Source organism: Acomys minous (assembly GCF_964271855.1).
Source record: "Acomys minous genome assembly, chromosome: 12".
NCBI classification, from domain to species: Eukaryota; Metazoa; Chordata; class Mammalia; order Rodentia; family Muridae; genus Acomys; species Acomys minous.
In genome coordinates, this window is record NC_140493.1 from 446,765 (window position 1) to 726,719 (window position 279,955).

Below are 279,955 nucleotides of genomic sequence, written 5' to 3' on the forward strand. Positions count from 1 at the left end.
GACTGTGTCTTGAAAAACAAAAAGAAAAGAAAAATGGACATGGGAAGATACATGAAAACTGTGAGACAGAAGCACAGAGGGAGACCAGCAGGTTAGTGTGCAAGGAGGTCTTTTTTCTAAAGCCCGGTGCTGCGTCTGGGCCAGACTGGCCTCCTGCACCCCGCAGGCACCGCGCTACAGCTCCGTGCTCGGGCTTCCCCTGCTCCAGTTGCCCCTCTCCCCTCCCTCCGCTGCCCTTGCCCCGTCCCCTCATCTGTAAGATCCTAGGATTTGCCGGGACACTTAATCCATATGGAGCTGATTCATTCACATCTAAATCATCGGCTCTCTAAGAGCCCTCTGATGTACCAGCCACCGTTGCTCAACCCGGGCAGCAGCGGTCCGGGGCCTGCCAGTAAACAAACCTCCGCCGCCATCCATCCATCCTGGCTCTGGCCATCAGTCCTGCCAAGGCCATTCATCTCCCCGGCTTTGCTCACCGCCCCGTCCCCCCACCCCACCCCCAGCCCTCCATCTACAGCCAGTCTCTCTCTGGGTCTGCTCCCCATCAGGGCTTGCCTAGAGTCACTGCGTCTCCTCCTTGTCTTAGGAGCTGTTGAGGGGGTCTTCTTAGCCATCCTCTTCCCTGCGGCAGGGCCCTTCCATTTCCTCTGGTCCCGCAAAGTGAGGTTTTCCTGGTTCACGGCCTTCCAAGAAGAGAATTGTCCCAGTTTCATTTACTGCTCACCACTCATGTTCGAGGGATGTTTTCTTCTGTCTACCCTGAGGGCTTGAGATTCACATGTGACCACATATCTGGACGGTGAGGACAAGGAGATGGGGTTCCTTCCTTCCTTCCTTCCTTTCCTTCTTCCCTCTTTCCTTCCCTCCCTCTCCTCCCTCCCTCCTCTCTCTCTCTCTCTCCCTCCCTCCCTCCCTCTACCTATCCCTCTCTCCTTCTCTCTCCCTCCCTTCCCCCCTCCCCAAGACAGGGTTTTTCTGTGTAGCCCTGGCTGTCCTGGAACGTGCTCTGTCATCTAGGCTGGCCTCAGACTCACAGAGATCCTCCTTCCTCTTTCTCCTGAGTGCTGACTAAGGTTCGGGAGCCCCTGAGATTTTTAATGTGGCTCTCTGTGAGTTCATGTGGCATTTGGGTTACAAGCCCAGTGACATAGATGGCTCCCTCCCCACTTTCCCTGAGCCAAGTCCCACCCACAGTCAGAGACACACAGTGGGTGTTCAGTACCTATGATCTTACACAGCCAGAGACACACAGTGGGTGTTCAGTACCTATGATCTTACACAGCCAGAGACACACAGTGGGTGTTCAGTACCTATGATCTTACACAGCCAGAGACACACAGTGGGTGCTCAGTACCTATGATCTTACACAGCCAGAGACACACAGTGGGTGTTCAGTACCTATGATCTTACACAGCCAGAGACACACAGTGGGTGTTCAGTACCTATGATCTTACACAGCCAGAGACACACAGTGGGTGCTCAGTACCTATGATCTTACACAGCCAGAGACACACAGTGGGTGTTCAGTATCTATAATCTTACACAGTCAGAGACACACAGTGGGTGTTCAGTACCTATGATCTTACTTGTGCCCATGAGTCCGCACACAAGGTGACATCATACTGGGAAGGTTTTCACTGGGATAAGTGACTTGGTGGAAGGCCAGGTCACAGCACTTCTGCTCAACGAGGCTTGTAAACACATACGAAAGTCTCTCTCGTTTCTGCCCTCCCTTCAACCTTCTGTTCTGCTTATTTTCTCTTACTTCCTACTTCTTCTTTTGAGATACGGTCTCGCGGTATTGTCCAGGTAAGCCTTGCACTCCTGGCAAACTGATTGGTCCTCCTGTCTCCGCCATCTCAAGTGCAAGGGTTGTAAGCGTGTGCCTCTATGTCCAGCTTATTTCTCTCCTTCCCCACTTCTCCTTTTCTTTGTCTCTGTGGCCTCAAACATGCTAAGACAACCCTTTACCAATGAGCTCCGGAGGCCCCAATAGCCAGGCTGCAGATAAAACAGCTGGTCCAAAGTACCCTGAATCTTGGTGACTGTGGGGTGGATGAGCTCAGCGTGTGGGCCTACTCTGGCTCCCAAGCAGAGTGATTACATCTAAGGAAGCCCTGTATCTGCTGGTCCTGGCTTGTAGACACCAGCATCAACGGGGCAAGGGGGGACACCACAGAAGGCACCTGCCTGGGTCCCTGAGGCTCTGGGAGCCCCTCAGGAAAAGAGATGAAGAAGCTTTTGTAGTTTGACCTGGAGTGTGAGCGTTAGCCTGGGCAATGAAGGAGGCGTTTCGGAGATGTATGTCTTTGTCTGAGTCCCTTGGCAATACTAAATGGAAGAGGCCAAGGAGAGTGAGGGACACAAACTTTCAAATGCCCCACTGGCCACCCCTTCCACACAGACACCAGGAATCCCACCCACCCGCACCCCCGCCACCCTGGATGGTGTTTCACTCTGTAGCCCAAGTTGCCTAGAACTTACTATGTGGCTTGGGTTGGCCTTGAACTCAGGAACACACCTCCTACTTCAGTCTCCTGGCGCTGGGATTATAGGCACGAGCCGCCAAACCTTGCTGGGATCTCTGGCTGGGCATCTGCTGTGCCCTAGACCTGAGCAGGTCAAGTAGAGCACCCCACTGCTGGAGTTGTCCCCTTCTCCTCTTAGCTGTGGGCTCCCTGTAGAAGCCATTTTGAGTGCACAAAGTGGGTGGGGCCTCCAGCTGCTATCCAGCTGTGAGGCTCCTTCCAGGCCCTCCCCCCCCCTTTAGAAAGAAGTGAAGTATGGAGAGGGTGGGGGTGGGGTGGGAGGTGGGGGTGGGGTGGGGAGGTGGGGGTGGGGTGGGAGGTGGGGGTGGGGTGGGGAGGTGGGGGTGGGGTGGGAGGTGGGGGTGGGGTGGGAGGTGGGGGTGGGGTGGGGCACGGCTTGAGAATGATGGGGTGTTTCTCAGCTCTCTGAGATCAACACATATGGGGTATATAAGACCAGGAAAAGTGAGAATTATTACCTACTGAGGGGGACGTGGGGGAATATGAAAACGTTCAGGCAGGGGGACCCCATTCCTTCCATCGCTACACAACCCACTCCATCTGTACCAGGCTAGGTAATAGGGTGGTGAGGGGCCTCCTGAGAACTGTCCTTCAGGACCTTCGTGATTCAAAAATGTGCCTTTTCCCTGATGATGCACAGAGCAGGAGCTGTGCAACTCTCCAGGGCATGGAGCTGTTCCCAGCTCCCCATTTCAGCCCAGCACCCATTTCCTTCCAACATTTGTCACTTCGCTGGCCACCCACTGGCCTGCTGCTCAAGGCTCGCCTAGTGCCCTTCCTTCTGGGTGGCTCTGTCCGGTCTTCTCTCTGAATCCCTCTTCTTGGATCATGCCCAGGCACCTCTTCTCTCCTCCCAAAAAGCCTACTTACCAAAACCCACGTTGACGATAGATCTTTGGGGTGCACTCTGCTCAGCAGGACTCCCCAAGCTGATATCCCCCCCAGTCAACAAGGCTGCCCTAGAACCTGAGAGGGACCCACACACTGTCCTTAGGAGCCACTTTACAGGAGGCAAGGGCAGGTCTCTGAAAGGAAAGATTTGCATGGATCCAAGGGGGTTCTTGGAGGGTGGTGATGGGGGGGGGGGGAGTAGAAGTGACTCTGGGGTAGCAGAAAGGCCCACAGGCCTAGAGATGTTGTTCACTTTGATCTCCGCAGAGCTGACCCCAAAGTGCTTGTTCAAGAGCCCTGACTCACTCACTCTCAGTCCACTTCTGTGCAGCTTAAGTCATGTTTGGGCCACAAGTCTGGCTCCTTGCCTTCCTCCCCTGGACCCCTGATTTTTAGGAACCACCTCCAGCTCCATATTACAGTGCCTGCAGAACAGAGGTGCAGAACAACTTCTAGAGAGCCACGCAGCAAACTAGGGGTGCCCGTCAGGGGAATGGGTGTGATGAGCAAGCAGATTGGGGGAGCCAGAAATGCAGCCGCAGCCGCCCCCGCCCCCCCCCCCCCCCCCCGCTTCAGCACCCTCTGAGTGTGCACATGATGGAAATGCCTTCACAGCCAAGCACCTCCCTCCGAGAAGAAAATCTCACAACTGGGGAACATCTGGATCAAACTGCTGCTGCCATGAAAGCGTGACATCAAACGATGTTTCCTAGGGACCCTGCCCACAGGCCCTGGTCCAAGAAAAATTGCAGGTCTTCCTGCTTGAAGTTTTTAAGTGTCACAGAACCAACCCTCAAGTTTGGGATCTGACCTGATTCACAGGAGACAGATGTTCCCCCAATGAGCTTGATCACCCCTAGTGGGAGTGTGTGTGTGTGTGTGTGTGTGTGTGTGTGTGTGTGTGAGACCCAATCCTGGCAGGCCTCAGAAAATCAGGGATTTAAAGCTGTGTGGTGAGGGGCCCCAGCAGTTCAGGCATGGGGCTGGGAGCCATAGGACAGGTGGGCCTTTTAAGAAACGTGCCTACATCAAAGGTTTTTGGAGGCTCCCTTCCCAGCCCTGGCGCCTCTGGGGGGTGGGTGGAGGGAGGAACTCGGTGAGTTCACCACATAGCTGCACGTAGGGAGGCTGTGTGTCTGAGAACTTGTGGGGAATGTGCAGAGGGGGAGGGAAGGCAAGGGGGTTTCTCATTTCCCAAATAGGCTCCCCGGGCCAAGGAAAATGGGGCCATATGCTGTCTCCCTCCCCATCTGAGCCTGGAGGAGAGCAGAAGGGGAGAGCCACATTCTTTCAGTGTGGGGGAGGGTAGAGCAGCTGCTGCTTGTGGGGGGGGGGATTCCCACTTGGGTGGAAGATGGGGAAGTGTGCATCTTCCACAAAGACAGGAAATAAGAGGGTTGTAGAGCACAGAGATCCTGGGAGTTGGTCAGCTCTTGGAGGAGCTCCCCACATCCCGCATCCTGCATCCCGCCATCTTGCAGGCAGAGTGGTGCACTGTGGAGCAGAGTTAGATTTCCATGCTTGGCTGAGATCTCGGTTCAGATGATGTCATGAGTGAACTAGTCTGCTTGCTGACTCAGGATTATGACCCTGGTTTGAGAAGCCAAGGGACTAACCTTGGAAGGTGACCTCCGGTTGGGCAGAAGAAGGGGTGCTGTTGGCCTGTCTCCTTCAGGAAGATGGCTCCAATGCTTGCTTCTCTCTTTCAGAGGTGTAGGTATTGTAGGTGTGCGTGCACACACACATACACACCACCACCACCACCATGCCTCATGTTTCTACTTGGGGAATCTTCTCACACTGAGAGCACTGGTGATTTCTCTTGCCAAATAGGCGATCAGTGCCAACGTCATGTCTCCTTTTTGTTCCTAGCTTTGGGCATTGCTACCCTGCAGTATTGGACCAGTGTCCCTGCTGCACATATGGGAGAAACAGGGAAAGCCAGGTGATGACCTCTTAACACCCTGCAGCCTTGCAGGGACTCTGCCTTCCAGGTCCCCCGGGCAGTGACCTCTTCTTGGGATCTTCAGGGAGTGGACAGCCCTTGCCTCTGAAACTCATTTCATAAGGCTGATCCTTACCATCCGGTTTACCACTGTGATTTTAAAATCTCTTCCTCTCCAAATGCTTGCTGGGGTCGCACTGTCCCTGCTCTGCCTGGCCCTGACAGGTGGGCTGGCTGACCTTCCCCAGAGTGTTCCTTTTTTTTTTTTTTTTTTTTTTTTAAGTAGCTTTGGGGCCTGGGTAATGGCCCAGGTAAAGGTACTTGTCACCAAGCCTGACACCTGAGTTCAATTCCTGGGACTCAGTGACAAAAAGAGAACTAACTTCTGCAAGTTGTCCTCTGCCTTACACACACACACACACACACACACACACACTGGGGGGGGGGGGGGAAGAGAGAGAGAGAGAGAGAGAGAGAGAGAGAGAGAGAGAGAGAGACGGAGTCCTGTGCAGCTCTGTGGCTGAGCTGTGACCTGCCAAGTCAGGGGTCTTATTTGGGTGATTTGGAGCCCTGTCTCAGTGAGATTAGGATATAGTGGCCTGCATGGGGGAACCTGTGCTGGGGTTGGGGGTCATTGTAAAATCAGAGGTGCCAGCTGAGAGTAGGGAAAGGTGGGCAAGGTAAGAGAAGGGAGAGGACAGGCTGGCGGGAAGGTTTGACAGACAGCAGAGAGGGAGAGCCGCTTTGCCTGCAGATGTGCATGCAAGCGTGGGCCTGGTGGGCTGGTGTCTGGGTGCCTTTGGGCACCTGTAAGCACTCATCCTGAACTTACCTCTCCATCCCCCCACTGCGTCACTGTCCAGCTCTCCTCCATCACCCATCTTCCCCCTCTAACTCCAGGTCCAGCCTGACCCGTGTTCTACAACGTCACCTGACACCGAATATGGTGTTGCCCTGTATCCTGGAAGGTTTCTCGAAGGGAGGGGAGGATGGGGAGGACTGAGGGGGGACTTCTACTGCCTTTGAAGTGGATGGACTGAAGATTGGTGAGCTGCGTGCTGAGCACAGATCTCTCTGCTGTCTGTGTGGTGAGGAGGAGCTCCACGGTGAGCCGTTTTTTTTAAGGGGCTGAGGTGTTGACACCTCAGCTATCAAAACTTGGGGTTTTTTTCCCAGAAGGTGAGGCTGACAGGTTTGCTGAGCACCTCTGGATCGTCCAGCTCCAGACACCAACGCCTGCGTTCTCAGAGCACAACTCTAGGTGGCGCCATTCACATAGAATTCCACGCGTGGATCCCCCCACCCCGAACCCCACCACCAGGGAAATGTGAGTGGTGGGGCCATCTTAACCCCCCTTAGAAAACCAGCAATGTTCAAATGAGACAGAAATGAACAAAATGTTGGTTGTAGTTAAGCCCTCACGAGAGGAGGGCACCAGAAAATGGAGCTGTACCCTGAAACAGTATACAGTCTAAGATGATCAGGAAACAGAAATGACAAAGCACATCCATCAGGAGAGAAAGATGGTCCTTAAAACCCCTACATGGAAAGCTGGCAGTGGTCACATATGGAGTCTGCTGTTATCCCAGCACTTGGGAGGCCAGAGTCGTAGGACATGAGTTCAAGGTCATCCTGGGCTACTAAGAAACTGTCGTAGGGAAAATGACAAACGAAGATCTAGGTGCAGGAACTAGCACAGGTGAGCACCCACCGGGAGCCTGGTACTTAGCTGGCACACATCTGATCTGAGGTAGACGGGAACCAGACCCCCAGGTTTCGGGGGTTCTTGAGAGCCAAGTAGCTTGGCCACACAGGCTACACTTGAGTTTGTGAATGGGAAATTGCTGGAATCAGAAATGCGATCAGCCCAGATGGGGGTCAGGAATCTGTTTCCTTCCTTTTCCTCCTTCTTAGGAAAGCTTAGTCCTTTGTTTAAGATGAAAAATAACAACCAGATGAATGAAGGAAGGATCCCTGGGAATGATGAGTAACACCCTCCAGATGCGACCAGTGAGCTGGGCAGGACTGGATGTCTGGAGCGGTCACATTACAGCCTTCCGAGGCTCCTCTTCCCCGACGACTCTGTTTTTTTGGTTTGCTATTTGTGGTCTTTGCTTTTTATCAAATCACTGAAATTTACAGTTTATGCTGATTGATTTGAATATTTTGTAAACTGGCTCTAAAGTCAATTAAAAATATATACATATTTTCTTCTTCTTCTTCTTCTTCTTTTTCTTCTTCTTCTTCTTCTTCTTCTTCTTCTTTTTCTTCTTCTTCTTTTCTCTCTCTCTCTCTCTGCATGCATGTGTGTATGAGCATGCACATGTTCTTGCTCACTTCAATGTGTGATATATATCTCACATATGTGCAGTGAAGCCAGAACAGGGTGTTGGATACCAGGGCCCTGGAGTTACAGATGGTTAGGAGTGGCCACGTGTGTGCTGGAAACTGAACCTAGGAACTCTACAAGAGCAGCCGGTGTTTAGCCAGCTACCGAGGCAGGGCCTCAGCTCCGAATGCCATTTTCCTATGGCTTCTGTATGTGGCCCTGGCTGTCCTGGAACTCTCTGTATAGAGCAGGCTGGCTTTGAGCTTGGAGATCCACCTCTGTCTCCCCAGGTGCTGGGACTAAAGGCGTGCGCTCCCGTGCCTGGCCTTCTAAAGCCGGTTTTTGAAGACGATATTGCAGACGTATTTTTATCAGTAGCGGTGCATACAGAAACACTTGTATGTCCCCCCCACCAGGATTGTTTTGAAGGTCACCCCTCAGCTGCCTCTCAGCAGTGGCTTAAAGATGCTGATCATAGACAAATCCGCTGTGTTCTGCCGTAAGAGAGTGTACTCCGCCACCTCCTTTCCCCTACAACAGGGTCAGGAATGCGTTTTTCTCAGGGCACCACTCAGGTTTGCCTTTGACAAAGGAGAGAGAGGTCCCATTGCTTGCCCACAGGGCAGGCCCAAGGGAAGAGATATGCCAGTATCCACTGAGGAGGTGGAGTCTTTCCCTGAACTTCGGCAACACCCAACTGCACCCAGGTGGACTGGCTCAGCTGGAAAGGTGTTGCACAGTTCTGTTCAGGGTCCAGATCTCCTTTTCTGAGATTTACTTACTTCACGTGTGTGAATGCTTTGCCTGAACATATGTATGTGTACTACTGTTGGTGGCCAAGGCGGTCAGGAGAGGGTGTCAGACTTTGGGTGGACTTGACTGTGAGCCGCCCCATGGATGCTGGGAACTGAACTGGAGTCCCCCAAAAGAATAGGGTGCCCTCAACTATTGAGCCATCTCTCCAGACTTAAGATTCTTTTCTTTAAACTTACTTAATGGCGCATGCCTTTAATCTCAGCACTCTGGAAGACAGAGGCAGGCTAATCTCTGTAAGTTATTGGCCATCCTAATTTACAAGCCAGTTCAGCAGCAGCAGCAGCAGCAGCAACAACAACAATAACAACAACACAATTGCCTATGGTGCTGGAGCGCGCAAACTGAGAACTTTGCACATGCCAGCCAAGAGCTGTCTCCTTGAGTTGAGCTACTTTCTTGGCCCCAGATTAGTTCTTTATTTGTCTACAATTCACAGGCAAAAATCAGCCCTAAAGGTTTAAAAGAGAAAAATCTGTCAACTCATAAATTATGTAAAATTCTCTTCTCACAAAAGTGGGCAGGAGCTAGCTATGTGGTAGCCGTAGCCCTGGCTTTCAAGTGCCGCAGAGGCCAGCCTGAGCCTCGGAGTAAGGCCCCCAGCCAAAGAACAAAACAGGCCAAGAGGGCTGTGGGACTCATAACAAACCTAAATGAAAAACTATAGGTGTGGACATTTCTAAAGCTCCCTTGTCCCCCCCCTTCCCCCCCCCAAAAAAAGCACCGGAAGAATACAAGTCAGGGAGACTGAGGCAAGGAGCAACTCCTGCCTGCTTTGGACAGAGGGGTGTTGTTCCTTTTGATAAGCACCTATCTAGGGCTTGAACTTCAAGTGGGTAAGGTGGGAGACCAGGAGCGGGTGACCTCCAGAAGGTCCTACCAGGCATAAAGTTCACCGAGGCTTTGCTGGCAGCCTAGGCTGCAATCCAGGGAATACACTGAGTGAAGAGACCTGTTTCCCCAGCCTTTATAACCCTGACGATTCATGAAACTGTCAAGGGGCTTCCTCGTGGATTTTAATTAGGTGATAAATGTTTTTATTGGGTCCCACTCCCTCTAGTTGCCCACCTGCCTCCCAGCTGTGAGGAGCAGAAGTGAGAAGCGTTCCACCCTGCCCTCCTTCAGGAAGCACAGAGGCTGGGAAGGTGGGGACCCCTCTGGCACCCCCACACCTCTGGCACCCCCAGAGACGTGTGTACAAAGGAGTCCTCCCCGGCTCCCAGCCTCTCCGGGCTAATGAGTAACACAGGGTGGGGAGCATGCCTCCAGATCCGTTAGTGGCCTTTCTGTGGTAAATCCTGGCTGAGCCTGAAGCTGTTTACCTTCCACCCAGGGATTAGGAACCTGTTTGAGTTAGAAGGGCAGAGGGAGGCAGGGTTTGGCTCGGCCTCCCACTGCTTTCAGGAGCTAAGGCCTGGGTGCTGAACCAGCAGGAAAAAAAGAAAAAAAAAAGAAGAAGTGAGAGAAACCTGTCTCCAATCTGTCTCCACTATTGATCTCCGCCGCACAGCTGCTTGGCCAGCGTTTGAATCCTCACCCTCTCCAGCTTCGCCTCTCACCACGCACAGCCCTTGTCAAATATCAACATGGCTTGGGAAGGTGGGAAGGAGAAAACAGAGAGGGGTGCTGCTGCGTTGTCATGACGATGGTGGGGATCCTGTATGTTATATGTGTTCTCCCGGTGGGGGGAGGGTCCCCTCCCAAGATCGCTGACCAACCCCTGACTTCATCTTGAAGGAGAGAGGAGTCTGGACTCGAGGAAGGACTTACTTTTAGCAGCAGAAGCAGCTATTCTAGAGTTTTATGAAAACCCAAGTCCAGTATTTCATTGAGAGCAACGTGGTCTTAAAACAGAATGGAGTGAAAACTGTTCCCTCGGGTGTCCTGTTGGTGGGGACATTGTCACTTGTTGTCGGAGCACAGAGCTCTTTTCTGGCAGCGTGTGCCTGCACCGTGTGCAAACATGGGCATGTGTGCGGGTATGTTCACTGCCAGGTCGGACCTGGCAGCATGCCCACAAAGTTATGTGTCACCAGCACAAACATACAATCTGGCAGAGCCGTAACTGCACTGGGCCAGTGCACAAGCTTCTGCAGACAGCAGAGGGCAAAGCCCTTAGCCCTCAGTGATCCAGGGTGGTGTTCAAAGAGAGCCTCCGTGAGAGCAACGTCAGCTGTGGTGAGCACGGCCGCCCCGCGCCCCCCTCTCTGTGGGACTGAAGGAACAGAGGTTTCCTTGGGAGCAGGCCTAGAAAAAATAGCATATTTTCCTACCAGAGCCCCCAGGAGCACAGCAGGCTAGCCTCATGGGTGCCGGAAAAGCTCAGCAAGCAAGTTCCTCTGCTGGGATTTGGGGTGCTTTGCTGCTAGCCATAAAAGGACCAGCACTCTTTTAATAGAGACAGGGGTACACCTGATGGCCTGCCCCCACCCTCTGAGCTGTACAGAAGCTCAGGATAAGAAGGTTATGTGACATTGACATAAGGCTGTTTTGTAGCCATAAATGGGAAGAAAAGCAGATTTGGAGGCAACACAGGACTAAGGGGGTTCAGGGCCTGAGGATCCCAAGAAGATGGAGGAAAGGGAACAGGCGGAAGAGGGGGGAAGGTTGGGAGTGGACACGTGTGTCTGTGTCCATCTGCAAGCAGAGAGAAGAGGAAGAGGCTAGTGAACAGAAAATAAGAAATTAAAATGAAGGCCTGAGCCTGCTGAAGACAGCCAGATTCACACAAAGGGTGGGAGAGAGGCACTGTGGGGGCTGAGAAGGGCTGGCTGGCAGCAGAGGCCCAAGGGAGAGCCCCAGAGAGGCAGTAGTCTCCAGGAAAGGTGAGCCGGGAGACAGGAGCTTCAAGGAAGGTCCTGCCCACTGGGCAGCACAAGGGGTGATGACTGGACATGCCTCTGTCTCTCCTGGTTCCAAGCCAGCCTTGTGGCCCCCTCAGCATCCCCGAGCCCAGGGCGAAGACTGACAGGACTGCAGCTTCTCTGAGTCCTGGGTGGATTTGAATAATTAAGTCATCTGGATTCTTATGATTTACCATTTTCAATGATAAATAGACAGCGCCCAAGCCAGCCAGTTGGCAAAACTCTGGCTGCTAGTTATAATTTGTCAAGCTGCCAGCAGATTCATGTTTTATGCTAATGGAGAAAGACTCGTTGAGTAGGGGCGGCCGCGACCGGGTCAGCTCTCTCCTCAGGCACCCCAGAGGTCGAGAGGTCGGGGAAGAAGGGCTGAGGCTGATATGGATTTTCTGTAAGGGTCAGGGTAATTTTGCAATAATTCAGTGGCGCACACACACTGGCACACAGAGGGTCACATGTGCAGGGATATGTTCAGCGCCCCCCATGTGCCCACACACCAGCAGCTGTACCTCTGCAGGCCTCTGGGCTTGGGGCACCTAAGACCCCTGCAACCCACTTGCACATGCACATCCTTGCTGACGCTTTCAGGGGTGCGATTGTACCAAGATAAACTAATAGGCATATTTTTAGCAGCCTGGATAAAACACATCACATCAGCCCCATACTCATGCACCCACACTGGAACAGAACTGTCTGTACTCGGAAGGTGGGGGGTACCCAGGGGCCGTCTTCTTTCCGCTGCACACCAGTGGGGAGAAGCAGTGGCCTCAGTGTCATCCAGCCGGCTGAGAAGACAGAGGCTCTGAGAGCCGACGCATGGGAGGCGGCAATGAAAACCAGCTGAACCGACACCAAGTTTTCTTTTCCCATCTGTTTATTTGTATATCTATCCACAATGCACTGAGGTCTCAGGGTAGCAGAAATCGTCCAGTGCTTGCGGCATTCTGAGGCAGAGGTGACGCTTTGCCCTGGGTAAGTCCTAAAGAAGACATTGCTGCCTCTACTGGCTGCAAAGTGGGTCAACTTGCACATTTCCCCCTCTTAGCTTTCCACCTCAACAAGCGTGGAGACCGTCGCTGGCTTGAGGGGCCTGAGGACAGGTATGGGTCTGGGTGAAAACCTCTGGCTTCTGGGTGTGGAGATCCTGGTCTTTGGTATGACAGGAAATGCTAATTCTAGACCAATTAAAACATGGTCTCTCGTCTGACCCCCAGGTGCCCTCACAACAGATCAATGTGTGCCGGAGGACGACGGGGAAGGAGGCAACTGCCATTCTGCTCAGAAGAGAATTTGACTTCTCCTTGATTATGGGGCAGGGCTGGGAGCTGCAGGACCTTCCTGGCAGTTTTGGGGTTGACAGGAGGGAGCACAGGGAAAGGTGAGCAGAATGTGGGGTTAAAGATTCAATTTCCAGTCTCCAAATGTGGTGAGAGGTGAGGACAAATCATACAAAACGGGTAACAGCAAGGAGCTCAAAGGAAGAACTGATCGCCCCTCCCACTCCCTCCTCCCTCCCTCTCCCCCCCCCCCATCACCCCAAGCTCTGCTCCCCATATCCACTCAACTGTGGAGATCCTGGCTCCTTCGAAGTGCGCTGGGTTCTCTCCCTTGTTTTGCAGGGCCAGGTAGCACACACCCTTTCCGCCATCACCTGGATGAGGCCGCCTTTCTTTACTCAGCGGGTGTGGATTCTGGAGTGGGGTTAGGGCAAGACCAGGGAGACAAGCTGTTCTTTTTTAGAGTTTGGGTTCTAATCCTGGCCTTCACCCACAAAAAGAAGTAGCCTTGGGGGAAGCCAGCACCTCGGTTCCTGGAATAGGGGTGGAAATGGAACTAAAGAATTGTCTAGGCCAGGGCGGTGGTGGGGTGGTGGCGCACACCTTTAATCCCAGCACTCTGAGAGGCTGAGGCAGGCGGATCACTGTGAGTTCGAGGCCAGTCTGATTTACAAAAGTGAGTCCAGGATAGTCAAGGCTACACAGAGAAACCCTGTCTGGAAAAACCAAAACAAACAGACAAACAAACAAATAGAATTGTCTAGTGAGTCAAGGGGATTTGAAGGTCAAAGCCACTACTGATACAGAAAGCAAACTGGTACCCTGACCCTGGTTAGCAAAACCAAGTTTCCCCTTTAGGGCCTCTTCTTTGAATCCCTGTATTTGCATCCTCATTAGGAACTCCAGAGGCTGAGTCTGTGGCAGCCAGCCTCACTGTCTCAGAGCAGAGCCTGCTGGGATACAAAGAGCAAGAGTCCTGGCTTGGCCTAGACAAAAGGGGAAAGAACACCAGAGAGAAACAAAAGGGGTGGGGGGAGAGGGAAGAAGAGGGGAGGGGAGGGGAGCATGAGAGGAAAGAAGAGGGGGAAGTGTCCAGTCTAGAAGGTGCTGGACAGAGGCAACCTTGCAGAGGGTGCTGTGGAGACTTCACTGAACTGTGTCCAGCACGCCTCTCCAGCTGTTGGACTGGGGTTACTGCCCATGCTTAAGAGTTACACTGCTCTTGGAAGACCTGACCCCATGACATCCCACCCCACTTGGGGCGAACAGAGGAGATGTGCTTTCATTTATGTTTGTAGTGCTGAGAGTTGAACCCAGGACCTCACAAATACTAGGTAAGTGTTCTACTCTCTCCCACACACAAGCGTAGAAATGAGCCTGAGTCACACACCCATGGGCATGTTATGTACACACAAAGAAACCTAAGTCATGGCGTGGGACATAGCTCAGTGGGACAGGACTTGTCTGGCATGTGCGAGGTACTGGGTTTTGATTCTCAGCATCAAAGCAAACGAAAACTTGAATGTAATTGGGCAGGGTTTTGTTTTTGTTGTTGTTTTTTGTTTTTTACCAGAACACCATGGGCAAAGCATAAGAGATGAGATGAAAAAGGAGAAATATACCAAGTTGATCCGTCTACAGGTGCGGCCTAAAGTCATTTTGACAGCTCATCTCTTGTATGGTCTGTGAACTGCTCGGGCGCTGAGCCTATCCCTGTTCTCTCACGGAATTCCTTCTTTGGTACTTCCGGGGCTTACAAACCACATACCAAAAACAAACAAACAAACAAACAAAAAACAAAAAAACAAAAACAAAAACCACATACCAACTCTTTCAAATGATCCTCACCTGTCCAAGCAGGGGAGCCCCTTAACCTTGTAGTTTTGGGGGGTACCTGGCAAGAGAGTAGCAAAGAGTTTGCTAAAGACAAACCTCAGCAGGCAAAAGGCTGATGCAGGAGGATTGCTATGAGTTCAAGGACACCCTGAGCGTCGTGGGGGAGTTCCAGGCCAGCCTAAGCTTTAGAGTGAGATCTTGTCTCAGAAACAACAAAAATCAAGGATTCTCTTCTTATCAGTGAAGAAAACAAAGATCCTCTCTCCCACCTGCTGGAACAGCGCCCCCCCCCACCTGTATGTATTTAGGAAGCCAAAGCTGCTTAACAGTCCTGCAGTACAAAGGGCTCATTTGACAGATGATCAAACCAAGGATCAGGGTCACAGAGGTGAAGCAGAGCAGTGTGGCACAGTCTCCCGACCAGCACAGAGCACCAGTGGTCCTCAGACTGGCTGTGGCCTACACTTCACATGTATAGCATCACCTAGGCTGGGTGAGGGAGTACTACAGGCTGGAAGATGGGCTGAGAAGCAATTCTCTCCTCTCTCTCTCTCTCTCTCTCTCTCTCCCCCTCCTCTCCTCTCCTCTCCTTCCTGTTTTACCTCTCATTTTGACTCAAAACCAAACCTAACCCAAACGAGCCAGGTCCTGCTGCTATTCTGTTCTGCTGTCTGTCAACATTTCTGTATGCTCCCTTCCTTCCTGGTCTCACAGGGTCCCTTCCTCAGGCCCTGGCAGGCGCTTGGGCTTTTCGCAGGCGTGCAGACCTATCTCTCCTGCCCTCCCAGTCTCTTCTCTTTGTTGCCCTGCATTTGCTGGCACTTCCTGCTGTCTTCCTTTGTGTCTAAGTCGTCTTCTCTCCAGTGTGCAGATGGCACCAATGGGCCCTTCCCCAGAGGAGGCCTGGCTGGCATCCACCCAAGCCATCCTTCATAATATTCTTTCTCAATTCCCCTCCAGGTCGGGACCGAATTCCTGGGTGTCCCCCTTACTTAACATGCCAGGGTGGGTGGGGTCCACTGCAGGCCTAGGAAAGCTGCCGCAAACTGTTGTCACTCCATCAATCCTAAGAAGAAAGAGGATCAGGGGAGTGCAAAGAGAAAAGGAGAGACAAGCCCACAGACTGGGGAGGGGTGTTGAGGAGGCAGGAGCAAAAAGGGGGAGATTAATTGAAGGGGGAGGGGGACGCCTGTGACCCTGGGCTTCTCTCTGAAAAGCTTTGGTTTTGGTTTGGTTTTTTTCCCAGAGTTTTAGGGTTACAGGGTCCAGCACCACATTGCACTTCTATTTGAGTTCTGCTGCCCTGGTGCCTGCCTCGTTAGGGTTCCTCTCAAAGGTCAGACTAGGTGATCTGTGACAAACTTATTCTAGGCAGTGCGGCTGTTCTAGCCGGGTCATCTGGGAGAACCTCGGTCCTGGACTTTGGGCAGCTGCTGGTGCTTGGCAGAAAATTTCTCTGGAGGATTAGAAACAAAGCCCCCCCCCCCCCGCCAACCCCCCCCCCCCATAGGCTGCAGGCTAAGTCTGTGGAGCCAGAGACACCACGCTCTCCAAGTGGTACCCACTGCCCCTCCCCAAAACCGCTCCAAATGCGATTTTTTATTTTATTTTTTTGCAATTGCCTCGGGCTCCCAGAGGGGCCTGCCCTTAAAAAAAAAAAAACAAACCTCAAGGGCAGAGCGTCTCTATTGCATACAACTCGGGCGGGCGCCAGTCAGGCGGCCATCACTGCACCTGCTGTGGCCTGCCTAAACCACCTGCAGTCCACTCCTGCGCTCCAAGCCGCCCTCTCCCCTAGTCCGGCTCCAACGTCACTCTCCCCCGAATCAGACATCTGCTCTTTACTCCCTTTGAAAAGCTCTTCCTCTTGGTATCTCTCGAAGAAGGGCAAACAGTTAGTCCTCCAAGCAGAGGGAGGGAGAGGCCTCTTTCCTTGCCCAGAGATGGGGCACTGGAGAAGGTTGTGGGTTCGGGGAGGAGTTGCATATTTCCTTGAGACCATTGTAGAGAGATGGTTTCTGAGTCAAACCAGATTAGAAACAAGAGTAAAGGTGCAGGGAGTGCTTCTTCTTTGCACCCCTCCTAAATTAAAATCAGCTGAGGATCCCAGGAAGGCTGGGCCCTACCCCACCCGCATCCCAGCACAGCCAGAAACTGTGGTTCGCTTCCCTTTCTGTGGACCTGTTCCTGGGGATCTCCGAGGGTCTCTAAGGGGTGAGAGTACTGGGTTCTTCGGATGTACTTAGTTCCTGGACCGGCAACGCCTCCTATAAAGGAAAGAGGTGGGGTCCCTTTCACCTAGAATCTCAAACTCCAACTAAGCTTCCTCCCCCAGGTCCTTGGCAGAACGGGGGCTGGGGGGAGGGGATTTTTCGAAGTTTCTTTAAGTTGAATTTGGGGAAGAGTCCCCTGCGGACTCGGGGTCTCTCTGCCCCTATTTTCTTTCTTCCTCAGTCTCAGAAGCTTCCTTACACCTCCCACCCCGCCAGCTGCCAGCGTAGCGCCCAAACTCAGGGCAGAGAAGATTCCCTAAGCCCAAACTGATGTTTTCCCACCCCCAGGCCAGATCCCTCCGAAGGCCGAAGGCGGGCAGGTCAGAGTTCGCTTGCAAAGAAAGCAGGGTGGAGAAAGAAGAGAGAGAGAACCGGAGCCGCAAATTTCCAGACAGAAGCTTCGCGCTGCCGGCCCCGCTCACCTGCTCCAGACAGGCTCCTCAAGATTTGCGTCCACTCAAAAGTTTGTCCCCTTCGCAGAGGATTTCCAGAAAAAGCACACATTTGACCCTGGGGCAGGGGTGAGGAGGCCCGGAGGGCGCGGGCGCCTGATCTAAAGCGGCTGGGGGAACGGGGGTGCGTGTGACCGTCCCCAAAGTAAGGGCGAAGCGGCAATCCGAGAGCGTCTGGCGGCTAGCGCCGCGGGGGTGGGGGGCGCACAGGGTCCTAACGAAGGGATGGTAAACATGGGGCAGGTGAAAAGAAGGACAGAGCCCAGAGTGCTGGCGATGTCCGTAATGTCCTTCAATTTCTGCTCCCGAGAGTGTGCCCCAGCCCAGAACACTCCCTCGACCCATTCTGGGCCAGCGCTCAGGATCCCCACTTGTCGGAAAGGGAGGACCAGGGTCCCCTTAGCCCCGCCCCGCCCCCACGTTACTACCAACCTCCCCCACCGCCCCCACCCCCGAGCCCAGGGACAGACAAGAATTGCAACTAGAAATTCGATCTATTGGTACAAGACACCACGTGCTCGCGGCCTGGCCAATGACCAGGCCGCCCTGGATGAGCTAATAATGGAAGCAATTTGTAACTTTCAGTAGCTCTCCAGGCCTAGGTACCGGTGGGAGGGAGGCTGGCGAAGGGGGAGACAGCACCCCCAGTTTATCCGCTCAGCCCATTTGTCTAGGGGCACTCGGACCCCCGGCCCTCCTTTACCCCCAAGAAGCAATCTCAAGCAGGCTTCACCCACTCCTGACCGACAGCGCAACCAGGTAAGCTGGTCCCTACCACTCAACCCCCGACTTCTTACAGGCACCTGCAGCCTAGCCTTCCTTCTTGCTCCATCAGACGATTGAAATTCAATTTTGTTTTTTCTCTTCCTTAGTTGAAAGGGAAAAAACTCCTCTTGTTTTCTTTAGCGTAATCCTATTTGTAGGGCAATTAAGACCTTTGTACTTTCTGTACGGGCGGAGGACTGGCGATGCTATATTCTTTCAAAAGTCCTCGCTTCTCTTGGGGAACTCTACTTTTACTTTTCCCTGGGGATAAATTGTATCTTTTATACTCTAGTTCTTTAGCGATGTTAAGTTCATCTCCCTTTTCCACTCAATTCTTCAGATCAGCATTTACAAATAATTGCTTGCCATATTTTGAATTTATTCGTTTTTCTTTTGCCCTACTAGTTTTTTAAAAATTTATTTTTATTTCTTCCCCCACCTCCACACTAGTTTTTATACTGTTCAGAATCTCCAGTTTTTTCCCTCAAGGTGGACTGGGATTTAGTTTTGTATTGGTCCCTGTTTTTGTTTTGGAAATGACTTTATTGTTTGGGAAACCATATGGGGTGTGAACAAGTTCTCCTTCAGTCAGTTCCATTGCCCCTGTGGGAAGAAATGTGGAATATTTACTTTTACTTTTGCCTTGATTTTTATGTATTCACTTCAGTTTAAGAAATCTGACCTTATATTTACTCCTTTGTATACTAAGCCATTTTTGTTATTTCCCAAGTGTTAACATCTCGCACATATGTCCCTTTTCCCCAGCCCCATTTCTACCCCAGCCCCCTCCATTCCAGAAACCACACCTTCTGTGACTCTCAGCTTTAAGTTCCCTCTTCCCCAGCCTCAGAGGGAGGAAAAAGCAACTGTCCCACTCCTACAACAGGACGCTACCCTCTGCCTCCAAAGCCAGTGAAATAGGAAGGTCACAGTGTCCTCCAACTTTCATTTTAGGTTGACTTTCTTTCCATTTGTCTATTCTGGGCAACTCTATGGTACACAGAGTTGATTTTTTTTTTTTTTTAATTCTTGCTTTTCCTCTAAGTTTTAGGGAAAAAATGCAAGCAAGTTTCATTTCAGCCTGTTAGGCTTTTTATCTCCTGGGGGAGAATTCCCAGAAGAGAAACATGTTTATTTTTCACTTTGCTTTTGGTAAAGCTGGGGTCAGAAGCCGTGTGGGGGTATCCCTATTGCTTATGTGTTTGTTTTTGAGATAGCATCTCACTGTGTAACCCCATCTGGTCTGAAACTCAACTATGTAGACAAGGCTGGCCTCCAACTCTCAGAGAAGCCCCTGCCTCTGCATCTCACGTGCTGGGACTACGCGTGTGCGCCCGCTGCCACCATGCCCAGGTAATCCTTCCTTTTTAAAGATGTTACTAAGAAAGTAAATTACTAGAAAGTGTGATCTAGAATTCCAGCCTATTCAGAATTATTGAAGCTGCAAAATAAAACTGGGAGTGTAGCTCACAGACTCTGGGAAGATGGGCCCAGGGTGACGACATCTGTCTCCACTGGGCAGAGGAGGAGGAGCTGCTCCCCACTGTGTCCCAGCCCCATTGTCACATTGACATTCTGGGCACATGTGGCCCATCCCCCACCCACTCCTCCAAGGATGAATCTAAATTACTATTAATAAGGGGCTGCTCCAAGCTAATTGGCATTAAAAGAATTCATTTCAATTTGTTAATATTAAATGAACACTTTGCACTTTAGCTCCTTCCTCACCCTGGGTTCCCAGATGAGTGATGGGGAGCGGTGGGGGTGGGTTTGGGGGAGCAGGCAGGATTTTATGTCTGGCTTTCCAGCTTGGCCACTGCTGGGCCTTCCCTGGGCGTAGGACACAGGCGCGGGAGGGACCTGGTGGGGGCAGGGAACCTGAGCGTCTTGTTCTTTATCATCCTGTAAAACAGGAGCTGTGGGAGAGGGTGGGTGGGTGGAGGTCAAAGGGGGAGACATAGAAGGGTTTGGGGGATAGTGCAGTGGAGAGAGGGGGCCAAGGAAATGGGAGGGAAAGGCAGTGGGCTGAATAGAAGTTTGGAAACGGGAGGACTGTGGGCAACGGGTGGGTCAGATTTATAAAGAAAGGCCCAGGAAGCTTAAAATCTAACCCCAAAGTTTAGGGAAAGTATCTGGGGTCCTGCAGCTGCCAGCAGGTGACCTTAGACTTTTCTCTCAGTTCAGTTTTTCTTTTTCATTCATTCTTTCTTTTATTTTCTTTTTCTTTCTTTCTTTTTTTTTTTTTTTTGGTCTGTGAAGCAAGGGTTATATAATGATCTGTCTTAGGGTTGTCTGGGGTTCCGTGAGACACACAGGATGTGTCCCGCTGGGTACATAGACAACACTACTACACATTGGCTCACTTCCTGCTCCAGTAATTAAGAACCCTGGGGCCAGCTTCTGGATTGGGCTCTCAGTCCTGCCTTGAGTTAGTTGTAGTTATTGAAAAAGCGCCTGCGTTTGTGTTTCCTTATTGAGTCAATAGCTCCTGGGCTCTGGCAAAGAAGAGAGAAGGGGCCACTCGAGCCTCATGCTGCATGGACACTGCTGTCCTTTGGGTGCTCAGCTCTGAATAAGGAGGTGGAGGAGGCCCCTTATGGCTTAGGGAGCACTCTGAGGAGCACATTACCTCCTCACCATCCTCAGCACCTGGGGCCTGTAGGGAGACAGATGGAAACCCTGGGCTTGTGATGGTTTCAGCTCTTCCTGTCTCTGTTCTTGCTCTTGGGGTGATGGTACTTTCCCCCATCCTCAGTGTCATTTCTCCTGAAAGAGGAAGCCCCTCTCTTCTCCTTGGGGTGCTATTGATGGAGAATTTGCTTCTTTGACCCCCCTCACGTCTCCCTACAGTGACAAGGTAAGTCTCCAGAGAGTGGGCTGGAGGGGTGGCAGAGAGTCCAATACTCACGCTCTGTGTTGTAGACCTCATTCAGCAGGGGGCAAAACAAGATCCAGGGAGAAGAGGACCTGACAAAGTCAACCTGGTAAAGTATCCATGTTGGAAGCTGAGCTCTGATCTGTTTTTTTTTTCTTTATTATAGACAAAAACATACAAGATGGCTATATGGTTATAGTAGCCAAGGAGAATTTTCTTTTGGGTTTTCTTTTGAGACAGTGCAATCCAAGCTGGTCTGAAACTTTCTTTGAAGCCTAGGATGACCTTGAACTTCTGGTCCTGACTCTGTTTTTCAAGTGCTGCTCTTACAGGTAGGAGCCACCCCATCTGGTCTATAGAAACACATCTTAATATCTACCTGTGCTGCACACTCCTGAAGGAGAAGGTGAAACAAAACACCTCAGGGGAAAGACAAGGCACACGTAAAGTCGGGGTGGGAGGGGGCAGGGTGGTGCCAAGCACTACAGCAGGTATGTGTGCATGGGGAGGCAATAATATTCTGATATTCCACCTGAGAAAGATTTCCCAGAGTAGGTAACTATAGGTCAGGATTCTGGTAGATGCCAAGGTAATGAGGAGAGAAAAACAGAGGGAAGAAGTTTGTGTGTGTGTGTTTTTTTGTTTTGTTTTGTTTTTTGTTTTTTCGAAATGGGGTCTCTCTGTGTAGCCTTGACTGTCCTGGACTCATTTTGTAGACCAGGCTGCCCTCGAACTCACAGCAATTTGCCTCAGAGGGAGGAAGTTTAACACTAGTGAGGAAGAATCCTGCCTGGGATGGCTAACAGTAGGGATCTAAAGCATATTTGGGGCCTGGAGAGATGGCTCATCAGTTAAGAGCACTGTCTGCTCTTCCAGAGGTCCTGAGTTCAGTTCCTAATAGCCACATGGTGGGCTCACAACCATCTATACCTTCTAATGCCCTCTTCTGGCGTGCAGGTGTACACGCAGACCAAGTACTCATATACATTAAATAAATAAAGCACATTTGCCTTGCTGGCACCAAGTAGGTGTAACCACCACTCACCGAGGGCATACTGTGCGCATTCAGTGCTCACAGTGATCTTGACAAGTGGACTGCAGTGCCTCTGAAAGTCCACTTTGGGTCACAGGGTAGTGGAGTGGTGCTGTCTGCTGAGAATATTCTCCCCAAACCCCACCCCTGTCGCTGTCACCTTCCATTCCTGTCCAGGTGGCCCCACTTTTACGGTCACACCTGGCAACTGGGGAAAAGGGGTTAGTGGGTGAATCCGCGAGAGGAGTCGTGGTCAGACAGTGGAGACAGGCTGCTCTCATATCTCCGTGAAGAAGAGGACGAAGACATTCTCTACAGACAGAGCGTCTAAGTCACTCTCTGAGGACCACTGAGGCATCACAGGGTCCTGACTGGTCCGCAACATTTCCCAGGTGATTTTTTTTTTGTTTGTTTGTCTTTTCCCCAGGGATGTCCAGTGGGGATTTGAGTCCTCAGTAAAGAGTGCCAGCTGTCACAGAAGCTGCCCTTTGCTCCCAGTGTGACAGCAGAGGGCCTTCTATCCCTCCCAGCACCTTTGTCAGGTGTGGCCAGTGGGAGCAGGAGCCCAGTGAGGTCACCCAGGTGGAGGGCACGGTAAGTTTCTCATGGTCTGGACAGTGACTGAGACGAGAGGTCCGGCTGGAAGCTGAAAAGCCATCAGTCCCTGATGGGAGAGCAAAGCAACTGTGTTGAGAGAAACCCAGGTCCCCAGGTGACAGGTGGAGGACAGCCAGGTGTACCCTGTACGCTCCTCTCTACTGTCATTTCCAGGACAATAAACTGTTTCTTCTGCTGCTTCCTGAGGCCTTTTTATTGCAACCTTTCTCGACCAGCCTTCCTAATATGCTTTTTCTCACAGCACATCTGCCGCCGCTGCCCACTTAAACCTAAGGTGGGACCATGATAATGATGTCATTAGCCGAGCCAGAGACTAGGCTAAACCCGCACAGCCCTGACAACCCTCTGAGAAAGCGCCACAATTTCCAACTTACGAATAAGGTTTGAAGAAAGAAAGTGCCGTGCGTGCCAATGAATGCAGCGTGCCGTGGGTACCAGAGCTGATTCACACCTTTTGTTTTGGTTTTGGCGTTTTGAAACAGAGCCTGCACTCTGTAAGACAGGCTGACTTGAAACTTACTGCATAGTCCAGATTAGCCTTGCATTTACACCAATTCTTCCTGCTTTAGCCTCCCAAATGTCAAAATTGGAGTTGTGAGCCCTCATGCCCAGTAGTTTTTGGGGGATGTTGATATGTAGTCTAGGCTGACCTTGAATTCGTAATTCTCCTGACACCCCCCTTTTTTTGGGGGGGGTTTCAAGACAGGGTTTCTCTGTGTAGACTTGGCTATCTTAGAATCACTTTGTAGATCAGGCTGGCCTTGAACTCACAGAGATCTGCCTGCCTCTACCTCCCTGTGTGCTGGGATTACAGGTGTGCTTCATAATGCCAGGCTCTGGATACATTCCTCACCTTGGACCTGATCCTCAGGTCAGAACTGGAGGGGACCTTGGAGTGCACAGAAGTCCCTGTGCTTCTCTCAAGCAGCTTAGGGGAGACTCACTTCACATGTTGGGGTGCTACGTAAGGCTTTAGTAAAGAAGATGGGCTGGGCACAGTGACACAGACCTGTAATGCAAGCACTGAGGAGCTGGAGGCAGCAGGAGTTCAGGACCAGCCTCGGCGGCACACACTGGTCACCTTATCTCCAGATGACAGAGGAGCCAGACCTCCCCAACGGGTCAAAACTTCTGATCACTAAGATTCTCTTGGCTGTGTCTCTAGTCAGCCTGGGCCATCTAGAATGAGGTGTGTGTGTGTGTGTGTGTGTGTGTGTGCGCGCGCGCGCGCGTGAGTGAGGGGTGGTGTGCACCTTTCCTCCACCACCTTGTCACCAGATGGTCGAATGCTAGGGAAGGCATGCTGGGGCCACAGCCAAAGCAGGCAATGGGACCCCTCAGCCCCTCTCTAGTCTCTGCACATTTCTACCTGGAACCAGGGCCCCTCTTCCCCTAAGCCCCGCCTTTTAGCCCACCAGGAAGGAGAAAGGGAAACTGCCATAAATTCTCCTATTTATACAAGAAGACAGTGTGTTTTTTTGTGCCAGAAAAAACACAGAAAGGGAGCTGTCAGGGAAGAAGGGACCCAGCCCCAGACCTTGAGGGGTCAATTTATCTTCCCCAGTCATGGCTTGGGGACCACCACAATACTAGCTGTGAGATGCAGGCTGGGAGTTGGGGGAGGCAGCCAGGGTAGCACCGCTGGCCTTGGCTTCTGACCTCAGCCTTTCGGCTTCATCTCAGAGACCCCCTTCCCCTGCGTTCTCTCTCAAAACAACTTTCCTAAGGTGTAACTCACACGGAGCACAGACCCCACCCGGAATGGACAGCTCATGGCTCTGGCATTTTCGATGTCAGCACAGTCAGACATTAGCCGGGTGTGGTGGCACACGCCTTTAATCCCAGCACTCGGGAGGCAGAGGCGGGCGGATCGCTGTGAGTTCAAGGCCAGCCTGGTCTACAAAGTAAGTCTAGGACAGCCAAGGCTAACACAGAGAAACCCTGTCTCGAAAAACAAAAACAAAACAACAAAAAAAACCCAAAATAAATAAATAAATAAATAAATAAAAGAGCATTCTCACTCCCTGAGAAAGCGGCTCTCCTACTCACTGGTGACCACTACCTTATTCTCCATCTCCCTTGCAGCCTGTGCAGCCAATGGGCACCTCAGTGCTTTTCCTAGTCAGGATTGCCAGGACTACAGGAATGGATTCATGTAGTAAGTGGGCTGTGATTGGCTCCTTTGCCTTGGTTCCTATGTGTTGGTGTGACCTTTGTTCCTTCTCCTCACGGCTGACAGGCCACATTCTGGGTGTTTGCTCATCAGCACGTGGACATTTGGGTTGCTCCCGTGCCCAGCTCTTATGATTCTGAATAATCTAGAATGAGGTCTGCAGCCAGGAACAAGCCTGACGCATGTGTGGGAGGCTCCTCTCCTGCAACTTCAGAGTCAGAGTCGGTAAACGGAGTGCTTACCCAAGGATGGCCCATATGGTCCTCCGCCTCCCGTCGGGTACAGGCAAAGGAAGGTCTATGGAGGCTCCCGGGCCAAGGGAAAGTCAAGTTCTTGAAGGTGTTTGAGTCCAGGTGTCTTGCTCTGTGTCCCTGCCTCACCTCTTTCAGTCCACTCTTTCTGCCAGCACCAGGCATGGCCCTGCCTGCATCAACCCTGCCGTACCAGTGGGAACAGCGAGATGCGCACAAGAGGTCCAGACAGTGCCAGGTTGCGTTTGTTGAAGGAGTGTATAAGGGATTAATCCCCGCTCCAGAAATAAACTGTGGCAGGAAGCAGGTTGAACGCACTTTCCCTTATACCATCCCTTTCCTAGTCTGAAAATCAACATTTTTTTCCTTCACAAAGGTGGGCATACAAAGCATAAAATCCTACCTATGTAATAGCTCCTATTTATTGGACCAGCTGTATACCAGGGTATTTAGGTATCTTATTGTTTTTTTATCTGTTTCTTTTTGAGGCAGAGTTTCATGTAGCTCAGGCTGTCCTAGAATTTTCACAATGTGACCGGGGATAACCTTGAAAATTTGATCCTCCAGTGTCCCCCTCCCAAGTGCTGGGATTGGTTACAGGAGTGCACCAAGCCGCCTGGTTTATATGACAGTGGGAATGGAAGCTAGGGCTTCCTGCACACTCTCCTACCAACTGAGCCGTATTAACAATGTGCTTTTCCAACTCCAGAGCAAGTATAATAGAACTCATTTTAATTTCTCTTTACATTGGATTGAGTGTGTGTGTGTGTGTGTGCGTGCGTGCGTGTGTGTGTGTGCGTGTGTGTGTGTGTGTTTCTCTGTGTGCAAACAGGCTCACATGTGTGAAGGTCTGAGGACAACTTGCAGGAGTAATTTCTCTCTTGTCCATCTTGGCAGCAAGTGCCTCTACCAGCTGAGCCATCTCAACAGCCCTAATTATGCCCATTTTAAAGATAAGTAGTAACTGGCCACAGCCCCATGCGGCCCCTGTCATCCTCTCCTCTCCCACAGCAGGTGGGCTTCACCCCAGTTGGGCTGCACTCTAGGTGGGCTGCACTCTAGGTGGGCTGCACTCCAGGTGGGCTGCACTTCTCCAGGTGGGCTGCACTCCAGGTGGGCTGCATTCCTCCAGGTGGGCTGCACTTCTCCAGGTGGGCTGCACTCTAGGTGGGCTGCACTCTAGGTGGGCTGTACTCCTCCAGGTGGGCTGCACTCTAGGTGGGCTGCACTCTAGGTGGGCTGCACTCTAGGTGGGCTGCACTTCTCCAGGTGGGCTGCACTCCAGGTGGGCTGCACTCTAGGTGGGCTGCATTCCTCCAGGTGGGCTGCACTCTAGGTGGGCTGCACTTCTCCAGGTGGGCTGCACTCCAGGTGGGCTGCACTCTAGGTGGGCTGCATTCCTCCAGGTGGGCTGCACTCTAGGTGGGCTGCACTCCTCCAGGTGGGCTGCACTCCTCCAGGTGGGCTGCACTCCTCCAGGTGGGCTGCACTCCAGGTGGGCTGCACTCCTCCAGGTGGGCTGCACTCTAGGTGGGCTGCACTCCTCCAGGTGGGCTGCATTCTAGGTGGGCTGCACTCCAGGTGGGCTGCACTCTAGGTGGGCTGCATTCCTCCAGGTGGGCTGCACTCCAGGTGGGCTGCACTCCAGGTGGGCTGCACTCCTCCAGGTGGGCTGCACTCTAGGTGGGCTGCACTCCTCCAGGTGGGCTGCACTCCAGGTGGGCTGCACTCCAGGTGGGCTGCACTCCTCCAGGTGGGCTGCACTCTAGGTGGGCTGCACTCCTCCAGGTGGGCTGCACTCTAGGTGGGCTGCACTCCTCCAGGTGGGCTGCACTCTAGGTGGGCTGCACTCCTCCAGGTGGGCTGCACTCCAGGTGGGCTGCACTCCTCCAGGTGGGCTGCACTCTAGGTGGGCTGCACTCCTCCAGGTGGGCTGCACTCCAGGTGGGCTGTACTCCTCCAGGTGGGCTGCACTCCTTCTTCACTGTACAGTGGCAGCTCCTGTCTCATGGGAAGGAAGGAAGGACCAGCTTGTCCTTCCAGGGCTTTGTTCTAGCACTTGCCAAGCTGCCCATTTTTATGAGCAGGATCAGAAGAGGGCTCGGTTTTATCAGTGGAAGGCTTCGTGAGCCAGAGAGCTGCTAACCAGGAGGAGGACATAGCGAGACTCTAGATAACCCGTTGTTGAGGAGTGACCACTCTAGCATTCCTTGGCATCTGCTCAACTGGGCTTCCTACATGATCTGGATGACACATAGCAAGCTTGAACATGGTGTTATTATCGTTTGTATGACTTCATTACACACACACACACACACACACACACACACACACACACACAAATGTAAAAGAAAGCCAAGGCTAGGTTGATTTTACAAAGAAGCTTGTAAGGCTACAGCCTATATATCCCGTTTAATTTTGCACAATGACATCTATGTAGGGCTTACTATGGACCATAGGCCCTTTGAACTTTTCCTTTTGAGATGGAGTCTCACACAGCACAGGCTAGCCCCAAGCTCAGTTGTGTAACCGAGGCTTGCCTTGAATTCCTGGTCCTCCTGCCTGCACCTCCCATCTGCTGGGATTACAGGTGTGCATCATCACGCCCAGCTTGCCAAATGTTCTGTAACTATTAATGTGCCTTTGTTCTGTATCCACATGAAGTAGCTATTGTTACTATTCACACTTCTAGAATGGGGGAAATTGAGGCATAGATATCCAATATCTGACCCGAGGTTACGGAGCCATGCAGGCAATCAGTGCCCAGGGCCTTGAGACTGTGAGAAATTGATTCCCCAGGTGTTCCTGGCACAGCCATAGAATTTGGGAACTGCAGTTTGTCTGGAAGTTCCCTTCGCCCCCAACCCCCACCCCCTCCCTTAGTCTTTATGGCCCATTGGAAAAATCAAGCTGAGCCGTGGTTCCCAAGGCGACGATCCTTCAGCTGCCTCCTTGGCGCTGCCATCTTCTCCTTGTTTCCTGGCAGTGGCTCCAGCCAGGAGTACCTCAGCTGCTTGTGTGGATCAAGATTTCTCAGGAGAAAGAGCACGCAGGGATGCTACTGAAGGGTGAAGTAGCTTGCTGTCTTCTGACTTTCAAAAGGAGTGGGTGAGTCACTGCACAGCTGACTGCGTGTTGCTGCAGCACAGCGCGGCTCAGTGTGGAGGAAGCTGGCTGTGCGGCCAGCCACTGAGCAATTTCGGGGATGTCTAAACCGGCAATTGCTGGGACTATAGGTTCTAGAGGGCTTGACTTTGAAGTCTTGGTCTTCCAGCCTCCAGCTCCTAATTGCTTAAACATGCAGGCGCTGCCACCCCTGGGTTTATGTGGTGCTGGGGATTGAACCCAAGGCTTTGAGCGTACCAGGCAACCACTCTACCAGCTGGGCCACATCCCCAGCCCATGTCTGGAGTTTAAGAATTCTTAGCTCCTTCGGTTCTTCAGTGAGCAGCCTAATATGTCTTCATTTCATGAGCTTGTCTGGGTACAGATGGAGAGGAGACAGGACAGTCTGGGCCCAGCCCAGTTTCACTTCTCTAAGATCCCTGAGAGAAAGAGGAGGAATTTGGATGAATGCATATGCCCAACCTTCTCCTAATGGACTCCATTAGCGATGAATCATTGCTGCTGGCTTCCTTTATAAAAAAAAGAAAGAAGGAAAGAAAGAAGAAATATAGCAGGAAGGCTGTGGTTAGACCGCAGGAGGGACCCAGCAGCCGTCAGGACCTGTGCTCTGAGGACTACTCTGAGGAGCATCCAGCTGATATTCCCTCCAACTCCCTTATTGCTTCTGTAGGTAGGAAGGTGATGGAGCACAGGAGGCGAGTGCCTCAGGCACCTGGGTAGACAGCCCCACCTGTGGTCCAGGATCAGGAAAAGAGAGAGACAAATCCTGGCTCAGGTTCCATCCTGCAGCACTGGGGAGCTGTAGCCAGGTCACTCACTGCAGCTGGAAGCCTGGCTCCACCTCTGCCTACTTGTGCAGGCTTGGGCATAGTCTATTTCCTGTGCCTTGAGGTCCCTCTGATGAGAGCACCTGGTCCACAGGTCTGCGGTGAGTCTATCGTGAGTCTGCGGTGGAGTGCGCGGGAACAAGTGCTAAAAATTCCTCCTATGGCAGCTGGAGAGATGGGCCAGCAGTGAAGAGCACTTATTGACCTCCCAGAGGACTTGGGTTCAGTTCCTGGCATCCACACGCCATGGCTCAGGAAAGTCTGTGACTCCAGCTTCAGGGGTCTGGCACCCTCTTCTGGCTTTGGAGGGCAACTGCACACACATATGCACATACATACATACACAAAGACATGTGTAACTATAAATAAAAAAAAAATAAATAAATCTTTTAAAAATATACCCTCAATAGGACTGGAGAGATGGCTCAGTAGTTAACACTTTTTCCTCCTGGAGGAGCTGAGGTTTAGTCTCTAGCATCAACAGTTCATAACCGCCCCAGTTCTGGGGCACCTAATACCTGCTTGAGATCTGCGGGCCCCAGGCATGCATGTGGTGCACATACATACATACATACATACATACATACATACATACAAAACACTTGTATGCATAAAGTAAAAACAAGTAAATCTAAAGAAGCCTATTTTAAAATGCAGCCCCAGGAAGAGAAAACAACTCAGTGGGTAAAGAAAGGAACTTATTGCCTAATGACCTGAATTCTGTCCCTGGCTAAGATTCCATGTTCTGTTCAGGGAACCCACACGGTTGGAGGAGGAAACAAACTCTGGGATTTATTCTCTGACTTATATGCATACTATAGCGCTTGCACACCCTCACACATAGACACATACAAGGTAAGTGTTAAAAACAGTATTTTAGCTGGGCGGTGGCAGTGGCACACACTTTTAATCCCAGTACTTGGGAGGTAGAGGCAAGTGGATCTCTGTGAGTTTAAGGCTAGCCTGGTCTACAGAGCAAGTTCCAGGACAGGAAGGGCTACACAGAAATACCCTGTCTCAAAACCCCTGCCCAACCCAAACCCAAACAACAACAACAAAACCCCCAGTATTTTAAATATAGCCTCATGTTGCTCCTGTCTCTTAACTATTGGGAGGTATTTCCAGGATCCTGAGACCAGGGTAGTCACCCCAGATCCTGGAAATGGGGAGCCCCCATGGGTGGGTGTCCCTTAGGTGTGCCAGTATAGACAGTACCACAAGGACAGGCATGCCTGTTGGGGTTAGGCCCAAGGGGTCAGCCTGGATGTAAGGTGCGTACAAACAGTTCCTGCAAGCCCTCAGCTTCCTCAAAGCTGCAGACAGGCAGGCACACAGGAATATCACAGGAGGCCCCTGCCTGTGGAAACTTTCATTTAAACACAGATTAGAGCCAGCAAACGACTCTGGCAGTCAAAGCAGCCATCCCAGGAGAGTGAAGAGTTAGCCAAAAGAACCAAGTGAGATAAGGCTCAGACTCCAGGAGACATTCCAGAATAGACCAAAACAAGATTCCAGGATGAAAAGCTCAGAAGCCCCCTGCTCCCCTCCCCCCAAATCTTTTGTGTTCCATGCCAGACAGGAGCTTTCCATTGTTTCCTCCTTCACACAAAGAACTATGTGAGGCTCCATCTCTGGGACCTATGAGCGCTGATGTTTCACAGGAGCACTTGAGGACAAGGACACGTGAGGCCTCTCCTGTCCTCTGGCTTGGGAGCTTCTCACTGCTCCCGAAGCATGCTAGCTTCTTGGCTGGCTTTTTGGGAGCAGGTGCAAGGGCACCCAACTGCTGACGACTTCTCTTCTTCTTCTTCTTCTTCTTCTTCTTCTTCTTCTTCTTCTTCTTCTTCTCCTCCTCCTCCTCCTCCTCCTCCTCCTCCTCCTCCTTCTTCTCCTTCTTCTTCTTTTTGGTTTTTGGTCTTGGGAGACAGGGTTTCTCTGTACAACCTTGGTTGTCCTAGACTGACTTTGCAGACCAGGCTATAAGAGACCAGGCTGGCCTCAAACTCACAGTGATCCACCTGCCTCTGCTTCCCGAGTGCTGGGATTGAAAGCATGCACCACCATGCCCGGAAGCTGCTAACTTCTTTGTGAGTGTCTGCAGACTTCCTCTATGCTGTGACCAGGAGGGCCCCGGAGCAAGGCTGCCTCTCTGGTTCTTGCAAACCCCACTGGGCTAGGGTGCTAAGATTGTCACTACCCCTTGGGTTAGGGTGACTTTGTCACAGCACCTGTGAGGGTGGCTAAGTAAGACAACCCCCTCCCCAGCTGTGCCCTGCTTTTTTGGGGGGGCTGACAGTGAACATAGAGGGTATGCATCACCATCAGCCTAAAGAAGCCCCAAATGTGGAACTACAGTTCTTCACAGAGTGGGAAGAACCTACTTTAGCTACAGCAAGAGAGAAGAGAGTTCATGAAATGCAGACAGAACGTCTAGACTGGATACGCAAAGAGATGGAGCCCAAGTGCCCTTTGATGACCTTTGGACCCAGGGATGTCTGTGAGGCCTGGGTTGCTGGCAGGGACAAGGGCAGGGGCAATGACCTCAAAAGGCCATGCCAGCCTTGGTCCCTATAACTGGAGGGAAAGAACCTTGGCATGTTGCCTACCCAAGACTCAGAGGTGATTGGAGGCCCAAAAGCCAGCTGTGTTCTCACCTTGCTTTCTTCCCTCCTCCCTCTGAGCGCCTGGCTGCCCCTAGAGCCCCGGGCCTGCCCGCCATCTGGGCAGCTCAGAGGACAGCCCCCTGCCAAAGGCATGCCAGCATTGATTTATAGCTACACACACACACACACACACACACACACACACACACACACACACACACCTTGGCAAGCTCGGGCTGTGTGCCCAGAACCTCTTCTGCCCTGAAAATTGGCACTCCTCTTAAAGGGCTAGAGGAGAGGAATGCAGGGGCGTCCAGGAGGCAAGGAGGGCATTCTGGGAGCTGGAGAGAAAGGACTCCGTCCACTAGGGCTATGGGTGCCTGTCGCCCCTTGGGAAGCTTCGCCACCAATGATAGCCCTCACCAAATTAACCTCGCATCATATGTCTCCTGAGTGACTGAAACTTCCTTTAGGCCAGGACTGAAAGCCACCGTGTTCCTGACTATGAATTTGGTGCCCAGCGCAATGCTATTGCACAGCAGAGGCTCAGGAGGAATTTGCTAAGCAGAGGATAGAGTGAATCCCAGAAACTCTTTCTTTGGGTCAGGGGGTGAACCTGCCCTTGTATATCAGGGTTGGCAAGCCCTGACTGCACCTGCTGCCACCCCCCCCCCCCCAGGGCCTCACTCTCTCCAGAATCTTTCCTCCACCCCATCTCATGATCCTAGGACCAATGGGGCCAGCTGTCTACCCAGACCCACGAGCTTTCCCATCTCTCAAAAGGAATGAGCGTGGAAAAACAAGACCAAGGCAGCTGTGGCACCCATTAGAGGCTAAGGCAACCACAGAGCGGTTGCTGCTTTGGCCCAGGGACGGGCTCTCACAATCCTTCTATTTCAGCTGCTGGAGTGAGGAGATTCCAGATGTGCATCACCATGCCCAGATGGGTTCAGACTTTTAGAGTGAGAAGGAGCCGCCACAGGAAGGCTGGAGTACAACATTCCTGAAATAGCTCAGCCACCTGCTGTGCACTCAAGTTCCTTGGCTGGCAGAGTGGGGGTGGGGTGGGGGGAATGCTTTCCCAAACCTAACACTACATCTCTCCCAAGTTCTGAAAACTCATACCCTTCAGTGCTGAGGTCATTGCCTACAATCCCAGCAGCTCTGGCCTTTCCTGGACACTGCTTTAAAACAACACCACTTCCCACTCTAGACTACTGAATGAGCCTTGTCTCTAAAATGGCCCGTGGGTGGCTGTCTGCGCACTCAGGGTAGAGGGCAATTGGCCTGGATCACACACCTGAAGGGTGGAGGCAGAGACATTGTGTGAAACTTTGGATATAAATCAGGGGTGGGGGTTGAGGGGTGTGCATGCCCTTACTATGTGTCTCTGTGTTGCACGTGGGTGTGTGTATTGGATACGCGTTTCACTGCTGTAATAATGTATCTGTCAATAGCAACTTAAGGAAGAAAAAGTTTATTTTCACAGTTTGAAGGCACAGTCCACCATAGCAGGAAAGTCATGGTTGAGGCAGTTGGTCACATTGCATCTGCAGCCAGGAAGCAGAAAGTGATGGGTGTTGGTACTCAGCTGGGCTTCTCCTTTTTATTCAATCCAAGACCTGCAGCTATGGAATGAATGGTGCCGCCCGTACTCGGGGTGGGTCTTCCCATGTGCACTAACCTGATCTGGAAAACCTGTCACAGGCATTTCCATAAGGGTGTTTTAATGGTGATTCTAAATTCTGTCAAGTTGATGAGAATAAACCCCACAGTGTGTGTGTGTGTGTGTGTGGTGACAGGGTGCATGTGGGCTGTCTGAGGCTGTCCGTATCCATGGTGCTTTTCTTCTTTACCCCACCTCTGCCTGCTGCTGTAAGTGAAAAGGCTCCAACTACCCCTGGGTAGTGGGGACACCTCTGCAGCAGGCAAGGCAGGAGAGCTCTTGTTCCTGACCCCAGGCAATCCATTTATCTGACCCAAGCCTCATAAAGGCGTCCTGATGAGCCCAGTCGCTTGCTAATGGTTATGAGCTGAGACTTGGGGATTTATGGCTGAGGTTCAGTGGCCATGAACAGGCACAGGCTACCCAGGAGGCCGGGCCCAGGATAGCAGGACAAGCTCTACCCTGCATTTGGGGCAAAGAGCACCATCACTCTGGGTGAGAGGAGGAACCTGAGGGGGAGAAAGGTCTCTGAGCAAATGGTCTCTGGATAGGGCCTGGGTGTCGGGGAAACAGACCTCCTTTTCTGTGTTTGGCTGGAGGAAAGAGATCTCTGTGGCTGTGGAACAATATTCAGAGGACAGGGAATCAGAGCTAGCCTTGGGATGCCCTGTGATGCCATCGCAGGATCCTGCATGTTGGTGATAAACACCTGGGGTACCAATGTGCAGTTTGAGCCAACGAGAGTTGAAAATTTAACTCCAGAACTCCCGCAAACCTGCTGGGATTCCAACACTGGGTTTGACACTGACTCTGCAGCCCAGGGACTGCTCCAGACCCTTTCTAGACCTCAGCTACTCCGTAGATACTGAGAGAAACGGAATCTAAAGTCCTTTCATTTTCTCAGTGCTCCGCTGGGGCCCTTAGGTGGTGTGGTAGTGACTTACTGTCACTGTGCCTGGCAGCTCAATGGGAACATTCTTGCCCTCCATGGTGTCACCGATGAGGGCCACCTCTGGCCAGGTGTTAAGCCCTGTGTTAGGTGTTCAGGAGAACAAAGGTAATTAGGAAAGACCCTACTGGGGCAGCTGGGCACTTGTGGGAAGGCCTGACCCACTCATGTGATCCACATGGCTGTGTCTCAAAAAACAAAACAAAACAAAACAAAAACCCACTTTTCCTTTTCACACAATAATATACATATGGTATGCGTATCTACATGTGCGTGTATACACACAGAGCATGAGAAAGGCAGAGAGAGAGACGGGGGGGGGGGAGGGAGAAAAAGAGAGAGAGAATAGAATATGACCAACTGAAAGGCAAGTCAAACAGTGGAGAAATACCCACAAAGGACCGAGATGCAGGAGACAAAAAGGCGGATTCCTAAACAGTTTTGAACAGGGTCTTCATGTTCCTTCCGTCCCCAGAACATCCTGGAGCCAGCTGTGGCTAGACTGGCCTCCAGATGCTCCTCCTCTCGCTCTGGCTCCCCCTCCCCCCCAAGTACCACAGCCCAGTGTTGAAACCCTGGAGATCTCTGGGGACATAGACAGCAGCCAACTCAGTGACGTTTCCTGAGCACATGTTCTGTGCCTGGCGATGGGCCAGGAGCTGGGGTGAAGGAGGGAAATTAGACTTGATCCCTGTTCCTGAGATGCCACAGCCGTGTAGAAGGGCAGTCTCTAAACAATGCCAACAGAGGTGCTCACGGCCAGTACTGCATAGGACCGCAGGTGGCCTGCCTTACTGGAAAGGGAGGTATAAGAGAAAGATGTGCAGGGCTGCTTTCTACAAATCTGCTGTGATAGGTTAAAAATGTGCAAAAGCAGCCATGATGGAACAATACCATAATTTTGGGGCCTTACAATTCAATGCCCGTTACAGTGCCTACCACACAGGTGGCAAGAATATCTCTGGCAGATACCGACCCCCCCCCTACATACATACCCATGTGGGACCCCCTTTTGGCTCGTGTCGGCTGACCCAAAGGGGCACCAGCGATCTAGAGCTGAGAGCCGCTGTGGCCAAGAGAGGAATCTGGGGCTGGGGCTTTAAGCAAGGCCGAGGCAGGTGCATCATATCCTAACCCCGCTGAACCCAAAATCTGGCAGCGCCTGCTCCTTGTCTGTCCTTGTCTCTCTGTGATGGGGAGTCCTCAGGTGACTTCTACAGAGAGCTGATCGGAGCAAGAATTCGAGGCCTGGCTAGGGCGAGGGCGGGCACTGCCGGGCACTGTGGGCGCAGGGGGCCCTCCGCCCCGCCAGGCGCGCGGCCTTAAATATTACCCCGGAGTTTTCAATTATCTCTTCTTAATGGATTTGCAGGGGCTCTTTCATCAAGCGCGGGGTGGCTGGGTGTGGGGGTGCGGGGAGCGCGCGGCGAGGGCTGGAGCTGGGAAAATGGCCCATATTTCAATATTAAAGCCCTTTACGATCGTCAGCAGCATGAAAGATGCTGCAAATAAAGCGGAGCCGCCCGCGCCAGCCTCTCCATCTCGCAAGTTTTAATTAACGCTGAGGGGGAGGCAGCTGCCGGGCGGGGTCGGAGCCTGGCCAGGGATGAATCGTGCAGCCTTCCGGACCCGGGTCCAGAGCCCGGATGAAGGAATTTGGGGCGCTCGAGGACAGGGACCCTCAGATGACCGGGTCCGAGGCCGCGGAAGACCGCGCAAGACCGCGCAGTGAGCGTGAGAGGTGGGAAGGTTGGATGGCTGTTGTTACTGAGAGGGCCACTGGGCTCTTCCTCCAGGCCTCCATCTTCCCGCTAGCTGTCCCCAGCCATCCCACGGGTGTCTCCGCCGACTCTCGTGGTTGGCACTCCGAGGCCGGTGTTGAGGGAGCAGGAGCTTCCTGTGACCCGTCCGCCACATCTAGCCCCCACCCCCGACTCCGTGGCTGCAGTTCCCGGACGTCTGCTTTCCTCATCACCCGCTCTGCTTTCCCGCCCGCCCCACTCTCCGCGCCCGGAGCAGCGCACACAGAAGCGCCTCTGTTTGGCCTTGGCAGCGGCCTGGCCCAACAGCTTGCTCCTGAGCGGCAGACTCATCCCTCAGGCGGGACGGATGGAGCAACGTCAGGCAGGCCGCTCTGAGGACTCCCTGGGGAGCCACCTCTGGCCTTGGCCCAGTCTCCCTTTTCCTCTCTCTGCCTCACCAACTTTGTCCCCAGTCGCCAGCTCAGCCCAGTTCTGGAGTCCTAGCACCCCTAGCCTGGGTCCTAGGATCTGCAGGATCCACTCCACTCAAGGGCCACACTGAGCTAGTCTCATCTCCTCTATGTCCCCATGGCAGGCTATAACTCTGGCTTGAAAAAACTCAGAACTCAGTGGACCAGGTTTCTAAGCTAAACCTGCAAACCAACGCCCACGGTTTAAAACAAACAAACTTTAAACAGTGGCGGGGTTAGAGAAACATACAAATGAACTTCACGGTCTTTGTTCCTGAGAATCTCTAGGCACTTTATTCCCACTGAATCGGGTTTTGGAGAAGGTAAATTCTCTTACTGTGTTACAGAGCTAGCAATTACCCAGTTGACAAGTTCAGTTCGGTTGTGTTGCTTTGTGACAGGAACTCAGCCTTCCTAGGCTGGCTTCAGATTCACTCAGTAGCTGAAGATGACCTTAAACTTCTCATCTTCCTGCTTCCCCTCCTAAATTCCGGGATTACAGGTGCTGGCACCTCGGGTTACGCAGCGCAGCCCTGGGTGTGAATCCCATCGCTTTGTGGCTTTGTGCGTGGTAGACCAGAACCCTGCCAGCTCCCAGGACAATGAATTCTATGCTAAATCAAAAAAGGGAGACAAGAAGGGAAAACTTTTTTTTTTCTAGACAGGGTTTTTCTGTGTAGCCTTGGCTGTCCTAGACTCGTTCTGTAGACCAGGCTGGCCTTGAACTCACAGACATCCACCCAAGTGCTGGGATGCAGTTTTCTTGGTGTCAACTTTGAGAAGTATCTATGAAGCTTGCTTGGAATGCTGCATGCTTGGACATCAAGTCTGGGGGGCAGAGGCTACAACATGCACCTCAACAGCACAGTGACCACAGATGGACTGCTAAGTGATGCGGGAATGTGTAGAGCAGTGGGAGGACTGAGCATCTAAACTTGTTGAGCTTGGTGTAAGAGGTGGGGGCGGGGAGGGGAGAAGAGTCTGGGTTTGGAGAAACATGGTTTCTAAGGTAGCATAGATTGTATACTTTTTTTTTCAGTTGGGAAACAAATACTTCTGAATACAGTGTATTTCCTCTGATAATAGACAGGGTGTGTAGTAATGGAGCCCTCAGAGTAGACAGTGGGATCTTCAATGAGGCTGGAGACCAAACCAAGTGGGCAGGGAGGCTGGGGCGCCCTCTCCAGAAGAGTCGCCCTGTTCTTGGCAGCGGGCTACAGGAGGGATATCAGGACTGTAGACTAGGTTCTTTCCCCTTGTGGCACTAGAAGCTTTGAGAATGTGGTCACTGAAGGTTGATTCCCCCACACTGCTGATATCACTGGGGGAGTGAGGAAAAGCAAAGATCCTCCCCGCTCACCTAGACTGTGAGGAGAGAGACATGGAGCCCAGGCACCACTGTGAGCACAGAGATGCAGGTGATCAGGGCACAGAGCCCATTCCTTTGTTCTATCGTCTCTTAGAAAGCAAAGCTACGGAGGACTCCCTGCCTTGATTCAGTGACTATGAGCAAGAAGACAAGACTCTGCCTTGATCCTATTGAGCATCATAGACACAAACAGGTGGCTGGAATCTAGGGCTATCTGTCTTTGACAGCTGCCATGGGCAGGGCATATAGGGCACCTAGCCTTGACGGAAAGGGCTGCACAGTGACGCAGGGGAGGCACTCCTCAGTCTTCCCTGAAGGCTGTGGACACTGTCTACTGTGTGGCAGGGAGAAGGTTGCTCTGTCCTAGAGTTTGAGTGCCTGTTTCCTGCCCAGCCAGGAGTCTGTGGCCAACCAGGCCCAGGCCGACTTCTTGCTTCTAATCACAGGGTGCCCAAGACTGCACTACAGCTTCTCTTCCCACTCCCCTAGGGAAGCTCCACCGTGCCCAGGCAGCCAGGGGTGAACTTAGCAGTATCCGTCTTGCTCACACGCAGCCTCAGGACTGGGCAATCTGAGAAGTGAAGGGAGGGAGGGCTCTGAGGAGGGGCTTGTTCTTTCCCCATCCCCCTGCTGATAACAGTTTTGAGACAAACCAGACTGAAGGGGAAAAAAATAGCAACCACCACCACCACCACCACCACGAAAGGAAAGTCCCCCAGGTGAGCTGTGCATATAGCTGTTGCTGGAAGAAAGCCAAGCGAAGAGAAACGTGTCATTGCCCTACCTCAGTGGCCCCACCTCTACTAATCCTGTCTTGTCTAGAGCAGGAATGGTGGGAGGTAGGCAGCCAAGAATGGTAGGACAGGGCTGATGTTGCCAGAGAAGGTGAGCACACGTTTTGAAAGGTCCCACAGGCCAAGTGAGGGGTGTTGAAAGTGATGGGCTCCACAGGGCATGTGAGCCAAACTTTGACTCTTCCTTACAGTACAGAAAGCAGGCCACTTCAGTGTCCCTGCACTTGTCACCTTGCTGTCTCCGGGTTTTTGGCAAGCTGCCGACAATTCTTCATTGTCTCTTCTCTTGAATTTTCAGAACAAAATAAATAATCTCAAATAAATGTCCCCTTTGTCCCCCTTTCTAGCATGTATTCCTCCTGCCCAGAGGTCTCACCATCATGAACTTGGGCTAGTCCTCCCAGCCATGCTTTCATATTTATAACACATAAGTGTATCCAAGAATAACAGATTGCTTCAGAGCATTCGAAAAGCTGTCCAACTGCTACAACTCACGGAAATATTTTTTCCCCTGAACTTTAAAAAAGTCTTTATTTGAAGTTTGTGGCAGAATGTTGGCAAGGACAAAGCTAGGCTTATGGCTTCTGAGCAGGGAGTAATTGACACTCAAGAGAATTGGCATCCCAGGTCACCCACAGATGCCTGTGGGGGAGGGACTGTGGTGTGCAAGCTGTTTTTCAGCACCACGAACAGGGCCCATGACCTTGTTGAACATGCTCTGTTGACAGGTAAGTTTATCCATCTAAGAGATCCAGGATGAGCCCCAGGTCTCTAGCCCAAGGTGACTCACTGAGTGACAGCCCCAGCCCTCAGTAGCTCCCTAGCAGAGAAACTGGGTTCCTCAGAAGATGAGCTCACAGCTGACGAGGCAGGGCTGTGCAGCGCTGCTGATGTCAGCGGGCATCCCAGCCTCCTGGTGGTCAGGACCCAGAGATGGCGTGAAAGGAAGGTTTAGTCTTGCTTGGTGCAAAAATGATAGTTGATCCACAAACCAAAGCCAGAGCTCCCTTTTCCCAGGAGGGCGACAACTGTGGGGCCCAGCCTCTGCACCCACACAGAAGCACCTCCTGCCCTCTGTGCAGTAGGCTCCTGCAGCGCATTAACCAGGGCACATCAGAGAGGCAGGAGGCAAGGGGTAATAAGTGATTCTAGAATCATTAGGACCTTGTCAGACACCCACACTCCCGATTTGGCTCCCGTTCTGTATTCATCAACAAGACAAACAGGCACCGATCACAATTGCTTCCTGGAGACGACTTCTTGACCAGTCCAGTCTCTCATTCAGGGAAGCAAGTGAAATATAGTTGCTTTGCTTCTGCTGAGACTCAATGCACCGACCCCAGCTCAGAAGTCGGCCTTCTGCCAAACAAATGAACAAACAAAAAAACCCTTCCAAGCTACTCGAATCCATACCGACTCTGTCCAGGCCTGGCCACTGCCCACGCCCCGCTGCTAGTGCACCTGCAACAGTGTCTCGTTCGGGCCCTACACTTCTTCCCATTCCTCCCCATTGCCCACCACCGGTTTCCTGAGCCCCAGCATTCTCTGCTTTTTTCCTTCTTCCTGCCTTCTCCCTTGAGCATCCCACAGCATGGGTTTATAATTCTGTGGGTTCTGGCTATGGCTAGGTACCATGTCCTTGCTTCATCTCTGGGCTCTTCTGACAATAATGCTGAGCTCTGTTTCTCCTGCCTTCAAATCCTGACATGTGTCTTCTTCTCTGTCTCTAACCCCGACAGACACCAAAAGACTCACCAGGGCAGGCTGAACCGCCTCCTCCCCTGCTGATTCTGCAGGCTTCTAATTTCTTTTCTTTTTCTTTTTCTTTTTGTATTTATTTGTTTTTTGGGGTTTTTTCAAGACAGAGTTTCTCCGTGTATCCTTGGCTATCCTGGACTGTCTTTGTAGACGAGGCTGGCTTTGAACTCACATCAATCTGCCTGCCTCTGCCTCCCGAGTGCTGGGATTAAAGGCGTGCACCACCACGCCCCGGCCAGGCTTCTAATTTTAACACAGCACAATAGCCTACAACTCACCACTTCTCCACACTCCTAGGCTGAGTAGAGTCCTGAACATCACGCCATGTACACCACTACCTTCAAGGACTGTAGGGCATCGGAATGCAGTCACACGGCTTCCTCAGCTAGCTAGGATTATGCCTCACTGGGTGTAATCAGGGGAGAGATGCCTGTTGAGTCAGGTGACAAAACCTTGGGTAGGTATATAATCTGCAGTCCTCCTCACAGGTCAAGGCTGCCAGGGGGACAATTAAAAGCATGGAAGCTTCAAGCTCTGGGTAGCCTGAAGGTAGAGCCCACAGAGGCCCCTTAGGTGAAGCGTCACCGGAGAAGACCATCAGAAAAGAAGGGTGGATCTTGAAATCCACCCCTGACCCCAACCATAAAACTTAAAAGCACTGAAGCTGCACACAGCTTTGGAGATTTTCCTGAAGACTCCAAGAGAATTACTAGTTCTTTGTGGTCATCTATGAAGCATGACTACTTCATTTTTTGGTGGCTTGGGTTTACCTAGTAATTATTAGACAGGAGCTAGCAATAGAGTCTGAAGTTAAAATTTCACATGGGCATAGCATGTTGGCACATACCTTTAACTCCAGCACTCATGAGGCAGAGGCAGGCAGAGCTCTGAGAGCTCAAGGCTAGCCAGGCTAGCCAGCAGGGCTACATAGTGAGACCTTGTCTCAAAAAATTTGTTTTTGTTTTTGTTTTTTTTCTAGACAGGGTTTCTCTGTGTAGCCTTGGCTGTCCTGGACTCACTTTGTAGACCAGGCTGGCCTCGAACTCAGAGATCTGCCTGCCTCTGCCTCCCCAGTGTTGAGATTAAAGGCATGTGTGCCACCCTGTCCAGCTTCAAAAAAAATTTTTTTAAAGAGGTTGCATACAGCTGAACATGGTGGTACACGCCTTTAATCCCAGCACTCAGAAGATAGACGCAGGCAGATCTCTAAGTTTGAGATCAGACTGGTTTACAGAGCAACTTCCAGGACTACACAGAGAAACCCTGTCTGGGAAAGCCCCCCACAAAATTTAAAAAATAAAGTAAGTAAGAAATCGCACACATCATGGTCTCAATGTCAAGCTTGAAGGAGACCAATATAGAAGGAAAAAAACAGTATTTATTTAGTACTACTCTTTTGAAGAGAAAAGGGGTGACTGAGACGGCTTACTAGGTAAAGGTGCTTGCCACCAGACCCTGATCACCTGAAATCCAGCCCCATGACCCACAGGGTGGAAGGAAAGAATTTACTCTTGCAAATTGTCTCCTGACCTCCACATAAGGATGCTGACATGCACACAGCCACTCACCTCCACCCACACAAAACAAGCAAATGCTATAATATCTTAAAAATAAAGGAGAATTCTCCACAGTTGAGTGGAGAGTGAGGTCTGACTTCATGCGAACTCTGGTGCCCTGTTTTTGACCACGTCCCCTGGATGGGGAGGCCTGGTGGTACTTAGAGGAAGGATAGCAGGCTACCAAGAAGAGACTTGATACTTTATGAACATATACAGGGGGAGGAGGTCCCCCCTCAGTCCCAGACAAAGGGGAGGGGAGTAGGGGGAAAGCTGGAGGGAGGGAGGAATGGGAGGATACAAGGGATAGGCTAACAATTGAGATGTAATATGAATAAATTAATAAAAATTAAAATTAAAGTAAAAAAATAAAGAAGAAAACATTGAGCCCGTGGTCTTGTGTTGTGGGCTATACCCTTATTACTGCCCAGCCCACTGGGTCTTGCTGTGTACTAACTAAACTCCTGTCACAAGGTCAAAAAAAAAATGTACGGGAGGCCGGGTGGTGGTGGCGCATGCCTTTAATCCAGCACTTGGGAGGCAGAGGCAGGCGGATCTCTGTGAGTTCGAGGCCAGCCTGGTCTACAAAGTGAATCCAGGACAGCCAAGGCTACACAGAGAAACCCTGTCTAGAAATGTAAGTGGGGAAGAAATCAGAAACCCTGGCTCTTGTCCAAGATCCATCCGCCCATGACAAGGTGATTCCAAGCTTTTCTGCCAAAATAGAGGCTAGAAAGTAAACTTGGAGGCAGGAGTCTGTCAGCAAAGGCCTAACCATCTTCTCTCCCTTTTCCTCCTCTCTTCCCTCCTTCCTCGCTGGCATGTTTGGTTAAAGAAATAGGATTATACATACTCTGTCTGTATTACATATGATTTGGATTTTTTCCATTAATAAGAAAGTAGGACAAGGTTGATTTTCACTTGAGATAGAGTCTCGTGATCCAGGCCCTGGCTGGCCAGGACCCTGCCTGGTCTCACGCTTGCCACAGTTTTCCCCAAGTGCTAGGGCTACAGGTGTGCAGCACTATGCCTGATGGACTGAATTCCTTTGAGGCCTTGTGTTTTTGCCTTAAAATCATCCAAATGTTGTTTTGTGTTCTTTCTTTGAGATTGAGTTTCACAATGTAACCCTGGCTTACTCGGAATTCCTGGTTGGCCCACAGCTCACAGAGACCCACCTGCCTGCCTCTGTTTCCCTGGGGCTGGCCCTACACAAAGACACAAACACACCAGGCCTTGTTCCACACGTTTTAATGTTAAAGTGATTAAAGTACTTGCTATCGAGAGCACTCTGCGAGGCTAGATGTGATGGCTCAGTTGGCGAAGTATTCTTTGCATAGACATACAGATCTGAGCTCAGCTCCTAGAGGCACGTGAAAAAGCCTGGCATGGTGGCATTCTAGGTGGAAGAGACAGGTGTCACTCTGTGACTCAGTGACCAGCCAGGGTGGCTTCCTTGCAGAGTCCATGCCAGTGAGAGACAAAGGCCGTTATTGACTGAGGAGTGACACTTAGTTGCTGGCAGTCACTGCTGTGTGGTCCTGGTGTCCTGATTAGATAAGACCATGTGGTCCACAACAACTCCCTCTTTTGTGTGATTTTTGTTGTCTTGTGTTTAAATTTTTTATATTTTTATTTTATGTGTATAACTATTTGCGTGTGTGTGTGTGTGTGTGTGTGTGTGTGTGTGTGTGTGTGTGTGTGTGATATGCATTCCTAGTGCCCTCTGTGGTCAGAAGAGGGCATCCAATGCCCTGGAATTAAAGTTATAGAGTCACCATATAGGTGCTGGGAACCAAACATGGGTCCTCTGTGTCTTAATTTATTTTCTATTGCTGTGCTGAAACACCACCACCAAGGCATCCTATAAAAGCGCTTAATTAGGGGCTTATGGTTTCAGAGGGCTAGAGTCCATGATGGTGGAGCAAACACACGGTGGCAGGAAGTGTTGAGAGCTTGCATTTTGACCCTCAAGAGAGAGAGAGTCACTGGATATTGTGCAAGCCTTTTTAAAACCTCAAAACCCAAGTAACACATCCCAACAAGGCCACACCCCGTATCCCTTCCCAAACAGTGTCGGCAACTGCAGACCGAATATTCAAACATATGAGTCTATAAGGGCCATTTTTATTCAAACCACCACACTCTGCAAGAGCAGCGCATACTCTTAACCTCTGGGCCGTCTCTTTAGTCTGTTATGTGTGTTGTTGCTATTGTTTGGGTTTGGTTTTTATTTATTTATTTTATTAATTTATTCAGATTACATCTCAATTGTTATCCCCTTGCTTGTCTGTTTTTGTTTTTTAGACAGGATCTTTTTTTTTTAAATCTTCCCAAGACAGAGTTTCTCTCTGTAGACCTGGCTGTGCCGGAACTCACTTTGTAGGCCAGGCTGTCCTCAAACTCAGATTTGCCTGCCTTTGCCCCCTGGGTGTTGGGATTAAAGGTGAGTAAGTCAGGGTCTTACTCTGTAGCCCATGCTGAGAATTCCTGATTTTCTTGCTTTAACATTCCAAATTTTGAGGTGCTCAGCTAATTTATTATTTTTTTAAAGATTTATTTATTTATCATGTATACAGTGTTCTGTCTGTGTGTACACCTGCACACCAGAAGAGGGCACCAGATCTCATTATAGATGGTTGTGAACCACCATGTGGATGCTGGGAATTGAACTCAGGACCTTTGGAAGAACAGTCAGGGCTCTTGACCTCTGAGCCATCTCTCCAGCCCCTGTTTTATTTTTTAATTGTTAAACTTTCCTACCACTGTGCCAGGCTATACTTCTAATGACCACCATTTAGTGAGGTTCTACTGTGTGCCAAGCTCCATGCCAGATGCTTTACTTTGCAACACGTTGCATCAGTTCTCACAGACACACAGACACACAGACACAGACACACACACACACACACACACACACACCCTATAGCTAGCCTGAGGCCACGCAGCTGCAAAGCACCATCCTCTCTCTTCATGAGGCTCCAAAGCAGACAGGGCCCCCTGCTGCCTCTTGGAGGCCACAGCTGGCACTTGGCTGAGAGAAGGGTAGCCCCACCCCAGCTCCCACAGCCTGAGAGAAGGAGGCTGTTGTAAATTCTAGAATGAGGGTATGTGGGGTATAGGGAGACTCAGAAAGGTTGAGTTGTGCCTAGCTCTGCCCACAACAAACTATAAGTTCTCAAGGGAGCCCCTTACCGCCCTCTATAAAACAGCTTGAAGTACCAATTGAAAAGTAGGGGACTGGGCTGGAGAGATGGCTCAGTGGTTAAGAGCACTGCCTGCTCTTCCCGAGGTCCTGAGTTCAATTCCCAGCATCCACATGGTGGCTCACAACCACCTCTACTGGGATGTGACGCTCTCTTCTGTCAAGCAGGCGTACATGCAAATGGAGCACTCATACACCTAAATAAACTCTTTTAAAAAAAAAGGAAGAAAGAAAAGTAGGGGGCTGGGGCTGGAGAGATGGCTCATCAGTTGAGAGCGCTGGCTGCTCCTCCCGAGAACTCAGGTTCAGTTTGCAGCACCCACACGGCGGCTCATGCCTCCTGTAACTCCATTTCTAGGAATCTCCTTCTGTCCTCCCTCGGCACCAGGCACGCGTGCGGTGTGCAGACACACATGCGGCCGAGAAACTCTTGCACAGGAAATAAAAATCAGTAAGTAAATCTTAAAAGGAAAGAAAAGAAAAAGTTTGAGTCGGCATCCTAGGCTCTTTCTTGCTCTGCTGCGTACAGCTGTGTCCCTTATGCAAGTTACTGTGTCTACGCCTCTGTCCTCACCTCCAAAATTTGAAGAAAAAAAAAACCCAATTTACAGGGGACTATAGGAGTTACAAACGATGCCTTTGAGACAGCTGGGACTGAGCCTGGCATGTAGGACTTACACAAGAACTGCTTGCTGGTGGTGACCTTTGTGACACTACTACGAGCAACAGAGCCTGTGTTATAAAGTTGTGGTTACCGACGTGAGAGAAGTAAGGCCACCGAGTTACGTCAGTCAGGCAGCCCGAGTTCCATTCCGGGACCACGGGTGGCGGAAGGAGACAACCCTGAGTTGTCCTCTCACCTCCCCCAGCATTCCGCGCACTCACGAGGTCACAGCACAAACACCTATCAAGACGTTAACCAGTAAGTAGGAGATGCAGTAAGAGCAACCCTATCGATAAAAGGAATTCCTTAACAGTGAAGAGGTCCACCTCGAGTTACCCAAAATAGCTCAGCTAGCCAAAGGCGCAGGGTTGCCTTCAGGTGGGGAGGGGTTGGCGAGGAAAACAAAGCCCAGCTTATGGCTGCACATCAAGATCCAGGTTGGCAGGATCTTCTGAGCCAGTTTGCAGGACAGAGCCTGCCCCTGCCCAAGACAGACTGTCAGGTCCTCTCAGCGTGAGTGCTGGCTCCACACCTCAGCCAGTCTGTCCTGTCCCTCGGTGTAGGACATGGGACGATCACACACAAAACCCTCCATGCCCGCCTGGGAAGTCCCATAGACACTTCTCAAAGTCTCTGTGATGGGGATCCTCTCTAAAGGGAACCTCAGGCCTCCCCAAAGATGTTTCCTGTCTCATCATCTTTCTGCTGGGACCTTGCAGGCTGGCCTGGAGGATGGCTTCCCAAGAGTAAGGGCTCCCTGCGGGAGAGATCCTGGTGCTGGGGTGAAAGAGAGCCTCCTCTTCCCGGGTCTTTCCCCCTGAAGCTGGTATCCCAGACACCTCTCCCAGTTTGGAAAGCAGTTATTTATGGTTTATTTTTGACACCAGATCATCGCTGCCCAAGTTTCATCAATTTGTCACTGTTTTTATTGTCAGCAATTGCCCATAACTGGAGCACATTTAAAATGTCATTGATCTTGGTATTACAGTGTCATAATCTGACAGTAATAGGTGTAGCCAGCTCAGGAAGCTCAGGCCCCGAGATTGATGGCGTTCAGCACACCAATTATACTCTGTCCATCTAAGTGATAAAAGAGTACGTAGGAGGCATTCAATAGATAAATTAGATATCGCTCCCAATTATGGCCTTTTATTTTATGGAGTCATATGCTTCCCTTAGAACTTCTTTTTCTTCATTTGGCTTGTAAAGGGACTTTACCTGACCCCCAAAGACAGAGACTCACACCCCTGCTGGCCCTCCCTCCCCTGTGCTCAGTGCTGCCCCCTCTCCACCTTCCTGGGGTCTCATCTGACTCTGGGGACCTTACTCAGAAGCCTCCTGATGTCAGTATCAGTCAGCATCGCAAGTGTGGAACAGAGGAGGTATCTAGGGCAGGTCTTTGGGAAGCCCTGCCATGACGCAAGAAGTGTAACGGGGTGGGGTGGAGTGAGGGGAGGTGGGGGTGGGGGTGGAGGTGGGGGTGGGGGTGGGGGTGGAGGTGGGGGTGGGGGTGGGGGTGGAGGTGGGGGTGGAGGTGGGGGTGGAGGTGGGGGTGGAGGTGGGGGTGGGGGTGGGGGTGGAGGTGGGGGTGGAGGTGGGGGTGGAGGTGGGGGTGGAGGTGGGGGTGGAGGTGGGGGTGGGGGTGGGGGTGGAGGTGGGGGTGGAGGTGGGGGTGGGGGTGGGGGTGGAGGTGGGGGTGGGGGTGGGGGTGGAGGTGGGGGTGGAGGTGGGGGTGGAGGTGGGGGTGGAGGTGGGGGTGGGTTCCCAGTTCCCACCCCAGATTCCCACCCCAGCTCCAAATGCCAACGGGACTTCACAGTAGCAGTGAGCACTTGGCGGGACTTCAGAAGAAGGGCGAAGGAAGAGTTTTCAGCCAACTTTCAGATGGAAGTGAATCCATCTACCCCACAATCCCCTGTCTGGTCTGGACAGAGAGAAGCCAACTGAAACCTCTGAAGCTCACCTGCCCATTTCAACTCTGGTCAGGCAGCTTCCTCAGCTTGCCTGGCTCTCCTCACGATTTCTGGCAAGGCACGCTTTGCCAAGAACGTTCACCTCAGGCAAGGAGGGTATCTGGCCAGGGAACGGCGACGGCCAGGGGCCGACTTTACTTGGGGCCTGGTTTATAGACACGCGAAACTCTGCAGACAGCCCTGTGCTGGTCCAGTCCTGTGCTTTTCCGACTCCCCATCCTGTGTTTTCCCCCAGAAGCCTGCAGGAAACTGAGTGGGTCGAGTCACCAGGTGCTAGCGGAGCCAGGAGCCAGGTGTGTTTACTGAGCTTTGAAAGAGAAGGGTTCTATAGGCAGCTTCTCCCAGGAGCCTGCTGTTGGGTCATCCCAGCATTGTAAATAATCTTGGCACTAAGTACCCAGTTACGCCAAGGGGAAGCTGGTCAGTGGGAAACCAAGAATGTGGTCTCAGGAGGAGGAGTGGGGGCCGGGAGGCTAGAACCCTCTTCCCCGCTCCTCAAGTATACCGACAGGCTGTGACAGATACACTTCTGGAGTGGTGGGTGCCATTCCAAGTGAAATGTTTATAGGGAATAAGAGTGGTTTAAATGACTTGGCCAATAAACACGAGTCAGATAGGGAGAGAGGGCAGGGCGACAGAGTGGAGGAATCAAAGGCCCGGAGGCCCCCAGTGTTAAGTAGCTGTCTGAAACTCCACTCAAACACACACACACACACACACACACACACACACACACACACACACACACACACCAGCTTTGCTCTTAACATGTTTTTAAGAGCTGGTTATGATTTCCTCCAGGGCAGTTCAGATTAAGGCTGGAGTGGAGCCCCCCAGCTGAGCGCCTTCAATAACTGTCCATCACATCCTCTTTAGAGAGGCGGCTGCCTCCCCTGGCTTGGGAGCCTGTGGCTGGGCTGGCTTCAAGACGGTTTCTGCTCCTCCGTCAACCCACTTCTAGGCAGCAGCTCCGTGGCCCTGGGGCTGGGAACTGAGAAACCCCTCCCAGAGCCCTTAGGCTTCCACATTACAGCGCTGGGAGGGAGGGGGAGGGACAAGAGGCTGAAAACCAAGAGAGAAGATGTGCCTAGCAACCCCAGCGTCCTTCCTATGGCTGCTGCCGCCACTCTGGTCCAAGCCACCATTTCCCACTTGGGTCCCCGTGGTCACTAACTCCAAGCCTGGCTCCCCGTATCTTCCAACACCCCTTGCAGACACTTAATATTCCTTAGGTGCCTGTTTGTTCTCGAAGAAAAGGCAGAAGAGGTGGATCTGGATGGGAGGGGCCAGGAAAAGAGAATAAATCATGATCAGAATATACTGTAGGAAGAAAATCCATTTTTCCCCCAGACAGTGTTTCTCTGTATAGCCCTGGCACTCACTCTCAGGCCTCACACTCAGAGATCCACCTGCATCTACCTCACCAGAACCGGCATTAAAGGCTTGCACCGCCACCGCCCAACAAGAAAATCTATTTTCAATTAAAAAAATAAAAAGGAAAAAAATATTTTCAAGCTTAAGTTCAATTCTTCTTATTTCTGTTTTTACTTGGGGTAAATAAAGAGTGATGTCCCTCAGTTAGTCCCCATAGCCCCAAATCACCCTCTCCTCGTTGCCTCAGGGGAGACCATCCCATGCATTGTCCTTTGCCCACCCCCTTCCACTGACATCGGTGTGTGTGTGTGTGTGTGTGTGTGTGTGTGTGTGTGTGTGTGTGTGTGTGTCCCACAGGCTTGCCATGGTGCTCTGGCCTCCAGACCTTTGCCCTGGCTTTTGTGCCTACTCTGGGAATACTCAGTATCTGTGGAGCTCACTGCTCTTTCCTCTGCATCTTTGTGTGAACAGTGTAAACAAGTACTACCACCAGAGTCCACCCCCCACCCCCACCTCCCCCACCCTGCTGCCTCTTCGCCTGGTTCCTATTTCTTTTCTCTAACATGTAATCAACATTTAAAAATTCATACATTTTTGTTTGATTTAGGTCTCACTATGTGGCTCTGGCTGTCCTGCCAGGCTCAAACTCACAGAGATCCTCCTGCCTCTGCCTCCCCACATGCTGAAACTGATGGTGTGCACCACCATGCCCAGCGATATAATTTATTTACACACGTGCGCATGTGCCATGCTACATGCCTGGAGGTCAGAGGACAACTTTCAAGAGTCTGTTCTCCCTTCTCACCAAGTGGGTACTGGGGATCAAATCCAGGTCATCAGTCTTGGCAACAAGCACCTTTATTCACTGAGCCATCTGGCCAGCCCTGTGTAAGTTAACAAGTGTCTCCTCTCTCCTAGCCAGCATTTAAACATCACACAGACAGGAGCTTTTCTGTCACTAATACGTTCTAAGAGCCTGAACTAGTGCTTGATTACTGTCTAGTGAGAAAACACAGGGCGTGAGGCAACCTGGGCAAGGGGTTGAGGTGGAAGGCGAGAGAGGCTTCCCAGGTCCGAGGTTGCCTTGGGCCTACCTCTCTCTTCTCAGGTCATGTGTAAGGATTTGGCCATCAGTGAACTGTATACAACAGCAGGGCTGGAGGCTCACCAAAGTGGAGAGGCACCTCCAGGAACAGTCTGGATTCTCCCCAAGCCTGGTGGTAACTTGGCTTCAGGTTGAAATTTCATCTTGATAACTAAAGTAACTGTGGGATGTTAATGCCAAAAGAAGCCCGGGGGTATATCGCAACCATTGATAGAGTGCTTGCCTAGTATTCACGAGGTCTTTAGGTTCAACCCCCCAAGGCTGGATAAACTGGGCATGGTGGTGAAAACCTGTATTCTCAGCACTCTGGAGGTGGAGCCAGGAGGGTCAGAGGTTCCGGGTTATCCTCTGCAGTGTGAGTTCAAAGCCAGCCTCAGCTCTATGAAATCACCTCAAAAAACAAAACAAAACAAAACAAAACAAAACAAAAAGATCTGCAGGGATGCACAAGGAGAGAATAAAGGTTCGACACTGGGAGTCGGCAATCTTCTCGTGGCGTTTGGGGAGCAGAGGGAAAACAGGGCTGGCACTGCTCTACCAAGTCAGGAAAATACTGTTTAAAAAGACACAAGTGGAATCGAGAGGCCCTGCTGGAAGACCGTGCATGTGAGAGAAAGGAGGACGATCCCAAGACGATCATCTCAACATGCCGGCTCTCCTCAGGGGCGCAGTAAAGCCCGCGTCTGAAGTTAAATGCCCCTGCCAACGATGTGACCGGTAGTGAGGGGTACCGTGGGGTCTGCTTCTGTCTGACAGGACTTGGCACCACAGGGTCTGGGCTGCTCTGAGGCAGAAGGTTGGAGCAGCCCAGCATGGGGAAACCTGGTTCTCAATCATGCACTCTTAAAAAAAAAAAAAGGATTCTGAGCCCTCAGGTCAGGAACCTTGCTTTTCTTCCTCCCCTCCTTAAGGTGGGGAGGCAATTTAGAGAATTTTAGTTCAGCGATGCCCCACCCACCCACCGTTACTCAAACACCAGAGCTCAGTGCAGCTTTTGCAGTGACTTCAACATTTCATCCTAGAGAAGAAAATTATATATTTGGAGGATATATATATATATCTGAGGTTATAGTGGAGAGGACCTGGGTGACCTTGAATCCTGAAGCTGGCAGGCATACTTACTGGCCATTGTGTATATATATATATATATATATATATATATATATATATATATATATATATATGAATTATTTTTATGTTAATGTTCTTTGGTGTTTTGCCTGCATGTATGCTTGTGTAAGATCTGGAATTGGAGTTACAGACAGGTGTGAGCTGCCATGTGGGTGCTGGGAATTGAACCCAGGTCTTCAGGAAGAGCAGCCGGTGCCCTTAACCACTGAGCCATCTCTCCAGCCCCCATACTATAATTTTTATGCCTTTTGAATTTTAAAACATGTTTGTACATTTCCTATTTAAAAAAAAAAACCCACTAAAATCAGGTAAAAGCAGTAAGAACAACTGCCCCGGCGTGTGGGGTTCGACTAAAACTCAGGAGGAAGTTCACCTGTGGAAAATGCAAGACACAAAGAAGGAGAGCAAGTCTGATTGGTCAAACTCTCAAACTTTATTAGTCAGGCAGCAGCTTTTATAAGTCAGAAGGCAGGGGAGCATGTTGCTATAGCAACCCAGCTGCAGGCTTTTCTCAAAACACAGGGAATTGCAGGCAGGAATGTCCTGCCACACAGGGTATCTGGCTCCCTCTTTGTCTAGTCTAACTGCTAAACCATAACAAGGTTGCTCCATCTCTATCTGTCTTTAGTCTAACTGCTGATCCACAACAGGGTCAGCTAGTTTCTGGTGAAAGGCAAGCTCTGGGAAAGACAGAGACTTAAAGGTGCAGACTTGGACAAGATGGCTGAACATTGGCCATATGGCCTATTGTCCCCAACAAACAACAACAGAAGTGAGAACGCGACGGCAAAGGCCCTTTTTGTCAGTGCGTATCTTATCCAGTCCTCAGAGAGGACATGGCTGGTGGACGTCACACAGCACTTAAGATCGGCAAAGATCCAGGGATTGGCTATCTGCACCTCAGCATCTGTTCTCTCTGTCCTGACCACTGACCTGCCCACGGTATTTGCAGGTCTGTATCTCTGCTCCAGATTAACCTTCCAGAAATGTTTTTTTGTTTTGTTTTGTTTTGTTGTTTTTCAAGACAGAGTTTCTCTGTGTTAGCCTTGGCTGTCCTAGACTCACTTTGTAGACCAGGCTGGCCTCAAACTCACAGCCCGGCTCCATAAATGGTTTAAAAAGATGTGTCAGCCAGGTGTTGGTGATGCACGCCTTTAATCCCAGCACTTGGGAGGCAGAGGCAGGCGGATTGCTGAGAGTTCGGGGCCAGCCTGGTCTACAAAGCGAGTCCAGGACAGCCAAGGCTACACAAAGAAACCCTGTCTGGGGTGGGGGGGAAGGTGTGTTGTGTTAAACCTCATCTTCCTCAGAAGGCCATTTCTTTAGCAGCTCTCTAATGTACCACCCAGGTAACATCTGATCGTTTTTTCCTCTTGCTTCGCTCCCTTCCGACATCCTCTGTGACCAAACTGCTTCTCTACAGAAAGTTGGCCTTGCTCCAGACAAGACATGTGACCTTGACTAAGTCAGCTAACCTTCCTGTATGTCTGTTTCTTGCCTCTCGTTTGCGGATTCTGATCTTCCCTCGGGGCTTATTTATCTATCCACTTGTACGAGCATGCAGTCTGTGCCAGGCTCGGTGTCTGGCACCGGGGAGCACAACAGGCAATGTGTGTGAAGCTAACCCAGAGGCGTAGAGCCATTGCCAAGGCCTCTTGTTGACACCTGCTCTGGATAGAGTGTCAAGAGTGGCGCAAATGGCTTACAAGAGCCGAGTGTTCAGTCTGGGGCTGTGGGAACGTCCACATGCCAAACCCTCACAGTGCCTCTTCCTGGGAGCCGGGCTAGAACAGGCCATAGAGAATGAAGTTGCTCATGTCCTACCTCTGCTGATTTCTTCTTTTTGAAAAAAATATTTATTTACTATGTATACAGTGTTGCACCTGCATGTACACCTGCAGGCCAGAAGAGGGCGCCAGATCTCATTATAGATGGTTGTCAGCCACCATGTGGTTGCTGGGAGTTGAACTCAGGACCTTTTTGAGGAGCAGCCGGTGCTCTTAACCTCTGAGCCACCTCTCCAGCCCTCTGCCCCAGAGCTTCCTGGAAACTGATACAGAAATTATGGTGCTGGGGTTGGAGACTTACATTGTAACTCAGAAGGAAAGAGTCTCCTATGAGACAACCATCCCGACTTGAGTAGCAAACACTTGTTTCAGAGAAGATAGAGGGGGTTTCAGATTTCCTCCCAGCAAGCGGATCCTTACCTGCCTGCCTAGGAAGACAAGGTTAGCAAGCCTGGGTGGGCAGGTACTGTAGACAAAGTGGCTATGTCTCGTGACAAGACCCTAAATTAAGGTGGTAGTGATGGGCCCTGTGGAGGAAGGATCCAGTTTAGACAGAAGTGGCACTTCTGATTGTCAGGGAGTGGTCGTCGCGGCCACAGAGAGCTGCCCAGACAATGTCTTCCAGAAGGAAGGAGCAATGATAAGGTGATCTGTGAATCGTAAAGGATTTGGGGGCTCCATCATATTGCAGAGCAGCAACAACTGGGGAGAGAACTAGAGAGATGCCAGATCATTCACGTGGACAGGGAGCGAGTGAGTATCCCGAGCCCCGCCTGGTGTGCCCCGCGCGGAGCTAGCTGTGAGAGGGTTCACTGAAGCCCCCCTAAGAGATGGGCGAAGCTCTAGGCTTTGGGACTCATCCTGCAACAAGCGAATATTTGAATGGATGGATGGATGGATGTGGACAAATATTTACAAGCAGATATTACACCTATTTGGGCGTGAGAGAGAAAATAGCATGCCGTTTATATGGCCGATCAAACCTCGGTTAACAGGTTGGCTCAGAAGCTCCGATTCTGAGCAATGGAGCCACGCGGTGGCTTTTTTTTGGGGGGGGGGCATGTAGTTACAAGAGCTGTTCCTAAGCAACACAGAAAGCAGCCCCAGACTGTCGGCCCTAGACGCACCTCTTCAACCTCAGTCTCTAGCTGCATTTCAGCTCTCAGAACCAGCTGCTTGTGGAGGGAGGAACGGATCCTGTGGCATTTCTGCAGCTCCTGGGCCCAGCCCAGGGCACATACTCAAAACGCATGTCTTGAAGGGGCACGTGAGTCAAGTACTAGCCCAACCAGGAGTGGGAGTGGGTCTGTAGGTATGAAATTCCCCTCCCTGGGCCTGGGCAGTGGCTGAGGAGGAATTATCTGTAAGGTGTTTGCTGCCCCTGACATTCTGGCTCAGGCTGACTTTCAACTCCTTATTCTCCTGCCTCAGCCTCGAGGCTACTTCACACCCTCGGAGAGTCTCTCGAGCTCCTCTCTTCCGTTCCTGCTGTTGCCTCTCAACCTCTCTGCCTCCCAGAGGCTACAGGTTGTTTCTTCCCTCTGCCCCTGTTGTTTTCCTGACTGGAGCGTTCTGTGCTCTGCGCCTCTTTCAGCACCCTGGGACCCAGGACGCCGAGGCTCTGGAGGCTTGAGGCGTCCTTTCAATGGCCGTGCAGCTTGCGGTGCCCGCCCCTGCCCAGTGCAGCCCGCTCATAACATTGTCGCACTGCGCCCTGGGCAGGGCTAATGCGATCTGGAGAGACCCTGGCGGGCGGCGGGCAGTCTGGCCCTAGCGTCCTGGGCGGCGCTGATGGATGGTCCCCTGACAGTAATCGCGGAATGAGGACTCGCTGGCGACGCTCTCCAAGCTCTCGCCCGAGGCCCCGCTGTTTGGCCAGCCTGGGAGCCCCTCCCTTGCCCCTCCCCCGTCCCTCCCCCTGACTCGGAGGCCTCTCAGATCACTGGGCCCAGTGCTTCCAAGTTAGGTCCCTTCTCTCTCCCAAAGACACTGGTCTCTATTTTGTAATCTTCCTTGGATCCACATTTAATCTGTAATTCTAAATGCTATTTAATCTCCCTGAGCCTCAGTTTCCCCTTTTGCACAATGAGCAATAATAGTTATTTACAGCTTGAGTGGAGAATATTGAGAACACAGGAGAAAATGCTGAACAAAATCACCACTCTCTCTGAAGGAGAATTGATTTTTGTTTTTATCTTTCAGTGCTCAGAATAATCTGAGCTAAATGTACGAGGCTGGGTGGTTATTTACACAGAAGCTATTTCTACGCACGCATGCCCATCATACTTTTAGGCTAGACAGACACACTAGAAAATAAAAGAGCAGTATCTGTGGTGTTTCAACATCTCTGAAGAGCAACCTTGGTCTCAGGTGTTCTCCCCAGAGGGACTCCCTACTTTATTGAGGCCCACCCACGGTGCCCTCAGTCTGAACCCAGTGTTGAGGTCCCCAGAATACAGGGCTAAGGCGGGGGTGGGGGGGAGAGCTTTGATGAAGGATCCCTTTTGGGGGAGGCACTCTGGGACCGTTTCCCAGCTCCTGCCAAATTGTTGAGGTTTGAAGCTCTTCCATTCCTCCACCTCAGGGGAGCCCCCCTTGGGCACCACCATGTGGGGCTGGAGAGACTGGAAAATCCAGACCAATTACACTTTGCAGAGCGCACCAGACGCCTGCTCGCTCCCTTTTAACCTTTCCCTCTCCTAAGAACCAAATCGAGTTAGTCTTGAGTTTTGATTTAATTCCCCAAATGGAGTCCTAATCTGCTTAGTGCCCCCCCCCCACCTCCAGTCATGGGTACTGAAATATGTGTGGTGGAGGTAATGAAAAAGCAGCTCTGCGGCTTCTGGAAAATTCACACACCCATGTCCCAAATGCCAAAGGACAAGAGACACCGTGGCCTTGGGGAGAGGGTGATGGTGACCTTAGCGTGGCCCTGAGCTTGGTGCTGATGGTGACTTCAGTAGTATTTAGTGGGCGCTTTCTGTACACTGGGGCTGAGCACTTGGTGCGTATACCTCATTCACTTCTCACCAGCATCCTTCAAGTAAGGTGCTGCTCATTTCCCCAATTTAGAGATGAGCAAACCGAGGTCTTGACTGAGCCTTGAACTCGGGCTTCTTGGTGAGTAAATCACACTGCATCCCAGAGCTGAGTAGTACAGCCAGAGTGCAGATCTCTGTTCTTAACCACCCCATGGTGTGACCCTGGGTGAGACGCACAGCTTCTGCAGGGCCCACGTCCCTCATTTCCCAAACCCTGATAATAACCGGAGGAGAAAAAGGTGTTCCTGAATAGGGCTGTTGATAAGGTGAGATAAGACATCACCACCTCGCAGTAGCAGCTAATAGGTTGTTACATAAGCCTCGGGGTGGAGGATGCATGCGGAAAGGATGCAGTGCAGAATCGCTAATTATGAGCTATTATCATCGATAACGAGAGGCCTCCCAACTAAAAACTGCTATGCCTGTTTAGCAGACCAAGAGACTCAAGTTTCAGGTGAGCGAAGGCCTGAAGCCACTGTGTTAATAATGAACAGCAGAGCAGAACCTGTATCCAAACATGGGGCTCTTGAATTCCAAAGCCGCTGCTTTCACTGCCCCCGGGGTCACCAGGGACTGGCCTCTCCTGGTGAGGTCAGGACTGAGGCCAACAAGCCCATATCGCTGCGCCTACCACCTGTGACCTGGTTTTCCCCAGGTGAGCAGCGTTTTCCAAACAGGACAAGAGAAAAAAATAAAGCTGCGAAGCAGACAACCGCCTCCCTCCCCCCACTACCCCCCCCACGGGGCCCATGCAAGGGATCCTCTGCAAGTCCCACCCCTACAGGCTCCCTGGTTTCTTCCTACTCAAGTTTGTGTCCATTAAATAGAAAAGAAGAAAGTTTGAGGCAGGCATGAAATATTTATCAGTTAATTACAATATGCAGATTCTGTTCCAAGGAGTGATTTATCTTTTTTTGGAAATAGAGGAAAAGATCCTGGAAACGTGTATGCTAATTGCTGGGCCTATTATTGCAGCAGCCAGGTAGAAACACCATTTACTTACTATGCAACAACACATTTCCCTGCTCCAGAAGGTAGCTGCCTCAGCCTCAGGCCCAGCCACCGACAGTGTGGGGGACCACGAGCTTTACTGATGATCAAGGGACACTAAGGGGTTAATTTGCCCATTCCTCTGTCTCTTCTTGCAGTGGGCGCCCATCTAAAGCCCCAGAACTACAGAAAGTGAAAGGATGAGAGTGTCTGAAATTCTGAAATCTCAAGAAAAGCTGATCCTAAGTGACTGGGCCGTGCTGAAACACTAGAGCCAGAACCCAGAGTGGAGGCCTTCACCTCCTCGCCTTCCTTCCCTGGGACACGGCTCAACTTCTAGCCAAACATTAGCGTCTCCTGGGAAATGGTTTTTAAAGTTTTTCCCTAAATGCTCCCATCCTACACTAGGCCAAGCAAATTAGAATTTCAGGAGGTGGGGCCCAGGCACTAAGGTTTTTGTGTTGTTGTTTTTTAATTCCCCTAGGTGTTCCAATGTACAGCCAAGTTGAGACCCTGTATGGCTAAAATAATACTATGGCTCTCTTGCAAAGGAGCCCTACTTATCTGAAAGACTGTGCCATTTTTATCCCATGCTCTCAGGTGCTGCAGGAGGCAATTCCTTAACTCTTATTGGAATCCGGAGAGCAACACATTCTCTTTTCCCCTCCGAGAAGCTTCTGATATTAATAAACACCATTTATCAAGCCCCTGCTGCGTGCTTGGGTCTATGCAAATAAAATTTAATTTAATCCATACAACATAGAGGGTATACCCTCTAAGGCCAATGGGTACACCCATTTTGGGGATAGATCAGAAAAGTTGACTTATTTGCCTACAGTTGTACAAGTACCAAGTGACAGCTCTGGGATTCGAATCCGAAACCCTATGTTTTAGCCACTGTGCTAAAAACCTGCCTGCCTTTCTGTTTCTCAAAGCTGGGAGGAAAGGGCTTCAAAGCCGCCATCTGAAGGCATAGAGTGGGAGAGAAGAGCAAACAGGGGTGTAGAAGGGGTTGGAGTGGGGTGGGGGTACAGGCAGACAGAGTAACAGGAAGAAGTGGTGGTGAATGGGAAAGACTGAAGAGAGTGTGTGGAACCAGATGTGTCGGATGAGGGCCCCGAGGAAGAGGATGTGACAGGCAAGAGTGTAGCTGCCGAGAGAGCTGGGTGGTTGGGGTCCAGGAGTGGAGCCAGAACACCCTAAGCAGTGAGTAGTAGTGCCCGTCATGGACTTGGTGGATGAGGGGGGAGGGAGGGACCATGGCCGGAGGAGGGGTCTTTGTGAGGCAGGCAGCAGTGAGGAATGCCCTTCCCGCCATGAATACTAAGGGCAAGAAGAGAAAGAGCTAGAGGGGGCTGGGAGATGTTTAGCTGCTGAGGTGATTAATGGGGGTGAACGAAGGGTGAAACTCAACCTCTTTGGACAGAGATGGTGGGGAACGGTTGTCCAGGAACAACAGTGCACTGTTTCACCAGGAAAACCAATGTCCATAGGAGGAGCAGTGGGGAGGACACCAGGCGCAGTTGCTCCTTTCCTTCCCGCCCCCCAAGTCTATTTAGAAGCAAACAGTACATCAAAATAAACAAGCAAACTCCAAGGACCCATCTTCCTACCTGTCTCTTTGCAGGAGTGGCGTGACTAAGGGGTGCTAGGTAGCTCAAGGAAAAAGCAGGTAAGTTTGGGGATGGAGACTGGGTTGACTCCAGCTGCACCCCCACACCCCCAGCCCCCCAGTCCCCCAAGCCCCCGGAGGAACAGAGTGGCTGGGTTGCTGCCTTCTCTCTGGCCAACAGGGACCCTAAGTGACCTTTGGAAAGTGTCTTGATCTGAGAGAAAACACTCTCGAGGCAGCCTGGTCTCAGGCCCCTAGGAAAGCCTCTGTACTGTGCACAGGGAGCAAAGACTTGGGGAGTCTGGGAGGGCAAGTTTCCCCAGATCCTGATCTCACGGTATAGAATGGAGGAACAAGTTTGAGCCACCCTGTTTTATTTTCTTTTGTTCATTTGCTTTTTTTTCTGGGGGGGGGGAGGGGTGGTGTGTCTCTACATAGCCCTGGCTGTCCTGGAACTCACTGTGTAGACTAAGCTGGCCTTGAACTCACAAGAGATCCATCTGCCTGCCACCTGCCTGACTCTGCCTCCTGAGTGCTGGGATTAAAGGTGTAGACCCTGCTTTTTTCTCACTTCCCTCTTTCTCTAGGTATATCTGTTAGGAGCTGCCTCTCTCTCTCTCTCTCTCTCTCTCTCTCTCTCTCTCTCTCTCTCCAGGGTTTTTCTGGGTAGCCTTGGCTGTCCTGGACTCGATGTGTAGACCAGGCTAGCCTCGAACTCACCTGGGATGACAGGTGTACGCTTCACCTCGCATGATGGAGTTGCTTTTCTTGATCTACATTTCCAGAGGAGGAGAGCATAGAGAAAGGCGTGGATAAACTCGATCACGCTCACGAAGGTGAGCTAAAGGTAGAAACGTAGATGAAAATTACCCTGGGAGTTTCTTCCCTCCCTGGGCGCTCCCCAGGGAGCCCGGGAAAGGGAAGTAGGCAAAAGGCTAGGCGTGTATTCAAGGGTTCTAGAGGGCGGGAGAACAGCACTTCCTCAGGCAGAGGAGGCGCTGGCACCTAGTGTCCTGCCCACCTGGCTTTCATTTCTAGTTCCCCACAGAACTTCACCAAGGCACTTTTGCAGTTGGAGTGTCGCCCCACGGAGTCACCGCATTGTTCACAGAAGCACAGTGAAATCTGGGGTTAGTGGAATGTATTGGCGACAATAAGCGAGGTGAGGCATAACGTGGCTTTAGTAATGAGGCAGCCGTATTCCACAAACGGCCAAGTTCAGAGGAGTTAGGCCTCAGTGTGCTTGTTACAGAGGGCAAGGCTAATGGAGGGTGCCCTCTGCCCCACAAAGGAGAAGGAAACAGAGAGACCCATTGGAGAGCCATGGTCACAATCAACACTCTTAATTATGAATTAATAATTCATAGTTATTTCCAGACTTTTCAGAGAGGCACGGCCTACTGAAATTATTCCCCAGGTTGAACAGCAGAAGTGGTAAAGGAAGGGACCCCAGAGCAGCCACTATTGCCAGAGACCATGAAATTCACGTCCATGCTTCCCAACCAGAGCCTGGAAGAGATTCATAGGTTTTCTTGGTCCTTCCTCCTAAGGGCTACCCACCCCTAAGCTTCTAAACACAATACCACTCTGCTTTTCTGAACCTCCTGAGGCCAAAGGGCTACCCTTCGAAGTGACTGCAGAGCCTCTTCTGAATTTCTGGCACTTGATTCTCTGTTCTATGCTCCTTGCTCTGCTCTTATATATAGGATTCCTCAAAGAAGGGGCTGATGTCTCAGAGAGCTGTGTCTGTCCTCCAGCTCATCTCCTTCTCCATTACCATTCTCATCCTCATTATCATGATCTTCATCTTCCTCCTCCTCCTCATTGTCGTCATCCTCATCCTCTTCCTTTTAATCAACAACCTCCTCGTCATCCTCCTCTTCCTCCTCATCATCCTCGTCATCCTTGTCATCCAACAAAAGGCATGTCATCCTCCTCCTCCTCCTCCTCATCATCATCTTCATCCTCCTCCTCCTCCTCCTCATCATCATCATCATCATCCTCTTCCTCCTCATCCTCTTCATCCTCATCCTCATCATCACCACTGGTGCTTTGCCTGCATGTATATCTGTGTGAGGGTATCAGAAGCCCTAGAACTGGAGTTGCAGGCAGGTGTGAGCTGCCATGTGGGAGCTAGGAATTGAACCTGGGTCCTCTGGAAGAGCAGCCAAGTGCTCTTAACTACTGAGTCATCTCTCCAGTGCCACATCGCCCCTCCCTCACTTTAAGAATTGCTGATGATAAACCCTCTCCTTGTAGTGGAAGACTTCCAACAAAAGGCATGGTGACATGGAAGCTTTGGTTCCCAGAATCTGGATTGGAGGGACTGGCCGTTTCTGACCTTCTGTGGCTAGGTGCCTGCCATGCATGAAGTGCCTGGTTCCACCCTGACTAGCAGCACTGAAGGAGCTGGGCCTCGTTAGAAATAGTGAGGCATACCAACAGGAAACTCTGCCCTGTCCTGCTGTCCTTCCGGGTTCCCACACTAGTAGACTTAACATAAATAGAAATAGGAATGACAGGTTGCATTGTAGCTGCCAAACTGGTCTCCAATTCCTGGTGCTCCTGCCTCTACTTCCCAAGTGCTAGGATCTGGGTGTGGCACCAGGCTCAGCTTTTAAAGTATCTTAAAGATCCTCAAAGTGGGGGCAGTGGGAACAGGCAAGGGCACTTGGCTCCAAGCGCAATGACCTGAGAACCACACGGTGAAGGCGAGATCTGCATGTTCTTGGTGATCTCTTGCCTCCACATGTACATAAACACACATGCACAAACACGCATGCACACACACACATACACACACACGCATGCACACACGCATGCACACACACACGCATACACACGTGCATGCACATACACTCATATTCATGCGCACACATGTGTGCACACACACACTCACACGCACACACATACACTAAATAGATGGATCCATTGATGGATAGGTTTAAAATAAATTTTGAAGAACATCTGAGAGCCACCATCTCTTCACAGCGAGGACCTTCTCTCCCCTCAGAGGAGGGGGCAGTCCTCACCATTCCAAGGAGCAGCAGACCTAATGGGTCTTCTCTCCTCCGGAGACACTGCAGCTACAGTGTGCTGCCTCAAGGGAGAGGCACTGGGTTTGGGGACTGGATCCCAGACTAAGAAGATCTGGGGTTAGAGAGGCTTTCCAAGCCCAGGCGGGGGTGGCGCACGCTTTTAATCCTAGCACTCAGGAGGCAGAGGCAGGGGGATCGCTGTGAGTTCGAGGCCAGCCTGGTCTACAAAGTGAGTCCGGGAGAGCTAAGGCTACACAGAGAAACCCTGTCTCAAGGGGGGGGGGGTAAGGAAGAAAGAAAAAAGAAAGAAAGAAAGAAAAAGAAAAAAGAAAAAAGAAAGGCTTTCCAAGGCTGGGGGTATAGTATCTACCCAGCATTCATGAAGGCCTGGGTTCAGTTCCCGGTCACACTAAACCCAGTGTGGTAGCACAAACTCCTAATCATCCTTGGCTACATAAGGAGTTGTAAGGAAGCCTAAGACATAGGGAACACGGTGGAGCCGGGTCCACCCTCAGTCCCACCAGTCACAGAAAACATTGCTTGTGCAGGACAATTCCAGAGTCCCACACCAGAGAACTAAAACTTATTTCCATCTTTTGAGTCAGCGTCTTTTGTAGCCTCGGCTGGTCTTGGATACCAATCCTTTCACCTTCTTCCACCTCCCTAGTGAAACACCCATCTGCTCTCCTGAATTTGTGTTAAATGTATGTCCCAGGCTGAAATCATTGGAGCAAGAGATCCAGAAACTTCTTTGCCCACATCTGTAAGTAAAGAGTGCATCTGATGCCTAGCTTACCAGGTAAGCATCTCACTGGGGCATCTACCATCACTGGGCAACAGGCTTTCCTTCTTAGCTTTGGCCTCTAGAGGAGAGTGGCTTGGGGATGGTAACCCAAGCTAATAAATAATTTACTGAGGAAACACGAAATTGCCCCCTCCTGTGCCTGTGCCTTTGGCCTCTAAATATGAGATCTTTAAACTCATTCCCAGATCCTCTACTCACTTCTCCCTCCACCCCCTTCACAAACACACACTCAAATATTGGCTACAAAACAAATTTAAATGTATGAGGACAAACCTCATACATTTTGCTCCACCTGCAACCCTTATCCCCTCACCCTCCAAATTTTTTTTCTCTCCTGAGCCTCAGCTTTTTCCTTCTTGGAAAAAAAAAAGCGAAGAAGAAGGAATTTTCAATAGTCCCACTTGTCAAGCGAAGACCATCTTTTAACCTTCAACAGCAGCGAAAGCCGTGTGAACTCTCGGTGAACCAAGATTGAAGTCATAAATCACGCGTACAAAGGCGGCTGCGGAGGCTGGCGCGGGCTGCTGCACCTTTAACGCTTTCTGGGGCTGACAGGCGGCGGCCCAGCTAAAGTTCACAGCGCCTGGGGAGGGCCCGCCTAGCCCCCCTCCCCGCCCCCCCCCCACCCGGCCCGGCCCGACCCGCCGGGTCTGTCCGGTCGGCCCGGCCCAGCCAGCGCCCAGAGCCCTTCTGCACCGCAGAAGGGAGACCAGCCAGGCCACACATCCCCTCCCTCTCTGCAGTATTTAAATAGGCAAACCGAACCACGCGAACACAATAATTTAGCTTGTTTTGTCTTTGGTGTTTTCTACTGGACCCCAAGAGATGGACCTTCCACTCCGCGGCCCTCCCTCTAGAACCAGCATCCTCCATCTCTGTCTACGCAGGCCCAATTATCCAGATCCTTGGGGTTCCAAGACAGCCTGAGTCACTGGAACTAGGAACACCTGGCTGAATCACGCCATGCAATTAGATTTCCTTGTGGCTTTGCGTTTTCCTTCTTACTCATTATCCATTTTTTTTTTTTAAGAGGGCAGCGATTAGCCGCCTGACTGGGCGGAGTAGCCGGGGAGGGGAAGTAAAAGCAGGGACGCTACTCTATGTTCAACCCCCTGGAGAAACCACCAGGCTCCGCTGTGCCGAGACACCCTTACTTTTCCTCGGCCCCCCAACCTCCTCCCCGGATCGTTTTTTAACCCCCTTCTCCTCCCACTGTCCTGTCTTAGGTTTAATTAAAGTTCAGCAACTCCACGCTAGCTTCTCAAATTTCTTCCAGAAATCGGAAACCAGACGGCCGGCTGGCCCGGAGACCGAGGGCTAAGCAGCCTCTTCCACCTCCCTGTGCTCGACAAAGGCCGCCGCTCTGCCGCAGGTGTGCAGCCGGTTGGCATGGGGACCAGAACCACCGCCCGACCTGGGCCGGACCTCCAGGTTGGCTGCACAAACTTTGGAGGTGGGCACACCCTGACCCAGGCACCTTGCTCCCCCAAAACCCTGGCTGACTGATCTGATATGACAAAAGCCCGTGATGGATTTGGTATATGTTAATTCACAATGCCCTTTCCTCCAGAATTTAACTATAAGTTAATACACACCGGAAACCACGCGCGTACACGCTGTTAATGGGCTTAGGTATTAGCGAGTCCTAACGATGCATACAAATGTGCTCTGCGCTCTGTAGGCCCCTCAAGATTTATGGGCCTTGAGCTCTCTGAAGCTGTAAACAAGGAGAAAAAAAAGAGAAAGCGAGAGAGACTAGGGGAAAGAGACCGAGGCCTGTCGCCCCTCCAGATTGTGGGAAAGAAGGGATTCTTAGGTATTTTTCCTTTGCTTTGCAAGCTTGGTTCTTGTGGGATTTGGCACCAGTCTGGGGATGGCGTTTGGCCTGAATGCTGCATGCGCGGGCAGCGTGTTGTTTGCGTTGTTGCCGGAGGAGGCCTGACTCCCTTGAATTGTTATGCAGGGACTTTAAGGAAACAGGCTTTCGTGGGTGCACCGTTAGGTGTGTGTGCCCCACGTATGTGTGTGTGTGTGTGTGTATGTGTGTGTGTGTGCGCGCCCGCGCGCGCACGGTTGCCCACTCTCTCTAGGCCAGGCTACAGTTCCCTAACCCCAGTGAAGAAACCTTTAACACTCATAATAACAATAAATAACACAATAAAAACAGTAATTAACAGCCCCTCTTTAGCAGGAGCGCAATAAAATACCAAAGGGGATACTTTGAGACGGGGGCAGGGGAAGGGAGGAATCGCCACCACAGACTCTGAAGGGAAAGACAGGGAACATAGAAAGTTAGTTTCTAGAAATGCTCTGGAGGGCCTGGGGTTGGACCCCCTTTCTCCAGTCAGGGTCATCTTGCCAGAAAACAGGAGGAAGATCTAGAGGCCACTCGTTTCTGCTCCCCCCCCCTTCCTTTTTGTTTTTGTTTTTGTTTTTGTTTCTTTCTCTAGCTTGCTTTGTGCAACCAGAAAGGGGACCCTCACACACATGTGGGTGGTTAGTGGGTTTGGGGACTCTCTGGGAGCCCCTGCTCTTAAGAGGAGGCCCAACGTGCTGGGTCAATGTGAGGAGCAGAGATGGATGAGGCGTTAGCCGAAGTCGGTGGGGCCGCTGGGACGCAGAGGAACTGGGGAAGAGCAGCCGAGAGGGAAACAGACAAAAATGTTTATGGCCGGCGGGGACTGGGGAGAGGCGCGGCGCGAGGCTGGAGCTCCTGCAGGCAGCTCCCCCGGAAAGTTCCCTTCCTAGAGCCGTTTTAAAAGTAGGGAGAGCTGAGGATCCCTGATTTTTTTTTCTTTTTCCGAACTTGGAGCCAAGCGATTTCCATAAAGGAAGCGAAGAGCGGCCCGGATTCCTGCAATGTCTACTCATTCTCTCCAGGTACAGCTTTCTTATCATTTTAGTAATTAATTAATTGAAGGAAAGTGGGCGTCAGAGGATGTAGGGATACGAAATTCGCCGGTGAAAAAAGACCGCCCCATAGTTTCGGGTCTAACGAAAAGCAACTGTGCTGCAAAAAATAGATCAAAAGGAAAAATTATAACAAAACACACTAGCCAACTTTTAAAAGAGAGAAAAAGAAAAGATTAAAAAAAAAAAAAAAAGCCTTAACCAGCGAGCAGGAGAACTTCTCAAAGACAGGAGTCACAAGCTTGCCCAGAGGCTTGGATTCTTTCTCGACAGCGGATGACCCATTTGGTTTGAAAGAAACCAGAGAAATGGCGCAATCCACTGAGTCCCACGCAGAGACGGAAGAATCATTCCTGCCTTCTTCGCATATTTGAGCAGCACAAGGTGGAAGACCCTGGGATGATAATCAGCCCTACAAAATAGCAATGGGGCAAAATAAAACAAAACAGGTCGAAGCCAGAGCTCCGCGCGCGCGGGGCCGCGGAGCTCAGAGGAAGGCCCAGGTCTCGAATCGCAGGCAGCTGCTGCCGAGCGGGCGGGCGGGCAGGCAAGGATGGAGCCTGCACCGCTCAAACCTCAACTTGAGCTACCCTTAGGCTCAGTGAGCTTGGGAGCTCACTGAATTCCCTAATGAAAGGCTTTGAGGTCCAAGGGGTGGCTAAAGGACTCAAGCCAGCTTTTTGTGTTTGTGTTTTGTTTTTCATTTTTTCTCTTAGGCCTCTCCACCTGCCCTAGAGACTGATCCAGAGGCTTCTGTTCCCTGGAGCCGCCACTACCTCGCACCCACTCCTGCTTGGCTCCCCACAGCCCAGAGACTTCTGCCCCTCCGTGGCGGAGGGGTGAGGATACTATTACCCCAGCACTTCAGCCCCCTTCCCTGCGTGGTGTGACTCTGCAGCTCGGAGGAGCCATGTTTACATCTAGTTCATGGGTCCGATCACATCTGGAGAGTTTATTTATAACTCCCACTGTAACTCTCTCTGTTTGGAGGCACCGGTGGCTGTATTGACAGACGGTGTCTACAAAATATTGCTCTATCTTTAACCATACCTAAATGTGCTGTAGTTGTAGTTACAGATTTATGCTTTAGGAAAATATAATTATTTCCATTGTATTTGTGCATATACAACAGTTACAGAAGCAGATTTATATACGGAAAAATATACGACTCTCTTATAGCCATCCAGCTTTATGGACATTTGATATCCTGACAGATTTATATCTCTGAGCAGCTATATAGATAAATGTATATTGTTAGAATTATGTATCAAGAGATATATACTTATTGATTGTGATACACAGTAGTTAAAGCATCCACTTAGAGCCGTATATGGCTGTGGGGTATATTTCTATATTATTATCACTATATATAGGCGTATCTATTTATAACAACATAGTTATAAAAATAGACATAAGTAATTACAGTCCTATATGTACACAGTGCTCTCTCTGTCTAGACTCTAGAGTTATAGACTGTTTTTTTTTTAACACAACTCTGTAGAGATATGTGTATGTATATGAAGACGTGATTATCTCATGATGTGTGTGTGTTGGGACTTAGGCCAGTCTATCTCTGAACAGGCATATTTATGCGTAGAGGTTGGAGAGACTTGTTTGCTGAGGTAACTGCAGAAGACTGACTAGAAAGCCAGGGAACTAGCTAGTAGGGTTCTTTCCTGAGGGAGGTTGGAGTTCTCAAAGGGTCAACTGCCTAGAAGTGCCAAGGGAGGGAGGAAGGGAGGAAATGGAAGGTCATAGGGGCTCAGTTGAAACAGTCCGAGGTAAAAGAGATAAACGCCACCAAAAGCTGCTGCGCGGTGAGGGAATGTCATCGGCAGATATAGGCTGAGGCTTATGAAAGGGGGGGGGGAAGGCAGGCGTGCATCCTACCTCCCCATCCAGTGTCTCAGTAACCCCAGGAACAGGGAGCCCCTTTGCCCGTAGCCCCCCACCCCCACCCCTGCTGCTACACTAAAGACTAGCCACTGTCTTGCCTCTCGGCCTTCAGAGCCCTTCTTTTGAATTGTATTTTTTTGGGGGGGGGATAGTCTCAAATCTTGGCCTTAAAAAGTGTGGGGAGGCACTGTTTCAGAAGGAAGTCCCCACCACACACCCCTGATTTCTATCAACAAAACACTAGAGGTCTAGGAAAGCCTAGTAAAAGGTAACCTACTCTGCTTTCACCTGGGTCTCCTGTGCCATGGGAGCCCCATAGTTCTAGGGGTGAACATTCCAGCGGTGGGCTTGCTCCGATGGGTCTGGAGAAGGCCCTCCATATCTCCTGCCCCACACCGCCTGGCTTCATCTGACTAATTCTGCTCAGCCACACTCCTTCTCCATCCTTATTTGCATTGGGGCCCTCTCCTCTGGGGACAGAGGGTCCTCCAGCTTCCTAACAGCCCTGCTGTTGGTCCTTTGGGGGAAGACTTTGGTTTGGAGATGTCAAGGGCTTTTGACCTAAGCCTCTAGAGCTCACCTCCTTCACTCACATGGTCACATGGGCACCACTGTCCTGCCAACCCCCTTCCAGGCACCACCGAGTCAAGATTCCACAACTCTCCTCCCCTGCCTCCAGCTAACCCAAGGGGAAAGGACACACACACCCCGAGAGCTGAGCTACAGACTTCTTCCCCAAAGGTGTGAAAGGAGTCTTCCCTGAACTAAGGATAGCCAGTCTTGCCTCCAAAACCTCTAGGATGCTGGGAAGGTAGTGGACCTCCCTGGGCTGGGGTTAAGCACCACACACCAACCTCAGCACAACTCTGCCCACAGGACTGGGAGCTGGTCCAAGGCAAACCTGACGTCTGTTGCTGGCAGAGTTCTTGTTTTAAAAAAAAAAGAAAACGTGCTCGCATTGAACAGAATGTGTTCCACCCAAGAGCCCCGTCATCGCTCCGCACCCCACTGTGACCATGCTGGAAGCATCCTAGTCAGGCTGGTTCTGGAGGTTAGTAGTGGGTTGCTTGTGAGAGAGAGAGGCCCAAGCCTGGGATCAGGCATGAGGCACCCAGAGCCAGGAAACTGGGTTTCCAAGGCAGGCCGCGCTCTCCCCAATGCTCCTTTCCTCTAAACCTCTGGCTCCTGGCTCCCCTGATGCCTAGAATCATAAAATATAAATCTGAACAAGCAAGACACAGGCTGGGGATGGAACTGCCTGTCCTGAGGGGCTCAGTGGGGGGGCCACCGCTGATCCATTAAGAAATACACAAATACAGCAAAATAAATCAGTACAAGACAGGCCGGCTAAGGAAAGGCCTTGCTTTATGCCTCAGCCCTGCTCCAAGGATATGGAGCATATCAGGTATATTGTTTTAATATATTAGTAGTTAAATGATTTTTTATATTAAAGAGCTCACTTTTTGATGCAGAAATGTCTTTTAATTGTATCGTTTCATATATTTGATTTTTAACAAGGTTGTCGTTTCTTTTTTCCTTTTTGTTTCTGCAAAATTGTCCCTTCTGAGCCACTAACGGTGAGTAGAAAGAGGTGGGTGGTGTTGGCCCATCTAGTGAAGGGCCCAGAGCGTGGGAGGGCTCTCCTTAAAGGCCCTTAAAGCCACCTTCCCTGTGCTTAAAGGCAGGGCTGAGGGCCTGGAACGGGTCCTGGATCCCACCTTCAAAGATGCAAGCCTGAGTCTCCAGCCCTCCCCACCCAATCCTCCGGCCTGTGTTGCTAGAACCCTGGCCCCCTTCCCCCTACACCCCCCGGGAAAGCTAGCTTTTCATAAATGAATACAGGGAGGGAGAAGACCAAAAGACCACAGTTGTGCATTTGTCTGGGAATCCCAGGATGGGGTGGGTGTAAACATTAGGGTGAGTGTAAACTCAACTGCAAACAGCGGAACTCTGAAGCTCTGATAAGGATTGCCCCCAGCCTGAGGGCCAGATGCCAAGAGAGGTGGCCTTGTTATTGAATCCAGAGAGTCCTGGGCCCTTTACCTGGGCCTGAAGTGACTATTAACTGTATCTGGGCCCCAGAACTCTTTAGGAAGCTGACGAAAATAATTAGTCTCTCTCACTAGTAAAACGCACATGCACATGCACACGGTGTCCTTGGCAGTGGCTGCTGTAATAGGGAGCCCTGGGAGCTGTGGCCTCTAGGTTGAGAAATTCCCTTTCTTTCTGCCTGCCCCCCCACCCCCACCCCTGCTGCCTGCCTCAGCTTGGGGAGTGGTGTCAACACCAGAGTTTAGCCTGCCATTCTTGGCAGGACCTTCCTTCTCTCTTCCTTACTATAGCAGGCACCTGGCAGAGGCCTTGCAAGTTTCTGTGGCGCTCCAGAACAGCTCCGACAGCAACAAGGAGCGTAGCTGTTCGCAGAGGACTGGTCTATACGGTCCAATTACTCAACAGATCCCTGAGGTGGAGGAGTGCCTGGGGGCATATTGGCAGCAGTGGAGGCCTAGCTGTAGGGGGAATCAATTCCCACCTCTGGTGGAAACTCTGATGCCAGGGGTGAGTTGCAATTGCTATAATAATAGTAATAATAATAACAATAATAATTTATTTAGCATATCATTAGATGTGTATTTACTGTTTTCCCTCTGCTTTTCTCACAAGTGTCTCCTAAGGAATTCTCACAACACCCAGGGGAACCAATAATAAGCTAATTACCACCTTTCAGCTCAGCTCCTTCTCTTACCCTCTCAGAGCATTTACCAAACTCCCTCTTGCGGGTTTTTGTTGTTGTTGTTGTTGTTTTGTTTTTAACCTGCCTAACAAATTCTTTCCCCTGTTCCCACTTCCTCTCTCCTATTCCTGGTTTCACTCCCACAGTTCTGGAGAAAGGGCTGGGAAAGGGAGTGGTTGAGGCCCAGAGACATCCACTTTTCTGTGGCTGTTGTGTTAATATTTTTCCCCCTGTTATTGCAACAGTGTTTGGGAGAAGAAACAATTCCTTACCCCTCTGCCTTGGGCTGCTATGACGTGAAGGGGCAGGCCAGGTAGAGGCCAGAGCCTATCTTGTAAAGGAAACATCCACTAAGCCCCTTTCAGTGTTTAGATCAGACCTCAGATCTGCCTGATGCCACATACCTTTTGGACTCTTATTTGCAAAGGGAAGGAAGGAAAGAGCAGAGGGGAGAAGGGAGCAGGGGGGAGGGAAGAGGAAGAGGAGTGTGTGTGTGTGTGTGTGTGTGTGTGTGTGTGTGTGTGTGTTGTATTTCCTTGCTGGGACTATAAAATAAATTTTTTCCTGAGTATATAATCACAAGAGTGGCTATTCCCTCACAATGCTGAGAATCAAACCCAGATTCTCATATATGCTAGACAATTACTCTACCACTGAGCTCTCTCTCCTTGGTTACACTTTTAGAATATTAATTTCAGAGCATGGTGGCTCATATTTGTAATCCCAGCATTCAGAGGGCTGAGGCAGGATTGTCAAACTTTAAGGCTGGCATGGACTACAAAGTGGAACCTTATCTCAGCAACCCCCACCACAATAAAACATTAATGTATTTGCATTGTTTGTTTTTTGGTTTTTCGAGACAGGGTCTCTCTGTGTAGCCTTGGCTGTCCTGGACTCTCTTTGTAGACCAGGCTGGCCTCAAACTCATGGAGATCTGCTGCCTCTGCCTCCCTCCAAGGGCTGGGATTAAAGGCGTGCGCCACCGCCACCCAGCAATGTATTTGCATTATAAAGTGTACATTTATATATTTCCAGAGATTATAATGAAGGGACAGAAGAGACACATGCTTTGGGGTGTTGGATTCTGACTGGACTTCTGGGCCAGCTGAGGAGGCCCTGGGGTCCCAGCGATCTGCAAAGCATACCCTTTGTCACTCATTTCCTTGCGGAATCAAATCCACCTGCCCTTAAGTCACAGGGAAGTGGATGCCTGGCATTCTCGGTGGGTCCCGTCCTCATTTGGCGTCTTTTTCCCTTGTTATTTCCCTAGACCGTCTGCTGCCCATGCCTTCCACTGTGTGCCTCCTGAATAGCGAAGTCTGTGCTCTGGCCTGTGGGTAGCGCCAGTCCTGCTCAAACCGAACTTGCCCTGAGTCGCAGCCTCCTCTTCTCCACTGGTTAGCAGCCAGGTTAGGAAACCTCCACTAATGTGTTGACACACATTCTTCTAGGCAAAAAAAAAAATTTTTTTTTTGGCTGAAAGTCCTCAGAAGCCACTGTCCAGGAGGAGGGACATGGGTATAAATGATGGAGTTTCATACCTATGACACAATTGTTTTAGCTGAAATATTTTTTTCCTATACTATGTTCTCCATGATACAAATGTGAGTGAGGGCAGTGTTTTTGTTTGTTTGTTTTTTGTTTATTTGTCTTTCCCTTAAACCATAGCCACCCATCTTGTCTGTGGCCCATGCCAGTCTTACCCCGGGTTCCCAGAATACATGGAAAGGCACAGGACTTTCTGTTTCCTTAATTACCGGATCTCAAAAGGTTAAAGACACATGCTTTGCGTTGCCTAAACTCATCCAGGTAAGAAGACTACACATTAGTTGATCAGAGCCTTCTGCTATATTGGACCACAGTGGTCCAATTTATTCTATAATTTATTTCCAAATTACAGATAGTGTCCTTCAGCTCCCTCAACGTTTATGACTATGATAGTTTCCATTTACAAAGACTGCTATTTGCAAGATGCCTTATGCTGTATTTGATGAAGAAATATAATCTCAGGAGGTAAATTCACCTGCTTAAAGGTCACATAGTGGGACTTGAACCCTGGTAGTAGCTTCCCTATTACTGTGTTTCAACACTTCCACATGGATTACATAAATCGGCAGTAGTTATGGGATTTGGGGGGGGGTCCAAAAGTAGTTTTACATCCTATGAGCATGTTCACCTTCTTTTTCGCTTTTGGGTCAACGTTTCTCTGTGTGTAGCCCTGGCTGTCCTGACACCCCCTTTGTAGACCAGGCTGGCCTCAAACTCAGAGATTCCCCTGCCTCTGTCTCCCGAGTGCTGGGACTAAAGTGTGCGCCACCTCACTTAGCTTCAGGAGGTGTTTCTGCACTGGCCTCTCCAGTGACTGCCCTCACCTATACCACGGAGCTCTGCTTCCCTGAATTCAGCTTTACCACAGCCCATGTCATTTTCCAGTCTAATCAAGCACTTTGAACCCACCCCTTCCTCAGACATAGCATACACCCATAATTGCAGGCATCTGTTTTCTCAGGGAACCCCTGAATTCCCACCTCCTCCTCCAAGCTCAGCTTCCCCACAAGGGTCAGCTGGCGAAACGGAGGGGCTAGCAATTGATCATGCCCCAGAACTCCCCCAGCACTACTTTTCGGACTCTATCCTTGTTTGATAAACTATCCCGGTGGTGCAGTTCTATTTTAAAGATGTGGTCTGCAGAGAGCTGTACTTAACACCATGTGCTCTAATGGTGGAACTTAAGGCATTTCGGCGGCAGGATAATTGGGGAGGGGGAAACAGAGCTTTCCCAGAGGCTAAAACTGCATCACTCATAAGGCTGATCCTGTATCTCATTATCCACGCACTCCAGATGAAAGCAACAAAATTGGATCCCTTTATTCTCATATTTGAAGCTAAGCAGATAGTGGGCTGCTTTTTTTGTCTTCACCTGACTGGGGGCATCACAGAGACACACTGGGCCCCCAGCTGCCCACCCCATCTCCCCCCTCTCCCCGGTGAGCAGGGTCCTCAAGGGAAACAGCTCCCCACGGTGTATCTGCAGGGGCCCTGTGGAAAAGGTTGAGTCGTCAAATGAGGAGACACCACAGCAAACACACTGCTCCCCACCCCCCACCAACTCTGGAATGAAGATGGAGAGTTTCTGTGCCTGGTTTGGTTCACAGAGACACATAGTCCATCATTTGATTTGCTACAAAGTATTCCTTCTCCCTGCCCCCAGCATCCTCCATCCAGCCTTTGCTTAAATCTCAGAGCTGGGAGGAGTCTCTGTGCTGCCTAATCAAAGCGCCTTACTTTGAAGGAAGGGAAACTGAGGCTCAGAGCGGGACCACCATTCAGGCTCTCTGCTTCCGGTAAGTTCTCTCCAAAGCTCTCCCTTGAAGGTGGTTTTCTTTATTCTTCAGCTGGATAGCTTCCAAAAACTGAAACTTGATCTCCAATGGCTGAGGAACTGGCACATCCTAAGTCAGGGTGTCCTTATTCCTGGTTGTGTCCACTTTAGGGCACACACTGCTACATCGTCACAGGCGGTTCTCTATAACCACGTGATTTCTGTGGCCACTTTGCTACTGTGTCTGCCCTACCTTACAAAGTCTCTTTCCTAGAGCCAGCTTAGGGTTCCAGGGCCAAGGAGTGAGGGCAGCCCTCCTCCCGCCCCCCACAGGGTTTCTCTGTGTAGCCTTGGCTGTCCTGGACTCACTTGTAGACCAGCCTGGCCTCGAACTCACAGGAATCCCCCTGCCTCTGCCTCCCAAGTGCTGGGATTAAAGGTGTGCGCTGCCACCGCCCCGGCTTTGAGGGCAGCTCTTATGCCCACCCCCACCCCCATCCCATCCCTATCCCCGACTGAGAAGAAGATAGAATAAGACTCTTGCCTGACTCTGAATGCAGCCAGCCTGTCCAGCAACCTGGAGGCAGGTGGTAGGGCTGAGCTCAGCACGGGGCACTCTGGTCACATTCTGGAGAGAACTTGTCAGATGTGACAGTTGCCAGATACCTGGCTTCTCTGAGCATCTCAGGCAGGGTTCTCACTGAGTTTATTTCAGTCAGATGAGTCTAGTTTTAAATACCTGCCTATGGGTTGGAGAGGTGGCTCGGTGGTTAAGAGTTCTTGTTGGGACGACGGGGGAGTTCAGTTCCCAGCACTCACGTGCTGATTTCCAGCCATCCTTAACTCCAGTCCCAGGGGAACCAACAATCTCTCTTGAACTCTATGGGTACACAAGTCTGTACACAGTGCACATATACACATGCAGGCAAAACACTCACACACATAAAAAATTAAATAGTTCTAAGAAAAAATTTCCTGTATAGCCACAGGGCTTTCCTCCTGGTTTGCTCTGCCTTCTCCTAGGCCTTGACAGCAAGAAATGCTTTTCAGTCTCTTGTTGACTCTTAAGGGGTCTGGAACTCCATTTGGATCTCCTATCTGCAAAGTTATTTGGTAGTCTGAAGCAGGATGATTCAAAGTTCAAGCTTTGCATCAATTACACAGTGAGTTCAAAGCTGGCCTGAGCAATTAGTAAAACACCTTCCTCCCTCCTGTCTCAAATAGTAAGAAGAAACATGGCTGGGGCTGGAGAGATGGCTCAGAGGTTAAGAGCACTGGCTGCTCTTCCAGAGGTCCTGAGTTCAATTCCCAGCAACCACATGGTGGCTCACAACCATCTGTAATGAGACATGGGGCCCTCTTCTGGTGTGCCGGTGTACATGAAGGCAGAATACTGTATATGTAATAAATAAATAAATCTTAAAAAAAAAGAAGAAGAAGAAACATGGCTGTGGGTTAGTACAGAGTATTTGCCTAGCTTGCACAGGCTCTAGGTCCAATTTCTAGCACCAGAAAGAAAAATAAAAATTTTACATTATTATTATTATTTTTTTTAAAGACAGGGTCTCTCTATTATGCAGCTCTGGCTGTCCTTGAGCACACTATGTAGACCAGGTTGACCTCAAGTTCATAGAGATCCACCTGCCTCTGCCTTCCAAGTGCTGGGTCTAAAGGCTCACACCACCACACTCGGCTCAATTTAAAAAATAATAAATGAGGAAACAACTTTCTCAGCACTAGGAAGCAAATAAGAATTGACTAAAGCAGAAGCCGGTTCACCTGATTTCTCAGTCTGATGTGGGCACGCTGACATCGTGGCTGGAAGTCCAAGGCTGGGGTCAGTTATGGGCTCAGCCTCAACATTCAAAAATTAAAAAAAAAAAGCCCTTCAAATTTCATACATTGAGTTCCTAATTGCTAGTGCTTCCAAATGTGACTGTGGTTTGTAAGGAGGTCATCGGTTCCAAATGCGATTCTGAAGGTAGACCCCCTCCATCCAGGATGAACTGTGTCCCTTTTAGAAGAGGCAACTGTCTGATGTCTGAAGGACATGCCAGTCACCTCTAATCCAAGTAAAGGGGCCTTAGGAGACACCAACACAGCTAACCCCTTGGTTTTGGGCTTCAAGCCAGCAGGACTTGAGAAATGACATTTCTGCTGTTCGGGTCCCTCAGCCTGTGGTAGACTGTTACAGTAACCCCAACAAACCAACACAGTCTCTAAATGTATCGAAGCCACATGCTTGTTCTGTGCTTTTGAAAGAGTCACTTAAAACTCTCCAAGTTCAGCTGGGCCATGGTGGCGTAAGCCTTTAAACCCAGCACTTGAGAGGCAGAGGCAGGCGGATCTCTGTGAGTTCGAGGACAGCCTGGTCTACAAAGAGAGTCCAGAACAGCCAAGGCTACACAGAGAAACCCTGTCTCAAAAACAGAACAACAACAACAACAACAAAACAACTCTCCAAATTCAGCTTCTACATGGTCTCAAAGGCTCTTCCACGCCTTCTGTTCTGTGATGTTAGCCTCAGCCATGGTACGTGAAAACATACTCATGTGATCACAGACACAGCCTATGTCACTGCATCCTTCCAAATACAAGTCACTGGTACAACCTTCCCCTTCCCCACTGCCAGGGGAGGGTCAGGGTCCAGACACATGTAGGTCCTGAAACCATCAGAGATGGTTTAAGAGATGTTGCTGCATCTCTTAAAAATGGGTTTGAAGGGGGCTGGAGAGATGGCTCAAAGGTTAAGAGCACTGGCTGCTCTTCCAAAGGTCCTGAGTTCAATTCCCAGCAACCACACAGTGGCTCATAGCCATCTATACTGGGGTCCGACGCCCTCTTCTGGCATGCAGATAGAGTGCTTATATATGTAATAAATAAATAAATAAATCTTTAAAAAAATGGGTTTGAAGGGGCTGGTGAGAGGGCTCAGTGAGGAAAGGGGTGCTTGCTGCGAAACCTGATCACCTGAGGCTGAGCCCAAGAATCTATGTGACAGAAGGACAGAACCAACTTCTACAGATTGTCCTCAGACCTACACACACACACACACACACACACACACACACACACACACACACACTACAAAAATTGGCTGAAAAGAAACCTTTCAGTTTGTTTGCTGATGCTTAACACAGTGCCACCAGGTCTTACTGGGTGATCTCTTTTCAATCTGTGGATCTCATTTTTAGCACTGTCAGATTCTAACCTTTCTGACTCAGAATCACTCTGTGGTCAGGCCAGGCCTGGTCAACACCTGAATCCAGCCATTCCATCACCCCAAACAACGTCACAGCCTCACTCAGGCCCAAATGAAAGTACATCTATAAGATACCAAAACACCCTCCTAGGTCCTCAGTGCAGTGAAAAGTCAGTCTGACCCACACAGGTCTCGTGCCAGTGTTTGCCTCGTGTCACTCCTCCCCTTCACCTGGCTGGCTCTGTGTTTAGGAGGGTACCACGTGCACATACTCACGGCACCCCATGCCACACATGCCACCGTCATCTCTGCCTCCAGAGAGAGGCCTGAGGGATAAAGAGCACGTACTGCTAAGGGCAGAGAGAAGGCCACAGGAAACACGAAAAACAGAAGCACAAATTCAAAAGACTTAGAAACAAAAAAATTATATTCTCTCATGGTCGGGGAAATGCAGTTTGTATTACTCAGTATTACAGAGAGTAGAGACTTTTATGTTGTTGGGAATATTAAAAGAATGTTCTTACACACCCCCCTACACACACACACCATACACACACACTCCACATACACACACACACACACACACACACACACACACTCCACATACACACACTCATGTACCCCTCAGAATGTGGGTTTGGTAAAAACTTGGCCCACTCTATGATACAGCAGAGAAAAGAGCTTGGCTCCAGTGCGTTTGAACGTTGTTGGCTTTTGTGTTTGGTCCCAGGGCTGGTGTGCTTGCACCACCACATATTCATGCGTAATTGGATGTTCAGGTTTGCGTCTCACTGAGGTTGCATTGGTGGGTACCTGTATATTCGCATCAACCTCTCAGCCATGGCGTGGGTTTGAGTAGGCAAGCTCCCCTGTGCCTCCACGCAGTCTCCTTTTGGGTGTTGCTGTGAAGATGCTATTACACGTAGGAGCCACTAACACCGAGGTGGCTTAAGACACTTCTCAAGCCTTTGGCAAGCCAAGGGAGAAATCTGATGCTGAAGAGTGGTGGGCAGCCGCTCTGCTCGGACCCTTGTTGGCTCAGGTCCTGCTTTCTTCCAGTTTAGGATCTGCACTATCTTCCAAGAACCCTTGTTGGCAGCCCCCATATCTGAACCTCCAGGGTCTCCCCTCACCCTGTTTTTAGCAGACTCAGTGAGGAAAGGGGAGGAGGAGCTGGCAGTTGCCTGAGACTTAAAGACGGAGGTAAACATAGAAATGTCATCCTTTCCCCACTGTTTTCATTTTCTTTTATTGACATTTATCAACTCTAAACATGAGACACAGGGGAGCTAGCTGCTCTGCATTTCTCAGGCCCCTTTTTACTCTTTAAAGCCAAAGAATTTTCCCTTTAAAAAAATTGATAGCTCTCATAATGATATTGTAGTCCTGTTGCAAAAAACAAAAAATAAAAAAGCTTTTTACAAGCATCACTATGCAGGCCAGGCTGGCCTCGAACTCACAGCGATCTGCCTGCCTCTGCCTCCCAAGTGCACTGAAGAAGTGGAGATTCTTACCTGGCAAGGGATTTGCTCAAGGCAGCTGGGAGGCTCGGGGCAAAAGGGCTCTTCTCATGGCATCCTGGACAGCCATGAGCCTCTGAGCTTCATGCCATCACAAAGTTCACAACGTAAACACCTACCAGATTAACAAAAAGGACCGAGGCTGCGGCTGCTTGTACGCCCATATGGGGCTTACCTAAGCAGGTATAGGGACTTCTGAAGGTTCCATTCACACAGATATGGTTGCCTGAGTGGAACACTTGTAGGCCACCTAAGCGGAAAAAGTATCTCAAACATGATGGACGAGAAAAGCAATGGAAATCAGATTGCTATCCCCAAGTGAACTCGCTCTGTATGCTCATGTGAAAAGCTAGGCTTTCTGTGTAATGTTGTTAAGAATGTGCCAGTAGTTGAGCCTGGGAGAAAGAAGTACCCTGAGGTCAGACGTATCAGCCTGGGACCTTTGTGAGGATGGAAAAAAAACATTAGCAAACTGGTGCCCTGTAACTCAGCAGAGCTGTAACTTAGCATGCAGAGGGAAGAGAAATGTTTCTCTCTTTTCATAAATCTATTCAAAAACAAACAAACAAACAAACAAACAAAAAACCAAAACACAAACACCATATACTTTCATAAACGGTTTGCACACCGCACCTGTCTGCCTTTCCGAGACCCTCTAAGCCACAATGTCTTTACAGAAAGGGCTGCGATGAGGTGAGCACAAATCTAGAACCAGAGAAGTGGAGTTATAATCGGCTCCAGCGTCTGCTAACTCTAAGCCACAACAAGTCACACTGCTCTCCTTTGTCTCAGTTTCTCCTTCTGAGAAACAAGATGGATGGTAATCATTGAGCCTCCTTAACTCAAACAAGCCCGAGCGTGTGAAGGCTATGTTACCCACTGATTTATATTTTGCTCTAAATAGTTCTATTAAAAATAATGAAAAGCGCATTGTGCTTTGCACACTATCTACCTCCTATGCATCTCTGTGTCTAGCTAGGTAATTCTGTGAACTAGAAAAATTTAGAAACATCCCTAAAATAGCTCAAGTTGGATACCATATAGTATAATGAAATGGTGCTGAGTTTGAAAGTTAGAAGCATCCCTAAAGGACACAAAGATGTCCGACATAATTGTTACAGTGTACAGGGATCCCTGAGAGTCCCAGGGGCTCTGTGTGCAGCTCTGTAGCGTTTGCACTCCCCTATCTGTACATCTCAGGCTGTGCATCTCAGCTACTTCAACCAAGCAGATGTGCAGAAACGTAAAAGGACAACATTGACACTACATTGTTTCTGTCCTAGAAAATGGTCATTTTTTCCATTAAAAGTTTGTTGGATATAAATATTATTTTAGAAGAATATAATCTATATTAATAATAGACTTATTGAAATTCTTGTTTGTTTGTTTGTTTGTTTTGGGGGAGGCAGGGTTTCTTTGTGTAGCCCTGACTGTCCTGAAGCTCACAGTTAGCCTCGACCTCAGAGATCTGCCTGCCTCTGCCTTCCAAGTGCTGGGATTAAAGGAGTGTACCACCACCACCTAGAGGTTCTTGGAATTCTTTACAAACATACACATGTGCACACACATGCACACATATGTGCACACACACGTGCACGAACACGTGCACGCACACACTTCTTAAAGACGGTCTCCTCTAGGCCAGTCTGATCTCGACTTCACTGTGTAACTGAGGAGGTTAACACTCTGGTCCTCCTGCCTCCACCTTCTGAGTGCCGGGTCTCTGGGCGGGCATTACCACGCCTGCGTTATGTCCTGCTAGAGACTGGACACAAGGCCTCATGCAGGCTAGGGCAGTGCTCTAGCACAGCTGAGCTACATCTTCAGCCTAAATGTCTTCTAACTTGTAAGACCGCACCAAATGTTGGGTCCAGACGTCAAGAACTACCAGGCCAGGGAGGACGAGAACCCGCCAAGGCAAAGGCAGAGGAGAAGGCAAAGCCCAAAGCATTGTAGGTCCTTTCAGTCAAGATTTCCGTGGCCTCACCGTGGTTGCTTGGCCAAACTGTCTCACTTTAGCAGCCAGACTCTACATCCATCATAAGCAAGTAAATGGAACAGTTCTGAGCATCCAGTTAGAGGTCAGGCAAGTCCAAGTGGATTCTGGGCCCTCCCGGTGCCCAGAATCTTGGTCTCCTGGGGCTTGCTTACCGCCACCTCCACCCCTGCCCCCTCATGCTCCAAACTCACTTTGTAGACCAGGCTGGCCTCAAACTCACAGAGATCTGCCTGCCTCTGCCACCCGAGGGCTGAGATGAAAAGCCTGTGCCACCAAGCCTGGTTTCAGGGTCTCTCTTGTTAAAGGGAAATGTAATAACTGTCTTACCATGTAAAGGCTTAAATGAAATGATGAATCTAATCCAGTGCCTAGTCCACAGCAACTACTTGTTCACAGGAACAACAGACGACACCCCTGAACAGAGTTTCTAGCATTAATCTATTGGTTCCCTACAACACCATAAATAAGACAGCTAACAGGCCTAGTGCAAAGTTATCTGATGCTTGCCATGTTGCTGTGGTGGAGACAGGTTTTAAGGCCTGACCCAGGGTATAATGTGTAGCTTGGAGGGCTAAATGAACATTTAAAAATTTTTTAATTTAATTTTAACATTGAAGCAAGTGAGGCAGGTAAGAGTTCTGCCTCCTTTGACTCCTGCCTCCTTCCTCTTAGCCACCCCAGGCCTAGACAGAGTCCTCAGGCCACACGGTCCACAGCATACAGGCAACACAAGCCTCTGGTACCAGGAAAGTGGTGGCAAGTGAAAGAATTCACTTCCTAGGTGCCCTGCTTAGATGCTAGTCTGTGTCACTTGTGGCTTCTGCACGCATATACACACAGACATACGCTGCCTTCAGCAAAGGTAGCTACATGTGAATAAATGAACAGAGATATTTTGGGTTTTGCATGTGTGTGTGTCCCACGTTTGAAGTGTGCCTGTACATAAATATGTGTGCCGGGAGAAAGGACTACGGGATAATTAACCAGACAAGGCTCTCTCCGCTCTCATCCCTCCAGGACAGCAAAGACACTTTTGCCATCAAGGTCTACCATGCTCCCACGCATGTGCGTGCATGTGTGCACATGTGTCTTGGTAGGCAGTTCAGCTGCCTTTTGTCACCATGGAAACTGAGGGGTAAGCCACTGGGAGCACAAATCTGAGGCTCTTGACCAATTGCTGCTCTTCTAGGATAAGGAAGCCAAGACCCCAGCAGGGCTGGACCTCAGGGCAGGGCTGCAGGGAGGCAGGCATTGGGGGGGGGGGGCGTTCCTTAGGCATTAGGACCAGGAACTTTCAATTATTCTATTTAGAGGTCCTGAGGCTCTAAATCTGACTTTGCTGGAGGCAGCTCTATCCAGCAGGGCTCAAAGAGCTTGCACCTGAGTTATCCTGTCCTACACACAACTAAACTGACCAAGAGAGAAGAAACTGGTTATCACCTACCTGACTGGGACTACCGTGATCTCCTCCAGACTTGTGAGGTCAAGTGTTCTCTGAGGCTACATGCCAGGAAGGATACTGTAACGGAGTTGTCTTAAAATGCTTTTTTTGAAATCATTCTGGAGGACAGAGAAGAGAGACCAGCAGTGCCTCGGCTGCTCCACTTTAGACTGGAGAGTTCTGAGTGGGACTAGGGCCCTTCTAATTCTGAAGAAAATTACTTTGTGGGAAAGGGAAGAGAAGAAGAGGAAGTAATTAGGAGGAAGAAAGAACTGTGATTTGAAGAAGGGCAGGAAGAAATGCACGGGCAGATAGAGAGGTTAGAAAGGCCACGTCCTGTTGTCCAGGGCCAGAATGTGAAGAAATGTCCAAGCCTCAGCTCACAAAGCCCAGCAGAGAACAAGCTAACAGCCCAGGCCCAAATGCTTCCAGCCAGAGTTCCTGGGTTTTACCTCAGCTTAGTGAATAGTTGTCCCGGTAGGATCGGGTCTTGACAAACCAAGACTTAGACTGTACACACCCAGGACTCTCTAACTGGAAGAGTGGAGGGGACACAAGTTCTGGACTCAGGGTGTCTGGATAGTAATGTGTCAGAGCCTTTTGTAACTGCTTGGGGGGGGGGGAAGAAGGAAAGTGGGGGGAGGGGCAGACAGGAACAGATGCTTCCAGATCTAAAGAAACAATTTGGGGAAGGGGGTGGAGAGGATCAAAGAGAAGAGAAGAAGGGGGAGGGAGAAAGGGGGGAAGAACAAAGGTGCAGTGGAGATTGGAGGCTTTGCCTCCGAGCAGAGATAAAGGGGGATCTGGTGGGATGGCTGAGCCAACATCTGCCCTGCTAATAAAACCTTGTCCTCTTTGCTGCTGGCCAAGGGACAACTCTAGAGTGGTCAGATCCGGTTAGAGGTGGCCAAGCCTGGAGGCCTATCCCAGGAACCTTTGAACCTCAGCTGTCCCTTCCAAACTGTCACCTTTTGGCTCTCCTTCCTCTGGTTTTACAGTTGGGGGCAGGGTTCCTAGAAGAGAAGCCGGGTTTGGCGATTATCTCAGAGGATTATTGCAGGAAAGAAGTAAAAAAACAACGCAGGAAAGGGTAGAAGGCGAGTGCAGAAGGCGGCAGACATGACAGTTAAGACAGAACTGGAGGAAGCAGGGTGCAGTCATATTCCAAAATGTTTTGAAACCCTCTGAGACTGAGCCCCACCCCTCACCCCCACCCTGTAGGAGGTTCCCACCACACCTGACAGGCCCAAGGTGGAGAAAGCACACTCAGATCACAGATTAGCCATACCTATCCCATTTCCCTTCTTCCCAGCTAGAACCCAAACCCCAGTCTGTAATCTTAACTTCCTGAAATCTATTCCATCTGAGCTCAAAGTCTCCCCATGTATAAAGTTACAGACACAATGTTGCAGGAAGGAGCAGAGTCACTGCTAAGAGCTTAGCTATTACCGTGCTGGGGAGACACCACCCCAACAAGAACAAACTGGTTTTGGGGGGACTCCTCCTAAGTGACTCACCTTCCAGTCCCTTATCAACAGTTTGAGAACACCTTTCTTTTTTAATTAAAAAAAAAAAGCCAAACCCTAACCTGGCACAGAGACAAAGGCCACAGCATCTGTGCAGCCACCTCTTGCAGGAAGTGGCCTTCTGGCCCGCAGTTCTGGTGATGGTTGGTATTAAAGACCTGTGATTCTTTCTGGCAGGCTCAAATCAGCCCTTCTATCCAACCCCAAGCCCTCGGAGATCTTCTCCAAAGGGTCTCATTTCCTGCCGGTTAACTCGGTGGAAACTGTAATTTTTTAAAGAAAATAAATAAATAAATAAATTTCCTTATTTGGTAGTAGTTAAGTGGCACATTGGTAGAGGAGTAATTGGGAACCCGCTCAATTTTCCATGAGGTAGCAGGGCGGCTTGGAAAGAAGGTGGTGATGGCAGAAAGAAAGAAAGAAAGAAAATAGGGACCCACAGGCTTCGGGAGTTCACCGCGCAATGAACCCGCCCAGCCTGGGCCCTATTGTCCGCAGCCAGAGCTCGGGGGTCGTGACCTAGGCGAAGGCGACACCGAGCCCAGGGCAGGGCGGACTCGGCCTGCTGCCCGGAGCAGCTCTTGCCCGGCTTGGCCCTATTTCCCCATTTCTCCATCCCAAGACACCCTCCCCCAACCGCCTTCCTCAGGCGGTCCCAAGAAAAGGAGCTGCCTTCTCCTTTTTGCCAGAATATTTTGCGGGGCTTCCCAGGCAGCCAGAGGCCGGGAGGCAGAAGCTAGGGTCTGACTGGTTGCTTGGCAGTGTCCACACATTCTGTGTCAGGGTGTCTGTACCCGCCCCTCTCCCTCCCCCCTGCCCCCCCCCACCACCACCAAATTCAAATATACTTTTCTCTCCCAGTCTCTAAACTTGGGCTGGGAAAAGAGGGAGTCCGAAACAAGGACGTGAGCCACGGTGACACTGGCTTTGCTTCACCTTACCTCTGGGGCAACCACTGGGGGGCATTTAAAACGAGCCCACCCTTTTACTAGACTCTGTAAGCCTCTCTCCTTCCCTGAGCCTGGCAGGAAGGGGGCAGCTTCAGCCTTTCTCCCAGCTTGCATGGGTTTATGTTTCCCTGGATCCTGTGTGGTGAGAAGATGCTAAGTTGACACCAAAGAGAGCAGGGAGAAGTGGGGTAAGGGGTAGGGTTGGCCTGAGAAATGGGGGTCATCTGACCCCCCCCCACCCCACACCCCACACACCCGCCTTGGGAAGCCTATGACCAAACCTTCTTCCCTTTGGCCTTAGTTTCTGCTGGCCTTGCAAGCCCCAAAGGGAATGGTCAGGTTATAAGGTGTGCAAGCCTTCAAGTCTCTAGTTCAAACAGCGCACCTTACCACTTTAATTCTCAAGAGCCAATACCCAAAACTTCCACACACCACAGGAAAAAAAAAAAAGATTAAAATGGGATTAGAGATACCAGGAGCAGAAAAAGCAGTCTGAGAGGGGTGGTGAGTTCTGTGAGGAGCTTGGTCAGAGTCAAAGGCATTTTTTCCCACCTAAATTCTGCAAATGTTTATTTTGGGCTTCTGCCCATCCAGATAAATCAAGCTAACAGATTAGGAGGTTCATAAAATTGTATTCTTAGGTAATGACATCCAGAGAGGCAATAAATATTCCATCTGCTTTGGTGGCCGCTGGAGTTAGGGATCGCCAATCGCTCTTTACCAAGCCTAGGACAGGCTTCTAGGAAAAGAGGCATTTTAATTTGAATTAGCTGTCCAAAGTGGGGTGCCAGATAAAAGCCGAGGAAAGCCCAGAGAAGTGGCTTTGTCAATACAGCGCCATGCTACCCCAGGACCTGGCAGAAAGCCCGAGAAAAGCACTGAAGTGCCCAGCATACTGCTCCTCCTTGTCATGGCACCCTCCTAAGGGCCCTTTTCCAGATTTGTCCAGAATCTTAGGAAAACAGAGAAACTAGCCCTAGCAGAGGGCACCCTAGCCCACGCTTTGGTAAACTTCTTACACACACACACACACACACACACACACACACACACACACACACTTTGGATTTCAGTATGCAAGTCCGCCAAAAGAAAATTGAGACATTCAGAACTGTAAGAAACGTCATGTAAACGGCAAGAGATCCTCAGAGAAACACAGTGGCCCAGGCCTTTCCCCCACGTTACCACAGGTTTTTTTGTTTTGTTTTGTTGAGCAGTTTCCCCACAACACTCCCACTTGTACGGACTCCTATTTACCCCAAGAAGACCTTACCCATCTACATTTGATTTACCATCTTCTCTCTCAAGCAAATGGAGTTGAAACAAAATTTAGTGAAAGACAAGAGTTTAGACTTGAGCTCCTCTGGCCCCAGAGAAGATTGAGTGCTAGCTACTTACACAGTGAAGGGTTTGGGGCTTGTGGGCATCTCTCCTGATGCTCGGAAAGAGGACTTGGAAGTTTGGTGCTTCACAGGTCTTCATGTGGTTTAGCCATTGAAGATGATACAATGCTGGGCCAGCAGGCCTTCATGCCGGCTTCCTCTCCCATGAGCCTGGGCAAGAAATCCTCAGCCCTACAAAAGCTGGGGCATCATCCTATCTGGAGGCCAGGGGCTGAGCAAGGACTGGGCTTAGGAGGGTGGGAGATGGGGGTGGGGGAGAGGTCAGAGGCTCTGCCGAATATAAAAGCAATGGGAGAGAAAATGCTGTGTCCTTCCCGTGAACCTAGGCTGAGTCCTCCTCCCCACCCAACCCGCCCCCCGCCCCCCAGCCTTTCCCCACTGCTCTACTCAACTTCAATAAAAGCCTTGCCCTCCACTTCCCAATGAGGCCAGGAAGCATCAGGGGCATTGAGACCAGGACTGCTAGAGCTTGGGGCCCAGGCCCAGGCCCAGGTTAGCTCCTGCCCAGCTAAGCTGAAGGGTTTCAGGGTGGTCAGGGCCCAGGCATAGGAAAGCTTTTGGAGAAAGGAGAAGAGATTCCTGGAGGTCAGAGGCCCAACTCTTCAAAAACCCTAGAGTAACAATATTTTAATTGGTCAGGATTGTATGGATTTGGGACGTTCCCTCCTTTCCAGATCAAGAAAGATAGAGGCAGGAAGATAACCACTATGCACTGCGCGTCACAAGAAGAAAGCACGCAGAAGGCTGCAAAGAAAGGGAAAGAAATGTCCCAGACCTTAGAAGCGACTTTCCCTGGGTTCCTGAGTGTCCCTTCAGAAAGGATGAGTAGTGGTGACTCTCCCCACCACCACCACATCCCACAGCTCAAAGCCACCCCGCCAAGCAGGGGACACAGGGGACACAGGGGACGGTGGGTCTGAAGACCACCGGCCACCTCTTCCCACCCCACCTTCTTTGCAGGCTAAAGCCACCCTCGCCTGCCCCTCAAGCCTGCCTTCTCTCTCTTCAAGCACAGAGAGCAACCTCGACTCGCACCCCAGCCCCAAATGCAATGCCCTCAAGATGATTGGGGCTACAGTCACATCAGGCCCCTAGAGTGCTTGGCTACATAAAAATAACTCCAGATGATGTCGCCTCCGCTTCCTCACACTGGAGACAGCGTGTTTTGCTGTCTCCAGGGAAGAGGAAGTAGTCCCCAAGGACTAGGTGGCTCTCCTCAACACATAGTCAAACTCCAGAGACACACAGAGACGCTACCAAAGACCAGCTAGCAAGTAGTTCAAAGAGAAAAGAACTTTAAAACATGTCAAATAGATTTTCACAACTTGCTGTCTCCCCTGCCTGCTGCTGCCTTCCTCTCCTGGGTGCAGAGTAGAAGAGGGTCCAGACCCCAGAGTGTCCTCCACCCTGAAGTTTAGATAAATCAAATGCTCACCTCACCTTTACCCCCTCCCTCCCTGCCCTCCCCGAAAAAGAAAAGAGCAAGCTTAGCTTTGGGGCTGGTCTCTGGGGCCTGATAGACCCACCTGGGATCCTTTAGTGCTTCGGATAACCCGAGGTAGTTTTTTGTTTTTGTTTTTGTTGTTGTTGTTGTTTTTTTTCTGGTGGTGTACCTCCTCATCCCCAAGACAACTCTGTTGATGTATCTCAGAACCTCAGTATGCTCCCAAGCTCTGCCAGGACGTGGGTAGTCCTTGAATCTCTCAGCATTTTCCCTTAACACCTGGCAGATCCTGGTCAAAAGTTCCAGAGAAGCACCATAGTCCTTTCTCTGCTGGCTACTCCAGCTTTTGAGGCCTGCCCATGTAAGGGGCCTTCCAGGCTTCTGGCCTCCACTTCACCTTTCCCCCCAAGGCTAAACAAACAGACATGCCATCCTGAGAGGTCACCTTGCCGCTGCAGAGGGACCAGCTTTCAACCCTCCATCCCTTTAGGAGAGTTGTAACTGAGGAAGGGCAGTCTTCCTCAGGGTCTTATTCCAAGAAGTCTTGAAAGAGGAAAACTTTTTTTCTTCTTCCCTCTCCCTAAACTGCCTTCTAGTCTGCAGACTTGTCACTTAAAGGACAGAGAGGCTGGGATGTGAAAAAGGAACAGTCAAAAAGGGCCTGAGTCTGTCTAAGGAAAAGTGAGGGCCCCCACGACCTCCCCATGTTCAGCCTCACTGAACCCCCAGGTCTGGTTTCTCTGAGAAGTCCTCCACACTCTGCCACATCCTTTACCCCGGACTCTTTATTGGTTTTCCAACAAGCACTGAACACCTGAAGCCAAATGTTAAGGTTTGTGTGTTTGTTCAGAGTAAACTCAGGCAACTCCAGAGACCAGACCAGCCGGTAAGAGATGTCACCAGGCCAGAAGGAGGAGGGTTAAAAAGAAACCATCAGACATCGACATAAAACTAATTCGCAGCCACTGGTTTATTATTGATCACGGGGCATTTCACATCAACACTAAAATTCTTTATTGCAAGTTTTACAATAATCAAGTAAATTCAGTCCAAAAACACAATGACCACAATGGGGGTGGGGGAGCATCTACCTATAGATTGCCTCTCTGAACTGAAAGTTCATTTTTATTTTCTTTTGGTTCCTCAAACTGAACAGCTCTCAGAGGCTCCAGATGCCTTCAGCTTTGTCTCTTGTCCTCCCCCCTCCTGCCACCCCCCCCACAAGAATACAAAAGAACTTCATAGCTTTGTTCTCCTTAAAATGACTTCCCCCTCACTAACCTCCTCTGGTGCATTTTCAATGCAAAAGGCCTAAGGAAAGATGGGGGAAGGAGGAGGAGAGAAGAGGAGAATCCACTTTTAAAAAAATCTCCCTTTCCTTTTTCTTTTCCTCATTTCCCCTGAAATTCACCCAAAACCAGACCATCGCACCTTGCAATATATAATTTTTGCAGCTTTTTTTCCTTAAAAATAAATACCCCCCAATGGCCTTAAAAAACAAAAAACAAAAACAAAAACAAAAACCCAGCAGGTACCATGCTAAGACAACACCACATGCTTAAAGGGGTCCTTAACAGCGAAGGGGAAGAGGGCAAGGGGCTTGTTTGTTTATCTGTTTTGTCTGTTTGGAACTGACAAGGGAGGAGGCAGGAGGAAAGAGAGAAGAAAAGAACCAAAATATATATATATATTAAATTCTATAAATAAGAGTCAATTTGTGTGTGAGGGGGCACGGAGCACAGGATGGGGGCAGGGGTGTAAGTTATGTCTTATAACCTGGTGATGTCCTCTGCCCGTTGCTGCTCTGGCGGCGTGGCGCTCTGGGAGTGGTCTTCAGAAGTGCCGGGGGTGGCTGCCGAGAGGGTGCTGGGCGCAGCGCCGGCCGGGGGCGCTGACCTCACTTTGGTGTTGGGGAGTCGGTGGTCCTTCTTCCATTTCATGCGACGGTTTTGGAACCAAATTTTGATCTGCCTCTCAGAGAGGCACAGCGAATGGGCGATCTCGATCCTTCTCCTTCGGGTCAGGTAGCGGTTGTAATGAAACTCTTTCTCTAATTCCAGGACCTGCTGCCGAGTGTAGGCTGTCCTCGAGCGCTTGGGCTCCCCTCCGTTATAATTGGGGTTCACTGGGGGAGGGGGAGGGGAAGCAAATAGTGGGGTTCAGAGGCAGCAGGCTCCCTGCCCCCACCCTTACCCCATCCTCAGCTTTGAGGAGCAGGAGGGAGTGGTAGAAATAAAGTCATCAAGCTAAATGGGTTATAAAGAAGTTGAAGGAAGCTGGAGACTTTGTAGTGTAATAAGAGGGGAATCCTCATTGTAACGACACTGAATTATTTATGCGCCCTTAGAAAGCGAGCATAGTTTTCACACATACATAACAGATCGTAGCACATGGCTCGGACTGCCCAGAGTAGCTAAGCCATAAAATTTATGGGGGATGTAATTACCCATTCTCGCTCGTAAATCCAGTTCAATTGTGCTAACCCAGAGTCGCTCCTGGAGAGAGAGAGGGGGAAGGAGAGAAAGGAGGACGGGGCCAGAGGGGGCCAAGGAGGGTGGGGAGCGCCGGGGAAGAGGGGAGGGGGGGCAAAAAGCAAAGTTGCCTACCCGTGCTAACGTGAATTTTTTTCATCCAAGGGTAGACTATGGGCTGCTTGCTGGCGGCGCTGGAGGGATGGTCGGGGGCTGGCTGGCTGCAGGCTGGCGGGGCTGGGGACGGGGAGGCGGAGGCGCCTGAGAGAGGCGCCGGCTCGCAGAGCGGCTGCGATTTCTCAGGGTGGTGGTGGCCCGCCTGGGCCGGCCCGTGGGCTCTCGAATTGCCGGGCCCCTGGAGACTGGTGCAGCTATACTGACGCTCAGGGTAGCTAGGGCGCGGAGGCGGTGGTGGGTACAGCTCCTGGTGGTGATGCTGGAATCCCGATTCCCTGGTCCGGCCGTAATATTCCGGACTGTGTTCAGGGATGTAGCTATTTTGCGAATATTCTTCGCATGGAGGAAATTTCGGATCGATGTAGTTAGAGTCCATCAAATACGAGCTCATGATCATTAATTTCTGGAGTGGAAAATAATTTTTCTCGCTTTGTCGTTTTTCTGCTCCATAAAGCCCTCCTACTAGCTAGCGACCCTGTAAAGTTACTTTCACCATGTGACTCCGCCGGCCAATCACACCGAGCAACCCAGTCCCCGGATAAGGAACCGAATCGCTTTATTCAAAATGTATCCAATTTTTTGTGTGTGTGGTGCTGCTGCTGCTGCTGGGGGGTGGGGGATGGGGGTGGGGGACGGCTGGCAGAAGCTGGGGTGCTCACCGTTGCACTCCCCACCAGACTGACAGTCCTCCCCTGCAAAAGAAGATGGGAGGCTCCCAGCTCGGCTCCAATGCCTGGGCTTTGGAGGCTGTGATTCAGCCCCCGCCCAGGGTCTCCTCTCCGGCCTCCAGTGGGCCCTGTGGGCCTCGGCAACAGTGCCTTTCCAGGAGTCTCCATTATCGCAATCACGTTGCAGTCCGTGCAGGTCACAGGGCAGCGCCTCTCTTTCGCAGGAAGAGGAAGTTCAACGAGGGCTTCAGTGGAGGTTGGGTGGGGAGGGGCCCAGGCTGAGCTCAGAAGGCCTGAGGTGCCCTACCCAATTCAAGGGTCCTAGTGTCCAGCTCCCCTCCCCCATACACACTCACCCAACCCTCTTGGCCAAGGGGCCTTGGAGACAGGGTCCCAGCAGTACTAGGCAGGTTGAGGCAGCGGGATGCAAACGCTCCTCCTGACGTCATTTCTGGAGGTCTAGGGCTTGAGCCCCGGCTGAAGAGAGACAGGAAGTGGTTGGCAAAAGCAGATTTCAGAAATCCCACTGTCCTTCCCGGCCCAGGCCCCAGAGCACAGGGTATCTCTACTGATGGTCCGTGTTTCCTGACCTGATGACTCCTCACAGCACCTCCCAGACTGGCTCCTGAGCAGCTCTGGTGAGAGAGAGAAGAAAAGAAAAAAGAGAAGAGAAGAGAAGAGAAGAGAAGAGAAGAGAAGAGAAGAGAAGAGAAGAGAAGAGAAGAGAAGACACAGATTTCTGCCAGGAGTCAGTGTTCTGAAATGGGGCTCAACCAAAGCCCTGGGAGTCTTTCTTCCACGTCTTACCCTCGGATAGGCCTGTTTGGGTAGAGCCTGCTTGCTTCCAGTCAGGGACTGTATCCGTGTAACACGTGTGTTTACATATAAACACATATTCCCCAGGGCCAGCTGCAGGCTGCCTTCCAAAAAGAAAAGATGTAGTAACTAAGCTTCGGAGGCAGGGCAGGGGTCCCTGGCCTATTCTCACCACTGTCCCCTCCCTCTGTCACCCACCCACAGAATACCCCCCAGGAGAGGTGGCAGAGCCAGGGAAGAGAGAGGGGGCAAAGGAGGGCTATTTTTCTAGCCACTGCTTCTTCAGCTAGGGGTGGCCTCGTCATCGGACTCCAATTAACTGATCTTCTGTAACTCAGAGTTGGGGGGGCAGCAGAGGGGAAAGCCCAGGGAGGGAGCCAGGTCCCCTTGTTGTACTTGATAACAATTATAGTTTAAAATCATAGCTTGCCGGGGCTGGGCTATATTTTACTTGATAACAATAAAAGTGACACATAAAGTTAACTGTTTATGTTTTATTTATTAGACTAAATCTGCCAGCGGTGGTAGGAGCGCTTGCCTCGTCGCTACAGCTTTTATAGGGCTGTAAAACGTCATAAATCAGTCTCGCGGAATCGCCCGCACTCTTTGTGTCGGGAGGCACAGGGCTGGCGGCCGCTGGCTGCCTGCTCCCTCCTTTCCACGAAAAGTCGTAATGTGATTTTTTTCCCTCTGATTTTATTATTATGATCGCCGCCGTGATTAGTCAATCTACCTTTAATTCGCCGCCCTATGCTGCCTCCTCCCAGCCCAGCCTGGTTGACACTTGAATAAGTACCTTTTAAAACAGCATAACAACTATTTGAGGGTTTAATTAGAACATCTGCAATTAAGGGAATGAGGAGAGGAAAGAGAGAAAGAGAAAAAGCCCCGTGAGGGAGATACTTTAAAAAAAAAACCGGAAGATTCACAACATTCTTTTCACCACCTTTGGGATGTAGAAGAGGGTCTCCACTTCCAAATTAGGGCTCTTTTGGAAAGCCCAGAGACACCAATTGGGCCTGGGCTCCTGGCTGCCTTCCCTGCCCCAATACTTAGGGCCCAAGCCTCTGGCCAGGTTCACCGGAGCTTGGCCCCGTGACTTGGTGCTTCAAAGTCCTAGATACCCTCACGCCAAGAGACAGCGCCCCCCCTCCTCCACCAGCTGGGTGAGGGAACAGGAATTCCCTGGAGGTCAACCATCTCTTACAGGAGACTCCCCAACTCCCAAAGCTTGGAGAATCCTTGCTCACTTGGACCAGCTGTGTGCTTGGAAGAGGAGCTCAAGGCTGTGAGTGAGGGGAAAGCAGATAAACGGTTGTTGGTGGCTGGGAGCTGTGTGAAGACTTTCAAATTTCTTTTATACTCTCTCTGTCTCTACCTCTGCTACCTCTGCTCTGTCTCTGTCTGTCTGTCTGTCTGTCTGTCTGTCTGTCTGTCTCTCTCTCTCTCTCTCTCTCTCTCTCTCTCTCTCTGTGTGTGTGTGTGTGTGTGTGTGTGTCTCTCTCTGTCTCTGTGTCTCTGTCTCTGTCTCTGTCTCTGTCTCTCTCTCTCTCTCTCTCTCTCTCTCTCTCTCTCTCTCTCATGTTGTTGCTGGTAGTGATAGACTAGAAGTTGCTGGAAGTGGGTAAAGGGAAGCTAGTACCAAATCCTCACTCTACAGAGATATGAGCAACAGTGTCTCATCTGGGTTCCAAAGGCCCAGAGAGCAGTGAGGGAGAGCAGAGCTCCTACAGCCCTTGGACCTAACCTCCTCCCCAGGCCTGTGTTGGCTATGCTGCCTCGCTCTGCCCCAGCTGTGAGTAACACCCTTTCCCACCTGCAAAAGTGAGCGGTCTGCTTGCCTCTCTTCGCAGCCCCACTCCTGTCATATTCTACCAGCCCTGCCACCCACCCCAACCTTCTGGAACTTACTAAGGTCCCCTTCCCAAGACATTACCCATCATAGTACATGCCAAACGCCTCCTAGATTTTTTAGTTCCTGAGGTGAGTCCAGGAGATTCTCAGTCAATAGATGCAGGGTCAGATGCCTCAAATTGAATGCCAAGTTTGTCTTTGGCTATTATGGTTAACAAATACATATCCACACATGCTATCAATATTTCTTAAAATATTAAATGCCTTTTATGCAGCCATTAATAAATGGAGTTCCCATTCCAGATTTGCACAGCTAATTCAGCATGAGTAACAGAAGGTAAAAAAAAAAAAAATCTATGAAATCTCCCCCAAATGCATCCACTCTCATCTATATCACTTATAAAAAATAATAAAAATAGAAGCAAATAGCAAACAGGAATGCTTTGGGGCCCCTGTAGCTTTAGGAAAAGGAAGTTGCCCTACCATGTCAGCTAAGTACCTCAGCACACACAGACCCAGCCAACATGTTTGTTTACCTGAACACTGTTACAAACAAGGAAATCTTTTCCTGTAGAGGGCTCCTGCACTTAGCAGGGGCTTAACTGGTGTGGGAGGGGTTGCCCAAGAGGCCCTCCCCACTGATGAGTCCTTGTGTTGGGTCTTTTGTGCCTTCCTCTCCTGCTTTGCCAGCCCACAGGCTCTGCTCTCTACTTCGCTTGGTCCCAGCTTTATTCTTTATGTTTTCTGACCATCTCTCTCTCTCTCTCTCTCTCTCTCTCTCTCTCTCTCTCTCTCTCCAGCATCCAAACGCTCTCTGCATGCTGCCCCACACCCCCAGCTCCTTTCTAAATCTTGATCTGATTTCTCTTTCGGAAACATGTTTCAGTACAAAGCGTTTCCCTTCTGACACCACTGAAGAAAAATACGTGTCCATTGTTGTGAGAGGCCTTATTGTGGTGCGATCACCATACTGACCGTTGGCTAACCCATATTCCTCCCGCCCCAGTAACAAGATGCTGAGATACCCCAGCGGCTCCAAGGACTCTGTGCTGCAGTGAAAATCTCACCTCATACCCCATGGATTTTCCGAGGGGCAAAAAAATAAATAAATAAGTAAATAAATAAAATAAACAATTCAGGATTAAAATTGTAAAAAAGAGGAAAATAAATGTCACTCTTTCCCACTCTCTGAAGTACAGGGTTTGGCTTTCTTTCTTCCTTTCTTTTTAATGTATGTGCTTTGTTATTGTTTTGGGGATTAAAAATTACAGCGTGCTTCTTTCCTTTTCCTCAAATAAATTGACTTTTAGATGGTATGCAATCAGGCAATTCATTTCATTTTGATTTTTTTCCTCCCCAGGGCAACTTGAAAACCCCAAACTAAAACAAGACTCATATACTATTTTTTTCCTTTGTGTATCTCTCTGCGTGTACATGGGTATAGTATATGTATGTTTTTGTCTTTTCCTAATGCTAGCAGACAGGACTAATGTATGCAAAAGAATATGCAAATGCTTAATTGATTTTTTCTTAAATCTCTTGTCAGTAAAAGTAATAAATTGGTCTAGAATGATTTTAATAACCTGGATGTGTCACTAAAAAAAATATTCAACCTTTTTTTTCCCCTCCTGGGATTGCTTATAGTCTCAAAAAATAAAAATAAAAATAAATAAAGAAAAAAAGGAATAAGAAAAAAGGGGGAAGTAACCACAGAATGTTAATTTACCCCCTTTAAAATATTAAAGATAAATTTCTCTTGTTTGTTCAGAGACCATAAGCAAGACCCTCTTGTGCATCACCCCCACCCTGCCTTCCTTGGAATTCAATTTTCCTCAAATCTCGTTTAAAGTGGCTTTTTAAAAAGTGGCCGCATTTTAATATTGGTTAGACAGAGTGACCTGCATTTCACCTCGGGTGTTTGACTTGTTCCAATAGGTCACTGCCATGGGGTTATTGATGGGGAAACTCCATTGAAATTTGTCTCTTCGCAAATGGCCTTTAGATCTTCCAGCGAGTTCAATAAGTAGTTATAATGTGGAAGGGGAAAAATGAAGGCCCTGGGCTAACGAATTTGAAGCTTCATTTTTATGCTGGAGAATTGTTAGTTAGAGGAGGTTGGGTTCCCCCCACTCTCTGTTCATCCCAGCTTGGGTGAACCCCACTCCCACTCAAAGCTGCTGGATTGTACCTCCCATGAAGCCTTGTTTGAGGTAACCCTTTCTCTCTGATGCAAATCTTACTTATGAAGACTGTTGTAAACTCTGAGGTACAAGGAAGGAAGCTTGCTTTGTTGGAGGCTTGAAACCTGAACTTTTTTTTTTTTTAATCAAGATAACTTTCAAAGGAGATTAAATATGTCTTGGAAAAAGCAAAGCAAAACAAAACAAACCCCTAGATTTGGGCTGGCCACAGTTTAGAGAGGGCTCCTTGGCACCCACAGTGGAGGAAATTGGAAACTCTTGAGGGGGGGACCTATAGGGTGCTTCCAGGCGCCCCAACGTGTTCCTGGCCTGGGAGGAGTTCCCAGCCACAGGAGAGATTGGGTCGCCAGGACCAAGACAAGACTAAGGACAGAGGAAACATCTCACGAGGGCCTAGCAACCCTAGAGTCTCCTCTAGGGTCACAGCAGGACTCTCTCGGGGACTTGGTTGAGTAATTGCTCAAAAAGCTCTACCCCTTCTGTAGAAGGACTAAAGACCAGGGGCTAGAGAGCTGGAGAGGGGTGCGATGGAGGAGCAGAGACTTTCTTTCTTTCTGGAGCGCTTTAGAGGCAGGAGAAGAAAGAAGATAGGGGAGGTCTTCATTAAATTCTTTCTAACCACAGCCAAGATGGGGAGTCCCTGGCATGCCCAGAAATCCTCTGTGAGGAGGGACTGCACTGCACAGTTTGGCGGGCCTCGACCCAGCCACAAGCAGATCATTACCACTATTAACCTCAATAAGAACCGCGTGTCTTCTTTTTACAGAACGGAGCTCCCCAGAGCCTTATTCTCTCCTTCAGGTGCCTTTTCGTCTCTCACCCTGTTCAGCCCAGAATCTCCCCTGTAATAAGCCCGGTGGCCTCCTCCCAAGCCTCAGTCTATTGCCGGAGTCATCTAAAAGGTATGCTTTGGATCCTGGGTTGGGGGAAACAAGGCCAAAGGGGATGAGTAAGTGCCTAAGAAACTGAGGTGCTATCTCCCCACCCCACCCCCCACCCCCGTTGGCTTAAATCCAGAGGAGTTAGGTGCTACCCTAGTCCTTTGTCAAACTTGCCTAGGCAGATCCATGGTACCACTGGGATCAGGAGAAGCCACAACTGCCAATGTGCTTCTTAACCTCATAAAATAGGGAAGCCCAGGAAAGGTTGCGGCAGCCGCCAAAACGGCCTGGGAGGTTTCCCAGACTGCTTGCTCTTCCTAGCCCAGCAGGGACTAGCAGCAAGAAGCTCTGAACTTCCCACAGCGGCTGGTCGTGCGCCCCGCCGGACAGGCCAGTCACACCTGCATCCTCCACACCTCGTGCCACCCAACCGCCCCCCACCCCCCGCATTTAGGCCACATAACCCTCAGCCCAAGCCTCACCCCTCCCCGTTTTAACTACGTGATTGATTTTTTTCTAGGGCTGCTTCGAGGCGCCTCTGTCTCCGAATGTTTAAAAATTTCGACTCCGTTTTTTGTTTGTTTTTTGTTTTTTATTTCCGAGTTCCCCTGAGGTGTGCCAGCGGTCCCTTTCGGCCCCGGAGGCGAGGGCCTTATACTCCAAGGAAATGACCAAGCCACACAGTCCTGCGACAATATGATCCTACCCACCCGCCTCGGAGTCCTTCCCTTTTGAGCTGTCCTCTGGCGCCTGGCCTAGGAGCTGGTGTCTGCAGGTTTATGTTTCTATCTACCACTCCCCCCAACACACACACACAAGAAAGTGTGAGAAAGTCTGGGCTGAGACCGAAGGAAGAGAGATGCCCGCACGAACTCGAAGACCTTTGCCTGGCGAACACCTGGGCTCAGCGCTGGCGGGGAACCAGCAACCCCGGGAAGCGTACCCGACCACAACTCTCCTCGCCTAGGCGCCCTTTGGACTACAGGCTCTGATGAGGTCCTGGTTGCGGACCCCAATACACATGAGGCGATGGGGTCCAAACGTTACCTCGCAGCCAGGAGGTCCCTCAACTTGGCCGCCCCGGCAGCAGGCAGCAGCCTTTCTGGGTGGCTTCAGTCACTTATGCCCCCGGGACCCTGCGGTGCAGCCCCCTCCACTTCGAGCGCTGCAGGTGAGGCGAGGAAGGCAAAGGGGCAGGGGCAGGGGTGCTAAATTTGAGAGGAGTAGGCTAGGGTAGGGGTGAAAGTGGACTCCTGGAGTCAAGAACTCGGTCTCTCTCTCTCTCTCTCTCTCTCTCTCTCTCTCTCTCTCTCTCTCTCTCTCTCTCTCTCTCAAGAGAGAGAAAGCCATCTGACCTCTTGCTCCTTTTTTCCATCTGGAAGGAGAACGTACAACCTTCCCAAATAGCTGGACTTCCGCTCACTTTCTTTATTTACAGTTAATAAACACTTCTCTGCTTCCTCTTCCTCCATCATGTTCATTCATTGATGAGTCACTAGTAGCAATTTTTTTTTAATGACACCATGCAATTTTTCCACAGGGAAAGGAGGGGGTTGGGATGCTTCTCTCATGCAGAAGTTCAGGGAAGCTCGGTTTAGTCACAACCTCTTCCCTGCCCCCTGACCTACAACACCCCAATTCCACCCTCCCCCTAATCCCTTCTGCGCTGTAGTCACCGGGTAAACAAGAGTCCGTCTGCCTGGCTATTAGGATTCTGGAGACGTGGGCATCTGTAGCAATCATTAGTCAAAGCCGCAGAAGCCAAAGCAGCCGAGGAGTTGGACAGAAAAAATCTTGGAAATGATATACAGGAGCTGAGGCAGCATCAATCCCGGCGATAAGAGCGTGGCTGCCGAAAGCAGGCGGCCAGCTTAATTGGGCCCTGGGTACCAAGAATAACGCGGGAGGGGAGCTTAGGATTGTACAGTGACCCATTGGGGGCACCTACAAAAATATTTAGGACCTAAACACATTTTCGTCCTAGTTTCAGAAAATCCTGTGTGCGTGTGCGTGTGCGTGCATGTGTGTCTGAGTGTCTGTATGTGAGTAGAGTTAACCGCCCCTCTCCCCTATGTGCAGGGGCGCTGCACTGGACTGCTTCCTGGCCACTACCTTTTAGTAGCTGCCTCGGGTGGTACTGAAATTGGGAAGCTGGAGCTGGGATCTCAGGTCCCAGCTAGAGCCTAGAAGGAGGCTATGATCCCCGTGGAGGGTTTTCACAAGCAGCGTAAATCAGCCAGACTAGAGTTGCAGATAATCTTGAAGGTAGTGGACAAAATAATCTACTTTAATAGGCAACACATTCGAGTGCTGCTGGGTCCCCTTCCCCACTCACCAGGTCAGAAGGTGCTTGGGGGCGCGACAAACAACTTCAGAAAGTTTTTTCTTTTTTAATTTTTAGGGGAATATTATGCCCTTACACCCAAATGCATTGTGGGAACTATCTCTAAGCATATGTTTAAATATTTTAGGTCTGCAGAAAAACTGAAATACCTATAAACATCTCCATATACATAACTTTATTGTGTAGATATTTTATGGCCTAAGAACCTTGAATAAATCTAGATTTTTTAAAAATTCAAAGTAAAAATTTAATCATACACACACACAGCTCTTTATAAGGAGGAAAAACTCCAAATATTCATTTAAATGTTTAGAGAGAGCTGCACCAACACATCCCAGAACATACCTACAACCATTATTGAGAAAGATTGGTCATGTGCACACAAGAATCTGACAGAGGACTGTTAGGTTTGCTGTGTATCTATAAATCTAAAGATCCATAAATCTGCATATAAATTTGGAGCAGAGAAAGCTGCGAACATACATCCTGACACAGACACAGAAGAGTCTAGAAGAACATTCTTATGTGAGCTGAGCCCTCTGCTTTCTCTAAAGACACAAGTGCTGCCTTGTATCTGTTCTAAGAATGAGTAGGTTCCTCTGGTGCCTGTGGGCTTGGGGTGTCCCACCCACACTTCTCTGAAAATTGGATGAGGGCAAATTAGCTGTGCACTATTGAAAGACTCCAGGGTCTTATGTACTTTGTGGCTTTATGTCCTATGTGTAAGGGCATCTCACAGGCAGTGGATGCCTATACTCTGAAAGTATTTAGGTAAGCATTGCTCGGAAGGAAGCTCTGAGTACTGGCGAATACTTTTAAACCCAGGACTTGGGAGGCAGAGACCAGCTGATCTCTGAGTTCAAGGCCAGCCTGGACTGCAGAGCAAATTGCAGGACAGACAGGGTGACACAGAGAAAGCCTGTCTTAAAGAAAAATATATGTCTATCCCAGACTTTGAGGGAGGGGGAAGGCTGTTCTTTTTCTTTAGCACAGTAGCCCCATAACCACACAGGATGGGGAAAGAACTGTGGGGGCCGAAGTGTATTTGGTACCTGAAAACTCATTAATTGTCATCACAGAATAGAACCAGTAAAGTGAAATGTATTCAGTTTGGTAGAGAGGTCTGTGTGAAGACTGAGGACTTCCCACACAGCCTTGCAGTCACTCAGCCCCAGCCAACACTTCTCATTGCTGCCAGGGGAGGCCTCTGTGAGTCTCCCTCCTCTGCCTGTGTTTCTTATGCTCCAAAGTTTCTCCTTGTCAAGAAGCGGTGTCTTGGGAAAAGGTCACAAAGAGACAACAGAAAATCGGATCTCTCCCTTTGAGGCTCTCAAGTTGTTTGTCTTCAAAATTAGTTCCTTTGTGATTAAGGTGTTTTATAACTAGGCTTGCATTGGGGAAAAGGAAATGAAAGTTTTGATTTTTACAGTTGGAACTTTGAGTGTCTTGGGGGCAAAGGGAAGTCACCAACTGGCCCCTTTCTTATTGAAGGCAGAGGATTTGGGGGACTCTGAAAGTCCTTTTATTTTATTTTTTCTTTGGTTTACTGGAGAAGGGAGGTAAGGGTTAGGCCTTGGGTGGGCTTGGGGAAGTGCAGTCCAATCTAGCAGCCAGCTTGTGAGCAGGGTGATTTACAAAGCAAACCTTACATGCCACTTCCTGAGAATTCACCAGATCAAAACAGCCTCCTTAGGTGTTTATGACCCATCTCTGCTCCCAACAGGAAAAGCTCCCTCAATAAAACTTTAGCCACCCCCATTCTCAATGGGGGAGGGGACACATACACAGTCTGATGTGAAGGACCTGACCCCTTATTACACACACACACACACACACACACACACACACACACACACACACACAAAGACAAGGAGAAACAGAGACAAACAGAGAGAGACAAAGGAGAAGCAGAGGTTTTGTTTGTTTTTTAAGTTAAAGAAGTTCTTTGTTTGGTTTTTGGTCTTTCAAGGCAGGGTTTCTCTGCGTAGCCTTGGCTGTCCTAGGCTCGCTTTGTAGACTGACCAGGCTGGCCTCGAACTCACGAACTCACAGAGATCCGCCTGCCTCTGTCTCCCCAAGGGTTGGGATTACTGGCATGCAACACCACACCTAGTTAAGAAGTATTTCTTAGAAATATATTTTCTTTAATATCTGAGCAAAGAAATGTTTGAGACTGGAGAAGAAGGCAAAGGTATTCTATTACACAGGGGTCTGGTTTCTGAACACAACCACCACCACCACCACCACCACCACCACCACCACCACCATCACCACCACCACCACCACCACCATCACCACCACCACCACCACCACCACCACCACCACCACCATCACCACCATCACCACCACCACCATCACCACCATCACCACCACCACCATCACCACCACCACCACCACCACCACCACCATCACCACCATCACCACCACCACCACCACCACCACCACCACCACCACCACCATCACCACCACCACCACCACCACCATCACCACCACCACCACCATCACCACCATCACCACCACCACCACCACCACCACCACCACCACCATCACCACGACCACTACCACAACCACCACCACCCCCCACAAGCTCTCCAGCTCCACATAGTTCAAACTCTAGGACAACAGGGTACCAAGAGTCATCAAGACTATGGTTTCTACTTATAAGGGGCTAGCCTAAGGTTTGGCTTTTTCAGAGGTGGAAGAAGACTTGCAGAGTGGGGGTAGGATGGACAATGGTGTCCATCCTGGGCTAGTGGAAAGAGATGGAAAAGGAGAGAAAGGAATTGGTTGGTGGCTGGTTTACTGTATCCAACCAGCTTCTTGCCTCTATCAGAGCATGATTTGGGCATACACATTTACTTCTGGGTTGTGTCCTAGTGTCCAAGGACAGGTTGTGAAGAGAGCTAAGGGTCCCTGGAGGGCAGAATTAGCCTGCTCTGTCTCTCTGAGACTTATGGTGCAACAGAGAAGAAACTCAGAGAAGTGAGCCTACACATTCCACATTCCAACTTCTCAGGGTAGAACTAGGCAGGTAGGCAGGGTGCCTAGAACCTTCTAATATTCTAATAGTTTCTAATGGTGGTCAATCAGAGACTGAGCAAGATCCTAGACAAAAGTCCTAGTGCAACTTTCCCAAGTCTCATGTTCTTCACACACACACACACACACACACACACACAGAGAGAGAGAGAGAGAGAGAGAGAGAGAGTCTTCCTTTAGCCTTAGGAGTGGGAGAGGGACACGAGTTGCAAGGCTCTGTGAGACTCAAGAACAAAGTTATCTATCTCTGTGGTACTTGAGTCACACGCAACCTGCAATTTTTGGGAAACTCCTCGAACTCCACTATAGCAGCCCAGGCAGATCTTATCAGAAAGAGCACACCCCCAGGAGTTACAAAGAGCCAGTGAAAGTAGAGCAGGCGGGAGATTTGACTTCTCAGCCTTCTAACAGTCCTATCTTCTATTAGCTCCCTAAGCCCCACCCAGCTTGGCATCCTCATTCTGTACGTCCTTCTCACTTTCTACCTGCTGTTGTTGCTCTCGCTGCATTTTGGAGGAGGCTCAGAGTGACAGTGCTGTCCTCCCAATGAAATGACACAGAACTGGGATGGAGAGATGCCTCAGAGGTTAAGAGCACTGGCTGCTCTTCAAAGGTCATGAGTTCAATTCCCAGCAACTACATGGTGGCTCACAACCATCTATAGTGAGATCTGGTATCCTCTTCTGGCCTGCAGGCACTACATGCAGACAGAACACTGTGTGCATAATAAATAAATAAATCCTTTTTTTTAAAAAAATGACACAGAACTAAAGCAGAGATGCTTCAGCATCTTCTCCTTCAAAAACAGCCCAAAGCATCTAACTCAGGATTAAGAGAGACATTATACTTGGACATGAGAAATCTCTCTTTCTGGAGCCCGTGGGAGCAGAGCAGATCTGCTGTCTTTCCTCGCCCATCATGTAATCAGGTGAGCCCAGTGTGACGTGTCTACACTGAAGGCAAGGCCCCCTGAGGAAACACGTTCTAAGGAAGAGGGGCCCTGACGTCTCATCCCAACCCCCACCCTCATAGCCTGTGGCATTATTCCCAAGTCAGCCCCCCCCAGAAGACAATCAGGCATTTCTCATTCTTGCATCCTACCCATAATACTTACAGAGGAGGGCTTAGAGCCCCAGGGAGAGTGCCTACCCTCTAGTTCATGGGGTGCAGAAGATCAGAGGTGGAGGCTGGGGCAGAAGAATTCCTTTAGAAACTATCCCCCAACACAACCTTGGAGATATGAAGAGAATGCCTCGGCTAGACAGCAAACACAAGCATTTCCTTTGTATACACATGCTATGTTGATCAGAGTTATTTTGATTTGCTGATTCTAGTTTGATCCGCATAAATTCAATGTCAATGTGTCTTCTGGCAGGATAAAGACGGGAACATTATATAATTTACCTTTACATGTATCAATATATGTATATTTTGAACCAGGGTCTTGAGCATGCTAAACACATGCTCTACCACTGAGCTGCAGTCTCCAGCCAATTTTATTTTATCTTGTTAAAAAGAAAGGAAGGGAAAGTGGCTTAAACAAACCCGTCAGCTGTTGAGTACGGAAGCAGAGGATTCTTTGAGTCCACTCAGTTTTTAAGACTTCCCTTAACTGATTTAAAGTCGTTTTACAAACTAGAGGTACCAAGCATAATTTTCAAAAACCATCTCCACTTTTGCTACCTTCTCCAACTATGCTTGAGGCGTCCGATCAAGCTAATTCCTGGCGCCCGTCCAGAAAGTTAATCTTTTAACCGTTCTACCTGTCCCTAAGAGGATCGCAGGTGAATGCAAACTCCAAAAACCTTAAGGGGAGGGGAGGGGGCTGAGTACGAAGCAAGAAGCAACTTAGAATTTTAATTCGGGGGAGCTGTAGTTCCACCCGGAATTTGCTCTGAAGCCTAATTCAGGGTCAGGCCAGCATATTAGGCTGGCTCCAGATGCCGAGACAACTTCAGATCCCCGAAAAACTGGGATTTTTAATGCCACAAACAACTTTGTTGGAAACCAGAAACGCCTCAGAACAGCTTCTAAAACTGAAGGCGGGGCTGTAATCTGTTTAATATAGCTCCTCCCCTGCACTTTTCTGCTCTGGTCTTACTAGGGCGGACCCAGGTCCTTAATCCAGGACTGAGGAGGAAGGAGGGAAGGAGAGAATACCGGGAAGGGAGGTGGCCCGGATCTAGACACTGATCCAAGCACTTTGTTGCTGATTGGTTGATGAGGGCATGTGACTCCCCTAAACACTTTCCTGATTGGTTGTTATGCTTCTTCTGGGGGTTGAAGACCTAGGAACAAAATTAAAAGCTTTGAGGGGGGGTAGGCTGGGGCATCTTTGGCATCCGATTGTTTGCCCATCCCCCCCCATCTCAAATTTGTTTAGAAAAGAGGGTGGGAAAACTAAGAATCTCAGCTCCCTTTTGTGTTTGCTGTTTTCCAGGTGAAATCCTGCAAAACATTAAATATACATACATACATACATACATACATACATACATACATACATACACACACATGCATACGTATATATGTGTGTGTGAGCCCGTGCATATATGCATGCTTGTATATAGGCTTGACCAAAACAACGCATTGGGAGAGAGGACCACTTGTGAAAGAAAGAAAGAAAGAAAGAAAGAAAGAAAGAAAGAAAGAAAGAAAGAATTTTGAAATAGAACTTGTGAGCCTGAAGATTAAAGGGGCAGAGAAGTATTGAATGCCCCCAAGAGATGCTGTGTAAATCCATAAAACATAGAAACATCCCCAGCTCCCCCTCTACTCAGAGAGAAAGAGAAAGGGCTGAGCTGGGCGGGCAGGGAGGGTGCTGGAGTGTTGCCAGGGAGTGCAGCTTTGGCTCAGGCTCAATTCTTAGTTAAAGACCCTTGAGTTCTGTTGAGGCCCTGGGGGGACCCAAGGAAAGGAAGAGCAACTCCCGTCTTCCTGATGCTTGGGTCAGAAAGTTTCCACAAGTCCTCAGGAATCACAGACCGGTGGGAAGCAGAGTAGAAGACGACAGGCAAAAAGCCCCAAGGAAGAAACTTTCTGAATGGGCTCCTGGATAGTCCTCAACGGTGAGGGAGGGGGTGGAGGGAGCAAGATCAGGGTCCTAGGAGAGGAGCCCTCCACACCGAGGCCTGAGCTTTTGGTTTAAGCACTGGTGGGATATGGTAAAGTTGGTTCCTGCTGTGCTGTGCTGCTGTAGGACTGCCCCTCCCCACAAAGCAGGTGCACAGACTCCTCTCTGCCAAAGCAGCCCTTTCTTCTTCTGGAAGATTGCTCCGTCCCTTCTGTCTCCTCCCCTTCCCCATCTCCTTAATCCTCCAGCCCCTGTACAAACCTTCCCGGTTCCCAGCCAGTGCACAAGGTCCCTGAGTCCACAAGCCACTCTCCTGGATTAGCGCCTCCCCGAAACCTCCTGGGAGGTACATCTCACAGGTGTGACCGGCACCTGCCTCCTGCTTCTGCTGCCTCTGTCACTCCTTGAGGTAAACCCAAAGGGAGCCCCCAGGGTACCCGCGCACAATCTGGGTCCTGCTAGTTCCACCCCTAGGGAGCCACATTCTTTTCTCTCCCCACCCCGGGTAGGGAGGCTTTCCAGAGCCTAGAAAATAAGTCCAACACACATTTTTCTGTACGCTGACCTAAGACCTCTAGGTCTTCAAGGCCCAGCTTTTTCTAGGCAAGGCTGGGCCTGCTGAGAGGGACTAAGTAAGCACTGTTGGGGAAAGGTATAAGTCTTAAGGGGCCCAGACACACTCAGGTCCTAGACTTTGGAGGCTTGGGTAGCTGCCCACTCAGGCCTAGTGGTGAGACTTTGAGATCTGTTTAAGCAGCAGTTTGTGGGTTCAGAAACCACACAGCTGCCCTTCTCTGCTCCCCTCCCCAGCTTCCCCATCCTGCACCTACTCTTGGCTAGTGGCCTCTCTGTGGAATGGGGGACTCCAGAGGCTCTTTGCCCTTGTAAGAGTCCCACAGCCAAACAGCCACTTTCTGGCCCTGGCATTCCTCCCAGCCCACGGGGCGGTCAGGAAGACCTTGCAAAACTCTGAAGGCGCAGGGCCTCTTTCTAGCCAGGCAGGCGAAATGAAAGCTGTAGAGGAGAGGCCTGATCTAGGTCCTCCATCTGCCTGCTTCCTAGGAGCGTCCCTTTTTCTCCCGCCCGGGCCTGAGGAAGTCTGCGAGGAGATAATTTTTTTTTTCCTTTCTCGTTTCCCCCCCTTAATGAGTGAGATTCCTCTTCTTTCAAGTTGGGGAGGGAGTTAGGTAAATGCAAGAGAGAAAGGTGGGGGTGCGAAGAGAATTAACTTACAGCAACGGGCCGACCCGACCGCCTGGGATTCATTTGCGAAGATGTACCCTCTTTCACCATCATCCCCAGCGCCGTAATCCCCTCTAACTGCCAGGCCCTCTGTCCTAGCATTAAACCTCACCAGCAGCTGCGTGGCTGGACAGTTAAGATTATATATGATGTAAATATATTGTGGGTTTGTCAGCTCTCCCTACACCATAAAACTTGGTTTAATGACATCACGTGGTTCCCCAAGAGCCACTCACGGGCTTGCCTCCAGGCCATTCACATAAATAACCTCCAAAAGTTTCAAACTCCTAAATTCACATAGAACCTTTTCCTATTTCTCTAATGCTCAGTTACACTAAAAAGCCCTTGTGCCGCTTGCTCCTTTGCCCCCCGCCCCTTGCAGGGTGGGGAGGTGGGGAGAAAGTGGATCCTTATTTATTTACCTACTTATTCCTATAAGGACCCGATGCGTGTTGATATTTTTTTCTTCCCATTTTTCTCCTCTCTAATTGCTCAGAGTGGGCGGTGTCCCCTCTTCTCACTCCCCTGGAAGGTAAGTCATGATTCTTCCCCCTTCTTTTCTGCTGCCAGAGTGGGTGGGTTCCAGTGGAGAGTCGGGGCTCTACCATCACCCTTTGGGACCCAGGAGCCCCATCCACTTACTCTCCCAGAGCAGGGTTGAGCCCTGGAACTTGAAAGTTGTCCAGGGCAGCTTGGTGGGGTGGACCCTAAGCAGAAGCTTCTGGTTCCAGAAAGAAAGTGAATTTCTAGGCCTCACCCACCCCCAGTACAGGGGAGGTCTGAGGCCTCTGGCTTTGTGTCTTCTGCCTCGGTTGCCTCTGTTGGCACTGCTACAGCCCTGACCGGACAAGGGCTCAAGCCTACGGTAGAAAGGAGGAGAGCTGGTAGGCACGGTCCCCTCCCCCTCCATCCAGTCCCCCTTCCCAAGCCTGGGCAAGCTAAGACAGTTCCTCAGCTAGCTCCTCCAGGGAATAAGAGGTTTAGGCCTGCGGTGGGCATGGGGGAAGGGAGGGGGCAAACAATTCACAGAGGGCTGGTGAATTTTGCCAGGTGGGTCTGAGCAGTATCACCACTACTCCCTCCACTCAAGGCCTTGACTCACCAACCCCTGCCACGTGTACCCCTGGGGAGGCTGGAGCTGGGTGCCATAGCCACTTCCTTACTTAACTGTTACCCATCCAGGCCGCCAGCACATTTTTCATGCTTCAGGGCTCACCCAATAGTTTTACTCAGCATGTAGAAAAAATTAAAATAGCTCCCTGAAGAAAATCACACATTTTATTTCAGAGAGAGTGTATGTATAGAAGCAGAGAGGAGAGGAGAGGAGAGGAGAGGAGAGAGAGAGAGAGAGAGACAGAGAGAGAGAGAGAGAGAGAGAGAGACAGAGACAGAGACAGAGACAGAGACAGAGACAGAGACAGAGACAGAGACAGAGACAGAGAAAAGGGGAGGGCAGGGCAGGGCAGGGGAGAGGAGAGGACTTGGTTAGGACTGAGCTGCCTGCCTGAAAGGTGCAAGTTGAGGGGAGACTTCACCTGTGCTCTAACCTTGCCTGAGCACAGAGGGGAGGGAAGGGTAGTAGTGGGCGCAGCTCAGCAAACAGTTGCTGAGACCTCCTATACTAAGCTAAGCAGGGGATGAGGACAGGCTCTTGGGTCTTCTCAAAATGACAGACACAATAGCTTCGTCAGCAAGATGCAGGGAAGCCATCCCCTTGGTAAATCCAAGGAGCTTAAGCACTAATAATCATGAGAAGAAATCTCCCTGCCCCTCCCCAGAGCCACTCTTTCCCTTTCTGCCCCAAGTGTAGAGCAGCTTTTAGCCCAGTTTCAGGTCTGCACACCTCCAGTGTGTGGGGGGAGGCCTAGGCTTGACTCCAGCAGGCTGGGGAGGAAACGCAGTAAAGTTTTATGGACCCTTCCCACATTTGTTTCTCCTGGAAAGTGCTTCGTCTCTAGAGCATCCCAGGAGCCTGGAGGGGAGCTGGGCAGAGCCTAGGCCAGCCCCACCTGCATGAACTGTGCCCCCTCCCCTACAGGCCTCCCTCTCCCTCCATACAAGAATCTCACAGACTGTGATGAATTGTGGCAAACAGACATGATTCCCTCTCTGTGGGTCTAGGTAGCTTTTATTCCAGTTAACTGTGCTTCAATCGGCTTAGACCCTAAAGACAGGGAGCACTCTGTCTGTTGTCTCTAAGGCAGGCACACACTGCAGGTTGCATTGCCTGTCCTCCTAGTCCCCCTTACCCTAAACACCCCTTTACCAAGTGGCACCTACTATTTCTGGGAGTCCGGCTGCCATCAAATATAGCCCTAGACAGAGGACTCGGCCTTTCTTTCTTCTATGTCCAGAAAGAACCCCCAGGCTCTTGAGAGCCAGAAAGGTCTGAGTTAAACCAGCAGAGCCATGAGTTCCTAATTCCTGGCATAACTGCAGACTACAGACAGTCTAGAAACCTTAAATCTTTTTAGCTTAGGTGAGAATAGGGTATAGAAAAGTGTCAGTGCCTTAGACAGCCACAGCACGAGGGAACACCAGTGCAGGAGCCCTCAAGAGTGCTCCCTTTCACGCCAGAGTCCCTTCTGGGCACCATGAATGGAGACAAGAACTCAGTTACATTCCCCACTGATGCTGCTCCCAGACAGGTTTTAAAATATATTATTTTTAAAGGGACGGCTTAAAGACTGGGCCTCTCCATACACCTTGGAGCCTGACACATCTACTCAATGGATGCCCTACACAGACAGAAGTCATTGCATGTTTAGTCTTGTCCTTTCTTCATCTTTATTTGATATGACAAAATATAGTTTCAGGAAGGACCTGGGGTCAATAAATAAGTAGGCAACTGAAATGGGGCAGGAAAGTGAGAGAGTCGTGGCAGGATATATAGGTTAGCAAAAAGCCTCAAGATCCACTTGCTAGGGTCCAAAGGCAAGAGACCCCCCAATAGTTGAGCTAGCTAGCAGGCTGGGACTGTGAGCCTGAGAGTGCATGCAGCAGGCCAGGCTGGGGAGGTTCAAGAGTTTTGGGGAAGGGGTTAGAAGATTTGGAGGGAGCAGGACAACCTCCACAGCTACAGGCCCACTCTCACTCTTTTCTCTCTTTCATATGCAAATCGTTAATAAGTAAAGACAAGTTTAGAAGCCATAAAGGTTAATTGCTATAGGAAAGCACCCGAAGTCTGGTCATAGCCTCGGCCTGGCACAACCAGCCTTTGGCGGCCTGGCCAGCCTAAGCGGGAACAAAGGAGGAGGGCGAGGTGGAGGTCGGGGCGGAGGGATTACAGCCGGGCTGGTCTCACCTTAACTCAGGCTGGCCAACCTAGGCCTGGAGACTGAGGCTTATCCAGCACCGGGCCAGTAATACACCGGAGCCCTGCGGGCAAACCGTACAAGAGTGTGCCCTCGGCCTGGGGTGCTCAGCTGAGCTGAGGCGAGACAAGCTGGGCAGGCAGCCCTGCGGAGCCCTGGGTCGATGGGGATGCGGAATGCCAAGGAAATGCGCTTTTGTTTGGGAGGCCCGGAGCCAGTGCTCCAGCCTCCTTCCCAAAATCTAGAACGAGGAAAACCTAAAAGGACAGGCGGCGGCGCAGGCACCAAAGCCGACTGGGGTGCACTCTGCAGGGGCTCCCCGCTTCCTCTAAAGACCCTCTTTGTTCTTCATTTTGGAATCTTTCTTCCACTTCATCCTGCGGTTCTGGAACCAGATCTTGATCTGTCTCTCGTTGAGACACAAGTTGTTGGCGATCTCTATGCGCCTGCGGCGAGTGAGGTAGCGGTTAAAGTGGAATTCTTTCTCAAGTTCCAGTGTCTGGTAGCGCGTGTAACTGGTTCGGGACCGCTTGCCATCCGTTTCTGGAACATAAATCCCCCAAGCCCAGGGGTGAATAGCGAGCACCGCCCCAGCGTCCCTACCCCAGTCCCAGGCCCCCACCCGTGGTCGGAAGGAGTGGGGGTGAGCCTGGTGGGACAGGCCAGAAGGGCCTCCAGGCGGGCAGGCCGGGGCCCGGGAGAAGTGCCTCTGCCTGGGCAGGAAACTTTCCACCGCCGCCTTCACTCTGCGGCCGGAGGGGCTGAGGGGGGATGGGGGGAAGAGGGAGACCCAGGCTCGGACCGAACAATAAGCACCCTCGAGATCCGAGCACCGGGGACCCCCCTCCCGCCCCTCCCGAGTCGCTGGAATCCTCCGGAGCCGCGAGCACCGGCCGAGCTGGCTCCGCAGGGGAGGGAGGGAGGGAGCCGCGGGGGGATCCCCACTCTGGAGCCCCATGCTCCTTACCCTTCAGATCCCTCTATTTTTTTAACTCCCTCCCTCTCCCCCAAAAATTGAATATTGCCTTTTATACACGTTTTGTTCCTATGATCCAATTATGTCGTCGTAAATTTGGGCGCACACAGCCTCTAAGCCTTTTAGTGGACAGTTTTACGAGCCATTGATGCCTGGATCGTAAAATTTATGGCCGCAGGTTTTTTTTCTTTATTTGCCCCGCATGGCCTATAAAACCCAGGCGGACCCGAGCGCGCAAAATGAAGTCCTAAAGTTTACCGTGGCTCATGTGCAGTTTGGTCATCCACGGGTAAATCTGTGGCGGGGCCGGTGGCTGGCTCAGTCCGGCGGGCTGCCCTGTCTGCGCCTGCTCCTCTTTGATCTCCCCACTGCTCTTAGCTCGCTCCTCCAGCGCTGGGCGAGCTGCCTTCTGACTGTACATCCCGGGGTTCAGAGGAGCCGTTTCATCTCTGCCCAGAGCGTGTCCCGGAGCGGCTGCGGCGCTGCAGGCGGGGCGGTCGGGGTGAGCCCGGGGGTTGGCAGCCATGTCTACCCCGTGAAGAGAGTTGGAAGGCGCAGGCGGTGGGAAAGTGATGCTTAAGTCCAATCCACCGTAGCAGTACCTGGATGCCTGCACCTCTGAGGCCGATCCATAGTTCCCACAAGTTTGCATGTTATAGGCAGGGATATTGGGGCTCTGCTTATAGAATGAATTGGCTACGTAGGAGCTCATGGCGGGGAGGGCCCAAAAAAAATTTCTGCACCCTTTTTGATTAAGGGTGATTTGTGACTCTTTGAAGTTGAGGGGTTTTTTGTTCTCCAAAGTGCACAATTTATAGGTGGAGATATCTCTTTCTTTATCCTATGCGCTCTTCCCAAATAAGGGAGCCTTAAATAGAGTCACGTGACTGGAGCGGCCACTCATAAATTTGGCTTGATGACCTCCGGGAGGTTAGTGATGGAAGCCGGCGAAACGCATCTTGATATGTTGGCAAAGCCCAACGGCGGGGGGTGGGAGGGGGGGGGAGAAGCAAGGGGGAGAAAAAAATGGTTCTTGGAATTGGGGGGTAGTCGGGACAACAAGCTCACAGCGACATCTGGTGCTGATTCGGAAGAATTGCATCCTGAGGCATCTCTTGGCCTTCTGGCAGCTGGATGGTAGAGAAGTTGCCTGTTGGACAAACTAATACTTGAGCTGGTCTTTAAATTTCTTTTTAAATTTGAGAAGAGATGAGGCCTTACTTAGGATTTACACGGGTGGTTTTGCGATGGATATTGCCAGTTCCCTACCTCCAGAGCCTTCCAAGCTTCAAAGATGACTGGGGGGGGGGGGGGGTTGGGAATAGCTACAGCCCAGGGTAGAGAGCCAAGAAGGCTCATCTTGGGTTCCCTAAACTTCACGTCAAAGCCTCTTGCTTGGGAGGATTGGGCTCAGTTCTGTTGAAGAGGAGCTTGTCTTGTAGGTTTGGGGAAATCAACTCAACCCCTAGGAGGGAGACAGGGTCCCCCAAGAGGAGGGTGGGTTCCTGAGTGAGCAGAGGCAAGCTGAGAGGTCCAGAGCTGAAAATCCCAGGGAGTCTCTGGGATGGACTGAAGATGAGGACCCAGGTGGACTTGGGTAGACTTCACAATGTCAACGTTCCCGTGTGTGTAACCAGACCCAAGGGGCTGGAGGACAGTTCTACAGCTCTGTGTGATCCTAATGGGGTACTGATGCCAGATAGTTCAGACAGCAAATAGATGGCCCCCAAGAGCACAGAGGGGCAAAATTGAAACCCCCACAAATATTATGTGCAAGGCAGTGATAAAGGCCTGCTTGTACTCTTTTTGGGGGTAGGCCCTTAGTGGAGACTTCCCTTCAAGCTAGAAGGCCCATAGGGAGGGGGCTGGGCAGGCCAGGAGCCTGGGCAACCCAAAAAATCTTCAGCCAGGGTCTTTTCAATCTTTGGGTCCTTGCCCCTTCCTTGCTTTCTTAGTTCCAAATCCCACTCTCTGCTGCCTGCCTTTCCCCCAGGAACTCTCTGCCTCTACAAGGAGCCCCCATCTCTGCTGTCGGAGGCTCTGGAGGGGGATAGCGGCAGGGACCTGGAGAGTCTAGAAAACTCAGGCGTATTTTTTTCCCTTTCTGGGCACACACACACACACACACACACACACACACACACACACACACACACACACACACAAAACCCACCCCCACCCCTGCCTCTCCCCTAAGCCCACTCAGGTTTCTCTGCCGAGGCTTAGGGGAAAGAAGGCTGGAGCCAAGAAATGGTTAGGGTCCTACTGAGCCCCTCATGCAGCGCTAGGTCTGAGGAGAAGGAGGAATTTTGTCTGGCGGGTCAGGAGTCCCAGTACAGGCCAGAACTCAGTTTCCAGTCTTTCTCTTTTGAGATGTCCTTGGATCGCTCAGTCCCTGCAGGCCGACTCGAATCCCTCCGTCCTTGGGTTTCCAGGGCGCCTCAGCCACGTTTCACAACAGCCAGCTTGGCGGGGGCGAGGGCTTGCTTGCTGGTCCTCCTTCTCTTCACGGTGCTGGCAGAGGGTGGGGGCGACCCAGGTGCTCGGATCTGGCTCCTTTTCTCTCCATTTGAGCTCAGAAGCCGAAGATCCCTGGCTCCTCCAGACAGGAAGAAAGGCCTGTGTAGGGATTGGAGCCCAACCCGGCTCACTCAGGCTTCCCGCCCCCAGCGAAAGTCCAGGAGGCCCCTTTTCCTCCTTTTCTTTTTTTGGGGGCGTGTGTTGCTCCGCGCAGAGAGGGTCCCAGAGGGCTTTCAGAACCCCATGGCGGTCTGGAGAACCCGGAGACCGAGAGAGAACAAGGCTCGGCTGCGGGGCAGGCGAGGGGCTGGGAGGGGGAGGGTCGGGGGCAGGCAGGCAGGCAGGCGGCGAGCTGCAGGGAGCTCTGCTGGCTAGCCAGCGAGCGAGCGAATGAACATACAGGCGGATTATAAACTTTTAAAAATAATATCAGTTTTATTAAATATTCGAGAACGGATCCAGAGGTCGGATTTATACAGGAGGATAACACGAGGGAGTTTATTTATTTATTTATTTATTTATTTTCTCCTACTGACTAAACAAACGTCATTCACTTTTTTTCTCTTTTTGTTATTTTCCCTCTTTTTTTTTTAATCCTTTTTAAAATGAGATCGGAACACTGACGGTGCTAAACATAAATATAAATACAGAGACCACAAATACAGCTAGAAATATTCACACAGAAACGGTCACAGTTCGTAATATGCCATAATGACCCCCAGGAATCTTTAAATACAATTTGCCTGGACTGGGCATTTGCTGGGGCAAAGGGGGCCAGGCAGGGACTGGGGAGAGGCCCTGGGGGTTGTTGCGCAGCCAAGGCGCGCCCTCCTGAGGCCTCCCGCCCTCCCGGCTGCCAGGCCAGGCCCTGGGGCCCCGAATGGAGGCCCCAGGCCCCGGAGCCAGCTCTCTGCGCAGGGGGGCGGGGGTGAAGGGCGTCGGAGGGGTGGGAAGAGGGGCTACGGCTCACTTGGAGGGACATCTGTGGAGTCTGAAGCGAGGTTCAGGGACCGAGTCCCCTAGGCCTGGACGAGGGAAGGGGCCTTGCAGACAAGCCAGGAAGGAGCTAGTGAGGGGCTAGAGGAGCAGGAGGAGGCGCGTGAAGAGAGTTGTGCAAAGAGGAAGGGGGTCCAGATTTCAGGTCCACGTCTGACTCCCTATTTTGTTTTAGGAAGTCACAACACATCAATTGTGCCAGTGATAAATACAGAGTGTGTGATTCGGGGAGCTGGGATGAGCAAGGGAGGACAGAGGGGTGCGAGGGTAGCCCTGGTCACTCTTTCTGCTTCTCCTCTTCTGTCTCTTCCCGCTTTTCCTCTTTTCCTCCCAGGCTGTCGGCGGTTGCCCCTCCGCCGCCCCCTGAGAGCGTGGACGTGAGATTAGATTCTTTTTTCCACTTCATCCGGCGGTTCTGGAACCAGATTTTGATCTGTCGCTCGGTCAGGCACAGAGCATTGGCGATCTCGATGCGCCGGCGCCGAGTTAGGTAGCGGTTGAAGTGAAATTCCTTCTCCAGTTCCAGAGTCTGGTACCGAGAGTAGATCTGGCGGCCGCGCCTCCGGTCCGCTCCGTAACCGACCCCTAGAGATCCGGGCACAAAACACACTAAAAACAATCAGCAAGGCGTCCTCTGCAGACATTTTTCGTCTAGCAAAGTCCAGACCCTCTCAACTTGGCCCACAGCTCTTGGCCCCTTCAGGCTCTAGCGTTTTCCCTTTTGCTCTGCCCCACCCCCACTGGGGGTACAGCCAGAACCCCAACTTCATTCAGTCCTCCCACAAGGTGGGAGATGTGTGTCCCAAAGAAAGCTGGGGGGCGGGGCAAAAAATCAGGCAGAAAGCTGTCTGTCTAAAAGCTGATTTTTAAAAACAAATTCTTACTACTGGGGATAAGGGTCCCATCTCTTAAGGACTGGGCTCCCCCACCTTCCCCAACACCCTAGCTTCCTGGAAAGTTCTCCCCACTTCTTTGCCCTCTCCTAACTCCCTCCCTTCTCTCCGGCCTAACTAGACTTTGGGGGGCTCCCCCACCTTCTGTCCCCTCCCCTCATTCCCTGCCCTGTTCCTGCCCCCTTAGCTCCTCTTGGCGCCCTCCAATCCGTCAGGGACCGAGGGGGCCAGGCCTCTGCGAGCCAGCGCGGGAGGCGAGCAGGGGGCCCTGTCTCGGTGTCGGCGAGGAGACGAGCGTGATTGTTTTTATGGGGCCATAAAAAACTCTCTCCGCCCGTTCTTCTAGGGAAGCCGGTCATAAAGCCAGTTCAGTTTATTTAATTTATATCTCGGAGCTGTAAAACTCACCACTGTGCGAATTCATTCGCTGCATCCAGGGGTAAATCTGGATACTGGCTTTCTGGTCCTGGGGCGCAGTCCTGCCCTGCTCAGAACTAAAATCCTGAGCGATTGAGGTCTGTGTGTTATGTCCTAAGGTGTTTTGTCTGCAGTTTGAGAGCATGTCTTTCTCCTGGTAAAAGGAATTAGATCCATAGTCATACGGCCCCCGGCTGGAACTGAACACGACATTCTCCTGTGGCGAATAAAAGGGAGTCGAGTAGATCCGGTTCTGAGCTACGGCTGCTCCATAGGTCGAGAAATGCCTCACTGGATCATAGGCGGTGGAATTGAGGGCGACGTTGGGGAGGACGTCCTGGCCCCCGGCGAGGTGGCAGGATAAGGAAGGGTTAGTGAAGTAGGAATTCATCCCTTTGCCTTTACCTGGTCGGGCTATGATTTCTTAAATATTTATTTCTGTCTCCAGTTTGTACTCGGAACTAGATGGTTATAGGGACGGCTCCAATCCAGGACAGACAAAATGACAAAGTCAGCTGACCCCCTTGCAGCCAATCACAAGCCAGATGTCAAGAAGGGAGAAAAAAAATCGCTTCTGCTTCTGTTGATTCCCTAGTTGAGACTAAGTGTGTGCTTTGAAAGTAAGACTTGGATTTCTTTTAAGAATATATATATATGTGGGAACCGGCTGGGGGCGGGGGTGTGCAGGTCCGTGAGCTAGGCCTTGTTCCCTGCGGAAGGAAAGGTCTAGTCCCAGGAAATCTCTCCGCCCTAGCTAACTTTGCTGTGCTGTGACTAAACATAGGGCAGAGAAATATTTGTGTTTTCAGTCCAATTTCATCTTTGTATCTGCCCCTTTTCTAAAATTACATCCTGGTGGCTTCATTTGAGAAGATCCTTCCCAGTGGAAGGAAGTTCTCAGAAACTCTAAAAGACGTTCTGTCTTGACACCCATGAATTGAGTTCCCATCACTAGACAGCATATTTTTCCAATAATTTTTTTAAAGGAAAGGGAAATTTCCTGAAACATGCGCACAGCGGAAGACGGTGTAGCTAAGAGTCTTGGGTTAGGGGCTAGGGGGGCAAGTAGATCTAAAGGGTGAGACGTTTAGACAGGGTACAGTGGGGGTCCTGAGGTGAACACTTTTGCCTCCTAGCCTTCTGCTCCTCCATAGGACCTACCTTTTGGGGAAACTCTTGCAACATTTTTTTTCTCAAAAGAAAGCAGAGGGAGGGGGGGAAGAGAGAGAGAGAGAGAGACTCTGAAGTTCTTTCTGGAGACATCAACTCCTGTTTATGTTGGTGAAAATTTATTATTTGAAACAGCCCCAGCCAGTGGGGCTGTTTCACACAGGATGCAGCCTGAAGGGCGAAATTGGTGGTGCTCCAATGGACGGTTACCTACCAGCAGGCTCTGCTCCTGTTCAGGTCAGAAGGCCCTATCTGCTTTGGATTCACTGCCCTGTCAGGGGAGATGGCCCTGGACTGGAGCTGGGAGGCTTGAAGACCCTAGGAAAGGATTCCTGGAGAGACCTTGGGTTCTCACCCCAGCCAGGCACCTCTGGCTTCTCAGCAGTCTTACCTCCATTTTCTCCCCCACCTTGAGGCTGAGAAAAGGGAGGAGAAGATTAGAAGAGAACAGTTTTGTAGAGGAGAGAGAGAGAGAGAGAGAGAGAGAGAGAGAGAGGAGGTGAACGAACCAAAACATCAGAAGGTGTGCAGCTGGGGTTTCTCTCTGATTAATCCAAACTGAGTCTGATATCAACATAGGCTTAGAGCTGACAAAGAGAGGATGGTGAGGTACATGCAGGAAGCAGTGAAAGCTCATATTTTTCTCTCAGTAATTTTTTTTTGAGACTGACTATAACAAGAACCCGGATGTCGCCCGGTTTTATGATCTTTTCCTTCTGTGTAACAAAGCGGAGTAATCAATGGGTAGCAATAAAGCCATAAACGAGACTACACTGGGAAAAAAACTCATTTATTCATTTTCTGTAACGTTAAGGTTTCCCTGGAGTGTCACTAGGGGGTGGGGGGGATAAAGTTTTGAACCCAAAAGCAGACAGTGTGTAGGAGCTAGTGCAGACAAAATGTTAGTTAATACATGAACCTCTTTAGGGGGTTGGGGAGTCTCCCTGTCAGATTTGTGTTGGCTTTTAAAAATCCAGCCCCTGCCTTTGAAAAGGAGGGAAACTGGTTGGAATTCAGAAGAGTAGAGGAAAGATCCCTGTAATTATGGAACTTTATACCCTTGCACTGCACTATTTTAGAGGATAAAGGAAGAGGCTTACAATAAGAGGTTTTAAAAAGTTATCTCATCTGGGGGTCACCTGGCAGTTACCCCCAAACACAGAAGTAGTGCATTGCTTTTTGCTTTCTATTCCAACTGTACTCAAATTCATGGCATGCCTGGACAGAGGTTTCCAACAGCTGGCTGGGGCTTTAGTCCCCCTAGAGGGCAAGAAGTAGGGGGAGAGATAACTGAGGGCAGAGTACCCTGGGGCTGAGCTAGGAAACAAGTCAGTGCACCCCTGGACACCAGTAGCCTCTTCCAAAGTTCCCAGCCTCCTGTCTGCCCTGGGGTAGTAGTGTAATAAGTAGAAGCCAAAGAAAGAGTAAGATGCCCCCTATTTCAGAGTGTGATTGCTAGAGGGATAAATCATGTCAGTGCTACTTCATTCAAGATATTACATTGTTGCAATGTAAAACAAATTGCATGATAGAAGGTAGGGTGTCTTAATGAAGTTTTGCTTTCCATGGGTGTGGACTTTTGTATATTTTAAAATCCTTTTTATGGGTGTTGGGGGGGAGGGAGGGACCTTAAAAGAAAGAGCTTTAAGGTAATTATGTGCTACAACACACACACACACACACACACACACACACACACACACACACACACACACCAAGGATGCCTGAGTTTCCTGGAGCCCCTCCCTCAATCATATCCAGAGATGAAAGGGGCCTCAAAGTTGGGGAGGTTCTCTTTGGGGGCCTAAAGGTGGTAGGCTCAGGGGTGGGCTACCTGAGGAGCAGAATGTAAGTCTCAGGCCCCGGAAAAGTTAAGTGTTTTATTACGTTCCTAAACAGAGGGCAGATCCTGAAAGGTCTCCTCGATTTATAATGAACAGAAACCAGCTGCTGGGGGTGGGGGGGTGCGGAAAAGGCAGAAATGCTACAAGGGGGAAGCCAGGGGAAGCAGAGACACAAATGTCCTGTGACTCATTCCCCTGCACCAAAGGGAGAAAACCCCGCTGCTTTTAGTTAGACCTTTAATTATGCAGTTTAGATTTACTGAGAAGATTCGCTCCAAGGGGGCAAGCCGGTCAGATGAGTTGGATCTTCTCTCCTTGGGACTTTTCCCCCCTTTTTTCACCTTGTGTTTTCCCTTCCCTTGGCAAAAGATTGGGTTGTCTATGGGGGAGGGGCTGAGACTTGAATTTTTTTCTAAATATATTTATATTTTCCTGTTAAATTTGTTTGAAAACAATTATGGAAGCTCGTCAGCAGAAGTAAGAACAGATGTTTTATTAAAACTGCAGTGCAGCTCTGTAAATATGCACGAGTCTCGGGAAGGAGGGAGGCTCCCCGTTCTTTGGTTCTTTGTTTCCATCCAAACAAGCCTAGAGAACTCAAGAGAAGCCTCCCCATCAAGCCCGCCACCCGGTCTATGCAACGTCCTGGGCCTCAGGTCTTCTGAATTAGGCATTCAGAGGGAACTTGGTGTCAAGAGCAGATTTTCGCTTTGGGAAGCTGTAATTACTGGATTCAAAACAGAATATTAAAACTCAGAAAAGGAATAAAAGGGGAAAGTTGCCAATGGCCGCTCCAGTCCTCTGTCTGCCCCCCCCCAATCCAAAACACATGCCTTCCAGGAGCACTAATTATAGGAGAGGAATTTACTGCCTGCTTCTTGGGCCTGAGTGGGTGTAGTCACTGGCCTGGAGGCTAAGGGCTTCACCCAAGCTGGGGCATTCAGGGGTTTCCCCCGATTTCAGTCTTGCCAGATCTAAGCCAGGGAAGGCTGTGGGTGTCCCTAAAGTTCTGATCTGGGAAAAGAATGACGGGAGGTTCTAGAATGGCCACGGCCAGGCCTCACCTTGCCTGCCGCCTTTGCTTTCTCCTCTGTTCTGGTAAACGCTGTAATTTTGTGTGTACAGACATCTGAAGTGAGCCTGAGGAGGTCTGGGATTTTTTTTTTTTTAACTCAGGGATATTCTTTCAGGAATTTGTGTTCTGCAGGTCATCCTTCTCCCTAACCCCCGCCCCCCCCACACCTTTGCGAAGATGTTTGTGACTGACGCCAGCACAGCGGCACAGATGTACTCAGTTCCTGGCCACGGAGGCCAACTACAGCTCGCTGCCTCTTTACGCTGCTCGCGCACTCCAACGCTGGAGCGGGAGCCGCTGGACTCTAAGCTCCCTCGCCTGCCTGGGCTCTTGGCTGCCTAAAAGCCACCACAGCTGCGGGGACCCTGCCCCTCTATCGTCTCAGCTCTTGATTTCCAGAGACACAGCACCCCCCCCCCCGCCCCCGTCAGCCCCTTTTGTGCCACTGGGTGAAAGCTGAAATCCCTCTTAGAGAGAAAGCTGAGTTCAATAGTTGCCCAGTTCACATCACAGTCGCACTATTTGGTTAAGGCTTTGCTGTTCCAGAGTTCAGCTAGCTGTATGGGCTTATGACTAAATTAAAAAAAAAACACGTTAAAAACCCTGTATTCCAAATGTCTGGTGTTTTGTGAACAAGCCCCTTTGATCTCCGTGGACCTCTCAGGAAAAGAATTGTAAAGAGATCGGTGCAGGCCAGAGAAGCTAAACACAAGGCTTGGGAGTGCCAGAGCACAGTTCACCCAAGGGGCTCCCAGTTTTTCTGAGATGTGGCAGGGAAAGATTTTTCTAACACACACACACACACACACACACACACACACACACACACACACACATCCTTAGTACATACAGTGCATTCCAAAAAGGAATGCTCCTTTCAAATGTCAAGCTTAGAGACATGCAATGGGAGTTGGGGGTGTCTGCAAGGAAGGGGAGAAGGTGGAAAGGACCATATGGGGCATGGCTCAGGCCTGTGCTGTGATTTCCTGCTTTTGAGCTAAGAAGAGGTTATGGGCTGGAGTGGCTTTGCCGCAGCTCAGCGTTGGAAAACAAGGCACACCGCGCTCTGCTAACTGAGGGGTACCTTCTCCCCTGCCTCTTTCTGTGAATCTCTGCCTGGCCTTTCCTAACTACTACACAAACCCCCACCTTTGCATGTCTGGCTTCTGTGGCTCTGACTTAAAGTCCAAAAGTAAAAATAGGCTCCATCACACTTTGTCCTGAAACCCCTTCAGGCTTCATGTGAAAAAAAAAAATATATATATATATATAGTTTCTGGCTTTTGGGGGCCAGGCCCTCCTTGAGCCTTCTACCTTGATGCCAAAGCAACAGAAATGTCATCTGGGGGGGGGGGAAGAGGGGTCTTATGTAGAGCATTTCACACCCTTTGAGAATGGAGAGTTCAGCTGCCTTAGGATATTTCAGGAGGGCAAAGCAAGTGGCCTTACTTGGCTTGAAAATAAAAATCAAGACCTTGAATATTTAGGGTACTTTGTATTGCTAAAATAGAGCCTCAGGAGAGGGTCAAGTGAGGAAGAGGGGCAACAGGAAATGCGTTGTTCCATGCAAGGCCAAAGGAGCCCCCAGCTTTTTGGTTTCTCCTCTGGTTCTGAACACAGATCACTCACTACTTGGGACCATTCTGCAGGTTAATGAGAATTTAAAATTGGAGAACTTGGCATTCATGACGTCACAGTAAGCTGTTGTATGGAAAAGTGTGGTAAGATGTATAGATAGATCTATACATCAAGATATATGAACACAAACAGGAAGCCTCCTCTCACACACACCCCATTTCCTCCTGCTCTGACTTTTCTCCCACTCGGAAATAAGATGCTGTTATGTTCTGAAAGAATAAGCCAGCAATAAAGCATCATTTTTCTATAAATACGTTTATCCTTTATTATCAGCAGATCTGAAAGAACCATTTAATTCATATACTAGTGAAGAGGGAGGGAGGGAGGGAGGGAGGGAGGGAGAGAGAGAGAGAGAGAGAGAGAGAGAGGGAGAGGGAGAGAGAGGGAGAGAGAGGGGGGAGAGATGGGGTGAAGGGAATTAATGTCAGAAATAAGAATATTACTTATTGCAATGATGCTATTTTAGACTTGATAGCCAGGAGCAAATTAAAGGCAAACACTGACCCTTGTGACTCTCCATTTGGCAGGATTGGGGGTTTATAGGACACTTGCGAAAGGGGCAATTTAGTTTTGTAGAATTTGCTTAAATTCACTGCTATTTTGGGGGACTGAAAAGAAATGAGGGAAGATGACATATTTTATCAAGTTTTTATTAATCCAGCTGAAAACCCAACTGCCTATGTCTGGGAGAAGCCTAACGAAGAAAGGAATGAAGGAGCCGAGCCAGGAGGAGGAAGAGGAGGAGAGGAGGGAAGGGGGTGCTGAAATGTTCTCAGGGTCTGTAGCCCTCTTACCCACTGGTTACCAAGGCTAAGGAAGAAAAGCTGTAGAAAAGAGAAGGAAGGCTTGGAAATCTCTCCAACACCAGGACACCAGGAGGTTTATGGCGTCTCTGTAATTCCCCCTTCCCATAAACACCGGCCCTATTTTAGGACAATTTCTGCTTTCTCCCTTCAGAAAGGGAAAAAGAGGGAGCCTGTCAGGGTAGGAGGTTAGGGTACTGAGAGGGGGCCGGGAGTTCGAAAGAGCCTTGCACTTTGTTCTCCTGAGCGATTTTGCTGGTTTGGCGGGTTTCTGACGCAGGGTGGCAGCAGACAAAACAAGTAAACAACACACAGACACAATAAACAGGGTCGGCTGACCGCACCGCGGCAAAGACCATGGGCTGCTTGAGGGGCATGGTCCTGGAATACTGTCACCCCGAAGTCTGTGTGGCCAGGGCACGCAAGCCTGAGTTCCCGAGGAAGAAACTAGGAAGAAAGGCTGTGAACCTCCTGGAGCCACAAGTCCAGGCAGCAGCCTGAGTGTCTTGGGAGCAGCACAGAAAGCCCACCCAGTACTGCTTCCTTCCGTCCTCACTTTCACTTGTTGGGGCTTTTCCACTCACATTTATATCCCCCTCAGCTTTGACTTTTTTTTTTTTTTTTTGTAGGCCAATTGATTCCCAGCTGTGGCCCATACTCAGGGCTCTAGGCCCACAGGCCAAAGGGACTGGAGCAGCTTGGATTGTAGAGGGGCCTCCACTAGCCCTCTTCTCTCCTAGTGGGCCTCAATGTAGTTCAGGTCACTGACAAGATTAAAATGCCCTACACAGCCCCCCCCCAACACGCACACACATGAGTTTCTAGATCTGGGTACCTATAGGATCTTCCAGAACTCCTGTATGCTTTACAGACAAGGAAATCTAGGGTGGGGTAATGAGCCAGGGAGGCAAAGGGAAGGAGAGCTAGTCACTCAGTACCCTTGCGCCTCCTGCCTTACCTTCCCTAGGAGCCTCTTTAAGCACCTAGGCCTGCAGCAACCTAGACTCCTGCCCAGAAATATTAGCCACCACCAGCCCTTTGCCATCCCAATGGAGGAGGCTCCTGGCCTCCAGGGCCCAGTCCTGGTGGCTCGGAACTGCCCACAGACTCGACCACGACGACAACGACGACGACCATGAAAAAGCCCCACAGACTTCACTTTCAAGACGGTTGGATTCTCCTTGGGAAACAGCCTGTGAGTGGGCAGACTTCACAGGGAGGGAAGGAGAGACAGCAGAGGCGTTTCTCAGGCCAGAGGCTTAGACAGCGAAAGCAATAAGCCAAAGCCCTTGTAGCTTCTTTGGAATTTTGGAAGCCACATACTCCCAGTTCCAGCACACACATTTCTGCAGAGCCGTCCCCTCCTCCCTGCTCTCAGCCAGTGAATGCTAACAAAATTTTGCATGCACATAAAATGGTGTTGGTCAAATATAGCCACAGTAATATACAATTAACCACGAGGAAATGTGAGTCTTTATATATTCTTCCCTGAGTAGGAATCTGCATATTTGAGACCATATATAATAAATATGTAACTCCACCAAGCCTGGCTTCAGAACACAACCGTTAACTCAACAAGGTTGCCTTTCCGAACCAAAGTCACATTCTGTAAGAAAAACAGCCATCAGACAGAGGCGAGAAAAGGTCTATTCTACCCATTTCTGCCAGGAGCCTGGCCTGAAATACAAAGGGTGGCAGGACTTAGGAAACCTCTTAAGGGGCAGACCTGAGGGTGCCCAAAAGGTGATCTCAGAGGTAATGTTTCTGGGTCCCCGGGTTCTGGGGAGGTTGCCAAAAGCCTTGACCCACAGAATCAGCATTGAGCGCGCAGAGTCCTTGAGCAAAATTCTATTCTTGGCCTCCCTGGCTATTATTAGACAACCAGGAGCGCTCTCCTGCAGCGAAGAACCACATCCACACAGAATCTGGCCTGCAAGGAGGCTGACGATTGCCACCAGTAGCCCCTCTCGTGCTACTGCTCCGTTTGGAGCAGCCAGGGAAAAAGAAAGAAAGAACCCGAGCAGCGGAAAAGCGAAAGTAACTGGCGAGCAGATTTCTCGCTGTGTTGAGGTCTGGCTTATCCCTTGGCCAGACTGGAAACCCAGGGCCAGTCACTGACTGCCAAGGAGGGCTTTAAGGATAAAGGGTGTAGCATAAAGCGGGGTGGGCTTCAGGACTGTAGCCAAGAAGAAACAGGAAATCAATAAAAATATAAAAACCGCCTCAAACTGGTGTTTTTGATGGGTACTCTAGCACCGTAGCACCCCGATATGGCTATTAGCACATCCAGACAGATCCCCCTGTAGGCCTAGAGAAATGTCCCCCTCCTAGCCCAGGCCCGCCCCTCGGATGGGAGGGGGCCTCTAACATCCCAGGTGAATCCACACTGGTCTGAACAGCCTTCTCCAAAAATGGTTTTCTTTTGGGACGGAACAGAGGAGACTTATGCCCCCTCGAACGAACATCCCCTCCCTCCCTCCCACGTCACTGCGGCCATCCGCAGGGACAGGGTCCGAGAAAATGCAGGCAGAAGAGAGAAATTGCGGCCTCACCGATCAGCGGTTCCCACAGCATGCCAGGAGAAGGCTGACTTTGGGGCCTCCAGGACCCCTCCACTGTCTCAACGCACTCCCCTGGCCCTTTTCTGGTCCCACGGACTCCGGTCAGCCCCAGCCTGGCTTCCCCGGGACATCCGCCTAGGGGCCAGGCTCCAGCGGGCGGGAGAGTGCGCTGCAGCCGGAGCAGGCGGCGGGCTGGGCCCATTTGGGGAAAGCCAAGCGTTTTCTCGGTCGTAAACAAGGAAAGCGAAATTAGCCCCTCGGCAGACGCCTCTGCCGACACACCAGTCCTATTGGGGGGTGGGGTGGGAAAGGGGAGAGAAAATGCCATTTCTTCCCCTGGGAGAATACCTCAGAGGCCTTTAAGTCTACTGGAAAAGGGGGATTTTGGGGGGGGGCTGGAGAAGGGAAGGTGGTTGTGGGGGCAGGGGAGGGAGGATTCACCATCGCCTTGGACTCAAGGGGTTTGATTCGAATGAAATCGAACTGTATTTTTTAACAATCTGATAAAAATGGGTTCTCTAACCACTGTGCGCCCCCCCACACCCCCGCGCCGGGTCTGGGTTTAAACAGGAAATCGAGCTATCCCCTCCCCCACACTGCTGGGCGAAGACTCTCGGCGGAGCTTCTGAGAGAAGAGGGGCGGGGGGGGATTGACGCAGACCGAAGGTGTGAGTCTGTCTCCCAGTGTTCGAGTGTTTGGGCCCTCGCCAGGAACTTGCCGCTTTCCCAGATCTAAGGTGTGTCTGTTTGGGTGTGTAAGCATTTTGTGTGCACGCCGCTCTTTATAAGCACACTAATCTCACACTCACAGGGTCTCTTCGGACCCAGGCCTGGGAGCAGGGCGGAGTCATATATCAAACTGCAACAGTCAGGGCCACGTACATTTGGAAGAAATTAAGCCACTATGTTATGAAACCATATGTGTCAAGTTAAGATTATACAACACGCCATTAGCACCAATTAATAGGAAGATCCAAGACTCTCCCCGCCACCTTAGTCTGACTCCCTTACCAAGGGAAACCCACCCACCTCACCCATTAAGTGCCCACGGCCTTGCAGCACCCCCAGGCCCTGCAGGCAAGGCCTGGCCTATGCTCGCCCAGCCTGAGGCCCCCCTCATTCCCACCTCCACCCGGACAAGGCAGGTTCTAATTTAGAGCAGCGCTGCAAGACGCGGGAGGAAGTTAGGGCGGCATCTTGGGTGGGGTGGCCGCAAGTGGGTGTAGGGGGAGCCGGGCCCGCGGCACGGATAGGCCTCTTTTCTCCGAGCACAAGATGGCTTTTGAGCGCAGCATCCCCACCCCCAACTCCTTCCACTCGTAGCTCAGTGCACCTCCCACCCTTCTATGCGCCAGGGTGGGGGCGGGAGCAGAGGTGGGCAGACTCTCTCCCCTTGGCTGACGCGCACCAGCCACCAGCCTCCCCCTCCCCCTAATTGCCAATTAACAGGCTCCGCCGCGCGCCTAGCTGCGCCCGCTTCCTGCTCCGCAGCCCGGCCCTGGGCTCACACTGCGCATGTGTGAAGTCTGGCTTCCAGCTCTCTGGGAAGGAGGGGGCTGCCGGACCGGGAGGGGGCTCTGGAAAGTTTGTTTGAGGGTTGAGGGGCTGACATTGCTTAGGGGGCAATGGGCCCAGACTACATATTCTCTCTCTTGCCTTGAAGTTTGAACTTCCAGGCCACCACGTCCCACTTCCATCAGCCAACAGCAGTCAGCTCTAACAAGCGGGTACAGACACTGGGCATCAGGCAGAGGGCCCGGCGCCCAAAACCAGAGACTTCCGCCCCGCGCGGGCCAAGATCCCCCCCAGGACCCCAATTTCAGTGCGTAAGGACACCAGGACAAGACATTCTCCCCACTGCCAGTTGCCAGTATTTCAGCTTTAACCCAGTCCTCCCACTTTACCTCCCCTTAATTACCCACGCGCCCACCCTCTCACCGGCCCCCTCTTCTCTCTAACCAAGACAAGCCATTGCTGTCCTTATCTTGAAACCGCCACCCAGCTACGGACCATTAGTTACATATTTGAACCAATAAGGAAACACTTACCGGGCGCTGCTGTCACTCTCCCTCTCTCCCTCTCTCTCACTCTGCCTCTCTCTCTCCCACTCTCTGTCTCTCTCGTCTTTCCTCATCCTGTGCGGTTGCCGAGCCTCTCTGAGCTCCACACACACACACACATATACTTTATATAAAATTAAAAAGAAAAAAAAGTCCTGTTTAAAAAAAAAGCCAAATAAAATTAAGGAGAGCAGCAGGGAAGGGGCAGCTGGGAGAGGGGAGGGGTGAAGGCGTCGGCAGCTCCCGATCTCAACCCCCACACCCGCGTACCTCCTGCCCCTTGGGGGCCAGAAGGTCGGGTAGAGGGAGAGAGTGGTGAGGTGCTCTCAACTCCTGCCTCTCCCCTCCCACCCTGCCCTCCCCAGGTGCCCCAGCTTCCGGCAACTCCACTTGGAAGAAAAAAAATAAATAGGGAAAAATAATTATTAATCAGATCAATAAAAAAATTACTGGTAATGAAGGGAGCGCCCAGCGCAGGTTTCCCTGGCAATGGTTAGGCTCTTACAGGGAGGACTGTTCTGCGGAGCGCTCGGAACGGACAAACCACAATAAAAAGTTCACGTTCATGGATGGAATCCACATGACTTCTTGTGGCCAATCCAACTTGTGAGTCGATCGTAAACTTTTATTACTCAGCTGTAAATTTTCTGCAAACAACCGGGAATGCGATGCATTTGTGTAGCGTGTGCAAATGGGCGCCACGGTCGCCATGTTTACCCAATTCTCTCAGAAAGGGAGCATCCCGACCCCCACCCCACCCTCACCCACCGCCCATTTCCCAAGGGCCGGCCGTTCGAGCCTAGCAGAAAGGGCAGACGGGGGATGCAGGGAGGGAAGAAAAGAGGGTTCAGATGATGAGGGTCTACTGCTTCCTCCTCTTGCGGCCCCGAATTTTAAATACTTTTCTTAATAAGTGTGTGTGTGTGGGGGGGGGTAATAATATTGGACCTGATGAAAAAAATCAAAGCTCTGCAGAGCTCTGCAGCCTTGGGGCAAGGACGGCTGTTAAGATGAAGGAACTAAAAATGAATTCGGTCCCCACTCCTACCTTTGTTTTCTAGAAAGAGAGCACATCTTTTCTGCTGTGCCCCAGGCAAGCCCCCGCCCCACTCATCAGACAAGAACAGGAGTTTTGGGCGCTGGCAGCCCTCCTGACCAAGCCTAAAGACCAGGATTTGGCAGCCCTTTGGAGGCAGCAGAAGGGGTGAGGGTTTCCCGCGGCTTCAAGGACCCTCAAAATGACTTTCATTTCCCAGGTGGTCTCTTTCTCAGGCAGAATGGCACCCCTTACACCAAGACCACTCCTAGCTTCAAGTCAGCTCGCTTCCTAGATTCTAATGGCAACTTGCAATCCTCAAAAAATTAAAAATAATGTTAAGGCCGATGATGTTGCTCTGGCCTTCTTCTTCGTCTTCATCTTCTTCTTCTTCTTTCTCTCTCTCTCTCTCTCTCTCTCTCTCTCTCTCTCTCTCTCTCTCTCTCTCTCATTGAGGAGCAGGGCTCTTTAAAACCTTTCATCCTTTCAGGTTGCCCACACACCTGTCTTTTCCAGAGGTGGGGGCGGGGTGGGCAGAGAAAGATCTCCTTCAACGCCTGGGCAGCCGGGATCTGGCTGCGCATTTACTGCTCTGAATTCTGCCTACTGCTCTGAAGGTCTATGTACCCCATTTCCCCCAGACCTCCAATTTTGGTAGTTAGGTGCAGTGTGGCAAGGCCAGGATAAATAGAGACTGTTTGCTAGGCTGTATCCCGGCCACTCCCTACTGGCTGGGGATCTAAAGGCGGGCAGCTCTCTCCTTGGTCAAGGGCTGAGCCAGGCAAAAGAAGACCCTCCAACCCCTCCCTAAACTTCCTTCATAGTAAGTAAAGCGGTTGCCTCAGCCGGATGCGGAGACCTCGTTTCTTTTACAAACCCACCCATAAATTTTATAACAGGTAGTTAAAAATTACGACGAGGAAGCGCTGGCCCGGCTTTTCACAATGGGCAGCGGGGAGAATGGGTCAGCGCTGCCCGGCAACTAGCCGGAAATTTTACTTCCAGATTGTGGCGCACACAACCTGTCCTGGGTCCTCTTGAATTGGGGCTGGAGGTAACTTTTCAACTTTCAGGCACTCTCTGGGGGGCATCGCTTACCAGGAATATGAAACTAAGGAGGCCAACCCACCCTCTTCTTCAAGGAGTCCCCTGGGAGCCCCTCGGGGTACACACTATTCCCTTGGTGCCCCAGATTTCCCGCACCTTCCTTGGGCATTCAGTGAAAGAGTCGGGAGAGAAAATGCGGAGCTATTTTTTTAGTCTCCAGAAACGAATTTGGCCCCCAACTTAATAGCTACATCATCCTGTCTCTACCGTTAAGATTAGAATAATAAATTCAAGGCGAAATGAGCGAGATGCTTCAACTCAGCATTTTGAAAGATACTATTTTTCACAAATCACAAATAGCTTTCGGAAACCACTTTGATTGGCTAATAAAAAAAGTAAAGAATGAAGGAAAGTCGTTTCTGCAGCAGCCGAATGGTACCCATTTCAGTAATGGGACGGCGGCAGCATTTAGGAGCACGCATTTCTAAAGAGCGCATCCCGCTCTCGCAATTACATTCCCCCATAAAACGGGTTTTTAACCTCCTTTTCTCTCCAAACGAGAAAACAGAAGTGGTGGGCAGGGGAAGCGGGGAGCGGGTATCTTAGGAAGGGGTGCAGGGGCTCCTTAGTTGTAGGCCTCCGACTGCCCGACGTTTCCAGAGAAGCCGGGCGCTAGACGCACCCCGCCCTCTGACGCGACGGCTTAGGGCCATGGACGTCGCTGAGCCGGGCTAGGCGTGAATGGGGAGGCTGGTGTTGGAGGAAAGGCTCCGAGGCCCTCCAGAGCCTTTTGAGGAAGGGTTCACCTCTCTCTGCTTCGGGGCAGGATGTTTTTGTTTGTTTGTTTGTTTTTATCAAGAGCAACTATAATCTCACGATTAGAAAACAAAAAACAAGAAACGAAAGGTCTCTCCCTCGGTTGCCCCACAGAATCTAGTGTTTCCAGGCTTCCCTAGCCAATAGCCTGTGCCTCCCAAGTCAAGCTGGAAGACTTCGCTGCTAACAGGGACCCCAAATTCTACAGATATCCCCTGGAACTCCTACTTAAAGTTAACTCCAGCCTGCCCTTCCACCACACAGCCTCTCAAGGCAGGGTAGGGGGAACCCTAGGAAAATTGCCTGACAAATCTTGAACCCCTTTTATAAGAGCCAGAGATCGGGACCCTGATGAAACACTTGGCCTGGGCCTAGGTTAAAAATCATTGACCCAGAGATCTGGTCTCAAAATATCTGTCTTTGGGGGGGTGGTGGTGGTGGTGGTGGTGTCTGTTTTTGAAGACCAGAATCCCTCCTTCCCCTCTTTCTCTGGTCTGGCTGAGCCAGATGGCTTGTATCTCTGGAATTTGAGCAGATTTTTTTTTTTTTTTTTTGCATAAACAGATTTGTCTGCCTGGGACCCTCCAGAACGGTCCCTTTACTACCTAAGTTCCTGGGCATTCAACTTTTTATTTTAGAAAATGTAAAGATTCCTTTTACCCTGCTGTGGCTGGGGTTAAGGGGACTGTCCTGAGCAGGCCCATCTTCCCAAATCAGTGGTCCCTACTGTGGTGGCCAGGCAAGCTGCCCAATGGTCAAAGTGAAGCCAGCCAGGAGCTGGCTTGAAACAGCCAGAACAGAGGCTAAGTGGACACAAGGGGGCTGAGTGGCAGTGATAGCCTTGTGCTGGTTGGATTTGAATTCCTGGATGCAGACCCTGGCTGGTCCACAAGACTACTTATTCATTTGCCTGTCCTTTAGACTCTGCCCCACGCAGAAGCTTCCTTCACCCCCACACTTTGGCATTTTTCAACCAAACGCTGCTCCTGATGATTCAGCTACCTTTAGCATCACACACCAACCCCACCCACATCATCTCCACTATTTCAGGATGGGGTACTGGGTGCTAAGGGGTGACCACAAGCAGGAGACCTGTGAAGATCAGAAAAGAACCCCACCACCTCACTCTTCGCCCATGGGAGAAAGGGCACAGTCCCAGGGGGGATAGATTCTGTATGTGGACCCAGCCCAGAGATAGGGGAGGTAGGGGGAGGGGGGCTGAAGCTCCACCTTCCCACTGGGGTCCCAGCACCTACAAACCCTCTTTGACACTAACACCACTCTAGGTAACCCTTCTTCCTTTCAGTAGACTTTCCCTCATCACCTTAACCCCCCAAACACACACACACACACACACACACACACACACACACACACACACACACTGGTCCTCTGCCCTCCCAGCTCCACTCCCAAGCTTCTCTCCCTGCGAGTTCCAAGTCCCACCAGCCAAAGCCAGATCAGGGCAGGCCCTTTGCACAGCCAGGAAAGGGAATAAAGAGGGGGAGGAGTTGAAAATGGGGGAGAGTTGTAGAGAAACAGCAAGTCACTCCAGCTTTAGGGTTTTTTTTTTCCTTCTCCTTTCATTTTTTTTTTTTATTATGACTCACGTATACAATACAAAGTACTTGGACCAGGGACAGGGCTTTCAGGACACAAAATCTACATTCATAGCTGGACATAAAGACAAATGACCAAAAATTATTATTATAGATATATTTTAACGTTTTTTTTCCTTTCGAGCACATTGCATAAACAGAGAATTCAAGACAGAGTAACTATACATTCAGTGCAGTTTAGTTCTACTCTACTGGGGTTAGAAGCACAATAAAAGCGCACAAGACCGGCGGGCTAGGCAGTCTCAGTTGTTGGGTTTTTTTTTTCCCTTAGTGAAATAAGCAGCAACAAACGACAACAAAATTGCATTACAAATGCTCTCAAAGCAGGATTTCTTTCTATAGGTAGTGATAAAATACATTGGAGGTTTCTTGCTTTTTTTTTCTTTTTCTTTCTTTTTCTTTTTTTTTTCCTTCTTTTTATCCTGTATTAGGATATTTTGTCTCTCTCTTTTTCCCCAAGATTATTGCAGGTTCCCTTTAGGTAGTATGTTAAAGATTTATTATCAGTATATTATTTTCATGATTATGGTGATTTCTGAGCACAAACACTAACATAGCTCAGAGGAAACCGGGCCCAAAAGAACAGAAATCAAACAGCAAAGGCAAGGCAAGGAAGGCATGGGCCCAAGTGACTGTGGGATGGGTAGACAGGATTTTAGAGACCATTGGAGGGGGCTATTGTCCTCTCGGGAAGGAGATGGACAGAGAAGCCCACATCTCCTTGATTTCCATCAGGTTCCTAGAGAAAGTCAGGAGGGTTTTCTAAGGAAGGAGCCTCAGATGGGGAAGGGAATCTTCCTTGCTATCTTTTCTTTTTATTTTTTTTTCTTTCTTTCATTTCTCCCTTTTCCTGATTTTTCTTCTTTCCTTTCATTAAAAAAAAAAAAGTTAATCCAGTATTCTAATTCCTAGCATACAAGCAAAGCTAGGAATCACCTTCTACATCTTCAGAGGGAGTCCCTTTTAAAACAAATACCAGAGAAGGGACGAAGTGGGAGTGTGGAGAGAAGTGGGGGCCATGTGTGTGAGAAGGTGCAGACCTTAAAATGCTGGAAGGGCTCAGAAAGTGGGAGGGGGCGGGTTGGGGGGGTGGACGACAAGTGAGTGTGTGCTGAGCACGGAGTGAAAAAGAACTTTTCCCTGTGTCTCAGGTCCCCCCCCCCCAGACAAATAAAGAGCGGAGGGAGGGAATCCAAAGGTAATAAAAGCAGAGCTGCAACTATCTGACAGGTAGTTAGAGTTGTGGGTGTCATTCTATTCCCTACAAAAGCAAATGACAGTCGTAAACTTCTCAATTTATCTGCTACCATAAAACGAAACTTCAAGGGAGTTGCGGGGGGGGGGGGGTTGTTCCTCTTTTCTCTCAGTCCTTATTTTCTTCCTTTTCCTCCTCTTCTTTCTCCTCTTCCTCGTTCCCTTCTTCTTCCGCCTTCTCCTCGTCTCGGGCCCCGGGAAGCTTATCTTTGTTGTTTTCTTTTTTCCACTTCATCCTCCGATTCTGGAACCATATCTTCACTTGTCTCTCTGTCAGTCCCAGGGCGTGAGAGACTTCAATCCGCCGCTTCCTCGTCAAATAAGGATTAAAGAGAAACTCCTTCTCTAGTTCCAAGGTCTGATACCGGCTGTAAGTTTGTCGTCCACTGCGCCGTCCAGGAGCTGGACAGAATAGAACCCCGGTCTGGTTATGTCTGGGGGGGGGCTCCATCCGCACAACATAGCTACTCTGCCTCCTACAAAGTCCCCCCCCCCTGGCTCTTTCCAGTCCTCCCTCCCTCCTGCCGATAAGGCCGGCAGCAGAAAGCAGAAGGCAAGCAAGGGCAGGAAAAAGTTTCCAGAGACATTTTGGGTTGACTTCCTTCACCTTGGGAGGTGGGTGAAGGTGGGAGGGGGAAGGAATGTGGCTGTCTGAAAAGTAAGGGCTTGAGGTGGCAGGGGGTGGGGGGGGGGACGGACAAGGAAGCCTTGCAGGGTCCCTCAGGCCTACAACCTGGCCCTTACAGCTTTGTTTACAAGTACAGAGTGGCATTTAGTGAGCCAGCCTGGGGACACAATCTATTTCCAAAAGAAGGGGGCTAGGGTTAAAGGAGAGGGGGCTCTGCCCACTGCCCCCTCCTTACCTATCTCTGCCTAATGCTTTTCCAATAAGAAAAATAATTGATCTCCTGGAATGTATCAGAGCTCTGCTTGATTGCTAACTGGAGACCAACAAATAAATCAAGAGCCATCCCTGACGGAACTTGTAGTCATCGCTTCCCCCCTGTACTTCGAAACTGAGCCGTGAGGGGCCACCTTTGGAGGGGCTCATGACCTGAGCAGCTTGCCAAGAGACCCCATAGTTCTTGACTGGAGGGTAGCCTGTCTAGGGTTCCCTGGATCTCAGAGGCCCCTACTTTGTGTGACACCCCCACCCTCTCTTTGATTTTCCACTTCTCAGGCTCTCAGTCTTCTCCCCAACTGGAGGAAGTACAGAAAAGTTGGGGTAGTGGCCTTCAGGCTGTTTCTCTGAGGTGAAGAAGTTGAAATCCCAGAGAACCAGAGTGTTTTTCCTTGGGGGTCTTGCCCCTCTCTCTGGCTAGGGGAGACCCAGCAGTCTGGCCACTGTCTTGGAATGGCTGGCTGGTTGTCTTTGGGAAAACTGGCTACCAGCCTCAAAGACTGATAGCCTCAGTTTACTCAGGGTGCCCTTGTCAGCCACCTCCCCAACTTTGACTTTCGAGATGGGGGAGAAAGAGAGACAGAAGGAATGGAGAAAACCATTTTTAACCCTTTGCACCCACACATCACCTTTCTCCCACCTTCACCCCAACACTCACACTGTCTCTGGAGCCCCCACCCCGCCCCACCCCCAGCCAAGCCTTTCAACCTCCAGGAACCCACCCAGGCACTGGAGTGGAATGGGAGAGACCCCCAAAGCCAGGAAGGAAGGCGAGGGCAGACAAAAAGGAGGCAGGGGAGGAGGGGGGAGACCCCGAAGCGCGGGAGACCAAGGGGGAAAGAGAAAAGGCTTCTCACCGTGGGGTCTCATCCATGGAAACATGAGGCTGGGAGACGAGTTCTGATTTAAGTGGCCTTGTCCTTCGCTACTGTTAGTGTTGGCGGAGGATTTACAGTCGGGATATTGCACCACGCTCGCCTCTTGCTGAGCCCCATAAAGGGACTGTCTGGGGAGCGCCTCGTAGCCATAGAATTTGGAGGCGTCTCCGTGGCAGCTTAGCGAGCATGGGTTCTGCTGGTAGCCCGAGTTGGAGATGCCGGAGGTGCCGTGGTGGAAGAAGTCTTGGACGTGGTGCGAGGCGTGCTGGAAGCCGGGCGCGGAGCCTCCGGGCCCATACACCAGCGCATGGCTCCTGCCCACGCTCTGAGGGAACCGGCAGTCGTAATAGGCCGGTTCCAGGGACTCGCCGCCTTTGTATTTCGAGAACAGGGGGTTGACGAAGTAGGAGCTCATGCTGGGTACATGAAAACCCGCGGCCCCCTCCCCTTGGATCACGTTCCCCCGCCCGGTATCCCCGAAACTCCCCTCCCCCCGGGACCGAACCCCAAGCTGGCCGGTTCCCCCGGGCTGGACTGCTGGGCTGGGGGCTGGGCAGGTGGGGGCGCGGTGCCGGCTGCGGGCTCAGGCGGCGGCGGCTCTGCTCACTGTCGGGTAGGTAGAGCGCGCGCTCTCACTTAGCTCTTTCCTCTAACAGCCCAGGCGAATTCCTCAGACTCCCGGCGGTGGCGGCGCTTACACGCGATTCGCGTTCATCAATCCACGACATGAAGACAGGCGAGCGAGCGAGCGAGGGAGCGAGCAAGAGAGAGAGAGAGTGAGAGAGGGAGAGAGAGAGCAAGAGGCAAGAGAGAGAGAGAGGGAGAGAGAGAGGAGAGAGAGAGAGAGAGAGAGAGAGAGAGAGAGAGAGAGAGAGAGAGAGAGAGAGAGAGAGAGAAGAGGGGGAGGGTTGAGGGGTTCAGGGCTGGGGGGACCTGGAGGAGAGGGAGGGAGGAGAGGGGAGAGATGGGGGTGTGGTGTGTGTAGGGGGTGGTGAGCCAGTCCCAGCTAATGGCCAAGACCAGCTTTTCCAAGGTGCGCACTACAGTTTGAAGGTGCCCCCCTTTTTTTCCTTTTTGAGAGATACCTGAGCCATCAGGTCAACTCAGGTTACCTCAACAGGTAGAAGACCCCAGAGGGTGAACGTTAGTAAGTTAGGGCTGAGCCTTAAACCCAAAAGATGAGCTCCCTGGGGTTCCTGAAACCTGGGGACTCTGAGAAGAAGCTCAGCATGCTGAATATGTAACCCAGACCCTTCAGCCTGCAGAGTCTCCAGCCTCTGGTCCCTCCAGGGTCTGAAGCTGCCCTGTCTTCTCTCTGGAGACTCTTGTCCCTTGACCCCTCTGGGTAGGGAGTAGGAGCTCTCCATGTACCCCAGCAGGACCACATCACCCCTGCAAAAAGCAGACCCTTCAAAGAGTAGGAACCCAAGCAAGCTTGGCTGGGAGAATCTGAGAGCAAAGCTGTTTATGAGGACTGAAAGGAATAGCCTATGTGCCCAGGCTTCTGCCTAGCCTAACTCAAGGGATTTCTTTTTCGGATGCTATAGCTGGGCTGAAGGGTGCAAGGGTAGGCCTCTCAGTGGTTGTCATAAAGCACCACCTCAGAGGAAATGCCAGCTCAATGTAGAGGGGCCCTCAGGCCGCCCTGCACCCTCTTCTCCCAGCAGGCTGCCCAGGCCAGGATGTGGATAGTAACTATCAACAGACACTCTCTAAATATTTACCCACACTTTGCACGGGGTGTGTGTGTGTGTGTGTGTGTGGAATCCCCATGCCCAAGACTGGACAAATTCAAGATAATTATAGTGGGGAAAAAAACAAAAAACAAAAAACAAGCCCTGGCCTATCAATACCCTTCCTGGCCATCCTGTCTACAGTATGTGGGCTTAATTCAGGGAGAGAAGAAAAGAAAGCCTTAAGAGCAGTGTGTGTGTGTGTGTGTGTGTGTGTGTGTGTGTGTGTGTGTGTGTGTGCACATGCGCGCGTGCGTGCGTGCTATTGTGCTCATGAATGAAGATGAATAAATGCTTTTCCTGTCTTCTTCCTCTATAGTATATGAGACTGTGACAAGGCCACCCTGGAACACACTTAGAACACACACACACACACACACACAAGACACACCAAGTGTAATGTTCACTTTACACTGGCCTTCCTGACTCACATGCCTGTACATACACGTGCATACCAGGCACATAATGCTTGATAAACATATACACTTGTAAGTTTTTACATCAAGGAAAAAAAACTTACTTTGTCCCACACCCTGGGGTTTCTGGGTTGGGTGAAGTAGGGTGTGGTTAGAAAGCCAGATCTTTTCCTTTCTCACCCCATATGGAGCCAACCCTGGGCTGGCTCTGAGCATGAAGGAAAGCATAGCAGTAGGACGGAATAAAAGAGCAATTCTGCCCCGTCTTTTTATTTAAACAATTATTGGGGAAATGGTACTATCAGCCACTTTTTTTTTAAAAGGAGATTCACTGGTGTCCTCAAAAGAGACCCTATTGGGATCTTTTGCATTCAGGGAACTCACCGCTGTTGAACTTAGCAATTGACCAAACTCCTGGACACAAGCTCAAGCTCTGAAGCAGCAAAAGGAAAGAGCCCAGGTCAGGGCTACAGCCTCCCTAGGGTCCAGAGCAGTGGAGGGCATCCCAGAGCATCTCCACCCAACCAGAGCCTGCTGCGATGCATCTTTGGCTCAAGCTTTGTCCATCCGAGGAAGCCTGCTCAGTGCAGAGCTGAACAGGGTGGATTATAGCTTCCTAGCATCTGACACTGGGGACTGTCATAAATACTTTCTCTTCTTTGACTGGAAAAAGGAGGCTCAGAGGGTCCGGATCCTCTCTGGGGCCTGTGCCTTATCTTTTAGGGGGTGGGGAATCTATTTCCAGATTTTATGGTCCAGAAAAAAAAACTGCTACAGAGCTATTCTTCTGGGCCTTTGTGTCTTGGAATGCGACTATCCTGAGTGTGGCGTTACCACTGCCTGTCCGGGAACCCATCAGTCCTGTAAACCTTGGTCGGACTTGGTTTACCCTTTGGAGGCTTCTCTCAGCTTTCATTTATTTATTTATATATTTATTTTCTCTTACACGTCTCTGGTTTATTTTGCTCTCTGAGCCTGGAAATAAAGGAACTGCAAGCAGTCATCCTCGCCGGCCGCTCTGTCCCTCTGCGCGAGGCCTGCACCGCCCTCTTAGGTACCACGGGTTTATGTTCTTATGTTCGTTTGTTCGGGTCATTCCTCCTTTTTGTCTTAATTACCTGTTCCTCATTTCCACCAGCGATTATTTTTGATGCCTGCCCTCTTTTTCCTCCTGAGCTTTCCAATAGAGCAAGGGCTCATCTCCCGCTGCCACTCACAAATTATTTACACCCCGCAGGTGAGAAGGTTTATTTGTTCAGAGGCTGTGGGACCCCGAAGCTAGGAGAAGCCAGGGTTCTGGCCAAAGCTCCTAGACTAGCCTGAAATGTCAGTGCGCCCAGCCTGGGGGGCGGGGGGAGCTGAGTACGACCTCTGTCTCTAACATTGAACAACAGCGCCACCTCGCGTCCACTCGTTCCAATGCAATCTGGCCGAGGAAAACCCAGTAGCGGTCCCAGGCTGAGCTAAAAGGTGACAAGTTAGGAGGGAGAAGCCTCTAAACCTGTGCAAAGGAGAAGGATTCCCAGGCAGGTGGTTGCCTCTGTTCTTTGGTTTTCTAAATTCTTGAAAATAAACCTTGTGAAAGGTTCCACACTGTCCTCTTCTTGTTACCCTCCTTTCTGGAATAAAGAGACCGGCCGCAAAAGAATGGCTGGAATCTTCCTCCATTCAGGCTTCCCCCCCCCTCCCCCGCCCCTGGTCTAGAAATCCCTTTGCGCACGCGGATGCACTCTATCCCAAGATCTCACGACCTTCTGCTCCAAGCACGCACCCTAAACTTCCAGTCGCTCTTACCCTGCCGCAGCCTGTTTCTGCCGCCTGCAGGACTTCAGGGTGGGACTCTGTCCCAGGCTGCCCCCACCCTGGGGGTTTGTAGCCCATCCCCTGAATGAGCTTGCGCGCTCTTCACCTCTCCCCCTCAGCCAGAGAGGTCCTGATCTTCGTAGGCCATAGACAAAACATTCCTATAATCCGATTTCAAAGGAAAGTGCGCACCTTATTTAAACCATAAAACAATTAAGCCCAGACGTCTAGCCAGCTCCGCACTGCTGTTTTGTTCGGCTTCATTCAGAACCTAGAGCAGGGAGACAAACAGGGCCATAAAAGTGGCATTTCTGGGCTACGGAAATGTACCTATCCTCTGCCTTTCCAAGTGGGACAACCTTTAGGGTTTTGTGATTCCGACAAAGGAGCAGAGGAGAGGTGGGAGGGGTGAAGAGGGGAGGCGGGCGCTTGTTAGCCCCTCTCTTCTAGCGTGCTTTCCTTTCTCTCCCCAGATGTGTGTCATGTTGTTTTAATTCATAAATGGCAAGGAATAAAATCGAATCTAATCCTGATCTGGAGGCTGGAAAATCGGGATTAAAAGGTGGGCCTACTCTGCATTCACTTCCGGGGTCCAAAAGCTCTGAGGCCCTCTTGCCTGCCGGCAGCAAGGCCTGCTTCAGAGGGCAGGCTTCAGGAAGCCGGCCACGCTGACGGTGATGGACGCAGAGAGGGGGCGTCAGGGCCTTGGAGCAGCGGCGAGGTGGAAGCCGGGAAACAGTGCTGAGCTTAGGCAGGGAGAGAGGCCTGAAACCCACATCCTGCTGGGCCAGACTAAGGGAGAGAAAGGGTGGACTTGGTTCTCATCAAGTGAAGAACTTAAGCCAGGGTTACCACACAGCAAAAAAGGCCAAAATGGAAGAATGAGGCAGTGAGAAAATATAGACGAAGTACCTTTCCAAAAGACCAAGGAATCAATGTTCGGAGTGGGAGTGAAGTCTACCAGGCAGGAAAGAGTGAATGCATTAAAGACCGCTAAATCCGTTGTTGCCACTTGATTGCAGGCCCCTCAATGTTAAGGAAACAAAATTCCAACCCTTCAAATTGGAAGAAGAGGACAGAAATTCAAATAACGAGGCAGAGACTGTCCCTATAAGTGTCTACCAATCCTGACGGGATGCTTTGGAGGGAACAACACAGTAGACCTCCCAATTATATTCTTTTAGGTGGTGTCCTCCAAGTATTCAGAGCGACACCCTGTGTCCTTGGCAGAGTGGACGAGATATTAAAGAGCTATATTTCAAACAGTCTAATTTTAATAGTTTCCAGATTGGGGGATTTCTGAGAAAAGGGGCGCTGAGCTGAGGCAGACTCCGCAGCGCTGTCTGCTTCTGATTAGCCCATTACAACTGCTCCAGAGGGAGAAGGTTCTAGAAAGGGTGCAGTGGAGTCACCCAACCCTATACGTATCAACACCTCTGTGCTTGGGGTCATACAGCCACCAGAGAGTATCCCACTACTGGCTAATGCCTAGCCCTCACTACTCACTAGGAGTGCTGCTTAGGTGACCTTAGTCACCCTGATTAATACTCAAACAAGAGAGAGAGAGAGAGAGAGAGAGAGAGAGAGAGAGAGAGAGAGAGAGAGAGAAAAGAAGAAGGAGGAGGAGGAAGAGGAGAGAGGGAGGGAGGGAGGGAGTGGGAGGGAGGGAGGAGAGAGGAGAGGGAGAAGCAGAAGAGAGCTGGGAATGAATTCCTTGAGAAGGAACTAATTTTGTTTATATTGACTATATATCACTATATTTGTTTATATTGACTATATATCACCATATTTGTTTATATTGTTTTCGCCCCTTTCATCATTTTCTCCTTCCTTTCTTTCCCACTTCTTCATCCGTCTGTCTTTTTTTTCCTTGTATTTTCATTTCTTCCTTCCTCCTCCTTACTCCCCACGGTTTGTCATTCAGCACTCAGAGCCAGTGCCATCCCCCAGGGTTTCCTGAGGCCTGCATGGCCTCTCCTCCTAGCTGACCACCCACTCCCCTTTCTTTCTCAGCCAACCCTGAAAGCACCACAGCATCAAAACAGGGAGGCAAGAAGCCAGTCTGGGCCTTCACCCAGCACCCAACTTTCATCTTCACCTATCTCTTCTCTCCAATCTCATGTACTCATAAATTATTACAATTAATTACAGCCAGCAAAACCATTCATGCAGTGCTCCCCACACACGCTCCACCAAGCCACTGGGAAACTCACAGGCAGCCAGCCGGGGCTTGCACGAGCTAGGCCTCTGCCTCAGCAGCCTCCACCCCTCCCCAGGCGCCCCCACCCGCTTTCTGCCTGGTCGGTAGGCATTTGCCCTTCTGTGGTAGAAGGAGTCCCCCCAGCTAGCTCCAGTTTCCCTTAGAGTACTTAAGCACTCGTCAACGGAACCATGGAGGAGAAAAATGATGAGAACTAGATGTAGTTGGGTTTCTGGTTTTTTTTTTTTTAAGTGTCTTCAATATATTAACAGAGTTGTTCTACTGTAACAAACAAAAGCACTTTACAGGAAGATGGACAGGAACATTGGGGCAAGGAGAACACTGCTCTGTACATGCCTGAGGCACCAGCCTGCTAGTGCAGGCAGTCCGGCCCTCATCCCTCAGCTCTGGGCTGGGAATCATCATTGTGTGTGTCTTTTTGTAAGAAATCTGCCCGCAGAGCGCCCAAGGCCCAGGAAGGAATGGCCCAGACCAAAGAGGAGAGAGAGAGAGAGAGAGAGAGAGAGAGAGAGAGAGAGAGAGAGAGAGAGATTGATTCTCAAATACTGGCTTCTCTGAAGAAAGAAGGAAAAAAATCACATTTGTGTGTGTCATTTATTTCGTTTGCGCTGGGGAAGAGAACGCGGCTTCTCTCCTGCCTCCTCGATGGATAGAACTAACCCTAAACACCAATTCTCAACACTTAACCCTCCCACATCGCAAGAGTTTGCATTTTCCCCTTCCTTATTTTTTTCTTTTCTTTTTTTAAAAAGACGGTGGGCTTTTCTCTATCTTGCTCTTTCCTTTTCTTTTCGTGCTTTTTCCCGCCTGGGTTGGGGCATTTTTGTGGGGTTTCTGTGTTTCCCTTGGCTGTGCGGAGGCAGCAGGCTGGGGCAGGGCTTAGGATTGCTCCTTGTCGGTTTTCTCTTTATTCATCTTTTTCATCTTCATCCTCCGGTTCTGAAACCAGATTTTGACCTGCCGCTCAGTGAGATTGAGAACCCGGGCCACCTCGTACCGACGGTCCCTGGTTAAATACATATTGAAGAGAAACTCCTTCTCCAGTTCCAGCGTCTGGTACTTGGTGTAGGGGCAGCGTTTCTTCCTTGTGGAACGTGCGTGGATCCAGTTAGCCACAGGGTTGCCTGGAGGGCCAAACACAGGCAAGGGTCAGTAGTGTCCCCTTTCCAGCTTAGTAACTCTGTCACCCCACCCCTAGGCTTAGTCAAGCTCCCCAAACTCAATAATTGAACCTGAATTTGGACACTTTTTTTTTTTTGGCTTGAGGCATTTCCTCCTTTCTCTTTTGCATTCTGCCCCAAGTCCCCTCCCCCTGTTCAGTTTCCAGCACCTAAAACTGTAGTAAAATTGAAGCTACCAAAGCCCCTATGGTCTGGTCCTCAGCTTCAAGAGTAGTAATTTGAGAATATCCTCATAAAAAGTCCAAATTCCCAACCGTTTCATAGGCCCATAAACGCTTCTCTCTCTTGCTCTTTATTTTTATAGCAAGGTCCCTCTCCTTCCCACTCCCCCTCTTTCCCCTCCCATTCTCACAGCCCACGACCAAAGTCCTGAGATGCAGTTCTGTTTCCTGACCCTGAGAAACCCTAAACCCTCACTTCTTTCCAGTACCCATCTCCCGCTCAGAATTCAACCCTGCTGAGGCGAATTGTCAGGGTGATGTTAGGATGGGGGAAACCTCTCCTTAGAGAGCTGCTGGCCTTGGAGAAAGGCTCTCCCATATCTGTTGGACTCCAGTGTCCATCCCCCCCCCACTCCGGCCAGCCCCAGGACAGGCTCTGCAGGAGACAACCCTCCAATTTCAGGTTTATGGGAGTAGCTGAGGGCAGGGAGGGAAGCCTTCAGAGGGGTATAATTAGGCCCTGGCCCCTTATGGAGGTAGAGGAAAAGATTTCCTGAAGTCTCCTCCTGAGGATCCCCCTCCCTAGACACTTCCTCACACCCAGAGGACTGCACCCTCCCCTGCTGTTTCTCCTTTATCCTCACCCTCACCTTCTTTGACCCTGCAGCTTACACCTGCCCCTACCTCTTCACCTACCATGGTCACCCCTCTTCTATGCAGCATTCAGAATGTTCTTGCTGCCCTAATTGGTGTCTCAGTCTTCCCTTGTCTGTCTCTCCCTCTCTCTGTGTCTCTCTGTCTCTGTCTCTCTGTCTGTCTCTGTCTCTGTCTCTGTCTCTCTCCCTCTCTCTCTCCCTGTGTGCGTGTGTGTTTCTTCACTCTGAAGATTAATTCCTGTTCCACAGTCCTAACCCCTCACAACTCTTTCTCCTCTGGACTCTTAAAAGTGGGTTTTCAAGTTTAAGAAAACTCGGACCTTACTTCTCTCCCACTTAGGTCTGGAAGTCCTGACTTAAGTTCCTAGGGCGCGCACCCCCAGATTCTTCTCCTGGGGGAGAATTCAATGGACCTTGTGTTGTAGAAATCCCTAGTGGGATGAAGACCCACAAGCAGGCTGGGAGGTAGGGGCAATTTCTCTCCCTTTGCTCCAAGCGTCCTCCTCACCTCTGCCTTGTCCTTTTTCAAACCACAAAATTATCCTCAGCCCCTGTCCCGGTTTGCATTTTTTTCCTCCACCAGAAAGTGACCACTGAGCCAAAAAGCTTGCCCTAAAAGGGGGACTCAGGGGTTTTCCTTCAAAGCCAATCCCTAGGAGAGGAGCCCCTCTAACTGGTCCTCCCTCAACCTGGCTGCCTGGGCCCCTTCTCAGACCTTCCTGCCCCAGAGAGCTCCCCAAGGTAATTCGCTTTTATTGAGTCCTCACCCCCTTGCCCTCACCCCTCTCCTGCTCTGCCCGCGCCGTTCCGAAGGGCTGTAATCCGGCTGCCCCCGCCTGGCCTCCCCTCCCCTCCCGCGCCAGTTGTAAAGGAAAATTGCTCCCAACTTACTAGGGTCCAGGTCGGCCTTCTCCTCTTTGTGCTTGCTGCCGGCCAGCGCGTCCGCCTCGGGCGAGGGCAGCGTTTGCGGGGCGCGGTCGCGCAGCTCCCCGGGCGAGCCGTACATGTAGTCCGGGTAGCTGCGGCCGTCGCCCGGGCCGCAGTCGGCGCGGCGCCCGGGATAGGCGTCGGGCTTGAGGGCGTAATGACGGCCCCCGGCCGGGAAGCTAGGGAAGGAGACGGCGCCGGACAGCGGCTCGAGCCAAGTCCGCATGTAGCGCGTGTCGGCGCCGAGGTGGGGCTGGGGGCCGTAAGGGTGATAGACCACGGACGACTGCGAGGGCACGGGCGCCCACGACGTGCTGAACACGGCCGGCTTGGGCGCGAAGCTACAGGACGGAAAATCGCTACAGTCCGGCACCAAGCCGCTGGGTCTGGCGGCGGCAGGGTGAGCCCCGGTGGCCGGAAACCTGGACGCTAGGAGGTCTTCATTGTCGTGAGAGATGAGCGAGTCCACGTAATAGTTACTGATGGGCCCCGTCGCCGACATCGTAACAGGGTTTTACATACATAAGATTATTGTATGAACTGTATATGTACTTTTTATCTGCTCACAGAACAATCAAGGCAGGTAATTATTTTTCCAGCCATTTCCCGGCAGCTCATTGGTTCCCCAGCCCCCACGTGATCGTATTTACCCAAAAATACGGCGCGGATCAATGCGCAGGGGCTTTTTTCCCCCTTGCTTTTTTCCCCCTTTACCACCCCCTTCTCTCTGCTGATCCCCGCGACCTGCGTTTTCCTGGCGGTCTGCAACTCTGGACCCAAGGCGCCGGACAGCCCCTCCCCAGGACGAATCATATCTCATCAGGGAAGCCCCCCCCCCGACATGTGCAGCCAAAAGCAGATGGCTCCCCCTACCATGAGGGTTAAAAAAAAAAAACAAGGTGAAAATGCCAGCTCCAGAAACCAGGGTTCCTGGACCCCTAGAGCTGAACAGGCTGGGGAGCCCCACAGGGGCGGGGAGGCCGGACGAGGTAAGTGGAGGAACTATTTCTTGACGTAATCTGTCTCTGTCGGCCCGGACGCTCCTGCGGTCTCTGAGTGAACGGAGATCAGCGATTGTCAGTTCGGAACGTGGCTTTTAAAAATGCGTTTTTAAATACTGTGTATGTATGTATTTCTTTCAGGAACAGCAGCACCAGCAGTGAGGGAGGGAGGATGGGAGGAGACTGAACAAGCTGGGATGGAGGGAGGGACAGAGGAAAAGGGGAGAGTTCTCTGCCACTGGCCAGCTCAGCTCCCCAATTCTGGGGTATGGGAAGCTTGGGAAAGGTGGTCTGTGGGGTGGGAGGAGTCGAGCTTGGGGTCTCACACACCTTTACCACGAGCCTCACAAGTCTCCTCTTGCTTTGGCACAGATATACAAGCCTTTATTTAAAATTTATTGTCTCTGTTTCTTTGCCAGCTTGAAGAAGTGGAGAGGAGAGCTAGACAACTTAAGCGGGGCATTCCCATCGCATCTGCCTGCTCACCTTCCTTTGGCCCCCAGGTTCATCTCTGCGACACGCCCCCCCCCCCAAAAAAAAGAAGTCACTCGGAGGTTCTGTCTGCAGAGAGCCAGGGTGAGAACGGGTAAATCGAGAGAGCGACCTCGGTCGTGGGCAAGTAGCTTGTTTTTACGTCCTTCAATAAAATTTTTATGAGGATCATTTGATTGTTCATAAATGTGTCTTTCATTAAATAAAATTGTAGGCTGTTTTTGGAACGGGGGAAAAAGGCAACAGAGGCATGGAAGAAAGCGATTTCTTTGGGATTGGGTGGAAAAATTCAGGAGGTGGCAGAATGATTGAAAGGAAAATATCAGACAACTTGGACTCCACCTTCCCAATAAGTTGACTGCTACCCTTCCCCTTGAATATGGGGTTTGCTGCACGCACACACACACACACACACACACACACACACACACACACACACATACAGCCTAGGCTTTCAGCAGACCTCCTGTGGTGGTTTAGCAAATGGAGATCTTTAGGCAGGCAGAAAAATCCTCAGTATGGGTGCAGGACAGGGGAGAAGAGGTTGGTTATGGGAAAAAATGGGACAGGTGATACCCTCAGAGATTCGGCTGCACCCAGGCAGGGTAGAATGGGTCTGAAGGAAGAGTACAATCTCAGGGTCGAAGGGAAGAGCCTATGAGAGGAGAAACAGGCAGGAGCTGAGGCTTTGGAGGCAGCAGGTTAGAGGCTTTCCCAGACCCACTAAAGCCTACCTTTCTCCCTCTCTCCAGTCCCTTGGACCAGACCAAACTCTAAGTGTGAGATGGGAATGGGGCTGGTTTTCTACATTCCTCCCTCTATCTCCTCCAACACGAGGAAGTGCCAGATAGGATGGTGTGTCTGTTTTGGGGGCAAGAAAGTTGGGGAGATAGGCTCAAGACCCACAGGAGCCCTCCCCAATCCCTGGGGACCCCATCCTCTGCTTCTTCCTTTCTGTATACCATGGCTGTTTTTTGTTTGTTTGTTTTTTGTTTTTTCCCCCAAGGCATGGTGTGGTGTGGTGTGGTGTGTGTGTGTGTGTGTGTGTGTGTGTGTGTGTATGTGTGTGTGTGCAGGGAAGTGTCTAATTAGGGAGAGGCACTCAGAGCCTCAGACTGATTCTCCTCAGCCGTCTAGGTCTTCTCTTTGGGGCTGTACTGGCTGGAAACTCCAAATTACAGTGAGAAACAGAGTATCTCTTTGGCCTTGATGTAGTCATGTTAAGCTGTCAATCAAAAAAAATCTCCCTCACTAGTTAGTTCAAGGAAGAGACAGGAGGTTCCAGTCTCATTGCAGAGGCTTTTTTCTCCAAGTCTCTAGCATAGTCAGCACCTCCCCCAGCCATGGGTGACTGGGGACCCTGCCTGGCTCTTGGGCGGCTGCTGGCAGCTGAGCACAGGCATTTTAGTCTTCATTGGGGCCCGGGGCCAGAATGCGACCAAGAAGACATCAGGGGACAGAGCCTAAGAGTATCAGAGCCTGAGACAGACCAACTTAAACAGGGCACCAGACTGGAGGAGGAAGAAACAGAAGAGTCAGGATAAAGAAGGAGGGGGGGGAGAATTAAGGGAAAGAGGGCAGGCAAGATAAAGAGACCTAAAAGCAAGGAAAGGTAGGCTTTCAAAAAGCAAGGGAGGGAAAGGCAGCGTGGCACGGCAGGATGAGGCAGGGTTTAGGCTAGCTAGCAGCCATGGCATTGTGCACTTCTCTTGCTAGCCGGGGCTTTGCCGCGGGACCGCTCCAGGCGCGGCGGCCACTCAGTCTGGACACAAAGGAGTAAGAGGCCTCCTTTCCTACTCCAATGGGAGACCTGTTCCGGTGGGTGTACTAGGCCTCCGAAAATCTGACATTAGCCCAGCAGCCACCCTGGCTGTTGAGGGCTGAGATACAGTCTAGTAAAGAGGAAGACATAGGAGAGGAAAGAGACACATGCCTGCTCATCCTCCACATCTTCACTGGGCACAGGGCTTCTCTGTCTCTACCTCAGTGTTCCCGAACAGAAGTCCTAAGACCCTCTACTATGGGCGTCTTCTATTTGGAGAAGCCCCTCTTATAGACATCTTTGCTGTAATGAGACCCTCCCTTCTCTCTTCCTCCTTTGAACACCGCCTTCTTTTCAACTGAGCGGCAGCCTGTACATCCAGCCTGCCTACCCTGCAGAGGCTGCAGCAGCTGGGCAGTCAGGAGCACCACCACCCAGCGATCCCTGCTGCCTATCAAATCCCCCAGGAAGCAGAAGAAAGACTGTTGCCAGTCCTTCCTTTTGGGAGCAAGAACTCCAGAGCCTCCTCACTCAGAAGCGTGGCACAGCTGTGGACCAGGAAACAGGCCTCGCCCACAGGCCCCTCCTCACCAAGGTCCCAATTCTGTTTTGCCTCTCAGAAAGAGGCGGCCTTAAGGTCTGGTTAGAGACTGGGAGTCCAGAGCCCGCCAGGCCCAGGCCCTGCATGTGGATTATATCTCCCAGGCTTCATATTTAGAGGCTGGCAGGTCAGGGCTGGGAAATGGGCTTTTAAGTTTCCCCTAAAGCTAGGCATGTAGATGGGGGGGGGGGTGCAAGGATCTGGGGGATGTTAAGAAGGAGGGTCTGATCTTGGGGTTCAATTACTCTTGCTGATCTCCTGTTCTAATCTAAGACTCTGATCTATCCCACTCCTCTCAGTTTTTTCTTAGCACTACTGGGGCAACCCGAGAGACCAGGGGCAAAGCTGGGAGTCACTGCTGAGGAGAGGCAAAGAAAGCTCAGTTCTAGCTGACTTTTCTGTATTTACTGGAGTTCTTACCCTTCACCCTACACCACCACCACCACCACCACCCCAACAGATTTCAATGGGCACAGGACAGGAGTCCCCCTGAAGGGAGGAGGGGCGCACTTCCTCTATCACCTCAAACCTGGGCAATTGAGACCACAATCAAGCTAGCACCGTGGGAAGGACAGACAAACGGATAGGTTAGAGTCATCACCCCCTCCCCCTGCCGAGCGTCTCCCTTTTAATGATTTAAATTCCCTCCGGTTCAATCCACACCGTCAAGTTCGGATTAAATTTAAAACAGGCTTTGCCTATGCCCCCAGCGGGCCAGCCGGGGCCGCCGCAGGCAGGGAGCCGGCTCTCTGCTCCCTAGCACACGCCCTGAACCGAGGAGGCCCAGCTCCGTTTGCTTTCATTTTCTTCTCCCCCTGAAATGGGTTCGTTTAGCCCCTCCGCTGCCCTCGCCCCTTCCCCGCCCCTCCCTGGTTCCCTTCTCCCCCCCCCCCCATCTCTCCTGATCCCTCTTTGTTGGGAAAAACACACTCACACACACAACTCCTCCTAGCTAAGGCTTGAGCTGGAAGCAGAAACTGAGCTCTCCTGCCTGCCGCGAGGAGACCCGCGTGCTGCCCCCACCCAAGGTGGGTATCTGGGATCCCTGCCACCACACCAGGAGACAGGCCCCCAAGCTCAGCAAGCGTGAAGCCCCCAGGGCCTGTGAACGTGGCCCTCTCAACGCCATGGCCTGCTGGGCCCTGTCTTCGCGCCGGCGCCCCCGCCCTGCCGCTCCGCAGCAAACGGGGTTATTTCCGGCTCCCCAAACACAGTCTGGTTTTCCAGCCTGGGGAGTAGCTGGAGGAGGGAGACGTCCCAGAGCCAGGGTTGCTCAGTGCCCTGACTCTCAATGGCTCTGAGCACGTTGTTACCTGATCTTTTGTGTGATATATGTATCGCAAGGAAATTTGCAGTGACTTTGGAGCCCAGACTGAGGAAGCGGAGATGGCGAAAGGAGAGACAATACCGGCTCGAAGTACAATTAAGGAGCAGGAGCCGCGGGTCTTCCCGCCCTCCCTAACCGACTAGGAGCTGTCTAGCTTCAAACATCAGGGCGACTCGCGAGCCTAGAACCGGAAAACCCAGCCGGTGGCCGAAGGAGCCAGAAGACTCTGCATCCAGAAAACAGGAAGAAAGCTCCCTTCCAAACTGGGGTGCGGTAGCCAGCCCCGCCGAGTTACAGAGAATCCAATGAATTAAAGTACACACTCCGACGACGAATTTTTCTGAGCCTTTGGAAGGAATGCCCGGGTTTGGGAAGTCTCAGACAGACAGGCAAGCGGCGCCTCCCAAGGCAGACAGACTCACAACATGAGTGTGAGGCTGAAATCATACACAGGACACAGGTTGAACATCCCGAGGCCTCCTTGCCAGGCCTGGCGGGCGTCGATCTCCCTACCTTCTCTCCCGCCAGGGCCTCAGGCAGAGGCCCGGAAGACTCGGTACTTTGGGCTTGGTCCAATCCCGCCTCAGGAAGCCTCCGTTACCTGCTTCTCGGCTTCCCACCGCCACAGACCCAGGGCAGCCGCCTCCCGCTCAGGGAGGGAAGCCCTGGCCACCGCAGCCGCTGCCACCCGCCCTCCTTCCCTCCCTCCCTCCTTTGCCCTCCCTCCCTCCCTCGCACGCCGCCGCTCGCGGGGCCCTCCCGCGGGCAACCTGCTCTGGACCAAATCCAGGTATCTCCGAAAGAAAAAAGAAAGGACCTCTTATACAGAGAGAGGGAGAGAGAGAGAGGGGGAAAAAAAAGACCCATAACTGCATTTATTTTCATGCTTGATCATTGGTCCGACCTCCTCCTGGAGGTTTAGTCCTCCAGGACACAGCCCAGCAGCCACAGAGGTGTGTGGGGGGCCTACTGCCTCGCCCACGCTGACCTCCGCGCCCAGCACACTGCATGCACCCTCCACACTCCCAGGCTGCTCCTGCACAGCAGCCCAAACACCCAACAGACCTCAAGGTCCTTCCTACAGACTCAACATCCGGTTGCCTGGCTCGCCGCTGACCACAGCCCAGAAGTCCGCTCTGCTCGCTCACTGACCGATGTCCACATACAGTCCACCTTGTCCCCGCTCTCGCGCCCTGCCAGACACCCCTCCGAATCCAGCCATCCACTGGGCTATACTTGGGCAAACCTGGACCCCAGCAAGGGACTCACACAAAGCTCTGTGCGCTAGCCTTCCCGTTTATACTCTCCCTGTCCCCGCTTGCCGCCTTAACGTCACCTGTTCCCAGGAAGGGCTGTATCTCCCAGCGAGTGAGCCGAGGCAAGGCCGATTGCCCGAGGTCCTAGGGAGGCCACAGAGGATTAGCTGGGCTGAGCTTGAGCCCCTACAGGCTGCGAGACATCTCAGAAACCAAGGCTCTCCTTGGCGAGCTCTTGCCTTTTTCTCCTTCTCCCGCAAGTCTCAAACACACGCCGAGAGTTCAGCTCTATAAATCCTGCTTCCCTTTCCCATATCATAATTAAAAAAAACCAGTAGGGGAGGTTTTAACTTTTATTGCGATTTCTAGAGTTGGGCTGTGGAGCATATATTAAGTTTACGCTTATGTGCTCTCGGCGGGGAGGGTCCTTTAAGAAATAAAAATCCATCTTAATATCCTCAGACGAGAGAGATAATTTTTTCCCTCCTCTTCACGCTGTTCCTTCTGAAGACTCCCTTCCAGCGAAGCGAATAAATAATTACAATCGCCTTAGCCATGAGCCAGAGTCCCAGGGCCCCCGGGGTGGACGCTGACCATCAGACTGGCCCTCACCTTGGCCCTATGAGACCTCGGTCCGTTTCTCCAGATCCAGGAAGGAGATTGCCCTGACCCCTGACTCTGTGGCCACCTTCCTTTAAGCACACCATCTTTGAAATGGAAATAGGGGCAAAGGGACTCCAGGCACAGAAGTCTTATACTGAAAAATTTTGGCCCATGGGGCGACTTCTTTAAGCCAAGTGCTTTTGAACACCTTGTTCCAGCCTGAGGCTCTCTTTATCCAAACTGGCTGTGCCTTCGGGGTTTGGAAGTTAGAGACTGTATGGGCTCCCAAACCAGGGAATCCCCTTACACATCTTCCACCACCCCATATTTCTATAAACCTCCAGATTTCCCTGGGAGCCATAGAGATAATTTTGAATAATTTTCCTCTCACAAAGGGATGGAGAACAGCGAGATCAAAAGAAAGGGCAGTCTCATTCCATTTTGTCCTCCAATGTCCATAGAAGTCAAATTAATTACACACACAGAGAGAGAGAGAGAGAGAGAGAGAGAGAGAGAGAGAGAGAGAGAGAGAGAATGAGAGAGAGAGAGAGAGAGAGAGAGAGAGAGATTTCAGAGATATTAAGATATCAGAAAGCCTAGAAGAGACAGATAGAAAAAGAGACCTACAAGCACGTAATGCATTTAAAGTCACATCCTTTTCCTTCCAGGACACCATGTTGAGAATACAGAATTCTGCACGAAAGTCTGTTAGAGACATGACTGTACTCCCTGCTTTCAGAATCATAATTATGAAAAGAGCCCCCAAGACCTCCTTTGGTCCTTTCTGTCTCTGAGAACAGAGCCAACGGTCTCACTTTTCCCCAGATCCCCCCACGCCGTGCCCCCTCATTTTTTCCTCTGAAAACCAAGAAATCTTTTTTGAGATCCTTGTTTGTAGAAACCAACTCCAGACAGAACTGAGAAAGCCGAAGGCAACAGAGTTAAGAAGGTCTGTAAAGTTTCTTATTACTCAGACCCCCCTCTGCCCCCAACATCAGCCAACAGCCTTCTTAACAACATGGTGACAGTGGGCGCTGGTAGCGTCTGTTTACCCAGACATTTCCACAGAACACAAGGACAGGCAAATGCCTAGCAGCCACCGAGACTAGCAAACACACAGACCAAGGCCTACCGGTACCAGACAGCCAGACAGCCCAGAGCTGAGCGTTTGCCCTCAACAGGGTGGATTTGGGAAGGTTTCCACTTGGACTTGGGTGTTTCTCCATCCAGCTACTTCCCACATGCGTCCTTTCTCCAGAGATGGAGGGATGGAGGGCAGAAGAGGCCACCGTTCCCATAGTTCCCTAACTCCTGGAATATCAACATCTCCACTTTCCAAAGGGGCACTACTCTCTCTCCAAAGGTGGCAGGGGGGAAGCACTTCACAGACTCCCTGTCTTTCTAGGAGCCTTTTCTCTCCTTTAAAGACTGACTCTGCCCCACCCTGATGCCCAACTGAGCTGGCCTACCAAGCCAAACTCAAACTCCTGCATTTCCTTGGAATTGGCTGGACCTTCTTTGTCTGTCTCTATCAGCTGGGCTCAGGAGACAATAGCTATGGCGGTGGGGTGGGGGGGACCCTCTTCCTCAGTTGCAGAGATTGGAACAGGCTGAGGGGGAGATGGTTGTAAAGCTGGGCTGTCCAGAATTTGTCCCATGGCCCTACTCACAGCCTGACCTCCTCACCTCCTCAGTCTGCATCCTCTTTGCCCTGTCTGGGGTGGGGGTGGTGGGGGCAGAGTCCCACAGGGGAAGGAAAGGTTAGTTAGGGAAGGTGGATTGGGGCCCTCGACGAAAACCGACTGATGTAACTCAGGCAGTTTCTTGTTGCCGAGTTCAAAACTCAATCCCAACAACATGAAACTACCTAAGCCACAGATCAGCTGAGCGAGCAGGGCCGGAGTTTCGGCTTTGCATCTATCCAAAGGAGAAGGGAAGGGGCTTGGGGAAGGAAGAGGCTCGGCCCCATGCCCTTTCCACCCTGACAGCCTCCCTGCAGACTGGACTAGCAGAGGACTCTGGGTGGCTGCAAGGGTTGAAGGTCTGGTCCCCTCCATTGCTTTCTGGCATAAGCAATTGCATTGGGAAAATCTGGTGAACTGAGACCTCTAGCCTCCAAATGCCAAGTCCCTACCCCACCCTCAGTGCGGCAGTAGAGCTAACCCCCTGCATCTGGCCCTGGGGGTGTTGGGGGCACTGGTTGGTTCTTCCACTCTTGAGCTGGGTCTCCTGTCTTGTCCATCTGGCTCTCCTGTACTCTCCTCCCAGAGTCTCTCAGCAAACACGGGTGTCTGGACTACAGCGACGGTGCTCAGGAGCCACTTTCAGTCAGGCCACTTGCCTGGAAAAATCCCTGCAGCTCAGAACGCTAGGAACATGGATAAGGCTCACGCCCACAACCAGCAAAACACAAGAAAACCTAAGCTTCAAGCTCAATCCTTCCACCTTCCCAAAAAAACAACCAGACAGAGACACTTAAACTGATGGGTGGATCTCCAGATGCTCCTAAGTGCCTTCAAAGATAAAGAAGCCAAAACCACCAATTTACCCCTTTAACCACCGAACCCCACGGCAGTGGGCCAGGGAGGGGAGGAGACGGAGCTCATAGCCTCTGCTCTCCACTGCCGGCGGCCACAAGGCAAATCCGGGGCTCTCCGCAAACACAGATGCCCAAAACACCTTCCTCTGTGCACAACACGCCGCTCGCCAGGCACCTGGGGACGCTGCTAGTCCTCAGTCCACCACCAAGAGAAGAACGAGAAACCAATTCTCTTACCTTGTCGCCGCCTCCTCCTCTTGCTGCCGCTGGCGCTTCTGTTAGCTGCTGTCGAGGGGGAGGGCTGAGCTCCTGGTGCCCCTCAGGCGGTTAAGTTTATTCCTCTGTTTAGATGGGTGGGGGCTCCTGAGGTACTCCCAGCAGTGGTGGGGTGCACCCAGCCCCAGTACCAAAGGCAATCAGATCCGTCTGCTCTTCAAGATTGCAGTTTGCTCTCTGCCTCTTTTCCCTCCTCCAGTCACCTTTAAATGCATCTTTTACTGCAGTACCACATTATATTTGCAGATCATAAAATCCACCTCTCGCGCGCACCAAGACCGTCCTGACATTACTGTTTTATGACCTTGACTTATTGTGGTCACCTGGATAATATTTAAATCAACGTTATGGTCTCTCACTTACATTAAACCCGCCAAGAGACATTCTGGAAAGGCTGTAGGAGATGAGTCAAACACAAAACACACACATATCCACACACTCAGTGTTTTGGGGGAGGGGGTGTCGCTAAAAAAAAAAAACCACTAAAACCAAAAAAAAAAAAAAGCCACCCATTTGAGGATTAAGAATCCGGAAATTTATTAGGATTTTTTTTCTCCATTAAGGAAGCTACATGCAAAAGATACAACATACAGAATATCTTTAAATAACACAACTCCCAGACAGGGGCAGGACAATGGGGGTGGGGGTGGATTTTATTTTTACTTTGCTATGTTCTATTTTTATTTTTGTTGTTGTTGTTCTAGATGGAATTTCTGAGATGTTAGTGGATGAGAGATGCTGGGGGAAGTGGGAGAAAAGCAGAGAGCAGGACAAATACTTCAAGCAGAATCTCAGAGGCACTGGGAGGGAAAGACATAGGGGAGGTTGGGTCTAGATGCTGGGTGCTATGACAAACACACAAATACTAGCCGAACTTTCAAGACTGTCTATTATTCTAAGGGGGGGGGATGCAGCAAGGAGGGAGCAATTCTAACTGTGCTCTCCAAGGTTACAGACCCCTCTCTGTTTGATTTCTCTTTTCCTCCTTTCTTTTCCCCTACAATCAGGTGGATTTGATCTCAACTTTGCACAGAGAACAGAATGCTGCATGTGAGTGCGTGGGTGGGTGAATGAGGGGTTTACACACACACCGGCCACACTACCGCCCCATCTATGAGGGCACACACAACACCCCGAAACCCAGCACCCCAATTTTTCATGCTTTAGGTGGGAGCATCCTCGCAGCAGCACAAGCCATAGGTCCCTTGGAAGGAGAGTCTGAGGTCTTTGCCTTTTTTTTTCCCAGGCGCGCGTTGCATTTATACTCAGGGAGAGGGGGGAAAAATATCACCAGGCACAAAGGGAGGAGGGGGCGGGGAAAAGAGAGACGGGGAGGGGGAGGGGGGAGGAGATGACGCTGGCTCAGGTGAAATTAAAATTGGAGGTCAGTTCCCGGATCCGATTCTCTCGGTTCATTTTCTTGAGTTTCATTCTGCGATTTTGAAACCAGATTTTGACTTGTCTGTCTGTAAGGTTAATGGTCTTGCTAATCTCCAGGCGGCGCTCTCGCGTCAAATACATATTGAACAGGAATTCTTTCTCCAATTCCAGCGTCTGGTGTTTAGTATAGGGGCACCTCTTCTTCCTTCCGCTCTTTGCTGTCAGCCAATTTCCTGTGGTGTTTTCTGCCTTTATCTCCTCTGTTAAAAATAACATTGTTTACATAAGTATCCCTGGAAGAAGCAAGACCTTGGTGCAGCTTTTGGAAGCTTACTTTGGGAACTACTGTAGCCTCACAGGCCTGGGAGCCGGTTCTCCTGGGCATTTGGAATTTCTTAGGGAGTCTACACTTACAGGGAAGAAACCAAGGAGGCTTTTATGATCAAAGTTTTTTTTTTACTACATTTAAATCAGTCAAGCCCACCTTTGTCCTAACAGACTCTTAATGCCTTCCCTGATCCTGGCGGTTGCCTTGAACCTCTCTAAGCTTTCCCTCAACTCTGTTCTGCTCTGGGGGGGGGGGGGGAATCGAGTCAGCCAGAAAAAGCATGTTCAGGGCAAAGTCTGCCCCACAGCTCAGAGTCATTTCCCAGAGAGACTTAACCCTTTTCAACTCTGTGGCGGGATTCTGCCCCTGTGCCTGACAGTCAAAAAACATCTCAGGGGTCCCTGCACTAGAACCCCCCCCAACACACACACTATCCCTCCCACCTGAATCGCCACAGGATCACTGTCTTGTTAGAGCCTTCCTTTGCTTTTTCTTCTCCTGCCCATCTGCTTCAGGTATAATTGAGGCAGGGAGACCTGTCTGAGCAGCAGGGGTCAGGAGCAACAGCTCTGAGGCAGGCACGCTAAGGGGTGGTCAGACAACCTCCCCTGCCCAGAGGACTTAAGCTCAAGAAAGGGAGTCACCCTAAGGTACTGCCATCTCCCTGAGAGTGCACGTGTAGGTAGATGTGTATGCTTTCAAATACACCTATATGTACGTATACAGAGGCGGGATATGGGTAAATATCTACATATATGAGAAGACACCATAATGTGTGTTTCTATTGTCTTATTGTTAGCTTCTCTCTCTAGTATTCTTACTGAAATGGACCAGCCTTGCTCTTCAAGTAACAGAAGAGAACATGGCCACCCTTTAAAGGGGGGTAATTTGGAGTCCAAAGGCTAGGGAGCAGATACCAAGCAAATAACTTTGCTGACAGCTCTGTGTGCACCCAGCTTTCTCTCTTTCCTATGCCTAGTTAGCCCTTCTGTGTCCTGGATTTTGTCTGGATTGTGGTATGGAAAGATCCCTAGGGCAACCGGGAAACAGCAGTGAGGGGGTGCAAACTTGAGGCTATAGTCTAGGAAATGTCAATGTCTCTCATTCTTCTCCAATCTCTGCACCTGCAGCTTCTTGCCAAACTGTTTACAGGCTCTCCACCCCTAACTCGACCCTGTTTATTTTTTATTGGGGTTGTTGGGTTTTAAGAGGAGGAAAGGAATTACAAATGGACCTTAGCCAAAAGCTCTTTGCCTCTGGCCTGGTGGAAACACCAAAAAGGGGCAGAGGGAAAGGAGAGACACAAAGTGCAAACTAGGTGTTTTGGGATGAAAGGGCTTAGATCCTTGGGGGGACAGCAAGGAGAGAAAGGGGAGTCTATCAAAGTGAGTGTAGTTTGGGTTTAGTAGGTGGACTCGTTAACCTTGACTTTGCTTTTTGGTATGGCTAGGATGAAGGTTTTTCTACCCTAGCCCACCACCCCAGCTTAGAGGTTATGGGGAGGGAATAAAATTAAAACTTTGTGTTACACATGTGCCATGACATGTGTGATATGGGTGCCTCGCTCTCTCATCTTCACAAGCACAGCCAAGGGCATCTTCTGGTCAAAATCTCTAAGGAATGATTTACCAAGGCTGTTTTGCAGAGCAGACCCAAGAGAGTAAGGCTCTGCCTCTAAGCACCAAGAGAGTCCATGAGTGTGTGTGTGTGTGTGTGTGTGTGTGTGTACCACAAGGTGTGTGTGTGTGTGTGTGTGTGTGTGTGTGTGTATGAGAGAGAGAGAGAGAGAGAGAGAGAGAGAGAGAGAGAGAGAGAGAGAGAGAGAGAGATCGCCGCCAGACATGAGTGTGCAGTTGCACCCATATACAAAGCACCACACACAAGGTCCAGGCCACCTCCAGCCTGACTCACTCTCAGTACTTCCTCTACTTCCACACCACCGATTGCCTCAGACACCACCGCCAGTAGCTGGTGTCTAGGGGGCAGCAGGGTTATTCCTCCCCGTTGGGGCTTTTCTGATGCCTTTTGCTCCAACTTTTCAGGAAGAGCAGCCGCCCTCCTTAGCATTCCAACCCTGCTCCTATTTCGAACTCTGAGTTCTTTCTCCGGATAACAGCAAAAGGTCCTGAAAACTCCTCAGTTACAGAAGAAATGAATCTCCAGCACTGGGCTTGAACTCCGCCTGAGCATTCTCTTTCTTGAACCAAAAATCACAAAGCAATCCAATGCCTCACTCCTTTTCAGGAATAAACCGCTTGCCACGCACACAGAAAATTTCCAACCAGTCATTTATGAGCTGCTTTTAAAAACCAATGGGGGGCACAAGTTAACCAGAAAAAATACAAAAAAAAATTTTTAATGAGAGAAAGAGAGGGAGGGAGGAGAGAGAGAGAGAGAGAGAGAGAGAGAGAGAAGAAGAAGAAGAAGAAGAAGAAGAAGAAGAAGAAGAAGAAGAAGAAGAAGAAGAAGAAGAAACATTTCCAACACCCTGATCCAAAGCCACCATCAAGCCAAGCATCTGGAGGAGGGAGGGATGTGGCGGGCAGCCCTTCACCTCCACCTCTTCCGGCCTCAGCCTTGCTGCCCAAGGCCCCTGCTGAGACAGAAATCGCAGGGTCACAAACTGCATGCACAAATCGGACCCATGAACAACAAATTGTATTTTGTAGGAAACATTTCTACAATTAGGAAAATGCACGGAAGGGAAATTACTAAGCCTTCTCTGGTCGCTGGCCTAAGGATCGCCATTTTAAGCTTTTTGATAGCTTTGACTTGAGCTGGGTTCGTGAGCCCCCAGGACATCCTCACTGAAAAAGCAACCAAAGCCATCTTGCGCTCAGGAATGGCCACCGCCGGTGCAGCACAGGGTGCCCGCAGGCTGCCTGTAGTGCGCCCCTCCTCCGCTAATGCACCCAAGGGCCGGGCTATCCTGGCACCTCAACGTCGCCGCCGTGTACCTTCCTCTGCTAAATGACAGGCCACCAGCCTTCAGCAAACAGGAGCCTCAAGCCAGGGGTCAATTCAGAGTCTTTGAGTTCCTTAGGCCTCTACTCAACCCTCCCCTTATCTTCCTGCCCCCAGTCCTGACCGCGAAGACCAGTGCCCCCAGCGTCCCAGCCGGCCCGCGGCCCAGGCGGCCTTACCTTTAGCTTCGTTATCCGAGGTGTCTGGGCTGGAGTCTGCAGTCTTGGGTCGTTCCTTTTCACTCTCCGAGGGGCTGCCTTTTGGGCCCGCCAGGCTTTGCTCCGTCTTGATCTCGTTCGGACTAGGGGTCTGGCTGTCGGACTTGGGGGTCTCAGGAAAACTCACTTTGCCCCCAAGCTGAGGCGATTCCAGATGTTCGGCGCGAGGGTTGAGACTGGCCCGCGGCTCAAAGGGGGCTTCGAACTCGTTGGCCCCGGCACAGTGGGGCGTTTTGTCCAGCGCCGAGTAGCTCGGGCTGGCGCGGTAGTAGCTGGGTACAGGTACCTCGTGCTCCCCAAGGCAGGACTCCGGCAGGGGGTGGGAGTAGAGAGCTGCCTCGGGGCCACTTTTCGCCCGCTTCTCTGTGCTGTACATGCAGCAGACATTCTCCTCCTTGACACTAGGTGGGTAGGAGCAGGAGGACAGAGGCCTGCCAACAGGTTGTTCCAGGCGGTAGGCTGCTTTGGGGTCGCCCCAGGAGTCCAGCTGAGAGAGGTAGGACGGGTAGGTGTTGAGGGCCAGGCTGGGGCTGCCTCCCTCGTCCCTCTTGGAGAGCGAGGGTGCGAGCCCGCAGCCCCTCATCACCCCGCAGTTGAAGTCACTCCCAGGTTGCATATACATTCCTGCGTTACGGTTATAGCGCTCTCCTCCTCCCGGCGCAGCCAAGGGCTCCGCGTACGAGTTCGGAGTTACATTGCGAGGGCATGTCATTTTCAGAGAGAGGGGTTTTTAAGGAGCAATACTACAGCGGAGGAGCTGACATCTTTTTCCCCCATCCGGGAAGGGGGGGGGCGGTTGGAGGGGCGGGAGGAAAAAGAAGGGGAGGGGGGGGAAATATCAGCTCCATAATTATCCGCGCATTCGGTCCTCACCATGTGACGGCTAGACCAATGGGATTTGAAAATGGCCTTGATGATTCAGACGGTCGTGACGTCAGCGGGGTCAAGTTGTCGGCAGGCGGAGCGCGCAGCGTGGAGTAACAGCGCCACCTAGCAGCTGCCTCGGGGTAGGGGCACCGGAGCCCTTCCTGGCGAACAAAGAAAGCGCCCCCCGGGCTGTAGGGGCGGTGGGGTGGTGGTGGGGTGGTGGTGGGGTGGGTGGAGGGACATAGGGCTGTTCTGGGAAGAGTGAGACTTGTTTACTAGAGAATCAGCCTGTAGCTCCTGGGGAGAGGTGGGTGGAGAAGGGGGAAGTGCGAGAGAGAGAGACAGAGTAAGGCAACCTGGGCTCAAAACAGTCAAATTCAAATTAAAAGGTCAAGACAAGACTCAGGTACTCTTTCCCCTCTCTTCACCTTCCACTTTCCTCATCCCCCACGTCCCCCGCCCCCCCCCCCCCCCGTTTCCTCTCTTGGTTGGGAGCCGGGTAATGCTTTGGGAGAGATGGGAGGGATCTCCAGTGGGCTTAGGGTGAAGAGAAAGTTAAAGAATCAAAAACAGGCTAAAGTTTCTGTTCTCTTGCCTCCTGCTTCCTCCGGCTTGGTCCCTGGTCCTGGGAGCTCCTAACCGCTGGTCTTGGAGGTTGGTTGAGTTCGAAGTTCCATGTGGGGACTAATTGGGAGTCTCCAATGTCTGGAGTGGGCCCGGAAACGGGTCACGGCCAGAGATTCTGGGCAAAGGCGGATCTCAGTGGACCTAGGGATCAGTCGGAGGAGGAAGCTGGCGATTAGAGGCACCCTCTTCCCAACCCTGGAATTGCAGTCTGGGCCCTACTGGGATGAGCAGCTGCAGTTTATGGGCTTTGCCCTTGGAGCGGGCTAGGTAGGCTGCTTTGCTCCATGTGCCCGCGGGTCCTCGTTTTCCGCTTGACCTTGCCCCTGCTAAAACAAGGAATATTCCTAGAGAGAAAGCCCTAACCTGCAGGCCTTGGTTGGGTTGGAGGAGTGGTGTACCCACACTGGAAAGGCGCACAAGACTCAGGCACCACCCGAGAAGGATTTTTATTTTAAGCGATTGGGTTGGGAGTTGTTTTTTTTTTTTTTAAAGAAGAGGGGGCGGTATATTTTTGTGCGGTTACTAAAGGGAGGAGTACGGGGTGGGGAGGTGTGTGCTTGAAGTAGTTCGTTCGATTTCTCCATCACCTTTCCTCCTAAGCGACCTAAACTCTCCACCCCCTTCCTCAGGAAACGGAATCCAGAGAATAACTTGTCTTTCCGGTAGCCCCGCATTTTTCCCTGGGCAGAGGCTGTGGGCTTTCCATTTTCCGAAGGACCAGAGCCTGGCTGGGAAAGGACTCCAGGGCCGAGCGCCCTGGCGTGGATGAATGGAGAAGCTGGACCGGTTCTTGGAGGCCCTAGACAGCTAGGATCAAAAAGGACTAAGGAAAGAACTGCCCCAAATTCCTTCAGCCAGGGGTTGAGAAGAAGACGGAGGGGTTCCTTAATTCCAAGGGGGCGGGGAGAAAATCGAAAGATCCGTGGAGTGTGACTTGTTTGCAGGCCGGCAGGGGAGATTTCATTTGCAGAGGTCGCCCTGGCTTCAGCCTGGGGGTTATCCAGGGCAAGGTGAGGCTGCTTAGGCCCCAGACCAGACTTGGGACAGTCCCCAGCAGCAGTCAATCTAAGGAGCCATTTGTCCCACTGCCCATCCCGCGGGAAACAGACGAGACTTTATGACCACTCTGTTTGTATTATCTGCATAAGTCTTTCCCCACGAGCTTGATCGAAACTGTTCCCTTTTACGAGGACCCAAAGAAAATTTCCCGTCATATTTATCAGCTGGGGATAAAAATTTAGTATGGGAACTGATATTTCCTCATTTATGAGACGATGAAATTAAAGACCAAAGCAATTGAGAATTATATGGCTTTGGGGGCTATCCCCCCCCCCTTTTCACATCTCTTTTTATTTTCCTCCATGGTGTGCCTGTCCCTGGAGTCTGTCCTCCCAAAATCTTGCCCCTGTCCTCTGTTTTGAGTCTCATAGGGCCCTTTCTCCAACAGCCAGGTATCTCTGGATCACCTCATCTCTTGCCAGCTTTTATCTCTGTGATAGAAGCCATAGAAACCAGAGGAGGGACAGTGTCTCCATCTACGACGCCCCGATGCTGTGCTGGCCGGAAGAGATTTGCAGGGTACTGTAGGATTGAAACACAGCCTGCCCCCCCACAGAAGATGGTGAGAGTTAGAAAAAGGATGAAAATGACAAATTCTAGAGCAGTCCTTAAACAATATACTCCTGGATAGAAACGGGCTAGCTATCAAGACAGAAGCATAGTCACTCCGGCTCTGGGCCTGTCTCTCCTACAAGCCAGACCCCCATCGCAAAGCCCCAGCCTCAGCCATGGAAGGGACTGGAGTTGCTTCAGGATTCCTGCCATTATTGGTGGAAATAATGCCCTTAGGAGAAAAAGCCTCATGCTTCAGCTCAAACCTCCTCACAAGAACGAATAGTGCTTAAAGTTGAAATAATTAGAAGTATGATAAACACGGCCCATTAATGAAACAAGAAATCAAATTCATCAGCCTAAGTGGGACCCCCGTTGGGACAAATGTTTGCCTCTAATTACTCAAGATAAACGAAAACCCAGAGCTGTTAAGCAAGAAGCTCTCTGGCTTGCTCGGACGAAGCAGACATGAATAACTTGTTTAGCTTTCCCTAGACTTTGGGATCTGCATTATTGGAGGGAAGGGGAAAGAAGAGACTGAGAAGGCCCTGAGAGGGAGCTTCTGTGTGGGTCGAGAAAGTCCTGTTTAGCCGGGGTCTCAAGCCCTGCCCCCATGGGCTCGCCTTTCCCGAGGCCACGAGCAAAGGCAGCTTCCACCCTATTGTCCAGGCCTGGCGTTCAAAGGCATGTGTGCCGCCTCAGCCACCCAGTCTGCCGCCGCTGCCAGGCGCCCACTGGCCTTACCCGAAGGGCACCCTTGGCAACTTGATTGGGGCCCAGGGGAAGTCTGTATTGCTAAAGTCACCCCCCCCCCATACGTTTGGTTTTTGTTTTGTTTTGTTTTGTTTTGTTTTGTTTAAGATATCTCCTCAACTTCCCCCAGTGAGAACAGCGCTGCACTTAAACCTCACTCTGGGTCTCCCCTTCTTCTTACCTCAACATGAGGAAATGAACATTCGGGGGGGGGGGGGAGCCTTCAGGCCAAAGTGGGGCTCAGGCTGTGCCCACGTCTCAAGAATCCCACCCGCCCTAAGAGAAAGGCCCAGGCTCTCTCTCTCTTCCCGCCGCCCAGTATCCAGACACTGAAGGGCAGCTTCGGCTGAGCTGGACTGGGACGCCTGGGCCTCCTGCTGTCTTTGGGTTGGTGAGCAAGGGAACAGAAGAGGATTCAGGGGTTCCAGGCTGGCTCCAGAAGGGCCTGGCAGTTCTTCAGGTGCAAATGCCTTAAACGTCGCTGTGAATGGGCAGGGGGGAAAAAGCTGCTTGTTTTTTATTCAGCTGAAGCCCTCAAATCGCCCCCAGAAACACCCTGTTTTCTCCACTGAAAATTGTCGGAGTTTCCCTGAGACGTTAAGGATGATCCGGGAAAGTCTGAAGATGAAGAGAAAGAGAAAGAGCGTCTCTCCTTGTGGAATTAAAAAAATATTTAAATATAGTTTTTTTAATGTGTATTACTGAAATCTCTTCAAGCAAAAATGGAACAGAATTGCACCGTTGACTGTTGGGATTTTCTTCTTGTTTTGGAGGCCGAGATTAGTTTTTTTCTCAAACCTTGAAGGAAAAATTCTCTCTCTCTCTCTCTCTCTCTCTCTCTCTCTCTCTCTCTCTCTCTCTCTCTCTCTCTCTCTTTTTCCCCAGAGCACCAAGCTCTGCCCCCACTTGGTTCGAGAGCCGAGAAACTCCAAGCAAAATGTGGAATGCTCGGAGGTCCGGGGGAGAAAGGTTCAAACAGGTAAAAAGGTGAGAGGCTGAGGACGGAAAGGGGCTCCTGCTTTACTTCGGATTCTGCAGGCACCCGACAGGCAGCGCCGCCAGCACTCTTGGTCTCACATCTAGACACTGTACACACTTGCACCCAGAGGCTGTGGAGTATAGCGTCTACCCACATGTCTGGCTTGCACTTAATTGCATGTTCACAGCCTCAAATATTCACTTCTACCCAAAGCGCTTCCTGCAGTCCTTGAATTCCAAAGTTCGCTATCCCCGCGTCAGTCTGACTGCTTCCGGGGCCCTTCGGAAACCGACCGGTTACTTAACTTTGCCTATGGAATCGAAACCAGACCTCACACACCTCAAAAAGAAGCGTTGGGAGGAGGAGCCCAAAAAGAGGATGTCTTGGGAGGGGGGGCCGGGTCCCCACTTCAGTGGTTTGTTTCTGAGTTGTCCCAGTAGGTCAGATTTCCAGTCCACTGTCCACTGTAGTTGGGCTGCCTTTACTCCTGAAGGTAAAAAACAGGACCCTCCCTCACTAGCTAAATTTCTTTTTAAAGATCTGTTTTGTTTTTTGTTGTTTTTCTTCCCCTCTTCTTTTTTCTCCCTTCCTTTCTCTCCTTTCTTTTTCATATCCCTGCTTTCTCATGTCTTTCTCTATTTTTCTTTTCCTTCTTTTTTTCTCTGTAATTTTCCTTTCTTTCCCAATAATTTAAATTGTTGTCTTGTTTCCTCCTTTTCTTCTTTTATTATAAACTTTACTCTTTGCTTTCTTCGATTTCTTGCTTCCCTTTGACGATTTTTAATCCCCCTCCCTGAAGGCTTACTTATTTTTCCTCTGTTGTTTTGGGTTATATGAGGAAGAAAATGACAGGCTGGATCCGTTCCTCCTTATTCCGCTTGCTTGGGCTTGGAGTTGACCTTCTGCCTTCAGCTTCAGCTCAGCTGCTCGGGAGGCAAAGTGTGCGACAGGCAGCCAGCAGAGGCGGCCAGGCCTCAGAGTCGCCATCAGAAGGAAGAGATCGCCAGGCTCCGGGATCCTATGTCTTTATTTCTATCACGCGAAAGGAACTTGGTCCACCAGACCCACAATTAGAGAAAACGTATCTTTGTTCTGAATCTGGAACTGAACCCTAAATAGACTAAAGTTTAACTAATTTATGATATCAGCACCGGAGTTAGGGGACGTGAGAGACTGAAGATCTATCAATTACAGGTAGAGGGCAGATTCAAAGGCTCATATGTAAGTTGACTTTTCAAGGCCATGTTCCCTACATAAGCACTTTTGTTCTTTGTAAAGGAACCAGGAGCACTGTAAGCTCTGCTGGCTGATGCCTCCTTTGCTTCTGCAGCAACTGCAACCTCTAGGCAAGAACTTCCTGGCTTTTGGATTTTTTCCCCCTTAAACCCCACAGGCAATAGAGATAGGGCTTTGTATGAAGAAGCCCCCTCCCCCCACCTCCAAATTAGGGGTTTGAGCCAGGATTATAGAACTTCACTACTCCGAAAGCGGGTGGAAAGTGGTGTGTGTGTGTGTGTGTGTGTGTGTGTGTGTGTGTGTGTGTGTAAGAGAGAGAGAGAGAGAGACAGACAGACAGACACAGAGAGACAGAGAGAGGGAGGACACATAGAGAGAGAACACAGAGACAGACACACAGAGAGAATAGAGACTACAATAAAGCAGGGTGTTGTGACTGGGAAGGTTTGTTACACTGTTGTCATCTTACAAATTCAGTGGTTCTATAAAAAGCACATCTTGAATACTTGGTAGGTAGGGCTCTCCTGAACGCCTGCAGCTTTTGTTAGCTGACAGTCCCCAAAGCCTGGGCAGACCTCAAGAAGGATTGACCCCTGACTTTCAAGCCTTCCTCCCCACTTCACCAAAGAAAAGCACTCCCTTACACTTACGATGAAGTCTCAGGGCGCATCTTTCTCTAAAATTCCATCCTGTGGTAAGACCTAAGCTAAGCTTTTTTTTTTTTTTTTTTACCCCCTTCAAGGAGGGGGAATCTTGTAAAAGTTTTATGCCAAACAAAGTTATAAAAACTTCCAGGGCGTCGCCTTTTCTAAAGGTTTATATGAATAATAAAGAGTGCAGTCGCGTGCACGCTGTACTGGCCAACTCGGAGCAGGGAGAGTTTAGTAAACAACGTTACTCTCTTCAGGGAATATTGGCCTGGAAAGAAATTGCTCTGCAGAGTCCTAAGAGGGGCGGGAGGGTTAGGATGAGGGAGAAAGGAGTAGTGGCCTTGACTCTCTTGAAGTTCAAAGTTCTCCTTCGCCTTCTTGAGGAAAGGCCTCTCTTCTGTTAGCGTCTCCAGAAATGAGCTCACAGTAGTTAGTCCCTTCCCTTGCAGTTAACCGGTTACCCAGCTCTCTTTGCTTCCCGGCACCTGGGCTGCACTTTTTCCACTTTCTCCCCATCCCCCACCTAGTAGAGCTTTCCAGTCGCTCCAACTAGAAGACTCAGAACCCAGGGGCCTTCTCAGAGTGGGGGGTGATGGGCCCACCTTCAAGGCACCTCTGCTTTGCATTTCCCCAGCCACCTAGGGTCTGAGTGACAAAGAAACTCCAAATCCAAGGCTACTTCCAACCAATTTCTCATTTCAAGGGCTTCTGACTCTCCCTACACCCCCAAAGCCCATAGTGGAAAGGGGGTGGGGCCCAGAGAGCTCTCTCAGCCCACACCACTTAATACCCTTGTAAACTCCCACGTGCGCTATAAACTTGGATTTTTACAACCAACATTCCTCCTTAGCTCCAGGAAACTTTGAACTCGGCCTCTGGTTTATTTACTTGGGGGGTGGGGAAGCTGGGAGCTGAGAAAGGCTGGGGGGAAAAGAGGGAAAATGTGGGGCAAAGGGATGATGGGGTGGGGTGCCTGGGGGTGTGTTGGAAGAGCCAAGACGTCCACTGTGGGTTTGTTTACTGTTTAGGACGGAAGTATTTTCTAACACAGGCCAGACTGGGTCGTTAAAGGGCAAAATGAAACTGGGTTTAGAGGCTCGAGGACGCTTTATGGCGGCGTCTAGACTGCGATCTTTTGTTCCTGGGCAGCGCCGTGGCTGGAGAGGATTACCCCAAGGGGTCGAGCCCAGAGTGGCCCTGCTAGCAAGGGGTGGGGGGGTAGATATCCCAAGAGTTTGAAGGTGGATTTGCTTGGAGGCAAGAAACCTCTCCTCTCTCCCTCCCTCTCTCTCTCTCTCTCTCTCTCTCTCTCTCTCTCTCTCTCTCTCTGTGTGTGTGTGTGTGTGTGTGTGTGTGTGTGTGTGTGTGTGTGTGTGTGTGACCACAGACCGGCAAGCTCACATAACACAAGCCTTTGTTTTTCTTTCATGATACCTCTCCTCTTGTTCTTCAGAAATATCTTCTGGAAGGGGTTCTTTGGAGGCTAATAGTTTCCTTTTTAAGTAGGTTTGTTGCTCTATGGACATCTATTGTTATATAGAAAACATGGTTGGCAGGACAGCACGGAAATCCATGGTATAGCTGTTTATAGTGGACAAACATCACGTTTCAAGAAATCCCCCCTAGACACACACACAGAGGGTCCCCAGTTGCACTTATATTCATTAAACAGTGACAGTGTTCACATGCCAGGGAGGGCATAGCTGTGTGCACCAGGTCACATTTGCTCCATGCAGACAACAGTTCACACATAAGGACACTGCCTTGAATAATGAAATGTTTGTGAGCACATGAGAGATTGTGAGCCGCAGTACACCCAAGTTGACAAATCTCAAAGAGCCACACTTAACAAATTAGAGATTCAGACATCTAATGCTTCAGGAATCTCTGCCACCAATACAGAGAGCAACATCTAATCTTGGGACCCAAGATGCTTTTTCCTCTCATCTGACAGAGTAGCATGGATGAAAACATTTTCTTGGAATTCCATAAAAACAGAGAGACAGAAGGAAGATGAGAGAGTTGGTTCTGAACTTCTTACCTTGAATAACAAATTTAGAACTGCCCTTCCTGAAAGACCTCCAAGGAGTAGTTGACTTTCCACTAAAAACAAACAAACAAACAAACAAACACCCAAAAAACCGCATGCAGCAACTACAGACTGGTGTGAACTCCATAGGCCACCTCTTCCCTCTTTTCTCTTTGCCCTTTTCCTTGCTAATCCCTACAAAACACATCTCTGAGGCTTTTCATTCAGAGATAGCAAATGTATAAAAGTCAGGGTGGCTCCAGCCTAGGTGTTTGGTTCTGTCCAGAGGAGCCTGACCATTTGGGCCAAAGGGGAAAGGGATGGGCCCCATCTTCCCACCCCTAGAGGCTGTGAAGAAGACAAGGAGGGGGCTGGTTTGTCTTCTTCTCCCTTCCTTTCTTTAAAACTGTATATTAAAATTCCAATACGAGAGGGGGGGATTCTACCCTCAGCCATATTTGACTGCGACAGACAGAGACATCTGGCAGGAGGATGGTGAAGCCAAGAAAATTCCTATAAATTTAAATTTGATGATGGTTACAATTAACTCCACAACAAAAGTGTACTTAAACAGAAAGTGTTGCTGGGCATTTGGATACAGCTTGAGGTGTGTGTGAGATAAAAGAGCTTAGAATTAACCAGAGGATGTTCTCTGCTCCAAAGCTGGAGCAATCTTAGGCTGCCTCTTGACCCTGCCAGTGGAGCTGAGCACCAGTGTCCCAGAACTGGCCTGCCTCACCTCAAGGCCGGTTCTCACCAGCAGTCTCTTCCAATAGATGTTGCCACCACTACCTCCTCCTCCTCCTCCTCCTCTTTCTTTCTTTCTCCTCCTCTACTTCCACTTCCACCTCCACCACCTCCTCTGCTGTCCTGGGAGCACAGGAAGTTTTAAGAGGAGAGGGGTTAATAAAAAGGTCAAATAAAATCATAATATTGAACAGAATGAAATATCTTTATTTGCCACCAAAATAAAAATCACAGCAATCCCTCTAAGACAGGAGTAGGGTGGGGATTGCACATGTACACACGCACTCACTCACATGGATGGAGGTGGCTGAGCTTCCCCTTCCTCTCCAGGTAGGGAGGCTTATGACACATATTTACAAAAAAGTCAGGCCCTAGCTCTGGGGAGGTGCCCAACCCCATCTATGCCTTTCCCATCCCAATTCTGTTCCTTTTAAAAAGAGGTAAGAACTGCATAGACTAGCAATAAATCCGGGGAGGCGGGGTGTGGGGGGTGAGGGGGCGAACACTGCCTGGGAAAAGGTTAGGACAACTCAACGCACCAGTTAGGAGTTTTCAAAAGAGGGTTCTACACAGTTAGGGCGAGAACAGCTAGGCTCGGGCGGGGCCAGGCGCAGACGGAGGTAGGATTTGGACTTTGCACACCTAACACCAGGTCAAAGGTACAGAAACTTCACAGCAAGGCAGGATCACATTTAGCTGCCCCCTAATCGAGGGGCAAGGTGGGGTGGGGGCGGGGAGCCCGGGAGGTCTCGCAGACAAGGTGGCTCAGTGGATCTTTTCACTTGGGTTTAAGGGGAGGTTCGAGTTCAAGGATTGTTCAGCTCTGGCGCCCACTGTGCCCGCCCCTCCCCTCACCCAATCCGAGCAGCAAGAGTTTTGTTGCAAGGTGTATTTTCTTTTAAATAAAGTCTTGGGGCCTCGGCGCCAACGGGGTCCACTAACCAGGGGTCAGGCACTCCCCTTACCCCCTTTTCCAGGCTGGGTCTCTGCCCCTACAGTGAATTAGACCCTAGGCAAAGGAGTTCTGGAAGGACGTGCCAGTAACGGCAGTGGGGGGGCCAGCCCTGGCCACAGTCCAGTTTTCCACCCGCGGAAAAAAAGACGAGTTAGAAAATAAAAAATAAAATAAAATAAATTTCCCCCTTTCCTTCCCTGCATCCCTAAGGACCTGGACCGCAGTTACAGCAGCGGATTTCCTGAAAAATACTGCAGCCGGTCTCTGCTCAGTTTTTTTTCTTTCATCCTTCTGTTCTGAAACCAAATTTTCACTTGTCGGTCCGTCAGGTTCAGCATCCGGGACAGCTGCAGCCGCTTCTCTTTGTTGATGTACACGTTGAAGAAAAATTCTCTCTCCAGTTCCCGGATCTGGAATTTCGAATAAGGGCAGCGCTTCTTGCGGGTGCGGGGGGCGTCTGGAGGGAGGGGAAGGGGCAAGTGCGAGGAGAGGGGGAGAGAGACACGTGAGACCCCGGGCAACCCTAGCGGAACCCGGCCGTTCAAAGCCCAGCAGCACAGTTCTCAGCCCTGCCACTGACACAGCCCTCCCTCTAGGCCGGCGGCTCTTCTTCCGTAGCCGCTGCGCTGGGGCAAGCCTCGATCTCACTGCCGGGTTCACTGAGAGCCTGGTGGTGCCTCCTGCCCCTCAGTCCAGAGCCCTAGCTGACAGGGTCTACCGGTGGAAGAAAGCCTGCCTGAGCCACGTGCTTTCCCTGGGGGCTCCCTGTTAGCTGCTTTTGCGCTGCCCTTGCCCCTTCCAAGCGGCCCTCCTAAATGCTTCTGCAAGTCCACGATCCCTTCCTCCTGAAATCGGAAGAAGCCGCGGAGAATCGGCGCGAAGGAGTGAGATCAGGCGAGAGCAGTGGGGAATCCGGGGAGAAGCCGGCCAGTCGAGATAGCTGGACACCCACGAGCCTCCTGCGGAGCCCTGGCATCCCGGGACGCCCTTGCCTGCCCGGCCTCGCACACAGCCTGCCTGGGCCTACCCCAAGGCCGCAAACGCAGGAGAACTAACGAACGACACCCTCATTCGCAGGGCAAGGGAGCTCCGATCTCCTCTCCCCTGTCACCGCCAAACCCCGGCTTGCGGGGGGGGGGGGTTGGCGGGGAGGAAGAGCCCTTCTCAAAGACCAGCGAACTCGTAATTTGAACATTAAAAAAAAAAAAAAGAAGTCATTTAAAAAAGAAATAGAGTGGCCTTGGACCGCCTCTCTGGGCTCCAGTTCTGCCGCGTCGCTTCTGTCCCTTACCTCTCCCCCTCTCAGGATTTCTCCCGGTCTTTCCCTCGCCCTCCCCTTTCTCCCCCTCCACCCCTCCCCTCCCTCCCAACCCCCCAGCAGCCCTGCTCCCCATCCTTTCTTAAACGCTCCTCTAAGTTCACGATCAAAGTTAATATCGCCCGCAATGGTGGCACTTTTAAAAATTTCACAGACCGAGGGAGATAACGGAGGAGGGGGCTCACCCGGCTTTTCCAAAGAGCCCCTTTCCCTCCCTCCCCACCCCTTCTCCGTCGTAAAAAGTCGAGTCGTTGGGAGAGAGGGCTTTGTAGGTTATAATAAAATCCTTTGAATGCTTATAAAACTCCACATAAAATCGGACTGACCCAAAACACGAGGCTGTCCGCGCTCCCCTGGCCTCCCTCCCTACTCCAGCCCTCCCTCTCCTCGCCCTCCCTCGCTGCCCTCGGGTTCCCGGCCGCTGCTACCTACTGGGGGCGGCTCCCTTGGCCGGCTCCTTGGTCGCCGAGTGGGCAGAACCAGACGAGCTGGGGTTCGTGTTCTCTTCCTCGGCCTCGGCCTCAGCACCGGCCTCTGCCCGGGACGGAAGTCCCGAGGCCGGGGGCGCCTCAGGCTCCCCCTTGGCCTCGCCCTTGCCAGAGCAGGGGGGCTCGGCAGGCGCGTCTCCGCCACCGCAGTAGGCGTTGTCGAAGAAGCGGTCGAAAGCTTGGGGCAGGACGCTGTTCTTGTTGACGGAGGAGTAGAAGCCGGCGGGGGCCGCGTGCGGGGCGCTAGGGTGGTGGTGGCCGCCGTAGGAGCCTTCATTTTTCATGAGGATCTCAGTCACTGTGGAAGGAGGCAGGCACTCCCGGTGCATAAGCTCGTCGGCCGCAGCATAGCAAGACGAGTAGGTGTTCCGATGGTGCCACTTGCCTGATGGCTCCAGGCCGTAGGAGACCTCCCGGACCGGGGGCACCTGGGCTGAGTAGGGATAGGAGATTTGACGCGAGGGGGCCTGGGGCAAGAAGGAGGAGACGGTGGAGAACTCGGGCACGTAGTAAGTGCAACTGGGTAGATAGAGGTTGGAGGTGCAGCTCCCTCGCTCGCCAAAGTCAGCGCCCCTCTCCTTGCGGGAAGGCGAGCAGAAGTTGCCCAGGTTGACCGAGTTAAACATCGTTCTCTTCTCCTGCCTCCTCCGGCTGGAGGATTTAGACCCGGTCTAGCGAGGGGGGAAATTTTGGGAAGGCGAGATGACGCGTTATCCGTCTTAGTCTCTCTCCCCGAGCACGTGATCCAAAGTAGATATTGCCATATATCAGTTCGGAGCACTTCGCAGACGTAGGAGGGGTTCTCTCTTAGGTAAGATCGGGGACGTTCAGGCGATTGGTTTGCAAACACCGCAGAAACATTATGAAAATCAATTGCAGATTTGTATTCGTTTTTCTCTCGTCACTCCCCTCCTCTCCATTCCACAGAGCGAGCAAAGGAGGAGAGAGAGAGGCTTGGGGTGGGGTGGGCGGTGGGATGGGCGGGGGCGGTGGCTGGGAGGGGGGGTAATTGTATATTTTTTTTTCCTGGCTGCTCTTTTCCCCCTAGGATTGGGGGAAGGAGACGGTTTTCTGTTTAGGGGTCTGGTCTCTTCCTTATACTCCGCAAGAGGCTGGGGATAAGAGGAAGGACTTTTTCCCACCTGATTTCCTCAGGAATACTGGATCCTTCCCCTCAAGTCTGAGGCACTTTTTACCTCTCTACCTGAAGAATCCTGCTGCCTGTTTATGAGAGTTTGAAGAAGTCCTTTATATTGTTTTTCCCTCCTGGCCAAAGCCAGGGAGGTCCTTTATGGGATAGGTTTCCAAGAAGAGTGCTGAAGTTCCCCAAAGGTGAGGCAGCCCAGCTACGAGCCAGTGCCCCAACTTTGCCTAGCTGGCTGTGCTGCCGCTGGCTAGGGACTCCTATTAGTCATAAACCAGTGGTGAGCAGCGCGCCAGCCGCCCAGCCGGTGCCTGACAAAGTCTGGGAAAAACCTCCTCTAATGTTGTGTTAAATATTTAGTATGAGAGAGTGGCCCTGGGTGAATATTTCATGCCTGCCTTTATTGTCAATCAATGTGCAGAAAGCTACATCCACTGTGGATTTTAAAGTCTCAAAACCCCAAAGAAAAAAAGATTAGACTGGGAGCTATCTATCTTCTCTATCTGGGCCCTCCGGATTGGGAGGGCAGCTGTAGCTGATAGGCAGAAAGGTCCAGGCAGGATATGTTAAGGGAACTAAATTTGGGGTGTGTGTGCATAGTTTAATGATTTGGGGGAGCTTAGGTGGGTAGAGAGGCCAGGTGTCTGCTCTAGCACTAATCAGAAAGACAGTGGAACGCACCAGCAACCCTGGTCCTGAAGTGGGCGGGGTGGTGCCCGAAAAGCCCCTAGCCCCTCTGGCTGCTTCTTTTCTCCCGCTCTTCCCTCCTCCAAGTGTGTAAGCCTCTTCCCTGGACTGCTGTGTCCAGCCACCCAGGGAATATTCAGTCATTCTTAACCCTCCAATCCCTTTGGCCATTGCAGCACACATCTGGGCAGCTGGGGTGGGGGGAAACCACTTTATGAACCAGTTCTGGGCAGAGTCCATGGGGCCAGAACAACTGGCACAAGCAGAAAGTAACAGTGGCCTTGGTCCTGAGAAGAACCTGTTAAGACTCACGCGTTAAAGAGGGGGAGCCTCCAACGACTACCAAAAGCAGTCCAAGCCTTCCCTCCATCCTTAGTGCTGGCTGGCTTCAGAGTGCCTGCCTTTCCTTTTACAAGTGCACTTGATTTGATTTTTCTTTGCTGAAGCAGTGAAACCTTCAGTCAGGCAGGGAAGACACACACACACACATACACACAAAAAATGGCCAGCTTATTTCCAAATATAGCCTCTTAAAGTCATTCCTCCTCTGACTCTTCTACCTGTTCCAAAGGCTGCCTATCTCAGCCTTTAGAACAACCCTTGTGGAATCTGCCTCCACCATGGGTCTCATTCTGGTGGAGGTGGGGGTGGGAGGGGGCTTGAAATACAGCAAAAGAGACTTCAGTGTGCCTCTGTGTATCCATTAAGTGCTAGGCTTTGTTTCCTGTGCTCTTTAGTCCTGGGCAGATCTTAACCAAAGGCAAATAACTAGATTGGAGGCATCTCCGTAGAGAAGGGACCAGAAACAGAAGAATCTGTTGCGCTTTCCCTTTCCTTTAGTCTTTTTCTTTTTTTAATAGGAGGAGCTGGGGGCAACATTTTTAATTATAATGGTGGGGCACTATGGACTGTGGCTTTTATGGGTTTGCGCTGACCTCATTAAACTTGGATTTACTGGAGGCAAAATGCTCCCCAAATAGTGATAGAAACCAGCCAGAGGAACCCCATCTCTTTCTGAGATGAGGGTGGTCTAGGCTCCTGCTTTCCCCGTGTCCCCACTGGGCTCTTCTTCTTTCTTCTTCTTGATCTCCTGGGCAGTGAGGGGCCCAATCCCCTAAGTCCTGTTTTGCACAGACTGGGAGGGAGGTGGGGGTGGAGGTGTCTGCTTCCTGTGAGAAGACAGCTGTGGGGCCTGAGCACTTGAATTTGACCACCAGAGTTTATTCCTGGGCCACCATAAAAGTGAGGCCAGCGCTGCAAAGAGCAGTCTGATTTTCTTGAAACCAAAAGAAGAAAGGCAAAGAAGAGTGTCAAAGAGATGATGTCTAGGAAACTTTAGGGTCCTCTAACAGAGACTTGTAAGAAGGAATATTCTTCTCCATAAAAGCAAAGCATGAAGTTTAATTTTTTTCTTTTTCTGGTGTAGATCTTTCAAAAATTTAAAAACAACTTTTTAAAAACCTGAGCAACTGGTACTTGGCTGCTGGGGTCCAGAAGAGAAGGCCCTGGCTCTGAGGTCAGTTAGCTGTTGATTAGCAAAAATTCTCAGGGTGGTAGGGGAGGTGGCGGTGGAGTATTGGCTGGCCTGCCTAGGTTTGGGTCTAGACCACCTGAAAAGCCTCCACTGGGTTTGCTTCTGGTCACAGCATCCTTTACATTTGGATGGATGGACACATCTGTGGTCCCCAATCCTATCACTTGCAGGTACTACTGAAGGCAACTGTCATTATTATTATTATTATTTTATTGTTAACATCCTCATCACCGTTTGGTTTGTGCCATCTCTCCATCTGGCTAGAGCTCCAGCTTTCACCTAAATACTCTGATTGTTAACCATTCTACCCACTTGCGGGTTTTTGGTGACCTCACTCCCTGCTAGTTTGGCCGCTAGCAGGCCTCTGCGGTCTGAGCTGCTGCTGCTGCCTCGGTGGTCTGTCTAGAGCTAGGACAGACTCCAGAGGCCTTTCCTCCCACACAGGGACAACAGGGCTGTATTCAGAAGGGGGCACTGTCTACCGAATTCTGTCCTGGGCAGTTCCTAGAGCAACCTCCCAAAACCAGCTCTGGGCACCCATCCTTGTGGCTCCTTTTTCTCCTCGCCCCTTCCCTGAATTCTAGAGAGCAATTCTTGTTAAGGTAAAAAGAGACCACTCCATAGTCTGTGAGCTTGGGAGAAAATACTGGGAGGAAAAGAGGAGGCCTTAAATTCAGCTTCTTGTGGGGTCAATAAGAAGGAAATCCTACACATGATCCGGGGCTGGACTGGGAGGAAGGGCTCTCAATTAGAACAGCTCACAGCTTTTTGCGCATTTTCTTTCCCTTAGCAGCAACGTGGAGGCACAGTATAAATCCTTTAGCATGCTTTGGGATTTTCAGGCTAGAGGTTTGTTTCGAATCCGGGACATCCACGCCTCAGAGATCTAGAATGCACAGGACTGCCTGTTTTCTCTTCAGCCCAGACCCAAGGCTTCAGGTTAGACCACCAAAGAGGGTGGACCTGCTGGTGGAACCTAGGGCCTATGGACAAGGTAGGGGGAGCAAAGAGCAAAGCCGGTGGCCTCCCCCGCCCCCGCCGCCCCACCCAGCTTCCTCCGTGGAGGGGTAGTCCCCGGAGGCTAGCAATGCGACCCCATTTCTCCCATAAAAGCCCTATTTTATGAGCCAGTTTCACCACCCCCAACCCCATACTCTAAAATGAAGGACATGTCTTAAAAGCAGTCTGGAGACGGAGCCGCTGCCATTGGGCCTTAGTTTCCAAAGCTAGTTGCAACTCCACAGAAAATACTTTTTCTGGGGGAGATTGCCTGCTTGGGCCACCGAGGTCTCCCGCCTCGCTTAGGAGCAGAGGCCCGGTTGGCTGGTGCCGCCATTCCCCGGCTTTAGCGCCTACTTAGGCTCGGACCCAGTCCCCGCTGATCAAAGTGATCTCGCGGCATTTTTATGAGATCAACTTCAGTGGCTCCTTACTTGTAATCAGATGCCTGGGTTGAAAATGCAAAAGGGAGCAGCTCGGCAATCCAAAATGGAAAAGGAGAGAGAGAGAGAGAGAGAGAGAGAGAGAGAGAGAGAGAGAGAGAGAGAGAGAATGAATATAAAAATTAAGGTGATACAGAAGATCCCAATCACCCAGAAAAAAAGACCCTTTCCCCCTAGCAACAATGGTTTATGGGTCTATCCCAGCTTCCAGGCCCTGCCTTCTGCCTGCACCTTAGCCCGACTTCTGATTCTGTGCTAGGAAACTCCATGGGAAGCTTACACAGGGGGGACGGCCTTGCGTGGGCGAGCCTTACGGCTGGCCTAGAACTGCACAAGGAAGCCACTTTCTGCTCACAAGCTTTAAGTCGGCCCACCTCTTGCTGCTTTTCCTCGGCGGTCTCTGTGGCTCTTTCTTCACTACAGCCAGAAGTTGAGTTACAGGAAGATTCGCCAGAGATTTATCGCCTGGCCCCAAACTTGGAGAGCCTCCTTGTCATAAACAGCCGTCTATTGTCTAGACTTTTATCTCCGGGTATGGATCTGGATCTTGCATTAGGAGGCTCAGGGGATACAGACTGTCTCTGTGGTGTGTTGCAGTGCAGCCGGTGCCTGCCCGGCGATCACTGGGAAATTTGTTTGGGTCAGTTTAGAAGCATGGAGAAATTTGTTCTTGGAGCTGTGCAGGTAAACCTTAGTGTCCACGGGTGGAGGTCTGAGATGGGGAAGGTCTCTCTCTCTCTCTCTCTCTCTCTCTCTCTCTCTCTCTCTCTCTCTGCCTGGGAATATTCTGGTACGTGTACTTGTGTGTTGGGTGAGAATTTGTCACGGTGTGCTTTGTTCTGGGCATTTTAAGTGTTCCTGTCTGGGCTTTTTCGGGTTTTATTAACCTGCATCCGCTTGGCCGGTTTATGTCCCCTCCAAGCAGATGATCTGGTGTTTTTCAGTATCAGAGCCTATTATGTGTGTTTGGCTTCTCTGGGGAAATGGTTTGGGGTGATACCTTCTCAACCCCTTGGCCCCTCAGGTCCTCCTCACCAAGCCACAGCCTTGGCCTTCACAGGGTGTCTGGTGCCTCACTCTTTCAAAGTCCCCCAAATCTCTAAAGAGCCTGGCAGTTTTCTGTTGCAGGAAGACACTGCTGAAGAGTAGTAAGGCCTGGACGTGGCTGTCTCTCCCACACTAGAGGAAGCATCCCAGCTAGTAACTCCCTTTGAATTCCAGGAGCTCCTCTCACAAGCTGAAGGGCCCTCAAAGGGGACCTCCTTGGGCCGATTCAACCATTTGGAATGTTGTGGGCAGAATCCTAAACCTTTCCAAAGGAGCCTAGTCACCCTATCCGTGTGGAGATGCCTAACAGCGGGCATCCACACCTTGCCTCCTTTATACGAAGAACCCAGGCACTTTGAGACACTGTGGCACTTTGCCCACATTAAATTTCTGTGGGTGAAACCCTTATCTCTTCAGATCCCAGGGTGGGGGTGGGGTGGGGTGGAGGTGGTCAGACGTTGTTGTTGTTGTGTGGAAAAACCAGAGACCCTTAACACAACCAGAAATAATGAGCTCAAATCTTTTTGTCTTTCATATGCAACACTGCATAGGAAGATATCAGGACAGGAGGCCCAATCGCTCTATCTACTGACCCTGTGTCCAGCTCCTGGCTGCTGCCACCCAGGCTGCAGCGGGGCTGGGGGAGGGGGCATCTTACAGATTGGAGGTGTTCCCAACCAGGTTGGTAGGGTGGGATGGAGCTGCTTCCAGAGGTCAGTTTTCCAGTAGAGGTGGCAACAAATGGGGGAGGGGGTTTGAAGATTGGGTTAACCCAGAATCACCCACCTTCACGCTTCAGGCATCCAACTGCCTTCCCTCCCCTGGTTATGTAATTCCAAATTTTGAAAGAAAAGATTAGGCCTAAGATGGCTCCGTGAGCGCAGAGGAACCAAAAACAAGCGGTGGGATTCAGGGAGAAGGAGGCCGAATCCTCACAGATAACCTCCACCACTGCTTCACTTCGCCTCCCCACACTCCTAGTCTCCACTAAGCTGGGAGGAAAGAAAGACTGGAGGATCCAGGTTTAGGATCCTCGCTCCCAGCTGTAACCACCGCCGACTGCCAACCGCGGCTGCACCTCACAGCCTGGCTCCAGCTCCGCCTTACTCTGCAGCACCAGGCCTAAACTCTCTGAAACCACGAAAGACCTAGTATACTGCCTTCTTCATACCCAAGACTCCGACGGAGGTGAGTGCCAGGTCCTTGCAGCTAGAATTTTGCTTCCAACCCCACCAGCTGCACCTTTTTTTTTTTTTTGTAGTTTCCTGGTTAAAATGCTTCTCTCACTCTCCTCCTTCTTTCCCTTTCTTTCTGCTCTCAGGATCTGAGAAATAAACAAATTCAAGCCTACGGCTACACCAGCCCTCCCCACCCCTGTGACCTCACTCCTCCTTACCGAATACTTCGCTTTGTTTTCAGAAGAAAACCGGAAATACCCAGACAGACATTTAAGCTGTAAATGAAGTTTCCTTTATGATGCTTAATTTTCTCTCCAATTCTTAAAGTCTTTCTCCACTTCGCTGCTGTGGAATGGAAGGGATTGACAAGTCTGCAGGGGAGATGAAGGCGGGGTGGGGGGGGGTTACGGGGGGGGGTGGAGTAAAGAAATCAAGGCGAGAGTTAGAGACACTGGTGAGAGATACTGAAGATGAAAGAGGAGGGGGCAGCCCCAGCTGGTAAGTCAGAGGTAGAAAGGAAAAGTTTCACGGGAGTCTTCACGAGTTGATTTCCCTGTCCACAGCTTCCCGGAGGGCTGCAGAATTCACCCCCAATAAAGGAAGAAGGAGTGTTTTGGTTCTTTTTTTTTTTTTTAAGTCTTGTGTTTACAAGACCAGAAACGCCCGCACTAAGCCCTTCCAGAGAGAAAGGATGAAATGGAGGACCGACGCCTTCCTTATAAGGTACGATGCTAACTTGACCTTCACTTTGTCATGGTGCCCCCGCCCACCCAGACCGCTGCAGAGCCAGAACAACTGCTGACCTTTGTCTCTATCTTCCTCTTGCCCCTTTCTCTTTCAGTCTTTCCCTTCCCATTTTCTACCTTTTCCTTTTATTTCTTTCCCCGTGTTTTACTTCCTGGTTCTTTTTTGCTGCTCCTTTTTGTTTATACCTACCTTGCTCGTGGTCTCAGAGCTTTCTCTTTCTCTCTCTCTCTCTCTCTCTCTCTCTCTCTCTCTCTCTCTCTCTCTCCCATCCCCCCCAGTCCCCATTCTGTGGTAATCTCTCCATCTTCCCTACAGTCTTCAGAGCTCTCGACTCTCCAAAACAACCACATGGGGGGGCGGAATAATTCCCCCCCCCAATCCCTGCCTTAAACTGACCTCCCTGGCTCCAGTGGGGCATTTGCCCTGAATCCCGTGGACTCCAGGACAGACAGATTAAAGATAAAAGAGGGCTTCAATCTGGGCCTAGCTCCCGGTTAGGGTTGACAATGAACTTGATTTTGATAAGCTCCTGTCTTGCTCTCACAGACCTCGCCAGCCAATCTCCAGAACCCCAGTGACCTTGCTCTAAGGAACTACGCCTCCTATTGAGGTGAGAGTAGCACTAGTTGCCCCCTAGGTTAAGAAACGGCTGAATATCAAATTATTGTTTCCTCATCTTGGTCTTTGGACTTTAGACTCCCTAAAATTCTACAGATTTCCCTTTTTAAAAAAAAAATCCAGGAGAGGAATTTAGAGTCTGAGGAATTCCTGGAAATTCTCAGACATATAAAAATAGGGAAGAGAAAGATTCCTAGGGCCTCTCCACCTTGCCTCCAGCTTCCAACAAAGCCTTCAACTCTAATCATATCTTGGTTATAAAGTAATATTATTGACACCCTATAATTACCTACTATCTACTTACTTGTGATGAGTACAATATTAGAGGAGGCAGATCTTTGCAGACGAAGTGAATCCAAACTACCATCCAAAATGAAAATGAAACTGGAACAGGGCTCATCCTAACCCTGAGTTGTTCTAAATCTGTAAGCCCTTGCCTGGGATTTAAGAGTAAGTTGTTACAGGACTTGGGGTATATTGAGAGAGTCTGCCTTCTCCTTTTTCTCTGTTTCCCACACACCACTTGCCCCCTCCTCTCTCCTCTGCACAGACAATAAATAGGAAATAGTTTCTCTCTCTCCCTACAATTATCCGGATAATTGCATGAATTCTTCCTTGAATACCACTGTGTAGTCAGGGCAGGGGTTTCAGCCGGAAGTGGAGGGGACAGGATTCCACACGGGGAGGGAGAACTGAGCGGGTCCTGCGTCCTTACATTCCCAGACTTTATAGTTCTGTCTAGTGTTACATTGTTTCTTCAGGCAAAGATCTTTGTTCCCTTTCAGTCATATTTCTCCCTCCCCTCCTTTTCCCTCTCCCTCCTCCCTCTTTTCTGGTCCCTTTAAAGGAGACTCAGATCATCTTCTGCTCTTAATAGATGACTATAAAAGTAAAATTAATTCCCCCTTGCCCTTTAATATCAATATCTCTCTGTTAAGTATGCACATCCGCGAGAATAAACAGAATTAAGTGCTACAACCCAAACCAGCAATTACACCCAAGGTGGTTTTTGTGTGTGTGTATGTGTGTTGTTGTTGCTGTTTTGGTTTTGGGTTTTTTGTTTTTGTTTTGTTTGTTTCCTTTCATGGGTCTGGCTTATCTGGGGCTGTTCATTCGGTACAAGATAAACCCGGGCATAGTTGTATATTTATATTTTTTACAAGCTCATCGGAGCCTGAGCCGGCACCAACCCGCTAGAAAAGCAACTACAAAGCCAGAGAAAGCAAGAGCCCCCGGAGGAGGGAAGAGAGCCCCAGGCTCAGACCAAAAGGAGCCAGCCGCATAGGAAAGGGAAGTCTCCAACAGCTACAGAAGGGCAGAAGACACGCACATACGGAGGAAGGTTTGCATATTTCTTGCCTTTTAAATTTTGATTTGGCGCTCAGTGGAGAAAAGGCAAAATTCAGGCCAGAGGACCGAGGACCGGAAGAGTCCTAGCTGATAATGTGCCTGAGCCAGAAGCAAGGGAAGGCACTCCGGACAAACCCGAGTGGGTGCCCCAACAGGCGCTGTCCAGAAGGCTGGGGCCTGGGACTTGGAAACCCTCCTTGAGGCTGCCCGGGCACAGAATCATCCGCATCTTTATGACGAGGCTTGTTAACATGACCAGCGAGCTGGCCACGCACATCTATCTCCACCAAATGCGCACGCTCAGCCGAGCATCGGCCAGCGGCGGGGGTGACTGGGAGGCACTAATTAATTGATTCCTTCGGACTGTAAAATACGGCCACGTCTACATGGAACCTGTGGACTCATAAACAATATCTCTGCTGGGTGTGAGTGCGCTGCCCCTTAAAGGATTTTTCTATAGGTATGTGTATTAGAGTCGCAGATTTGAAATACTTAAAAAGATGGCTTTTTCAGAGGTTACAACACAGTTCAATGCCAGAAAGTGCTTCTGGAAAAGCTTGGGTTGTGGGACAGGCTTTTCTCTGCTGCTTCTGCAGACCCAAAGATTGTCTTCTGACTTGCTAAGTGTTAGGACCAAAATCAAGGTCCAGACGAGAGGGCCTGAAGCCTCTGTCCAGCCTGGGAACAGGAGAGTGGGCCCAGGTCAGGCCTTGCTTCATGAGGCTACTTAGGCTCAAATCTTATGAACCTTAACCCTCTCCCCACCCCCCAAAAAAGCCATTTTCACCTTTACATAGCTCTCTAGGTCACTGTTCATCCCTTTCCTACCTGGCTACATAGAGTATTGCCATGGCATGCTTGCATTAGGCCTAGAACAGTGCATCTTGGGACACATGGTGTAACATAATTAGATAGCTCTAGCAATTCTAGACAGGCTCAATTCCATACTGAACCCTGCTGCAAGTTGGAGTTAATATGTTCTCACCTGATGCCAGCTTCAGACGAGAGACACAACAGGAAATAGAAGTGAGCACTTACAGAATAATGCTTGTTGGTAGACATGGCTGCTTCAAAGACAGAGAAACACAAACAAAACAAGACAACAAAAAATCAGACTGTGGAGATTGCCTTACCACTGACAGAACTTCCTTCAATGCCTCTCTTAAGCCTGTCTGTAGTCCGATGCTCAGCATGGCACAGAGCCCTCCTGCCTTCCCAGACCCTCACTTCTGAGTCTAATATTTATTTTTAAAACCTCCAGAGAAATGTATGTCATAAGTAAAATATGAATCCAAATAATGTGCCAATATAATTTGCATTTTTCCGTGTATTTGGTAAATATGCACTTTGTATGTATGTGAGAATATGACACAATTTTCAGTGGGTTCTTACTGCTCTGTTAATACCGGGATGCGTTTTCACGCAACAGCTCTGCATGTGATGGCATGTAGACGCAAGTAACTAAATGAATTCAGGAAACTATATCCTCTGTGTAGGATATATAAGCATCTTGTTTACATATGTAAATAAATGTTTGCTTATGCATATATGTGCCATCATTCATCTTTTTCCAGTATGCCACTTTGCCGTGAAGCCGATGAAAGTGCCTCCGTGTGCATATTGTATAAAGAAACATCTTATCTGTGCATTTTATCAGTTATAGCCACGGAGCCAAGTGTGTACTTTATGGAACCTCTTTCCATGCTCCCAAGTGGATCCTATGCTCCCACAGAGAATTTTCCAGTCAAGGTTCCATCCACACAGACAGGTCCTTGAAGTAAGCTCTCCATTCGGGAAAAACAATTCCTCAGTAAGAAGGCTTTGACTTGAGAAGGGGAAACCACACTTTTGGCAAGGGGCTAGTTCCCAGTCCCTAAAGGTTGGGTTTCCTTGAGGCCAAACTTATTGGCTCCGGTGCCAAGCTTCCGCTTGGGAACAGGCCTTAGGAGAATCGCTACTGACAAGCTTGGCAAAGGAAACTTCTTCTTAAGAACCTTAGTTTCACCAGCCCAAGTAGGTACCTCAGACACAGGCTTTAAGGTCCCAGGCAAACTCGAGGGACTGGAAATTGGGCGGCACCAGGTCTCAGAGAGTCTCCACCGCTCTGGCCAGCAGGGGTCATCCCGTCCTTCCTGGGGGCCTGGCAGCCCTACGAAGCGACTAGAGCTGCGGGCACTGTTGGGCGTGGAGCTGACGGGATCAGCCAGTGCTTTGGGCGCACTGGTTTCCTCCCCCCCGCCTTGGAGTAAATCAGGAACTATATTAGATGGAGGTCTCAGAGCTGTCTCTACACCCCAACACGGCCCCGGTTTCGTCCCCTGTTCCCAGGCTAGGGCACTGAGGAGGCTCGAATCCGGGAGCGGTCTGGGCTCCTGCGTCATCCATTAAGCTGCTATGCGCCTTTGTCTCGGGCCTCCTCAGGAAAGGCAGCCGCGAGAAGCCCGCCGTGGTGCTCAGCCGCCCCCAGAGGAGGCCGCGATCTAGCGGGAGAGGCGCAGACCTTTGCGCGGAACATCGGTAACTGCCTGTCTGCCACGGAGAGGCGTCCCTCTGCTCTAGACCCAGGCTAGGCGTGTGCAGGGTGGGGGCCCTCAGGCTGGTTACCAAGCCTCAAGCTCTGCACCACCTTTTGCGCCCTCAGGCACCGACCTCGCAGAGGTTCGGGCGGCTCCAGGGTGCGTTTCTTCGGAAGCACACGGACCCTACAAACCCTTTCTTGCTTTCCTAGCACAGGAAGGGAAGGCGGGAGTGCCGGGGAAGGGGGGCTCCGCCTGGCCGGAAGACTTGGTCTTCGCGTTTTGCTTTGTTTGCGGATCTGGGCCAGTGGTCCCTGCATAATTCTGGGTTAGAGACATCGATCCAATTTGCTGGGTTTCCGGCTGCACTAGCACCCACAGAACCCGGACAGCCTAGCTCATCTCCTGACTGCTGGATAGTGGCTTAGGCAACTTCCTGAATAATCAGGTCCAATACAGACCTTATAATGGGATGGTAGAAGCTTACATACCGACCGATTATTTTCCTACCTAGATTATTAAAATGATTCCCCCTTTCCCTCCCCCTCTCTCCACAGTTACAGGCACAAGATGCCTCGTCTTAAAAATTGGAGTAAATTAGACTTTGGAGCTTAAACTAGACAGATGTACATTGATGTAATCCCCACCTACACAGAAGCCCAAGTGTTTCTTCTCAGTTTGAGAAGAGGGCTGTAGTGTGTTTTTTTTCCCTTCATTAATTTCCTCAGTTTATTGAATCAGGGATAGCCACCATGCAACAAGGTGCCCTCTATTTCATATTGGAAGTGTCTGGGAATATGTCAAGGGAATAAATTAAAGACCAGTTACTACTCTTGGTCTCCATAACGGCCCCATCTCCTATTTTAGGCCAGAAGTTCTTCCTCTTTTGGGCCTTCCTGTGTAGATAAGACATATCACAAGAAACAGGCAGTCACTGACTAGATTCATTTGGGCTTCAGACCCAGAAGTAGCCATCAGTCCTTCCCCCAGCTCTTGCCTGGGTTCCCCTGTACTTTGGGGGGGGGGTTATCTGAGCAACCCAAAGCTTTAGGTCTCCTTCCCGCTGTACCCACGCTGTACACGGGAGTTGGGAATTAGGAGTAAAGGAAGAGTAGGGTTTGGTTTAAATGTGCTACTTTCTCTGGTTAGGGTCATAAGGAAAGAGATGGAGAGAGATTTCAGGCCTAGAGGTTGACTCCACTGGGGGACCCTCTATTCTTGGCCTGGAAAGAAGATGGAAGAATTTGGAGGAGACTCCCAAGACAACTGAGAAAGAGTAACCGGCGGGAGAGCAAGAGGCAGCTTCAAGTGCCCAAAAGGCATTTCTTAGAGCAGGAAGAATTGGGTGGCTGCTGCTTGTGGGCAGGAACGACATTGCTTTGAGTCTGGCCCTGGCTCTTGAGAGGGTTTGCCAGCTTCAAGGAATGAAGATTATTTAAAAAAAAAAAAAAAAAAAAAAAAAAAAAAAAAGCTTTAGAGGTCTTTTGTCCCCCCTGCCTAGTTATTTCACAGTGCACAAAATATCTTCTCAGAGTGAAGCTACCAGATTTGAAATGACCGATGGTCGTTAGTCACCAGATCCGCCCCCCCCATTGGCACTCGCACTGCTCCCTTGCCCAGCTCTGCTCCTTTCAGTTCCTGCAGTGAAGAGATGCAGACCTTCTTTCTGAAGGCAGTTTCCCTTCCTCTGAGCTGTCCACATTAATTTTTACAGCCCAGTGACTCTTCAGAGCTCTCCCCTCTCTCCTTCCCCAGTCTACCCCCCCCCAATTTTTCTTCCTGCCAGTAATTGCTTGGGACTAGATATGGCAGCTCATCAACAGATCCTGGTTGGTCATATATTTTTGTTACCCATGCAAGTGCTCTTTCTTTATTATTATACATTTATTATTTTTATCATTCACCTGAACTAGAGAAAATAAAATAAATAGCTAAGGACTGGAGGGGGGGGCTCCTGCTCTTTCTGGGAAGAGGAGCCTATATGTGGGGGACCCAGTTTTAGAAATGGTTCTAAAAACATCACAACATCATACATCCATGTTTTAATTACTAATATTAACATGATGACGCAGCTCTGTACAAGGACTATATAAAGAGAAAACGTGCTAAAGACAGATGCTTGGATAGGGGAATACACTACACAGATCTGGGAAGGGAGGTAAGAAATACCACAGGAACTACAGTAGGTACCAGAGACGGACACAACCAACAAGACAGACATTGACAAAGAAGCTCACAGAAGTCAAGTTTAAAGCAAAGGAAAGAGAATATTGCATAACTTTGTCCCCTTCCTTTTGAAGTGTTCTAGTCTCTTTCCTACCAGGCTTTAGGAATCAAATCAGAGCGGTGGAGCTTGAACGGAGAGCTCACCGGTCACTGGAAGAGCTGCACAAGGGGTTACAGACAGGGGCAAGGGTGGTGCTCCATGCCCACGGCCAGCACAGGGGCGGTTGTGTGGGCAAGCTGGAGTAGAGATGCTTTCTGGGAACTTGAACACGGATGAATGTGTGTAGTCCATGGTGAGATGTGTCAGGCGCCCAACGGAGGATCAAGGCATGTGATTGTATCTCCTCTCTGTTGAGCCAAATGGAGCAACCAAGCAGCTGCCTGCTTGCAAGTGTAGTAGGGAGAGGGTTTGGACCCAACAGTTTGGTGGGCTTGGCTATGCACATATACATTTGCTTGTGTCTCTGCACAACCCTGTAAACAAACTTGAAGCCATGTGCTACTGGGAGAGCACTATAATCTGCGGCTTTGCCCCTGAAGAGCCAGAAGACTCCTCGCCTCGGTGGGTTTCACACTGCCCAGGTTGCACTGAGCCCCGTCAGTCTTCTGCTTCTCAACCCTGTTTTCACAGCAGTGAGACAGCAGATGGGAAGCTAGCTGGTGGGCTCGTGCGGAAAAGAGTAAAAACAGGGTGCAGGATGGCTGGTGAGTTATCTGGGTTGTTCTTTCCAGAGACAGGCAGCCTCGGGCTGGGGCCTGAGGCTGAAAGGATCTGTGGGTAAAAAGCCTTTGCCTTTAGCCTCCAACTGGATCTGGGGATGAGCCCCTCCCTCGTCAGCTTCGGGCCCCAACACTCTGAGGCTAGCGCCTGGGAGGCGGAGGCTGCAGATCCTGAGACAAAGGGTGGTGTTTGGGGGGGCGGGGGCGGGTAGGGGATAGAAAGGAGTTGAGTGGGGAACTGCAGCGCCCCCTTCTTCATTGTCACCAAAGCCTGGGAACGGGTTGAGCTGGGCCTCCGCTTCCCGTAGTCCCTTTAAGGGCAGATTCTCCTCCTGCCTCGTAAATTACGCCGGTCCAGCCTCCGGTCGGCCGGCCGTGACCGTGAACGCCAGCGGGAAGAGAAAACCAGCCGGTCCGCTGCTGTAGGTGCCGGAAACGCACCCTGCCAATCAATGGCGCTCTCTCGGCAACCCACCTCTTTGGGCGAGGTGGGGGTCTCTGGGGGTGGCTAGATGAACCTGTTTCTATGTGAGTTTGGTTCTCAGCTCCCCCCAGTTTGCCGCTTCCAATCTGCAGTTGCATAAATGACGGGAAAGTGGTTAGCACACCTGTAAGCTATGTTTGCCTGGGACGGGCTGGGGAGGTTAGCAGCGGGCTGAGGGCCTTCAAACTTTTCTAGAACTGTCCTGGAGAGGATCTAAAGCTGTTTAGTCTATTTTTCTGCAGGGTAGTCTGTCAAATGCAAGCACTTCAGCCAATCCAGTGCTCAGGCTGGAGGACCCTGACGTGGGCAGACTCTGGGCCTTACCCGCCTCCTTGGTTCCTAGCTTCCGCCAAGCCTGCCACAGCACTCCATCCTCGCCCTCAACTCTGTCCACTGGACAGAGCTCACATCTCTCAACTCACAACTCCACTGGTTATGTGTTTGGGCACCTTGGCTCCACTATCAATCTTGTCTGCGCTTCCAAGGATAGAGACTTAAGACCAGAAAGGGAAGTGGAGGAGGGTGTGTATATGTGTCTGGGCCGCTGCTTTCCCATAACCTCCCCGTGAGGCACAGCAGCTCCAGTCCTGCCTCAAATAAACCACCCTGCACAGTGTCCTAGCCTGCCCTGCTCTCTCCCCAGCTGCTGCCTTCTCTGGCTCGGTTTATTCCCTTCTCTCAGGGACCCGCAAAGCCTGCTGGGGGTGTGTGTGTGTGTGTGTGTGTGTGTGTGTGTGTGTGTGTTGGGGTGGGGGGAGGGAACCACGAACAAAACAGACAGGCGACGTCCAGGGAGGGCCTGCCAGAAGGCCTGGGACCGTTGTAAGCGGGACGTGTCCCAGGCTGCGCCCCCTCATGCTCCACCAAGGCAAGCTCAGTCTGGGGCTAGCACGCGTGTCCTGCCCCCCTAAAAGAAGGAGAGAGCTTGCTCTCTCAGCAGAAGTCTTTTCTTTTTCATTCTCCGGTTCTGGAACCAAATCTTGACCTGCTGGTCACTAAGATTCAAGCGGTCCGAGAGTTCCCTCCGACGCTGGCGTGTGATGAACTCGTTGACCAGAAACTCGCCTTCCAGCTCAGCCAGCTGCAACTTCGAATACGGCTTGCGCTTCTTTCGAGAGCGGCTGTGGATCGGGTACCAGGGCGCGCCTGGGTGGAGATGAACCGCAGGGTTGGCCAGAGGATCGGGGATGACTAGCTCAGTGCCCTGGACCCTTTCCCAGACCCTCTCACCCTGGCCCACACCCAGACCGATCATCCCCTTCCCTTCTCATTTCGAGGTGTCCTGAAAACCTTTAGCCAGACCATCCTCACCAATCCATCGTCTCATCAATTCCTCCCCCCCTCCGTTTTCACTCCATGCCTCAACCCTACCTCCCACAGCAGTAACCACAGCTTTTCTACATCCCTAGCCCCTCGCTTCTTCCAAACTCGTGTTTCTTCACCATAGTCATCACCACCACCATCATCATCACCATCAAAATTTCCTGGCTTGGTCCTCTTAACCACTGGGACTACCAGATCTCATCAGTTAGAAAAGAAATGGGCGGGTGGTGAAAAGTAAATCCTGTAGTGTTTCTTAAAATAAGAAATGCAAGTAATGGAGGCCTATGGCTAAGCAGAAGGGAAGGCGCCCAGGAAAATAGGAACGAACCCTCCTTCTCTACCTCTTTACCCCCAGGCTTGGGGAAGTCCCAGTCAGAGCCTGAATTTTCGTTCTCTGGAGCTCCCTGCCCCCTACAGCCACTCGGACTGAAAAAGGAAATCTCTCGAGTTCTTTTATGGGGATATTTACATGTTTATAGGCCCCCCCCCACACTTCTTTTAAAAAGAAGCCCTAGCTCACTACACACATTCTGTTACCCCCAGGCAGCTCTGGCCTCCCCTGCCCACACTGGCAAGACGTCCTGTCAGAGTAAGCCTCACAAGTGGGCTGGGGTCCTTACCGCTGGCTGAGAGCCCGCCACCTGGGTTCAACGGCGATACCAGAGAGCCAGGGTCGCCAGCGCTGGCGCCCTTGTTGCTCTCGTTGAGTAAGGACGAACTGGAGTCAGATTCCAGTGACTGGCACGAGGGTGGGTCATGGGGGGGTCCCGTGCTGCCGTCGCCACCGCCGCCGCCTGCGGTGTAGTCGTACTTGAAGCCGAGCGCAGGCGGCCCCGACGGCTCCAGCTGCAGCAGCGCTGCCCCGGGTCCTGCTCCGGGTTCGCGCCCGCGCTCCTCCCGCTTTAGGCCCCCGCTGCCGCCCTCAGCGCAGGGCTCTCGGTAGTACCCTTTGCTATCCTCCATGCGAGCCAGCTCGCACGTGCGGCCGAAAGGCGGGTTGAGAGACACCGGGCTGCCGAGATAGGGCTGCGGGTAGCCATTGCACGGCTCGGCTGACGGCCAGGGTAGCGAGCACACGTTGTCGCGGCGTGGGTAAGACAGCGAAGGTAGCCCCGGGAGTTGCGCGCCTGACGCGCGGAAGTTGGGGAAGTAGAAGGTGTCTCCCGTATGGATGTTCACCAGCGGCCCCACAAACCCAGGATTCAGGAGATTATGCTCGCCCATTTCCGCGGGGCCCGACCGGCAGCTTCTACTTTATTGCTATCTGACATTAAACATAGTTAAACCTGCACCAGCCACCCATTGGCCGCCTTACTCACGTGGGCGCTACCACCAAGGGGAGGGGTGGGGACAACCGACCCCCCCACATTCCCCCGCAGCAACTCAAACTTCCCCCTTCCCCAACCCTGGGTGGGGGTAAGGGGGAGCGAAAGGCAGGAACAGATTTATTCGTTGGATTCTGGTTTTTAAAAAATCATATAAAAACTTAACGCAGACGGGGAAGCGATCGCTCGACGCGGGGCGGGGGAAAAAAAAACCAACCCCAAAATACTCGCACATACACACCTCTGCACTCTGCACCCCGCACCCCCCAGATGTATTATCTTATCACCAACAGCTGGCCAAGTACAGCCCGTCCCTCTTTAATTAGCTCCTTTATTAACTAAAACCGTTGGAATTTACAATATCTCCCCAATAAATTACTATTAGATATTGTGTCATATAAAGTTTACTGGCTGTTTAAGGAGACGGATGAGCCCTTTGGCTCGGGGTTTATTTACAGTAGAGGCGAAGTGGGGGTGAGAACAGGTTTCCCAGCCCTGCCAGCACTGCTGCGGTCTCACCATCATCTTTTTTTCCTTAGGATGTGAATAGATGTTTGAGGTTCTTTCGCTCAAGAAAGGCTTAAGGGGATTGATAATGCTCTCTTCTGTAGCCCTGACACCTCCACTCACCGGTAGAGGAGGGACCAAAGGCAGAGAGAAGAGCAGATGAGGCTACTGAGCTCACTCTGGATCCGCTTGCCTGCTCTTGAAAATCTGGCGGTGGCTTGAACTACTTTTCGGCCTTGACTTCTAGGGACCGACCTTTGTGACAGGAGGTTGTCAGCCCTCAGCAGAAAGTGGCTGGCCTGAAAGTCTGCCTATTGCTACAGCAAAGGAGATCGTCCCACAACCTGCAGGCTGGCTGATGGAGCCAGTATGGAGTGGCACAGAGGCCAGAGGTGGGTTGCCTTCTGAGGTGGGACAAGAGTGAGGGAAACACCCCCCCCCCAAGAAGTATCCTGTTGAGGATTCAAAACTATATTTATGGTTTCTCCTTCTAGGGAAGCTGGGAACCTAGTGCTGGCTGTTGACTCTAATGAATATCTCCAAGTCCACACTGAGATCTCAACTGGGCCACCAAACGGCCCATGAAGAGAAAAGCCAGCTCAAAGGCATTTTATTTGGGTTATAGCAGAGAAACACTCTCATCTCTTGATTATTTTGAGCTTAAGTTGTCCAAGGTTGCATAAATAGTTAGACAACATATACATGTTAAAAGGATTTTTTTCCAGAGAATTAGATACACACACACACACACACACACACACAGAGAGAGAGAGAGAGAGAGAGAGAGAGAGAGAGAGAGAGAGAGAGAGAGAGAGAGAGAGACTATGAGCGAATGTAGGTGAAAATTAAATAATTGGGAAGCTACAAAAGAGACAGAATTGCAGAAGACCCTCTTTTCCCTCTTCTCTCTCTCCCGCCTCTCTCCTTTACAGGACGCGGCAGAAAGAAACGCAGATTCTTCGAATTCCGCCGCTCCCGGAGCGATTTCATATCCCAAACCATAGCTGTTCACTCCGACAGAAATGTGTCCCCGCGGGCGCCGCCCTGCCCCGTGCAGCTAGCAGCCCGCAGCTTGGCGCCCGCCCCTCGCCCCGCTCGGCCGCTTCTCACTTCCCCCCGCCCCAGCCTGCTTGGCAGCCTACTCAGTCCCATCCGCCCTAGGAGTCCGCCCAGCGCCTGACCCATGCTGGAACCCCCGAGGTCCAGCCGGTGGGATGCCAGCCTCTACAGTCAACCTTCTCGGAAGCAAAAAGAGACCGCTTGTGCGTGCGTGCCTGTGTGTGTGTGTGTGTGTGTGTGTGTGTGTGTGTGTGTGTGTTTGATTAAGGGGCTGTAAGGCTGCAGAATATCCATCAGCTATATATAGCATGTCACAGCACCTCCGAATTTCATTTATTTCTCCACTTTCAAGACGCATTGATTGCAAACGAACGTGAACATCCAGTTAAAAAAAATCTCTGGATCATTTTGGTCATAAAGATAAAGAAAGGGGATATGATCCCACTGTTGCAGATTTCGATCAGAACACTAAGCTTGGCAGCGAGGTCGACGCCCAGGCTTTGCAGGCCTCCGTGCTGCAGCTATTGTTAGTGTGAGGGATGCCGAGCCGGCTTCGCCGATAGTCGCTGGGCTTTGTTGAGTGGAATCTTCTCCCCATTACAACAGTTTCCCTTCAGACAATGCTAATCTCCATGAAAAGAGACCCCCAAGAGGAAGGCTTAGCTTCCCCCCTTCTTTTCACAGCTCAAAAACCTCAGGCCCTGGGCATTTCTCGCTGCCCTCCTGGGTCAGAGCGCTCAAGCGGCCGCCACAGGGCGGCAGAGGCAACGCGGGGGCAAATGAGAATAAGATGAGAGGGTTCCTTTTTCAGACATGCATTCTCCCAGCCTGATTTGGCCCTGACAAAACCATTTTCTCCGGATTCCAAGCTTGGCACGCAAACCCACGTGCAAAACCCTCTTCCTTCTGTGCAAACATGCCAATTTCTGTCAAGGAGAGCCGCATACCACCCTTAGCAAAATCCCTCTCTCTAGATTGCTGCTCTCCAAGATTTACTGTAAAGTTATGTTTCAGGGCCGCTCTGAGGACCGAGGCAACCCAAGACTCCAGTCTCCCCCACCAACCCACCCCCGCAGGAGCACCAGGATGGCTCTGTATGCTTGTAGGTAAACTGGCAGCACGCAGTTTAGCCGCTTGGTTTCTGAACCGAGCTCAGACAAAAACACCACTCCCAACCTGGATGCCCAGGACCGGAAGGAGGCTAAGGTGCAAAGCTTCAACTATAAATCCAGCCCATCAAGAGCTGTTCCCCAAGAGCAGTTGAGGCTAAGTGGGGCGGGACAAGGGGGGGACGACAGGAGGGTTCTGGCACCCCAAGGCTTTAGGCAGCTGCACTTAGTCTGCTTTAATCCGCCGGCACTTCGCTGCCCATACGCAAAATCATCATCTCTGTCAACAGTGAACAATTGATGCTTCGGAACTCTCACCAAATGATGAGGCTCAAAAGGGGAACATGTCTGCTGGGCCACTGGCTCCCTCCCACAGCTGGTCAGACTCGGCCATTCATTAACTCAGGGGTTATAGCTAAAGACAAGGATATATAGTCCAAGGTATCCCCCCAGTAAAGACCCACGAAAGGCAGCCAGCCTCCTTCAGGACTTCTCTCTACCTCCCCACACCTCCTCTTTACCTCAATCCCCCACCCCACCCCACTACCCCCTCCCCCGCCATATCTTGGGCCTCTACTGCTGCGGGGCCTGACCGAAATTAATATAAAATCTCCGAAGGATCGGTGGCCCTGGCAAAGCGGCTGTGATGCGGCTGCAGTTGGGTTCCTCTGCTAATCCTAAACTGAGAATTCTTTAGTTAGCTTTTGACTTCTCTTTGGTGAGCTGAGGCCATGAGACTCAGTTCAAGGTCACTGCCTAGTTTGCCGAAAGGGGCTCACTGCGAATGCAAATGAGGCGGGGGGAGGAGGGGGGACAGGACCCTGTGAGGGATGTAAGCAGGAGGCTCTTTTTAAGGAGAAGAAAAATAATAGCTAGAAAGGGCCTCTCTCCACACACTGCCCCCCTCCCCTTCAAGCCTGGTCCCTTTGGGACTCTTCAGGCTTGGGGTGGACGTTTTTGACATTCAGACAAGGCTAAGGCATAGGGTAGAGGGAGGGCTCTTTCTCTCCTAATTGGACCCTTCACTGGTCCATCTGGCCTCCACCAGTCCTGCAAGTGCCCTAAACCAAAGCGTCAAATTGGGAGATAGCCTGCTCCGTGCTGCTTTCTAGGGATCTGAAGCCTTGAAATAGGCTTAGATTAGCCCTGGAAGCTCACGAAGGATTTCAGGCTAAGGCTCCTCATCACTCGGAAAGCTGGGAGGTGTCGAAGACGTCCCATCGTGAACATCAGGTCTCTCTTTGAGAGAGACTTCTTCTCTCTTTTTCCCCCTCTGAGGTTTTCCTGTAGTGCTAACAGTTAAATAGACTGTCAACTCTGACATTTTCCCCCTCCACCAGCAGAGGATCTCCTCGCCTAGTGAATTACTGAGTGTCAGGAAAGGTGTGGGGACTAAGTTTTTTTTTTTAAATGCTTATAAATGCCACACCCACTGCTACTGTGACTAGGGAAGAGCCTTGGGCGGGCCTGGTCTCCTGCACCTCAAAGCCGGGTCGGGGAGGGGCTGGGAGCACTACTCCCGAGTGCGCTCTTTCCTCAGCCTGGGCCCTTTGTCCTTGATAGTGTCCACCAGCTAGGATCAGCGCTGGAGAGAACGCAGATGTGCTTAGGTTCTGGCAAACCCAGGTACTCAGCTGTTTCTAAAATCCCAGCGCCCTAGTCCTGAGAGGGGTACGTTTCAGATTGGAGCAGTAAGCCTAGGAGGTTGCGGGTGGTTAGAGAATTTTCGGTTACACCTTCCCTCCTCCGTCCCCCCCCCCCGCCCCGCCCCCGGACGCCGCCAGAGTCGCTGGGCTGGGAGCGCAGGGGTCCACTTACCTTTGGAGACTGAAGAGGCTCAGAAGAGCGAGGGGCAGGGGTTATCAGCCTCTAGAAACCTTCTGAATTCCCCCCCACCCCCTACCGCAAGGCTGCCCACGGGCTCGGGCAAGGTATCTGAGGGGCGGGGCCCGAGAGGCGGAGGGAGATAGTAGGCGGCAGGCGATCAGGAGCAGAGTTACCCGAGCCTCTCTGGAGAGGCCGCCTTTTATGGGCGTTATTAGCGCCCCTGTCTAGACTGGAGACGACACCTCCTCTGTGTGTAAACAGAGGCGGAGAGCTCTGGCGGGAAGAGGGGCGGCGTGTCTACGGGCAAGCGGCCCTCCCTTTTTCTGGCCACCGGAAGATCAAGGCCTTTTCCACCCTCCCCCACCTACCCTCCTTTCCCCATGATCTTGTGATGTCAAGGTCAGAAAGACCTAGTCACGGTCAAGGCTAAAAGAGGAAGAGTCTGGTTGGTTGTGAAAAAGCTCGCCCCCCCCTCCTCCCAGAAGCCCCTCGCTCCCCAGGGCCCCTTAACTCCCCATCACCATACATCTCATAGACACATCTGCTTTTGGAGTTTTCTTGAAGGTGTGCTCTGATAACCATGCCAGGACCCAGGCAGGATCTGAGTGGGAGAATTCTCATTTGAACATGAAGGATAGACAGAGGGGGCTGCTCCAGCTACAGGGACCCTAGCTCCAACAAGAGGGCCTTGCACAGAGATGACAATGCGATGCGTGGTTATCCATCACCCCGGTCCCCACTGCTGACTTAGCCGCCCGCCCCGCAGTGGATCAGGAGAAGACGATCTTCCAAGCTGTCGTGCAGGGACCTGCTGAGAGGGTTGCTGGCCTTGTTCTCTCGGGTGGGTCCCTGACGCTGGCCCATCATCCTAGATGGGGTGATGTGAGTAGAAAAAGGACTTTCTCTTCTAACACCAAAAGACTCAACCCAAGTCCTAGCTGGCACTATGGCAAAGTGACCCTCAAAGGAGAATACTACGAGACCCCAGTAGGCGCCTAGGGCGTTTGGGGCTTGGAGAAGCTGGGGAGCTGTGTGAAATTGTGAGAACTGGTGCTTCCGTTTCCAAGGAGGAAAGCTCTGAGTTCACAGCCCTTTGCTTGCCACCCGCTGGTGCCCTTACTTTTTACCTGCACCGACCTTACTCCAACCAAAACCTTAGGAGGCTGTCCTTGAAGAGGAAGATTGCTTTGGTATGTCTTAGTAAATAGGAAATTAATCTACAGCTTGAGATGAGTGCACTAGCAACACTCAGGGAGACACTCTCCTCTGCTCAAGGGCACAGGAGTGCACACATATTGCCAGTGATAGTTTTATCCTTTGAGAGAAGGAAAGAGCCATAGATGCCTCCCTAGAACACAAGGTCACACAGCTTTATATAATACTTATTTACTCTGATTAGAGGTGTATTTCTAAAGTTAATCCAGGTGTTATAATCCTCAAAAATCAATTTGAAATATCTGGTTGAGCGTTTGAAAATACAAAGAGCCCTGGGCACACTGGCCACACAGAATGCATGCAAGACTTTGCCTGCCTTCCCAGTGGCCTAGTGTGTCCTCAAGGCTTCTCCTTTTCTCATTAGCTTCTGAGAGCTTTGGGAGGGTTCCTTCTTCATAGGAAGACTTCATTTTTCCAAGTGAAAGGGTCATCTAATTATGTTGCTTAGCTGGATCCTGAACTCCTAAGCTCGATCAGTCCTTCTACCTCAACCCAGGTAGAGCAGGACCTCACAAGCTAAGATTTTTGTAAGTTTGTATGTAGAAGTAGAGGGCTCCCTGGGAGAACTCTAAAATTATCTTTAACCACAAAGTCCCTGGCTTTCATTGAGTCTACAGAGTGTTATGGGAGGATCCAATTGATCTAGAAAGTTTCCTTTCTCTGTCTAAACAACTCTTTTTGTCTTGGGAGAGGTCTGGGGGCTTTTGAAGAGATACTGAGATTATTGGTGGGGAGAGAAAGGGAAATAAAATTAATAGTGACTCTTGCTTTTGGGAGATTCATCTATCCCCATTCAAATCTCCACTGCCCAGTGTGTGGTTCTCTATGGTCAGCCCAGAGTTGAGCACAGAACAGGACTGGCAGTGGATTCAGTAGCACAGATTCCATGGAAGGTGAATTCTGAATTCTTCAGGCTCTTTGTCTCTCAGCTCTGTGTGTGTGTGTGTGTGTGTGTGTGTGTGTGTGTGTGTGTGTGTGTGTCCCCAAACCATTTATTTATATTAAAAATTAAATGCTTTGGCCCCATCAAGAAAAGGGAGTCAGGAGAACTGATTTCCAACCTGATGCCTCCAGTCTTTCTGTGTCTCAGGAGAGAGAAAAAAAAAATCATATATAAATAAAAATTGCTGCAGTAAAGATTTAATCTGAGATAACATTGTTTTAGGCTATATTGCTTTTTAAAAGTCTTTTAACCTGACAACTTAACGATCTCATTAACTCGACCAGATAGGGAGATAGGCACAGACTGCGACAAGCAAAACAAATTAGTGGCAGCATCTACACAGGCTCCAGATCTCCTGCGAGACAAGGGTTCTTAGGAATTTGAGGGACCCTGGCACTCAGACTCCTCTGCTTAGGTTGAGGGACAAAGAAGAGAGCGCAGCCTTGGAAAGCTGAGCTCCAAGCGGCCCCTGTCAGACTCTACACCCCAACCCCAGGCGCCCAGGAGGAGCTACTTACCACTTCTACTACTGTTACCGCCATTGCTCCAGTCATCTCTCAGCCAAGATGCTACCTTCCTAACTCCTAGAACCAGGACACCGCCCCCACCCCCAACACACACTGAAATTGTTCGCAAGCAAACCCAGGGCCTTGAACATGCTAAATTAGAGCTCTGCCATCGACCTACCTGCAAATTATTAAACAGTGGACTTTTCTTACGCACTTCAGGCTTTTTCAGCAGCAGACCACATCTTTCCCTCTCGAGATATAAATTCATCTAAATTGCATATGAAGGTGGGAACTTCTCTTGTCTAAATAGAATCCAAGTGGCTCCCAAACTTTATGGGAGAGAAATGTAAGTTGGGGGGGGGGCTCTACTGTTGTAAGTGCTCGTTGTATTGTTGTCTTTTTCCCTGGCGCTGCCTGACTCCGTTGAACCACTGTAGCCTAGCCCCGAAGAGCCAGGAAAGAAAGGCTTCAGAAGGAACCTGAGCAATAAAATCAAGGCCAAAACCAAAAAGATATTTTATTTTAAAAACAAGTTTGTGGACTTTTTCTTCTTTGCATTCAATACATTGTCATCCAGACATCACAACACTATGTACAGATACACAACATTAAAAAAAGAGAGAGAGAGAGAGCATATTTCAGATGGGTATTTCAAAAGAATACTGTTTTGTAATGAGCCAGTGGAAGGGAGGAGGTGAGGGGGCCCCCACAGCACCAAGTTGGCTTTTGAGGAGGGAGAAATCAGGCAGCATGTCTACATTAGCTGATTTATCCAGGGCCAATTATTTCAGCCTCCTTGATCAGTTCCTCAAGCTGCCATCAGGAAACCAGTAAAAAGGAAAGTGTGGTCTCTCTGCGATCTGTTTTTGCTTATGTGGCGACATAACTGGAGATCTTCTGAGGGACCCACCCTCCACTCCTTTAAAGATGTTTATAAAAAGTTCTGATTCTAACCCTGGCCTAATTCCCAACCTCAGTAAGAGAGAGAGAGGCGTTGTGGCTGGAGTTTTTTGTCCTTCTTGGATTTCCACAGGATTGAGAGTGCAAAGCAGGGAGGCAATGGGGTCAAAGGTGCCTCCCGGGAAATCATTTCTGGGTCAGAATGTGGCTAGGAGCTGCACCAACTCCAGCTTTTGTTGAGACAGACAGGAGGGGGGGGAGGAGGAGGAGGAGGAAGAGGAAGAGGAAGAAGAAGAAGAAGAAGAAGAAGAAGAAGAAGAAGAAGAAGAAGAAGAAGAAGAGAAGAAAGTCTACAAGCTCCAAGCATCATCTGAACTTGAATCACATTGCCCGGCCCTAAGGATTATCATCAATACTAACACGACTTAAGCCTTGCTTATGGAGTACAGGAATGACAGTAGAAAGGGGGAATAGAAAGAAAGAAAGAAAGAAAGAAAGAAAGAAAGAAAGAAAGAAAGAAAAAGAGTTCCTCAGATCCTGTGCCCATGCGCCCCGGAAGGAGGGTCTTCCACAAGCTGAGGCACAGAAAGAGACAAGAACTGAGTCATTTGGAATCACCCCAGTCCTGCTTTGGTAGGAATGACTGGGCTCTCCCGACCTCTCAGCTTTCTAGTGGGACAAGCCACGAAGGCCAGGGGTGTAGAGGCCAGCAGTTTCCTCCCGCACCCTATCCGAACCCACCTCTACAGCTGCGGGTGCTGAGTGGGTACCATCTGGTGGGGGGGTACGATTAGGGGTGGGATGGGGTGTAGGGTAAGGCAGAGCTCAGCGCGCTGTTCCTCTTTCTCGGTAAGATTAAATAGTGGTCTGCACTGGTCCTTCGGGTGGATTCCATTCCATTATGGTACAAAGCGGCGACATAAATAGACGGGGCGGGCGGGCGGTCAGGTGGAGTGGAGATGAGGCGCTTTCGATTTGCTGACCACCTTCTTCTCTTTCACGCGCCGGTTCTGGAACCAGATGGTGACCTGGCGCTCCGAGAGGTTCGTGGTGGCTGAGATGCGCCGGCGCTTCTCTTTGGTGATGAACTTGCTGGCCGCGTACTCCTTCTCCAGCTCCTTCAGCTGCACCTTGGTGTAGGGCACACGCTTCTTGCGCCCGCGCCGGTAGCTGCTCACTTCGGGCTGTAGGGGAACCACGTCTGCGAGGGGGAGAGAGAGAAGGCAGGCAGGAGCAAGTGAGGTGGGCAGCCAGAGGCCCCCGGTGGCGGGTGGCGGCTGGGCTGCGAGGGCGGCCTCCAGGCGCAGTGGCCTCAGGGACTAAACTCACCAGATAGTGCCTTATCCTCTGTCTAAGTACTTCCGTTGTCAGTAAGGTTATGGAGAAGGTGAGGCCTTTTGGACACAAACCTTAAGGGAAGGGGCTAAAATAAGCCCCTCAGCGGTCAAGATAATATTATAAGACGTTTGTTTTAAAAAGAAAATCAGAGTGCAAAAAAAATTTCATGATAAAATGTCATTAAAAATTAAACAGAAGATCTGTAATATTGATTTCTTTCCTTTGCCTCCACTATGGCTCTGCACAACACCCTTTATTATAAACCTTGGACCCTTAAATCGGTGCTTCCAAGTCCCCCTCCTGCTTCATCCTGCAGTTAGCACAATAGGGTCCCTACACCCTGTAGCCTCCCCTTTGTCAGGGTAGAACTTAAATTATATGTTTGAGGAGTGCATGGCAGCTAGGGTGTCAGCTACAGGGGCACAGACAATCAAGTGGGTCCTTGAGAGTCTAGCTTTGCACTAATGGATCTGATCTACCAACCCAGAGAAGAAACTATTAGATGAAACCAGACTGCTTGGGGACCAGTCACTTAGAAAAGGGATTCCAGTGTTGTGAATCACCTAACACCATCCAAGGAAGAAGGGAACCAGCTCCCCATCAGAGGAGGTTCCCTCATAGGAGGAAGTCTATAGGCAGGTTTCACCAAAAGGAACAAATTCTGTTCCGACCTTCCTTTCTCTGCTCTTCCAAGGATAAAAGAATTTTTCTGCATGCCAGGTGTCCTAAGCTCTACATTTGCAGTCTCGGGCCACTACTTTTTCAGTTTCTTCAGGCTTAGAGCATTTCACAAGAATTCAAAATAACATGTCACTCTCCACCTGCACTGCTGTCAGTGAAAGGCCGTGGTGGTGGGACAAGGGCGCTTCGGTGACTAGCTCAGCCCTCGCTGTTTCCCATGTCATTGTAGGACTTCAGGTAGACCCTGAATACATCCGAGGTTTCCTCCTCCATCCTGTGCTCCTTTTTTGAAAGTATTAGACATAGCCCCAGCACGAAGGCCACCCTACAAGCATCTACCCTACACTGCTATTCCTAGTGAGAATGCTCCCTCTCTTAGAGACCCAGGGGACACTATACAGGAAGTGGAGGCAGGGGGGGGGGCCGGGGGTCACAATGCTGAGAGAAATAAAGTGCCCAGGAAGAAAATGGCAAAAAGGTTCCAGTGGCCTGTTCTGACTGCTTTCATGGTGACAATTTTTCAGGAAAATTACTCAACTTAGCAATGTTTCTCTGTGTAAATAAGCCAAGAAATTTTTCCCTTAATTTGGGAGAAAAATCAACTTTAGTTTAGCAGATATAATCTGCAAAGTTAAAAAGAAAAAAAATTTTGTGTGTGTGTGTAAGACAAAATTTTAAAGAACTCATCTTTCAATTTCTTTTACTCTTATAATAGATGGAACCATAGTTTAAGAAACTGATGAGCTGGATGTGCCGGCACAAGTCTGTAAATCCCAGCACTCGGGGAGGCAGAGGCAGGTGGATCTCTGTGAGTTCAAGGCCAACCTGGTCTACAAATGGAGTCTACGACAGCTAAGGCTACACAGAGAAACCCTGTCTCAGGGAGAAAAGAAAAAAGAAAGAAAGAAAGAAAAAGAAAAGAAACTGGTGATGATTCTGGGACAAGACTGAAAATGCAGAGGGTGAGTCCCCCTACACCTCCGGCATCTCTTCAGTGGTGTTTTATTAAACATATTTTACCATGTCAGAAATCAGAGGTTCAGAGTAGGGAAAGTGACCTAAATGACAGAATTAGAACCTAGACACTCCCAACTTTTCACACAAAGCCACAGTAAGGGCCAAAATGGAACCCGGCACCTGGCGCCTGTGCCGCTTTAGGGCAGAGTGACATATAGCAGCTTCTGGATGGACCAGATAGTGGTTCCTATTTAAAACAAACAAACAAAAAACAAAAAACAAAACCCCAAACTTCTACTTCAGTAGCTCCCTAAACATCAAATCTAAATATCTAATGAAATTTAATCATTAGGCCCTAAAAACATCTGGTTAAAAGGTAGATAACTGCTCTAAACTGCCCCACACCCCCTGGATGTCACGTCTTGACTTCACCAAGGCTTTCTTGGATCAAACTGAACAGCAGGTTGCTTAGCTCCCTGTCTTTCCTTCTCAAAGGCGCACCTTCCATTGTCTGCTGTTCTGGCTAGAAAGGCAGTGGGCTTTAGGGATGGGAGATCATCTGGTCGCTTAGACTTTGAGCTGTGTCTAGGCTGTCTAGGGTGGGGACTTGGCCATAAGTGTCTCAGTGTCCCCTTTCCCAGTGTCTCTCCAGACCACCTAGACCAATCAATTCATCCCTACCTAATCACATAGTTCCTATCTGTCTGGTCTTAGGTTTATCATATCACACCTAATCGTATAATTCACGCAATTATATCTGACCAGCACCTATGAGAAGCAAGTAAAAACGAAAACAATGTTGTGGCATCGCTGTGTTTGGGAGCTGAGAGGCCTCTGTATAGGGAGCCCCAAAGTCTGCCCACTTCATTAGTAGGGTGTGGGATTTGAGGACTAAGCGGTCCAGCTAGTGGCTCTTTTCAACCCAAAGGCAAAGGCTTTGCCAATACAGACTTTTAGTGTGGACTCCAAAACCCCAGTTTTTGTTGATTCTTTTGTTTTGTGCTAGCAGCTAGCTATCTGCCTACCTACCTACCTATCTCAAAACTGTCTCTACTCTCCATCTAATTCTTTTCTGTGATTTTCTGCCTTTCTTGATGAAAAAAGAAAGCTGTCTACATTCACCACAGTGTGTGTGTGTGTGTGTGTGTGTGTGTGTGTGTGTGTGTGTGGCAGAACAGTGAAGCAGGGGTCTGTATAATTGGGAGAAAGAAGCCACAACTCCTCACAGCTCTAATTATCTAGATCTTCCTGAACAATTGCCTGCACCTTCCACACCAGCCCAGACTACCATAGGTGAGGTTTCTCAGAGCCAGAGGCAGTGAAGAGAGACAGTGGTGTTTACGGCTAGATGTTGCTGAAGGAACCACAATTGCATAGACAGAGTTATCTGAAAATCTCACTACTTCTAAAAGACCTGTGTGGGTAGAAAGATGGAGGGTGTCTGAAGATAATTTCTTTTTCATCTGCCTCTCTCTTGGACCTCTCCAGGCACTGAGACACACCAGGCAGAATCTATTTCTACATGGGGGAGCAAGAGCCCAGAGCAGCAAGGCACACTGGGTTTTATATCCATGTTGTAATTTGCAAGTGTATTAAAATCTCAACTGGAATATATATATATATACATATATATATGATATCTTTCTCTAGGATGCTGTGAAATAAAACTGTTTCTTTTTAGCAGAGCCTTCCCTCCACCCCCCACTGTTACTTTTGTTTCTGGGAATCTTTAAGATGTTTGTTTGTTTGTTTGTTTGTTTGTTTGTTTTTTCTCAAAGATAATTCTGAGCTTCCCTCCAACCCACTACACGACCCGCACGCCCATTACAGGGAAGCTCCAGCAGCTGTTTTGGGTACAGCTCTTCATTCTGAAAATGTTTGTGGTTTTTTTCCCCCCTCCAGGCCTGGGATCCTATCTATAGTGAGCAAGGTGGGCACCAGATTCTCAGCCCACTGACCCTCTTAGCATGGCCCATCAGTTCCACCACCATAAAGATTTCTGCTGGACCCTCATCCAAGAAGCCTTCTGTTTGTGAGCCAGAGAACGGAGAACAGAAGGGCAGCCTGTTCCTTTACGTTTATAAATGTATTATGGAATGCCTACCTATGAACAGCCTGTCTTATAGAAATGTATCGGTCTGTGCTTCACACTAATTGATAAAATTGTATTGTATAACAAACTTACAGTCAATGCAGAGATGGTGCTGCATGTATGACACCATCGCACCACGGCTATGCTTGTGTTGGTCTGGCTCTGGTACTGACCTCATACTGTCTGTCAGGACGGTTTTTTTTGCTACACTCTGTAACATCACTCACTGTGATCCCTCTCCATCTCCCTCTGCGCCCAATCCCGGGTGCAGAGGAATCTCAGGCCCACCCTTAAGAGGTTTTAGGGTTAAAAATCCCCAGGTCTCTCTCGCGCGGGAGGCTAGGGGGCTCTTCCTGGGAGACAGATTAGGCTTCTGTGGACTCCCAAGGATCTTTGGAGCCAACAGAAGAGAGGGTTCTCTCCCACTGAGCTCTGTACAGGGAGCGCAGACTTTTCTAGACCTCCCCCCAAAGCCTAATCTCTCAGATTAGAGTGGAACCCAAAGGTTCTAATACAGTTTTGGGAAATCTGGGGTGGTCTTTCTCCTCTGGGGAGGTGGGGGGGGTGAGTTACAGAATCCTTTCCTTTTGAGAGACAGCCTCAAAGGAACAGTACAGGAGTGAGCTCTTCTTGCATACACAGCCAGACAAGAGCCAGGCATTTCCAGGCTGTGGCCTGGACCCCGGGACCACAGCACAGGCCTGCCTCTCCCGCCCGCCCCTCATCTTAGACCCCCCCCCCTTTCTCTGACTAGAATGCTGGCAACTAACTCTCACTTGAAGGATGTGGCAGTGGATTCACGGGGTTAAAACTGTGTACCAAAGCAGCAAAGAAAATTTTGCATTCCAGGAAAGGACGCAAATCTTACACTCCCTCGACAGAGATAGATCTTAGCTCTTCTGTTCTCTTAAAGAACATCCATGGTCAAATTTAAAAAGAAAAGAAAAACCATTGTACATTTGCTTTGGCAAATTAGATCCCTATTTTAATGCTATAGCATCTGGTGGCTGACAGATCCTGTAAATCGGGCAGGGTCAAGGTCCTCTTATCCTTCCCTCAAGCCCCAACTATCCACTGGGTGGAGGGTTTTTACTAGGTTTCAAGGCACTAGAGGTCCGACCCCAAGCCATTCCTGGCCGGAAGCAAGTTTAGGGGCCAGGATCCCTGAGAGCGGCTGGAACGGGCAGGGGGAGGAGGCGGCGAGCTTCCGACCAGAGCCGAGCCGGCGCTCGGGCGCCTCTGATTGCTTCACTCTCGACCCGGCAGCTCCGGGGAACGTGTCGGAGCAGATTTCTTCCCCAACGCATTCCTCAGCACAGCTCGCCCGGCCGGCTCCATCGACAGCCCAGCCGAGCCGGCGCGCCGGGGCCAGACGGCGGGGGTGGCTGGGGCGCGGAGCCGCGGGGCAGGCAGGGCGGGGAGGGGTCCCTGGCGGCGGCGGCAGCGGCGCCGTTCAGGCCCCTTCCTTACCTGGGAAGGGAGACTTCCAGAGGTGGGCGGACTGAGACTGCTCCTTGGAGCAGTACACCTGACTGTCCCAGCCGTTGGAAAGAGCCCAGTGCTGGTAGCCTTCGACAGGGATGAGCGCGTCGTGACGCGGCTCCGGGTGCCCGCTGATCCCGGGCACCACCGACACGTCCAGGTAGCCGGGCATTGCCTGGTAGGAGCTGGCGAAGCTGGGGTAGAAGGCGAACTCCTTGGCTCTGGAGGACAGGTCGTCGCCAGGCAAGGCACCCGACGGCTCCGGGTACTTGTCACCCGGATGATAGGCGCAAGGCTTTTGCTGCAGGTTCACGTTGTGCGACAGGCGGCAGCCGTAATAGCTGCCCCCGAATGGGTAGCCGTAGCCCAGGGTGGCGCTGGACGAAGTGGGGGGCGCCGGCGGTGGGGCGCATTGGCGCGCCGCCTCCGGGGCTGGGATGTCCGTGTAGACGGCGCCCTGAGGGGCGCCCAGAGGAGCAGGCGGGCGTCCCAACACCGGGTGCGGTAGCAGGTCGCGGCAGTGGCTGGCCGGGCAGCTGCCGCCCAGCCCGTCCATGGTCGGGGCTTTGCCGGGGCTCGCTCCGCTGCAGCCGCCCCCCGCGCCGCCCGCGCCACCGCCTCCCCCGCCGCCGCCGCCGCTGCCGCTCTCCGCCGCGCTGTCCTCATAGACGTACATAAGGCTCTCCGGCCAGCGCGGGTGCAGGAGCAGCGAAGTCGTCATGACATGATCTGCTCCAGCTTTTTAAAAACTCCACTTGCCAGAGGCAGCGAGCTAGGGAGACACCTCGCTCCCTTTTTCCCTCCCCCCCCCCCAATCCCTCCTCCCTCCCTTCTCCACTCCTCCCCTCCTCCTCCCTACGGTGCTTCCCCCCCTCCCTCCGCCGCATTCCCACTACGCATGCGGGCACACTTCATTAAGAAATCCGCCTGCTCCCGCCCTCCTCTCCTCAGCACGCCCCTGGTTCCCACGTGACCACAGCCGCCTCACGTGATGCTAGGTCTGGGTCTCCAGGGGTTCCCTCCCCGGGAGGTGGGGCGGGGCGGAAAGAAATGAAGACTTTGTTGATTGGCTCTCTTGAGAGGTAAAGGAGGGGAGAGTTGGGAGACTTAAAGGGACGGGAAAAACGCCCCCTAGGCAAGCCTTGTTAAGGGAGGGGGGGTGCAGAGAGGCTGAATTAGGCCGACGCAAAGGGACCTAGGGAGTAGAGGATGGTTCCTGGGCTCCTCCCCCTAGGCTCACGGTGTGAGCCGGAGAGATCGGGTTCTCAAGCCGATGGCTTTGACTACCAAGTATCTAAATTGGGGCTTGGAGCTGAGAATGGAGGCAAATGTGGAGTTTTAGTAAATATTAAGGTACAATCATCATCGTCTTCGTCGTCGTCGTGGTCGTCGTCATCATCATCATCATCTAGAAAATAGTCAGGAAGGCTCCAGTTGTGGCAGGCTGCGCTCCAGCTCACGGTGGGCAGTGGGCGAGAACCTCACCATGCCTTTCAGTCAGCCTTTGATGCAGAAACCAGAGTTTCAAACTGCGACCGACTGCAGCCGCTTTCCCCTGAGCCCCAATTTGTCTGGAAAAAGGCTCTCTCTGGTATCAGACGTGGTTGGGAGATATGATTTCTCCAAATGCAGACTTCACCCCAGAGTGGGGAAAGGAGAGAAGTTATGGAATATTCTCTCAGCGAGAAGCAGAGGAAAACTAGAGAGAGGGGGGGGGAGAGAAATGGAGGGACAGTAGGAGAGATGGCTTATATCAGCATGCAAAAGAAATACCGGAGTGAGAGCCCCCACTCCCACCGCCAAGGAAACAGAGAAGGGGGTTCTGGCTGAGCAAAGGGAAAGCCCTGGATTCTTGCAAGAGCCATAGTCGCTTGGGTGCACAAAAGGAAGTGTGGAAAGTGGGCAAGAACCTAAGGGGCTTCAGACAGGTGCAACTCTTGGGTACCCCGAGAGCACAAGGCCCCTCCACCCTCAGCGGCGCGGGCTGGTGCCGATGATGAACCCTAAGGAGCCAGGCAGATCTCATGTCCGAGCAGCTTTATTCTTGTTCCCACAGCTTTCTTTCGGGGCCACTCTCGTTCAAGAAGAGTACTTAGATCCTAAACTGTCTTCTATTTTAAAAAAAATTATCACCGTTTTTCTAATTTTAATAACACCCACTTTCTTTCTACCCCGCCCCCCCAACACTGGTTAGGGCCTCAGTAGAGTCACCCCTTTGCAGAGGGCCATCTCCATGGAATTGCACCAAGCTCCCTTTCACACACACCCCTCCCTGAGGAGAAGAGGCAATAAAGAGCAAGAGGGCAGGAAAAAATAATAATAAAGAGGAAGAGAGAGGGCTGCGGTGTCTCCCTCTTTCTTCCCTCTGCCACAAGTTTTAAATGCTGGTGCTGGGTGGTGGTGTTTGCACAGGCTGCCAACACTGAGCACCTACCAGGGCCAACCCACTCCTCAATTGGAGGCGAATGTTGGAGTTGGGGGGGGCCAAGATCTCAGAGGGGAGAAGGATGCTCTATGAAGGTTGAGCGCCCCAGGCCTTGGTGAGCTAGGACAAGAAATGAAGAATTTTTTTTTTATCAGCAAGGTCTTCGTCAAGAAGTGTCTCCTCAGAGTTCTGAAAGCAGGCTACACCCTGGGATGGCAGCAAGAAGAAAAAAAGCAAACGAAGGGAGCTTGAAAGCAGGCCAGCTTATCAATGTTGAGGAAAATGTTGGGGAGAGTAAGCAGAGGGGTCTCTCTGAGAGCCCCCTCCCCGCTGGAAAACTGGCTACCCTGCTGTTGGAGTCCAAGGTCAAGGTAAACAAACAACAAGGAGAACAAACAAGGCCCAGGCCAAGCCTAGACTGGGTCCTGTGAACTTGGCCCCCTTGCCTAAGGCTGGCTGAGAGGGGTAGGTGGCGAGATGGGGGTGGTGGTGTGAGTTTTCTTAGCAGTAGGTGATAGAGGTTGTTCCTCCTCCTGTGAGGTGCTGTGCCCCCCTTGAGAAGGGGAAAAGAGCCTTTCCCATTCCTGGGAGCTCCCTTGGCGAAGAGGCCTAAATACCAGGCTCAGTTCTGATACCCAAAGGCACTTCTCCAGCCTTTGAGAGTAGAGGGCAGAACTCGGGAGAAGGAAGGATCTAGGTGAAGGGAGGCCCCACAATAAATAAAATTAATGGCATATTCTCTTCCAGGTTTATATAAGGGCATTAACTATTCCTATTGCAATGAGATATAGATTTAATTAACCCGGCAACTTTACAATTCCATTTATTAGGGGCACTGTTCTGCTAAAATTTAGCGGGAAGAAGACAGAGGGAAACAAAGTCTTCCTTGCGGCTGAAGATGTAAGCCCCCAAAGCCATGGGGGGGGAGGTTGTGGGGAGACGCCCAGAGGGGAAAGTCCTGGTTAAGAACGTTGGTTGAGAGTGGCTGGGAAATCTTCACATTCCCTTTAGTTGGTTCCCCTAGACCTTCCATCCATGCATGTTCCCTTAGGCCCACAGGGATCACAAAAGAAAGCGCGCAAAAGAAGAGCCTGTCTGCGGATCTTCGAAAGTAAAGCCTTGCTGGTTAATTAACTTTAAGCGTGGGGTAGCTTCCCCACCCACCCCCGAAAAAAAATATGTATCTCGCTGAGACACAAGCAAAATCAAATTAACCACTCCAGGAGAATACGCATCACTGGAAATGTAGTAATTACATTTTATTTCGGAGGCGATCCTCGCCCCAGAATCCCAGGCTCTACAACCTCCCGTTGAAACGCTCACCCGTGCGCCCCCTCCCCCATTTCGCCGTACCTCAAACGCCCCACTTCAAGGATTGTGTGGTGTGAATTGGCCCAGGATGAAGTTTAGAGGGGAAAAAAAAACACAAAACAGAAGCGAAGCTGTTCACTTAGGAAAAAAGATGGAATCATTTAAGTGTACTGAAGGAAAACTGGGAGAGGGCCCAGCTGATTCCGGGATGCTTTCTCAAAGCGACAACTGTGTGAACCATTCTGCTCTCAGCGTCCTCCGGTGAATCAAGTTGCCAGCTAAGTTCTCTCCGCTTAACGTGGTTTTTTCATTGGAAATTGTGTGTGCGTGTGTGTGTGTGTGTGTGTGTGTGTGTGTGTGTGTGTGTGTGTGTACCCAGCACTAGCCTGTGGGTTTAGGTGTGTGGGCTGATATGTATGTGCACTGTTTGCACGGATCTCTGTGGGCACAGGCTGGATATGTTCGTGAAGACACAAGCTCTTTGTGTAAATCCTCTGCAAATAAAGGTCAGAGTTTGTCGTTTACTTGTTTGTATACACACCCAGTTCACATATTTCTCACATTCTACTTACAAAAGCATCACCAAGGAAAACAGAATGGCAGGTGGTCCGGTCTGCAGTGTCTTTCTGAGGTTAGGTTGGGGTGGGATTACATTTCTGGCCACCAGCATCAAGGGCAAAGTCAGAGATGTAACCTTACAGCACGTTTGCAGCAGGAGAAAGCAAGTATGACCCACCGTGAGGAGGGCTGGACTTAGTTTCAGTTCAGGCTAGGGAGAAGTGAAGTTGTGTGTCTTATTCAATGCTGAGATTTCTTCCTCTGGAAATTAAGCATAGGGCGATTTTCCAATTTGCTTCCCTTTTCTGGCTCCTCCGTATTGGTAAGGGTTATGCTTGAAACTCTGGAATTCTTTCCTGGGGGGTGAGGAAGTCCAGTTTTTTTTTTAACAGGAGGGGGTTGGTTGAGTCCGTCTGAGAACAAAGAGCCTCATCACCATGGGGTCTGGATTCTGGCCCAGATTTGGAACACTATAAGGCTCACATCACTTGCTGGGGTTGTTTTTCCTGTCCAGGGTCCTGGCTGTGGAGGATAGAAAACATAGGGTCTGAGCTACCCAGGCAAGAAGGGGATGTTTAAGATTAAGGAAGAGGTTAGGGGCTCAGAAAAGGATTACGAAGGGGCATTCATGAGGGTGTGTGTGAAAGGGGAGACCCATACACTGGGAAGAAATTCACGGTAGGCTGCAAAGGGTGATGTTGACAAGGAAAGGAAGAAAAGGAGCTAAACTTGGCGCTCCTGTGACCTCCAGGTCCCTTCTCTTCCTCCTCCTGAAAGGATGAGGTGGCTGAAGAGTGTATCCGCACATATGCCACATTCCAGACTCTGGATCCCTCTGGAACCTGCTCTACCGTTATCTTTCCACACTTAGAGCCTAGCATCAGAGAAGGACCAGTGGACTTTTCCTCCCAGCCCGGGAACTCACCTCCTGGACAGCAGCTGCCTTCTTGGCATCTTCCATTTTATTCTCTGTAACCCTCCCTTGGCTGCCAGTTTGAGGGGAGCTGGGACCAGGGGTGGCTGAGGGAGGCTCCACTTTGCTCTTTGTTTACGGATCTTACTTGACTCAAACTTGCCTTCATGCCAGCCCCCTTTAAATGGCAGGAGATTTACTTCTCTCTGTCGCAATGTAGGCCTAGGCTTGAGGTTATCTCAAACTTTGTCTGATTCAGTGGAGATCCATGCTGTGGGCCACCTCCACTCTTTCCCTGAATTTCCATCCAGCCTGTCCTCAATTGCAGACTTTACCTGTGCGGCTGTGCAGGGTCAGTGAAAGTCAGGTGACCACTTGCTCCCAGGGTGAACTGCCAAGAAACTGTCTTCAATGCCATCTCTCTTTCTTCCTTAGTTTGCCAACTCCCAGGCTCACCTTAGAGCTTCAACCCCCTCATCTTTTCTTTTCCCACCCTTTCCTAAGCCTCAGCCCCCCCCACAGTCCCTTTCCTAAGCCTCAGCCCCCCCCACAGTCCCTTTCCTAAGCCTCAGCCCCCCCACAGTCCCTTTCCTAAGCCTCAGCCCCCCCACAGTCCCTTTCCTAAGCCTCAGCCCCCCCCACAGTCCCTTTCCTAAGCCTCAGCCCCCCCCACAGTCTCTTTCCTAAGCCTCAGCCCCCCCACAGTCCCTTTCCTAAGCCTCAGCCCCCCCACAGTCCCTTTCCTAAGCCTCAGCCCCCCCACAGTCCCTTTCCTAAGCCTCAGCCCCCCACACACAGTCCCTTTCTTAACACACACACACACACACACACACACACACACACACACTCCCCTTTCTCTTGGCAGCATCTCAGTGTGGCACTTGCCCCCAACCCAGAAAAAAAAAAGTTCAAAGAATTAATGTGGAGTTAAGAAATTAACACAGTGTCTCCCCCCACCCCGCCCCACACGTCAGGAAAGGGCCCTCTGTCCCCCTTGCCGCCCTCAACACCTCCCCCTTTTAGGAAGCCCTTCAGAAACAGACAAATAAAATCTCTCCTGGTTTTAGGGCCTGTCTGAGAGGGAAGTCCAAGTTCATTTTCAAGTTAGACAAGCGAACTGAGGGGGCTGGGGACAGCGAGGTGGAGGAATGTTTGCTGGTGACTGGATTTAACTTCCTTGCAGAGATCTAACAAAGGCCCCTTTTGGTCAGAAAGCCAACAAACTGAAAGCCTGGAAAAGGTATTTATCACTTCCCATGATTTCCTCCATCTTTTAAAGTTTAGGTTTGGGGCTCCTAAGAGGGAGGCAGACCAGCAACTTAAAAAATAAATGAAATTATTTCAAGTCACTTTAAAAAAGAAATATGGACAATCATGGTGGGTTTTAAAATTTGTTTTGTTGTTTATTGTTGTTGCTGGTTTTTTTTCTAGGTTTTATGTTTTGTTGTGTTTTTGAGCAAGGAGGAATTATAGGCCCCAATGCAACATTCTTGAAGATCAAGGTAGACTGTTTAACCTGTTTTGGTTAAGGTAGATCTTTGTGAGTTCAAGGCCAGCCTGGTCTACAAAGAGAATTCCGGACAGCCAAGGCTGTTACACAGGTCTTAAAAAAAAAAAAAAAAGATATAGCTGATAGAGTAGGCATTTTTGCTAAGGCCAGGGCAAGGGACTTAGTGAACATTATTAACATGGTGTAGGAACTAGAGTTGGGAGGGGTCCTAAGAGCCGTGGCATGCTGTTGAAAGTGCGTATATTTCACTGTGAAGAAGAGGGGGTTAAAATCAAACAGGCGACAGCACAGCTCTCTCTCTCTCTCTCTCTCTCTCTCTCTCTCTCTCTCTCTCTCTCTCTGATTAGACAGCTTCAGCAGCAAAAGCACATTCTGATTTGGACATCACTGAGCAGAGTGCCAGAAATAACCTCTAAAAGATGCCTTATCAAAAGAACGGCCAATCCTCCCACATCTAAAAAAGAGGGAAGAAAAAAAAATCTCAAGGCTTAGCCGAAGGGGGGGAGGACTCCCATGTTCAGAAACGACCAGCTTTGATTAGGGCCCATGAAGCATAAAGATAGACAAGAGGGTGTGTGTCTGGATATTTGGGACAAGATTCCTACTGGGAGTGATTAGTGGGAGGATACAATGTGAGATATAATTTGGTGATTTTTTTTTAGTGGCTGGGAGGGCACTCTGATTTCCTGGGGGGCAGGGGGAAGGCCAGTTAGGCTAGCCCTTCCTTATTGCTTTGCTCTCAAGCAAACTCCCTTCTTTATGGGGAGTTACAAGCACATTTTTCTTTCTGGCTGCTCTCCTGTAGTTGTAACAGAGCTAACAACACAGTCATATCTGTACCTCAGGTAAGATAATAAAAGCTTTCAAGGCAGAGAAACCACCTCAAGACCCTGGAACTTGATGGTGTTCAGAGTCTCTAGGGAGCCTGGCTGTTGAGTTCAGGGCTTTGCACAACACCCATTTGGAAGAATGTGGGCTACTCAGGTGTGTACTACACGTGCAGCGTGGAGACATTTGTTGGTCATCATCATGAGGTGTGCAAAAAAGGAACATGCCTAAGGTGTGGGCTTGAGGAAGACCCTGCTCTCCCCAGAGGCAACCATCTCTCCCTCAGCTGGGCCAACAGCAATGGTGAGAAGACTTTATGCAAGTTGTACAGATACAATTCTTAGACACAGTGAGGAAATTCCCTTTTTACTATAATCTGTATTGGTGTTGTAAAACACTCATAGCCCTCTTTACAGCGGATAGCTTATTAATTACTTTCCCACTGAAGAAATAATACAGATTTATTTCTGGCTCATCTACTATAGACCCATCATTTCTAGACAAGCCGTGCTAGGTGTTAGAAAGTCATATGAACACTAACATAAGATGTGTGACCTCAGACACTCACCCATAAAATTAGGTGGTCTTTTAATTTCTGTTGTTAAACATGATAAGTTTCCTTGATTATTACAACATAGCCATGTTTCATCTAAAAAAAAAAATCAAAGTCTTTAAGGTCATGCTGAGGTGAACAGGGAGATGGCCGGTCCTGTGGATTCTGTGTTTGGCTGTCGTCTTTGAACACCCATCTCTGTGTTTATTTATTTTTTCTGGTACAATTAACTATTAAGCAGAAATAGTATGCTGTCACATGTAAGTGCAAGGATGTCTTTTAGTTTTTTTTTTGTTGTTGTTGTTGTTTTTTAAGAGAGAACAAAGGCACGAGGGTGGTGTGGATCCGGGGAGCACACAAACCTCTGCTACTTTTTCACTGAGTGAGAGTTTTGATCGTTGTTCTGTGGGGCAATTTTTTCCGCTTGGATCTTGGGAAGTTTTGGTCACTTCTTCGGCCTGCGGGTTGAGCCGACTCTATCATGGGAGACGCTGCAGTGGGTGGGGCCACGGCCAGAAACTCGCTCAAGCAGGGGTCTGCTCTCTTTCTTTGGATCGCTCCCAAGACTCATTTAAATATGCTGTTTGTTTTTAAGTTTACGCGCGCCCGACAATTATTTAGCATTTTGGCTCGCCCGGCGCAGACCAGGCTTAAGCTTGGAGAGGGTTGCTTTCACACAGGACAGTGAGTGGCTGACTCAAGAGTACAGCGGAAAAGAGTGCCTGCAGCTCTTTAAGCAAACCTGGGCGAACCAAGCAAGGCCGGTACTAGTCCCAGCGTAAACCTCATTTGTCGCGCCGTCGTGCGCTCTGGGCGCCTATAAGCTGGGCACTCAAGCGGGCACGTTCATTTGTGCCTCAGGACCCACTCCGATGGAGTCCTTGGGCTCTGTGAGAGTGTGGGTGGATGCTGGCTGACTGAGGCACGTTGAGCAGAATGGAAGTGTTGTGAGCTTGGTCTCCAGACCTCCAGGGTTTCTTGTACCTAACTATAACTTCAAAAGCTACTACATTTTTTAAGCTAGGGCACAAATGATACGTTTATTGCGACATTTTCATGGATAATGTGTCTCCCTCCCCTCTTCCGCTGTTACCTCACCACCTAAAATGTCTGTTGGTCACATCCCCTGCCAAGATCAATAATCACTTCGTAGGCCTTCTCCCTGTCTGATGGCTGAGGCCTCCTAAAGTAAGTAAAGAAAAGGAAAAAGGAAAAGAAAGAAAAGAAAACATGGCATTTCTTTTCCTGTGCCCAGTCACGGAGTAGAGAGGTGGTTAAGTAATCACAGAGACACCAAGATTTCTCTGAAAAGTTGAGGCTCAAAAGAGGGGTAGAAGGGGCTTCCGGGAAAACTGGGTGTATCTTAGCTGACATAGTGAGAAAGGAGGAAAGTAAAGTATGCAGATGGTGGGAATCTTAGATTAAGCTTTTATACAGCGCTCTCCCTCCCTCCCTCTCTCTCTCTCTCTCTCTCTCTCTCTCTCTCTCTCTCTCTCTCTCTCTGTGTGTGTGTGTGTGTGTGTGTTGCTGCAAATAATACATATAGAAAGGCCATGGTCATGTCATAAACAGATACTCACAGTGACGGTACCCATGCACAGTTGGAAATGTTTCAGTTATACTTCTAAACTTGTTGCATTGCAGCTCTGCAAATTTTCTATATTAAATCTTATCCTCAGAATGTTTTGGGCCTTAAATATAGCATCGGGACCATAAAGGGTGGTGAATTTCTTCTCCTGAAGGTTAGAAAATTGGACTCACTACTTTGCACAGCCTAGCCCCACCCTCAAATGTGCTTCTAGCATATGATTCATCCTGAGAGGAAGAAAGCCCAACAGGCCCTCTCTCGTCCAAAGATGACCGCTGCCTTCATCCTGTCTGGGTCTAGCACGCTGGCTGAGCTCTAGCTCTTCCCTAGGACCCTGAAGCACCCCCTGGGCCCCTGTGCTGGCTTCCTCTTTCATCTCTGAACCCTCACAGAGTGTCTCAGATACTGTGTTCCCTGTGCCTGGATCAGAATATATCCTGAATCTGCCCTATCAGATTTTTAACCGGAAGGTTCTGTGGGGTGACATCTGATGTTTACAAGTGTGTTCATCTTAGAGACTTCGGAGCCAGCTACCCTACCTATTTCCAGCCAAGAAATAAGGTTTTTTAATAGATACAAGGAGAAAATGTACTCATTTGTACACTCCCTTTATGTATATGTGTGTTGGGGTATATATATGTATATATATATGTATATGTATGTACACAAATGTGAAGATTTCTCTAAAAGGTTGATTAAATCCCTGTCTCAAAAGTAATACATCTATATACACATATATGCATATATACATTAAATAATATATAAAAAGTACAAGTAAGTCCTCCTGCAGTCTTTAAATCATCTCTGGGCTACTCACAGTAATCTAATTGCATCTAATGCAATGTAAATGCTGTGAAAATAGTTGATACATTGTACAATTTAGGAATAATAAAAAAAATCTATACATGTTTGGTATAGATGCAAAATTTTAAAATGCATGTCTGTGAGCCATGGTAGGTTGAATACACCGTGGGTAAAGGCTGGTTGCACAGTGTTTTGAAACACACACACACACACATACACACACACACATACACACACACATACACACACACACACACACACACACACATTCTATCGCTCTCTCCGTCCTATCCAGCAGTAACTGTTTTCCAGAAATTTGCAATTTGCTTTTTGTGTGAATTATTCAAATAATCAAGAGTGTGAAGGAGCTTGGTGAATGCTTCTAAACAGGCTGGAATATTGTGCCCCCCCCACTGAGGCTGTGACTCATCCCCGTAGAGTCTGGAGACTGAGGACCATGCTATTTGAATGGGCCGTACATTGAAATAACTACAACTTTTACCTTGGTTACAAATACTTATGGTGTCCAGGCAGCCCCCCTTCTAGCCTCTCCTTCACCACCCTTTTTCAACCTTTACTTGGTACCATCAGCCTCAGGCGTCAAAAACTGCGGGGGGGGGGCGGGCGGAGGAGGGTCCCCCCCCCACCCCAACTTCTGAAGGCCACGTAGGTGTCTTCGCGTGGCTTCCCAGATTGACTGTGCAGACTCATTCTGCGTAGCCACGGGATAGCAAGCGCTCCTGCTTAGTCGCATCTCACTGTAGAGATTAGTCACATTGTTTAGGACTGCCATCCCAGGGCTGCTCAGAGTTTAGGAATGTTGAATCTTGTCTTCTTAACTCCCTCCAGCAGTTTCCTATTTATGTTCAGAGACCCGAGGGCCTCCTGCTGTCGAAATTAGGCGAAGTGGACAGAAGCTCTTCCCTTAGACCACCGTAGACCCGATAGGTCGGATTCTGGGACAGATGCAGCCACAGAGCGCCGGGCTCAGCCCAGGAATCCGGCGGCGTCCAGTGCCTTTTGGAAAACTTCCTCAAGCGCTGGGCATCCCGGAGAGCTTGGTGGGCAGCCCGAAGAGGGAGTCCAGACCGGCTGCACGGAGCTCAGGCCGAGGTCCCCACGCTCCCAGCCTAGTTCAGGGCGACCCTTATTTTCTCAAGGAAACAAACGAAATCTGCATCAGTCGCAAACCTCAAACCCCAGACCGTGGCGCCTGCCTGTCCACATCTTTTTTTTTTTTTTTTTTTTTTGCTGTTGTTTGTTTGTTTGTTTTGAAGGGAATATATTCTAAAAGAAAAAAGAAATCAGCTGGAGCCTGGAAAATGAATTCGTAGTTTTCAACATTCATGTTCCACTTGAACTTGAGGGGTTTTGTTTTGTTTGTTGTTTTGGCGCTGCGGCTTAGCATCAGCCCAGCATCTTGCCGCAGCACTCCTTGGAATGTAGGACCTCGCAGCACGGTGCAGCATCCCCGCTCTGTTGAGGCCGTGTTGGAGTCTCCTTCCCGCAGTTGGCTTCTCGGGGATCCAGTGCCCCAAAGTACTTTTCAGAGGGCTGGACCCCTCTCCATACCTCGTGGGGGCCCCCGGTGCAGGAGTGATGAGAGCCCAGGAGAACTGAGCCGCTGGTGTCTGGTCCTAGGGACGATGACTTTAGTTGCCTTGAGACCTTGCTTTTGCGCTTATTTGCAGAAATAGTACAGGAATAAACTTTTGGGTTACCGAGTGCCCTTTGCTGTGGTGGGGGTGTGTGGAGTGTGTGGTGGTGGGGTTGTTACCCTCAAAGCTGCTCCAACTAAAGGTTCTTTCACCATTATGGCATTGGGAGAAATGTGGACTAATTTCAGCCCCAAAGGTCTACACTGATGGATTATTTCTCATCCAAATCCTCTCCACTCTCTTAAAATGGCTTGGCTTCTCTTGAAAGTTGACAGGCCCTCCCCACTTTTTGTTTTCTCAGCATGCGGTCCAGTGGGTCCCAGGAAATGGGGCAGGAGAGAGACTGTTTAAAAAAGAACTCCAGTGCAACGGAAGAGAGGACAGGAAAAATGTTCATTGCACACAGATAGCAATGAAGCAATGAGTTTGGCTGCAGAACGGGGCAACCGGGGAGAATGGAGGAGCTTTTTTATTTTTTAACAGAGAGCTAGGTGTGTCTTCTAATCCCAGCAGAAAGAAGCACTTTTTTAAAAATTAAATCAAAAATTTTAATTAATCTGATGTGAACTATGTTTTATTATATTTAGGGTCGAGTACCAGGCAATTCTGCTTTCGTGGATTTTATTGGCTTCTCTATCCAGTGGTAAAATTTACTGGATTCGTTTTTTTATTAGCAAAAGGATTTTTAGGAGTGTATCCCTATCTAAACTCCCTGGGTTTCAGGGATGTCTTTATTCCACAGAGGTGAAAAGAGGTGGGGCATCCTGCTAGGACAGGCGACAGGGCAGTGCACTCACCCCCTTTGCTTCTGGTCTTTTCAGAAGTCTCCTCCACCCCCACCACACACACACACACACACACACACACACACTTCCTTATTCTGTCAGCACAACCCATCCAGAGAAAGGTCCCTTTGGGAGAGAAATCTCTCCCCTTTCCCAAGTATGCTCTGTAAGGTGTTCTTTGGCAGCACTCCCTGAAGATTTCCCGTCTTGGTCTCCATAGCAACCACTCCTCTTCTTGAAGACCCATGGCTTGACCACGGTTCCCCCAGCACTCTACAGTTTGTTGTGGCCACAACACGCTGAGTTCTAATCAATGGAATGCATGTTTGCTGGCCAGAAGTTTAAGGAGTGTGTCTTGACACCCTCCCTTGTCCCATGCCTCCGTGTCTTCCTCTGTCATGTTGCAGACCCAGAGGCCCCAGGGAATAGTACACACACTACATGTGAAGAGGATGTCTGCCTGGCTCACAGGGGAACCTACGGAGGAGAAGCAACCTTCTACCATGTTGCAAGCAACGAACATCTTGGAGTGTGTCACATTTCCAACCAGTCCCTCAAAAAGACTGTAATTGTGTCTTTATCATTTTATGTAAATGCTAATGACTATGGAGGTTTCGTAGCTCTTGCCTATCCCAGTACTTGAGAGGCTGAGGCAGGAGGATCGCTGAAGTTCAAGGTCAGATTGGGATACAGAGTGAGACCTTGTCTCAAAACCTAAAATACATACTACATACTACATATGTACACACATGGTTACCGGGGTGTAGTTAATCCCAGCATTCAAGAGGCAGAGGTAGGTGATCTCTGAGTTTGAGGCCAGCCGGGTCTACAGAGCAAGTTCCCGGGTAGCCAGGGCCACGTAGAGCAACCTTGGTTTAAAAAAAAAATGAACAAATACCCAATGCATGTTAGATAAGCCTTCTTGGCTTCTGGATTCAAACTCCAGCCAGCATTAGAAGCTGGGGGAACAGTTCCAGGGTTAGGAGCATTTGTCTACTCTTCCAGAAGACCCAAATTTGATTCGCATCACCCATATCAGTTGGCTTCCAACAGTCTGTGGTAACTCCTGTTCCAGAGAGCCAACGACTCTAGTCTCCAAGGGCACATGCACTTGTGTACACATACCCCCACACAGACACATACACATAGGCATAATTAAAAATAAAAGTATATATACATATATACATACACACACATATATATACATACATACACACACACACACACACACATATATACACATACACACATATATTTGTGTTTCTCTCTTCTTGTCCTCGGCCGAATCCATGGCAGCTCAAGTGATGAGGAGAGTTGGAGAGAGGCTCAAGCAAATTTCTAGGGATTTGATTTGTGGAAACCAAATCGACCAAGGACCAAAGGAAGAGTAATTTTGAAAATTAATTGTCTGACATACAGACAGAAATATCGATCTTGTCAATTCAGGGCTTTAGGTACATTTCCAGCATTACTCAAGCCTGTGCATTTTCCAAGCCTCAGACCAACTAGCCATTTATTTCACTAGATTATCCGGGAATTGCATTAGCTTGGTCTCTTGCAAAGGTGGCTGACATGAAAATATTTTCTCCCAAAGTGGTGAGGGAATACTGAGTCGATTCACCCAAATATCTCTGTCCTATTCTGAGTGTGTGTGTGTGTGTGTGTGTGTGTGTGTGTGTGTGTGTGTGTGTGTGAAGTTCACTCTCAGGAAATGTGTTCACCTTTGCCAACACTAGGAGTGGGCAGCCTCCACTCTAGTTTTGTCTCTTGTTGTACCTTTTCTCTTATGGCGATCAAAGCAGCCGTCTTACAGCCAGCTCCATGCTAGACTCTCTGGCAAGTCTGTGACGCTTGCATGTCGGCATCCACAGTGAGTGCTTTGACACACTGAGCCATCTCTCCAGCCCTGGTGTATCTCTTAGTGCGACACAGTCATGCCGGTTTTGAGTTTATCACATAGCAAAAAAGGCCGGTCAGTCACAGTGTGGTAAGTGAAGAAAAGAACCACACTTTCCATGGACACAGGATTTTAGGCCTGTCTGTGGACAATAACAGAAAACGCCAGCCCTTCACCGGGCTTGTTCTAATATTCAGACAAGTGGCAGCAGTAAGTGTGTGTACAGCCAGAGAACTGTTCCCTTCTGCTTTTGGCTTGCAGCTGGTTGGTTGGTGTCACACAGGCGTCTTCTTTTCCTTTTCTTCTTTTCTTTTGCGTACCAGTCTCGTGTAGCTCAGGCCAGCCTTGAAATCACTATGTCGCCAACATCGAGCTAATTTTCCTGTCTCCACCTCCTAAATTTTGGGATTATAGGCAGATATCAGCACCTTGGGCCTATGTGCTACTGGTAATTGAACCCGTGGCTTCATGCATCCTAGGCAAGCTCTGTAACACCTGGGCTACAACTCCAATCCTTGCAGACATGCTATCATAGATGAAGGTCCTTAAATGGCTCTCTGGGGCTTAGTTAGAGGAAGACATGTTATATGTTTATATGTATATGTATGTATATATGTATGTGTGTGTCTGTGTGTGTGTGTGTGTGTGTGTGTGTGTGTATGTGTGTGTGTACATTTAAGTCTGTGGATAAGCTTTATCCAGGCTTGGGAACATGTTTCACACGAGGGGTCAGGAAAGGTGCCATCATTAATGCCTCAGTGCATTTGGAAACTACAGCCATCTTTGGAGAGAGCACACTGTGTTCAAGATTGAACTGTTCTAACACGTGTGACCACAATGCATAAATTCTCAGGGTTAACTTCCAGCCTTCAAATTCATTAAAAGAAGAAGAAGAAGAAGAAGAAGAAGAAGAAGAAGAAGAAGAAGAAGAAGAAGAAGAAGAAGAAGAAGAAGAACACAGAGGTCAGAGAGACGGCTTAGCATAAATAGTGCTTGCTGCTCTTGAAGAGGACCGGAGTCCAGTTCCCACCCAGTTCAGTGAGCACACACAGAGAATTAAAAATAAATCTTAAAACACAAAAGGAAGACTAAGTAAAAAGTATATAGCATATTATATTTGCCAAAGTCCGTTTCTGGAAACCAAGTGAGTGGGAAGGGCTTGCTACTTGGGGAGACTCTGGGTCCGTGGGGTAATCTATGTGGGTTTCTGGGTCCTGGGACGGGGTTTAAAGAGTGCCGCATCCATCCCCTTACTGTGACAGTTTGAATACTAGAGTTTACAGAAATTTATTCAAGCAGATATGGATGGGTGCTGGACTAGAGACAGGGACGTGTATGCAATGACCTTCTGAGGACTCTCTTTTGCCTTTTTTTTCGCTTCTATAATTTCCTGACAACAGTTTTACCTGTAAAATATGTCAGACCCAGTAGTAGGGTCAGGGGCTGCTGTCATTTGGCAGGCTTCAACAACATGACCCTGGCAAAGACTTTGGAATAAAAACATCACGAAAATAAACACGCAAAGCTCCGTAGCCAGAGAAGTGGCCGGGAGCTGTCAGGTTGAAATACTAGCCTATTTAGGAAGGGAAGAAAAGGGAGCCAGGCCTCCAACTCTCTCCTGCCTCTGAGAAAACACCCCTCTGAAAGCTTAGCTGATGCCAAGCACATCAAATTAATTAACAAAGAGATAGGAGAAATACTAAGTCTGAACAGCTCCCCTAGCCAGGGTGTCAATCAACCAACGCCATGTCAGGAAGAGGGCATTGCAGGGCACGGGGAGGGGATACCAGGAAAAGCGAGGCAGGTTCCCGAATGTGGAGAGCCCACCCCATCTGTTGAGGGATTTGTACCGTTGACTCGGGACCTGTGTTGAAAGGCATGCGATCAGACTAAGCCACAGCCAGGGTAAGGGACAGACACACGGGGTAGGGGAGGTATGGGAGCTGAGGCAGGAGGCAGTTCTTATACAAGTGGCTCTTGTTTTATTTATTTTTTTATTTATTCAGATTACATCTCAATTGTTATCCCATCACTTGTATCCTCTTGCCTTCACCCTATTCCCCTCCCCTAGATCTGTGACGGAGGGGGACCGCCTCCCCCACTGTATGGTCATCGGCCATCACGTCTCATCTTGGCAGCCTGCTTATTCTTTCTCTGAGTGCCATCAGGCCTCCCCACCAAGGGGAGGTGGTCAAATATGGAGCACCAGAGTTCATGTCAAAGTCAGTCCCTGCTCTCCACATAACTGTGGAGAATGTCCTGTCCATTGGGGAGATCAGAGTAGGGGTTCGATGTTTACTACTTGTATTGTCCTTGGTTAGTGCAATAGTTTGAGCAGAACCCCCTGGGCCCCAATCCACCCATCACGATGTTCTTCTTGTAGGTTTCTAGGACTCTCTGTATCCTTTTATTTCCCCATTCTCCTATATTTTTCTTACCTAGAGTCCCAGTAGGATGTCCTCACATCTATTCAATCTCCTGGTAAGTGAGGACTTTCATGAGGCATGCCTTTTCTATCCAGTGCTTTCTCAGAAAACTGGGAATAGGGCTTCCTCAAGACCCAGCTATTCCACTCCTTGGAATATACCCAGAAGATGCTCCACCACACAACAAGGACATATGCTCAACCATGTTCATAGCAGCCTTATCCATAATACCCAGAACCTGGAAACAGCCCGAATGCCCCTCAGCTGAAGAATGGATAAAGAAACTGTGGTACATTTACACTATGGAATACTACTCAGCTATTAAAAACAAGGAAATCCCAAAATTTGTGGACAAATGGATGGAACTAGAAATGATCATCCTGAGTGAGTTAACCCAGAAGCAGAAAGATGCACCGTGGCTCTTGTCTGGGGTGAGAGCAAACGGGGACGGGCTTGTGCCCCAGCTTGGGCAAAAGTTCTGCGGCTCGGAGCTCAGGAGATGAGAGTGCACGTGTTTCAGTGGCAGGAGGAGAAGGCTGGGAAGTCTGCCAGGATAACAGGAATTTTGGACCCAAGGTTAGTGGAAGGAGACACAACTGTGGATCTATCTACCCTTTGGAAAAGAGGCCAAGTCCAAGCGGATGAGTACGGACTCAGCTGTGTCCTGTCAGCTGCAGTGAGAAAACAGAGAAGGAGCCTGCTTCACTGGCCCCGCCTGCAGTGACAATTTATTAGAATCAGCCATGTAGAGGCACCCAGGGAAGAGTTAAGGAAGGTGGGTGCGTGTGTACTATCTATGGGCTGAAGGTTACGTGCACACGTCTTTAAGCGCTCTAACTCTGCTTCCTCTTGAACTTTAAGCGGCACGCAAAAATGTACACCAACGACAGAGTGGTGTCCTATACTGATTGATGGACAGACCAAGGACAGAGAATAGTGCAATATGCCCTTTGTGGGACACGTCGCACTGACCCCTCAACTCTACATACAGATACATGAACATACAGATGCCACGCAGCATTCGTGTTGCCGTTGGGAGTGTACACATAGAAAGACTTCTTTGTTTGGTAGTTGACGTGAGGTCAGGGACCATAACCTGAGCCCCAAGTGTTATCAGGTAAGCGTCCCCCCACTGGAGGTTCCATTGCTTGCTTTGTTTTACACAGGATCTCTTGTGGTCCGTGCTAGACTTGATCTAACCTGTAGCCAAGAGTGATCTTGAACTCGTGATCTTCCCGCCTCTGCCTCTGAAGTGCTGGGACTCCAAACATGTGCCGCCATGCCCAGCTGCTTATTTTTCAGATAAAGTCTCACCTTGTAACCCAGGCTGGTTGGAACTGGCAATCCTAAGGCCTCGGCTTCTCAAATGCTGAGACTATAGGCAGCCAGCATCATGCCAGACTCTAGGTTTGGTTTGAAGGAAAAAACTCCATATACATACACCACCACACACATATACATACATACATACATACATACATACATACATACATACATGATCCTGGCTGTTCTGGAACTCACAGCTTAGACCACGATGGCCTCCAATTCACAAGATCCATCCACCTCTGCCTCCCCAGTGCTGGGATTAAAGGCATGCACTACCACCACCTGGCCCAAATATATTTTTCTTTTAATACTACGAAGACTAAGGAGTTAATGACTGGAGGTTTCTTCATATTTCAAAAGCGGTGATGTGTCACCCAGACAGTGACACTGAATGTGAACTGCTCCCTGGTTACCTGTTCTACATAAATGTTGAAAATGTGTCCTTTGATGATGACTGAGCTTACTCAATGCCATAGCAATGGGATAGTTTAACTTAGTGAAAAAATCCTTATGGTTGTTCACTTGGCATTAGAAAGTAAAAAAAAAATTATTTTAACGTTTTAAGTGAATCTCTCTTGCCAGGGTCTGTATTATGGATTTGCCCAGCCCACCATAAGGGGACCGGAGGCCTCCTTCTCTTCTTCATTTTCTCTCCAAAAACCAGTCAAAGAATTCGTCCAGCAGTCCTGAGGTGGCCACAATCCGAAAGCTTACTGCTGAGTGACGATCTACCTAAATGTTTTATATATGTGCTACATAAAGAGAACAGAGAGGCCATCGAGTGATACCACACTCCTTGAAAGCTCTTGGTGGGACATTGGCACTCATCACAATGTCCTGCTGGGGAGGGACAAGAAGTCTGCAGCTGGTAAACTTCACGCTGAATGTCAGCAGGAGGCCCATCCCATAACACCGCATCCTGAGATAACCTGTATCTCAAAGCCAAGCTGGCCGTGATTACTTCGCGTTTATATAGCACTTTATCTGGCTCCTGTTTGTCAGCATCATTAATGGGAGATAACTCACTGGGAGTTACAGCCAAGAGAAAAAAAATAAAATCATGGCCAAAAGCAGAAAGCAGGTGGGGGGTAGAGAGCTTACAGGATCTGGGTAATTCCACAGGGGCTGTGGTTGGTAAAGAGGAGGGCAATGTGCTACTTAAAGGGACAGAGAAAGATACCTTGCCTCTCTCCTAGGAACAGGAGAGGCTAAAGGTGCAAGCGGAGTGCATGGCTTCAGAATTAGGGAAGAAAAAAACCATGCCAGTGAGATTTACTAAGCTCAAGAATTTGACTACAAAGAATTCAGTTTGTTTTCTATATCGCCTTGGATTTCCAGAGAACCTCTAAGAGAAAACTGTGGCCAGACACGGTGATGCATGCCTGTAATCCCAGTACTCAGGGAGGCAGAAGCAGGTGGATCTCTGTGAGTTCGAGACCAGCCTTGTCTAGGACAGCCAAAGCTACACACACACATACACACACACACACACACACACACACACACACACAGAGAGAGAGAGAGAGAGAGAGAGAGAGAGAGAGAGGGAGAGAGAGAAGCTATTTGGAGCAAGGGGTTAGAGAAGATGCCCTGTTAGAATGGTAGCCAAGCCTAGAAATTAATTATTGTTGTTTTAGAAATGGACTATTCAGAAATTCACTAAAGCTCCACTGCGATGTTTTGGTAAAGGACAGGTGGATTCAAATCCTCTGTGGGAGAAAAGAGTATAGGGATTCAATGAACTGAAAAAGATAGGGTTTTTATATTCAGTTCAGTGCTGAGAGCATGGGATTGGAGCAGAACCAGCCTCCACCAAATCTTGGCTCTACCACTAATTATTGCTGTAAATTTAGAAACACTATTTAACCCTCATGAGCCTTATTTTTTTTTTCATTTACCAAATGGAAACTTCCTAGCACACAGTAGTGCTTTACGCCTACAGAGCACTCTTATATGTGTAGCTGAACCTGAGAGAATGAAAACGCCTCCAAGGGGCCAAAACTAAGGAGAGAATTGAAAATCTGATGGTGACTGTGGGCACAGATCCTGGGGGCTCCCTGGAGTGGGCTTGGAGACAGCAGACTGAGGACCACAGAGCCCTCACAGGTAAAGCGTGCTTACGGGGCTAAAAAAAAAAAAAAAAGACTATTTCACGATAAGAAAACAACGGAGCGGGGGCTGGAGAGATGGCTCAGAGGTTAAGAGCACTGACTGCTCTTCCAGAGGTCCTGAGTTCAATTCCCAGCAACCACATGGTGGCTCACAACCATCTGTAATGTGATCTGATGTCCTCTTCTGGTGTGCAGGTGTACATGCAGACAGAGTACTATATACATAATAATAAATAAATATTTTTTTAAAAAAAGAAAACAACGGAGCACTATAAAATTAGATGAGTTTGGAAAAGAACCTGGTAGAATTTGTTTTGTTTTGGTTTTGTTCTTTAATTTTGCTTTTTAGAGACAGGGTTTCTCTGTGTATCCCAGGATGTTGTGGAACTCGCTTTGCAGAGCAGGCTGGCCTCAGACTTAGAGATCCACCTGCCTCTGTCTCCCTGAGTGCTGGGATTAAAAGTGAACACCACCATGTCCGGCTGAACCTGGTATAATTTTTAGGTGTGAACAACACCATATTTTTTATTTATTCTGAGACACATTTTATCTTCATTTTAGCACCTCCGAATCTAGGGTGTTTTCTATAAGCCCATGTCTCAGGCAGCTCAAAAATGTGATTGTCATTGCTCGTTCACACTCCAAAACTGCGGGAGGCAAGGGCTTCTCAGAAAGCTTTGTAACAAGAACCTTGGCCTGACAGGGCAGTACGGAAGAGAGTGAGGTCTGACGGTCACTGGAAGAATTTAACTCTTGAAGAAGGAGGACTAAATATATTTCACCAACACTTTCTCTTAAAAATTAATGTATACGAGTAATAAATTATAAAAAGTTGTGTTTAAAGTCTAAAATAGCTCTTCAGATACATAGTGTACAGTTCTATGTGTCAGAAAACTCTTCTCTGTCTCTGTCTCTGTCTCTGTCTCTCTCTCTCTCTCTCTATCTCTGTCTCTCTCTTCCCTTTGGCTTTTTTTTTTTTTTTTTTTTTTTTTTTTTTTTTTGGTTTTTCGAGACAGGGTCTCTCTATGTAGCCTTGGCTGTCCTGGACTCGCTTTGTAGACCAGGCTGGCCTCGAACTCACAGCGATCCGCCTGCCTCTGCCTCCCAAGTGCTGGGATTAAAGGTGTGTGCCACCATGTCCAGCCCTCTTTGGCTTTTTTAGACAGAGTTTCTCTGTGTAGCCCTACCTATCAGAACTCACTTTGCAGTCCAGGCTGGCCTTCAACTCACAGAGATCCACCTGCCTCTGCCTATTGAGTGTTGGTACTAAAGGTGTGCGCCACCATCACCTAGTGAGAAAACATTTCTATAGCTTAATTGAAACAATATAATTCATGGTGCCAACAATTTCTGACAGCATTTTAGATTTTGGACTGTCTGTCTTTGCCAGGCTGAGACGCAGGTGTGCAAATACAATTAGTTGGCTTTGGCTTCATTTCTCCAGCCCACTCAATCATTTTTTGTTTGTTTGTTTGTTTGTTTGTTTTTTGGGTTTTTTTGTTTGTTTGCTTGCTTTTGGTTTTTTGAGACAGGGTTTCTCTGTATAGCCTTGGCTGTCCTGGACTCACTTTGTAGACCAGGCTGGCCTCGAATTCATAGCAATCAGCTTGCCTCTGCCTCTCAAGTGCTGGGATTAAAGGTGTGTGCCACCACGCCCGGCTCACTCAATAATTTGTAAGCATCTGGTTCCATGGTCTCTTCCTGTTGAGAACACATGCCAAGGTTTCTTTTCAGTCCTAAACTAAGCGGTAAAGAACGTGCTGCACTTCACATAATCTATCAGGAAGGGTAGCCTCTACTCTTTTCTTCTGTGAGTTTGTTTCTCAGACCTAAAAGTGATCAGGACACTTAATGAAGCTCATCTAAATGGACTAAAATCATCAGTTAAAAGTTTGAAATTGGAGTTGGAGAAATGGTTCTGTTGTTAAAGTGCTTACCATGCAAATATGAGTGCCTGAACCCATTTTAAAAGGCCAGGCATGGCAGCACAGGCCTGTGATCCCAGGGCTAGGCATGGCAGCACAGGCCTGTGATCCCAGGGCTAGGCATGGCAGCACAGGCCTGTGATCCCAGGGCTAGGAGGCAGAGACAGGAAGATCTGACCTCTGAGACTCACTAGTCAACCAACCTACTCTAGTTAGTGAGTGCCAGGCTAAGAGAAAAGACAATCAGGACACCAAGCTGGATGTGGTTGCACACCCCTTTAATCCAAGCATTTGAGAGGAGCCTGGTCTATGCATTGCATTCCAGGGCAGCCAAGGTTACATAGTGAGACCCTGTATTAAAAAAGCAAACAAACAAAAAACACCCCAAATAAACAAAATGACAAAAATGTACACCCCCCCAAAAAAACCCAAAACCCAAAATCTAAGATAGATAATGACACCTGAGGTTGACTTCACCCACACACCACACAAATGTATACCACACTGTGACACAAATACTCACACCCACACACCCACACATGCAAGTACACACAAATTGAAAGTGTCAGACTAGATTAAAAATTTTAGTTGTATAGCTAGTGTAGTGGCGCACACCTTTAATCCCAGCACTCAGGAGGCAGAGGTAGGCAGATCTCTGTGAGTTCGAGGCCAGCCTGGTCTACAAATTGAGTCCAGGACAGCTAAGGCTACACAGAGAAACCCTGTTTTGAAAAACAAACAAACAAAAACAACAAAAAAGATGTTTAGTTGATATAGAATGCTTAGCAGTGAGGCTGGAGAGATGGCTCAGTGGTTAAGAGCATTGGTTGCTCTTCTAGAGGACCTGAGTTCAATTCCCAGCACCCACATGACAGCTCACAACTGTCTGTAACTCCAGTTCCAGAGGATCTGACACCCTCACACAGACAGACACACAGGCAGGCAAAAACATCAATGTACATAAGATAAAAATTAGTCATTAAATTTTTTAAAAGAATGATTAGCAGTAAAATAATTGGAAAGACACCAACTAATATTACATTGTTATACTAACAATAAATTGACTTTAAAATACATAGAATAGGGTTAGGGCTGAGGCCTGGTGGTAGAGCATCTGTGTTACACAATGTTTGAGCCCTGGGTTCAATCCCCAGGCCCCTTCCTGTCCTGCAGGAGTAGGGTAGTGAGAAGTTACCATTTAATGGGTACAAAATGTCAGTCTAGACTGATGTTTAAAAATATAGAGGTGAAGCTGGGCATTATGGCCCACACCTGTAATTCCAAAACTCTGGGAGGCAGAAGCAGGAAGATCTCTATGAGTTCAAGGCCAACCTGGTCTATCAAGCGAATCCAGGACAGGCAGGGCTACACAGAGAGACCCTGTCTTGAAAAAGAAGTGTGTGTGTGTGTGTGTGTGTGTGTGTGTGTGTGTGTGTGTGTGTATGTGTGTGTGTGTATATATATATATACACACACACACACATATGGTTTTTCAAGTCAGGGTTTCTCTGTGTATTTTTGAATATATATATATATATATATATATATATATATATATATATGTAAATAGTGATCGCAGTTGACAATAGTGGGAATATATTTAATAGCACCGAACTGTCCAATTAAAAATATTAAGATGGAATATTTATGTCATTCAGATTTCATCATAATAAAGAAAGGGACTTCAGAGACTCAGCATGCAGTCATTCCATCCTTATGAAAGTAACAGGTCACCAGAAGGTAAAGTTGATTTTTATGCGACCACTTCAAACATAAAAACAAAACTAGCAGGAGAAACTCGCCGTAATACATTAGAGATGTTGAAAAACCCTAAGTGACCAGAGGTTGGAGGGTTGAGCAACACAGCTAACACTCTGATAGGTAGCCCTAGAATCCTTCACGCAGCAATTAGAGGAGGCGCATTTGTTGAAGAGCATACATGTCTTTTTTTTTTTCCCCCATGTATCCAGCCAGATGATGGACATTCAGACCAAGAGTGCCTCCCAGAACAGCAGCACACCTTCCTAAAGAAGAGGGCCTTGTGTTGTGGAAGTTTTGGGTTATGTGTAAACATGTTTTTGTTTTGTGGGATATGGAGGCTCTCAAGTTTGCACACAGCTGCTAGTCGCCTCCTGAAAGGGCACCTGATGCTTGTCAGCTGTGACTTGCCTGTGGGATGGGGGCGTGGTCTTTGCCAAGGGGATAAAAGCCAGATGAGAGAGAGAGAGAGAAAAGAAGAGGAGGAGGAGGAGGAGGAGGAGGAGGAGGAGGAGGAGGAGGAGGAGGAGGAGGAGGAAAACAGGCAGACAGAGAGAGACAGAGAGAGAGACTGGGGGGCCGGTTCTGAGAAAGAAGGCCGCTGGTGCTTCCCTGCCCTCCCCCACCTCCGCTGCTCCTGGCTGCTGAAGTCTGAGGTATCCTGAAAAGAGGACTGGGCTTGCCCCAAGGAACCTGAGGACCCGGAACAGCAGGAAGCAGCTAACAAAAACTGCAGCCCCCTCTCCTCACTAACCTTCTTTCTCTCCTACCTGGTGTTGGGGTGGTGGAAGGAATTGGGGTGGAGTACGGAGAAAGAGATTCAAAGGAACACAGAATGAAAATGCATTTTAAAAGAATGCCAACCATCTTGTTGGGAGAAATTCTCCTGGAGAAGCCGCCTCAGTACAGTAAGAAGGTCACTTTGGACTTCAGGACTCTGGCTTCTCTGTGTAGCCTTGGCTGTCCTGGACTCGCTTCGTAGACCAGGCTGGCCTTGAACTCACAGCAATCTGCCTGCCTCTGCCTCTGAGTGCTGGGATTAAAGGTGTGCGGCACCTGGCGGATTTCAGGACTCTGGGAGGGGCCACTGAGGACACCATGCTGACAAGAAATAACCCTTCACTGCTAAGTCTTCATCTGGACGCAAGTCCTGTCTCAGCAGAGTGAGATCAGTGAGGAAGACCCTGTCTTCCGAGGTTGTCTCTGTGAGAGCAACCACCTGAGGCGCACAGCGTGCGAGCCTGTGCACCCGCGCCCCACTCCTCACACTACAGGTCCCTGAGTCAGACGTGAGCTTCATCGAGCCCACACTCCTCACCAAAGAAGCCAACACTGAGGAGTTCCAGAACCGCTGGGACTGGACGCCTGCCCAAGCCCCAAAATAACACAAAGCCATTCCTCTATTTAAAAAGGAGACTGTGAGAGAACATTCAAAATGCTGACCACGCGTCACAAAGCAAATCTTGACAAATAAAACTAACTAGTGTCGTATGGGTCACGTGAGCAACTAACCCAAATACTAACAGTGGAAAGACAGAGACCCCATGTGGTTGAAGATTCAGAACTAGATTATAAAGAGCATAACTTTAAAAATGGAAATTAGGTGGTATTCAGACTAAAACAAGAAGATGTAAAAATCAGATAATCGCCAGCCATGAAGAGTGAACCCTGATTTAGACTGAATTTTAAATGATTACTGCTCATGTATGGACATAATAATGTACCCTGTAGTTGGGGGGTGCTAGTCAGAGACTGCACATGCAGGGCCGGGGAGGGGGAGTTGTGTGGTGGCAGGGCATGTATGAAACACATCCATGCTATGTTCTGAAGTTTCCCGTGACCTAACATAGGACCCCACATTGCTCTAAAAATGTCTCTTTAAGAACAGGAGGAAAAGTCCTGGCTAGATGGCTCAGCAGGTAAAGGCAGCAGCCACCAAGTCTGACAACCTGAGTTTAAGCCCTAGGAAAGAGAGAACTGACTCCCACAAGTGTCTTCCTGCCTTTGTTACCCATGCAACAAACTTTTTAAAAAATTAAATGTGAGAAACAGCCAGGAGGAAGGATTGTACATATTCCTAATCCCAGCACTTAGGAGGCAGAGATAGGCATTGGGTAGCCTGGACTACATAGCAAGTTCTAAGCCAAGTAGAGCTACCCAGTAATACTGAGTTCTCTCTCTCCTCTCTCCCTCCCTCCCTCTCTCTCTCTATATATATATAAAATTTATGTCTATATTTGTATATTATATAGTTATAAGAATTATGTACATATACAAAATTTAAAATAAAAAGTGAAAAACAGCCTAAGTAACCTTTAAAAAGAATTTATATCTTCAGTACTTTAGAAAACAGATAGAACACCCAAAATCCTAATTCAAGAAATTAGAAATAATCCCGCAATGTCTTTGAGGGGGATGAGGAGGGATGAGGAGTCTCAGGGCAATATTAGTTACATTAGATCTTGTCTGAAAACAAACAAGCGAGTCACAGGAACTTCTTATCCCCTGCCACTAAAGCAGATGGAAAAACAATAAATCTAAGAGTTAAAAATTAAAACACAAAAGCACAATAGGGAAAAACCAACACCATTACAAATTGGTGGTTGGCCAGTCACGAAGGCCACAGACGTGTCTGAATAAGGGTATTTGAACACCAGTGACCCTCTTTGCCGACTGACACAGGCTCATTTAGTAGACTAGCAGTGATGGGAAGAGGAAATTTCCATAGGTTTCACAAGAAAGAAGCTCTCTCACCAGGGGCAGTCTTGTTACTGATGTCCAAGGTGATGATGTGCCAACAGCAGAGACCAGTTGCAGACCATATGGCATTACAGTCGCAGACCATATGGCATTACAGTCGTCACCATATGGCATTACAGTCACAGACCATATGGCATTACAGTCATCACTTAGACCATATGGCATTACAGTTGTCACCCAGACCATATGGTATTACAGTCGCCTAGACTATATGGTATTACAGTCACCTAGACTATATGGTATTATAGTCACCCAGACCATATGGCATTACAGTCACCCAGACCATATGGCATTAGTGTCACCCAGACTATATGGCATTACAGCCACAGACCATATGGTATTATTGTCACTCAGACCATATGGCATTACAGTAGTTGCCCAGACAATGTGGCATTACTGTCACCCAGACCAGCCATGACAGGTGGATTCTAGAGGTCTCTAGTACCCTCTAGTTCAATAAATCTCTTATTCACCGTTATAGACAGTTATACACTGGGGCCAGGGCTGGTAAGATGGCCCAACAGGTAAAAGCTATTGCCTTACTAGCCTGGACATGAGTTCTAGCCCCAGATTATGTGGTGGAAGAAATGTGACAACTTCTAACCCCTTACCTCCACTTACAATAACACAAGTGAACCTACGTGTGTGTGCACACACCCATGCTAAAGAAAAAGATAAAGCCGGGCATGGTGGTGCACGCCTTTAATCCCAGCACTCAGGAGGCAGAGCCAGGTGGATCTCTGATTTCGAGGCCAGCCTGGTCTACAAAATGAGTCCAGGACAGCCAGGGCTACACAGAGAAATCCTGCCTTGAAACAGAAACACACACACACACACACACACGCACAAATGCCTCTGTTTGGAAAGCCCTGAATCCTGAATTTTCCCTGGATATTTTTTGCTCCTTCGTTACGTACAGTTTTTTTTTTTGATGATTTTAAAATTAAATATGAGTTTCAAGAAATACATATAATACTGTCTAGAGTATATGCTGCATGTGTAAGTAGTGAAAATGGAGAAAACTTAGTGGTGATAAGACATTAAATTCAGAACTGAGGTTGTTTCTGAAGATAGACTGCAACGTGATGAAAGAAGAGCCCTTGGGTTTTTGTGGTGTTGCTGCTGCTGTTGTTTTGAAACAGGGTCTCTCTGTGTAGCCCAGGCTATCCGGGAACTTGCTCTGAAACTTGCTCTGTAGGACCAGAGATGTACCTGTCTCTGCTTCCTGGATGCCTGGATTAAAGCCTGTGTGCCACCATGCCCTGGCTCTATGTGGGCAGTATCCGAGCTGGAAGGTGGGCAAAGGGTTCTAGAAGGCACTCAGATCACTTCAAGGCACATTTACCTACGTGTGTGCACATGCACATGCATACTCCAGTCCCTGTGTGCACGCTCATACACACAAGTCCACGGGAACTGAATTATGTACGAATTTTGTTATTATGTATACGTTCTTGTACGGCTAACTACAACCTTTAAATGAGATGGCGGTGACATACGTGCTAATCCATATTTACAGGGGGCCATACTATAAGTTCATGTTCTTCTATGTGTCCTTCTACATGTGCCGCCTTATTTAAGTATTTACAGCAACCCTGTGGGGAAACACTGTTATCTTCTTTCTAGGATGAGGGAATTGGAGGTAAAGAGGAACCAGTAGTTTATTCAAGACGGTGATGGTGGGGCTGGCACGAAAGAAGAAAAGCAAGTCCGATGTTCAGCCAAACTGCTTCAGTTGTGTTAGTCAAGAAAGAGGGTTATTTACTGGTTTGATTTATTGTTTTTTAAAGTTTTATTTAATTTTTATTTTATGTGCATTGGTGTGGGGGCAAGGGTGAGTTGCCATGTGGGTGCCGGGAATTGAACCTGGGTCCTTCGGAAGAGCAGACAGTGCTCTTAACCCACTCAGCCATCCCTCCAGCCCCACTGGCTTGATTTATTTTGTGTCTGTTTTTGTCTTCGTGCTGGGATTGGATCCAGACTGTCATGGAGGCCCTATACAGGATCCAGCGCTGAACTACTACCCAACCCAATTTCTTCACACGGCAAATCACAAGATTATCACTTTTATTATAGAACAACCCTGTCAGATATGTCAACCAGTGCTTGTGGTTCAGCCTGAGAGCGGAAAACAAAAACAAACACAGCCAGAATGGCAACATCTAGAAGCTCTGATGGCGGCAGCTCATCAAGGTCTTCTGCACGCTGATCTCAGAAGGGCAGGAGAGTGGAGTTAAACCTCCAAATGACTTCCCAGCACTGGCATTCACTGAAGAAAGAAAGGCTCCTTGGAAGAGAGTGGTCAGCCTCGGCGGTGGCGTGAAGTGCTGTGAGAGCCAACCCTGTTGGGGGCGGGTGGGTCAATCTCTCCCTCAGCAGCTGGTCTCTGGTTCCTTTTCCATCCCACAGTCTAAGAGGCAGCATTAAACCAGCCAAGATGTAGCCATGGGTTTGGCTTGTTTTCATACTTCTGAGCAAACTCCAAAGAAACCCAGACAAAGCAACATGTTCCTCATTAGAGAACCCAACAGCACGAGATCAAAGGTCCTTCTCCCCCCAGTTCCTGGCCGTACATCAACTCTTAGGAAGCTGGAAGCGGAGAGCATAGAGGAGACAGATGCACATTCCCTTCGGTTCAGTCTGTCTGGCCTGGGCAATTACAGTTCTGATGTTTTAGCTGATGTTTCTAAGAGCTGTCTTTCCTGTGCAGGTGACAGAGTATATCTGACGTGGAACACTGGTTCCCCCATGTCCTTCCTTAAGAAGGAGCATGCGGCACATTTAATTCAAAGTGCAGACCCTCATCACGTTTATTACAGCGAAATCACAGGGGCCCGAACAAAACATCCAGTGGCTGGATCTAGGCAGGAGCCCCTGTGAGCGCAGAAGCAACAGGGCTGGCTCTAGAGAGCACAATGTGATTCCGTGCACACCACGTACACACCACGCACACACCACGCACACCAGGCACACACACACACAGGGAATGGGGTATACATGCACAAGTGTTGTTGGCAAAGGCTTCTGAAGGTGATGGGAGCATTTTCTAAAGCCCTCTGCTCCAAGCTCCATCCCATAAATCTCCCTCGCTCATGAGGCAAGGGCTATGTGATAACTCACACCGCACTGTCCTTCCTCCTTCGCTCCCTCATCTGCCCAGGATGCAATACTCAAGATAGATGGTTATGTCCCTCTGTTGGAGACAGAAGTGTCATTTATCCGGTCTGCCTCTGCTCACTCTCACAAAATTCTCTCAGGACCAGGGAGGTGGCGCAGTGGGTAATGGGGCCTCCCACAGACCCTGTGGTCCTAAGTTCAGTCCTCAGGAAATGCCGCGTGGTGGAAGGAGAGAAACAGTTCCTGTCCTCCCATGACTGCCATAGTATGTGTGTGTGTACATGCACATAGCACGTGCGAGCACACACACACACACACACACACACACACACACACACACACACACTGCAATACAGTTTTGTTTTTGTTTGTTTGTTTTTTGCCGAGGGACAAGCAGCAGCTACAGAGGGCTCCTTTTCGGTACTCACTCTACTTAAAGCTTTCACAGGCTCCAAGGGAAGGCCACTTCCCTTTCTCCTCACCCATGTACTCTTCTACTCCTCGGGTCTTTGTCTTTTATCACCTTGAGATCACTTTGCTTCTGCTAATGTAGAACGTTTCAGGTAAGGAACGGAAGTAGAGAGAGCTGGACAGAGCAGCGCACACTTGGTTTGCCTTATGCTGAGCAGCCTGTGGCTCACAGGAGTGGGAAAACATGGCGCCTCCCTTCCAGAAGACAAATCATCCGCAACCTGCAGAGCCCATTGCTCCCATCAGCACTGGGAGACTCTGCAGCCCCTCACGGAAAGACCGCCCCTCTCAGGTTAAACCACTGGCCCTGCATCATCAACCTTGGCCCAGTGCACACAGACATACTGCCTTCCACATGCCTTCTCCACGAGGCGGAAACTCTGTTTGCTTTTCCTTGATTTATTTGTGTGTTTCCTTTTGAGTCAGGGATTCACGTAGTCCGGGCTGACCTTGAATTACGTAGCAGAGGATGATCTTGTACTTCAGGTCCTCCTGGCTCCACCTCTCACGGCTGGGATTATAGGCCATGTGCTACCGTGTCCGGCTCGTGTGGTCCTGCGAACCATATTCAAGGTCTCGCACATGCTGTCTCAGTTAGGGTTTCTATGGCTGTGATGACCAGAGAGCAAGTCAGTGAGAAAAGAGTTTATTCAGTTTATACTTCCAGGTCATAGTTCACCATTGGAGGACCTCAGGACAGGAATTCAGACAGGGCAGGGCCTGGAGGCAGGAGCTGATGCAGAGGCCATGGAGGCCCCACCCACCATGAGCTGGGCTCTCCTTCATTGATCACTAAGATCACTAATTGAGAAAATGCCTTACAGCTGGATCTCATGAAGGCGTTTTGTCAACCGAGGCTCCTTCCTCTCTGACTTTCATCAAGTTGACATAAAACCAGCCAGTTCGGATGGTAAGCAAACAGTGTGCCAACTGCCGCGTCACCAGCCCAAGGAAAGCCTCTCTCCACAGCTCCCGTTACTGTTTTTCATGTCTCTTCAGAAAAAAAAAACTATTCTACAGAGAAGAGAGATGGCTCGCTGGGTAACGTGCTTGCTGCCCACGCATGAGGATCCGAGTCTGGATTTGCAGCACTCACGGAAAAGCAGGGTGCATGTCTGTAGAGCCAGCTCCGGTGGGAGGCAGAGGCAGGTGGGTTCTGGGGGCTCACTGACCAGCCAGTCTATGAGATAGGGTGAGCTCCAGGCTAAGTGACAGACCATGCTTCAAAAAAAAGTAAAAGTAAGATGGAGAGTGACAGAGGTGTGGCTTTCACACAAACATGGAGGAGTGTGTGTGCAGGTGCACACACAAGTGCACACGTAAAACGCACAATAAGTACAATTAAAAGAAGCTGCTCCAGAAAAACTTTACGTTTTTTAGGAGAAAACCCACCAGGATACAGCAGAGCAGAGCCTAACAGAAAAGATAGATCAATTTGGCTATGCCCAAAGCTTGTTTCCTGTTTTGGGGAGCATAGATTGCTGGCAGGGCAGGGATCTCAAGGGATGTGTGGGTGTCTCACACATCAAACCTATGCTGGCCACCGAGCCTCATCTCCAGCCCCAAACTTGTTTTCCTTAAAGGTGTATTTACAAAGTGAGATGAGCAATGACCAGTCGGAAGGCAGTAGCTATTCAATGACTTATAAAAAGATCTGTACACAGAATATGTGAATAATTGACTCTAGACATCAGTAAGAGAAAGTAATCCAAACGACATTTTAAAAAAAGAAAGTGCCCAACCAGGAAAAGATTACTACCAGGGCAGAAATCCCAATGGCCAAAAACAGACAAGCAATCAAAAAAAAAAAAAATCCAAAAGATATGCAAAAGTTCTACTCCTCAAAAAATGTCTGTTGAAATAGCCATCAGCTTGCCAAGCTTTCCAAGTGCTGTGAGGGGGCCAGAGCAAGTGGCTGGAATTCTCGTACACAGTGAGAGCGCACATTGGTGCAGCCACTTTGGGAAGGATTGACTCAAAGGACTCTAGCAAATTGGAAGCGACTTAGGAAATGCGTGCCCTGATATCCAGCAATTCGATTTAACTTTTACTTATCAACCGTAATGTGTGAATTTCACCGCCATACCCTTAAGTTGAGGTGCACGGCAGATGTGCACTGCTGTGGGACAGACCTCGGGAATGTCATGTCGGGTGAAGCTGGGACCCATCTGTTGAACAAGATAGCTATTCCTCACAGGTGTCACAATCACTGTTCCAGTCTCTAGAGTTTGACTAGGTTGGACGGTTCATAAGAACCACACACCATGTGTCTATGACTGGCTTATGTTCACACAGATGACAGGTTTTTTTTTAATGATCAAACAATATTCCTTTATACGTATATGCCGCTTTTTATGCATGTATCAACTGATATAGACATTAAACGTTTCCCCTTTAGGCCACTGTGTGTAGTGAGGAGGATGCAAATATCTGCTGTTGCTAAGAGGCCAGCTTCCTTATCTCGCATGTAGATGTCCAGTTTTCCCAGCGCCATTTGCTGAAGAGATGAATCTTTCTCTGTTGGGGATTCTTGGCACCTTCGTTGAAGATCCCTTGACCTTGGCCAGTCTGTGGCCGGCAGGACTATTTCTTGGTAGGAGAATGGCTAAGTAGATTGTAGTTTGGTCATTTCTTCACAACACATCAATAAGAAAGGAGCCTGATGACTACAAAGAGCAGATTGAACGGCAAAATGTTGAGTGAGAGAGAAAGAGAGAGAGAGAGGAGAGAGAGAGAGGATACACTGGTATGTATGCTCATGTGTATGTACAATGACATGTGTGTGGAGGTCAGAAACAACTCACAAGGACCAGTTTTCTCCCTCCATCATGTGGGTCCTGAGGATGGAACTCAGGTTTTCGGGCCAGGGGGAAGATGCCTTTACCCACTTAGCTATCTCACTAAGATAGCTAAAAATGCTCTTCTCTTGGGCATTTTTAAAAAACAATTTCACACACACACACACACACACACACACACACACACACATACATTCACAGTCACAGACACACAAGTAAGCCAGGCACAGTAGTGCACGCCTGTAATTCCAACACTCTGGGAGGCAGAGGCAGGTGGGTCTCTGTTAGTTCGAGGCCAGCCTGGTCTACAAAGTGAGTCCGGGACAGCCAAGGCTAAACAGAGAAACCCTGTCCCAAAAGAACAAAAAACAATAAATGAAAACAAACAAAAAAACCCACCAAAAACAAAAGGCTATTTTACTAAATTCACACCACCTTCTTGGGACTGGAATGCTTGCTTCTAATACTCACTTGGCTCCTGGCTATCAAGTATTACTCTAGGCATAGGGGAGCGATGACAGAAGATGTTGATTCCTGTCTCCAATTCCTGTCTCCAATTCCTGTCTCCAATTCCTGTCTTCAAAGATCACAGTCTATAGGAGACTGGCAGGGAGGAGAGAGTTTAGAAACAAGATTATAAATAGTAAGATGGAAATATAAAGAGAGTGCTGTGGGCACACGGAAAAGGAAATACCCCCACTCTTTGGAGGGAAATGCTCCTTTGACATCTTCTCAGAGGTGATGAAACTTAACTAAGCTTCAAAGACCAGGCGAGAATTTCATAGAATAAATAAGAAGTAGCCTAGGAAAGGCCCAATATATATATATTGGAAATGGAAGCCATCTTGAGCTCCAACACTAGCTCCTATCTGTGACCTTTGCTTCTCCAAGGGCATAGCTTGAGCTTACAAAGACAGTCATCTAAGCTGGGCACAGTGGTGCATTCTGGGAGGCAGAGGCAGGCAGATCTCTGTGAGCTGGAGGCCAGCCTGGTCTACAAAGGGAGTCTGGGACAGCCAAGGCAACACAAGGAGACCCTGTCTTGAAAAAACAAAAAACAAAAAACAAACAAACAAAAACAAAAAAAAAACAAAAAACCCAAGACACCCAAAGACAGTCATCTAAAAAAAAATTACCTGAGTAAAACTAGGCACTCACCGGGATTCAGAGCAGGGTTAATCTGTGTAACGTGTCCACACAAGTGAGGTGGCCATCTTGATTCTGCCTTGCCCTAACTGACGTGGAAAGGAATTTGGTGTCTACCCTGACTTCTCATCGATCAAGGTAAACGTGGGTTCAGGGAAGAGTTTGGGACCTGACAAAGGAAACTATTGTGGATGGTCTTAGACAAAAGAGCCAGGGTTAAACCAGTGCTAACTGCACAGTAGCTCACAGTAAATCTCATCTGAATTACTGCGTTTAACCATCACAGCCAACCTCTGTCTTAGGGATTGTTCCTGGGCACATTTTATAGATGAGAAAATCAAGGCTCAGACTTACTCAACTAGACCGGAATGGAAGTGACCGTGGCCTGCAGCCCTGGCCTCCTATGTCAGAGCCCAAACTCTAACCACTTCTTTCAGAGCTTAGAGTGACCCAGACACAAATACATCCTTGGATACCCAAAAGTGCTTTGGGCACAAAGATGGCGGAACATCTAACTCCTTGGAAAATGTATCTTTCATATCGTGCTGGTTGGTTTTTGTCAGATTGACACAAACTTAAACATATATCTGGGAAGAAGAAATCTTTCCTAAAAACTTTATTATCTTATGTGCATACGTTTTTGTCTTCTTGTGCGCCTGTGTATCACCTGTGTGCCTTGTGCTTCTAAGAAGGTGGTGTTGGCTACCCTGGAACTGGAGTTATAGACAGTTGTGAACTGCCACGTGGGTGCTGGGTCCTCCCGAAAGAACAGCAAGTGCTCTTACCCTCTGAGCCGTCGCTCTAGCCCCTCTGGAACCTTAATTGAGAAAAATGCCTTGATAACATTGGCCTGTAGGCAAGTTTGTTGGGTATTGCTTTGATTAATGATTGCTGTGAGAGGGTGAGAGAGCTCACTGTGGGGGGTGCCGTCTCTGGGCAGGTGGTCCTGGATGGTATAAGAAAGCAGGCACTGGGAGAAGCCAGTGAGAAGCAGTCCTCCATAGCTTCTGTTCAATTCCGGCCCCCAGGTCCCTGCCTTGGGTTCCTGCCCTGACAGTCCTGAGCTGAAATAAAGCCCTTCTTGCCTAAACTGCTTTTGGTCATAGTGTTTATCACAGCAACAGAAACCTGGCTAAAAAAGGTAACCTTGTGACGGGCCCCAGAGATTTTTCTGTCCTTACAAAGGGAGGAAGGGTAACACTACAAAAAACTGTGTGCCTTGTATCTTAAGAAAGGAGCCACCCAACAGAACCTTAGCAGGAGTCAGCCATCTTGTGACAATCTCAGACTTCCTTCAGCCCCCGCCACTGTCCGCCTGCAGCCTGTATCCCTGACCCTTCCGTGCTGTTGGGGCCTCAGACATCTACGGAAGCGGAGGCCCTTGGGTCCTGGCTACCATCCATTTCTCCGGGGCTAGCTGTCGACGAGGGGGTGAGTAGGGACTTAATGACATGCTTTCCTTAACAACCTTCCAAACCTGTCATCTAGGACACAGTTTATAAGCATTCATCAACAACAGCCGAGCAAAGTGGGTTAGTAGGATGAGCCCCGCCGCCTGTTGGGGATGGGAGCCTAAAACATTTCTACCGAGACTCTGGATGCAGGGGTTTTAACCACGTACCCTCTTACACCACACACCCTTCAGAAAGTTGCTGGGCTATCTATCTATCTGCCCTTCTTTCCTGCCCCCACCACCACCACCACCACCATCTTTTGGCAAAACGCAGGTTGGACTTTGCCTCACTTCCCACGGAACTAATTAAAGTCTACAAAGTACTTTGAGAACACTCAGTGCGGAGTTGTTGCCAAGACAGAATTACAGGTGGGAACGGGGAGGAACAAGAACTGGTTAAAACCAGGATGACTGAGTGGCTCCAAGGGGCCCCCTCTGCCTTACAGCGCACACGCTCCGCTGACCCACGGCCACCGTATACAGGAGTCGGCTTCTCTTCTTTTCCCAGGTGACATGGGCACCAAGTTCATCTTCCTGTCTGCCCTCTTCCCACAAAATCACACAAAGGCGCTCCCAGATAGCACTTGTCTTAAGGGAGGAAGTGGCTGGGACTCCTCTTGGTCTGGAGCAGAGCCATGGATGCAGGGTGCTGACCGCTGTGTTTTCTAGGCTTCCAGCTGTGGTTGGCTAGTGGTTACCCTCCAGCAAGGCCTTGATGCGGGGTGGGGCAGGGCAGGGTGGGGGGGGTCCCCTTTCTGGAAAGAGATTTGAAAGATTCCTGAGGAGTCAGGCTCTGCCCAGGAAGAGTCACCTAGGAAGGCAAAGCACAAACAATACAAGTAACCTATGGACAATTACAGAGCCACATATTCATACAGGCAAATAAAACAGCACTCTTGAGATTAAGGTTACACCCCAGGACTTCCTTCTGTACAGCTGCGGAGTCCCCTTTGATTGTAGTTGGAAGAATACCCCTGTTTGAAAGGAGGGCTCTCTCACTTTTTATATTTATTCACTGCTCGTGTTACACATGGTCCGGTCTTCTGAGGTCTGTTAAGTATATTGTGATTTGTTTGTTTGTTTATTTATTTATTTTGAGACAGGGTTTCTCTGTGTAACCTTGGCTGATCTGGACCTCACTCTGCAGACCAGGCTGGCCTTGAACTCAGAGATCCTCCTGCCTCGGTCTCCCAAGTGCCGGGATTAAAGGCGTTTGCCACCACCACCTGGAGTACATTCTGCTTTTGAACAGGTGGCTTTCCCTTGAGCATGCCTGACCTTCAGTCTGTCAGTGCTCTACGAAACACTCTCTGGTCCCATCTTCCTCAGTTTAACACCCTGACAACGACTTTCTTTGCTCCACTGTTAGAATCAGCCTTTCCTCTTGTGGCACGTGTCATGGGGAATCCCTAAACACACGCAGCGCAGACAATGTGGCATAGTCTGTAGCCCACGCCTCGGAAGTGCAAACGCGGGAACACCATGAAGCCAGAAAGATGAGGGCTAAGGGAGACATCCAAATCTCATAAAGGCCCAGGAATTAATTTCTTCCTCCTTTGAAGAGAAGGCTCTTGTGGCTTGTTACCAAGGTGGGAAGTGCTCCCTGCCGCCTCGGTTATTCATACATCTGGTTGCAGGTTATCTGATGGAAATGAGAGAGATTTCCGGTCTGTCATGGGAAGGCATTCATGGGTGGGCCTGACCCAGCAAGAAGAAGAGCAGATCTTTTGGGGGGAATTTGTTCCCTTCTTCTGGATTTATCATGTGACAGGAGAAGGGGATGGCTGTGCCCAAAGATGCACAGGGAGGGGGTGGTACCAGAACACGGTGGGCCAAGTTAAAAGGGGAGCTGCGGGTAACCCGACCCAATGGACTACGCAAACATAATGGCGAACACGCGCAGGTGCCGTGGAAGAAATCATCGCCTCTTGCCAGGGCCGTGTCCTCATTATCAGAAGAAACTAGGGCAGAAGAAACTCACTTGAGAATGGAGATGATTCTGGCAGAGGCTCAGTCTGGATCTGGGGTTCGTCTGCTGCCTTCAACCTTGGAAGAAAAGACGCTATGCAGCCTACGGAGCCATTAAGGCGAATCTAGCAAAGCCCGCCTCCCCCTAGCCCCGCTCCACCTGGAAGACGCTCTTCTGTAACACCTGTGGTGCGTACTGATGCTGCCAATAGAATTTCCCGTCCAAACAACTCCGAAGGTGTTGTAAACTCAACACAGCAAAGGAACCAATGATATATTTTTTCTTTGTTTTGAGACAGGGTCTTACGAGGCAGCTGAAGCTGGATTCAAACTCATGAAACCCCCACCTCGGCCTCTTAGGCACTGAGGTTACAAGCGTGGGGTTATCATGCCTTATCTGAAAGTTCCCCTGACGTGAAAAGTCCTCTTGAACTTGAAACACAAATGGCCCAATAAGTATTTGTTGCTGAACAGGAGGCCTGTCCTAGAGATGTCCCTGGAGTTCAACAGCAGCAAAGACGAAATGTCTCAGAAGGCCAGGTCATGGTCCGAGGAGCTTAGAGGAGAGCAAAGCAGAGACATGGAAGCAGCCGCAGAGCTCACTACATCCGAACAAAACTATGCAGGGCCCACCAGGAGAGAGAGAAGCGAAGCAGGAGTTAGCTCTTTTCTTTTCATACTTTTGTAGTGCTGAGGGTCACACCCAGGTCTTCTCTCCCCAGCCCAGCTCCAGTCTGTGTGTGCACATCTGTGCACACTTGTGCAGGTGCAAATGCATGCATATGGAGGCCAGAGGAAAGTTCAGGTGTTCCTCAGGAGTCGTCCACCTGGTTTTTTGACATAAAATCTACCATTTGGCCTGCAACTCACCAATTAGGCTAGGCTGGCTGGCTGGCCAGCAAGCCCTAGGGATCTGCCTGTCTTTGCCTCCCTTCCCTGGTAATGGCATTACAGATACACTCCGTCATTCCCATGCATATATTTCAATATTTTAAAATGTTATATATTTTTAGATGTAAAATTTATTTTATATATTTTAAATATATATTATTTTTTTAAAAAATACATAGGTTCTGGGGTATCAATTTAGGTACTTATGCTCAAGTGCCAAACAATTTTCCAGCTGAGCTAACCCCCAACTCCCAGCTTATATACACGCATGTATGTGTGCATGCGTACATGCAAGTGTACACATGTACGTGTTAGTGTGTGTGTAGAGGTCAGATGTCAAACGAGGTATGGTTCCTCAGGCACCCTCCATCCTGTTTTGTCAGGCTTTGTCTCACTGGGACCTGGAGCTAAGCTGGCCCGGCCACTGAGCACTAGGGACGGATCTATCTCCACCTTCCCAGTAACGTAACCACAGCACTCAGGACCATGGGTGTGGAAGGCAGAGCTCAGTGCCTTACAGTTGCGCAGCATGCGTCTCAGCTGCCCCTAGATCTGGCCTTTTGAACAATCATTTTGAGTGTCCACCATAGGCATACGCCTTCTTTTCATCTCTACCAACTCTCATGGCAGATTTTGTTACTATAATCTCAGAAAAGCTGCTTAAAGCTTTCAGTAACTCGCCCTGATAATCAGGAGAACAAAGCCTAGGTTTAAACTCATGACTGTTCTGCAAAGAATCTCAAAGGTTGTGTTAGTGTTTATGTGAAAGAACTCTCTCTCTCTCTCTCTCTCTCTCTCTCTCCTCTCTCTTCTCCTCTCTCCCCCTCTCCTCTCTCCTTCCCCTTCTCCTCTCTCTCCCTCTCCTCTCTCCCTCTCTCCCCCTCTCCTTCCCCCCTTCTCTGAGGTAGTCACGTTTTCCAGACTAGCCTCAAGCTTCCTGCATAGTCAAGAATGACTTTTAACTTCTGGCCCCTCTGCCTCCACACTGGAATCACAGGCCTGTGCTGCTGCCACGACAGGTTTATCTGTTGCTACAGATGGAGCCCGGGGCTCCATGCATGCTGGGCAAGCACTGTAAGCCGCATCCTCAGCCCTCCTCACAGACTTTCTAAGCGGCAGTTTCTCTGTATGTCCATCCCTCGCCTTGTTGGTATGAAATGAGCTGGGGAGCTCCATGGAATACAGAGAGAGCCATGGAAAATGTCCCTTGTCCCTGAGTGCAAAATACACCCCCTACCACAGTTTTGCCCAGATGCAGATGGCGCTACAATGGACTTGAGAAAACCTTGAGTAAGAAAGGCCACTCAGGTTCGACCTTCCACATGTTATCTGCCAGGTTCTTATGATGTGCACGGCTCTGGGAACGCAGAGTGATGGTGACCAGCTAGGCGCCCACAGTAGGCAGCAGGATGGGGGTGGGGCTTGTTTCACCTAATGCGTCCGACTTCAGGCAGGAGTTGGATTTGAAGTGTGGGGGGTGCAGGGCTAGTGCTGAATCAACAGCTTCTCCACCTCCACTTCCTCAGAGTGGGGGAGTTGAGGGAACCACAGGAGTTTCACTAACCCCCCCATCAATGGTGCCTGCTGCATTAACTGGCCTCATTATTTCTTAATGGGACTTTGTTGATTACAGACTGCTTAATTACAGTGACAGATCCCCTCTTGGTTAGGGGGACCCAAGACAAGAAAATAAGTATGAGAAACGAGGAGCAGGCCTGTGACTACAGGCTACCCTTCACCTTCACCCACTGCCCTTGCCACCCAGGGCAGGAGCCAGTGAGTGGAAGGAGTCTCTGACCGTTGATGCTGGGCCTTTCACCACAATCCTCCCTCTCTGAACAACAACAATGCCCCCCCCCCAGGTATGAGATAAAAATCACCTTTCCCTTAGAGCTTTTCCGAATGTGGTTTTCTCCGTTAGGCTTTACATTATTATTATTAATTATTATTATTATTATTATTATTATATGTTTTTGAGACAAGATTTCTCTGTGCAGCCCTGGCTGTCCTGGAACTGCCTTTGTAGACCAGAGTGGCACTGAGCTCAGAGATCTGCCTGCCTCTGCATCCCTAAAGGTGTGAGCCGATACAACCTGGTTATCTTTAAAATGTTTTATCATGAGAAAGAGATAACGATATGGTGTCACTATTGAAACTCGGTTACACTGTAATTCTTGGAGCCAGAAGGAACCTGACAGATGCTTTTGTTGAGTAAGTGAAAGACTGCAGGAAGACAAATGGCACTAAGGTATTTGGAGGGCAGGTCACAGGACACATGCCCTGAGAACAGGCTGCGGGAATGCACACACTGAGCAACTTAAACCAGAGACCCTTTCGGGAAAGCGCCCACCCCATTCCATGGAAGGCATCAGGTGCCGCCTGGTTTGACACCCACAGGCACTTTCAGCATTTCACATACAGGAGCCAGCCGCATGGACAGAAGAGGCATTTCAGACAGCAAGCAGAGATCAGAGCGTGGTCCAGAAGGCCACACTTCAATTCAGATAACATGATCCTGTGCTGAGCTCCCTTGTCAACACCCTACGCACCCCCCCCCCCAACATCCAAGATGCTTTACTAGTCTTGGTTTAGTCAACTTCTGATGAGGTTTAGGCAACTATTGATGCGTTGTGCTGATGACAGGAAATTAAATGGGCAGCCAATCAGACTAATGTTTAGGGTGGTGCTAAGCCCTCACTCAGCCACTGAGCTACAGCCCCAACTTACATTGTGCTAATTTTAAATTTTAGTTTTATCCTAGGAGTTATCTTTGCATATTCACATAAGTATCCGTTGGAAATTGTTTGCAATACGACCTGAGAATGATGGCTGGGCGGCCAAAGTGTGTGCTGGCAGCCGGGTTAAGATTTTGAGTTCTCCCGCGGTAACATGTGTGTTGATGTTTCAGAGTGAGTTGTTTATAACTACATTCTGTACTAAGTGACTTGGGAACAACCTCTCCTTCCCTTTCACTTGTCATAGTCATAATCCCAGAGTTCTTTCCCTTTTTACATAAACTGGCTTCTTCCTTATGCAGGGAGAGTATTAAACTATCTATAAAACTACCTAAATTAATCACCCAATAGTTCTAACGTAATAAACATGTGACTGTCTCAGTTAATTAGCCCGAGAAATCGTGTCCATCTTCAGAATCACATATTTCCTGCCTTGCACGCTTCCTGTCACTCTGAGCAGAATCACGGGGAGGAAAACACCGACACCGAATCTATATCCTGGACCACGGCACGGCCGTTAGCAGGAGCTCAGGAACCGATCCGGCCACGGAAAGGCTGGTCAGACGAAGAGCAGCCCTGCCACTCCCCAGATGGGCAAGCACTTGCCTGAGAGTTAGGGGGAGTAAGCACAGCCCTTTCTCCATGTCCAGTTCCTTGGGGGAAGATGGAACATTACTCCGGAAGCAGAGAGGAGGCAAAGACAGAACCAGGAAACACTTTACAGAGTCAGGAAGTAACTGCAGGAAGGAAGTAAAGAAAGCAACAAGCACACTAACTTAGGGTAGAAGAAATAAAATAGAGGATACATCTAAGACCCTCTCTCTGGGGTGTGTGTGTGTGTGTGTGTGTGTGTGTGTGTGTGTGTGCGCGCGCGCATGTTTGTGGGGGGGCATGGGGGGTGTGCATGCGTGTGTGTGTGTGTGTGTGTGCGTGCGTGCGTGCGTGCGTGTGTGTGTGTGTGTGCACGTGTGCAAAACATCCTCAAAATTAGATCTGTGGAGAGTGGAGAAAGGACTCTAAGCTGTGAAAATGCAGAAGGTTAGGCCACACTCCTGTCTTCCCCGCGCCTGTGTAAATCCACACTGACCATTAGTGGGCAGGTCACAAGCTTCTGGCAAGGTTACTTCACCACTGTGAAATATGTCTGCAGGGCTAAGGGAAGAGAGAAAAGCATCTTCCTTTTATTAAGGCTTTGTGCCTCTCCCGAGGAACACTTCACTGTGAGGGCCACTCTGATGAGATGAAGTGGGGACAGAAGCTCACTGTCACCATCAGCACCGTGATGAGGAGGCCCTTCTGGTCTCTGAAGGGCTGTTACTCAGACGACAACTGTGCTTCCTTTTTATTTTTTTATTTTTCCTGTGGATGTCAAAAGCACAGAGAATAGGATGACGCCGCAGAAGCAGCGGCCGAATTAGACAGGGGTGAACATTTCCCAAAGGAATCCATTTCCTTTCTTGGTAGACTTTGTAGGTGGCTTCAGTGATGCCAATTAGTTGGGCTTGTTAGAAAATAGTGGTAGTAACAGTAATTTAAGGGTATCCTCATCCGTAATGTTTGGCTGAGATGATACCAGAAGGAAAATGGAGAGCCCATTGCATGCTCTCTCTCTCTCTCTCTCTCTCTCTCTCTCTCTCTCTCTCTCTCTCTGTGTGTGTGTGTGTGTGTGTGAGTGTGTGTGTGTATCACTTCCTCAGAAAATACTGATGAGACTCTTTTTTTTTCCTCGCTTACCCTCAATTTCTTTAACTACAGATGATATAGATGGCATTATGCAGAGGGTTTGATATTAAGACCACAAAGTTTCCACAAATGTGAAAACACTTTAGACTCTATAAAGTGGAACACATATGTGGACGCGCGCGCACACACACACACACACACACACACACACACACACACACACACGGTTGTAAGTTTTCATCAGCTTCTCTGTGAAACCATTCACACACATGCACAAAGGAGTCCGGCTACGGATTCATTTTCTTACATGCCAGCCCATGTAGCTCGCAGATAGAGTCGATCCATGACCCTTCCCCCCCCCCACCCCCCACCCCCGGAGACTCATAACAGTGTCCACGCAATCCTTAGGTGGGAGAACGCCAGCTACTACTCAAAGGCCTTTGATAATAGGTCATTCCTGGGATGGGAGCAGAAAGATAAAGTTGGGAGTCAGGCCTGAGCTCACACACCCCCAAAACGCCACTATTGCTCAACGCCTTTGAACCTCGGTTGCCTCACTCACTCACTGCTGTTAAGTACTGTCTACATCCACGCTCATGCTCCATCACATGCTGGGGATTGAAGCACTTTAAATGGTTTCTGGCCTCAAATTAGCCTTTGGGGCCTACTTTGTCTAGGGAAATAGAAGCGAGAGAGCTGGCAATTAAAGAAGACACTTTCACCCAAGGCTTGCCCAACTTGTTTTGAAAATTGGTTCAATATAAGTACCAGATAATTTTTCAAAGGACGTTATGATTCTGCTAAAAACGTAGCCCATTTCCATGCTTGCTAAGAAGGAAGAGAAGATTCCATAATCTGCAGGCGCGTTCCACAACACGCACATTTAAACATGTGTCTGAGGGGCCTGGAGAGTCAGCTGGCACAGTGGGTGCGTGACAGTACGTGATGCTTGACCCGTAAGGCTTTGAGTTTAGGTTCCCAGCACCCACATAAAGCCAGACACGGCCATGAGTACCTGTAACCTGAATGCTGTGGAAACCAGACAAGGCCCTGGCGGGGGCTGGGGGAGAGGAGCTGAAGTTACCAATGTAGCACTAAACTGTTGAGTTCCATGCTCAGTGAGAGACCCTGTCTCAAAGGCATCACACACACACACACACACACACACGCACACACGCACACACACATACACACACACACGCACACACATACACACACACACACACATGCACGCACCCGCACACACACACACATACACACACACGCACACACACACACGCACACGCAGACACACATACACACACACACACACACACACACACAGGAGTTGATATTTATTAGTGGAAGGGAAGATGGCACATATCTCATGTAACTGTTGAGTGTATGGATGTAGTGCATGCTGGTGCGTACCATATGTGCACCATATGTATTGGTGTTTGGTGCTAGGAACTGTTAGGGAGTAGTAATGTTGCTGGCTTTCGAAGCCGGAGGCATATAAGCCGAACACTCCCTCACCGAGCCTCATTCCCAGTCCTCCCTTGTGGGAAACGTAGTAACGGAAAGTCCCATGCCGGCAGGGCTCCATCACCAAGTTGAAGTAGGAAAAGCTGTATCTAGCATGGAATTGAATTATTTAGACAATGTTGGGGAAAAGCCCACTTAATCTCAATCTGTCTCCCAGAAGAATTGTTAAACGAAACCATTAAAAGTCAAGCTCTCCTTTTTTCTTTTTTGTTTTGTTTTATTTATTTATTTTTTTTTTTTTTTTTATTTTTTTTTTTTTTTGAGCCAGGGTTTCCCTGCATAACCTTGGCTGGCCTGGAATTCACTCTGTAGATGGGGCTGGCCTTGAACTCAGAGATCTGCCTGCCTCAGCCTCCTGAGTGTTGGGATTAAGGGCGTGTGCCACCACCACCCGACAAAGTGTAAGCCTCCGAGGACAGAGCCTTCAACTGTTCTGCAAACTAGTACATCGTCAATGTTAGAAACACATAGTATGTGTCACATGGTAGATGTGACATAGGTAGTGAGGTAAGTATCAGTATAGGCCAGGTGTGGCGGCACACACGCATGTAATCCCAGCACTTGGGAGGCAGAGGCAGGTGGATTTCTTTGAGTTTGAGGCCAGCCTGGTCTACAGAGTGAGCTCCAGGACAACCAGAGTTATGTGGAGAAACCCTGTCTCAAAACAAAACAAAACAAAACAAAACGTTAGGATAAATAAATAAATGGTTTATTTTAACCATCCCTGGGCCCCTTCTGAGTCTGTCAGTTAAGGAGGACACAAGATGGTGTTGTTAAGGACAGACCAGGACTAAGTGAACCCAGATCCCTAAGGCAGAAGAAAAGATATGAGAAACAAAGCTGAAAGGATTGACGCAGGCTCCTTCGACAGGTGGGCATGTAGAATATTCCGCATGAGAACTTGCCCACTGAGGACTCAGCCTCCAACGTTTCATGGGCAAACAGTACATGGCGTGAGTGGTGTTCAACAGTGTGACCGTGACCGAGCTGTGGCCCTGAGGTCTGCATTTTGGTGAGGGGCACAGCTTAGGAAACGGGCACGTCACTCAGTAAAGGTTTGTGAAGGACGTTATGGGAACAGATGAGATGAGTGAGCGAGAGTCTGGGGTGGAGCTGCACTCTTGGCCATTTGAACTAGAGTTTGAAGCATGCGAGCGCTTCCTCACGCGCTTCCTCACCTGCTAGGTGCGGGAGGGCAGGGTGGTTTCCAAGCCTGCCGTGCTCTGTAGGAACAAGCAGCAAGTTGGTCTGTGTGTCAAGGCTGTGAGCTAGGCACACCAGCACGTGCCCTGTGCCGGCAGCACACACGTCCATGCTTGTAGTCAAAGGCAGAGACTGGGCAGTCTGTGTGTGAAAGTGACAAGAAGTCACGTGGAGATTTTTATGAGACAATATGGGATAAGCAGAGATGTAAAATGCAAATGAGAGGAGAGGGGGAAATTACTTTTGACGAGGCTGCCTAAAAAAAAAAAAAACCAAACAAACCATAAAATCGGCGTAATGGAATATGGCATACTTGCAGAAAGCATACTTGTAGAAAAGTGACTAAAATACATGTGCTGAGAGCTTATAAGAAAGTGCAAGCAAACGCATTCCAACCTGAGCCTGGTGCTGTGCAGAGAGAAGAGAACAGAGCCGATATGGATGAGAGGAAGTGAGGACTGGCGTGCCCTCCTATGGCAAGGCGGAGGCCGGATGATTGGAAGTGCTGGGCAAGCAGATATTAAATACAGGCGCATAGCCCGGCGCGGTGGCGCACGCCTTTAATCCCAGCACTCAGGACGCAGAGGCAGGCGCATCCCTGTGAGTTCGAGGCCAGCCTGGTCTACAGAAGCAAGTCTAGGACAACCAGGACTGTTATACAGAGGAACCCTGTCTCGAAAAACCTAAAAGAAAAACCAAAAACAAATACAGGCGTGTGAGACAAAGGCCAGCCAAAATTGGTTTCCCCGACTGGCTAGCAGACTGCGCCGGCTCCTGCCTGCCACGTGAGTATGGAACCCACGGGCTCCTTTGGCCAGTTATGCTTCCGTTTGTTCTTTTTAAAGATTAATTTATTTTGATGTATGAGTGTTTTGTCTGCTTGTCTATGTGTATATGGCCTACACGCCAGGTACCTGTGACTCCCAGGCCCTGGAACTGGTTAGAAGTGGTCGCGAGATGCCTAGTGTGGGTGCCGGGAATCAAACCTGGGTCCTCGGCAAAAGCAGCACGCACTCTTAGCCACCGATCCGTCTCTCCTGTCTGTTTTTATTTCTTCCTCTGCAGACATTTTCCTCCAACACCCCATCCTGTGTTTTTCGTAGATTATTATGACTCTCAGATTTCCTCTGGCTCCAGAAGTGTGAGGTCAGGTTGCCCTAGGTCACAAGGAGGCAACTATCCAGATAATTTTTATGCCCGTTCTGTTTTATTTGACTAATCAAGTGTATCTACCCAGCTTTATACAAACCAAGACATAAGCAGCCGACTTTCCCAAGACCACCACGCGCCTGCGCCGTGGCATGCTGGTTTGCTTAAGAGTGGCCCCCATAGGCTAGTCATTAGGGAGCGGCTCTACTTGATGGGGGAGGGGAGAGGGGAGTTAGGAGGCGTGGCCTTGTTGGAGTAGGTGTGGCCTTGTTAGAGGAGGTGTGTCACTGGGGGTGGGTTTTAGCCAGGCCCAGTGCCTCTCTCTTCCTGCTGCCTGCTAATCTAGGTGTAGAACTCTTGGCTCCCCTCCAGCTCTGTGTCTGTCTGTGTGCTGCCATGTTTCCCGACGTGATGAAAACGGACTAAACCTCTGAAACTGCAAGACAGCTCCAGTTAAATGCTCTCCTTTAGAAGAGTTGTCGCAGTCACGGTGTCTCCTCACAGCAACAGAGTATTGACTAAGACACACGGGGAATCTTAACGTCTACCATGAAAGGCTGTATTGACATGAGGTAGGGCTCTTGGGGGTCTTCCCGGTAACCTTTTCTATGTGCCATTGGTGTACAGTTCCCGGCAGGCTTCAGCCTAGAAAAAGGAGCAAGGCTTTGAAGGGTTTCCTCACGGTAGGGCTTTAGGCTGAAAGATGGTTATGTTGGACTGCTGTCAGTGAGTGCGGCCTCCTAGGTAAGCTCCCCTAGGGTGAAACCAGGACTACAAAGGAAGAACAGAGTTAGGGGAAGCAAATAGCCGTGGCTTTTAGCATGTTACAGTTAAGCTACTTGAGGCTTGTCCTGGATCGTTTTGTGTCAACTTGACACAACTGAAGTCATCCGAGCGGAGGGAACCTCAATTAAGCAAAGGCCTCCAGCCTCCCTTCTCTGAGGAGAAAGGGAGGGGGTCTAGGGGAAGGGAGGGACTTGGAGGAGAGGAGGAAGGGTTGTAAAGCTAATTAATTAATTAATATTAAAAATTTTTATTTCCACATATTTTCGCCCATATTCCTTCCAGATCTTAGTGGTTCACTAGTATTTCACGTTTTCAACAATAAATTTTTAAGTCTAAAGTTAACAAAAAGAAAATGTCTTCATACGATCAGGTCATAGGCAGAGCTGTAAAGCATTTTCTTAACTAGTGATTGATGGGGAAGGGTCCAGCCCATGGTGGGCGGGGCCATACCTAGGCCGGAGGTCCTGAGTTCTGTAAGAAAGCAGGCTGAGCAAACCACGGGGAGCAAGCCAGTGAGCAGCACCCCTCCACGGCCTCAGCATCAGCTTCCGCCTCCTAGTTCCTGTCCCAACTTCCTTCCATGATGGCCTATGATGTAGAAATACAAGCCAAATAGACCGTTTCCTCTCCAACTTGCTTTCGGTCGTGGTGTTTCATCACAGCAACCGAAACCTTAAGACTAAAGCGGACAGCAGTTGGTGTCTCTGTCTCGACATGCTTGCACGGCTACTGTGGTGCTCTGCTTTAGTCATTTCTCTGCATCTCGTACCGCTTAGTCACGTCCTCCCGGGGTAACTTTGATGCCCAGTGTCTCTTTAGTATCCACCTGTAGAGACCCTCGTGGGGGGTGGGGTTTTTCTCACAGTGGGACCCTTCCAAGTAAACATCCTCACACTTCCCCCCTTTTTTCTTGTTTTGGGGGGTCAGTGCTTCTGTCCCAACAGAGCCGGTTTAGACTGTTATTTCAGTTCTCTCTCCCCCGCCTGTCTCCCTCTCGTTTTTTTTTTTTTCCTGTTGTTAGACAATATATTAAAATAGAAACATCAGGGATGATTTCATAAGGCTGTGTATCATTCTGATTGAGTTCTTTTTTTTAAATAAACATATGACATAAATGAATTCAGAGCCAAACTGAGTCTGTTTCAACACCACTCTGAACACAAGGCATAAACAGTGATAGGACGGCAGACAAGGCTACTGATGAACAGAGGACAGTCCGCTGGACCAGTAAAGTCCTTTGCACACTCCAGTGAGCTCTGAGGTCCTCCCTTCTCTCTTCTTTCTTTCTTTTCTCCTTTTATTTATTTATTTATTTGTGTGTGTGTGTGTGTGTGTGTGTGTGTGTGTGTGTGTGTGTGTGTGACTGTTGTGTGTGCTCATGTGGGCACTCTTGTATACTAGTATATATGTACATGTGTGGTCCTCAATTGTTCTCCACCATTTTTTAAATAAAGATTTTTATCTTGATGCTTTTTGGAGTGTTTGCCTACACATTTACACGCTCACCACTTGCGTGCAGTGCCCCTGGAACGAGAGTTATAGATGGTTGTGAGCCGCCGTGTGCGTGCTGAGAACCAGACTGGGGTCCTTGCAGGAGCAGCAAGTGCTCTTAACCCTGAGCCATCCATCTCTCCAGCCTCCCATCTTTTGAGGTATAGTCTCTCAGTGAACCTAGATCTCGATGATTCAGCTTGACCGTCGTCCGCCCTGCAAGGCCCCGCCCTCCTCCCACCTCTCCGACTCTGGGATTGTGGGCGCACGCCATAGAATCTAGCTGGGGATCCGAACTCAGGTCCTCATTTTTGAGCATAATGACTGAGTCATTTCTAAAGTCCCTCGGTGAAAAGTATCTTTACCACACCTCTACTCCCAGGATCTCCAGGTCAACAAACTATCAGTTAATTTGAATCCCCATGCCCAGTTTTTGCCAGACATAACCAAGACCGTAAAAACTCCTCATGCCTTTGTACTCACATCTCTTCAATTCCGCTCTCCTGTCTTGGCTCGCTTTCCCTAAACGTCAGAGCCTGAGGTGGAACTTGGTGTGATAATACTTTTCTGAGGTGCACAAGCCCTGGGGAGCATCAGTAAAGAATAAGGGAGAACACAAATGCAAAGGAACGCCCCACATACCTGGCCACAGTGTTGTCTTCAAAAGAGGTCATGGGAAGCAACTGTATGAGGGGAAGGGAGAGAGGGGGAAGAGAGAGGGAGGGAGAGAGAGAGGGGAAAGAGGAAAAGAGAGGGAGGGAGAGGGAGGAGAGAGAGGGAAAAGGAGGGAGAGGGAGGAGTGAGGGAGAAGGAGGGGGAGAGAGGGAAAGGGGGAGAGAGGGAAAAGGAGGGAGAGAGGGAGATAGGAAGATACAAAGAGGGAGAGAGAGGAGGAGGTGGGAAAAGAGGGGGGAAGAGAGACAGACTTCAAGAGAATCACATAAAGAACATAATGGGCCTCTCCAGTGAGCTGTGCTGTGTGTGCTGATAGGTTTTTCTTTTATATTGCTGGAAAGTAGCCCATTGTCGCCACACACTGCAATCTATATATCCATTTGCCAGCTGATAGGTGGTGTCCAATTTTAAACTATTATAAACTAATTGAACATGACCATGTGTGGATATTTTTTTTCTGGGACCATGTGTCCATGAATAACTAGGACTGTAAATCCTGGATTTTATTAAAGCTGTATGTTTAATTAAAACTGTTTTCCAAAATGGTTACGCTGTTTTCCATTGCACCCACAGTGTCTGAAAGCCCCAGCTGCTCCGTGTCTTCATGTACATGTGTTGGCTGCTGGTTTTTATTTTGATCCAGTCTAGTGGTGCATAGTGATATTTGCTCACCTTCCCTTCCCTCCCTCCCTCCATCCCGCCTTCCCTCCCTTCATCCCGCCTTCCCTCCCTCCCTCCATCCCGCCTTCCCTCCCTCCCTCCTTCCCTCCCTCCCTCCCTCCTTCCCTCCCTCCCTCCATCCCGCCTTCCCTCCCTCCCTCCTTCCCTCCCTCCCTCCATCCCGCCTTCCCTCCCTCCATCCCGCCTTCCCTCCCTCCCTCCTTCCCTCCCTCCCTCCATCCCACCTTCCCTCCCTCCCTCCTTCCCTCCCTCCCTCCCTCCCTCCTTCCCTCCCTCCCTTTATCCCACCTTCCCTCCCTCCTTCCCTCCCTCCCTCCCTCCCTCCCTCCCTCCTTCCCTCCCTCCCTTCCTCCATCCCTCCTTCCCTTCCTCCCTCCTTCTCTCCTTCCCTCCCTCCCTCCTTTCCTTTCTTCCTCCGTCCCTTCCCCCTTCCTGAAATTACTAAAGATATTGAATGACTTAAATTCACTTGCTGGCATTCACACATCTTTGTGTATGATGCCTGTCCACATCTTATATCCATTATTTAAACTATTTTTTCCCTGAGTTTATAAGAGTGCAGAGAAGATGTCACCCTTTTCACATTTTCTACTAATATGCCAGCTTGGGCCACTTTAGTCTTTTAGAAAATTTTCCATCTCCTCTAGGTTGTCAAATTTATTGATAAAAATGTTCACAATATTCCTCTTTTTAACCTTTTAAGTATATTGCATCTGTGGGTCTCCCACTTACTCCTGAGAGTTGGAGTCTGTGTCTTTTTGATCATTTGTTTGGTTTCGTGATATGGGGTCTCATATAGGCCAGGCTGGCCTTGAACTTAAGAAATAAGCGAGGATGACCTTGAACTCCTGGTTTCATGCCTCTGCTTCCCAGTCCTGGGTTAGGCAGGTGTGTGTCACTGCCTGGTTTGTGCAGTGTTGGGGGTCAGACCCCAGGCTTCAGCCATGACAGTCACACTGTGCCGCTGAGACACACCCCAGCCTCAGCTGCAGGCCATGACAGACACACTGTGCCACTGAGACACACCCCAGCCTCAGCTGCAGGCTTGCCAGTCACGCTGTTCTACTCCTTGCACCACCCCCAGTAACACTGATTTTTCTCTTTCCTGTCTCCTTTCTCATTGGTTTCCACTCTAGTAGTCACTGCTTCGATCTTATTCTTTCTTACTTTGGATTTATTTCCCTTGGTCCTTTTTATAGGTCCTTAAAATGAAACCTTAGGCCATGAACTCAGGACTTTCTTTTTTAGTATAAGCGTTCACAGGCAACGGTTGCCCTGTAGGGATCCTTTTAACCACACGTCACAAATTTTAATATGTATGCTTCACTTTCTAGCAGTCACGGTATTTTTTTTATTTTATCTTGCGATATTTCATCCATAAGCATTAAGAGAAGTTACATGTAACTCTTCTAAACCACGGAGAATTATTTGGACATGCTCTTTGTCAGATCTGCAATCTGATTTTGCTATGGTCAGAAAGCATCCTCTAAGATCTTTGTCTGTTTAAATTTAGTAAGATTTGTTTTGTGTCCTTTGGTAGTGAATACTCTGTATGACTTGGAAATAATATGCTTTCTATAGCTACAGAAGGTGGTGTTCTGTAAAGGAGGTTTGGTCAAGTTGGTTAGGTATGCTGTTCAAACTTGTTTATCCTTACTTTTTCTCTAAAGATAGAGTTAAATCTATTGTTAATATAATGACAGATTTGCCTTTTTGCTTTCTTTCTTTCTTTCTCTATCTTTTTGTTTGTTTGTTTGTTTTGTTTTCTTCAGACATGGTTTCTCTCTGTAGCCTTGTCTATCCATCCTAGACTCACTGTGTAGACCAGGCTGGCCTCGAACTCACAGCGATCTGCCTGCCTCTGCCTCCCGAGTGCTGGGATTAAGGCCGTGCGCCACCACACCTGGCCTACCTTTTTTCTTATAGTTATGGTAGTTTTACATCATAGATTTTTATGTAATTTGTCAACTACTTATCCATTGTTATTATTCCTTCTTGATGGTGTGGGCCTTTTATCATCGTGAAAGGTCCATTGTGGCTGGCAAGATGGTTTAGCAGGGGAAGGTGCTTGCCAGGAAGCCTAATCACTTGAGTTCAATCCCAGGATCTTTCATGGTGGAAAGAGAGAACCAGTCCCTGTAAGTTGTCCTCCAATTTCCACACATGTGCTGTGACACACACACACACACACACACACACACACACACACACACCATATACACAAAATAAAATAAAGATAAAAAAGAAACATCCTCTTTATCTCGCTTATTAGTCTATGTGCTGGCATCTATGTTAGGAATCATAGAATCTCTGACTTTCTTATGACTGTGTTTGCATGTTACATTTCTCCACCCTTGTACCTTTACCTGTATGTGTCTCTGTGTTTAAAATGCATTTCCTGATACTCTTTGAACACTTTTCAATCCTGTCTGTTTCTAGCTTTTAATTGAAATGTTTAGACCATTTATATTTAGTGTAATCATCAACAGAGTTGAGACTAAGTTTATTTATATTCTTTGTTTTTCTTTTATTCTTTGGATCAAATTTTAAGATTTCATTTTGATTTTTATTACTGTATATGTTGCTATATTTCCACACCATTAATTTGCTTGCTACTCTCTGGCTCCCAATAAGTACTATTAATAACCAATAAAACCTTTAACTATTAAAAGTCTATATTTAAACAACACACCCTGACACATATAATGGAACTATTTTGTAATATTTTACTGCCATTTTCTTTATACTATTGTCATACTTCCTACTCTTATTTTTTCTTATAAACTCTATAATACATGGTTATTAATTTTGTTTTAAGCAGTCAGTTATATTCTAAAGAAACTTTTAAAACTAAAAAATGAGTTGTAGTATTTATTACATATGTATCATTTCTGAAATTCACTTTTTTGTTTGTTTGTTTTTGTTTTTTCGAGACAGGGTTTCTCTGTGTCACCTTGGCTGTCCTAGACTCACTCTGTAGACCAGGCTGGCCTCGGAACTCACAGCGATCCACCTGCCTCTGCCTCCCTGAGTGCTGGATTAAAGGCGTGCAACACCACAGCCAGCTCTGAAATTCACTTTTATATGAGTGTATGCATGTATACTTTGTGTGTGAGTGTGTGTGGAGACCAGGAGTCAGTGCTGTCTTTGATGATTCATTACTTTACTTTTTTTCAGGATGGCATTTCTCACTAAACCTGTAAGCCTATCCATCGGCTAGACTGGCCAGCAAGCTGAGAACATCCTGTTTTGTCTCCCAGCCCTGGGGTCACAGGCACACGCGCTGGGTTCTGGGGGCCTGGACTCAGGCCCTCATGTTTGCACGGCAAGCGCTTTGCGGATCAAGCCGTCTCCCCAGCCCCATTTCTCAAACTCTCATAGGTCCAGATCTCCAAGTAGTGTCTTTTTTACTTCAGTATAAAAAGACTTCTGTTAACGCTCAAAATTTATTCAAATTCTATTTGTCTAGATAAAAATTCTTTATTGCATCTCCATTCAGAAAAACATTTTGGCTGGATAGGATATACTTTTCCATCGTTCTTTTCACCATTTTGTTCTTTTCTAGGCCTGTGTCTTGCCTGGTTCCTCACCTTGCATGAACCACAGCTTGCTGTCTTTTTTCATGTCCGATAATCTTCATTTGGGGTCTGACCCTGTGACTGCTATATTGTGTTTGAAATGTGGGCATGGTGGCACACGTCCTTAATCCCAGCACTTCAGAAACAGAGGCAGGTGGATCTCTGTGAATACGAGACTAACCTGGTCTACAAAGCAGGTTCTGTTTTTTGTGTTTTTTTTTTTTTTTAATTTACTCAGATAACTCAATTGTTATCCCATCACTTGTATCCTCCCATTCCTCCCTCCCTCCCGATTTCACCCTTACAAAGCAGGTTCTAAACCAGCCAGGTCTGGTCTTTTTTTTTTTTAAGTATTTAAATCTAGAGTTTTAAAGTTTGTTTTAAAGTGTGTGTGTGTGTGTGTGTGTGTGTGTGTGTGTGTGTGGTGTGTGTGTGTGTGGTGTGTGTGTGTGGTGTGTGTGTGTGGTGTGTGTGTGTGTGTGGGTGTGGGTGTGGTGTGTGGGTATGGTGTGTGGGTGTGTGGTGTGTGTGTGGTGTGTGGTGTGTGTGTGTGGTGTGTGTGTGTGTGTGTGTGTGGTGTGTGTGTGTGTGTGTGTGTGTGTGTGTGTGTGTGTGTGGTACTGGGAGTTGAATCCTGAGCCTCACACACTTCAAGCACAAGCTCTGATGTTGAGCTCTGCTGTCCACAACTTTTTCTTCTTTCTTTTAAGCTTTGTTCAGGCTAAGCCTGGGCTGGCTTAGTACTGAGAGATCACTCTTCTTGTCTCTTATGGATTAAGCGTTCGCTGAGAACCGCTCTGAGTGCGCGGGCCTGGGATGCTTTCCAGCCCCGTGTAAACTCTGGGAGTTACTGAGCTCACACACACTTGCTGTTACCCCTGTTCAGCACTGTGGAGTTTTCCTGCATGGATCAGTGTCCGGCCTGACCGTGGCTCTCCACAGGCTCTGGGAGTTCTTTCTCCACACGGCTCTCTCTTCTCAAACACTCTGGCCCACAAGTTCCAGCTGCCTCTGCTTCCCTCTCTTGGGGTGGGGGGGAGGGGGGAACAACCCTGCACTGCCTCTAGAACATATGCACTCTTTTTGTGGTGGAGAGAAAAATTCCATATTAAGATACTTCTTTACGACCCAGAGCATAAGGTCTCTTTCCCAGGTTCACATTTTCTTCTCCTTACACTCTACATTCTGCATTTTCCACTAGCACACGCTGGGTGTGAGCTCCTGTCTTGTGGGAGTCTCACGGAGCAAGCTGTGCTGACTGCAAGGTCCCTGTTCCAAGTGCTCCCTGTGCCTCGGCTCCTCACATCACAGGCCACAGCTTCTTTTTGTTGGTTCTGCTTCAGTGTCATTGAAATTCTAAGCGACTTTAACTAGTTCTAGAAAGTTCTCAATCATTTTTTCTTCAATTATTGCCCTTTTGTTTTGTTTTTGTTTTTGGCTTGTTGTTGTTGTTTAGTGGATCTTCTCATTCCAGCCTTTACACCTCTCCACACTCAACTGCATTTTCATACCTTTGACTCTCCGTGCTATATTGTGGATTTCTTCAGGCCTGCCTTCTATTTTACTAATTCTCTCTTCAGCTGAGCAAAATCTTTTGCTTAATGCACTCCATTTCATTCTGTTTCAGGTCTTTTTTTTTTTTTTTTTTTTTTTTTTTTTTTTTTTTTTTACATCCCCTGAGATTCCTTGCAAGCTCAGTTTTTAATACATTCCTCTGAAGCCTTCATGAATCTGTTCCTGGTGTCATCTTTGGTTTTAAAGAGTCTCAGCCATGACCCCCTTCTCTACACCTGCGCTTGCTGGGTGCCTTTGAAGAATTGCTTGTGTAGATTCTGAGGCTCAAGATGAAAGTGTCTTCAATGAAGGAAGAGTTGCCAGCCTTTTCTGGGTACCCGTGGAAAGTGCAAATTTTGAGTCATTTAAAGCTGAATTCAAGGCCGAAGGCTTCCCTTGGATTCTTATTTAATATAAATCTGGGCTGCAGAAATGGCTAGATTGATCTGTCCCCACTTGCGCTGTTTGGTGCCAAGGAATCTTAGGTGGCCTGGGAGGAGCCACCAGGGGCAGGCCCTTCCGGTTTTTAGTTTCATTAGGAATGAGTTCCCGTATCATCTGCTCCCTCCGCTCTGGTCAGCCCAGAGCTTTGGCTCCTGACTCCAGGCATCAGAACGAAAGTCCAAGTTTGCTTCCATCAGCAGATAGACACCTTATGTGAGAAGCAGTCCTCTGGCCACACTTAATGATTACAGCTCTTACTTTCCATCAGCTTGGGTTGGAATTTCCATAACATCTCGTCAGCTCTTAGATGCTTTTAAGATCTTTTAAATATTTTATCTAGCATTTTTAGTTGTTTTCAGCAGGAAAGTTGATTTGAATAACCTAGTCTATGAGAAAAAAATGAAAACCAAACAAGTCCCACCAACCTGTTTTATAATACAATCTGCTTATATGAGGCCTTGTAAGTAATCAAATCCAGCGATGATTATGGGCTTTGTGGTTATGGAAGAAGGGGAGGTTTTTGGCCTTGCAGGTTAATGTCTTATAAAAAAAATCCATGATATGGCAATTTATGAAGACTCAAATATAAATCAACTTCTTCTTTCCTGTGAAATTATTTTGGGAAGATAAGTTTTCCACTTATATTTAAGGACATATAGTAAACAAAAGTATTTCAGAGCCCATGATGTGGCTCAGAGGGTAAAGGTTGTGTTTTGTTTGTTTGTTTTGGTTTTGTTGTTGTTTGGTTTTGGTTTGTTTGTTTGTTTTATTTTGTTTTGTTTTGTTTTGTTGAGACATGCTTTCTCTGTGTGGCCTTGGCTGTGCTGGAACTCACTCTATAGACCAGGCTGGTCTCATGCTCAGAGATCCACCTGCCTCTGCCTCCCACGTGCTGGGATTAAAGACGTGTGCCACAACCATCCAGTGGTAAAGATGTTTGTTAGCAAATATTTCTTGTTGGCGAACCTTATGGCCAGAGTTCAATCCCCAGAACTGAATTTTGTCAGTTGTCCTTTGATCTCTACATATGTGTTCAATCTCTCTCTCTCTCTCTCTCTCTCTCTCTCTCTCTCTCTCTCTCTCTCTCTTCTCACACACACACACACACAGAGGAAATGTGAAAAGAAATTAAGAAAGGAGTGTTTAATATCAGTTCTTTCTTCTCTCTCCTCTAACTCTTCAGGGATCTACCCTCACCCCCACCCCCACCTCCAATCCTTAAAAATATCCTAAGTTATCTAGCTGCTTAAAATAATGCGCTTCTGTCCCTGCTCAGGGTGAGTGGCACAGTCAGTCAATGTTTCTTATTCCTTTCCAGTCCACAGTGGCAGTCATCACACACACACACACACACACACACACACACACACACACACACACACACGACCAAATAACCTTATAAATTACTGCTCTTGTGCCTTTTTATTTTACAAGGACTGTTACCAAGTGTAATGACCAATATATTGTAGAAGAAAAGTAAGTTCCATCTAGAAAGTGGAGACTTTGTGGTTCCTTGTGGAAATTTTTCTATTCTACTCACGCGAGGTCCGGAAATTTCTAGGGGAAAAAAAATGAGTAAAAACTTACTGAAGCACTTTCTCGGTAATTTGAAGTAGCATGGGCCAACCTTTGCATGGTAGAACAAAAGAGCGTCTCTGGGCTTCCCTTGAAGGCAGCTGCACGCAGGGTACCGGGTCTCAGGCTTCTGCTACAGTCAGCTTTCCACCCTTCGAACCATGAGAACGGTTTTTTGTGTAGGCTTTCAAGTGGGGAAGGAGGCATGGACGCCCTTCTGCCTCTTCCTGCACATCCCTCGCCAGTCTGCCGGCACTGCCCACATATCAAAGTGGGACGCTTCCCCGTCAAGTGTGTCTTTCAGATCACTCTTCTCCTGGTCTGTGATTTCCATGCTTGTAAAGATCTGCCTGTGGTGCTGGAAGAGGCCAAGAAAAATAAGGAAATACAAATTCATAATGTGTGCTCTTTTTTTGTTTTTGTTTTTGTTTTTGTTTTTGATGGGGGTTTATCATAGATGGTTTTATTCACTATTTGCACATATAATCAGAGTGACAGACCAGAGAAGTCATAGGTGGCCCAAGGTCACTAGCCTAGAACCCTCAGCTTGGGGACTTGCATTTGCGACATTACACCGTGCTATATGCCTGGTTCCCTATACACACCTCTGGGAATCTTTTTGCCCTTGCTTCATATTTAGGAGACAGTGACGCAAGGACAGATCTTAGCACAAACTAAATACACTTTTGTATACTTTTGCTAGAGGAATTCAGAAGCTGAGCAGATAGCAAGGGAGTGGAGGGCTAGGAAATGCAGTCTCACACGGGACAATGGAGCAGTGTTTTGAAGCAGTGAAAGGCAGAGTGGATACGAAAGGGGCAGGGCAGCTGAGCTGGAGGAGTTTGAAGTCTCAGTCCGAAGGGAGGAAGTGCTGGGGAGGGGCCACACAGATGACAGTGATGATACGGGTTGTGTAGCCCAGGCCAGCGATGCCCAGAAAGGCAGCGTGTGTCAAGTAACACGAATCTGTAGAGCCAAACTAACCTCTGAGAACTGTAGAGGCACAGTGACTGACATGTATAAGAGTCATGGGGATTTGCCTTTCCACAGTGAGAAGAACTAGACCAGAAAGTCTATAGAAAATTAAGATGAGATTAGGCAGGGTGTCGCTAATCATGTGGACACTCTTAACCGAAAGAAGCTGAGAACTCAGGACACCTTGAAACAAGGTCTGAAGGAGACACCCTTCAGTCTGGGATGAGCTAAGTTCAGTCCTGCCTGGAGGCAGAGGGAGGGATGAAATGTCCTGTCACAGAGTCTGGAAGTCTGGATCACGGCCGACTCATGGAAACAAAGCATCTCATTATGGAGAGGGGTTGAGAACAGCAAGAACCGCTCCAACCTATTTGCCTGGGGCTCCCGAGAGGTGCAGAACTTCTCTGCCTTGATTAATTTTAGACCCAAACAAGAAGAGATTTCGGCCAAACCAGAAAATATTGGCCGTGACACCAGAGAGACTGGATGTAGTTTGCTGAGGAGGTTAACACTGGAAGCAACTGGAAGACAACGAAGACACCACTGGTAGTGGAAATAGAGACAGGGGTTTATATGAAAAGAAAAGAAAAGAAAAAGGATCTCTAGATTTGGGGATCAGACTTCAGCTCAAAGGTCTTGAGCTTGTGAGTGAGGATTGGTTAATTCGAGGGTCCTCCCAGTCTGGTGGCTGTGCAGGAACTCACTTCTGGGAACCACAGGGAAGGCTGGGTGTGTCTAAGCGTGTGCTGAATTCCTGGCTTCAATTACAGACTGCCAGGCGACTGGAGAGTCTGTCATTGCCGATGTCATCACATTTACAAGAGTCATAGGTACCCTCTCAGGTAGGCTTCAGGAATGAAGGCCTCTCCACGGCTGCCACCGGCTGCCCTGCCCCCACTGGACGCAGAACCTCAAGAAGGCGGGGCCGAAGGGCTGTTGTTGGGTCCTCTCGCTCTGGGCAGCGGTGGGTGGAGAATTTTCCATGTATGTCCACTGTTCTAGTCAAGGCCTCCATGTCGCAGAGTGGGTCAGGCTGAATTTAAAAGCACAGTGTTCCTACTTTCAGGAGGTCTTCCGTAGGGACAGGCACTTATTTATCCAGGGTAGAGGCAGAAGTGTGGTCAAGTGGATTTCTCAGACTTCTCTCAGGTGGACCACTCTGTGGCTCTCTTGACCAATGAATTTGTCTCTTCCCATTGAAATCTTTTCAAATTCTCCCACTAACACCCTGGGGATTCAGAAGGGCCTGGCCCATCTTCTCCATGAGATCACTTCTAGGCCTTGTAGATGCCATCAGAGCAGACGGGCATGAAGAACTAGCTTGTCCCCAGAGTAAGATTCCCAAACGCCAGCTGCGCATTCGTCTCTGACTCATGCTTTCAACCCCCAACTGCGTCCTGTAGGGCAGTGGACTGCGAACTCCGCCATATCTGAAACACTGGAGGAAGAGTATCGCCTAGACAGCCATGACCCACTTCCTCCCAGGCACCTGGATCACTCCCTGGCATGTGTCCCGGGTGTTGTGACGAGATGCTTCTAGAGATAGGGAGCGGCTACATGGCCGACAAGGAGTCTACCAAGAGCTGCCAGGCTTTGTGGTTCATCTCTGATTCCTCCATTTGCCGCAGAACAGCATCCTCTCAGCTCCCAAGCAAGGGGCTCTTCTTGTTCTCCAAGCAAAGGCAAAAGACACGCCTGGCCTTCTTATCTGTTAAGTGCCTACCACATACCAAGTTCCATGTAAACATGAGCCTCATGTATAGCTGAACACTGAACAGGCTCCAGCTGGGCGTGGTGGTGGACACTTTCAATCCCAGCTCTAGGCCATGGTCTGCAGCGCTGTTCTAAGACAGCCAGGGCTACACAGAGAAAACCTTCCTTGAAAACAAAACAAAATGTTGAACAGATTCACAAATGTAATTCATGCTGTGAAGAAAAAAAATGGACACCAGCACAAAGTCACACACACACACACACACACACACACACACACACACACACACCAGCTATGTCTATCTCCAATGCTTTCTGACTCTGTACTTCTTTTAACATAAAGTATATTTAATTCATTTCGTGTGCATTTATGTGCATGCATATGGGTGCACATGTGGAGGTCAGAGGACACCTTGTGGGGCTCAGTTCTCTTCTTCTACCATTTGAGTCTCAAGGACTGAACTCAAGTCATCAGCCTTCATGACAAGCACCTTTATCTGCTGAGCCATCTACTGGTCCTGATTCTATTTATTTATTTATTTGTTTGTTTATTTACTGAGAAAGGATCCCACTGTGTAGACCAGGTCATCTCAAACTCACAGAGCTCTGCCTTCTGAGCACTGGTATTAAAGGTGTGCATGCCCCACCACACGAAGCCATTCCCCTTAGCTATAAAACAACAATAACACTATTATCCTTATTTATTATTATTATTATTATTATTATTATTATTATTATTATCATTAGTGCTGTGTGTGTGTGTGTGTGTGTGTGTGTGTACGCACGTGCATGAAGTCCATGTGTGATGCCTCTTTGCTGTGTGTTCTGGGGATCAAATGCAGATTGTCACTCTTGCACAGACAGGGTTTTATCCACTGAGCCATCTCTCCACCTCCTGAGGTTTTAAGGAAAGGAGACTTAAGGCTTGGAGGATGCTATCACTACCTGACTATGGCGCTCCACTGATGCGAAGTGAGGGGCGAAGACTATTTACAACGTGTCCTGATGTCAAAGGAGTGATGGTCATGGAACCGTGGGGAGAGACTGTCTGAGGAGATGGGCTCACTCTACCCTACTTTTCTTTCTCTATGTCCCACTCGGAAATGATTGAGTCTTGAGCCTGACGTCAGAAATTTGAGACTCCATTCATACATCATATTATCTCCCAAATCATAAAGACAGACGGCAACTGCCCCACCCCCCTAGCCTCAGATGAAGGGACCACACAACTCCCCTTTATCAGCTCAATAATTCTGTGAGGATTCTATCCCTTCTCTCCCTACAATATGTAACTCTTTCTTGGAAATCCATCTTTTATACCTGAATATGCCAAAGGGAAGCGGTAGGCACATTATAACATTTCCTTCCTCATTCTAGGAAAATTCCGTCTGCTTTAGCGGAAATCCCAATGGAGGTCCAAGGTAGAAATACAACAAAAATCTGGTAAGGAGGAACCCTTCCTTCCTGTAGTCAGACCACTCAAGGGCATGCTGGGAAATTCCAGAGGCAGTCTCTAAGTGGTCCTTCCTCCTCAATGCTCACTCAGAGGAGGCAAGTCAGTGGACAGACACCAAGTGTGAAAGATTCTTCACTTTTTAACATGAAACTTTGTTATACAGAAAATATAGATGCGTACGAGAAACAGGCAGCTAGGTAAGCTAAGTTTTCTGGTAGGCCACTTCACAACTCCTGAATAGAACCATGAAAGACAAAGCATGGAGTTCATGCAGACAAATAATTCAGTTAAAGTTCGTTACTAGGCTTATATAACTGATCTTTGTTCTTTACTTCATGTTCGTGAAAGACTTCAAAGTTGGAGTCCTCAAAATGTTAGTTTTCTGAGAGAGAGACAGAGACAGAGACAGAGAGAATAAAATTGCACCCATCCTGGAATTATTTTATTTACGGCTTTGCTTCCAGCTACAAGGACGTGTCCTAGAATACACATTGAGCTCTTCTAAATATGGCGGATATTTCTCATTGGCCCACTTTTAAATTTTTCCTATTAAGATTCTGTGTCTTGGCTAAGACAGTTCATTCACTGGCCTCGCAGCCACACTCATTCTCATGTCTAAGCCCGGGGTTGCTCACGGTGCCTGGAATGCTGTCTGTAGTCCCCGCACCCTCCTCTCACAGGGACACTCGCCTCCAAACCATGCCCAGAGAAAACCATTTCCTTATCAATTCCAACGCCCACTGAGGCGGCCTCTTTGCTCAGCTTCACCTAACTAGTCTCAGTAATATTTAACTCCATAAGCGGATATGCACATGGGAATGTGGGAGATTGTAATAACCTAATGCCCCCCCTCCCCCCCCCCCCCCCCCCCCGCGCACGCGCACACACACACTTAGGGTTCTTGAGCCATTGCTAAAATTACATTTGGGATAGACAGGGTCCTTCTGTGCCAGCGTCTGAGGTGTGGGCAATGACACAGCGATGCCTTAGGTGGAATGACGGAGAGAGGAGAGAAGCTTTGTACTCCAGAAGACTTCTCAGTTTCCCACATTATTCGAGAACCGCAATTGACGTAATGCTCAGCGTTAGACCAACGTCTAAACCTCTGCTCAGAAAGATCGTCAACACAGGAACTTAGGATTAGGCTGGGAAGGACAGAAGGGGATCACAAGGTCAGTGGGCTTGGAGTCTCTCTTCGATATTACTTGCTAAAGTGGGTTGGCTTTCCAAGCACCAAGAAGCCACCAGAAGCCACAGGGAGACAGGAGATGCTGCTAAGAAAGGTGATGCCCATGCGAGGAAGCCCCTGTGTGACAGAAAGCAAGGCAGACAGACACAGAGCATCAGAGCTGGGGAGGATGCCGGTTCCGGGAATTTCTAGACGCCGGCCAGGCAAGACTTCCTGGAGGTGGAAGGGGAGGTAGTGTAGCTCAGAGTCCGGAATGCTGAAAGCTACAGGAAGGAGTCAGAGAGGCCGTCTGTGGACCACCAGGAGCAAAGCTGGGTAATTACGGTCAAGGGAGGGGGCAGCTTAATAGTTCATCTCAGAAAGAATTTTAAAAAATAGGCTTTGTTGGAGGTCAGAGCTGATACGGTGGAGGTGAACAGTTGACGGGAGGAACAGCAGTTGGCAGGGCTTTGTGGGGAGGGGAGGCGTGAGTTTGTCTTTTCTTACACGCACACAGAGCATACACAACCAGCAGCTGCTTTGCTACCAACAGCCAGATGGAAGTAGAGCCGTCAGCCTTTCATACCCCAGCAGGGAAACTGCTGCCAGAGACAGTCCTGAAGCACCCAGAAGCAAGACTGGTGCCAAGAGCAAAGTGGGCGCCTCTAAGCAAGTATGTGGCCCTTTTTGCTGACATTCAAAACCCTGAGCCACCCTGAGCTGCCTCGGCCGGTCCTGCTTTCTCTCTGGGTGGATCTGCACACACATTCCTTCAATTTCCTTGCCAAGTAGGAATGCTACATCTCATCCCAGCACAGAAACTTTCCAAGGAGGAATCTGTTAGAATCTGTTCTCAAAACCCACCAGTTCACCATCTGCTTAACATACTGTTTTAGATGCTCTTGTCTTATCATAGACAGAGCCGGAGAAGGACCCAGCCCTGACTTGGGCGGAGCCGAAAACCATGGTATAGCAGAAAAGGAACCGCAGACATAGTGAAGGGTTGGGTTTTCTCTTCCAAGTCCATCTGTGTACCTTGGACACTTGCTATGCAGAGCAGCGTGCTAAGCCTAAAAATACATAATCTTCACTACCCCCCAAATCTCACAGACTAGTAAAAAGAATACAAACACAAATGTACATACTTCGATTAAAAGCAAAGCAAAACAAAACAGAGCTGTAATCAGAAGGTCAAATAATACAGCACTGAAGTCAGGGGAAAGACAGAAAAAAAAAATCATCAGCGATCTAGGAAGCAGCTTGGGGTAAGATTTGCAACCACACTAAACCAATCAGACTTTAATACTTTGATGGAGAAAGAAAAGAAAAACAGCAGCCCAGACAGAAAAAAAAAAGATTAGCATTGCCAAGATCTGGAGGCAAAGGAAGGCAGCATCAGTTTAAGAACCTCAAAGCACAACTCATGAGGTTGTGGTCTGGTTTATACCAAGAGTTTGTAGGTGTAAACAAAGGTCTGTCAGCATAGAGGGTCCTGAGCGTTTGAATTTTATTCTCTTTTGTACCAGAGAACCAGATAATTGACATAGATGCCCTTCAGTTCTTGGAAATTTCCAGGTAACTGATTTCAGGAAGTTTGAGAACCTAGGTCTTGCAGTTCTCCCAAGAAAACCAGAATTCCGAGGTACACTGATGGAGGGATCCACTCTTGGCGTCCACCTGCATGGCTACCACTTTGCTGCCAAGGACATAAAAATCAGGGACCAAAAAAGAGTACAAAGGAGGGGCCAATTAGCAGAAGGTATTTATTTTTCTTTATCACCTAAAAGGGGACGGTGCTAGCTCTGGGCTCGCTGGAAAGGTCCATGACTATGGAAAGCGTCTTCAGAGACATTGGGGGTGGGGGTGGGGGAAGATGTCAAAATGCAGAGACAAGCACAGGCTCTGGAGTGAAGGAGTCCCTCAAGCAAGGTAAGGCCTTTCCGGTAGAAGTTTGCTCAGGACCATGGACACCAGGAGGGAATGGGCAGGGCTAACAGGGAGGACTTGAGAAGCTGTACCTGGGGTTTGTGGGTAGGGAGGGATGGGGGAGTGGGGGATGGGGGATGGGGTGGGGGTGGGGGTGAGGCGGAGCAGCCTGTATGAATGTGTGGAGACAAGTATGAGCAAGCACATGGGATGAGGTGGAAGACAAGACAAAGCACAGCTGGGGAGCACTGCCGGGGAGCACGGATGGGCCGGAGAGTGCAATAAGAGCCAACGCCACAGACTGGTCCACACGTAGGCCAACCTCCAGCATGAGCCCAGGCCCCACCACGAGACCCCCCTCTCCTGCTCCCTCAGAGAGAGGCAAGGCTTCATTTCAGCCTCCACGTCCCCCCTTATATTTTTTCATGAAACCTGGCTTATGTTTCTAGTTGGTTCCGGGACACTGACTCATGCTTGAGTAATGACTGAGTCTCCTGGAGTGTGATGCTGCCTGTCACACCGAGGGGCACGGAATGTAAAGCCTGTGAGGCCCCGCTTCAAATTATGATTAGGACTAAACTCTGCTCCTGTTCTTTGGGGCTCTACTCCTTGCCTTCCTCTTCCTCCACTGCCCTCTGGATACTGTACAGGGTCGCGGAGTCCGACCTAAGCCAGGGAAAGGAGTGGTCAGCTGCAGAAGTGGCGGCTGTTACAGAACCCCAGAAGCACAGCTCACTTTGGGTTAGCTGCCAGACTCGCAAGGTGGGTGCCCAGCAGTCTCCTTTGTAACCACACAGTGGAAACATCCTCCAAAGCCATCAGCCAACCCTTCTGAGCAACCGGTAAAGCCAATGTTGACCCTAAACCATGAAGGAGAATAGGAGGCCGTTTTTGCTGACTATAGCAAAACTTTCATACCGCCCAACTGGCAATTAGAGAGCTGAGGACCGAGGCGTCCCTGAAACCCAGCTGGGGGAATCTCTCTAGGCTCCGCATCCCCACTGCAGAAGACGGTGGTAACAAAGGCACGGCCCCACACCCTTCTGTAGGAAAAAAAGGTACATTTTGGGATGGTTTGGAGGCACCAAAATGGTAAGCAATTTTAGGGTACAATTAAGACCTGGCTGCTCAACCCTACAATAAATTACCATCAAAGGCACTCGCACGTCAATAGGGGAAAAAACACATGTGCTTGCAAGACGATGTGTGTTTGATGCTCATAAAAAAAGATAAAAATATAGGTCATCATCGCGTAACGAGCTTGTAGGTGTCGGAACGTGTGCTTCTGGGGGAGGTAGGGGAGGGAGACTGGAGGGGATCTGCAAACCAAGGGCTGGGAGTCAGGCTCCGACCCCCAAGTCCTGCCTGACAAGGGGCGAGGGGCTGCAAAAGGACCCCCCTTACCTTCCATTCCTTGAAACACCCCTTTCCCTAGTCCCTGCCTCCCCCACCCCCACTGGATTTCTTACATATTAATCACCTCTGCCATTTTGAAATGGCAGCCGGTCCAGCTATTATTCAAGCATTGTTAATGACACCATCAGCCAAGGTATCAATTAGACAAGTTGGGATAAGACCAGAGAGAGCAGCGCATGGGTCCGCTGTGGTGCAGGCAACCCACAGGGCAGCGAAGGCTCCTGACTCGCTCTCACCTTGATGCTCCTCAAAGGCAGCCACGAGCGCGTGGAACTCTCCAGAGGGACCTATGCGCCCAGGGCGACTTCCTTTATGTTCTCCATGCTTGCCTCGTCTGCTGGCCCTTAGTTGGCTTCAGTCAGTCACTCTACATGTGCAGGGAAGGCCACACAACCAGCCCAGTGCAGTGTGTGCCCCTGGGTCTAAAGCCCAGGGTTACAGGTAGGATGACCTCCTCAGCCTTGTCTGTACACCCCATCACGGCTGGAATTCCTTCTCCTTGCAACAAGCAACCAGGACTCGCTTTCAAATCTAGTTATGCATGTTCTCATCCAAGAAGAGTTTTTTTTTTTTCAAATGAAGACTTCCTACTCCTTGTCACAGTTCCCACTCTGGAGTGTTGCTTGCCCCTTGGGCCAAGAGTTTCCAAATGACCAGAGCTAAGCCATTTTTTTTAATTAGTTACATTTATTCATCGTGTCCGTATGAGCACACACGTTACGGTGCATGCATGTGGTGGTCAGCTGTCTCCTCCCACCGTGTGGGTTCCGGGGATTGAACTCAGGACATCAGGCTTGGCAGCAAGCACCATTACGTACTGAGCCGTCTCGGTAGCCCAGAGCTAATTCTTGCATTAGGTTATTTTGGTTTTTGTTTTGTTTTGTTTTTTGTTTGTTGTTGTTGTTGTTGTTTTCACTTCTCTTGGAGAGCTCTCTGCTTCTTGCATATCTGTTCTGGGAAGAGTGGATAACATCAGCCTGGCTGCTCGTAACAAATGGGTATAACAAGTCACTCAGGTCTGGACTCTGGAGAAAGAAAAGGAGCCAGGATTAGGATTGAAATCAGCACAGGGAAGAGCCGAATCTCTTCCCCTGGGTTCCATACACACTTCCAGACTCTTCCCCCAGCTCTTTGCCTGCTTTGCACTGGTCTGGAGGGAAGCGCTTTTCTATGCTATCCCTTCCACCTCCAACCTACCCAGATCTTCAGGTAGAGGGTCAGTTTCTCCCAGGAGTGAGGCTGCTCCCCAGGGCACACCTCAAGACAAAGCTGCTTCACTTGCCTCTGCTGCTCCATTCTCTGTCTTGTTCTCTTGTTACTGGGTTTTTGTTTTTGTTTTTGTTTTCTTCCCCTGCATCTGTGTTTTTCCTCCAACTTTCACCTCAAGCCCAACAAAGCAATGCATTGTAGTGGCTGATGGAAAAACAAATACATTTTTCAAAATGGAGCAGCCATTAAAAAAAAAAAGAAGAAGAACAATAACAATAAAACTCCAGTTACTGTGGAGGGCCCCTGAGGGCAAGAACTGTATTATAAGGATTTAAAATGCTTTATTGAGATGTATTCCACACACTGCATGATTCACCTATTTAAAGTACACGCAGAATTCGGTGGTTTGTAGAATACTTACAGACCTGGCCGGTCGTCACCCGGTGAGGAGGCCTGCATTTGCCAGCAGTCACTTCCTGTTCTCCTCAATGTCACTCATCCTAGGCAGCTGCCAATTTGCTCCTCCATCACAGACTTATCTACTCTAAACAATTCACGTAAACGGAATCATACAGCACGTGGAATTTACATGTTTCCAGAAATCCATATCATTACATGTATCAACAGTTCACTTTTTAATTGCCAAATAATATATATATTCGTTTTTGTTTTTCGAGACAGGGTCTCTCTATGTAGCCCTGGCTGTCCTAGCCTCGCTTTGTAGACCAGGCTGGTCTCGAACTCACAGAGACTCACCTGCCTCTGCGTCCTGAGTGCTGGGATTAAAGGTGTGCGCCCAGCACCAAATAATAGTTTATCTCAGTTTCTCGAACATCAGCTAGCACAGGTTGCCACCACTGAGCTTTTGGGTGGACTCAGCTTCTTTTCTCCTGGGTAGAAAGTGGAACAGCTGGACCATGCTGCTGTGGAAGTTTTGGGTTATATGTAAACATGCTTTTGTTTTAACGCTGGGTGCGGGATACAGGGGCTGCTCCGTATGGTCCACAGCTGATCGCTGCCTCACAAGGGGCATGATCTCTGTCAGCTGGGAACTACCTTGTGTGGTGTCTTTGCCACTGGGAATAAATGCCAGACCGAGAGAGAGAGAGAGAGAGAGAGAGAGAGAGAGAGAGAGAGAGAGAGAGAGAGAGAGAGAGAGAGAGACTGGGGCCTCCGAGAAAGAATGTGGGAAGGATTGTAAGCTTTGTCACAGGTAAAAACAGTGTTGGCAGGCTTTGCCCTTGGACACACCATGGATACTCCCTGAGATTAACCTTGAGATAGACTGGGTAGAGCCATCCTGGGCCTGAAATTCAAAAAATGGACCTGGGGACTCCACCTAGACTACTGTGTTTCTAATCGACCCTCAATGGGAGAGGGAGACCGCCCCTTACACGTGAGAGACAGACAGGCGGACAGGCAGAGAGGACAGAGAGGAGGCAACAGGTTCAGACTGAGCCCAAGCGCATGTGGATCGGGAAAAGGATCAGCGAACAGGCCAGACCAGTGCACAGGCCAGAGACACCTAGGGACTCGTCCCATGGAACGGATACCGGAAGGTTCACTCTTTTTTCCCTTTAACCTTTTTCTCCCTCTTGTGTAAGCTAGCTGGGTTGTATAATAAAGTTTAATTGTTAAGAAACAGAGCCAACAAAGAAGAAGGCTGCTGGTGCTCGCCTCTGATGCTCCAGGTTGCTGTTGATGCAATTTGAACAGAAGTTAAAGATATCCTGAAATGAGGATTGGACTTTCCCCCCAAGGAACCCAAGGTCCCTAAACAGCAGGAGGTAGCTAAGGAAAACTACACCCCATCCCGGTCTTCCCCACTAACCTTCTTTCTCTCCTACCTGGTGTTGGGGTGCTGGAAGGGATTGGGGTGGGGAAGGGAAAAAGAGATGTAAGAAACCAAAATAAAAAATAGATTTTTAAAAAGGAATGCCTACATCATATGGTAAGCTGAATGTTTTAAGGAGCCGTGAGAATGATTTTTCCCAAAGAGCTGCTGTGACTTAATTCCCACCAACAACATGTCGGAGGTCAAAAACCACTCGACATCCTCATCAGCGTTTGTTCTTAGCTCATTTTTGTTGTTGTTGTTGTTTTGTTTTGTTTTGGGTTTTTTTTGTTGTTGTTGTTATTGTTACTACAACCACCCTAGTGGATGTGAAGTTGAATCCCACTGTGTTGTTTGTGTCTATTAGGTGTACGTGTGTATACACATACATGCGTGCAGACGCATGTGGCAAAAAAAAAATTAATTTTTGAATTAACTGGCTAGACGGTATGGCCAGAAAGTCCAAGAGATGCCCCTGGCTTTGCTAATCTAGGTTGTAGGTGTGCACGACCAGATGAGTGCTGGGATTTGAACTCGGCTCCTCCTGCTCTAATGCTAGGCACCCTCCCACCTGATAGCTAGTGATTCTAGGCGCATTTCTGTGTGTTCACTGGCTGTTTGTGTGTGCCGCTTGGGCGTGTGTGTGGGAGGAGAGGGGTTGTCTATTCTAATCCTTTGCCATTTTTAACAGGGGCATTTGTAACCATTTGAGTTACTGTTTGTTTGTTTGTTTGTTTGTTTGAAATGTGAGGTAGAACTCTGGCTTATCTGTCCAATGATCCAAAGGCTACTTCAAAAGGCTATTCTTCTCCCTATTAGAGCGCCACGACACTCATGCCAAAAATCAATGAGCAAGAAACATGAAAGTTTACTTTTAGACTCTCCATTCTTTCTCTGGGTAAAGGTTTTCTGTCCTCATGCTTCTCTCATGGCTATTTTTTATCACTAAGTTTTGATATCAAGAAAATATGAAATTGTCTTATAAGTTGACAAAATTTACCTCCAACACCGATGCACCCTTCCAGGCCAGCCCTCTCTGCTAAAGAACAGGGCCTGTTAGCTCCTAATGCAACTGTAAATTTAACCAGAAAACAATCTTGTTCTATTTTTTTCAAGATTATTTTGACTACTTGGGAGCCTTTAGGTTCCTGTGTGAACTCTGAGCTCCAACTGACAATTTCTGCAAAGACACCAGATGGGATTTAGAAGGAATTGTGTTGGTCAGTTTAGGAAGTATTTTGAGTGTGAGCTTTAAAAAAAAAATTATTGATTCGGTTTTGTTGCTGTTTGTTTGTTTGTTTGTTTGTTTTTCGAGACAGAGTTTCTCTGTTGTAGCCTTGACTATCCTGGACTTGCTTTGTAGACCAGGCTGGCCTCGAACTCACAGCGATCCACCTGCCCCTGCCTCCCAAGTGCTGGGATTACAGGCGTGCGCCACCAATGCCTGGCTTCGGTTTTTTTTTCTTTTTAAAAATTATGTGTAGGTGTTTTGCTTACATGTATGTCTGTACATCACAGACACACATGCCCTCAGAGGACAGAAGGGGGTCTCAGATTGCCTGGAACTTGTGATGCTGGGAATTGAACCCAGGTCCTCTGGGAGAGCAGCTGGATGCTCTTAACCACTGGGCCATCTCCCAAGCCCAGTGTGGGCTAGTTCACACTTACTTACGGCTTCTCTAATTGCCTTCAACAAGTGTTTTATAGTCTTTAGAGTGTGAGCCTCGGACTTCCTCTGCTAAATGTGTTCTTAATTAATTCATTATTCCTGGTGATATTGCGAGTGATAGTGTTCTAAGCTCATTTTCAGATCATTTATCGCAGGTGTTATAATTTTCTTTCAAACACTACAGGGCTACATTCATCGATTTTCTATTACTATAACAAATGTCTGAGGTGGTCACCTTACAAAGAGGAGTCTCTCACTTAACTTGCAGCTCTGGATGTCCCTGGCCAGTTGGTGTTCAAGTTTTGGGTCTGTGTTGAGGAAGCATGTCATGGCCAAAAGCCGTGGCAGGGTGTGTGTGTGTGTGTGTGTGTGTGTGTGTGACCACTGTGTGTGTATGTGACTACTGTGTGTGTGTGTGACCACTGTGTGTGTGTGTGTGTGTGTGTGTGTGTGTGTGTGTGTGTGTGTGTGAGACCACTGTGGGGGAGGGGCAGGGCACCAAGCTGCTCACCTCCCTTCTAAGAGTCAAAGGAGGGAAAGATGGGGAGACTGGGCTCCAGCAACCCCTTTTGAGTGCACCCTAACCCTCCCACAACTTAAAACCTCCCACTAGGTTTCTACCACTTCCCAGCAGGGCCACACGTGGCACCAACATGTGGGATTCTGGGGAAAATCATGGCGCAAACTTCAGCAAGTGCTCTGCTGGCTTAGATGGGAACAGGGAGTAAAATCCCTTACAAGCACGGGGAATTTAGAATCTAGTTGAGCGACAAACAACACTTTACACTTTTCCTCTTTACAACCGAAAATTTTCAATTACAATTTGAAAAATTAAAGTTGTACTTATATCTGTTTATGTTTGTTTGTATGTATGTATGTATGTATGTATGTATGTATGTATGTATGTATATATATATATGTTCGTTTATTTATTGTGCTGCTGGGGATTGAACCCAAGGCCTCACATCCACTAGACAAGGACTCCGCCACTGCAGCACGTACCTAGCTCCCAAACATTTTGTGGTAAGAATATTCTAATTTATATTCCTAACATTTTTAAAATGTCCAACACACTATTATTTACTATGTCTATGCAATATATTTTAATAAAAAGAAAGAAAATATAAAACCTTATTCCTATGGTTCATCTATATGTCATCTCCCCAGCCCCTCTGTCCCCCAGCCTGTGAGAACCACTATTTTACTTTCTCCCTCTTTGAGCTAGATTGTTTTATATTCCACATATAAGGATATGTACAGTGTGCAATGGTTGTTTCTCACGTTGATTTTTTCCCATTTTTTGAGACAGAGTTTCATGTGGCCTAATCTGTCCTTGCGCTTGTTATGTAGCTGTCTATGATCTTGAACTCCTGATCTTCCTGACCCCAGCTCCCGAGAGTTAGAGTTGTAGATACGCACACATCCCCACTCAGCCAAAAAACATACAGTAAACTAGGGCTGAAAGATGGCTCGGTGGTTAAGAGCGAGCACTGGTTGCTTTTCCAGAGGACCCGGGTTAGGGCCTTAGAGCCCATATGGACACTCACACCATCTGTAACTCCACTTCCAGGGGACCCAAGACCCAGGCAGCACATGGTATACACACACATGCACACGCACCCACGTGCATACACACATGACCACATACACACACACGTATATGTAAAGGAAGCGTATTTCAGCTTTTCCTGTTTTTTCAGGGTGCTGGTTTAGTGGCACCAACAGATGTTAACAGGTAGATACATTCAGAAATGTGGAACTCACAAATAATGAAGATCACCCATAGTCAGCATCGAGTGTGTCGATCATGTGAAAGAACTAGAGCTCCTCACAAACCATTTGTGACAAACACCTTAAGAGAAAAGTACACAGAGCAGTCAGTAGGGTGAGGGCTCTCACAGCCCTTCTGTGGAAGGGAAGGCTGGTGGCCAGCCAGGATGCGAGCGTCCAGAGACAAAGACCAAAGGCCCCTGCAGCCAGGGTCAGGCCTCCAGCCCTCACTAGGGGCTGTGTGGTCAGTCAGAGGACGTCAAGGAAAGGAAAGTACAAACGTGCTCAAAGGGAGGCAGGTTCTGCTGTTCCCCGTGGGCAAGACATTTCGGCCAGTATCTCCCTCCGTGCCAGGCTCAAGTGTAGACGCATACAGAGTGCTAGGGAGGAGGGTGCCGTGCTGCTCCCACTCTTCTCGGCCCCAACACACTCAGCGTATTTTCTAACACGAAGAGAACCAAGCAAGATGGGTCATTTCTTTACCTTCATTTGGTTTTGTTGAGAAGGGATCTCGGTTTACAGCCCAGGTTGGACCGGAATTCGCTGTGTACCTCAGGTAGGCTTGAACCTACAGGATCCTCCTCTCAGCCTCCCAGATGCTTGGTTCTAGACCACGCTGGGCCAAGAGTGCTCTCCCAAGTTCCAGTCTCTTCAGTAATACCCTGTCTGTCTCAAGTTTTTTGAAAGAAAAATGAACAAGCTGGTGCCATATCTGCTACCTACTCTCTTCTGGAAATTTTAAATACTTAAAAAAAAAGTGTCAGGAGCAGAAAACTAGCAAGTAATTTATGAGTTGGCTTTGTGGAGGGGGGACTTCATTTTACTTCTCTCACACTGAGAGAAGAAACCATATTCTTTCTCAACAGGGAAGTGGTGGGTGGGTATTGGTCCCGAATCTTCCTCTAATTTTACTTTGACAAGTAGTGACACGGCCGAGCCACAGATCGCGAGGCAGAGCCCAGACCAGATCCCAGACCTTCTGACTCCTATCCAGTGCTTTGCCTCTGCATTCCTGACACTTAATAAATACTCCATCAGTTTATTCAACAAACACATTACAGTCAGACTGAGTGACTAAAATAAAACCCCAGCTCTCACCTGCGTCTCCCTGAGAATCCACCCTCCACCGCTGCAGCCTTCAAATTACATTAGGTTCTTCTCCCTTGCACGGTCATGTCTTCTGCACCATCCCAATTACATTTCAAACGCATCGCGTTAATATGTGAGCTCATCCATTAGTGCTATAAATATCTTGTGGATAATTGTTCTTTGCTACCCTAGGACTAGGTTGGTGCCCGGTGCAGGAAGGGCCCAAAACCCTTTACTGACCGAGCCCAGTCCGCCTAGCCTCGCGTCGTTATTCTGACATGAACCTCTGTGGCACGCGACCCTCTGCTCTCTAAGAGCCGCCAAGCTGTGGGCCCCACTCTGACCGATAAGGATGAAATCAACAATACCCCTGAGGCTCTCATGGGACCATACGGTCTTCTGTCTCTGGAAACTCCATACCGGAGTGGAGACGGGAGCCAGGACAAACGACACCAGCGCCTTCTCATCTGCGTACGACGGGATGGCCAAGACCAAGCCGATCCACACACGGCTCCCCTTCGCTTCGTTTTGCCCGCGAGCAGCCGGGTTGTCGTCTCTTTTGTTTCTCGTGCCCCTCATCCTGGCTTCACCGAGACGCGCGGTGAGAAGGATATGCTGTGCATCTAAAGCCGTGATGTTAACAGAGTCGTTCCCGAAGAGACGGAGAGAGGCGAGGCTAGAGGAGTCTCACTAAAACCCACCTATGTTCCCTCTCAAAAAGCGCCATCGAGGAACCTGTACCCAGCGGTCACCTCAGCCCGGACTATCCCATGGACTGTGGAGCTGCTGTCAGTAAAGCCCGGAAGGAGTGCGTGTGTACAAGCCCAAACGCCTGTCTGAGAGCAAGAGCAGAGACGGGCTGCTGTGGTCACGGAGTCGGACGGAAGCTGCTTTTCCCAGCTACTCCCTGAGCACTTTCCATCCTTCTCTCTGACATGGGATGGGCTCAGGGGGTCCTTGGTTCTCCACTGCCCCAACCCAAATCCTGAAAAGTGAGGGTGCACTCAGCTGAGTCAACTTATCGGAGAGGATGTCTACACAGCACCAAGAACCGCAGCGGTTCTAGACCCAGACAGCGGGGATGACCTGAGTCTGACTTGCTCACTCTGGCTGTCTACACAAACTGAACTTCTTCCCTCTGAAGAACCAGTGGAAAAAACATACACGTTTCACCAATATACATACTTGAAGATATTGGGATGTTGGCGAACTTCTCCATGAGAATGGCTACAATTTTTCAAAAATATGCTTGAGATGTCTGCATAGTAACTTCCATGCTCCACAAGGCTAGTGTGGTTATATAAATAACTTTATACCCCTCTAAATCCACACATATACTATATAAGCCATAATATATATAAGCCTATATATGTTTATGTGCTAGAATATATAGGGATTCATAGGCACATTTATGCTATTTATTAGTTCATTTATTAGATTTTGATTAGCCATGTCTTTTTTTGGTTTATTACCTGGTTAGAATTTGGCCTCACACAGCACCTCCCCCCCCCCCTTCTATGTGCCTGGCTGCTAAGAGCAACTGTGCCCTGAATCCTGGAGGTGTGGGGGTAGCTCTTTTCTTTACATGAAAGATCAACCAGGGCTCAAATGCACCCGTAAACACTGCCCCGTCTTCCAGAACGTCCTGAGAGCTTGTGTGCCAGGTTTGTCAGAGCGTCTGCTGTCCTTCCTAAAAACCCTTATTCGTGTAAATAAGGGCAGTCCCACAACAGAATTGCCCCTTTGGGGATGAGAAAGAGGCAGTGATGGAGAAAACTACAGATGACTCTTGTTTCCTGGGCTTAAATACAAACTCAGACTCAGCGTAGAAGTGACAGTAAACCGCCCCTAGCCCCGTGCTTACATATTTAAAATAACTATACTATGAGCCTAGCGTGGAGGCCACCAAACTGGGCTTCACGATCTTGTTTGGGTGGCTTTGCTAATCACCAGATCCTCGCCTGGGCAATCTGAAGGCAGCCATCTCTTCAGTGGTTCTCAGCCCAGGCTGTGTGCTGCCACCATCCGTGGAGACACTCTGAAAAGAGGCTCGTGAGGGGTCCCGTGCCACCTCAGCTGAACCCGTGCATCAGGGGGGCATCTTCAACAAGCCTACGTTCCCCAAGATGGACTCTAACCCACAGTGGTGATCAAGAGGCACCGGTTCATCTTAAGCTAATTCAGAATAACATGAAGGGGGCTCTGCCTCAGGACTGACAGGCGATCAGAGTGATTCCCACCAAAACGTAAAAGGCTCTTCTCACACAAGGGGCAAAGAGTCTTCTGTGGTCTGGGTGGTGGTGACTGTTAGATGTCAGGACCCAGGACTCAATCTAAGACGCGCGCGCGCGCGCGCACACACACACACACACACACACACACACACACACACTATGTGACTGCAAGCAACTTGAAACAAAAAAAAATTTAATTGAATTTCGGGGCCTGAGGAAGAGCTGAACCTATAATTATTTCTTAGCAAACCTGCTGAGCATAGGGCTTCCCTCCTCTGGGACGAGATGAGACGGGCAGTATAATGAACCCTCTTTAATTAAAAAATAAAGTGTTTTAGGATAATCATATTCTCCAAGTTTCATTACTTATTTTTTTTTTAAAGAAAGGATGAATGTGAGAAAAATTCCATTTTCAAAATGCCAGTGTCAGGCAGCCTCGAAGGGGCTCACTTCTTATTTAATGGACAAGACTTGAAATTAGATCTATAAGGAGAAACTGAGTCCCAGCATTATTCCTAACACAAAACTAGTTCTTTAAAAAAAGGAAGAAAGAAAGAAAGAAAATCTTTCTTAAAAGCAATATGTAGATTTGATGCCGCCAAGCAAAGCATCCAGAGAAGCCAGTTGAGGTTCCTAAACAGACTCACAGCCTTTCTCTCAGGCCCAATTTTATGAGATTTCTTTAATAAGGAAGTGTGTGGTTTATATTCCCCACTGGCAGCTCTTCCTAGATCCTGAGAAATGTTTGAGACATTGGGAGACAAACAAAAGTGGGGAAATATTCCTCCATATCATAGAGGAGACTTGGGGAAGGGTAGGAGAGGGTATGTGCTCTCATTAACTGACCGCCTCTCTTCAGGCAGGAGAACACTTTCAAGATGCCCACAGAGCTGGGGCGAAGCCTGGGGCACTA

The 279,955-nt window shown here is 49.7% G+C and overlaps 9 protein-coding genes and 8 long non-coding RNA genes across 44 annotated transcripts in view; 6 read left to right on the plus strand and 11 right to left on the minus strand.

Moving 5' to 3' along the window:
- Nucleotides 1–12,256: 12,256 nt before the first annotated feature.
- Nucleotides 12,257–15,960, minus strand: LOC311609800. Of its 2 annotated transcripts, none has more exons than XR_014783501.1 (3): nt 14,517–15,960; nt 12,957–13,618; nt 12,257–12,370 (listed from the first exon to the last, which is right to left on the minus strand). It is a non-coding gene; the product is annotated as an uncharacterized lncRNA (long non-coding RNA). The 2 variants fall into 2 exon arrangements; XR_014783502.1 differs by having other exon boundaries at nt 12,957–13,621.
- Nucleotides 15,961–17,678: 1,718 nt separating this feature from the next.
- On the plus strand, nt 17,679–22,699 carry LOC311609801. Its single transcript, XR_014783503.1, has 2 exons — nt 17,679–21,201; nt 22,330–22,699. It is a non-coding gene; the product is annotated as an uncharacterized lncRNA (long non-coding RNA).
- Nucleotides 22,700–63,303: 40,604 nt separating this feature from the next.
- Nucleotides 63,304–70,876, plus strand: LOC311578422. 4 transcript variants are annotated; one of them, XR_014772872.1, is made up of 4 exons: nt 63,989–64,345; nt 65,342–65,409; nt 66,156–68,076; nt 68,212–70,876. It is a non-coding gene; the product is annotated as an uncharacterized lncRNA (long non-coding RNA). The 4 variants fall into 4 exon arrangements; XR_014772869.1 differs by lacking the exon at nt 63,989–64,345 and adding an exon at nt 63,304–63,982 and having other exon boundaries at nt 66,156–70,876; XR_014772870.1 differs by lacking the exon at nt 63,989–64,345 and adding an exon at nt 63,304–63,960 and having other exon boundaries at nt 66,156–70,876.
- A 16,946-nt stretch (nt 70,877–87,822) lies between these two features.
- Nucleotides 87,823–149,450, minus strand: HOXC4 (homeobox C4). 16 transcript variants are annotated; one of them, XM_084748616.1, is made up of 7 exons: nt 148,255–149,450; nt 91,000–91,108; nt 90,783–90,827; nt 90,549–90,669; nt 90,184–90,403; nt 89,483–89,857; nt 87,823–89,001 (listed from the first exon to the last, which is right to left on the minus strand). In XM_084748616.1, exons 4-7 carry the CDS (start codon nt 90,639–90,641, stop codon nt 88,646–88,648), a joined length of 1,044 nt encoding a protein of 347 aa, XP_084604742.1. In that variant the 5' UTR covers nt 90,642–90,669; nt 90,783–90,827; nt 91,000–91,108; nt 148,255–149,450; the 3' UTR covers nt 87,823–88,645. The 16 variants fall into 16 exon arrangements, with proteins under 16 accessions (XP_084604742.1, XP_084604739.1, XP_084604740.1 ...); XM_084748613.1 differs by lacking the exon at nt 90,783–90,827; XM_084748614.1 differs by lacking the exon at nt 90,783–90,827 and having other exon boundaries at nt 91,000–91,112.
- HOXC5 (homeobox C5) lies at nt 106,636–111,006 on the minus strand. The gene is made up of 2 exons (XM_084748625.1): nt 110,191–111,006; nt 106,636–109,499 (listed from the first exon to the last, which is right to left on the minus strand). The coding sequence occupies exons 1-2, from the start codon at nt 110,642–110,644 to the stop codon at nt 109,285–109,287; spliced, it is 669 nt and encodes a 222-aa protein (XP_084604751.1). The 5' UTR covers nt 110,645–111,006; the 3' UTR covers nt 106,636–109,284.
- On the minus strand, nt 112,868–115,234 carry HOXC6 (homeobox C6). 2 transcript variants are annotated; one of them, XM_084748623.1, is made up of 2 exons: nt 114,750–115,234; nt 112,868–114,057 (listed from the first exon to the last, which is right to left on the minus strand). In XM_084748623.1, the coding sequence occupies exons 1-2, from the start codon at nt 115,147–115,149 to the stop codon at nt 113,726–113,728; spliced, it is 732 nt and encodes a 243-aa protein (XP_084604749.1). In that variant the 5' UTR covers nt 115,150–115,234; the 3' UTR covers nt 112,868–113,725. The 2 variants fall into 2 exon arrangements, with proteins under 2 accessions (XP_084604749.1, XP_084604750.1); XM_084748624.1 differs by having other exon boundaries at nt 112,868–114,033; nt 114,750–115,203.
- Nucleotides 129,328–134,272, minus strand: HOXC8 (homeobox C8). Its single transcript, XM_084802874.1, has 2 exons — nt 133,440–134,272; nt 129,328–132,083 (listed from the first exon to the last, which is right to left on the minus strand). The coding sequence occupies exons 1-2, from the start codon at nt 133,873–133,875 to the stop codon at nt 131,791–131,793; spliced, it is 729 nt and encodes a 242-aa protein (XP_084659000.1). The 5' UTR covers nt 133,876–134,272; the 3' UTR covers nt 129,328–131,790.
- On the minus strand, nt 139,850–143,066 carry HOXC9 (homeobox C9). Its single transcript, XM_084748622.1, has 2 exons — nt 142,523–143,066; nt 139,850–140,757 (listed from the first exon to the last, which is right to left on the minus strand). Exons 1-2 carry the CDS (start codon nt 143,058–143,060, stop codon nt 140,513–140,515), a joined length of 783 nt encoding a protein of 260 aa, XP_084604748.1. The 5' UTR covers nt 143,061–143,066; the 3' UTR covers nt 139,850–140,512.
- LOC311578643 lies at nt 143,410–144,088 on the plus strand. Its single transcript, XR_014772919.1, has 2 exons — nt 143,410–143,547; nt 143,979–144,088. It is a non-coding gene; the product is annotated as an uncharacterized lncRNA (long non-coding RNA).
- Nucleotides 149,451–152,927: 3,477 nt separating the features above from the next.
- HOXC10 (homeobox C10) lies at nt 152,928–158,149 on the minus strand. The gene is made up of 2 exons (XM_084803172.1): nt 157,267–158,149; nt 152,928–154,055 (listed from the first exon to the last, which is right to left on the minus strand). The coding sequence occupies exons 1-2, from the start codon at nt 158,015–158,017 to the stop codon at nt 153,778–153,780; spliced, it is 1,029 nt and encodes a 342-aa protein (XP_084659298.1). The 5' UTR covers nt 158,018–158,149; the 3' UTR covers nt 152,928–153,777.
- An 8,836-nt stretch (nt 158,150–166,985) lies between these two features.
- On the minus strand, nt 166,986–172,894 carry HOXC11 (homeobox C11). 2 transcript variants are annotated; one of them, XM_084803169.1, is made up of 2 exons: nt 169,506–172,893; nt 166,986–168,216 (listed from the first exon to the last, which is right to left on the minus strand). In XM_084803169.1, exons 1-2 carry the CDS (start codon nt 170,189–170,191, stop codon nt 167,814–167,816), a joined length of 1,089 nt encoding a protein of 362 aa, XP_084659295.1. In that variant the 5' UTR covers nt 170,192–172,893; the 3' UTR covers nt 166,986–167,813. The 2 variants fall into 2 exon arrangements, with proteins under 2 accessions (XP_084659295.1, XP_084659296.1); XM_084803170.1 differs by having other exon boundaries at nt 167,853–168,216; nt 169,510–172,894.
- Nucleotides 169,786–180,857, plus strand: LOC311609806. Of its 5 annotated transcripts, none has more exons than XR_014783504.1 (4): nt 169,786–169,924; nt 175,971–176,607; nt 177,161–177,320; nt 179,126–180,857. It is a non-coding gene; the product is annotated as an uncharacterized lncRNA (long non-coding RNA). The 5 variants fall into 5 exon arrangements; XR_014783505.1 differs by lacking the exon at nt 169,786–169,924 and adding an exon at nt 176,741–176,874 and having other exon boundaries at nt 172,925–176,607; XR_014783506.1 differs by lacking the exon at nt 169,786–169,924 and adding an exon at nt 172,926–175,056.
- Nucleotides 180,858–183,855: 2,998 nt separating this feature from the next.
- HOXC12 (homeobox C12) lies at nt 183,856–187,851 on the minus strand. Its single transcript, XM_084803173.1, has 2 exons — nt 187,202–187,851; nt 183,856–186,404 (listed from the first exon to the last, which is right to left on the minus strand). The coding sequence occupies exons 1-2, from the start codon at nt 187,803–187,805 to the stop codon at nt 186,166–186,168; spliced, it is 843 nt and encodes a 280-aa protein (XP_084659299.1). The 5' UTR covers nt 187,806–187,851; the 3' UTR covers nt 183,856–186,165.
- Nucleotides 187,852–195,567: 7,716 nt separating this feature from the next.
- On the minus strand, nt 195,568–203,329 carry HOXC13 (homeobox C13). Its single transcript, XM_084747846.1, has 2 exons — nt 202,514–203,329; nt 195,568–197,176 (listed from the first exon to the last, which is right to left on the minus strand). Exons 1-2 carry the CDS (start codon nt 203,244–203,246, stop codon nt 196,920–196,922), a joined length of 990 nt encoding a protein of 329 aa, XP_084603972.1. The 5' UTR covers nt 203,247–203,329; the 3' UTR covers nt 195,568–196,919.
- LOC311578125 lies at nt 196,469–201,749 on the plus strand. The gene is made up of 4 exons (XR_014772772.1): nt 196,469–196,608; nt 196,996–197,217; nt 198,710–198,956; nt 200,854–201,749. It is a non-coding gene; the product is annotated as an uncharacterized lncRNA (long non-coding RNA).
- Nucleotides 203,330–203,432: 103 nt separating the features above from the next.
- LOC311609563 lies at nt 203,433–206,785 on the plus strand. 2 transcript variants are annotated; one of them, XR_014783438.1, is made up of 4 exons: nt 203,433–203,607; nt 205,106–205,321; nt 205,781–205,850; nt 206,002–206,785. It is a non-coding gene; the product is annotated as an uncharacterized lncRNA (long non-coding RNA). The 2 variants fall into 2 exon arrangements; XR_014783439.1 differs by lacking the exon at nt 203,433–203,607 and having other exon boundaries at nt 204,810–205,321.
- A 53,648-nt stretch (nt 206,786–260,433) lies between these two features.
- Nucleotides 260,434–279,955, minus strand: part of LOC311579878 — a 90,256-nt gene continuing 70,734 nt past the window's right edge. For both annotated transcript variants that reach the window (XR_014773278.1, XR_014773279.1), the window contains 2 exons: nt 269,474–270,262; nt 260,434–260,941 (listed from right to left, as the gene is read on the minus strand). This is a non-coding gene — a long non-coding RNA (uncharacterized lncRNA). The remainder of the gene's footprint in view (nt 260,942–269,473; nt 270,263–279,955) is intronic.

Excerpts from the sequence above, each read along its gene's own strand:
- HOXC5 (XM_084748625.1), bottom strand. The coding sequence starts at position 110,644 with ATGAGCTCCTACGTAGCCAATTCATTCTATAAGCAGAGCCCCAATATC. Across the intron at positions 109,500-110,190 it reads CAAACTGCACATGAGCCACG|AAACGGATGGCAAGCGGTCC; the intron begins GTAAACTTTAGG and ends TTTATGTTCCAG.
- HOXC6 (XM_084748623.1), bottom strand. The coding sequence starts at position 115,149 with ATGAATTCCTACTTCACTAACCCTTCCTTATCCTGCCACCTCGCCGGG. Across the intron at positions 114,058-114,749 it reads GCGAATGAATTCGCACAGTG|TGTGTTTTGTGCCCGGATCT; the intron begins GTGAGTTTTACA and ends GATTGTTTTTAG.
- HOXC4 (XM_084748605.1), bottom strand. The coding sequence starts at position 125,983 with ATGAGGAAAGACGAGAGAGACAGAGAGTGGGAGAGAGAGAGGCAGAGT. Across the intron at positions 90,670-125,897 it reads GAGAGTGACAGCAGCGCCCG|CCGGGGCTCAAGCCCTAGAC; the intron begins GTAAGTGTTTCC and ends GTCTCTCTTCAG. Across the intron at positions 90,404-90,548 it reads CCCTTGGCCAAGAGGGTTGG|GCGCTGCCCTGTGACCTGCA; the intron begins GTGAGTGTGTAT and ends TGCGAAAGAGAG.
- HOXC8 (XM_084802874.1), bottom strand. The coding sequence starts at position 133,875 with ATGAGCTCCTACTTCGTCAACCCCCTGTTCTCGAAATACAAAGGCGGC. Across the intron at positions 132,084-133,439 it reads TCCATGGATGAGACCCCACG|CTCCTGGACGGCGCAGTGGA; the intron begins GTGAGAAGCCTT and ends TATTCTGTCCAG.
- HOXC9 (XM_084748622.1), bottom strand. The coding sequence starts at position 143,060 with ATGTCGGCGACGGGGCCCATCAGTAACTATTACGTGGACTCGCTCATC. Across the intron at positions 140,758-142,522 it reads GAAGGCCGACCTGGACCCTA|GCAACCCTGTGGCTAACTGG; the intron begins GTAAGTTGGGAG and ends TTGGCCCTCCAG.
- HOXC10 (XM_084803172.1), bottom strand. The coding sequence starts at position 158,017 with ATGACATGCCCTCGCAATGTAACTCCGAACTCGTACGCGGAGCCCTTG. Across the intron at positions 154,056-157,266 it reads CTCGGATAACGAAGCTAAAG|AGGAGATAAAGGCAGAAAAC; the intron begins GTAAGGCCGCCT and ends TATTTTTAACAG.
- HOXC11 (XM_084803169.1), bottom strand. The coding sequence starts at position 170,191 with ATGTTTAACTCGGTCAACCTGGGCAACTTCTGCTCGCCTTCCCGCAAG. Across the intron at positions 168,217-169,505 it reads AAGGGAGCCGCCCCCAGTAG|ACGCCCCCCGCACCCGCAAG; the intron begins GTAGCAGCGGCC and ends CCCTCCCTCCAG.
- HOXC12 (XM_084803173.1), bottom strand. The coding sequence starts at position 187,805 with ATGGGCGAGCATAATCTCCTGAATCCTGGGTTTGTGGGGCCGCTGGTG. Across the intron at positions 186,405-187,201 it reads TGGCGGGCTCTCAGCCAGCG|GCGCGCCCTGGTACCCGATC; the intron begins GTAAGGACCCCA and ends ATCTCCACCCAG.
- HOXC13 (XM_084747846.1), bottom strand. The coding sequence starts at position 203,246 with ATGACGACTTCGCTGCTCCTGCACCCGCGCTGGCCGGAGAGCCTTATG. Across the intron at positions 197,177-202,513 it reads CTGGAAGTCTCCCTTCCCAG|ACGTGGTTCCCCTACAGCCC; the intron begins GTAAGGAAGGGG and ends TCCCCCTCGCAG.